General features: G+C 44.9%; 5 protein-coding genes and 2 long non-coding RNA genes across 15 annotated transcripts; 5 read left to right on the top strand and 2 right to left on the bottom strand.

Moving 5' to 3' along the window:
- Nucleotides 1-4,878: 4,878 nt before the first annotated feature.
- SELL (selectin L) lies at nt 4,879-24,889 on the top strand. 3 transcript variants are annotated; one of them, XM_082702784.1, is made up of 8 exons: nt 4,879-5,075; nt 6,142-6,223; nt 8,473-8,859; nt 9,786-9,893; nt 13,341-13,526; nt 15,016-15,144; nt 19,116-19,134; nt 23,622-24,889. In XM_082702784.1, the coding sequence occupies exons 1-8, from the start codon at nt 5,073-5,075 to the stop codon at nt 23,638-23,640; spliced, it is 933 nt and encodes a 310-aa protein (XP_082558910.1). In that variant the 5' UTR covers nt 4,879-5,072; the 3' UTR covers nt 23,641-24,889. The 3 variants fall into 3 exon arrangements, with proteins under 3 accessions (XP_082558910.1, XP_082558911.1, XP_082558909.1); XM_082702785.1 differs by lacking the exon at nt 19,116-19,134 and having other exon boundaries at nt 15,016-15,170; XM_082702783.1 differs by lacking the exon at nt 19,116-19,134 and having other exon boundaries at nt 4,969-5,075.
- Nucleotides 23,882-101,214, bottom strand: LOC309849858. Its single transcript, XR_014303959.1, has 2 exons — nt 100,467-101,214; nt 23,882-24,782 (listed from the first exon to the last, which is right to left on the bottom strand). It is a non-coding gene; the product is annotated as an uncharacterized lncRNA (long non-coding RNA).
- SELP (selectin P) lies at nt 48,895-95,358 on the top strand. Of its 6 annotated transcripts, none has more exons than XM_082702662.1 (20): nt 48,914-49,039; nt 51,278-51,528; nt 51,894-52,132; nt 52,279-52,362; nt 65,305-65,395; nt 67,211-67,597; nt 70,967-71,074; nt 71,534-71,719; nt 72,455-72,640; nt 73,128-73,313; nt 74,832-75,017; nt 77,361-77,546; nt 80,991-81,176; nt 86,247-86,432; nt 87,738-87,950; nt 88,935-89,120; nt 90,128-90,244; nt 92,542-92,572; nt 93,589-93,644; nt 94,497-95,358. In XM_082702662.1, the coding sequence occupies exons 3-19, from the start codon at nt 51,992-51,994 to the stop codon at nt 93,641-93,643; spliced, it is 2,715 nt and encodes a 904-aa protein (XP_082558788.1). In that variant the 5' UTR covers nt 48,914-49,039; nt 51,278-51,528; nt 51,894-51,991; the 3' UTR covers nt 93,644; nt 94,497-95,358. The 6 variants fall into 6 exon arrangements, with proteins under 6 accessions (XP_082558790.1, XP_082558788.1, XP_082558787.1 ...); XM_082702661.1 differs by having other exon boundaries at nt 90,125-90,244; XM_082702664.1 differs by lacking the exon at nt 51,894-52,132 and having other exon boundaries at nt 48,895-49,039; nt 90,125-90,244.
- On the bottom strand, nt 52,522-64,655 carry LOC309849860. Its single transcript, XR_014303961.1, has 5 exons — nt 64,490-64,655; nt 59,845-59,927; nt 59,049-59,215; nt 57,720-57,988; nt 52,522-52,923 (listed from the first exon to the last, which is right to left on the bottom strand). It is a non-coding gene; the product is annotated as an uncharacterized lncRNA (long non-coding RNA).
- Nucleotides 97,693-163,960, top strand: F5 (coagulation factor V). Its single transcript, XM_082702640.1, has 25 exons — nt 97,693-98,207; nt 101,240-101,322; nt 108,365-108,487; nt 121,546-121,758; nt 123,772-123,915; nt 127,581-127,802; nt 129,185-129,350; nt 133,935-134,112; nt 135,859-135,958; nt 136,267-136,478; nt 137,585-137,735; nt 139,509-139,721; nt 140,838-143,325; nt 146,367-146,529; nt 147,278-147,514; nt 148,375-148,588; nt 149,437-149,616; nt 151,299-151,415; nt 152,309-152,380; nt 153,291-153,394; nt 153,804-153,959; nt 156,536-156,680; nt 158,599-158,750; nt 161,711-161,893; nt 163,210-163,960. The coding sequence occupies exons 1-25, from the start codon at nt 98,059-98,061 to the stop codon at nt 163,354-163,356; spliced, it is 6,312 nt and encodes a 2,103-aa protein (XP_082558766.1). The 5' UTR covers nt 97,693-98,058; the 3' UTR covers nt 163,357-163,960.
- A 14,675-nt stretch (nt 163,961-178,635) lies between these two features.
- On the top strand, nt 178,636-180,442 carry LOC309849528 (uncharacterized protein; the record flags this gene model as incomplete). The annotated part of the gene is made up of 2 exons (XM_082702190.1): nt 178,636-178,976; nt 179,196-180,442. The coding sequence occupies exons 1-2, from the start codon at nt 178,847-178,849 to the stop codon at nt 180,440-180,442; spliced, it is 1,377 nt and encodes a 458-aa protein (XP_082558316.1). The 5' UTR covers nt 178,636-178,846.
- Nucleotides 180,443-191,558: 11,116 nt separating this feature from the next.
- Nucleotides 191,559-212,700, top strand: SLC19A2 (solute carrier family 19 member 2). 2 transcript variants are annotated; one of them, XM_082702748.1, is made up of 6 exons: nt 191,559-191,953; nt 198,620-199,207; nt 205,722-205,944; nt 207,602-207,794; nt 208,389-208,530; nt 210,679-212,700. In XM_082702748.1, the coding sequence occupies exons 1-6, from the start codon at nt 191,756-191,758 to the stop codon at nt 210,802-210,804; spliced, it is 1,470 nt and encodes a 489-aa protein (XP_082558874.1). In that variant the 5' UTR covers nt 191,559-191,755; the 3' UTR covers nt 210,805-212,700. The 2 variants fall into 2 exon arrangements, 1 of the variants encoding a protein (XP_082558874.1); XR_014303903.1 differs by lacking the exons at nt 208,389-208,530; nt 210,679-212,700 and adding an exon at nt 208,128-208,374 and having other exon boundaries at nt 191,613-191,953; nt 207,602-207,899.
- Nucleotides 212,701-225,901: the final 13,201 nt, after the last annotated feature.

The raw sequence follows: 225,901 nt of genomic DNA, 5'->3' as shown, positions 1-225,901 counted from the left end.
TTTTTTTTAATCACTTAAAAAAAAGAAAAAGAAAAAGAAAAAGAAAACCCTAAACCCAGTAACAGTCAGTTTCCATTCAACTTTCCCCTCAGCCCCTGGCCACCACCAGTTTGTTTCCCGTCTCTACGGACTTGCCTATTCTAGGTATTGCATAGGAACAGATCACACAATATCTGGCCTTCTGTGTCTGGCATCTTTCCCTAAGTGTGAGGCATTCGAGATGCAACCACACCATAGCGTGTATCAGTACTTTGTTCCTTTTTATGGATGAATCATGTTCCATGGTATAGATGAGTGTGCAGTAAATTTAAGCCAAATTTCTCACTGTAGCTTCAAAATGTTTTTAACCAATAAAAAATCCAGCCATATGACTCAAAAGCATCCATATGAAAAATGCCTTGATAAAAGCCAAAACCCACAACACCGATGGACTCTGTGAGAGGACCTTCAGAGGGCGAAGTTGTGGTCTGAGTCCTTTATTTTATTATTTGTTTGTTTGTTTTTGAAGATATTATTTATTTATTTGACAGAGATCACAAGTAGGCAGAGAGGTAGACAGAAAGGGGGGGAAGCAGGCTCCCTGTTGAGCAGAGAGCCCAATGTGGGGCTCGATTCGGGGTTTGATCCCAGGACCCTGGGATCATGACCCGAGCCGAAGGCAGAAGCTTAACCCACTGAGCCACCCAGGCGCCCCCTGAGTCCTTTAGAAATCTAACTTGATATAAGGCCAGAATTTAAAAATGTAGAGGTTTATAATCCTATAAACACGGAGCGAGTCTGGAGCTTGAATGTCAGATGACCTAGACCAGCTTTCTGAAGAAAGCCCTGGATCTTGGTTTTCAAAGAATAAGAATGTCCAACAAACAAGTAGAACAAAAAGATATCAACAAAATAAGGAGACCAAAAAAGTTTAAGTCTTTCCTTAAGAAAGAAAAGGATATTTGCAGTTTATGACCCCAAAGGGGTTTATTTGCCCATTTACTCAATGGCATTTATTAATGCTGGACCTTCTGCTTCTGAAAATACAGAAGATGAATATCCTGAAAACGCACCTGCTGTAATATTTTTAATTTCTAGGTGGATTCTAATACCCTATTTAAATGACTGGCTGAGGTTACAAAAAAAAAAAAAAATGGAAATCTCAGAGGACAAAAATGATTAGGAAGCGGGTGCTGGACCATGTAAGATTCTGTGAGCCAGAGTAAGGACTACAGATTTTACTGTGTGTGGGATGAGAGGCCACGCAGGGTCTCACTTGTGCTCTCTCATGCTGGTTATTTTCTTCCCCTCTGCTACCCTCCTTCACTGCCCGTCCATTCTCAGGCCTCCTTGCCCTGTGCCCCAGAGGCTGAGCCCTGCAGAGCGCCTCACTGGGCTGGTGTCTGATTGGTTTGACTATTAAGAGGCCTATACAGGAGATCAAAGAGCAAGAGGAGAGAGCAGTCACCACCCTCTCCCTGTGCAGGTGTTCTCTCTAGAAGCCGCTGTATCTCTCCTCCGCTACAGCTCTTAATGGGTTGCAATTCTCATTGGATCCTGATAACACCGTCTCCTCCCTTGAATCTTCAGTCCCGGGGATACCACTTCCTCCGGTTACTTTCAGTCTCTGGTTGCCTTGACCTCTCATTTGTTTTCTTAGCCTTGCCCAATCCGTGGCTGGGTTTTGGTCCCTCTAGTAAAATTTGAGAAGCTTTTTAAACTACTGAATGGAGATGATCAGGTAGGCATTTGTGGCTGGGAAGTCCTTGCTGGAAATAGAAACGTGGCAGTCATCAAACACTTAGATGTTCTTCAGGGTGATGGCTAGGATCACCAAGTCAGAAAAGAAGAAATCCGTGGTGAGCCCTGGCACACCCTGCAGATTTACAGAGTGGAGAGACGACTGCAGCCCAACAAATGACACAGAGAAGGAACAGTCCATGAAGTAGGACGAGAGCCAGGGGCTGACCGGACAAATAACATGAGCACAGAGAATTGGCTGCTGGCTTTTCTGAAGCGGAAGACCTTGGTGGGAACAGTCTTGGGGAATCAGTGTGACTGAAAGCCTGATTGGATAAGGGTCAAGAGAGACTTGAAGGAGGAGACTCAGAAATACAAGTGTAGACATTCCTCCAGGGTATGATAGTAGAACAGGCACTTCATGGAGCTCCCTGGCTCCAGGTTTGTTCCCACTTCAACTTGTCTGCCAGAGCCCAGGCAGAAGACGTGCCTCCTAATCATCGCGATCATGGGCTTCAGAGCTGACTGGCCTGGGTTCAAAACCCCAGCTGTGCGTCTCTCTAGCTTTGTGACCAAGCACAACTTTCTGAAGCTCCATGAGACTGCTTTAAATGGGGATGATGCTAGTGCCTGCTGGGGAGCAGCAGTGCTTAGCCTTCTGGAATGTTCGGTACGGTGACCCGTGGGCTGTGTTGGTCAAGTTCTCCAGCTACCGCTGTTGTTACTGATTTTTCTAAAATTTAAATATGCGAGGGGCGCGGCAGGAAGGCGGAGGAGTGGGAGACTTAAATTTCGTGTGGTCCCAGGAGCTCCGCGGGGCAGTCACCGGACCGTCCCGAGCTCCTCCGGACCCGACGCGAGGTGACGAGAAGAACAGCGGCGACTCCCGGAGTGGACAAGCGACACTTTCCGGAAGGTCGGACGCGCGGAGACGCGGCCCGAGGTGAGGTTCGGGCGGACAGACCGCGGGGAGCGGCCCCCGTCGCCACTTACCGGCAGGGAGAGCAGCGGCCGGAGTCCCGGCGGCCGGAGGTCGCTCCAGGGGCGCCGCGGGGTGCGGGCCTCGCGGGGACCGTGTGGCCTCGGGTCGCTCGGGGTCGCCGGAGGACGGCGGGTCGGAGTCCGGCAGAGCTCCCGGGGCCGGGCGGAGACGGGCCGAGGAGGGGCTCTCAGCGCGGGGTTGCCGTAAGCCGCAGCCTGAGGCGCCGTCGGGCCACGGGTCGTCAGCGGGGCCCCCACAGCGGCGGGGCCGGGAGACCCTCCGTCCTCCTGCAGGGGGAGCGGCGAGGCCGCGCGGCAGGATCCGCGGGGTCTGGAGGCGCCGCACGGGCCGCGCCGGAGACAGAACCGCTCGGTCACCGGCCGGGGCGCTCGGAGCGCGGCCCGAGACCAGACCGGGAGATGGGAGGGACTGACAGCCTTTGTCCGAAGTCGCGCTGAGGAGCTGCCGACCTCTGGGTTCCTGCGGCGGAGGCCGGGGCCGCCATCTTCTTTCCCGTCGTCCACCGCGGTACGGAAAGCGCTCAGGGACCGAAAGCTCCGAGCGCGAACCCGAGCACGTCGCTCAGCCCGGCCCCTGGCAAGGGCGGTGCGGTTCCGCCTGCGGCAAAGACAATTGAGAATCACGGCCACGGCCCCTCCCCCAGAAGATCAGCAAGAACGTCCAGCCAAGACCAGTGGGCAGAGGACATGAACAGACATTTCTGTAAAGAAGACATCCAGATGGGCAACAGACACATGAAAAAGTGCTCCACATCACTCGGCGTCAGGGAAATACAAGTCAAAACCACAATGAGACACCACCTCACACCAGTCAGAGTGGCTAAAATCAACAAGTCAGGAAAGGACAGATGTTGATGAGGAGGCGGAGAGAGGGGAACCTCCTACACTGTTGGTGGGAATGCAAGCTGGTGCAGCCACTCTGGAAAACAGTATGGAGGTTCCTAAAAAAAATGTTGAAAATAGAACTGCCCTATCACCCAGCAATCACACTACTGGGTATTTACCCTGAATATACAAATGTAGTGATCCGAAGGGACACGCGCACCCGAATGTTTATAGCAGCAAAGTCCACAATAGCCAAACTATGGAAAGAACTAAATGTTCATCCACAGATGAATGGAAAAAGAAGATGTAGCATATATATACAATGGAATACTATGCAGCCATCTGAAAAACAAAATCTTGCCATTTGGAAAGACATGAATGGAAGTAGAGGTTACTATGATAAGCGAAATAAGTCAGAGAGGTAAAATTATCATATGATCTCACTGATTTGAGGAATTTGACAAACAAGACAGAGGATCATAGGGGCAGGGAGTGAAAAATGAAACAAGATGAAACCAGGGAGGGAGACAAACCATAAGAGACTCTTAATCTCAGGAAACAAACAGAGGGTTGCTGGAGGGGAGGAGGGTGGGAGGGATAGGGTGGCTGCGTGGACATTGGGGAGGGTATGTGCTATGATGAGTGCTGTGAATTGTGTAACACTGATGAATCACAGACCTGCACCCCTGAAACCAATAATACATTATATGTTAAATATATATATATATAAAATCTAATTTTTTCATCGCTCTTCCTTTCCATAATATAGGTCCTAATTTCATATGCAGTCTATTTCCTTCACATTTTACACTCCAGAAATAAAAAATGCTCTAGGGCCCCAAACTTCCCAGGGCAAACACCTCCCCAAGGCTTTGGCTTCTTTAGGGCCGAACTCTAGGAGGTGCCATTGCCAGGGACCTCCAGGAGGGGGCACGCAAGGAAAGAGGGCGCAGGAATCCTCTACTGAAGCTGGGCCGGCACTGGGAATTGGTGCCAAATGCTGTTTTGATCCTGTGTTTTTTGCAGTTATCTGGGACCCGTTACCATGGATAGCCAAGAGGTAGTGCAGGGTTTATCCAAGAAGAAAGGAGGGAAAGAGAGAGAGAACGGAGTGGAGTGGAGGAAGAGAGGAAGAGAGAAGGAGAAGGAGGAGGAGGAGACAGAAAGGCATAAAGGCAGGAGGGAAGGAAAGCAGGAAGGCAGGAAGGATGGAAACAGGGAAGGAGGCGAGAATCTAACAACATGCGCTGGTCAGCAGCTCCTTCTCTCTCAGGGTGATGACAGAAGCCAGGTTAGGAAAGGGGTGGAGAAAGGGGAGCAAGAAGTGGGGGGAAGTAGGGGGAGGGAAGGAGGATGTGAGACTCAGTCTGAGAAATGAAAAAAAAAAAAAAAAAGCAACCCTTTCTGGTGGCCTCCACGCAGCCTCCCCAAACGCAGCACACCTAGCTGTGGGCGAGGACCCAGACACCCTGGTGCTGAGTGGAGAGGCTGCGTTCCAGAAGAACTCAAGAAGGACAAATAAAGCCATGGTGAGCTTCTCAGCCTCAAAGATTTTCAGGTGCTCAGGTAGAACCCCCTTGGGATTGCAGAGACAGGTGGCAAAGGACAAGAAACGAGACACTTCATTTTTGATTTTAACAAAGCCAAGAATTAAAAATGCTGAGTCTAAAGGGTGCTTCTAGAATCTTTCATCTCAGATGTGCTGATTTCTCCTCACTGACTTGTTTCTGGTGAGATCCTTGAGGAAATTCTATCTTGTTGAAATAGGCAGTTTTGCAGCTAAACACTGGGGCTACCTGAGAGGCAATAAATTCAGAAGATATGGTTTTAAGGTGGGCAGAGAACTTGTGGTCTGGATTCTGCAAAATGTATTTCTTTTTAAATTGAAAAAGAAATGAACTGCTTTTCTTTACTGGTGCCCGGCTAGCTACTACTTTTTAAGTATTTGAAGCATTGAACCATTGTAATCTAGTTTAAGATTTTAGCATTTTAATCTCAGACATCAATAGTTCATTAAACAATGAAGAACACTTTAAGGGGCGCCTGGGTTGCTCAGTGGGTTAAAGCCTCTGCCTTCAGCTAGCAGCATGATCTCAGGGTCCTGGGATCGAGCCCCGCATCAGGCTCTCTGCTTGGCAGCAAGCCTGCTTCCCCCTCTCTCTCTGCCTGCCTCTCTGCCTACTTGTGATCTCTGTCTGTCAGATAAATAAATAAATAAAACCTTAAAAAAAGAGAGAACACTTAAAAAATATACATGTTAAATATAAAATAGTTTCATCTAACAACTCAGTGGAAAGTACAAAAATTATTGAAATGTAGAAAAGAATCAGGGTAGTAATAATCAGCAACCTGAGGCTAAAAGGTAAGGGTGGAAAAAAAGCAACAAAAGAAAAGCTACAACTCTGTAACAGTTTTGAAGCAAATTTAATGCTACTTTTTTCATGCACATCTAAGAAACCTCTCACTTCAGACAGGGTTCGTGAGCAGAGGTATTTTATTTTGAATTCTAAGAAGGTTGCAACCCCCTCCTTAAGGTGCTGTAAACTTGCGATTTAAGAATATAAATCTAACTATAATTCTGTATTTTCTTTGCAGATATTTCCATGGAGATGTCACGGCTTTCAGAGGGGTTCGCGGCCTTCCGTCAAGGTGTGGGTCTGGGCGGTGCTCTGCTGTGGTATGTGACGGTATTTGTTTATTGCTAAGCCCTTCTTTAACTTGTGCTTAGTCTCCTTAAATATCCCCTGAGTGCATGCAATTGCAGGGAAGATTATGAGGTAGATAGTTGTTAGTTCTATCCTTTTTATAAACATCTTTTTCTTCCTGTTACTTTTAGTATCTCCTCCAGAAACTTCCTAAGCCTGACACACCTTTGTTGGACGGTCTAGATCTTGATAATTCCACAAAAGTCTTAATTATGAAGAAATAAAGTCAATTAAGAAATATCTGCTGCCTACTTGTGATATCTGTCAAATAAATAAATAAAATATTTAAAAAAAAAAAGAAATATCTGATGGGAACTTACAGTCCATACCAAATATTTAGCAGGGAACTTTCTTTCTTTTTTCTTTAAGATTTTTATTTCCAAGTAATTTCTACACCCAACATGGGGTTTGAACTCAAAGCCCAAGGTCAAGAGTATCACATGTCTTCCAACTCAGCCAGCTGGGTTCTCGGTGCTCTTGTTTTCCTTCAGTAGTTTAGTGTACATCAGCATCATTTCTACAATGAAAGTGTGAGCTCCTGAAGGTCAGAATATATATATATATATATATATTTTTTTTAATATATATATATATATATATTTAATATATATATATTTAAGTGATATATATATATATATCACTTAAATTAACCTTTAAATTTAATTTTGAATATATTTATAAATTTACACATATTAATGTATAATGTATTTATTATATATTAATAATATATTAATTAATATAGCGAGAATATAGAATATATTTATTATATTATATTATATATTAAATTTATATATAAATGTAATTTTAAATATATATATTTATTTTAAATATATATATGCATATATATATTTCTTCTCCCATTGGTGTGGTGAGTTTTTATGTCTGATTCTTGAAGATTCTCCAGCACTTGTTTTGAACCTTCTTTCCCCTTCCTAAGTAAGCTAGTGCTTCTTACCCCCAGCTTAGATTTTGAGCTCTGGCCAAGCAAATGTGCTTTCCTCTGCTCCTGACACATTCCTTACACCATGTGTACCTCATGTCACCTGCAAAGCTAGTGCTCTTTTCATTCAACAAATGTTTTTACAAGTCCCTCTGATGTGTCAGGCACTGTTCTAGGCCCTGGGGATACAGCACCGAACCAAACAGTTTCTTCCCTCTTAGAACTTATATCCTGGTAGAATGTTCCTTCAAAACTCTGTTCCAAATGTGTATTTTGTTACATTCTTTACTCGTTAATCATATCTGTTTCTTAGTTCTCTGTTCAATTCTGGTATGTTTAATTGGATCAAGATTAATTATGTTTTCTTTACGTCTGTTATTCCTTGTTCAAAATCTTTAGGAGACTGTGAAGATTGGATCTATGTTTTCTTTGGTATTTCTCCATGGCTTTTGCCCTACACAATGAAAACTCAATAGATATTGATGGCCACAAAAACATTTACCTTAACGGTAACACAGTGTTTCACATAGATCATACCATGCTTCGAATGGCATATAACACCATGAGGTCATTGCGTAATTATGTGTTGTTTCAGTCTTGTCAAAGCCCTCATATTTGAAGCACCCTATGATTATTAAACACCATCAGCTGAGTATCCTTGTGTACAGAACATGATCTAAATAAATTTCATAATCCTGCAGCATTTAGTTTTGTAAATTACTCTTTTTTTAAAAAAAAATAGTTTTTTTTTTAAATAGCTTGAGCTATGTATGGTGGATTTCCCAGAAGTAGCTCTTCCTGTGGTAAAAGATTACCTTTTTGATATGAAAGAGAATACTTAAAGTATGTTGCTATTCCTGTCCTTATATTACTTCTCCCATGGAAACATAAATGTTAGCTTTTAGGAAATTATCCCATGATAAAAAGGAGTGGGCAATACATTTTAAGCATATATAATTATACAGAAATAGAAAAAGAAATATGGATTTCTAAAATATGGTGATTAAATTTCACTTGGAAGAATTTTGGGGAAAAATGAGGTTATGAAATAAAATCTTAGAAGCTACCAAATTTGTCTAAAATAGAGAAGTGAGCAGAAAGTATTACATTAGGAGAAAAGTGATTAGGAGCCAAAGGTCTAGGTTCTACCTCAAATCTGCAAATGACTGATTCTGTGGTCTTGGTGTTGTCATCTTTAAGTGGCAAGCTCAGTCTGGATTACTTCTCGCTTCTTTTCGGCTGTAACCGTGAGCCTGTATAATTCACACTCATGTCTTGCAGATTTCCTTGCACGTGATGGAACCAATGGCTGGACTTACCACTATTCTGAAAAACCCATGAACTGGGCAAAGGCTAGAAGGTACTGCCAAGAAAATTACACAGATTTAGTTGCCATACAAAACAAGGGGGAAATTGAGTACCTGGAGAGGACACTTCCCTTCATCAACACTTACTACTGGATAGGAATCCGGAAGGTCGAAGGGATATGGACTTGGGTGGGAACCAACAAGTCTCTTACCAAAGAAGCAGAGAACTGGGGAAACGGAGAGCCCAACAACAGGAAGTCCAAAGAGGACTGTGTGGAGATCTACATCAAGAGGGTCAAAGACGCAGGAAAGTGGAATGATGACTCCTGCTACAAACAAAAGAGAGCCCTCTGTTACACAGGTAAGGAGGGGCCAAAGTGGGGAGAGCGATGGGGCTCCTCCCAGAGGGATGGCAGGGAGGGAAGCAGCTTCCAGCACATCCTAAAAATAAGTCCAGTGCTCTAGAAAAAGAATAATAAAATAAAATAAAAATCAGGTCCTCTCTGTGCATTTTTGGTGTGTGAGGCTGCTGCTAACACCCAGCAATGACACCTCGGAATCCACTTCTGTCAGTATGTAAGTGTGTGTAAGAAGTAAGGCAGGGAAGTGGAAGCAGAGATGGATCTGGCTGGGAGTTCCGGCTCACGTGACCTCCGTTTCCTCGCTGTAAGGTCGGGGCTTTATGCTCATGCCTCCTTCTTGGCTTAATGTTATATCCTTCCATAGCACGAAATACTGCTGTGTTTCGGTATTTGTGGAGGATGGAGATTTCTGTTTTCAGCTCCAAAACAGCCAGTGTTTTCCCAAGTCATATGTCAACAGTGAAAACACAGTTCATTTGCTCTCTTGCATATTGGGCTCTCTACTGATTTAGCAAGTGCAGACTTCTTTCTTTCTCTAGTACTTTCTATAAAGGAAGGGATTGCCAGGCATACTGCAGAAATGGTTGAGGCTAGGTCATCACTAACCTACTTAAAACATTTAAAACAAAGCGATTCCAAGGGTTTCAGAGTACAAACTAAGTTTCCCCAAAATGCTATAGAGTATTGGCATTGGCAAATTCATTCTATGCATATGTCTGTGGCTATACGGCCAGAATATCCCATAAATTAAAAGATTCTAACATATGGTTTTATTGCAAAACAGCTATGAATGTGCAAATAAACCTTTCCTGTTCATTCAAATAGTTGCAGCCAAAAACTTACCTATACCTGAAGAAATGACTATGAGGACTAAGACGTAATCATGTTAAAATAATTTATTTCTGGCCCCCGCACCCCCTTAAAGCTTCTTGTCAGCCCTGGTCGTGCAGCAACCATGGAGAGTGCGTGGAAACCATCAATAATTCCACCTGCAGCTGTGATGTGGGCTTCTACGGGTCTCAGTGTCAATTTGGTAAGCCCCTTCCTGACTTGATTCTTGCTGTGTATAGTCACAGGGGTCCCTGTAGCTTGTGGAGGTTGACTGATACTAGCCATTCCGAGAAATGAGAACTTTCGATCAGAAGAATATGCTTGCACAATGTGGTTATGTTTCCTGAATGGTTTCATAAGTCAGCATGAAACTTCAGTCCACTTCTAGCAAACCGCCCAAAGAAGGCAGTTGGTAGATTCCTGTTCTTAGGGGACTCAATCCTGCCAACTTGTCGGTTTCATTAGAAGTCGAAACCTTGAAAGAAACATTGTCATTTATAGTTAGGAGGGTAAATTACCTAGTAGGTACTCTTAATTTCTATGTAGTCCTCAAAATTATGACAAGGCGAGGCTGAAAAGAAAAGTTCACATAATGATACAAAATATAGGTGAGAGAAATATGGTAATAAATCCAACACATTTATTTGGGCTATGATTTGGGGGGATAGAAAAGCAAATCTATTACAGATTCTGCCCATAAAGGATTTGCAATTAGCTAGTGGAAGTGATAAATGCTCATAATTTCATTTGATGGAAAGCAAGGTAAGTTGGAATTAAGTACCTAATGAAAGAATCTGGCCTTTACTTGACAGCAGGAGGCCACTTAGTATCTTAGCACCTGCATTTGGGCACTATTCCTAGAAGCAATGTGTAAGATGGACTGGAGAACAGAAAGAGAAGATGGACAGAATCGGTAGGAGTCTACTGAAATCATTCACAGTCATGATGGTAGAAACAGAAAGCAAAGAGTACATAGACTCAAAGTCAGGGAGTCTTTGACCCAGTCAACTCACTACTGAAAGAAATGTCAAATCCTTTGACTGATACTGATTGAGTTTCAAAACTATGGTTGAAGCATCTGGTGCACAGTATAGAAAATTATAAGAAGAGAAAAGCAATGTCTGTAAAGGGTAAAGAATTAAAGCCAAAATAAATTTCAATGCCAACCAACCGGAATAGGTCTTACTCATTTCACTCAATTCTCACCCAATACTTTCACTCTACTGCTGAAATTTATTTTTATTATTTATTTATCCTTAATATTTTTATATTTTATTTTTTAAATTCTTATATCATTGGCATGTCCATTTCACTCTCTTTCAAACGTTTTACTTTTTTTTTTTTTTTTTGGTCTCAGCTTTCATTTTATTATTCTTTTCTGGCCTTCTTTCTACCTCTAATCATTTCTCCTTGCGTTTCTTCATGGGCACTTACTTGCCCAAGCCCTTATGCTACCATTATTTCTCATTTTATGTCATTCTGTCTTTCGTCCGGGGATTCTACATGACCCCACTTTGGTTAAACATACCAACTTCTGTGGACTCACAAATTCATGTGAGCTTTGGACTGACAAATCTTTGTCCAGCCCTGAATTCCAAATATGCTAAGCATATCTTTTGCGATGCCCCAAAGATTATAAAATCAGTTGTCCCGGCCAGCTCTCCTTTTTGTGTTTCTATCTCATTATGGGGCACCACCATTTACATGAGTCCTCTGGTATGAAGCTCGTTCACCTCCCTTTACATTTATGCAAAGTAACACAATGCTCATTTTTATAACTTACTGTTTCCCTAATATCCTCCTATTTATCAATGCTGCTACTAGTGCCCCCATTCCTCCTAGATTGTTGCTTTAATTTCTTAGTTGAGTTTTACCAGGTTAAATTAGCTCCACTTAAAAATACTGTTCATGCTATAGGTAGGCTGATTAATCAAAAACAATCAAACAAACATCACACATATATCCACCTTTTAATTTCTAACTATTGTTTGTCCTACAGGATGAAACCTGAACTTCTCCAGCTTAGAGAAATGCTTAATACATAATAGGTACTCATTTAATGCCTGAAAAAAGATAACAGCATTTTGCCTTAGCTCCTACCTTTCTTTATTTTTTTATTTTTAAATTATTTATTTATTTATTTGACAGAGAGAGATCACAAGTAGGCAGAGAGGCAGGCAGAGAGAGAGGAGGAAGCAGGCTCCCCACTGAGCAGAGAGCCCGATGCGGGGCTCGATCCCAGGACCCTGAGATCATGACCTGAGCTGACGGCAGAGGCTTTACCTCACTGAGCTACCCAGGCGCCCCTTCCACCTTTCTTTCTAATCTCATTGACATCATCCCCTGCATCCTCTTTCCTTCTAGTAACATCACAAAGCTTGTCGTTCTCCACACTTTTCATGTGTGCTTCGTACCCCACTGACTTGCTCATGGTCTTCTCTCTCATTTTGACATGGCTCACACACCTGTTCATCTTTAAGACATAGTTCAGGAACCATTTTTTTTCCCCAGAACACTTTCTTTGGACCCTAAGGCAAACTAAGTCTCCCTATTCCCTGTTTCAATTGCTGCACATGTTTCTTTGTTGTTTGCCCCACATGCGTTGGAGTCATCCATGCGCTTGTCTGTAGTCCCTGGGAGACTGACGCTTGAGATCAGTAAGTACTATTTACTGCTTCCTATGGCAGATTGAGACTAGGCCTGGAGTATATTAGGCATGTGCTTACAGGTATGGAAAATATAAAAATTTTCTAATGCTTCTAGTCCATTCTTCATTGAAATCTCAAAACTAAGGTCACAATGATGGTTCAAATGTGATCATCAGTAGGACACAAGACTTGAAGTACTTCCTCAAATGGCATGGCAGGCCCTACAAATGTGAAATCACTATTTCTAAGGCTCAGTTTGGTCTACTGTGAACCACAAGTCAGTTTGATCTACTGTGAACCACAAATCAGGGACATAGTCTCTGAAGGGGCTGAAGGTAGGACCTAGAAAGGGTGAAGACAGACTCAAGGCTGATGCTTCCTAAAGCCTCCCCACTCTTTTCCACATCTCCTGCTCCCAGCATTCTAATATACCTAGGAACTCTAATGTGACAGCTATTTCCAAACTGAGCTAATCATTCCCATGTAAACCTATGTAGTTTTAAACATTCAGATAATGCCAACAATAATAAAAAGACTTAGCTTAGTGTTTAATTAGGACTTCCTATGATCCAGGTTCTCTTCTAAGGCCTTGACTTACATTAGATCTTTTAATTTCCACCCCAGCTCTAGGAAGTTAATAGTCATTATGATTACTCTTTCTTCCTTCTTTTTTTTTTTTTTAAGATTTTATTTGTTTATTTGAGAGAGTGAGAGAGCATGAGCAGGGGGCGGGGGAGAGGCAGAGGGAGAGGGAGAAGCAGGCTCCCCAATGAGCAAGGAGTCTGATGTGGACTTGATCCCAGGACCCTGGGGTCGCGACCTGAGCCAAAGGCAGAGGCTTAACCCACTGAGCCACCCAGGCGCCCATGATTCCTCTTTCACAGATGAAGAGACCGAACCTGGAAGGGTTAATTCACCATGTGCCAAGGCAGAGCTAGGAGTAAAACCCAGACATCAAGTCCTCTTCACACCAGCCAGTACTGTTTCTTTTCTTACTGCAGTGATTCAGTGTGAGCCTTTGGAAGCCCCTGATTTGGGGACCATGGACTGTCATCACCCCCTGGGGAACTTCAGCTATTCCTCCAGGTGCACCTTCAACTGCTCTGAGGGAACAGAGCTCATTGGGATTGAGGAAACCACTTGTGGACCTTCTGGAAACTGGTCATCTCAAGAACCAAACTGTGAAGGTGAGTAACTCTTCAAACCAGAGGTTTTGTCATGGCCTCCTTGGGTTTACGGACTAAGAAAATGCAGTAGAGATTTGCTAAGAAGTCTCTGTCCTCTTTGGAACACAGTTTAATCTAACTTAGATCACACTGTGATGCTTTTTAAAGGGATTATTGTTGCTTAAATTGAAAAGAAAAACCACAAACAAAAAAACAACCAAATACCTCTGAAACCATCTCACAGTATATATACAATTTTCAATAATACATGGTGTGGCTGTGAAGTGTGTAGGCCTGATGATTCACTGACCTGTACCCCTGGGATAAATAATACAGTATATGTTGATAAAAATAATTAGCAAAAATAATAATACGTGGTGTGATTATACTGTTTTATTTTAGTTTTCTCATTGTCATGGCATAAATTGTCAGTCTTGTTGAACCTCAGTTAAATGTTGGTTGTTCTGTCCTCTCAGTAACCCTTTTATTGTGTCATCTTCTTGAACACCAACCAAATTCCATCCCAGGGGGTTGACAGCTAGGCCCTAGATGCTTAGTGTTAGATGTTTCTATCTTAACAGCTAGGCACTGTCTCTGACTTATTTCTTACTCATTCTTCCATTTCACTACTATCTCATTTGCATTAGTCCATTTAAATATCTCTACAAAGGTCACTAGTGACCTCCTAATTCCCAAAATAGCAGATATTTCTCTGTTATCACTAAGCTGATGCCTTCCTAATCTGTGTATGAGAAGGACCATGTCTTCCTCGTTTCCATGGACCACCCCCCCACTCAACACAGTGCCCATGCTAAATAAGGTGAATTAAAAAGTTGTCCTCTGTTTGGGTCATCTGGGAACTTGAGCCTATTTTCTATTATACATTTGGGTGTGAAGGTGGATGCACCTTGGAAAAGTTCCCAAATAAACTCAGCTCACTCTTTCAAGAGGATAGAGGTGTATCCATCTACTTATGTGTAAAGAAACTAGAAATACATGGTAAGTCCACATCACTTGAAAGACAGTTTAGTGTAGGTCCTTGCCATGCAAACAAATACATTTGTTTCCACAGCTGTCTCAAAATAAAAGCATTAATAGTTTCCATTGACAGATAGGTTACCTGGTTCAGATCACTGGCTTTTATTTTTCTTGAAGTCATATTAGACATGTTAGGTCTTCTCAGCATCATTGAGTCCCAACTATTGAACAAGGTCACGGAAATAACTACAACGATGACCACTTTTTGCCAAGATTTTTAGGTACTTCTTCTGGGAGTTCCATGAACTGCAAATCTGGAGATTAAGAATTTATAGGCATTGGGGTAGAAAAGCTTGTCTTGTCTCTCCCTCTGCCGGAGACTCGTCTTGGTCCCTCCCATGCCAGTGTCCTCACCTGTCAAATGACGTCACGTGGGCTCTTACTAGGAGATGTGGGGAGGAACAAAGCCTGACGCCGTGAGGTGCTCTGAGCGGGTACTGCCATGGTCTCATGCTCTGTATCTCTCTTTCAGAAGTGGACAGAAGCTTCTCAATGATCAAGGAAGGCGACTATAATCCTATCTTCATTCCGGTGGCAGTCATGGTTACTGCTTTTGCTGGGCTGGCATTTATCATTTGGCTGGCAAGAAGATTAAAGAAAGGTATGTGAGTTCACCTTCATAGGAAAGTAACACAATTCAAAGTGGAAAAAAATACAGAAACCCATAGGAAATTAAGTATGATCAGTTCAGCTGAAGTGGGATACCAAGTTCTGTGTCCTGTCACCAGCATCCCTGGGGGTGTGTGAAACAGCCCATGCACACTTCCAGGAAAACAAGTTGGCTGATTTGTGCTTATCCTCTGACAAACCTTTTAAAAATACCTATTGTCTTCAAGGTGCCGTGCCAGGGTGATAACAGACAAATGAGATATTTTAATGGCTCTTTGCTCTTCTTTAATTCTGAAAAAAGGATGCATCATCTCTGTCCTCTAAGACCCTAAATGCCTTTGATCTCAGTGCTACAATTCCACTAGAGAAGGAATCTAATGACCAATAAGGTTTTTAAGGCACTGTTCCCCAAAACCTGAGTCACACACCTGCCTGGCTTCTGATGTGTGGGAATTGCATTGTCCCTGGAAAGAAACCCTCACGTTTTCTCCGCAACGTCTATTCACTGAGGATACAGCTTTAACCCAATGCACAGCATTCTCCCCCCTCCCCCACCCGACTCTGGCCCGGGGAGGAAAAGCGAATGAGGAAGGCTGTTCTGTTTGAGAAGCTGCTGCTTGGACCAATGCAGGGGACAGCACTGGGGAAAACAACAGCCCCACTCCCCTCACCTCCCCGCAAGTGTGTCCAAACCCTAAACCGGGACCGACTTGCTGGTCACAGGCCCACAGTCTGCGGCAGGCCCGGAGTGTGCTCCGCCACATCTGGCCAAACTTACCCGGAAGAAACATTTAAGACTAGGAAGTTCAGGGACAAGACCAGCTTTTGAGCTCTCGTTGCTTTAAGTTCAGAGGCCATCGGTGACCTTGAAATAACTGCTAACCAGCTGTTTGGTGTTGCCTTTCTATGGAGTCAGTTCATCGCCATTTTAATTTTACTCCCATTGATTATTTACTCCGTATTTGCTCGGTGAGTGCGGTTTATAAGGGCTGCCCCTCACCCATCCTCACCACCAGTGGCAGGAATATTTACTACCCAACCCTAATGGTCTTCTCCCGTGATCTGATCTTTCATCCCCAATTTAAGAATGACACTAGATTAGTTTTATAACCGACCCAGAAAGATGATGGAAGGGGACACTGTTGACATGCAAGCACTTCCTTAGGGCCAAGGGAGGGCACCAAGCAGTTCGAATATCTCTGCTCCTGCTCTTGGGAATTCTGCTAAGACTGGATCCCATCATCGTACAGTACAATATGACGCACTCAAGTACTACTCTAAGGCATGGGAAGAAAGAGGGTTTTTTTTTTCTCCCACCACTGATGATCTTTTCCACTGAGATTCCAAAGCCTGACCCCAGTAGTCCTCTTAAAGGGTAGAGAATGCAGTGGCCCATTACACACAGCCCTCTGGGAGACGGGGGCTGTTCTCTAAACAACCTTTAAGGTTTTGGGGGCTGTGAGTCACCTTATTAAGGAGCATAGTCCCAAATTCCAAAGTCCTTTAATAACTGTTAGTAGAATCAAAAGACCAGAGTAAAGTTACTTGCATTCAGTAGCAGGGTGTGGGGTGCAGGGCGGGGGTTGGCTGGCAAAGGTGGTTCTCTCAGCAGGGGTGAGAAGAGCAGTGGGGTTGTTTTTACACTTTTTTACGTTGGTATCATTTCTGTACAAGATCTCAAACTGATAACGTGAAAACTACATGCCCCTGCTGTGGGATTAAGTGTGGGGCAAACAGGAAACAGATAACGGGCAGTGAGGCTAGATACACGTATGCCAGCAAAGAGAACAGAAGCCCCACAAATCACTCACTCTGTAGGGGAGTCGGGTGCCTTTAATGTAGCATTTTAATAGACTTCATCTGCGGAACGTCTTCTGCTAGCTCCAATTTTCAAGTGACTTCATCTTCCAAAGATTGCAATTGTCACTTAGTTCTTTGCAACAAGAAGAATGTTTTTACTATAGAAACGGTGTTAGAGTGATGGTTAGGTTCCCAGGCTAACCTCCCAGAGCTTTTCTGACAGTGTAGCTGACACATTTACAAGAAAAAAAGTTAAATGCAGTAAGTCTCATGTGTATAGTAGTTATCAACTCCAAGGATGTCGCAGGTGTTTGGGGTGTAGCAAGCTGGAAAAAGAAGACAGGCGAATATTTAAAACCTAGTTACCCAGTGAAACGACTGTGTTCTTGACTCCTGTCCTGTCCTCAGAGAAATCTACTAAAACTACAGTTTGGCACCTGCCCTGATTGCCTTGGTATCCATGTTTTGCTTCATTGTTCTGGAAGAGAAATAAATCCAGGCTCCAGAAATGCACGTCCCTCTGAATGGGCTTGCCTAGAAACACGTTTGTCCCCTAGATAATCATTCTCTCATAAGTCATTATCATTGCCCCCTTTGGTAAATAAGGAAACTGAGGCCGGGATTTTAAGGCCAGATGTCTCACATCCCATGTTGGCAGGGGCCAGAATCAGAGATCAGATCCCCACCCTCTCAGGACCTCAACAGTGGCAGTCTTCAGATTAATGAGGCTCTCTGTTTTCTCTTGGTTGGAAGAATTCCCCACCCAAACCAACCCACAGGGTTAGAATAGGACCCGAAACTGAACACGTGCCCCTTAGTTCCTTTTTCTTCAAGCAGGCCTCTCTCAGTAGTAACAGATTCTTGCCCGCGTATTGTTATGTGTGTCGTTGGTCCTAAAAGGAAAATGTATTTATATGAAGATAAACAAACAGAGCCTGAAGTTAGCTCAGATTTCATTCTCCTTGGTCAAATGTATTCAGCCCATGTTATCAGAAGGCTGAATTTTGGAGGAAATGTGTAAAAGAGTAAAGCCTAACATTTTAAATGCTTAAAACAACATCTGAGCATTGTATGTGTGGTAGGCCCTGGCCTAAATACTTGGAATACATTTTATTTTACCAACTCGGTGTGGAAGATGTGGTTATCACGCTCCTTCCACAGATGGAGGAACTGTGGCCGGAGAGACTAAGCCGCTATCCGGACACACAGCACAGCTGATAAAGCAGGTTTGCATCCAGACTGGATGATTCTAGAGCTTCACGTAATCACCACAGAAGCACAGTGCTTCCCAGCGATTTGTTTGTTTCTCAAAAAGATATTTTTTTCTTTTTTTGATTTTATTTCCTCTGGAGTCTAACTCTGCAGTTTGTTCATTAATCTACTTAGTTACACTCTTTTGTCTTTGGAAACAATGTAAGATGGTTTATGAAATGCATTCCACATAGTAAGTTAAAAATCAGTTTAAAAATAGGTAAGAAAAAGAAGGCTAAAATTAGGGGAATAAAAAGAAGTTAGAGCAAGAAGTGGAGTTGGGACACAAGAAGGTAGGTCATGAAATCCTGTACACTTGCTAGGAAAGGGTCTTAGCTCAGGGTCTGGTTCCCGGCAGCCAATCAAAGAAGGGAGCGCAACTGGTCATGATGTCGCTGTGTTTGTAAGGTTAAAAACACATCAGTTACTCAGATGAGTGAGTAATTCCTACCACTGGGACCCGAGTGAAATTTCTTTGTGGATTCTCCCAGACGAGGTGGTGTGAGACGTAATGACACATACTTCCAGCCCCAAGTCTCTTAGGGAGGAATCTGAAGGTGAGCTGAGATGGCAGGCGGGAGGGGTCAGCGCGTGCCTGGGTGGAGCGGGTCTGCCTGTCCGGCAGTTGGAGCTAGACTTCTGTCTTTATGACCAGCAGAGAGGATGGGATGGAATGCAGAAGCGTCTGTGTCAATGTGTCTGTTGCGCACGAGTACACACCAGTTTGAATTAGCACACAGAGCCAGCATCTCAAATCTCCTTACACACAGATGGGGTTCACCAACAAATACGCAATACACCCCAAAAGCCAATTTTGGGAATGGGACTCTGCTTTTGCTCTTACTTAAAAAAAAAAAAAAAAGGAACTATCTGCTCTCACTGATGCCATTTTTCTGTTTCTTCTATTTTTAGGTAAAGAGTCCCGGGAAAGGTAAGTTTCATCAGCGAGAAGTTTCTACATCTGTTGATCTTTTCTCCACCTTCCTTGAGATACTTCCTGTTACAGTCAGACATGTCAACTCCTTGGTAGCTACATGAGGTCTCACTCAAATGCAGTTTCCGTATAAAGTGATAATCTACTAGCCTCTTTTAAAAACTGTGCTTCTGGCTTCTATGTGTGTGAGTGGTTTTGCTTTAGGGTCAAGGGGTTAGAATGAATGAATGAATGAATGAATGAACAAATGATGCCCTGTTAAGAAAGGACAGCTACGTGAAGGGAGCTCTTTCTGATAATCCCTGAATTTTCTGTAAGGATTGGAAGCACGACGATGTGTCTCTTCTTGTCCTAGGAAAATATAAGGGCAATACCAAATACAGTGTTTGTGAAACATTCATCAAGCATTTATTGAGAAACCAATAAATCCCAGGCCCTAAAAAGGTATAATTCTGGACCCCAGGCCTTCGCACCTGCTGCAGGAAAGTCAATGACTATTTCTCTGATAAGCGTTGACCTTCAGAAATGTGGAAGAGGTAGGGAACATGAATTCTGCCTGTGGCTTCCCCAGTGAGGCCGTTCCTTTTAGCCTGGCCTTGGCCCTCAGACTCTTAACTACAGGGAACAAACTGAGGGTTGCTGGAGGGGACGGGGGTAGGAGGAGATGGGGTAACTGGGTGACGGGCATTAAGGAAGCACATGTGATATAATGAGCACGGGATGTTGTAGGCAACTGATGCGTCACTAAATTCTACTCTATATGTCAACTAAATTGAATTTTAAAAATTTTCTTTAATTTATTTGACATACAGAGATCACAAGTAGGCAGAGAGGCAGGCAGAGAGAGAGGGAGAAGCAGGCTCCCCACGGAGCAGAGAGCCCCATGCGGGGCTCGACCCTAGGACTCTGGGATCATGACCTGAGCCGAAGGCAGAGGCTTTAACCCACTGAGCCACCCAGGTGCCCCTAAATTGAATTTAAATAAAATATTAAAAAATGAGAAATGGGGGAGATATAAGGCAACATAAGCCAGATCATAACTTATAAGCCCTATTAAGGAGGTTTTTGGGCGTAAAGCAGGTGAATGCCGTGCTGAAATTTTCACCTTACAAGGATCATTCTGCAAATAGGGGAGCTGGGTGAGCCCGGAGGCGAAGAGCAGTTCTGGAGGCACTTGGAGTTATTAGGTTAAAGCTGATGGTTCCCATCTAGAGAAAGAACAGTGAGTTTGAGTTCTGAGGTAAGAGGTAAAATCAAGTGAATGTGGTAATTAATTGGCGAAGTGAGAGAGACAACAATCAAAGAGGTCATCACGGGTTTGGTCAGGAACAAGTGGGTGGTCACTGTCTACTCTGTACTATTTGCTGAGAAGGGAACCCGGAAGAATGAGAGTGAGGGTGCAGGTGAAGGTCACAGGTTCGGTTCTGTCTGTGTTGAGCTTTAGGCATCTGGGGCTCACCCACAGTTCATTGGTTCAGTTTGTTGCACAGCGGCCACCTTGGGGCAGGAGAGTGGATTTGGGGGTTCTCACATTCCAGGAGGTTAACTGCTTTTTTGGGAGCAGGTACAGTCATCTGGGCAGCACGTGGAGTGGGAGAACAGAAGAGGTTGGGGGAGGGGGCGGGAACCCGGGGGACATCAGTATTGAAAGAACTGATGAAAGAAAGGGGATGGGGAGAGTTGCCAGAGAGGCAGAAGGAAGATGAGGAGAGTTTGGGTCACGAATGCCAAGGAAAGAAGGAAGTAGAAATGGTTTCCAGGGCTGCTGGGAGAACCAGTGAGTTCCCACTGGATGTAACAAGGGTATCAGTGCAGAGACTGTTCTGTGTTTGAGGTCATGACCGAAGTCTGATAGCCAGGCTGGAGGGTTCAGTGGGGGTGAGGAAGTGGAGACAGAGCAGGTAGGCCATGTCTTTATAAAGGCTTGGTTAGATGAGACAGGAAGTGGATGACTGGATAAGGACATCAGGTTCATGGAGGTTCTTACGTTCTAGTTTATTTTATTGTCCTGTCTTCTGTTCAGTGCTGTAAATGGGGAACTAGGCCCTTCTCTGGGCTGGGCTCCCTATCTCTGTGGGCAGGAAATCCACAAGATGTAGAGATTTCTTTCATGCTCACACCCATTGAGTGAAAGTCTTTCCTGGCACAATCCACCCAGAGCTGTTTTCTCATCACAGGAACCACTTGTTTTTTAATTGTCACTAGATGGAAGCAGACCAGTTCAACTTTTTAGAAGATTTTGGGGGACAGGAAGAGAGGCTGGCAGGAAGAGTATTAGCATTAAGTTAATTACCACACTCAGCTAATTGCCGTATAAAGTGTAATGGCTCACTGATTCTGACAATGAATCAGTCAATAGTTGTTTATGGCGTACTTTTGTGTTGGAACAATGCTAAGCTTGACTGAGACACCAGCAGGAGTAAGTCCTTGGCCCAGATCTCAAGGAGATTTTTATCTAGTTGAGTAGTGAAGACAGAAAAATAAATTAAAAAATTATTTTCAGAAAAATATAAGGCAGAGGATGGTGATGGACAATGAACACTGACTTAAAGTACTTTTTCTTTGTGTTAAAGTACTGTGTTAAAGTATTTTTCAATACAGAAAATCTTACCAAGAAGGTGGATCCTGGGTTGGTTTTGAAGAATGGATGGCATTTAGGAGTATGATGAGAAGCAGGGCAGAAGGACTACAGGGAAATGATTCAAACATGCTACGGCATGGGGCTGGCACAGTGTGTTCAGGGGGCGTTCAGGGTGCAGAGGAGCTGTGAATAGAAGTTGGAATAGAAGGTTGGCCCCATTGAGGTAGGTCCTGAATGCATCGCCAGATGTTCTAGAAGGATCTAGCCAAGGAGCATTATTTGCCCAGGTGCCTCGAGACAACTCTCATTTATTGACCAAGGTGACTTCAATTCATAGAATTATAAAATTTTAGGTATTGAAGTGATCTTGATGGACATCATGATCCAACTTTCTTTATAACTGAGCTAGTTAAGTCACGTTCCCATTGGCCCTGAGCTAGTGACATGGTTAAGATAATTGTAAACATTTATGAAGCATCAATTCCACACTGCACACTTCTCTGGGTGTTATAGGTGTCTGAAATCCTTCCGTGTTGCCTATAAGCCTGGGGGTGGGGGGAGAAGTACTATTAATACTCTCATTTTTTGGGTAAAGGAACAGAGGCAAAGAGAAACAAAATGTCTAGTCTGAGGTCGTGAATGAATGACAAAGCTGAGATTTGTACCCACCTGGATCCAAAGGTCACACTCTTCATCCTTATGCTTCTAGAACTCTGGACTCACTGATAAGAGTCCCGAGTCCCAGACACCCTCCTCCCCCAGCGATGTGATGGTTTTTCTCCCCGAAACCATTTGTGATGGCACCGAGGATGGGTGGGACGGAAGAAGCAGAGCATGTTTCTAGAACAAGCCAAACATAAAATGAGAACCATAACGCTAAACACTGGAGCGTTGTTTCTAGAGCTCCGGTGCCAACCCACACAGCCCTGGGTGCTTCTCCTTCAAAGCTCTTCACCGGTGAATGACCGACTCCTAGGGCATCTGTGGTTTCAGTTCATGCCAGGTTATTTTTACTGTTCTGCAAATTGGTTCTGTTTACCACCTCATTTGGTTTCTAGTGTCTAAATTCTGCCGGGGTAAAAGTTACACCCAAGACACACAGGGAGATACAATGCCAACCTCAGTGGAGGGCATATGTGAAATTTTGTTTTCAGAAACATTTTTATCTCTGTGTCGGCAAGCGCGTTTGCAGCTGCTGAACCGTGGTCTGCCCTGGAAGGTCATCATGAGAGCAGAGTCTCAGAATCCAGTTCTCCCTTGGAAAGGTGCTAATAAGACCCGCTCTGTTTGGCTTTTCTTCCCCCACCCCTTCCCCCTCCCCTGCAAGAAGGAGACAACGGTGTCACACACACAAAGGTGTGGTTTATTTCATGAAACTAGATTCGTCTCCATTTCCTTAACTCATGACCCACCAGAATCAGGCATTTAGAATCACCACCGTACCTTGCGTGAGTTTTGATTTTTCTCTAATTTCCCTTTTTATTTGAGCATTGTCATCTTCTACCGCTTTTCCTTGACTGCACGCTGCTCAGAATCTATCTAAAATGCCCCTCATACTCATCCGATCTGAAAACAAAGGCTGTGCCCCAGAAACGCCTCCAGGTGTGGTGCATGGACCAGCAGCGTGGACATCACCAGGGCTCTGTGAGAACGGCAGCATCTCGGGCCCCACCCAGACCCACCTACTCAGTCTGCATTTTCACGCCGCCTCTGGGTGGAAGCGCCCGCAAGGGTGAGAAGCGTTGCTCTACGGTTTGCTTCTCATTCCTTTGCTTTAGTGAATGTCTTGTCCAAACCTACCTGAAACGCATTTCCTCCACTCCTCTTCTGACATTTGACCACCGTTCAGTTTTGCAGTTTTTAAGCTCCTTATTTTAATTTCTGTTCCCCGTTTTTCTTTCAGTGTCAATGATCCGTATTAAAGCACCCTTCGTGGAAGAAAATTCTTCGGCTGCTCAGGTGTTACTGGACCCTTCGGATCCGTCCCCAGAACGTATCACGTGGTGTTGAAGATGAAGTGCGTCTGTTTCGCGGCATCTGGAAAGATTTCGGCGAGACCAGCAAGCTCGTTCTGCTCCCACTGTGCCCCTCACCCACCCCTGCAGCCCCGGCTCCGGCTGTGCCTTACATAGCTCAGTGTTTTATTCTCTTTTTCATGGACCATGGGGGAGAGGATTGCTATGGAATGTAAAGATGTCCGGTTTTGCTCTCTATCCTGACTCCATTTCCAGTTCTAATTCCACGCTGTACCTGCTGACCTTAAATACAGTGGAAACCTGACCCATGTGTTCCTACTGCCTCTGATTCCTTGCAAGTTTTATCTCCCTCGCCCTCCGGTGCCTCTAGGGGTGCATTCTTAGACATAAGTTCATAAAAGTGCTGTTGTTCTTGCTTTCCAACTCCAACAGAGTAATGGGGTTCAGCTCCAAACAGAGAACGTTCTGCTTCTCACCTTCTGGAAATGAAGGTTGTCCTATTTAACTGCCTCCACACCCCCCACCTTCTGCCCCCCATTCTGTCTCTTGTTCCCAGCTGGCTGGCTTCTGCATGGAGCATCTCATGAGGACCAAATCAAAAGAGAGAAGAGTGAGATGGTCTGCACTGATATTTTAAATTTATTTTTTATTCTTTGGTTTTCAGTGTTGCTCTTTGTACTGGACCCTCCCAAGATATCTTGTATTTGATGCTTTTTTTTTTTTTTTTTTAGTGACCACTCTATTGTTAATTTAAAAAAATCACCAGACTACTAGCTGCAGACTACTAGCTGCTGACATCTTTGATATCAGGTTGAACGAGTGGAGCGAGATTCCTCCCACCCTAACCTTCTTAGTGATCTGCTGAGATTCTCTGGATCTTTAAGATCCATTTCAGTCACCCCTGCTCCCAACTTCTTTCATAACTAGTCCTCTCACAGCTGGTCCAGACCTGTGGCCTCCTACTGCAAGATTGGTCTACAAGGGGTGCCTGGGTGGCTCAGTGGGTTACGCCGCTGCCTTCGGCTCAGGTCATGATCTCAAGGTCCTGGGATCGAGTCCCGCGTCAGGCTCTCTGCTCAGCAAGGAGCCTGCTTCCTCCTCTCTCTCTCTGCCTGCCTCTCTGCCTACTTGTGATCTCTCTCTGTCAAATAAATAAATAAAATCTTTAAAAAAAAAAAAAGATTGGTCTACAACATGCAGTTTTGTGCTTAGTTGTTTTTTTTCTAACACTACCTAAAAGTCATCACGTGTATGTTTTCTCCCAGTGACATGCTACCTTCCTTAAAGGCACAGATTGTATAGGAGCAAACAGTGTGCGGCTGGTAGGAGCGGCCGCAGGACCTCTCTCCATGCATGCGATGACCCAAGCAGACACTCATCCAATGTGGCTAACTTCTTCCAACAGGATAGGGACCTGGTAAAAGCCAGTTGAAATCCCGTCTTGCCCCATGGCCAGGTGTTACTGGATATATATATATATGAAATTATATATAATTTGTATGAAATTATATAATTAATAATTAATAAATAATTAATATTAGTTAATAATTAATAAATTATATATAATTATATATAATTTCATACAAAATTATATGTGTTATGGTCATGATTTTTTGGTAATGATTATATTTTCTTTTCTCAAATGCATCTCAGATCCTGCTTTACAATATGAGCTGTTGCCAAAAAATTCTCCATGTTCTACACTATGAATCTAGGCTATATTATTTACATTCATGTAGCTTAAGATACATCCTTTAGAGTTGTACAGTGCACAACCTGTACAAACTCACACAGCAGCCTTAGTGTTATTTCTTGGAAATAAGGTATATTTAGACTAAAAAACACAGTCCTTAGTTGAGCCTAAGGCTACTATGAGATCCTAGGAAATATGTCATGCTATATGTTAGATAAAGATTCATAACATTCATAAAAAGTAAATAAGGGTTCATAAGATAAATTTTTCCAAAGACCATGGGTTTAGCTTCCCTGAGACTTAGTTTCCTGTTTCCTTACCTATAACATAATGAAACATGCCTTCTTTACCTCCTGGGGTTATTGCGATGATTGAGTCAGGTATGAACTTGTTTTGTGAATGGAATCTTAAATTTAGATTGCTTTCCACCAAAATCTTGCCTTCTGTGCTTTCTTGGTGTAGGATTTTGGATCTTGTGCATGGGCTTGAGCAGAAGCAGGTCTGAGAACTTGTCCTAAGCTTAAAAACCAGAGGGTCCCTCCTTTATGGTCAAATAGGAACCCAGCGCTCAAATTCCCACCACAGGTCAGCTCTGCACCTGCACCCTTGCTGGAGTGACATGGAAAGTCACAGGCTGGGGAGCCCCACTCGGTGGGAATCCTGCCTCTACCTCTATGGGGTGACCCTACAAGTCATTAACCTCTCTGGATTTCAGATTTGTTTGTGAAATGGGGCTACCATTATATTCCTCACATAGTTGTGCTTCAGATTAAACAAAATAACCCCTTTCTTCATAACCCAGAATACCAACCTTCATGAAATTGACAGGAGTCCAAGAAACACAGAATTACCCATTCCTCTGGATTTGTTCACCAGAGCTCAGTGAGCCTGGGTCATATTAATTCAGTTTCCTAGGGAAATCTCTCTTTAGATTGATATTTAATTTTATGACCTTAGCTCTGATATAAAAAAACCTGTCACCCGAATGTCACACACTTCCCACATATGCCCTAGTTTTCACCCTTGACCTTCCCAAGACTGTGCTGTGTTCTTTGACACAGTCTGAAACAGACCAGCTCCATAATGATTTAATGAGAAACAGGTGAGTCACCGTAAGGGCCTTCCTATCCAAATCAGACTGTGGAAAATTAGTAAAGTTATCCTCTAGACGTCTATGCTCTTCCCCTCACAGACCCTATTCTCTGCCATCTGTCTCTTCATTTTGTCTTTTCCGCAAAGTCCCTTGAACATTTCCCCGTCTCGACTCTAGCAACTTGATTCTTCCCCCTGTTTACATGCCCCATTCAGGAAATAAAAGTCACTAGAACCAAAACAACCGTAACCCATGGCAAAAGACAGGGAAATTATTAGCAGAAATAATGAGATTTTCACTTCCCTTTAGCCTCACCAGTCTTGTCTTATCTAACAGGCTGTCAGCATTCCATGAAGTAGAGCCTTGTCTGTGTGACCCTGAAAGGTTAATTGGAACTAAGCTCTACTCAGGACCTTGGCTGAAGCTTGGTCCAAGCCACAATTCTAGTGTCAGTGTTTCTAGTACTAATAGTTGTAACAGCCGGAGTTGCCATAATGACGACACTGTAGGGTAGAGATTTGTAAAGTTAATTATCTTCAGTTTATTTTAGTTGACATCCCATTATCTTATTTGACATCCAAGTCCATACCATATCAGGAGAAAACTGTCTTTTTTGGATAAGGCTCTAAGGTAGAAGAACTTTACGAGACAGGTTACCAGAGGCTGTGGACACAGGGGGCATCGGGTGGAAGGAAAAAGCACCTCTAGCTGCAGGTCAAGGCAGCATGTGCTCTGGGGTATTGGAGTACAAGTAGGAGATGCTGCAGTTCGGAGAGGCAGGGGCCACGTGGCAAAGGGCAGCAGAATTTGTAGGTAGAATCAGATCCTGATAGAGGTCTAATTAGCAACCAGAAGGTGAGGTAAGTATCCAAAGCAAAAGCGTTGAAGGCAGAGATGTCAGACGGGCTTTATGGGCTTTGCAGAGGACCAGCAATGAAAACGGCACAAAACAGCTTTAAATCCCAGGTGAAAACTTGCAAAATTTATTCTGGAGTTTCTGGGAACCCTTGAGCAAGAAAGGGACAGGACCACAGTGATATTCTGGGAAGATGAACACGTCCAAGGGTTTAAGAGTGGGGAGAAACGGAAGCAGGGAGACTAGTCAGTAAATCTAATTACTCCAGCCTGATGATTAGGGTGGGGCCAGGAAGATTCCAGTGGGAAACACGGTCACGGCTTTTGGTCTCTGACTCGCTGGGGTGGAGGGACAGGGAGGGGAAACGCAAGGAGTGCAACAAAGCATTCAGAAAGGAAAAACGTAAAACAAAGGTTCTGGTTAAATATGGTTTATGCAAATGTTCTTTTTTGTTTTCAAAGAACTTGTAGGAAAGTCCCTCCTTTGTTATATTTCCCCTTGGTGAACCTTATCTCTTTTATTGTTCATATAGGATTGAGTCAAGGATACAGTCAAAATGGCTTTGGATTCACAAAGACAGTGGTGAAGACGAAAATAGGAAAAGTCCCCAAACTCAGGCTCTTAAAAATGTGGGTTTGAATCAATTCTGACTCCTTAAAGGAAAGCAATCTGAGTTCAGATTCACAAATGCAATTTGGATAGAGACCCTGATGCCGGCTGGCCAACCTTGTCTCAAAGTGCTGAGAAGTTTCTGAAAATACCTGACGGGGGGGGGGGGGGCTCACTTTGATTATGTGGTCTAAATCCTGTTTCACGCGGATTTAGACCTAATAGGCAGAAGGCATGTTTGATGGGGCACATAACTTGCATGGTGTGCTAATTACTTCTGGAACATTATATGAACTTCTAGAGAAATCAGCATCTCTCTAGAAAGCATAAAACCACAGGACTAGTTTCCAAATTTTTCTATGATGAGGAACACTCATTGAAGGTACAAAATTGCAAGATAGTAGTTATTTTTACTACCCAATAATTCAGAAAACACAGATGTATGGATGGATGATGTAAAAAAGAAAAGAAAAGAAAAAAGACTTCTTGCCTGAAGGGTAGTTAAGGCCCAGAGATTAAAAATCACTGCTTGTCCCTACCCTGTAATTTCTTTCTGTTTATCCTTTTTTTTTTTGAGACTTCGTTTATTTGAGAGACAGACAACACATGTGGAGCAGGAACATGCATGGGGGGAGCTCGGAGGGGGAGGAGAGGGAGAGGGAGAAGCAGCCTCCTTGCTGAGCACGGAGACAGACCTGGGGCTCCATCCCAGGATCCTAGGATCATGACCTGAGTTGAAGTCAGATGCTTACCCCACTGAGCCACCAGGTGCTGTGAAATTTATCATAGTAATGCTTATATGAGACAAGCAGAGAAGGCTAAAACTTAAAACATCCAACTTAGGGATTTAGAGAAGAAATAATAGAATAAGCCATAAGAAAATAAAGAGATGGAAATAACATTTAAGAGCAGAAATTAATATAGAGAAACAAAGGACAATAGGATCAAAAGGATCAATAAGTAGACAATCTAATAAAAATGGCACAAATATGAAAAATCAGGAGTATAAAAATATGTATCTAAAGATATCATGGATGATTTTTTAAAATTAAAAAACAGTAAGAACAGCTTTAAAAAATATATTTGATAATAATCAATTTAAACACATTTGCTAAAAAATAATTTACTTGAGAACTTTATCACCCCCAAAATAGAAAGACTCTCTTATAATCATTTAAAAATTTGAATTTGCAGTTAAAACTCTTATCACAAAGAAAACATCAGGCTCGGGGTCCCTGGGTGGCTCAGTCGGTTAAGATTCTGACTTTGGCTCAGGTCGTGATCCCAGGGTCCTGGTCAGGCTCTCTGCTCAACAGGGAGTCTGCTTCTCGTTCTCCCTCTGTCCCTCCTCCTCTCTCTAAAACAAATAAATAAAATCTTTTAAAAATAAAAAGAAAAGAAAACATCAGGCTAAGATAGTTCTACAAGTGAGTTCTACCAATTTTCAAACAAGGAAACAAAGAAACCCCAGATTTTACCACATATGTTCAACAATTTCTAGAGATACAAAATAGTGAACTAGTCCCCAACTACCCTGTGAGGCCAAAATATTATTATTATTATTATTATTTTTAAAGATTTTATTTATTTATTTGTCAGAGAGAGAGGGAGAGTGAGCAAGCACAGGCAGACAGAGGCAGAGGGAGAAGCAGGCTCCCTGCTGAGCAAGGAGCCCGATGTGGGACTCGATCCCAGGACGCTGGGATCATGACCCCAGCCGAAGGCAGCCGCTCAACCAACTGAGCCACCCAGGCGTCCCAAAATATTATTTTTTTAAAGATTTATTTATCTATTTATCTGACAGACAGAGATCACAAGTAGGCAGAGAGGCAGGCACAGAGAGAGGGGGAAGCAGGTTCCCTGCAGAACAGAGAGCCCAATGTGGGACTCGATCCCAGGACCCTGAGATCATGAGCTGAGCCGAAGGCAGAGGCTTTAACCCACTGAGCCACCCAGTGCCCCCAAAATATTCTTAGTTCAAAAACCAGATAAAGACTTTGCAATTAAAAACAGAGTCCAGCATCAACAAATTTTAAACCTGGTTTTCACAAGCCATATATAGCAGAAAACAAACAATATAATCTGTGCTCAGGTAAGGTTTAGATTCTATTCTACCCTTAGATTCTAATTCTACCCTTAGATTCTGGAATCTAAGGGTAGAATTTACATTAGAAAATCTTTAATTGTAAATCACCAGACTAATAGATTCCATGAGAAACACCGTGTTATCACTTCAAAATTGCAAAAAAGAAATGTATGATCCTTAAAAAGAAAAACTTTGGGTAAGCCAGAAAAGAGAATTGCCTTAAACACACGCACACACACACACACACACACACACACGAACACACACGCACACGCACACGGGCTACGCAGCAAGCATTGCAGCAAACCTCATCCCCAGTGCGGATGGTTAGAAGCTGTGTCTCTGCACTCAGGAGTCTCTCAGGGTTGCCAACGGGTCTCGGAAGCCGTGGATACCACTGGGATCTTGCGTCCAAGGGTGTGGGGGACTGACCAGCCTGCTGTGGCCGCTTCGGGAGCTGAGACGACACACCCCTTGGGCTTCTCGCTCGCCAGCGACCGTCCACAATTACCACACAGCACAGGCTCACCCTGCAGGGGTGGGGTCCTGCCCGGCCAGCCCCTGCCTTGATTCCAGCAGGCCAGGCCCAGGCGGTCAGGGCTGTGCTCCCTCCTCAACTCCTCCCTCCCTCCTTCCCTAGAGGCGTCCTGCTTTCACCCCATTCTAGAGACTCTCCCCGCCACTACGATTTGTTCCTTTTAGCCTTCGTAAGTGTCTGTCCTAATGCAGCTCTTGAACCAGAAGGTGAGCGAAGTATCTGTGTCCTCGTCCAAGTGTCTGGGCTTTGGAGAACCTGACGCGACCCACTAGCACCGCTTCTGCTCCCCACGACTGTGTGCTGGGCGCCCCGCATGAAACATCCTAACACGAAACCCGCTCACTCACGCCAGCACCTCTATCCCAGGGATAGCAGAGTATATGTCAGTGTGGACCCAAACCTGAAGATCGGGTTCGTCTTCTCCCTCCAGGAGGGACCCTGAACAGTTCCTCCCTGGGGGAGAAAAATAGTTGCAACTGTTAGGGCCAATTTAATGTTAAAACCTGTTTAACTGTTAGGGCCTGCTTAGCCAGAGCGACTCCATATTGCCTAGATAGCCCACGGACTTCATTCCGGGAATAAACGCCCCAGTAGTTCCTGCTATGGTTTCGGGTATTGATTCCGGGAGTAAACGCCTTTACATTAGAAGTCATGTACCTTGGGTCTGCAGTTCTGCCCTATAAAACCAGCCTGTGAGACTGGGAGGGGGTCGCTCTCTTCGGAGGCGGCCCTGGCCGGTCAGTCTGACTTCTAACGCTTGGCATAGAATCAAGCTCTACATAACTTTCACTTTGTCTCAGTCTCGTTCCTTTGATCACGGACCCAACACAACGTGTCATTAAACCGGGGTTCTGGAAGTTCTTGACATTGGGCTTATTAAATTCCTCTTGCCGCAATCTCAGTGTCGTTTCTCTTTTGGGGCTGGGGAACTGGTAGAGACAGAGGCGACTGGCCAAGGCTTCCACAATATTCTAGTGACAGTTAACCCAAGATCGTTGATTTTTGCCAACGCTGGACCGCGTTTGGAACTCTCAGCAGAATCCGGCGGTGGTCCGGAGTGGTACCCCCGGGGAAGGGTCTGCTTCTCCGGGTGAGGGCTTCCCTTCTCCCAGATGGGCCACTTCCTCAGAGCAGGAGAGACTGGGCGAGCCTTCTGGAAAAGCGCCTGAGGTTAGAGGTCACCACTTCCCCTTCCTGCTCTGCTGAAAAGTAATGTCCGGGCTTGGCCGAGGCCTCCCTGGCCAAGCCCTCGCCGACCCCCGGCTGGCCCTTCAGCGACTACTCACCGAACACTTCAGGACGGTGCCCGGAAGACAGTCCTAGGGAAGCCTCGGGGTTGGGGCCCGAGTCACACCCTGGTTGCCACGGTGGCAGGGCCGGCAAGCGACACGTTCGGGGAACGGAGCCTGGCGGGCTAAGTGCAGATGAATCCAGCTTCAGCTCTGTCATGCTGACAAGGAACATGCCAAGAAACTCACTTTTCCTCAGAAGGAACGTGTTCTTGCCAAACACTGCGCTCATACCCCGCTCATCTGCTAGCAGAGGGGCCCGGGGTGCGACCGGGCCTCTGTCCTGACCGGGGCCAGCAGCGAGGTGGGTGTGGGACGGGGTCGGTGTCGGCCAGACGGACGCCGGCGACTGACGGAGGAGCTCGTGGCACCGGCGACCGACACGAGCTTCATTCAGTTTCCTTCATCCCTGTCCATGCGCCACATGCTTCCCGGGCCTTGGAGATCGGTGAGCCTGACGTGTCCAAGGCTGGAGCTTGACGCCGGGTCCCAAGTCCACCGCTGGGTCTGTGTCCGTGGCTTGAAAACGAGACCGCCACGTGCGGAAGATCTCTGCAGCCAGTGCTCACCCTAAATCGTTCTAACGGGCCCCAAGTACGTCCGGCCACGAGAGACTCTGGTAACTGCTCGTTGGTAATGACCGCGATCTGCAGGGTCTGCTGTGCCCAGCCTCGGGCCGCACGGCTACTCTGGGGGCTCCACGAGTTTTGTGTCTCGGGGACGGTGCCCCTGGGGCCAAGCAAAGCTCTTGCTCTGGATACTACCGCTCGATACTTGTAGAGGAGGAGCTACCACGGTATGGATCAACTCTCACAATTGTCTCAAATCTGCATAAAAAATGTTGTGAGAAGGAATATCTCTGGTTTATTTTTAAGATTTTATTTACTTAACACAGAGAGAGAGAGCGCAAGCAGGCAGAGCAGCGGGCAGAGGGAGAAGCAGACTCCCCGCCGAGCAGAGACCACCCTCCCCACTCCCATGCAGGGCTCGATCCCAGGACCCTGGGACCATGACTTGAGCTAAAGGCAGATGCTTAACCGACTGAGCCACCCAGGCGCCCTGGAATTATCTCTGTTTTGTAAATGGGAAATCAGAGGCTCAGAGAAAATCAGTCAGTGGACCTCCCCTACCCCCAAAATGTCAACAGTTGAGGATGAAGGAATAAGGTGTGAAATCTGTTTGTCTGGGGGCACCTGGGTGGCTCAGTCGGTTGAGCGACTGACTCTTGATTTGGGCTCAGGTCCTGGTCTCAGGGTGGTGAGATGGAGACCCTCCTCGGTCTCTGCATTCAGCGGGGAGTCTCCGGGGAGCCTCTCTCTGTCTCCTTCTCCCTCTGCTCCTCCCCCCACTTGTGGGCACGCTGTCTCTCTCTTTCTCTCTCAAATAAATAAATAAAATCTGAAATCTGTTTGCCAGACTCAAAAGTTTGGGTGCTTCCCACTATTCTGTCAGTCTCAAATGAATGGGTATCCCCTCACGCAACAGACGGTTATTGAGTCCCGCTAATACGAGCAGACCCTACTGGACACGCAGCAGTACGTCCTAGGCTGAGGACACCATGGGGACAAGACTAACAGCGAATACGTTTGGGCTCGATATGTGACGTACATTGTCCATGTGTTTTTCCTACATTCATTGAATCCTCACACCAACTGTGTGAGGTAAATATTACTTTTGTCTCTGTTTGCAGACGAAGAAGCTGAAGAAGAAGAGTGACTTGCTCAAGATGACACAGCGGGTCAGGGACTGATCTGGGGTTGAGCCCCAGAGTTCGTGCACTCCACTCCGGGCCATGCTAACAGGGACCAGTAAGTCACCATTTCATGGCTGCCGTGATACATATGAACTGTGGGGACAGGCATCGTGTTAAAGCAAAGAACATTGTATTAATTCATTTTTATTCAAAGGTCACTGATCTCTCAGTTTTTACTAAAAATCTATGTATGCATTTACACGGAGAAGGAAATCTAGGGATATTATATACATGTGTGACTGTGTATGTGGATGTACAACTTTTTAAAAATTATTATTATTTATTATTTTTGTAATATCTAGTTTTTGCCGAGAAGAATAATATATTAATTCTGTTATAAACATGATAACACATTTTGGAAAAATATCCTACATACTAGAAAAACTAGATTTGGATTTAAAAAGTATCTTTCGGTGAGGTTGTTGGGGAGAAAAAAAGCTAATGTCCAAAGAGAAAAAATTTCACACTGAATCTTTCCAGGACTTACCTCTGAAAACATTCGGAAGATATGAAATTATACTGAAATTTTTGATCACTGAACAGTAAATCTCAAACGTTTAAGTCAGTATTTGCCGGACTTAAACACCAGGAGGGAGCTCCGCGCCTGGGAGGCGTGCCAGACTGTGGAAGAGCAAAGGCTTCCCAGTCATCAGAGCTGGGTGGGAATCTCGACTCTCCCACTTGCCACTTACACGACTGAGGCTCTAAGTCCACACCTGTATGTATCGTGGAGGCCACGTCCGGGCTGCAGGGCTGTTAAAAGATTCAGCTACCCCGTGGGATTAAAGGGCACGTCTGTAAGGGGCCTGCCTCTTTGCCCCACAAATGCTAATTTCTCCAGAGAACAAAACATTTTATTTTAACACCAAAGATCAGATTTACACCACAAAGCGTTTTCACTGTCCCCCTCTTCTTTTGAGTCCAATGTGTTAGCAATACCCAGCAGGTATTAAGAGAGAAGGAAGGCTGGATGGCGTATGTTCTACGCGTACATGTACCCAGGCATGTACGCACTATTCACATAACGCAGTCTTCACAATCATCTCTGGGTGATAGAATCCCAAGTGATTTTTAGAAACATATTCCAATTAAGATGACTTTCTTCTGCACTTGGCTCTCAGTGCCAGCGTGAGCTTCTTTGGGGAATCGCGCCCGACCCCAGTCTGCTCTTCAGAGCCCGCTCTGTGCTGGAGAAATGAAGACGTCGCGGCAGGCGGGACGGTCTCCGCGGACTCAGAGAACAGAACTTAAGAACAAAGAGGGAGAAGTCTGAAACTTCCATCCTATGGTATACATATATTTTCAGATTCTTTTCCCTGGCAAGTTTTAAATTAATTTCTACTCCATCTAATAGGAAGTAGAACCAAATTTTCCTTTTTACCAAGAGTGCTTAAATGCATGTATCTGTTGTTGGAGGTGGAGGCTGTCTTCTTAGAAGAAAAGGACAGCCTGCTCGGACTCTTCGAGATGAATCCAGGAAGAAACCATCTGTTGTAATTTGTGGGGAATAAACCTATAAACGTGAGAAACCTATGACCTGATGAATGTCCCAATTATACCCAAGTTCTGAATCTTTTGTTCCCATTCCCCTCCCCAAATTTGCCCATTCTTAAAATGCTTGACGGCTTCTTTTCTGGACAGGTGAAACCGTGAGCAAGGGAGAGTGCTGAGGCTGACTTACCAGTCATTATTGCCAGTGACTGTTTGAAATTTTTGAAATACAAAACACATGAAAAGGGGTCCACGTCAAGAATGCACTGCTTACTGAGTCTTCCCAAACTGAGCACACGCGCGTAATCAGCCCCCAGATCAAGACGCAGACCATTACCACACCCCAGAAACTTCCCTCCTGACCTCGCCCAGTAGTCAACGGCCGCCCCACCCACCAAGGATAACCCCTTTCCTGGTTTCTTTTTCTTTTTTTTTTTTTTTTTAAAGATTTTATTTATTTATTCGACAGAGAGAAATCACAAGTAGGCAGAGAGGCAGGCAGAGAGAGAGAGAGGAGGAAGCAGGCTCCCTGCTGAGCAGAGAGCCCGATGCGGGACTCGATCCCAGGACCCCGAGATCATGACCTGAGCCGAAGGCAGCGGCTTAACCACTGAGCCACCCAGGCGCCCCCCTTTCCTGGTTTCTAACAGCACAGTCCCCTGTTTTGAACTTCACAGACTCTTTTAGTTTCATTCTGTCTCCTTTTCTTGGTTTCCAGTCTGGCTTCTTCCACTCAGCATGAGACTCGCATGTTGTTGTCTGGGGACCGTGGACTATCCTTGCCTCATAGTGACCTGTTCCACCTGTACAGTTCTCCTTTCTCAGACACTCATTTTCGACACATAAACATGTTTACGTACTGATGTTAGCCTTTCTTTTTTTTTTTTATTTTTGGCATAACAGTATTCATGATTTTTGCACCACACCCAGTGCTCCATGCAATCCGTGCCCTGTATACTACCCACCAGCTGGTACCCCAACCTCCCACCCCCCCGCCACTTCAAACCCCTCAGATTGTTTTTCAGAGTCCATAGTCTTTCTTTTCCCAATTTCCTAAACCCCCTCCCCGCACAGAGTTTCCTAAAGGAGATCAGCGAGGAAACTTTTCACTGTAGAAAGGAAGATGTTGGGTTCCCGAAAACTCCTGTTTGTTTAGAGTTTCCCACAATGGAAGGTATCGCAAGGGAAGTACCATGCTGCCCGGGAAAGGCACCACTATTTATGGTCCGCGTCTGCCAGGGCCGTGCGCCCAGCTTCCTGGGTAGATCTCCAGGAACTGAAGACAGGAAGAGACGCTGTCGCCTTGCCGCCCGAGTGACGGTGTCCAAACCAAAGCTGGGACCTGGCCCACTGCGACCCAGGTTAGGTCAGTCTCTGCCGCCGCCCCAAACCGCTTATCACCATCTGCCCACCTTATATCGCTCCCTAAGGAGCCTGTGCTTACAGCCCTCTTTTTCGTCCGGAGGTGCACACCGCCCGGAGCGACTGAAGCTGGGCGCTTGCAGTTGCTTCCCCATGGCTCCTTCCCCCAGTCGGGGTCTTAGAGATGGCGGGAGGAAAGCCAATTTCCTAGACCATGCCAGGACCCCTAGTAGATCGCTGAGTCTTTATAGCAGAGATCCTGGGACAGGATCTCTTTTTTTAATAATTTTTAAAATTTTAATAGAAACATAGCTGATGTACAATATTAAGTTAGTTTCAGGTATACAGCAGTGATTCAGGAATTACATACCTTACAAAATGCTCACTAAATAAGTGTATTACAGGACTATATTCCCTATGCTGCACTTTTCGTCCCTGAGACTGACTGACTTATTTACTGATTTATTTTAAGGATTTATTTACTTATTTATTTTTTTAATTTAAATTCAATTAATTAACATATAATACATTATTAATTTCAGAGGTCGAATTCACGGGTTCATCAGTCTTACATAACACCCAATGCTCATTACATCACGTGCCCTCGTCAACGTCCATGGCCCAGTTACCCCGACCCCACCCCACACCCCTCCAGCAACCCTCAGTTTGTTTTCTAGGATTAAGAATCTCTTATGGTTGGGGCGCCTGGGTGGCTCAGTTGATTAAGCGGCTGCCTTCTGCTCCGGTCATGATTCCAGGGTCCTGGGATCGAGCCCCGCATCAGGCTCTCACCAGAGAGCCTGCTTCTCTCTCTCCCCCTCTCCCTGCCACTCTGCTTACTTGTGCTCTCTCTCTAGCTGTCAAATAAACAAATAAAATATTAAAAAATAAAAAGAATCTCTTATGGTTTATCTCCCTCTCTGACTTTATCCTGTTTTACTTTCCCCTCCCTTCCCCTGTGATCCTTTGTTTCTTAAATTCCCATAGAGTGAAATCATACAGTAATTGTCCTTTTCTGGTTAACCTGTTTCTTTTAGCATAACACCCTCTGGTGCCATCCATGGTAAATGTCTCTTAAGCAGAAGACTATGAGTTGACCAACCCAGTAACACAGGGAGTCAGAGAAGGAGACAAACCCAGTAACACAGGGAAACTCAGTAAGGATATGAACCTTCGGCAGGCACTGGAGAGCAATTGCGATTCATACTAAAGACTAGGGTCTGCTCGTGGCATTCTTCTGGAACAGTCGGGTCAGTCATCTGCCTGGGAGTGGGAGGACCCAAATATCTGCCGCTTCCCTCTACCATTTTGTCACGGTCACACCGGGGAAATCCAGCTTTCTCCACTCTTCAAAATATTGGTCATCTCTTTCTTTTTCTTAGGTAGTTGTTTAATCAACTTGCCTTGTACAAACCATTTGCTCATCCAGATGGCCAACAGACACATGAAAAAGTGCTCCACACCGCTCGGCATCAGGGAAACACAAATCAAGACCACAGTGAGATACCACCTCGCACCGGTCAGAATGGCTAAAATTAACAAGTCAGGGAATGACAGGTGTTGGCGAGGATGCAGAGAAAGGGGAACCTCCTACACTGCTGGTGGGAATGCAAGCTGGTGCTGCCACCCTGGGAACCAGTATGAAGGTTCCCCAAAAAGTTGAAGATAGAGCTACCCTACGACCCAGCAATCGTACTACTGCATATTTACCCTAAAGGTACAAATGTAGGGATCTAAAGGGGCACGCGCACACAAATGTTTATAGCAGCAATGTCCACAATAGCCAAACTATGGAGAGAACTTAGATGTCCATCAACAGATGAATGGATAAAGAAGATGCAGTATGTATATGTGATAGAGTATTACTCAGCCACCAGAAAGAATGAAATCTTGCCATTTGCAAGGACGTGGATGGAACTAGAGGGTATTATGCTGAGCGAAATAAGTCAATCAGAGAAAGGCAATTATCATGATTTCCCTTATATGTGGTATTTAAGAAACAAAGCAGAGGAGCATAGAGGAAGAGAGGGAAAAATAAAATAAGACAAAATCAGAGAGGAAGACAAACCATAAGAGACTCTTAATTGTAGGAAACAGAATGATGGTTGCTGGAGGGGAGGGGAGTAGGGAGATGGGGTAACTGGGTGATGGGCGTTAAGCAGGGCACGGGATGTAATGATTACTGGGTGTTCTAAGCCAAGGATGAATCACTGAACTTCTCTGAAAGTAATACATTATATGTTGATTAATTGAATTTAAATAAAATAAAATTAAAAAAATAAAAACAAACCAAACCATTTTCTCAACAATAGTGATTGTATTGTGCCTGTCTATCTCTCCTAGGGATGCTGGGATATTGATAGAAGATCCTGAGTGCCTAAATCCACAGAAGAAATGCCAAGTTTATTGATTAACATAATAATGGGAATTATTGTATTATTTTATAGAGCATAATAATAATAGCATTATTTTACAGAGCATCTGCTGGATGCCAGACTGATAAATGTATTATCTTGTTTAATCCTACTGACCTCACTTTAGGAATGAAGCATAAAGCTCTAGTAATCTGTTCAAGGCCATGTAGCCGAGAAGTGACAGAACTGTGATTCATCTATAGTCAAATCTGACTCAGGAGCCCACTTCTCAGTCGTACAGACCCCTTTGTGCTGTGCATTGACTTTTCCACAACAACAACTGCCAATTTTAGCCTTGTTTTCTTTGCTCTATCACATAATGTGAACTTGGTATTTCGTTCTCCTATCTGTCCCTGGTGCCACTTCCTCTTTCATTTCACTGAGCAGAGCAAAGAACAAGTTGTGTAAAATCGTCTTCTGATTCTTCAGATTCATGAAGTAAAACCTGCCGGAGGAAGGCTTTGTGTAGCTCACAACTTGGTTTCTCCTTTTTAACCAATATTTTGTAACTTTTCAACCCTATTATGTAATTTCTTACTGCAGTGTACTTGACATACAATAGGGTTTTAGTTTTAGGTGTACAACATAGTGATACAACATTTATGTACATTATAAAGTAATCAGCACCATAAATGTAGCCACCATCTGTCACCATACAGAGCCGTTACTTTATTACCTATATTTCCTGTGCCGTACATGGTATCCCCACATCTTATTTTAGAACGAGACATTTACACCTTTTTATTCCTCGTTTCCTGTTTTGCTCATCCCTCTACCTCTCTCCCTTCCGACAGCCACTGTCAGATCATTCTCTGTATTTATGAGTCTTTTTCTTACTTTTTCTTTTTTTTGTTCATTTGTTTTATTTTTCAGATTCCACATATGCTACCAGTCTGATTTTCTTCACTCAGCACAGTCACCCCTGGGTCCGTCTACGTTGTTGCCGTTGGCAAGATCTCGTTCTGTCTGACGCTGCGTTATGCATGTATACGGGACACGTAGGTCACCTCCCTACCTTGGCTGTGTAAACAGCGCTGTAGTGGACATGGAGCGGACGTATCTTTTTGAATTAGTGTTTTCATTTCCTTTGGGTAAACACCTAGAAGTGGAGTTGCTGCATCGTAGGGTAGTTTTGTTTTCAATTTTTGAGGAACCCCCGTACTGTTTCCACAGTGGCTACACCCGGGTTACACTCCCACCAACGGTGCGCTGGGTTCCCTTTTCTCCACCTCCTCACTGACACTTGTTATTTCTTTCTTTTTGGTAATGGTCGTTCTGAGAGTGTGAGGCGATCGCTCTTGTGGTTTTGATTTGCACTTTCCTGATAATTAGTAAAGTTGAGCATCTGTTTTGTGTGTCTATTGGCCATCAGCATGTCTTCTCTGAAGAAATGTCCGTTTAGATTCTCTGCCCATTTTTAAATTGAATTGTTTGGTTTTTTGGTATTAAGTTGTTAGAGTTCTTTATTTGTTCTGGATCTGAACCCCTTATCAATTATGTCATTTGCAAATATCTTTTCCTGTTCAGTGGGCTGCCTGTTGATGGTTTCCTTTGCTGTCTTCTCATTTTTGTGCAATCTCAGAGTGTCTATTTTTACCTTTGTTGTCCTTGCCTTAGGAGACATTTGGAGTTTATTTTTATTTTCTTTTAAAGATTTTATTTATTTATTTATTTGACAGAGAGACACACAGAGAGAAAGGGAACACAAACAGGGGAAGTGGGAGAGGGAGAAGCAGGCTTCCCACAGAGCAGGAGCCCGATGTGAGACTCCATCCCAGAACTCTGGGACCCTGACCTGAGCCGAAGGCAGTTACTTAATGGCTGGGCCATCCAGGTGCTTATTTTTTAATCTGATATAAGGAAATGGTCCAGTGCCATGCTTTTGTGTATAATTGTCCAATCTCCCCAATACCGCTTAACCAGGAGACTATCTTTTCTCCACTGTGTGTGTTGGCTCCTCTCTATCATGAAGCGTTTCTCTTCCATGCTATTTAGTTTCCAAGTTTGACTTGTTGATCTTCATTGCCGTCTGTCATTCACAAATACAAAAGGGAGTTATAAGTAATCATCTTACTTACTGACGCTTCTCAGGACAAGGTCTCAGTCGGAGGCCATATGGAGTGGTAACCCTAAATTCACACTAAGAGGCCACCAGGATTTCCTTAGCTAGGATGGGGTATACACATCCCAAACCCCGTTTCTGAGCTGTAGTTGCGCACAGATGTTCCCTCCACGATGCAGCTGCATGTCAAGGTTAGGCAGTTTAGAGGAGAAAGCCAGACGATGGCAAAGTCTTACTCGGTTACGGGACAGGAGGGAGACTGTGTCATTGCGGCAGTTACTGAAAAAGCATCGACTCGTAAGGCTCAGAAGACAAGGAGGTCGCTGACATGGCCACTTACTCCGTGGTCCTCCCAGAATTCCTGCAGCCTAAATCTCCAATTATGGGGCTTTCTGAAACTGAAATAGCCCAGGGAGGACACCTTCTAGAAGAGAAGCATCCCCTCCCATCACAGCGGCTGCCGCTTGCCCGAAGCAGAGCCCCATGGCACCTTGTCGGGGGCAAACCCTCAGGCCACACTTGGCTGCTGCTCCTGCTGCTTCTGACCTGTGCAGCCTTGTACCCAGGTCAGAGACACTCTGTGGGTGTCACAGAAGCATTTGTGGCTCCACAGAAATACACAGAGGAAGGTACGGTGGCTCGTCTTTTAGCCAAATGAGGTCTCAGAAACCTGCAGGGTGACATGGAAAGAACACAGGCTTTAAAGTGAGGCTTTGTGGCCTGGAGTGTAGACGCGGCTCTAACATTTACTAGCTCCATGGTCCAGGGCGAGGCAACTAGCTTGCTGACACCTTAACTGTTCGTCTGTAAAGTATCACTAATGGCCTATAATAAAGATATTACACGGTAACTACAGGGCAGTGCCTGGGAAGGCCTAGGTGCTCGGTAAATTTTATTCAGTCAGGAAGAAACCCTATAATAATAACGAAGCCTTATGGGGTTCTTGTTAGATTTATATTAAATCTATAGGCCAGTTTTAGGAGTATTATATATTTATGATTCATAAACATATCATTTTACTTAGGTTTTCCCTAACATTTTCAATAAAGTTTTATAATTTTTAGTAAAATGACATTGTACATATTTGGTTAAATTCATCCCTAAGTATGTGAAATTTTGATAATACTGTAAAAGCCTTTTAATAAAAACATCACGTTTTCTAATTCTTTGTGTGGGTGCTTGGAATGGCAACTTAACTTTGTCTATTGTGTCTTTACCAAGCCACATTTTGAAGGCTTTTTTTCCCCCATTAACTCTAACAGTGTATCTGCAGATGCACTGAGGTTTTCTGCTCAGATAATAGTATCATTTGTAAATAAAGAACATTTGGTTTCTTGCTCTCCAACACCTGTATCTTTTATTTTTTTTTCTTTTATTCCTCACTGTCTGTCTAAGACATCTGGTGCCATATTGAATAAAAGTGGAAAGAGCAGGATGTGATCTTACCCATGACCTTAAAGGGAATGCTTACAGTGTTTCACTGCAAGTGTAACCCATGCTATAGGTTTACTCTGCAAACACCACTCAACACATGGAAGTTCCCGTCATTCTAATTTTTTAAATGAACGAATGCTGTATTTCATTCAATTTTTTGTGTATGAGGATGATATTTTAATCTGTTAATATGGAGAACTATATAACTGATTTTCTGATGCATTCCTGGAATTTTCTTTGCATTCCTGGAATAAATCCCAGTTGGTCATGGAGGATTCTGGAACCTCTTTATCATTTCCGTAGCTCACATAGGGAAAACTGAACTCAGAGAAGTTGAGCCATTTGCCCAAGGCGACGTGGCCCATGTTTTTTGTTTTTTGTTTTTTTAAAGCAGATTACAAAAACCTTGAAGATCTAAACAACTTAAACTGGAAGAAATAGGTTGAGACTAGAAGGTGTTTAGAGATTACCAACAGACCGCTCCATTCAGAAAGAGCCACTGTCCCTTGGATAAGGCACATAGAACTAAACTTCCTGGCAGCACAGCTCTCTTGGACCCCAAAGTTCCGATCACGGCCATACAGGATCCCTATCACCTCCTTTTTAAAGAGATTTATTTATTTATTTATTTAAGAGAGGAAAAAGAGGGGGAGGGAGAGAGAGTGCATGGGCAGGGGGAGGGGCAGAGGGAGACAGACTCCCCGCTGAGCAGGGAGCCCAACACAGGGCTCAATTCCAGGACCCTAAGATCATGACCTGAGCTGAAATCAAGAATCAGGTGCTTAACTGACTGAGCCACCCTGGCCCACCGCCATCGCCTCTTAAGCAAATCCTTAGGGAGGTGATTAAAACTCTGGGTAAGGGAATTCCCTCCTATTAGAAGCCAGGATCACAGAATTATTTGAAGACTAAAAAAAAAAATCAACCTTGAGGGCACCTGGGCAGCTTAGTCAGTTAAACATCTGCCTTTGGTTCAGTCAACCCAAAAAACAAGTAAACCAGTCAAGAAATGTGCAGAAGACATGAACAGGTGTCCCACCTTATAGTTTTTTTTTTTTTTAAAATAAAAGGTCATTTATGGTAAGCAAACAAAAACAAATAACAGGGCTTTCATTGGTATGGGATATTTTAAGTCAGTTAAGCTACATTATCAAATAGAATATTATGCAGCCCTTATAAAGGTTGATGTAGAACTATATTAACATGAAAAGATGTCTTTAGTATATGGTTTAGTTTTGAAAACTAATGTAGAAAAATAGAGCTTAAATCTATTTCCACCGAAGATTTATTTGTGAATATATGAATTTTAAAATGTTGAAAGTCGACTAACATGTTAACAGTGGTTGTCTTTGTGGAGAAGATGGATGGCTTTTATTTCTTTTTGCCTTGGATCTCTTCTAAAAGAACATAGTACTTTTATGTTTTCACTTTAGCAAAAGACTATTTTCTTGTGGAAATTTGTTTTTATTAAATACGTTGACAGAAGAGCTACAAAATTTTAGTTTTATTGTCTTAAAAAGAGTGAAACAACAAACTAGCCATCAAAAGAGAACACTTATTAGGTGCAGATTGAGTACAAAAACCAGTCACCCAAATCACAGTCTCAAGTTACGTCTTTTCCTGTCTCTTAATTGTTAAAAGGAAAGCAAATCCCTGAGCAGCTATTACACTTTTTGGTAAGACAATTCCTTTTATCAGCAGCCAGAATCATGGCATTAAATGAGGATTAAAACTTTGGACTTGATTTGATTACTTCCAGCCAAGTCACCTTACACAGCTGTTATTTTTCCGATTCTTTATTTTATTCTAATCTATTGTTTCATGTCGTAGCTGGAATTCACATGTGTTTCAATAAAGTACCCATTTTGATAATGAAAATATTTACAAGAAAAGGAAGTAATTTGTAGATACAGACATCAGTTCTGAAACAGTTCAAAATTACCCACGCGCTTGCGGGACTCGGGCTCTCAGAGGAGCACTGGCAGCTGCCCTTGCTGTGCTCAGGCCTGGAGAAATCTCCACCTTGGGGAGGCAGCCACCGGGTCAGATCGCACAAGCAACCTTCGCGGGCCCACCTGTAGGACAGAGACACTGCTCGGGAAACCATTCTGAAAACCATTTGTACAAAAGTACACCTGCTAATCTAGCTGAAAAAAAAAAAATTTCGTATTTCTTCAGTTCTATCGTGCTTTTGTTTAAACAGAAAGCTGTGTAGCGGGTAAGCCAGTGTGCGGTGGGAGGGGACGGACTCTGATGTGACTTGCTTTGATTTTCAGCCAGTCCCCAAAGAGTCAGAGGACATGGAGACCACTGAGGCATGGTTCCTGCACTGGAGAACTTTACCGCCACTGAGGGAGACCGAGGCCCAGACACAACCAGCAGAGGCAGTGGCTTAGGGCGCCCAGGGAACCCAGGAGACAAAGGGACAGAGCATGGGGCTGCCTATCCACGCCTTCTCTCACGGGACAGTCTCCTGCCTGCAGAGGATAGCTTCTCTTCCACACAGCAGCCCTTCGAAGACTCGAAGAGTCCCCACCCCGAACCCTTTGCTAGGTTCTCCTTTCAGAATGAAGTAGATGAGGTCAGCCTGGGCGGCTCAGTGGGGGAAGCCTCTGCCTTCGGCTCAGGTCGTGATCTCAGGGTCCTGGGATCCAGCCCGGCCCGGCATCGGGGTCTCTGCTCAGCAGGGAGCCTGTTTCTCCCTCTCTCTCTACCCCTCCCTTCTGCTTGCGCGCACTCTCTCTCTCTCTCTCTCTCTCAAATAAATAAATAAAATCAGAAAGAAAGAAGTAGATGGTGTTTGCCTTTTCTGATATTCATTCTGACCCTTCTAGGGCTTAAAACCAGGCCGACCGAGAAAAAGTACGGGAGAAAACTCCTCTCCGGGTCCCAGCCTGTCCTCCCGCTGTCCCTTGGCCTCCTCTCCCTTTCAAAGACCCTCCTCTCTTACTCTTTGCCTTGATACTGTCTGTGGCCTCAGGATTTTGACTCTCAGACCTCCTTAAGGTCCAGACCTGCCTGACTCCTCCTAAAACCTCCCTCATTTGGTTCCTTGAGAGTCTGCCCTAATCTTTAACTGGCCCAGACCCTGCCAGCATAGTTCCATAGAACTCTGACTCTTCCTGCCAGTATGGTGAGCGTCTCAACGGAGGTCGTAATTTTGACCCTGAATTTAGGAATTTAGGGGAAAACATCAAAAAAAAAAAAAAAGGACAAAACAGTTTTACATGCACCAGACTCATAAGAAATTTATGATAATTGAAAACAATAATTTAAAAAATTATATGTGCAATGTGTGTGTGTGTGTGTGTGTGTGTTTTGGGAGGAATGGTAGAATGCATTTCTCCCCGCAATACCTCTCTCTGCTTAATCTGAAACTGCTCAATTTCTTTCTTTTTTGGGGGGGGAGGGGAGAGAGAGTGAGTGGGCACGAGCAGGACAGAGGAGCAGAGGGAGAAGGGGAGAGAGAATCCCTGCAGACCCCACCCTCAGTGCTCAGCACTTAGTGTGGAGCCTGACTCAGGACTCAATCCCATGACCCCGAGATCATGACCTGAGCTGTAATCGAGAACTGGATGCTTAACTGACTGAGCTACCCAGGCACCATGGAATCACTCAATTTCTAAAACCTAATAAATATTAGCATTTTCAGAAATAATAGGATTGGCTATCTAGGAAGGTTCACAGCTCTATGGGATGTTGTGGGAAGCTGGCATCCTCTAGACTTGTGTTGCTGGGGCAGAAATCGCAAGCGGCACCGCCTGTGTAGCCCAGCTTCTCAGCTACCTTGCTGTCTTGCTGCACGCTGGCCACCTCCTGGTCTGCGTGGGTGTGCATGGGCTCATGTCATCCTCTCTCCTTTCTTTGCAGGTGGCTTCCATCTCCAGCTAGACCAACAGCTCTTACAGGCAGCATTCCGTGCAGACTCAGCAAACCGACTTGCATATCTGTGTCAAGTCCAGGTTCTAGAACAATGCCCCACTCATAACAGCCAGTCAAGAGATTCTGCTGTTACATAGATGGACGCTTGACTGAGAGGTCTTACTGTATAATTCTCTTCGTTCTCAATGGAAAAAGAGTTGATTAACTGGAGGAACACTTTTCTGAACTACAGCAGGGACCTCTGAATGCCAAATTAGTATTGTAAATTCCATATTTGGTTGTCCTGCCTCGAGAATGCTGGAGGTGTCAGGAACTGTGAGGTTGCTACTAGTTTCAATAGAAGTTTGGGTCATCAAACCAGATTTGCTGGATAAAATTTTGTAATGAAAATGTGTTATGTATATTTCTCCCAGTTTTATATCTATTTGCTATTTCAGAGATGTATGCCCCTTCAAAAATGAATGACTTCAGAGAGCAGACATCATTGCCATTAGAGGTAACACTCCCCTGTGTGCATCAAAAGAAAGCAAATTATATGATGCGAAGACCAACAGTTCTTTCATTTTTTATTGTATTTGATCTTGGGAAAGAGCAAAGCAGGAAGACTACGAATGTTGTGAGAAATTGTAAGAACTCTGAACTGCATAATCTTAGTCTAGATGATTAGACAAAGGACCAGAAATCAGTCTGTTCTCCAATGTTTATAGCAGAATGTTTACAATAGCCAAACTATGAAAAGAGCCCAGATGTCCACTGACAGGGGAATGGATAAAGAAGCTGTGGTATAGAGAGATATATGTGCCCTGGACTATTACTCAGTCATTAAAAAGAATGAAGTATTGACATTTGCAATGATGTGTATAGAACTAGAGGGTTTAGGCTAAGTGAAACAAGTCGGTCCAAGAAACACAAATACCATATGATTTCATTCATATGAGGAATTTAAGAAACAAAACAAATGAACACAGGGGAAGAGAAGGAAAAATAAAATACGATAAAAACAGAGAGAATGGTAAACCATAAGAGACTCTGAATCACAGGAACCTGGGCTGCTAGAGGGAGGGGTGGGGGGACGGGGTAACTGGGTGGGGGGCATTAAGGAGGGCACGTGATGTGATGAGCACTGGGTGTTCTATGCCACTGACGAATCACTGAAGTCCGCTGAAACTAATAATATACTATATGCTAATTACTTGAATTTAAACAAAAAATTTTAAAAATTAGCCTGTTCTATCTCCCACTCTCTCTCGCCTTATTTCCTCTGGATTGAACTGGAGCATTTTTATGTTTGCCTCATATTTCAGACTAAAAACACATTCCCCAGCAAACTGGCAACAACTTCCAACTGTGATCAAGGCAATTTTAACCCACGCAGGCTCAGTCGCAGCAGACCCTGACCTGAGTCATGACCTTGTGTCCTGACTCGGATGTGAGAAGTAGTTCGGTTCAGTCTCACTGTCAATCCATCTTTCCGTGCCAGAGCTCCTGAGCATAGAATACCCACAAGCCTGCCAAGAGAAGGGGGTCAGAGGAACCTCTCCTTCCCTTGCCAGGAAGTGCTTTGTACTGAGTATAATAGAACAAAAAACAACAAAAAAACAGAGTTTAGGGAAGTATTGTTTCACTCCTGGACTTGAATTTGAATCCTGTCCTCCTTTGTCAGCTCCGTCATCCTGAGCAAGGCATTTAACCACTCCCAAGTCTCAATTTCCCTTTCAATAAAATGCCAATCACAATAATCTCTGAGTAGACGGACCCACTGCGTGGCTGGGATCTGCCTCAAAAAAGCCACTGTGAGGATTAAGTGAGATACTGGTATTTAAATGGTTCTCGTAAAGTCGGCCCAAGAATGAGTGCTCAACAACTGCAGCTCACAAACCGAACGATGTCTCTGCCTCACTTCCTCGGCGACTTCGAAATAATCTGTTCATGGTATTCGTTTACAGACGAGTCACCGTTGGATTATGTTTCTAGTGTTCTAGTGTAGGTGACAACCTTTCTGTGGTTATCATAGCCTTCTGGTAGTCAAAGGGCCCCAGACACAATACGCTTTTGGAAGAGTAAAAAAATTTTAATGTGAAAAACCACTTTCTAACTCATCTGCTGAGCTTCGAGTATCTTCTGTGTGTACATCTCCAACCATCGAGCTTGCACAGAAGAATCCCGCTTCTTCCTCTCAGCGGAAGGGCCGTTGGCTCCCAGCACCTCTTCTAGCCACGCTCTGAGACCCCCAGCAGGTGTTAGTGGTGCTCTGTGTGGTCGTGCGAGAGCGGGTCCCCTGGCTGGCCCCCCGTGCTGTTGGAATGACCTATCTATGGGTCTGTCTGTCCACCGGTCTTCGAGCTCCTGCAAAGCGGGGACCGTCTTGTTCCCTTAGTTGAGAGCCCAGCGCTCATCCTCATGGAAACACAGAAGATGGGTAAACGAGCGCCGGGGTGGGGCTTCGAGGGCATGAACACGGTCACGTGGACTCCGTCCCGAGAACCCAATTTCTATTTCAGGTTACGTGTGTGGACATGTTTGTTGTCTGAGACCTTGGCCCAGATGATGGATTCCACTGCCTTTCCTTCCCTTTCAAAAACTGGAGAGCAAAGATAGAGAAAAGAAGTGCCGAATCACAACACCACAGACCCGTTAAATTGAGCTTCAACAGGAAGATTGAGAAGCTCGAGAACCTTGTGTGTGGTATCTTCGGGAAGCCGTCTGGGGAAGGTTCACATCTTGGTTCGTGACTGTGGGTCAGACACTTCAGGCGAATAAGCCACAAGGGCTTCGTTGGTCTGGTGAGTTTTTTTTTCCTTCTCCCATTTTCCCCTTTCTGGGAAGTTTTGATATAAAGTCCATTCAAACCACGGGAAGACTTAACTTTATCCTCCACTGTTCATCTTTAAGTCGTATGTGTAGCTCTACTTGCAGCTTCTTAAATATTGTTTTGTTTTTAATAATTTTTTAAATTTTTCTTACAAACATATAATGTATTATTTGCCCCAGGGGTACAGGTCTGTGAATCGCCAGGTTTACACACTTCACAGCACTCACCAAAGCACATACCCTCCCCAGTGTCCATAACCCAACCACCCTCTCCCAACCCCCCTACCCCCGGCAACCCTCAGTTTTGTGACATTAAGAGTCTCTTAGGATTTGTCTCCCTCCTGATCCCATCTTGTTTCATTTATTGTTTTCCTACATATTGGCGGGGTTTTTTGTTGTAACTACAGCAGAAATATATTTTAAAGCATCACAAAGGTTTATATCTCACCAAACAAAACAAGACAAAAAAAGCATTGTATCAAGTGTACAATGAGATTCTAATTCCATTTCAGTTCCACAGTATGAGGGGAGATCTTTTTCCCTCTTCTTTGTGCTTTTCCGAATTTTCGTGGGTTTTTTTTTTTTTTTAACAATGAACATATTATATGAACAATAAGGGGGAAGAGCTACGCGTTCTTTTTTCTGAGTTCTAGCCTGTCCTCCTACAGCCGGTTATGTAGAAACTTCCCTAGTGTTCTCCTAGGAGACGGACCAGCTATACTGGAGGAATTACCTGCCTTCTAATTCACATGACGACAGGTGGTACACAGGCCAACAGCCAAAACGTGGCCTGAGACTGGGCACGGTGCAGGTGCTTCCTACCTGTCCAGCCTCCTTTACCACCTGCAGGCACTGTCCCGGGGCTCCCAGGCAGCTCTAGTCTGTGACTGGCCTAGAATGTTCTCCCCACCTGATGGGGTAATGCTTATTCAAAGTACGTCCTCAGCTTTGAAATCCGTGTCTCTGGGGAGACATCAAGCTCCCATCATATCCTTTCACTGCAACACATTTTTTTCTTTCTGCATTTATTCAGGTGATTTTTATTAATATCTAATGCCTCCTCCCTAAAAAAAAAAAAATAAGTGTGAGGTCTATTAGGGTTTTACTGAATCCCCAGAGCTAGCCTGCTTCCTGGAGCCTTGAAGGAACGCCAGTATTTGTTGCACGGATGAATGCATGTAAGAGGACATGTGGAAATCCAAGTGGAGATGGGAGAACATTCTCACTGTGTCTGCCCAGAGTCATCAGTCTGATTAATGAGGCATGAGTATTTGCTGAGTGTCTGTGTGCCCTCTGCTAGACGCAGTAGGAGAGGAAGACTAGCAGGAGAGGAGCCCGTAGACTATGAAGAGATGAGAAAACATATGAAACACATAAATCAAACTACTAATTAAACTACTACACTGGCATCGTATTGTATTTTTAATGGCCACATAAATAGAAAAGACCTAAATTTTCTGTATAGACAATATCCATTGGAGCAAATGGTATTCATGTTTTCTGCCTGAACAGCCTTTCAACAAACTCAAGTGTTTTCCCACCATTCTTCTCCCCAGAAATCCTTCTCGACTTCCCTCAGACTCCCTAAAACTTAACATTATCCAATTGAAAACATATTAGCAATAGGGACCTATAGTCTAGAGAGCACCTTCCCTCATACTCATTGGAGAAATTGTTTTAAAAGGAGGCAATGCCAAGAACACAGTCTGGAGAGTGAGAAGAAGCCCAGAGGAAATGGAGGCGAATCTCAGGGGGAAACTGGCCCCATGCGCACGCTGTGTGTGTGCAGGTGCGCTCCGAGCCTTTCCTGTATAAACCATTAGTGGTGCCATCACTTCCATGCAGCCACTGTGATCCCTGCTTATTATGAAGCTAGCTGAAGGAACTGAGTCACAAGGAGGGTAGTAAGTTGCTCAAGGCACACACCGGTGGCTGGCAGAGCCCGGCAGTCTGGCTCCTGGGGCTGGGCTCCCAGCCACTGCATGGGGACAGCTGTCCCCCCCGCCCCGAGTCCCAGGTTCCCCTGCCATCATTCTTTCCTTGCCACCTCCTTCCCCAGGCTTCCTACCCTACATAATTAATGCCTTCCTCTTGGGCCCAAATTCCTCCAAGCAAATGCAGCCCCAAGCTCCTTAAGTCATCGTTATCTTTGGACTTCTTTCCAGATCTTTCCATGTTTAATCTTACTCCATTTTTATTCTACCCACAAGATGCCTATTTACAAGCTGGGCCACTCATGGAGCAATGAAGAATGGCCTGCAGGACCGCATAGGTACGACCCCAGGAAGGCAAACGGGAGGTCGGGTTTCCGACTCAACACGGAGTGCGTGATCTGACTCTGCTGATAACAGCTCTGAGAGCAGCCACCGCGGCCCCCTTCGCTTGAGTTCTGACTGTGGGCCAGTTACTGTTTCCAGTGCTCTCCCGTATTAACTCACTCAGCCGCACAACCACCTGTGAGGTGAGTCCTGGCGCTGTCCTTCTGCTTCACCGTTGGAGAAAAGAGGCCAGAGAGTTTAGGTCATTTGCCAAAAGGTGGGACAGACGTGCAGCCACCATGGGCCTCTGGGAGCTCGCCACAGAGCCCCGGCCTTCAGCGCTGAGCCCACAGCCTCTTACTCCCACCCACGAAACTTCCAGTTTTACATCTTTTTCTTTCTGATACAAGAAGCAGAAGCTCTTTTCTAATAATGACCCATGTCTGTTGTATTTCATTTCAAGACCGTTCCCAGCAATCACCCTGCCCCTCTTGCCAGGATTTTCTCAGTGGCTTTTTCCTTTCCTACTTTGTTATTTTGTGTTATTATTTTTGCTTCCTTGTCTCAGAAGGCTGCTGGAATTGTTAACATTCACTGCGATTTCACAATAACTGGAAAATTTACACGGGGACGTTATGATTAAGACAGAGCATATTTTCCAAACGTATGACCTTAAATTGGGGATCGTATCATAATAAGAGGAAATTCGACTCCCGGGCGTGTGGGCACTATTCCTGCACTGCTCAGCCCGGGATGTCCACGAGTGATTCACACATGCTCCTGTCTCCAGACCAGCCTCGCATGGAAGTAGGTAACCTCCTGCCCCCACCCCACCCCTGGTGACCACTGCTGCTAAGTATTATCAGCAGCTCCTGTATTATCAACATCTAATTTCATGGGAAGGGCTGTGGTGAGTTTCTGGAACTTGAATAGGAAGTTGCTTTTCTAAACAGCTTGACACTGAGGGGAGGCAGCGAGACTATAAGAAGTCCGGGCTCGGCGGGCGGCCGAGAGGAAGCCCAGGCGCAGAGGAGATGGTAAGTTCATTTCTCTGTATCTGGGACCGGGTGAGACGTGGCGTGCAGGCTGAAGCAGGCGGGTGGGGAAGGGCAGTTGTCATGGTGCTTTGGGGAGAACAGTCCATTAGAGTGCGAGCATCTCCAAACCTGCTGTCCACTTTGGAGCCTCTAGCATTCTTGGGGGCTGAGGCTGCTCTTTCCATGCTACGAGTGAAGCCGCCGAGCCTCATGGAGAACAGGAGTTTCGCGCGCGGCCGCACTGCTAGGCTCGACAGTGCCGGGATCTGCACTTCTGTCCTCTGGTTCCACGCTGCTGTTTCTCCTTAGAGCTTCCAAAACTCTCATGGTGCAGATTTTGGTAAAGCCTCGATCACCTTCTCCAGGACTGCTCTTCTCTCTGGCTTGAAGGCAAGGCAGAGCAGGTGCCCTGGGATGACCTGAGATTGAATGTGTTCTCATCCCAGCCCTCCCGGTTCCCTCTCTGAGCTCTAGGAGTCTGCCGGGACTTAACGTGGAGACTTCGAATGGTTTCCATTTCTGCCTTAAGTCTCCATGCTGTTAGTGACTCAGTTTCTCCATCTGTAAAATAGATAAAATTCCAGCACTCTATAGTGTCATGGGGAAGATTAAATAAGATTGCACTGAAACGCATTTAAATCTGAGGCTGGCACATGGTAACTGATTAGTAAACGCCAGTTAGTATTGTTGTGAAAAACAAAAAAATTTGTGGAGTTTGGGATCCAGGAAAGATACAAGGGAAAGTAGGTATTTTGGAACTCATTAAAAGATAAGCCATACAGTTTTACTCCTGACTTACCAGGAATATCTCCCACAGTCCCAGGGTCCAAGACCCTACCATCTGTAGCTAGCAAGGAGCCATCTGTCCGTGTTTTTGAGCCCCTTCCCATGGGATGTCAGAAGAAATCAGCATTCATACATGATTCACCCCACCTCTTTGCTTTACTACGGTACACTTTTCAAATACCTGCAGTGGGGATTTTCTGTGCTGGGGATAATAGAGAAGGAGACTGTGAGGAAAGCAGGAATGAGTTTGAGTCTGTCCTGAGTTTGAACTCCAATGACATGAGAATGTGGATTGCCTTTGTCTCATCTCCTGCATATCACACATTCTCTGTGCTGGTCGACTTACATGGACAAGGAGTTAGTCATCTCCTCCTTCTACTCAGTCTGGGATCCTCCTCTATTTCAGAAGTATGTGGACACATTGGATCGTGGGGTTCCTTGGGGTTCTAGCAAAAATACAACTCTTCATCCCAGATGAAAATGCAAATGTCCTCATAAACACAAGCTTTCTGGACAAGGACAGTGGGTTCCCCGACCCACACATGGGTCTTAGGTTAAGAGCCCTACTCTATTGCCTCTTGTGCTTCAGGCTTAGAAGAACCTCCCTTAGTGTCTTGAAACTGGGCTGGAACTCTGCAATCTAGAGCTGTTTTCCATATTCCAAAAGTAAGCCCTCTTCCTTTGGCCCTGGGCACATTTGGCTCTTGGGATTCAGGAACCTCAACCCTCTGTATGTGAATCTGGCTTCAAGTTCAGAGTGACCTCAGTGAACCTCTAGGACCTGAGGAAGGAGGCTCAGGTTTATCTGGTGGAGAGTTCTCAATCGGATGAGTCTTGAAGAGGGGAGATTGGGAACGCGCAGTTAAATTGTGCTGATGTTAGAGTTTTTGTGGGCTAAGGAACAGTTCTAGAGTCTCTTTCATTTCTATACCTCAACCATCTTAGGTCTGTGGCTTTTAGTTCTTTCTCTTCTTTTACCTCTTTTTCAGAATGTAGCTACGGGGGTTCACCTTCTCCTGGGCTGACCACCCGCTCCTAGAATAGGTAGCTTCAGAATTAAGTAAGTGGAAACTTAATCAAATCTCCAAAAGTCAAAAATGACCTACTGCTTAATGGGCAAGACTGAGAAAAGACCCTGGAAATTAGGTTCATGGTGGTTTCATGAACGACATTTATTACATTATCTTCTAGGTGTCTCATTTCTTTGATTGAAAAGCAGACAGAAACTTTATAGAGTCAAATACAAAATGATTCCTTTGTACTTGTAGCTCTGTCAAGCTCTAATGGACTTTTAAAAATTAGGTATGCTACTTTATTTTTAATGCTAGTAATTCAACCTAAATAATGGTGATTGGTAGTCAAATTTAAAATACATGCTCAGATTCTTGGTGTTAATGTCCTGGGCTCCTTCCTGTTTTTATTTCTAATTTGCTGTTGGCCTGGAGACCTCTTTTTATTTTTTTTCATTGTGCTTCATTTTCTACCTTTAAGCTGCTGGGGCTACTAACACCTGGGCTATGCCAGCACCACTGTGTAGTGTCGGAAACTTCAGGGAAGTATTTTGGCAGTTGTGATGCCTTGTGAAACCTGGACTTTGCCACCAGCAATGTGTATAGCTCTGCCCACTCCACAACTCTCACATCTACCTCCCTGCTTTGCATTCCCATTGGCCCTGGCCCCAGCCAGACCCCCTTTCCCTCCCCCTGGGACTAGTATTGTAGCTTCCCCTTTGCGAGGCCCAGCCTCTCTGCGGCTAATTCATCAAATTCATCAAAACCACTATACTCTGGGGCACCTAGGTTGCTCAGCGGGTTAAGGCCTCTGTTTTTGGCTCAGGTCATGATCCCAGGGTCCTGGGATCGAGCCCTGCATCAGGATCTCTACTCAGCGGGGAGCCTGCTTCCCTTCCTCTCTCTGCCTGCTTGTGATCTCTGTCTGTCAAATAAATAGAAAAAAAAAAAGAAAATTAAATAAATATACACTATACTCAAGTCCCTCTGATGAGGACGCTTCTCTGTTCAGAGCCCTGGCCATTAGGTCCCTTCTGGGCTATTACATCAGACTCATGAGACCTGGCCCCAACCTCATGTGGTTTGGAGGGGGTCGGTGGGGGGGGGGAGGGTTTGGAGCCAGCAACCATGAAAGAATTCTTGAGATGTTTCCAGTGCAAAAAGAGGTTTTTTATTATAGCATGGGGATAGGACCCGTGGGCAGAAAGACCTACACTGGGACTGCGAGGAGTGACTGCAGATAAAAGATTTTCTGTCCTATGGAAGGAAGGGTGATGTTAGGGTTGCAGGGAATTGAGTCTATAGCTTTCTGAAGAATTTTTTTTTAATTGCAAATCATTAAAACAGTTGCAAATGGATGGAGACTCCGATCCTGCTGACTGTGATCTTTATCAGTTAACCCTTTGTTTCCCCTTTCCTTTGACCTTGGGTGCCAGGAGTGCCTGAGGAATGTCACACACAGCCCCCCTGGCAGAGAGGTGGGTTCCAGTGTGTGAGCTTGTGCTGTACCCTCAGCTCCCTTTTCTCACCCTCATCAAAAATCCCTTTTCAATTAATCTCCAGGCTCTCCCAGTTTTCGACAGCAATCAGACGACATCATAGCCTCTATTAAAATCCACACCTCCCTCCCCAGGCTACTGCTCTTTGCATGTAGAACAAAAGCTCATCCCCTTGTTTTAGTTCCCAAAGGCCCGGAATGATCTGTCACCAGCTTCCTGTCGTCCTCTCTTCCCACTGCTCATTCTGTTCCAGCTCATTCCGTTATCCAGCGGATAACGCAGTGTACGCTCTGCACTTCGCTGCCACCCAAAGCCTTCACACCAGCTTTTCGTTCCATCTTTAATTCCCTTCTTCTTGCTTCTCCCTGCCTGGCTTCTTCTGGCCCTTCTGCTTTCAGTTAAAAATGACCTCCTTAGGGGCTTCTGGGTGGCTCAATCATTAAGCGTCTGCCTTCAGCTCTGCTCATGATCCCAGGATCTTGGGATCGAGCCCCACATCGGGCTCCCTGCTCAGCGAGAAGCCTGCTTCCCCCTCTCCCATTCCCCCTGCTTGTGTTCCCCTCTCTTGCTGTGTCTCTGTCAAATAAATAAAATCTTAAAAAAAAAAATGACCTCCATAGAGAGATCTGCCCAAGGTAACCACCAGTCCCTCTATCCCACTTTAATTCTCAACCTAGCGTGTACCACTAGCTCCCAGGTTTCACCTTTATCTGTTATGAACTGTTCTGTATTTATTGGCATGTCATTGTCCGTCTTCCTCAGTACATTGTATATTCCATGAGGACAGGAATGATGTCCGTTTCTACCGTCTTAGTGCCAGTGCCTCAAAGAGTACCTGACACATTTAGGCCTTTGATAAATTAATAGCTACTGAAATAAGCAATGGGAAAGAACAGGGAATAACAGGGAGCACCTGTCTTGGTGGGGGCGGTGACTCTGGTGATAGAAAAGGCTCCTTTCAGGAGGAGATTTTTGGATTTATAGCACTAGGCACACAGAGAAGGAGACGGTGCTCTGGGCAATTAGGAGAACAGAGGGCACATATAATACATTCTGGAAATGACAAGATGTTTTTTATAAATGCATAGTTGAATTGTGTGGATGGTGAGTAAACTGAAAGTTAACGGCAGGAGAGGAGACTAGACAAAAGGAAGAGACCATGTTTTGAAGGGTCTTACCTGCGTCATCTTGAAGGGTCTGTATTTGTTGCTCAAGGAATGGGAACAGCTGATGGACTTTAGGCAGTAAAGTGATACGATCAGGTTTGTGTGTTAGGAATATGATTCTGACTTCATTATAGAGAAAGAATTGAAGATGGATAACTTGAAGGTAGTAACTTGAGGCGAGGCCAGATAGAAGATGTGCAAGAAGTGAAAGAATTATGTCTGCTCTAGTACCTTAGCGGAAATGGGAAATCTGGAGAAAGCCTAGATATCTGGTCCGAAGGTAAGATCAGTATGATTTGATGACAGGTTGGTGTGAAGGGTTTGGATAAAGGAGAGAGAGCCTTTGTCTTCCCTTCATGGCCCAAAGGACTTCAGGGTCACGGGGTTCAGGCCAGGGAGACTGACTGCTAGTAAGAACCTATTTCTCTTCTAAGAGCCCCTTTGAGTGCTAAAGTCTTCCTGAGAGCCACACTCTCTCCAGAGGGTTAGGTGGAAATCTGCTTTCTTGTCCCCAACTTCTAAGAGCTGCTGCTATTTGACGCCCTTCTGGGCTTTCCTGAAACACACCACCCACTGTCACAATCGCAGGTTTTCCCACTTCTCCACACATCCTTCTGTCTTACCCATACAGTGTTAAGAGAGTGAGTCCTACTCATTGTTCCCTCACACAGGATGTGAGCCATCATGCCCCTTGCTTCTCTCACACCCAAATAGAGTGACACAAAGTACCAAGATCATTTTTTTTTTTTTTTTGCACAGCTTTCTTGGGCTCTTCTGCCTCATCATAATATACTTTTAAATTTGATACAACCACTGCTGTAGCCTTTCGATACGGAGTTATAACCATCACATATTTTTTTCAGTGTTTTCTTACTCAGCACCCACTTCTGTCTTACCTTCAGTCATTCCTCTGCCTTTGTTCTTCAATTTATTTGCTCACTCATTCATAAAATATTTATTAAGCATTAAGCGTCTGCATTCTACTATTGCTGAGATTCAGACCTAAGTTATCTTGGCCTTGAGAAGTGTCTGCCAGCAGCACCTTCTGACTCTGCACACACAGGCTTGCTTTGTGCTTGGACTGCCGATGTCACGCTCAGGAGGGAAGTCAGGGGTGGAGATGCTGCCTGCGGGCCATCTGGCACACGGATGACCAGAAGAAGACCTCAAGAAAGCAGAGGAGTGATAAGAGAATAGGGTCATGGAGGCAGGAACCTAGGGAAGTCTCTATCTCTACAAGGGCAAGCAGTGGGCTGACATACATTCAGAGGAAGATGCATCAAAATTGCTCAAGATGTCAGATAAGAGTCAAGAGAAACAACGGAAGCATTTTCAATAAAAGGAAGTATTCAGTAGTATTTATTGGTGGAGAAAGGTCAAGGAAGATATGAAGGGAAAGTGTTCACTGGGTTTGGTAATTAGGGTTTCAGTGGTAAAGTTAGCAAGAGCAGCTTCATGGGCTGGTGGTTGGAGGAGGCTGGAGAATAAAGGGAAAGTAGAAAGTTCAAGAACCTGAACCATAGAGGAAGGAGAGAGATCAGGATTGGGGCAGAAGGCAAACAGTCCCAGCGGGGGAGGGGAGGTCATATTGTCGATTCTGCCTTTAGAAGTGCAAAGCTGTGGTCTACAATGTAGACAGGGGAACAGAATTCCTTCCCATGGCACCATTTCTGCCCACTTTGCAAGCCACCCTCCACGTTGGCAGCCATGGGACTCCTGCTGGCATCCAATACTTCTTCCTAAGCAAAGTGAGGACAAGGGAAAAAACACTTGGTGTTTTGTCCCTGCCCCTCTCCTCATTCCATTTTTTTCAGTTCTTAGGAAAAGTAAAATTAAAGAGAACTATAGTGTAAAGCAGCTTTAATAAAGGTTTACAAGGGTACAGGATATGATTATAATGGCCTAGTCACAGACTGTTTCCCAGTGACTTCCAGTTTGAAGCCGACAGCCAGAGAACATTACAGATTAGCAGACCCATGTCCATTTCTCTTAGAGACATTTGCTCTTGTTTCAACACTTAACTAGCTCAATAACACATGGAAACAGCCCTTAAATCTCCAGGATCTTAGAGCTGAAGATGACAGTGTAGACCAGGAACAGAGGTGAGAAAGCCTGCCCACCCCAGAGAAATTTCAGAGGAAAATGACCAGTCAAAGGAAGATTCTCAGGCATCATCCATTCTCTATGCTCACACACAAAACATTTGTCTGTTGCCAGTGACTTACTCCGTTGCCTTAAAGTTCACAGAGATTTGGACTCGCAGTCCACTAAACATGGACATGTGGACTGTCCATGAACTGTCTGAAATTGTCTAAAAACAAATTACAGCTGTGCATTTTTTGAAGAATCCTGACCAGTGCTTTTATCAATCTTTCAAAGGAATTCAAATGTTCTGCAAGAATAAGAATCATTATGTTAACCCAACATCCACCTTGAAAACCTTAAAATGTTTAAAAACTCTCTTTCTCTCTCAGTTCTGTTTGAACCATATTTCAACATTTAAACAAGCTAGTTAAAATGTGAAACAGCTGGGGCGCCTGGGTGGCTCAGTGGGTTAGGCCACTGCCTTCGGCTTGGGTCATGATCTCAGGGTCCTGGGATCGAGTCCTACGTCGGGCTCTCTGCTCAGCGGGGAGCCTGCTTCCTCCTCTCTCTCTCTGCCTGCCTCTCTGCCTACTTGTGATCTCTCTCGTCAAATGGATGGGTAAAGTCTTAAAAAAATAAATAAATAAAATGTGAAACAGCTCTTTTGGGATAGTGGCTGGAGTCGGGCATGGACAGTGAAGCAGCAGCCTCCCCTGATCAGCCTCCCACACACTCCCTTGAACATTCCCTTAAGTCAGAGGACCCTCTAGAAATGCTCGACAGAGAAATGTACAGGGAAACAAACACTTCCAAAGGGCCCATGGGGAGGACCACTAGATCAGTCTACTGGAGAAGGAACCCAGCGCATGTTCAAAGGTGAATATAGGGGGAACCCAGCACGCATTCAAAGGTGAATATTAGGGGAACCCAGCTCACGTTCAAAGGTGAATACTGGGGTCCCCTTCATGAAATCTGCATGATGGTGTTCTTCAGCGGTAATGCTTTTGCTGCTTGTGCCTCTGAAAGAATTTTGGAAAGTTGTGTAAACTCTCACACCTTTTTAAGTAGAAAGCGAACTTCTTTGGTCATTAAGTTTTAAACTTATAACGGAGGGGATGTCTAATACATTGTAAATATTAGCCTTTTATAATAAATAGATGTCACATCATTTCTTAATATTCATTTCAGTGGAAGTAAATACTGTAGTGATCTAATAACCCTCACCACTTAAAAAAAACATAAGTAAGTTCCAGATAGTAAGAAATTTTATATTATTTCTTTTCTCTCCTCTCATAACTATTTGTATTCCACTTTCTTTGCAGAATTTTAACCTAATAAAGTACAATTTTAAGCTTAAAGTCTTTACTTGATCACTATGTCTTACCTTTTTCTTTTCCATTATCTCATTTAATTTTTTCCAATTAACATATAATGTATTTTTTATTTCAGGGGTACAGGTCTGTGATTCATCAGTCTTACACAATTCACAGCACTGATCATAGCACATACCCTCCCCAGTGTCCATCACCCAGTTACTCTATCCCTCTCACGGCCCTCCCCTCCAGCAACTCACAGTTTGTTTCCTGAAATTGAGAGTCTCATATGGATTATCTCCATCTCTAGTTTCATCTTATTTCATTTTTCCCTCCTCTGTCTTGTTTCTCAAATTACCCTTTTTTGTAAAAATTTAAAAAAATTTTTAAACATACAGGGGTACAGGTCTGTGAATCGCCAGGTTTATACACTTCACAGCACAGACCATAGAACATACCCTCCCCAATGTCCATCACCCAGCTTCCCGATCCCTACCCCACTTCCCCCGGCCCCCCTCAGTTTGTTTTGTGACATTAAGAGTCTCTTATGGTTTCTCAAATTACCTTATCAGTGAGATCATATAATTGTTTTTCTCTGATTGACTTATTTCACTCAGCAAAATACCCTCTAGTTCCATCCACATAGTTGCAAAAGGCAAGTTTTCATTTCTTTTGAAGGCTGCATAGTATTCCATTGTGTATATATACCACATCTTCTTGATCCATTCATCTGTTGATGGACATCTAGACTCTTTCCATTGTTTGGCTATTGTGGACATTGCTGCTATAAACATTCAGGTGCATGTGCCCCTTCAGATCACTACATTTGAATCTTTAGGGTAAATACTCAGTAGTGCAATTGCTAGGTCATAGGGTAACTCTATTTTCAACTTTTTGAGAAACCTCCATGCTGCTTTCCAGACTGGCTGCACCAGCTTGCATTCCCACCAACAGTGTAGGAGGGTCCCCTCTCTCCACCTCCTCATCAACATCTGTCCTTTCCTGACTTGTTGATTTTAGCCATTCTGACTGGTGTGAGGTGGTGTCTCATTGTGGTTTTGATTTGTATTTCCCTGACGCCGAGTGATGTGGAGCACTTTTTCATGTGTCTGTTGGCCATTTGGATTTCTTCTTTGCAGAAATGTCTGTTCATGTCTTCTGCCCATTTCTTGACTGGATTATTTGTCCTTTGGGTGTTGAGTTTGATAGGTTCTTTATAGATTTTGGATACTAGCCCTTTATCTGATATGTCATTTACACATATCTTCTCTTATTCTGTCGGTTGTCTTTTGGTTTTGTTGACTCTTTCCTTTGCTGTGCAAAAGTTTTTTATCTTGAAGTCCCAATAATTCATTTTGGTACCAGTTGAGACCTGATTTGTGACCCAGGATGTGATCTATTCTGTAGAATGTTCCATGTGCACTAGGGAAGGATGTGTATTCTGTTGCTTTAGGATGGAATATTCTGAATGGATCTGTGATGTCCATCTGGTCCAGTGTGTCATTTAAGGCCTTTATTTTCTTGTTGATCTTTTGCTTGGATGATCTGTCCATTTCAGTGAGGGGAGTGTTAAAGTTCCCTACTATTACTGCATTATTGTCGATGTGTTTCTTCAATTTTGTTATTAATTGGTTTATATAATTGGCTGCTCCCATGTTAGGGACATAGATATTTAAAATTGTTAGATTTTCTTGTTGGGCAGACCCAAGTACGACCTAGTGTCCTTCCTCATCTCTTGTTATAGTCTTGGCTTAAAATTGAATTTATCTGATTTAAAGATTGCCACCCCAGGCGCCTGGGTGGTTCAGTGGGTTAAAGCCTCTGCCTTAGGCTCGGGTCATGATCCCAGGGTCCTGGGATCAAGCCCCGCATTGGGCTCTCTGCTCAGCGGGGATCCTGCTTCCTCCTCTTTCTGCCTGCTTCTCTGCCTACTTGTAATCACTGTCTGTCAAATAAATAAATAAAATCTTTTAAAAAAATAAAGATTGCCACCCCAGCTTTCTTTTGATGTCCATTAGCATGGTAAATTGTTTCCACGCTCTCACTTTAAATCTGGAGGTATCTTTGGGTCTAAAATGAGTTTCTTGCCGATAGCCTATCAATGGGTCTTGTTTTTTTTTGTTGTTGTTGTTTTTTTAATCTATTCTGATACCCTGTGTCTTTTGATTGGGGCATTTAGCCCATTTACATTCAGGGTAACTATTGAAAGATATGAATCTAGTGCCATTGTTATTGCCTGTAGGGTGACTGTTACTGTATATTGTCTCTATTCCTTTCTGATCTACTACTTTTAGGCTTTCTTTTTGCTAAGAGGACCCCTTTCAGTATTTCCTATAGGGCTGGTTTGGTGTTTGCAAATTCTTTTAGTTTTAATTTGTCCTGGAAGCTTTTTTTTTTTTTTAAAGATTTTATTTATTTATTTGACAGCGAGAGATCACAAGTAGGCAGAGAGGCAGGCAGAGAGAGAGGAAGGGAAGCAGGCTCCCTGCTGAGCAGAGAGCCCGATGTGGGGCTCGATCCCAGGACCCTGAGATCATGACCTGAGCCGAAGGCAGCGGCTTAACCCACTGAGCCGCCCAGGCGCCCCTGTCCTGGAAGCTTTTAATCTCTCCTTCTATTTTCAATGATAGCCTAGATGGATGTAGTATTCTTGGCTGCATGTTTTTCTCATTTAGTGCTCTCAATATATCATGCCAGTCCTTTCTGGCCTTCCATGTCTCTGTGGACAGGTCTGCTGTCAGTCTAATATTTTTACCATTGTATACTATAGGCCTATTGTTCTCAGCTGCTTTTAGGTTAGGATTTTCATTCTGTCTCTGAGACTTGTAAGTTTTACTATTAGATGATGGGGTGTTGACCTATTTTTATTGACTTTGAGGGGGATTCTCTTTGTCCATATTGATTAGGTCTCAAGCCTCTTACTCTTTTTTTTTTTTTTTTGAGGTGAATTTTTCCACTTTGTCATTTTGTCCAGAGAATAGATGAATGAGAGAACAAAATGTTAAAAGGGTAAGATCAACCCCAGAAAAATGTATACTAAACAAATCAGAAAAGACTCAAAACTGGGGTAAAAAGAAAGGGAAAAAAAAAAAATATATATATATATGTTGTATGTGTGTGTCTATCTCAGGCTGGTGAATAGAAGAGAGCCACACAGCTGATTGTGGGTATATTTTTGTCTGTTAGAAGAAGCTGCCTCCCCAAATTTTAAAGAACTAAGAACTTACATATATACAAAAATAAAGGTAAACATGATGAAGGGATAGAATGGATAGAATATGACTGTAAAGATAAAAATTTAAGTAGATTTTTTAAAAAGAATTAATGAGATAAGAAGTTGGTTGAAAAAAGAAAGAAAAAAATATTTTTTTAAAAAAAGGAGAGAATGTGATCAGGTTCTAATACTAGAACAAAGCCATACACTAGATTTTGGTCTCTAAGAAGCTGTATCCCAAAATTTTAAGGGAAGAAACACACATTTCATGTTGCTGTGATTCTCAAATGTCTTTGCTGGAGGCGGAACCACACCGCCCTTGCCAGGGGCCGAGCTAAGCGATCTGTTCCAGGTCGCGCTCAGAGCTTTTTGTTCCCTGAGCGCTTTCCCTATGGCTTTGGAGGACGGGAATGAAGATGGCAGCCACCCAGTCTCTGGCAGGAGGTGCCCAGAGCTCAGGGCCCAGCTCCTCAGTGCAACCTGAGAGAAAAGCCGTCAGTTCCTCCCGTCTCCCTGGTCTCCGGCTGTGCTCTGAGCTCCTCCGGCTTGTGACCAAGCATCTCTATCTCTGGTGCATGGCCCTGTTTGGAGTCTCCAAACCTAGCATATTCCTGCCGCGCTCCCCCGCCACTTCTTCCAGAGAAGAAAGGGTGGAGGGTCTCCCCGATCTACCATTTGTGAGGTCTCTGCTCGAAGACCAGTGTCCGAATGTGCCTCAGGTCAGGGTTTATGGCAACCCTGAGCTGAAAGCCCCCTCCTTGGCTCTGTCTCTGCCTCCAACTTCCCCGCTCCGATACCCGGGAGCTCTGCCACACTTGGACACACCGGGTCTTCCTGTAACCCTGAGGGAGCTGAGACCACACTGTCCCCGCGAGGGTTCTAACCCCCCGCTTAGCCTCTGGAGCGATGTCCCTCCGTGGAGCAGACTTCTAAACGTTCCAATATCAGGCCCCGCTGCTCTCTCACCTGCCGGTAAGTGGCTGATGGAGAACCCCCACGCCCCCGGTCTGTCTTCCCCTATATCTCTTCGGGTTCATTTCTCTGCACGTCCGACCTTCCAGAAAGTGGTCGCTTTTCTGTTCATGGAATTGCTGCTCCTCTTCTCATCAATCTTCCATTGAGTTTGTAGGTGTTAAGGATGGTTTGGTAATTGTCTATCTGAACTCCTGGGACCAGATGAAATGTAGGTTTCCAACTCCTCCGCCATCTTGCTCCTCCCCTTGCCTAAAAACATTTTGAAAATGTTAACAGATCTGATGAAATCCCAACAGAAGGGAACTAATTAGAAATAGCACTTGCTATTGATCCAAAGGGAGTAAGTTTATTATATATGTGTTATGCATATATATTACTTATTGAATAATACTGTGGACATAGGCTGAAATTGACAAGCAAGAAGATAAAACATAGATCAATAACACAGAGTAGATGGTGTAGCACAGGATAATTCACCGCTGCCCCAGGCATCAAAGCACAGGTCAGTCAGGGAGTCTGTGTGCAACTTCCTAGTACTTTAGGGTGTGGCATACTAGTTCTTAAAGGGAGATTATTGCATAATAACAATGACAATCTTTTTCTTATGTGCATATTACAGAATGTTCCATAAACAAAAAATATTAGTTGCACAGAGTAGTTACTTGACAAATATCTTGAATGGAAGAAGAAACAAGTTCTGTCCTCGACTATGGTGCAGGGTACAACTCAGAAGCAGAGCAGTGAGAAACAAGAAGGAGGCAGAGGGCTTGAACCTCCACCCTCACTGGAAACAGGGAGGATTATAACTCAATATACTAATTATGGACAAGAATTTTTTTTGGCTTCATTGATTTCACATGGATCCTAAAAAGAAGTTTTCTTTTCTTGTTTCAGGCCAGCTGCCTAAAAGCCATCTGGAACTGGAGATTTCACAGAGTGGTCCTCAGAACAGCCCAGCTCCTTTGGTTCAGTGCCCTGATCTTTGGTAAACTTTATGTTAACCCTTCATCTGGCCCTGAGTAAGGAGGGAACCTTCTCCAAGTAGGAGAAGTTAAGGATGGTAGCCAGTTGTTGTGAGGCATGGAAATACTCTTCTCACCCTAATGCCTGGGGAAAAAATGCACCCAACACCATCACACTTCTGGAAAAACTGAAATGAACATCTCCAGGACCAATTATCCATTAGGCCCAGCAGACACTGGTCCACAGCACCATTAGGGACTCACAAAAATGTCTTAGTATACAGTATTCATAGATGTATTTACTTAAACCACTACAACTGTAAAACATAGTTTTGAATATGTTATTATGGAAGAAGGGGCTGATTGAGGTAAAACTGCCTAATCTCCATGGAGGTCAATATTGCAGCCGTGGTGACACCAGAATAAAGTTTTAGGGCAAAGCACTGCAATAGAGGAGTCAGTGAGGGAGAGACCAGCATGACCATCATGCCAGCAGCAGAGGACAGGGTTGAGTAGGAATGAGCCTCTATAAACAGGAAAGACGGCCACTTCCCAGGCTGATTGCCTGCCCTGTACACTTCTTCACATGGTGTCTGGCCTCTTCTGGCCCCGGTGAGTTCCCGCTGGCTACAAAAATATTATCTTCCCTCAGAGTGCCCCTTACACTTTTGAAGGGCACACCCCTTATTTCATTTAATATCACAAACATATCTTAAAAGGCTTGTTTTAACACGTGAGTGAACGGAAGTGGAGGACACAGCATAATTTATCAGAGAGAAACAGTCAAGAGCGGTGGAATGACTGTGAGACTACAGGTCAGGAGACTTGATTTGTGACCTGCCTGGGTCACAAACACGTTGTGTTTCACTCAACAAGTATTTCTGGGACACCTGTGAGGTGCCACGCTCTGTGCTTGGTGTAAGGGACCCAGAGATGAAAACAGAGCACTACCAGGATTCCTAATCTTGCCGTCACAGGAAGACACATTCCCACACCCAGTGATAAGGGTGGTAGAGGCAGAGATAAGGTGCAGCAAGAGCCTGGAGGAAGGGGCAGCGAGCCTACCTGGGCAAGTCCTGGAAAGTATGGGGAGGCCCATTCTGCAGGCGCACCTGGGGAGGGCAGCCGGAATAGCAGGAAGAGTACTGCAAAGGCACAGAGCGGGAGTCTATCTGCTAAGAAGGTAAATATGGTGGGTGATGAGGCTGGGCCAGCAGGCAGGCTCCAGGTCATACAACATCTTATTTTACAGGTGAGGAGGTAGAATCTGTAGAGCAAAAGGAGCCACCGAGCCATTTTGTGTGTCACTTAAATTGGGCAAATTACTTAATATGTCTGCCCCACTTATAAAAGGAGGAGACGATGAGACAGCCCAAGTCTGTTATCACTGTGACTACAAATTTCTAATCCTAAGGGTCCTCAGAATACAATTTCCCATTCTGACTTCATGGGTATCTTTTTAAAGATTTTTTTTTTTTTTTTTTTTGACAGAGAGAGATCACAAGTAGATGGAGAGGCAGGCAGAGAGAGAGAGAGAAGCAGGCTCCCCGCTGAGCAGAGAGCCCGATGCGGGACTCGATCCCAGGACCCTGAGATCATGACCCGAGCCGAAGGCAGCGGCTCAACCCACTGAGCCACCCAGGCGCCCCATGGGTATCTTTTTAGATGAAAGATGGAAACTCGTGTTCTTCCTCAGAACACCTAGGTCAGACAGGGAAGAGTCCTGTTTTAGGCCCTGCCTGCGGTCGGAAGCTCTTCGGAGCCACGCGGGATTGTCTTCGCGCTCAGGAACTGTGCGGGGTCAGGGCGCTAACCTGGCCATCCCTCTCTCTCCTCAGACTTAATAAAGCGGGAAGAAGTGGCGGCGTGGACCTACCACTACAGCACAAAAGCGTATTCCTGGAACTACTCGCGGGTGTTCTGCCAGAAGCACTACACGGACTTAGTGGCCATCCAGAATAAAAAGGAAATCGCTCACCTCAATGAGGTCATACCGTACTCCAGCTCGTACTACTGGATCGGGATCCGGAAGGTCGGCGAGACATGGACGTGGGTGGGAACCAAACAGCCCCTCACCGAGGAGGCGGAGAACTGGGCCGACCACGAGCCCAACAACAAGAAGAACAACCAGGACTGCGTGGAGATCTACATCAAGAGCGCGTCGGCCCCGGGCCAGTGGAACGACGAGCCGTGCGGGAAGCGGAAGCGCGCGCTGTGCTACGCAGGTGAGAGCCCGCGCCCGGCTCGCTCGCGGCGGCGCGTCCCCCGGGTCGGTCACGCGGCCGCCGGGTCGGTGACGTGCGGTCGCAGAGTCGGGGCTGCGACAGCAGAGAACGAGCCACGGCAGGCCCGGCACTGAGCGGCCCGAGGCACGGACGACGGGGAGGACAGGCACCGGGTTTTTGAGACTCGAATTTCACCGTCGTTTCAGGGTCGCTGGACCCACTGCCTCATTGTGCCCAGGCGGTCTCGTGTCCCCGAACCGACGTCCAGAGCTTTCTTGCCCCTCGCTGCCCGAGGAGACGCGGAGAGGCGCTGCGCCACGGCCCGGAGCCGCGGCTGCACGGCCGCCGGCCCATCCGTGCGGCGCGGGCCCTGCGGTCGGTTCGGGGCTCGGCCGTCCGCCGGGTCCAGTCCTGGGGCGAACCTCGTCAGCCGGACCCTCTGGTTCCCTCAGGTCGCTGACGAGACAAAGGCTCGGGCTAGTGAGGAGCGCGCGCGGGGTTCCGAGCCACACGGCGGAGCCGGTTCCAAACTCTTGATCCAAAGCGGGTGTTGTGTAGCCTCGAGCGCCGCCGTGCCCTCCGCTCCCGGTTCTCAGGAGACAGCACGAGGCCGGGACGGAGAACGCCGCGCGCTACGGCTTCCCTTCAGCAGCGCGCGCGGGTGCCGGACGGTGGGGGGGGGCGGGGGGCGGCGCGGGAAGGGCGGACTCGGGCTGTGTCTGCTTCCGGGAGAGCGCACGCGCCGCGGCCCGGCCTTCTCAGTCGCGCGCTCGCGCGTCGTCCTCACAGACGAGCCGGGCCGCCTCACGCGCCTCCCCCACGCTGCGGCTGCGCGGAGACACGGCCCGGGGCTGCCCGGTCCCCAGCGCTCTGGGCCGGGCCCAGAGGGGTTAGGCTGAGTGAAGGAAGTCACGCGGAGAAGCAGTGACCACGGGGTTTCCCTCCTGCGCGGAATGTAAGGAATGGCGCGGGGGCCACGGGTGGGGGGTGCCGGATGGGAGGAAACCATAGACGGAGACGAACCGAGAGAGACTCGGGGCTCCCGGAACCGAACTGAGGGCTGCAGAGGGGCGAGGGGTGGGGGATGGGTGGTAAGGAGGGCACGTGTGGCGAGGAGCGCGGGCTGCTACGGCGGCTCGGGAGTCGTTGACCACTACATCAGGAGCTAATGATGTATTACATGTTGACTGATGGAACTTAAACAGCAAAACAAAGTAATAAATATGTAAATTCTGGGAATCATAAACACTCCCCTCAGAACTCCTCCTCCTCCTCCTCCTCTACTGTTTCTCTCTTCTCCGGTCCATCTCCCATCCGAGGGAAAACGTATCCGTAAGTGCGTTGCCCTGTACTTGGGTCTCATTTTATAAATAATTTATCGACGAATTAACAAATTTATGAATGTAAACAATCACGACCTGTTCTTTGTAGGCCAGGACGAACACGACCAGAATCTCAGTGCATCCTGCTGCCTCCCGGCCAGCTCCCTACACTCCGTGGGTCGTGCCTCCCTGGGACGGTCCCTGTAAGGTTCTCTTGTTGCCCGTAGGTGTTTCCAGCTCGCCACTGCTTCCCCTCCCTGCCCAACCTTCAACATCCCTCACTCCAAGATCACCTTCCCCAGTAAACTGCAAAAAAATCACAAGGAAGGAAAGCGATTAAGAGCTACGGTCGTGCGTCATACCTCTCCTCTAACCTTCAGGAACGGGGGACACGGCTAATGGCTGCAATTTTGCTGCACAGTCGAGTTTCTGTCTCCACCAAACACAACACTCTAGGCAGCCACTATCCTGAGTGGCATGTTTTTGCCACCCAAGCTGGAAAGGGTGTAGGGAACCATCAGCTCTCTGTAGGAAACAGATGAGAAACCGACATGTCGTCTGCAACAAGAAATTAAGTTGGACCACTTCTCTAAATGTCAGGATTGTTACATCTCACAACAGCTTATCAGGAGGAGGAAAAAAAAAAAAGAAAGATTCATTCAGTGAATCATCATTATGTCCTTTCCTGAGGATTCAAAGTTATAGACAATTTCTGACCTGCCTGATTCCTTGAAGTGGAGTAAAGGACAGACCTGGGACTTTTTTCTCACGTATAGCATTCTGAGGTCCTGAGGAAGCTACAATCGGAACAGAATGTGCGTGCTCTACGAGCACAGGACAGACAGGGAAGACGGGTGAGGTCGCGGCCATAGGAGGGAAGATGTGGACCAAACATCTGTCCAGTATCTAGTGGCTGCCGCTTCCCCTGCATCTTCCCGTTCCTTGGAACCCTTTCTAGTGCCCCTGTGCAGCTTCACCACACTTGCCGGCTGCCTTAGGGACGTCCTCCTGTGGAATCTGCATGACTTCTAGAATTTTCGCATCTCAGAGTTGTGAGGGAATGTAGAGGTCATCTAGTATAACCCTCTATGTGACATATGAGTTTTCTCTTGTAATGGACCCCAAAGTGGACCACATGTGGCCACAGCTCGGTGCTGAGGAAACACCACCAGAAAAGAGTCTAGCCTCAGACCTTGCCCCCACCTGTGACCTCATCAGTAAAGACATTCTCCGTGCTTTGAGAGTACTGATTCTAATGCCAACCCTCCATCAGGTGCCTAGTGCAGAGTGCATCCGTCCATCCCCAAGAGCCCCCTGCAGGAAAGAAACTCCAGCCCATCTACGTTCAGACTTACTGAGATGGGCCTGGCTGGCCAGTCATGCTCTCCACACCTAAGCCTGGTATCCTGAGACCTGGGAAACACCTCTTGACGAGACTGTTATGTGCCACAAGGAGGTCTTAGCGTTTCGTTTGTTCCTCTGCTCCTCCACCATGTGATGCTGGCTGCAGATTTGAAAGGAACAAAAGGCTGGAAGGGCTTTGGCCCTGATCTTGTGCAGGTTGGCTTCAGAGAAGTAACTTGTCTGAGTCCCTTAATAGTAGGCGGCAGAGCCAGGATTCTGATCACGTGTGTGTGGCTGCCCACATCTGCTTCCTAAACTTTGCGCTGCACTGTCACAGGGGTTTCTGTAATACAACTCTAAGAATATTCTTGGTTAAAAGCCACAACCTATTTCATACCACATAGAGGAGTGTCTCTGTCTACACATCTGTTGGTGGCTCTTTGTCTCTCTGCCTCACATAGCCATTCCTCCTTAGGAAACACTTAGCTCAGCCTAAAATGGAAGCCAGGCAATGCTCTGGTGGGTTCCTACAACGTCCTTCACAGGGGCCAGGCTGGCCCAACAAAGGACACGGTCATTTTCTGTTGTTTGGCCAGCTCAGTCTAACCCAAGAGGGGCTGAGTCTGTGGCCTGGGGAATAACCCCGCTTTTCTTCATGCCTTCTGGGAATGCCCATGATTCTGGTCCTTCTGAATCCATGCAGCCTCCTGCCAGGACATGTCGTGCAGCAAGCAAGGAGAGTGCATTGAGACCATCGGGAACTACACCTGCTCCTGCTTCCCTGGATTCTATGGGCCAGAATGTGAATATGGTGAGGCCACTCTTTTATTGATATTATTGCGGTCGTTGGTCTTGTGCTGGAGGTGGTTCCAGGGAAAGAATCATGTTGGAGACTCACCAGTGAGTAAAGGCTAGCCCTGGCCCCCTCCATGATCTGTGAGTCTGCCCCACTCCAACTGTCCCAAGACATACACTCTGGGGAAAACATTTCCTTCTTGGAACATTGGCTCATAAAATCCTAAAGGGTAAAAGAAACATAAAGAAAGCAAAGCAAAGGCTGATATTGCTCATTTGATAAAAACAGGTGAAAGACTGATTATTTGCGAAGATGCAGCCAATACCAAAGCACCAAGTAAAGAGGACCAGGTTGGGTTAGAAGCCCAGAGAGATGGGATTCGGAGGGTTATACAAACAGCTTCCAACGTCTAGCAAACCTGACATTGTCTTTAAACCTGCAGTGAGAAAGAAAATCAATATTTTGTCCCCACAGTCAGAGAGTGTGGGGATCTCGATCTCCCTCCGCAAGCATTCATGAACTGCAGCCACCCTCTGGGAAACTTCTCCTTCACTTCAGAGTGCAGGTTCCACTGCACGGAAGGGTACGAACTAAATGGGCCCAGCAAGCTGGAATGTTTGGCTTCCGGAGTCTGGACGAGTGAGCCACCGCAGTGTGTCGGTATGTGGACCCTATTCTTTCCATCCTCACTGACCACTAGAATTTCAGAGGAGGAAAACAAACTTTCTCCATTAAAAAAAAAATATGAGAAATCATGAGGATCCACATTAGATGGGGAATTCTGATTTTTATATTGCCCATCAATAAGAGTAATACTAATTTTGATTTTCATGATGCTTTGTATCTGTAGAGTGAGGTAATCGGTGTAATTCTTGATTCTCAGGCAAAAGCATCACAGAGAGACAGGCTCTGTCTTTGTCAGTTGCAAAGCAAATAGAGTATAATAATGAGGCCTTAGGGCTGAGTATTATTAATTTGGTAATTTTACGTTGCTTCTTCAAAAGGTAAATGAACCATGAGGATGTTTGGGTCTTTCAAAACAATTGCTGAAAGTTTTTTTTTTTTTTTTAAGATTTTATTTGTTTATTTGACAGACTGAGATCACAAGTAGGCAGAGAGGCAGGCAGAGAGAAAGGGGGAAGCAGACTCCCTACTGAGCAGAGAGCCCAATGTGGGGCTTGATCCCAGGACCTTGAGATCATGACCTGAGCCGAAGGCAGACGCTTTAACCCACTGAGCCACCCAGGTGCCCCTGAAAGTACCTTTGAACCAACCAGTTCTGTCACCTCTCCCATCACTGAGGGAAGGTTTCGATAGCCACTGTAGCATCCCGAGCTTTCCCTGGCACTGGGCATAACCCAAGGGCTCACACCATTACTCTGGGGTTGTTTGTAGCTGCCCAGTGCCCACCCCTGAAGACTCCTGAGCGAGGAAGCATGACCTGTCCACACTCGGCCGAGGCCTTCCTGTACGGGACCAGCTGCCACTTCAGCTGTGAAGAGGGATTTGCATTAGTTGGATCGGAGGTGGTGCAGTGCATGGCCTCAGGGGTGTGGACAGCCGCAGCCCCAGTGTGTGAAGGTGAGTTTCTGGGGTTTGGGTTTGGATAAGGTCCACCATGCCCTGTTCTTGCTGCGAGTACAGATGGCAGTGGCCAGCTATGGAGACGTTGGCCTGAACGGCCACAACCTGACCCTCCTTCCACCCGCCACTCACAAGTCCTCCCTTCTCCCAAACCCACGGCCCTCGAACAGTTTTAGAACAGGCCCCGTTCATAAATTTCACACAAGATCTGGTAGAAGATCTACCAGGACAGGCTCTTAGAGGTAAAGGGAATGGAGGACGTTAGGAAGAGCTTGGAGGACTCCTTTTATATTTTAAGACTGAGGTCACCCTGTGGACTGGTCCCCAAGTCTGGACAAACATCGTGAAGGTCTCTGACCCTCACAGATTCCTAGCTGCACCTGGATTTCCTGAGGTAGTTTCATCATCGTCTTCCAGCTGTGGGCCTGGTTTTTCCTTTCTTAGTATCTCTCTCTCTCTTTCTCTCCTTGGTGCTTCTCTCCAGTTGTGCAGTGTCCCCTCCTGGAAGCCCCTGGCAAAGGAACCATGGACTGTGTCCACCCCCTCTCTGCGTTTGCATATGGCTCCAGCTGCAAATTTGGATGCGAACCTGGCTACCAGGTGAGGGGCTGGGCCTCTCTGCGCTGCACGGGCTCTGGCCAGTGGACCGCACCCTCGCCAGCTTGTGAAGGTAGGAGTTTCCTTCCATTGCCCCCTTCCACCCAGGAAGGGTCATGGCACATTGGCCAGATCAGGGGCTCTTCACCTCAGGAAAGCCTCCTCCAGGCTCTGACAGTGGAACAGGTGTTTCAGCCTCCAGGAGGCATGGTTTCTTCACCCATGAAATGAGCTAAGAGTTCCCAGGTGCTTTGTGAGCATGAAGGATGTAAAAAGTACACAGTGAAATAGCATCGGTGAAGTAGTTAGCGTTAGACCGGTCACTCAATTTCTATCTCTTTTTTTCCCCTTCCTGCCTCACTGGCAATACAAGCTGTGGGACAAGTCCTCTGCTTCAGAGGAAGTCGGAACGTGGCTATTAGGACAAAGAGGGGAATTCCCTGTTGAAGTTTTTGGAGGTGACTTTGATCCTGGAGGGAGGCAGGCTGTCCTGGCTGAGGATGTGACACAACCTTCCACCCTTGCATAAGAGCACGAGGCTGAATTCCGTGCAGTTGCCTCATACCCTCAGCTCATTAAGCAGAAAGAGGGATAGGGCAGCAGGAAATTGAATATTGGATGAGCGAGTGCCCAGGAGACTTGATTACAAGCCTACCTCAGCTACTGTCCAGATAGCAGAACTTGGAAGTAACTTAACATTTCCAGACCTCACTTTTTTCATCCGTAAATGAAGAGAGAAGAAGCACTAGAGGATCTGTGGTTCTTAGAGGCCCTGATTCTGTAAAAACCAGAGGTCTAAGCCCAGGGTTGATGGGAGCTTTTGTATGAAAACCAAAAACAAAACAAAAAGCCAAGCAGGAATAGCTTGGAGTCAAAATGTTCTATCAAGGAAGTGCATGAAGAAATCTGACTTCATCAGAACTGGGGTCACTCAGGGATTAATTTCATGCAGGAACTCTCCTTGGACTGTACTCACTTGGCATTCGAAGTCTGATGAAGTTGACATCCTGTGTTTCAGAGATATGACCCACTCAATATCATTTTATAAGCCCGGGTGATAGTGTATCAACAATGGGCTCTGTTATCCCAGCTTTTTCCTTAAAAGTCCAGCCTATTCCATGTCAGCTCTTTCCAGATCCAATTCCACAAATACCACCGGTAAATATTTAAAGAGTATTTAATTTAAGTAAAGAGTAAATATTTAAAGAGCCAGGCCCTGGGATCCAGCTCAGAATGACTGAGCTCAGCCTCCAGGAGCCTGTGGCCCAAGGGGTAGTGCTCGGACAGTGTCTGCAGGTGCAAGGGGCATGGAGAGCGCACTAAAGGAGTCATTACTCCTGATCTGGGGTGGGCAGGGAAGGTTTCCTAAGGAGAGTGCAGTCTAAGCTGAAATCAAAGGGCAAGAGAGTGACCCAGGCAAAGAGGGCATAGGAAGGTGTTCTACACAGTTTCCATTTTGGAAAAGGGAGGATTCGGGGCTCTGGACATGTGGGTAATTTTGGTAGGAAAGATGCATCTCTTGAGAGGTCTTCCTGAGAAGGAACTGAGCCCTTCCACGATCCAGTTTCAACGACAACTTTCTCCCATTTAGCCATTGCCTGCGGGCCACTGCAGAGTCCCGTTCACGGCAGCATGGACTGCTCCCCATCCTCAGGAGCATTCCAGGACAACACCAGCTGTAGCTTCCGCTGTGCCGAGGGTTTCAAGCTGGAAGGAGCTGACTTAGTCCAGTGTACTGAGTTGGGACAGTGGACAGCGCCAGCACCGGTGTGTCAAGGTACTGTGACCTTGGAACATTCCTTCTGTGTCTCTCAGTTGGTTAGGCATCACATCTGCATTTGAAGTAAGGCATTTATGCATCAAACATTCACCAAGAACCACTAGTGCCAGACCCTTTGTGTCGGCTCTAGGGAGGAAAGGGTGAGCAAAGTGCATGTCCATTACAGCGTATTGGAGCTCAAGGCGAGAGTTGCACTGACTGATGGAATGTGTTGGCATGACGAAAAGGAGACAGGTTGGGAGGAAGGAATGATGCACAAGGAACAACGTAGGACGGTAGAAGACTAATGCACAAGGCATTTAGTCTAGTTCCATCATTTCCTGGCAACAAGATTTTGGTCTCTCTGAAGTTCAGTGTTTCCTGTAAAATGGAAGTATTATTATCTGCCTTACCTACGTGCCTCATTCATGGTTGTAAATTAATGTGTGCAAAGAGAGCTTAAAACTGCTATGAGTTTACAAATGTATGTAAAATAACAACATTACCTTATAAATCCTATGTCTGCAATCTGATTTTACGAAGTAATCTTCCTTCGATAGTTCATGTTTTCTATATTTTGCTCTTACAGGAGAGCAGAGGCATAAGGAAGTCACTAGGATTATTATTTTTACAAGGAGTACTCCACACAGAAGTCACGTCCTAGAAATGCAACATTGGCATTTTGTGTTGCTATTTACTGGGATCCTTGGGCAATTTATGTGAATGCCCCGGATCTAAGTATATCCTGATTTTAAAATGAGGCAGGAATTGGAAATCAGGGTTGCAAACAGGGAAAAAGGTTTGTACACTCATGTCCATAGCAGCATTATTCATAATAACTAAAACATGGAAGCAACCCAAGTTTTCATGAATGGATGAATGGAGAAGACAACTGTGGTTGAGATATACAATGAAATATTATTAGCCTTAAAAAGGAAGGACATTCTGACATACGCTATACCATGGCTGAAACGCAGGGACATTGTGCTTAGTGACATAAGAAGACAGATGAGGATAAGGGAAGAGTGCCCTCATACGAGGTCCCTGGAGTAGTTCAAATCATGGACAGAAAGCAGAATGGTGGTTGCCAGGGGCTGAGAGGAGGGGGACTGCGGGGTTCCTGTTTAATGAGTATGGAGGTTGAGTGCACGGTGAGGACAGGTGCTCTGTCGCTGGTTGGTGGTGATGGCTGCCCAGCGAGATGAGTGTACTTTGTATCAGTGAACTGTGCACTTGAAAGTAGTTAAGTGGTAAATTTTATACCATGTGTATCCTACCACGATTAAAAAAAAAAAATGGAAAAATGAACCCAAAAATGAGACAGTGAGGGACTAGATGACCATACACCGTGAGGGCGAGGGCAGTGGGATGTGTCGTGAATGTGTCTGAGAGACAGACACAAAAGGGAGCTTTGCTGTGCTTAAAAGGGAGGGAGAGATCTTAAGAGAATCCCTCTGGGGCCATTCTTGTCTCCAGGCACGTAAATGTCTTATCACACCCCAAGATGGTTGGCTACTCTCTTTAGCTTCCTGAGATGTGGTCTCAATAACTCTGCGGCCAGGCTTCCCAGGTGTTTTCTGGGAAGAGAAAGAGAAAGAGACGGTCAGGGTCTGCTTCCAGTGGTGTTACTGCCACCTGTCAGCACGAGCTGCTGCTGCTTGCTGCTGTCCCCGGTAATATCTGTCGACCACGGATAATATTTACTGAGCACTTTAGAGTCTCCATAGGGTAGTTACATATCTCCATAAGGTAGTTAGAATTATTGTTCACATTTTTACAATGAGAAAAGACTTATCATATTACAGTGCACCTGTTCTCTCTGACCGTCTGTTTTACATGATTGAGATCATAGCATATATGTAATTTTTATTCACTTTTCACTGAACATTGTACATTGAGATACCTCCCATACCTTTCCAAGATGAAATAGATCATTTTTAGCGACCTTTAGTACTCCTTCCATTGATTCAGCATAATTTGTTATCAGCCTCTGATCAGTGGCATTTCCGTTTATTTTCAGTATTTTGCTCTGAAAAGTAATGTCTTCATTCAAAAAAAAAATCTCTGAATTGATTTTTTGCTATGCATCTTGATTACATTCTTAGCATACATTCTTGAATCTAAAAATATGATCTTTTGAAAATTGTTCATGCATATTGCCAAAATGCCAAAATGCTTAACAATGAGTTTTCCGTATAAATTCCTCCATGTGCCATTGTGATGGAGGCTTTTCTCATCCTCCAGTTTAAACAGTCCCCACTCAGAAACCCCCGTTCTTGGCCCTAGAAAGGATTAAGCGGTCAAAATTAATGTGTACCTGTGTGTTACTCTGTCCTCACTCCCTCCCTTTCTTACTTGCAGCTCTGCAGTGCCAGGATCTTCTGGCTCCAAACAAGGGGCAGGTGAACTGCTCCCACCCACTTGGTGCCTTTAGGTACGAATCAACCTGCCACTTTGCGTGCAGCGAAGGCTCCTACCTGGTGGGAGCAAGCGTGCTGCGGTGCTTGCGCTCTGGGGACTGGAGCTCTCCTCCTCCGGAATGCCACGGTAAGGTGAATTCTCCTCACCTTCTCAGAAATCCACTGTAGGCTGTATTTTAGCAGTGGTGACTGTCTAGGGGCCAGAAGTTTGAAATGGACTGGAAAATTAATAAACACTTTCCTCCTGTAACCCATTGATTCCAAATTCAGTAGCCTTCAAGGGCCAGGCAGATAACATGAGTAGCAGGATGTCTGGCAATAGGAGATAGGGAAGGGCCCTATCAGCCTCTGACCAGGATCTGGAAGCTTCTGTCACAAACCAGGTACACTGTTCTCCTGGCTAAAAACAATGCCTCAAAAGAAGGCCACAAAGGAAAAAAATAGCTTCGGGATGGTTGCCCCAAGGCTGACTGGCATTTTGCTCCTAGGAACCAGGCGGAAGGCGGGCGCCCTATGGGTGTCCTGATGCGATGGGAGGGGCACTTGGAGTACTTGGCCGAAAAGAGAGCCGGGGTCGTCTGCCAATATTTTATGAAATAGAATGGGTTCTAATCCTTTGTGTTTGGGAACTGAAGCACAGATGTATGCTTTTTATACCCTCCCCCCATTCCTTTTGTCCCCTCGATGTATCCAGTTCTTTGGTTATATTTATGAAAATATCACTTTTACAAGCAAGATTCTTATTTGTAAAACTACAGGAAAATAAGAACATAAAGAAACAAAAAAATCCTCTTAAATACTCCCAGCCTGAAATAGGCGTTGTTTTAGCTTTCTTATATGAAATCTTCCAGTATTTTCCCCATTCACTTTCCCTCTGTGCAATTAGTATTTTTATGATGCATATATAATTTTAATAATTAAATTAAATAGTAAAATACTAGATAATCCTGAATTGTTTGCCTTTGCCTTTCACTTTGTACAGACTTTTAACATCTGAGTGAAAGCAGGCAGGCACAGGTTTTTAATGAAGAGGAAACCACTTGCTATTCAGGTCACACACACACACACACACACACACAGTTACGTCAGGTCAACAGCGAATAAGTGAATGGTTGAACGAATGAATGAATGAACTCAATAGAATTGGACGTCCTTCATTTCCAGGCACCAGAGCATGGCAAGACCCTGGTGCTGGGGTTGAGAGTAGCTTCCAAGCAGGGTCTAGAAGGACCAGAATGAGGCTTCTGACCTTGCCTTCTCAGCTTTAATCCTGGCCACACTGGAGCCTGGGTATATTACAAATTCCATGAAGTTCTGGGGAAGAACTCAGAGTCCCTGCGGAGGGCTGTCCCAGGGACTGGGATCCTTCCCCAGAATTCTGTCATAGTCATCGGAGTCATGGTTCATTGCCCCATACTGTGCTGCCTGTGGGTGTTTCACAGCAGGGAGGCTGACACTCACCATGGCTTCCTGTGACCTTCTAGTTCCCTCCTGCTTTTAGCTCTTTGTTGATTCTGACTGAACTTTCTCCTGTTGTTGTTGGGTGAGCTTCAAGTGAAATACCCAAATGTGGGCTGGGCAGGAAGGGACCAGAAGGCTTGCAACCCGCTCACTGTTGTAAGACTCCTGACCGTGTCATCAGACAGTTTCCCTTTTCTAAGTCCCCTTTGCCCTGCTGCCTTCTGACACGCAGCTCTCAGAGCCCCGCTATCAGAAGGCAAGGCCATAAAAGAGCTTGATATGGATGCCATGGCACCAAGACCCTCCCAGTTGTTCCTTCCAGGCTACAGCCTTCTTGATGTGTCTCCTCTCCTCTCTCCCACCACCCACACGTGCACACTGAAGACAGGAAGATGTTTCAAGTGGCAGAAAATGACGAGGTCTTTGGAGAATTTGATCAGGTTGAGGGAGATATAGCTGGAGAGGGGAGGGGGGGGGAAAGGGAAGAGAAAGGTATAAAAAATACTTTTGGAACTTCAAGCAGTTCAAGTCAGTGGCTGAAGAGTGGCCATGGGTTCAGGCCTCCTGTCACTGACTCTGGTCCGAAGCCGTACGCTACTCAGTCAAACCAAATAGTGAAGAAGAAAGCCCTAAACCGTGCATTCTCTTAGTCTTCATTTTTTAATGTTGACATGTTGAATCTGGACATTATAGTTTCATTAATTGTCGGAGGGATATCTCAACAGTCACTGACATTTACTTAAGAGTCTTTTTTTTGCTTTTGACCCTTGTAAAAATTTTGGGAGCCAGGCCGTGCCATTTTCCTCATTTTAGAAGTGAAGATACTGAGGCTCTGAGAGGTTTAAGTGATTTGCCCCATCCCTCAGAGCATGATCTCCAACCCAAGCCAGCCCCCCACCATCTCCAGCTTTGTGTGTATGAACTGTGGTCAAGAACCACGAGCTGTAATTTACCTTTTCTGTAAGTGGACAAGTAAGTCACTGGGGCTGGTCACCGTATAGGATGGCATTGGTGGGAAGAGCATCTGCAGATGGCCAGTTCCATTACGTGCTTACCGGATGTGAGGGCGATCTGGCTGTGACATCTGTCACCCCATTGATCGCCAGGGTTGATTCGGCTGATCTGGCTGGCGAGGCGGGTGTCCCCTTCCTCCCTCACCGCTCCATGTGCGTCCCTCCCGAAGCTGCGCGCTCGGTCGAAGAGGACGACCTTCCCCGATAGAGGAGAGGACCGTTCTTCGGTCAAGGGTATACGAGTAGCTGCGCTCCCCTGCTAGAACCTCCAAACAAGCTCTCAAGGTCCATTACGTGCTTACCATGTGTCCGTGATCCTTAAGATATTTTTAAATTTAAGTTTTTACATCTGATTTAATTTATTATTCTGTATAACTGAGGGCCCCTGCAAGGTGGGGAATATCATTTTCCCATTTCACAGATGAAGCAACTAAAGATCGGAAAGGTCTAGAGACACTGTGCTGGTAAGGACACAACAAGGATTTAGACCCAGATTCTTTCTACCCGTTGGCTGGGGAAAGGAGTTTTTGTGGGAGGAGAAAGTATTTTACTTTGTTTTCCTGTTTCCTGTCATTAGTCACTGTGCTCTGGCGAGGTCAATGGTTCTTTATTTTTTTTTTTAAGATTTTATTTAATTATCTGACAGACAAAGATTACAAGCAGGCAGAGAGGCAGGCAGAGAGAGAGGAGGAAGCAGGCTCCCCGCTGAGCAGAGAGCCCAATGCGGGGCTCCATCCCAGGACCCTGAGATCATGACCCAAGCCAAAGGCAGCAGCTTTAACCCACTGAGCCACCCAGTCACCCCGAGGCCAATAGTTCTGTTTCTAAAGGTGTCAAAGCCACTTCCATGCCTGTCCAGGGACACTTGAAGCTATCTTTCCAAACCACCAGCTCCCTATTTAAATGACGTCTAAAGCTCTTGATGGAGGGGTTTCAGGATAACGGCTGCTGCTGTTCTACACTCGCCTGACCTCTAAGTGGTGAGGAAGCGCATGAAGCTCAAACGATCGTTCCAGCCAAATGCTGGGGTGGATGAAGGGTGCGTACACAGGCTGATTTCAGGTTGCTGTGTTCTCTGCTCTCTCTGCCCGTGGTAGCCAGTACGTGCACAGCTTTGGGAAGCCCTCACAACGGCACAATGACCTGCGTCCAGCCTCTGGGGGATTCCAGTTACAGGGCCACGTGCCGATTCGCCTGTGATGAAGGATTCTCTTTATCCGGACCACAAGTACTGGATTGCACTCCATCTGGACATTGGACAGGCTCCGCACCAACTTGTGAAGGTAGGATTGCGGCTCTGTCCTTTCGTATGGCTTCTCAGATAAGAGGCCAGAAGGAAGAATTACCAGGGATTCGTGTAAAACTGTTACCAATCTAAAGCGAACCCCCTCTCCGCAGAGCGGGGTCACTCTGTCTTGCTCTCTGCATTTCCCTGTACGTTTAAACGCTTCACAGCCTGGTAAAGTGCTTTAGTAGCACTGCGAGTTTTAACGTCTTCCCTGTTCTGAAATAGTGGAGAAGGACAGTGTCATCTCTGTTTCCCAACCGAGGAAGCAGAGGCTCAGGGGGGCTAAGTGACCTGTTGCGATTCGCATCCTGAGTAAGAGACGAAGTGCGGCTGCACCAACGGACTTTCACTTCCTTATGGAGTGTGTTTCCACCAGTGGCTCATCACTGCCTACACCGCCTTCACCGAGCCCTGCTGAGCCCCGCACTGATGCAGCGATGGATGTGATGCCATCCCCGCCCCTCCGGGACCTCGCAGGCCACTCGGCCCCTCTCTGCGGGCTCTGCCTCCACGTGGACTGGGAGGTCCTCCGCAGCAGGACCCAGGCCTCCTTCAGCTCTGTCTCCCTGCAGCAGAGAGGAAGGAGCCGTGTGGCAAACACTCACCAGCTGCCGCTTTTCATTCACTGTTGAATTGACTCACGCACGAGCCCTGTGGACAGTGAACTGTCCCTTCAAAACGGGAGCTGGAGCCCGTCTGTCTTGGTCTGCCCCGAGCCTCTGGCTAACGGAGCCCAGGCCCTCATGGCCCTTTTCAGGGTGCTCAGTCATGACGAGACCAGCACCAGCCGCTGATGTTTACTGCCTACGGGACAAGGACCAGCTCTGTCACAGACAGAATCCCATCCGACCCGCACCACAGCCATGAGCGTGGATATTCTGATCCCTTGTAAAGATGAGGAAATGGAGGCTTCGAGAGGATGCCTAGACGGCAAAGGCCAAGGAGCTGGGCAGCGTGGAGCTGGACTCCAGCCGGGTCCGGCCGTGCTGTCATCGTGACACTGCACTGCCCCCCAGCGGCGGTGTCCCTAAACCTCGGTCTCTGGCGCGCGCTCTCTGTTGGCCAGCGGCCAGGCTGCCGCTCTACCGGAGGCCGTGAACTTCAGAGATGGAAGTGCCTGGTGATCAGACCAGAGGCTGTGTTGGTAGAAATCTGTTAGTGTTGCATGAAAGAGAAAAAAGCTGAGACATTGTTTATTCCTTCTTGCGGCGTGAGCGCTAAATGAATACCAGAAGACCTGCACTGCTCTTCCCAAGCCCTGCGCCCTCTAAGGCACAGGAGAGCCTGTGGCGGGGTGGGGTGGGGGGCAGTTTCCTAGATTCCAAAAGGAGAGTAGACACGCCGATGTCTTCTGTTCAAGATGTCTGAGGTTGGGGACACAGAAGGCTGCCATCTGCTGTGAGAGCTATACTGCAGGCACCGGCGGAATCTAGAACACTCCGGGGATAACACTAAGGGCCCAGGCTTCCTCATTTATTTTTCATTCACTCAGTCATTTATTCCATCGGCATTTATCATAAGCTGTTTTTCCACATTCTGCATTAAGGCTAAAGAATAAAAAATGCCTAAGAATGATCTCACTAAAATTTTAGATCATATATGCCACCACTGTGGTTGTCACAGCTGGAATCTAATCTCCAAAGTTCCTGTTTCCCCTTTTGTCTGTCAGCCCCTCTTCTCCGGGAGAGGAGGCGTTTGCCTCCCCTGGTGCAGGAACCGGTCCTGCCGCGCCTGGAACCCGCCGTGGCCGGCAGCTTCGGCCAGCTGTGGGCCTCGGAACCAGCAATGCTGTCGGAGCCTCAGCTCTGGTTGTTGGGTCTGTGTTTTCACCTCACCCTCCAAATTTATCCTCTGGATTTAGGCAAATCATTCCTCTTCTTTTCCGACATGCTTGAATCTATAACATTTTAACCTTCAGCATTGACCCAGAACCCTGATTTTTGCATAGAGTTTTGTGGCTCTGTGTCAGGCTCTGTATCAACAGGGCTTGAGGACCACTGAGTTAGCTGGACGCGGTGGCCGGTGGTGCACTCGGTCTCCCACTTCAGAGTGCAATGCGAGATCTCATTTTCCAGTGGCTCTGCAGATATTTTCATTCTTTTTTAGTCAGAACACCAGTCCCTTGGCCCTTGGCGATTTGGGTGCTGCCGTATTTCCCAGTCTCACTGCCTTCCTCCCCTGGGACCTGAAGTCCTTTCCCGAATTGCTTATCTCTGGTTGCTGTGACCTTTATGTCCCCAACTGCTAGGCCACTATCTTCACTGATTTTACCGCTCTCCTAATCACTTTGTCACTGACCCTCTGGAGACCACGTTTGGCCACTGGACCCAACTCCTAGTGACCACTCCCAGTCCCATCTCTGCTCTGCCAAGTCCCTGCTCATCCAAATCCTATAACATAGCACCCCGCTGCCCTCTGAACCCTGGCCCGGCTCATATCTCTGCGGTTTTCTCCCCGCTCCAACGTTTCTCTGACTCCCCAGAGGGACGCAGTCTTTATCTCTAAAGTTTGAGTTTAGGAATTTATTATTTATACTGTATCTTCCTTTCAAGATTTTCTTGACAAAAATTAACTCAAGTAAAAAGAGATAATAAAAAGATATAGGGGAGAATTTACTAAGTCTATTTAAGATAATATAAGCCAATCTGCTGTCAATTAATGACAGAGGGCCAGTGAACTCGACAGTTCATGGATTTACATACAACCCTTCGTGGGTTACAGAAAACATCAGTGAAGGTCATTGTGATAGTACTGCTTGGAAGCTCACGGAGATAGAGCACTAAGCACTAAGCACGTGACAAAAGCAATTCTTATCAGTTCTCTATTCTTGTAATTAATTACTCCTCCTCTCTTTTGGCCCTAGGCCCCTCCCCCGGCAGCATCCTTGGCCACTTCACACCTGTAATTCAGCCACATTTGCTGGGTGCCCACTATTTACCAGACAGGGGTTAGGCCTCTGTGTATCTCATCAAAGCTGCCTCTCAGGCAGGAGAATGTCTTCCCTACTTGATTTGAAGTCAAAACCTTAAAGTCACATAGAGGCCTTTGTTTGGACAAGGTTAATTCTTACCTAAGAGGATTCAGAGACTTTCATATACAAAACAACAACAACACCCCAAAAAGCAAAAACCTGTAGCTACAATCTTGGCAGAACAAGACTGACAAACTGAGATAAAAGCCATGGCCCCCAGTGTATTTAATGCTGTAGTAACTCTCGTTGTGTACTGACGGTCACATGAATCAATTTTTCAGAGAGTAACTCCTCCAGTTTCTTTTCAGACATAAACATACTCGCTAGCATGCATCCAAGTTACATATATCCAAGTTACGTTCATTTGACAAACATTTTAGAAGCCCTACTAGGTGCCAGGCCCTATACCCTGGGATATAGGGTTGAAAAGAACTGACAAGGTCCCCTCTGTCCTGCAGCTGACATTATACACTTTCTTGGGCTTAAATATAAAATCCTGAAAGAGTCTAAAAAAGTCATTTTAGTGAAACTGTTCACAGGTGATTTAATGTCTATGATTTACACTAACAGACATATTTAATAAATGTTTGGTAAATGAAATTGATCTGCCAGCCCTGGATTTACCAATTACTCAAAAATCTGAGCATTCTAAACTGAAATTCAGGGTGTTACTTTGTTTGAATGGATTCATGACATGAGGATCCACAATCTTTTGGCAAATCGCCTGTCACTGAAAAACACTTGGGGTGCTGTGTAAAGGCTAGAAATAATCACTTTTCTGTGAGGTACCACATAAGACTTCAAGAGGTTTTGTTTTGTTTTGTTTTGTTTTTGAGGCAAAAGTGCTAAGCAAAATGAGCCTGGCTTGACCAAGGCATTGCGTTCAAATAGCTTGGATTTAAAGAAAGAATAGTCACCGAGTTTGTCGAATATTTGATGATAAGTGATAGTCTTATGTCAGAGAATTTAATGGACATAAAGACATGATCCTTACAGAAATAAATAACTACAGTAATTTCTAAAAGTTTTTTGAGGTAAATGGCTGATTAAACTAAAAATTTGTTTATTCACCCACTTAGCAAATGATTCACGAGTACCAACTCTTGAGACCCGGCAGTGTGAACTGTGAAACACACAAAGTTTTGTGATTCTTGGGATTTTTTAAAAATTTTTTCTTTTTTTAAGTAATCTCTATACCCAGTGTGGGGCTCAAAATCATGACACCAATATCACGAGCCACACGGTCTTCCAGCTGAGCCAGCCCAGCACCCCTGGCTCTTGGATTTTACGTTTTCCATCCAGAAGGTGAGGGAAGCTACAGCAGGGGTATGACGACATGTAAGCCCAAACAGAAAACTGATGGGTTCAGAAGAGAAGTCCAGGCTATAGAGATCAGCAGTCTCTACAGAGGCTGTGGTCAGCTGTTTCCTACAGGAGGGGTAGGATTTTTTTCAGTGAAAAGAGAAAGAAATTCAGAGCAGCATGACCAAGAACCAGAGGCAAGTACACCTAAGTCAGTTCAGGGAATTTCCAGGGACTAATCTAGCTTGACCAGAAGGTTTTCAGCTTTCCTGTGCTAGGGGACTGTGGTATTAAAAAAAAGCCTGGGGGTCCAAACGGAGGAAATAGTTTAGAACAGAAGATCAATCTTGCCTTTTTAGAAATGTTGGGTTTGAGGAGTTGGCAGGATATCTATGAGGAAGTAGCCTCGGGCAGGAGGAAAGGCAGACGTGGAATCGGGGACCGCACCCGTCCAGACAGGACAGCGAGAGCCTTGGGAGGCAGGGTCTCTGAAGCACAGGGGCGTAGAGAAGAGGGTGAAATTGTGGGTTCTTATGTGTGACTGCTTAAACCTTTGACTTCTTCATTTCTGTAACTTCTCCCTCCACCTTCAACTGTGAGCCTGCCATCCCTTCCCCGCCACTGCATTAAACGATCTGTCCTATTAATTGTGGAATACTGGCTGCCTAGCAAAACACCTAACCTAGTAGATGCTCAGTAAATATTTGTTAGAGACATGAATGAATGAATTCGGTGCATACCTGGCTTCTGAATAAACTTGAAGATTGTGACATAATTTGTTTGACTCTCCAGCCATCAGGTGCCCAGAATTATTTGCTCCAGAGCGGGGAAGTCTGGCTTGTTCTGACACGCATAAGGAACTCGGGGTTGGCTCCACCTGCCGTTTCTCCTGTAACAAGGGTTTGAAGCTGGAAGGATCCAGTCATGTTGAGTGCACAGCTTCTGGAAAATGGACGGCACCTCCACCGACCTGCGAAGGTAAAATACTATACACTCACTGAGACGACTCTTCTTCCGGAAATTTTCTTCAAAAAAATAACAAACACTTATAAAAGCTCTTACTATGTGACAGACATGCGTTAGAATACTATTACTGTGAAAGCTCTTCTTCTTAGTCTAAAATGGGTCATCTTCTGGAATCGAAGAAACACAGCCCATGGATTTAAAAGTTTGTAAGGAGTGACAGGACTTCTTATTTCTGTGATTAAAAAAATATATGGATTCTTCGAAGATTTGCACTTCTTTATGAAAGAGAGGGGGAGAGAGAGAGACAGGGCACAAGTGGGGGGAGGGGCAGAGAGACAGGGAGAAGCAGGCTCCCCACTGAGCAGGGAGTCCGATGCGGGGTTCGATCCCAGGACCCCGGGACCATGACCTGACCTGAAGGCAGACGCTGACTGAGCCACCCAGGTGCCCCAGGATCTGTGGATTCTTAAGCAGAAATTTTCTTTCATGACGTTGGCCTCTTTTCCTCAGAGACCTTCACTGAGTCGATTGAATGGTCTCCTTTGCTTCATCCCCAGGAGGGTCCGAGGGACGGAGTCACTGGTCCCATTTCTCAAATCAAGGAACTGAGGTTTTAGGTCAACAAGCATCCTCCTGCCACATAGAAAATCAGTGACAAAGCCGGTGACATCACGCACACCTCGCATTTCATGTGGCCCTTCAGCCACCCGACGATGCCACCTCCCAACGAAGCAGCAAGGGCAGACAATTAGCTTATGCACATCTGGTTTACGGCTGACTTTTTTACATTTCTGCACCAACTCTTCAATTTTTGTTTTATTTTTAAATGTTGGTAACATTGACATCATGTCTCACCTTCCATTCTTCCTCTGGTCTAGAGAATTACTTATCCAAGGATAGATAGATAGATGATAGATATTAATTTTGTTTCTTTTTTAAATATTTTATTTATTTGTTAGAGATCACAAGGAGGCAGAGAGGCAGGCAGGGAGAGAGGAGGAAGCAGGCTCCCTGCTGGGCAGAGAGGAGCCCGATGTGGGGCTCGATCCCAGGACCCTGAGATCATGACCTGAGCCGAAGGCAGAGGCTTTAACCCACTGAGCCACCCAGACGCCCCCTCCAAGGATATTTTTAGGCACTTTTTTTCTCATCTGGTTTTCCATACCTGAGATGAACAATTCACTTTAACTTCCTTGAGGAGCTATTGCTAGAGCCTCCCTTGCTACCAGGGCGGAAGCCAGTTACTCCATGTCAGTCTTAACTCCATTACGCTCCTTTGAATGGGAGCTCTTTAAAGAGAAACATGTTTTCGCGCAGGCACAGTAACGGCTCGTACTTCAGAAGCGGTCCGATGCCCAGCCCTCATCACACCAGAGCAAGGAACCATGTCCTGTAGGCACCATCTGGGAAACTTTGGCTTGAACACCACTTGTTCCTTTGGATGCAAAGCTGGATTCACACTCATGGGAGACAGTGCTCGCAGATGCAGACCTTCAGGACAGTGGACAGGAGGAACTCCGGCATGCAGAGGTAACAGGAAAGGGGCATGCAGCTCTGCTGCTGCCTTCCGGCTGGTGGCCACACTCGCCATCACACTGCCTGTTGAAATCCCATCCCGCCCAACGACCACTACACATGTCAGCTCCCCCATGAAAGCTACACTAATCCCACTTGGTGGTAATGTGCCACAGGCATGTCACCTCTCCCCTTGCTATGTCACAAGTAAATGCCCTGGTCTCAAAGACATAAAGGAGGAAACGTTTGCAAATGTCCCAGTGTGTGAAAGCAACAAGTTTGCCCAACACGAAACCAACTACAAAAATTGTGAAATAACAAGTTGCAGTTCCATGAATGATGTGATAGTGTAAACATCACATGTTTCCTAACTGGAACCTAGCGAAAAGGACGAGCCACACGCGATGTCCCTGGAAAGGCTGTCACCCCGTACAGAAGTACTGTGTCTCTTCCGTCTTTGGGTTCCCCATGAGGACCCGGATGATGCTTTGGGAATGTTGCTGTTGCTCAGTAATGCTGGAGTCGATTTCCCGAGCTTTAGTTTCCATCCACGCGTGAAGGACAAGAACCCGAAGTTCCCTGAAGAAAAGGTTAGAGAAGGCCACAGTCTCTACTTCCTTTGAGCTTCTGGAGGCAGCTGTGTTAAACAAGTATTAAATATTTTAATTAACACATGCTGACATGCCGGCTAATTACCAGTGGTGCTGATGATCCAGTTAGAAGAGTAGTATTTTTGAGACGTGAAATTCTGAAAGCGGTATTTTTGTAGGTAAGGTTGATGGAGCCATTGGTGGGTATTCGGTGAACGCTCCTCCGCGCCCATCCTAGCTCATAGGCTGCCGTTCTCTGAGCGGACGTCGCAGCACGCGTGATGTTGGAGGAGCTGGTGTGACTGTTGATGTGGCCCATCCCCTTTCGGATCTGCTGGCAATGCTGGCAGGTTACAGAGGAGACCGTAAGCTCTGCTACCTTCATTCAACGTGTTTGTTTTCCCTGCAGCTGTCAGATGCTCCGAGCTGCGCGTGATTGAACCTGGCGGCATGAACTGCTCCAACCCCTGGGGCGGTTTCAGCTACGGATCAACCTGTACCTTCTACTGTCCGGAGGGCCAGGTACTTAACGGCTCAGCAAGAACAGCGTGCCAAGAGAACGGCCAGTGGTCAGCTCCCATGCCAGCCTGCCAAGGTATAGTTCCCACAGGGGTTAAGAAGTCACTTTGATAAGGAACGTAACAAAACCAGGGTTTCTTTTCTGTGTATTTCTGACAGTGTCTCCCTTTCCGTCACGGGGTTTCCCTGTCTTAATGAATGTTTCAGGACAAACAGAGCAGAATCTCCTCGCCTTAGGCAGAGCAGTGGGGATTAAATTCTGTGACTCTGTGCAGACAATCACCACTCCTTTCTCAGAGCTCAGATGTGTCAAACGCATCCTCTCATTTCTTTATAATCTGTGTGGGTGTAAGACATCCTGAAGTTCCAGAATGTTTTTAACTGGAGCTTACTTTATGCAGATTGCTAATTTACTATCTCAGAGAATTTTGTTTACCACACACCTCTAAAAACACATAGATCTTTTTAAATTGAGCTTCATGTCTTTGTAAGGTTTATTTCATACACCTCCTACGTTTTCATTTATTTCTCTACAGCTTGTCGCGACTACATTTTGTCATATACTGAATCTTGGGCCCCCAGAATTAACCATGGTTTATTTTATGTGCTTAAACTTCTACTTTCATCATTTTGTTCACTTTATTTTTTTTTAATTTATTTGACAGAGTGAGAGAGACATCACAAGTAGGCAGAGAGGCAGGCAGAGGGGAAGGGGGAAGCAGGCTCCCTGCAGAGCGGAGAGCCCGATGTGGGGCTCAATCCCAGGACCTTGAGATCAGGACCTGAGCTGAAGGCAGAGGCTTAACCCACTTCATCACCCAGGCACCCCCATTTTGTTCACTTTATTAAGTCCTTCCCCTGACGCCTTTGGACATTGTGTTTGATATTTAAGCATTAGGAATAAAATAAAATGCTCCCCACACTGTTGGTGTAGATTTATGGCTTCTAGATCTCTCCTGCCGGGACCGTTGATAATCCTGTGTGGTCTCACAACTCACAGTCCTTGGGACCCTCCTGGAAGAATGATGGCCCTTGGTGCAACACACTTCTTAACGCCCTGCTTGTGTGTCTGTTCTGCAGCAGGGCCGTTGACAATCCAGCAAGCCCTGACTTACTTCGGTGGAGCAGTGGCTTCTACAATAGGCTTGGTGACGTGTGGGACACTCCTGGCTCTGCTACGAAAGCGCCTCAGACAAAAAGGTAAATAGGAAAGCGTCTTCTCCTTCTTTTCTTCTTTCTTGTGAAGAAGATGCGTGATGTTGGAGGAGCTGGTGTGACTGTTGATGTCATCACTACTGGCATTGGGCCCGTCAAACCACAATGTCAGTAGTCCATGTTTGAAAAACATTTTCCCTTAAAGAAAACAAGCCCAGGAGAAGTCATCTCCAGAGCTGACTGCCCATCACAATCACCTTTGCAAATACAGAGGTCCTCATGTAGGGAGAGCTAGAGGCTGGCCGGGAAATCTGAATTTCTCGAAAGCCCTCCCCTCTGAACTCTGATGAGGCCAGTTGACTCATTGGCATTTGAGGATCTCTGGTCCAGGTAGCCTTAGTTATCACCAGGACTAACCGGCAAGCGTCACGCTCTCCTCCTTCGTCATTCTCTTACGTGATGGTCATTTGGGTCATTTGTTGACCCAGGGCGTGAGGTAGTTAGTGCTTCTGAATCAAAATCAAGTGCTTCTGGAGGAAGGGAGAAATGAAGCCAGAGGCGTAAGGAACGGCTGCTCAGTCATGACCTGGTGTGACACACTGGGACATCTGTACGTTCCCGTGAAAATGCGTGGCGCTAACACAGGACCGAAGCAGGGATGTGGCCCGCTGGAGGGAGACCGTCTGTAAGGAAGATGTGTTTTCCAGGTTGTTCATCAGGGAAGGAGGTCTGGCCTAGGACTACAAGAAGGGAACCATCTCTTAAGGGTTAAAGCAATCTTTGTCTGCCCCAAATGTTCAGCCATGAGTTCAGAAACCTCTTTTCATAGCTAATGTGTCTCTTCATCATTTCTCATGGAAGGGAACTAGGGGCATCTGAGGCATCAGGAAGGCTCAGCTCAGATGCCCCAGTACAGGTAATGGCCACCTCCGACAGCGGCACCAGCTCCTCCAACATCACACATACTGCGATGTCAGAGAACAAAGGATGGGCGCTAGGATGTGCCCAAAGAACTAGGACGGGCACAGAGGAGCATTCAGTAAATACCTACTAATGGCTCCATCAATCTTACCTATAGAAATACCATTTTCAAATGGTAAGGCCGTTGTAGCTGACGGGGTTCTCGCGGAACTGACGACTTGAGAACCGTTCTTAACTGCTCCACGGCAGAACCACTTGCTCCGTTGTCTGAAGCTCTCTCCATGCACAGAGCCACATTGCACTGAGGCTCGTTTTCTAAAGTTCCTCTCCCGGGAAGGGGTGCGGAGCACAAAGGACAAAGCGTGGCTCTGACGCTCTGCTTGACCACCAGAGAGCCGCAGCCAGTCCTTCGGTGGACCATTTGTGCTTAACCAAACCTGGAGGGTTGCAGAAGGGGCTCCTAGTCTCCTAGATCCTACTCTCCATACCCATGTCGGAATCACACGATTCCTGCATTTCCCCCAAGTTCTTTCTTCAGTTTGGGGACATTGCTAGAGAACCCTCCAGTCCATGAAGAGGGAGCAGCAGCCACCCATCCTCCAACATCTTTAATAATGAATAAACTCATTTGTGAGGATGGGGGATTTTTCCTTGACATGTCCCAAGCTGATTTTAGCCTTTTTAAGATCCTGTGGCCAAATAATAATAAAATGCTGCATATACATTCCCTCTAAATTCAAAATACATAGTCATTATCACCTTGAAGGCTCCATAATAATGTAATGAATACACTTGTTCATCTTCATTTGATCTAATATTTTTGAAATTTACTTAGCCATGAGATGACTTTCCCCCTTTATCTATCCATGGGATGATTGACAGGCCTGCTGCCATGTTTAAAGTTTCCACTGTCGGCGTCATTGTTTGGGTTAAGATGGGAGGCCCTGTTCACCTGTGTTACCAGAGAAGGCAGACAGCCCTTGTTATGTTGGTGTGGATTTGTCTGTGTGATTAGCCCCAACAGGTGGCTGGGGGTGTGACATAGGTTGCAGTGATCGGGGGCCTCAAGGATCAGAGTAGTGGGTTTCAAGAACCGATGATCTCAACATCAACAACAACAAAAAATAGCCAAGACGCTGAAGGCAGGAACCGGAGGAAAAAGAAGACATTGTCACTGAATGGGAAGAGAACAAAGAGGAAAAGACTCTGGATTACATACTGTCAAGTGTTTAATTTAGCCTAGCAGAGGTCCTACCGCTCAGAGAGAGCTTGTTCTCAGTATACGCCTGACGATGGGCCCATCTGAAAATCAGTACACCGACTTTCCCCAGCCCCTCCTACCACCAATGACCTTTCTCCTCCGCCTCCTGGTTTTTTTGTTTCTTTTCAACTGATCATTTGTGTCTTCTTGCTTATTCTAGATGATGGAGAGAGCCCCTTGAATCCTCAAAGGTAAGATAGACCTGTTTCAAGATTGAGTAAATGTGTCTAGTTTGGCTTTTTAATTCACTGTAATATGTCAGAATGATTACACATAATGACCCCTTTCTGCTACAGAGTTTTTGCCCTGTCCCCTTTACTAATTCTAAAGTAAAATACGCAGATAACATATTTTAACCACACATTGTGTTTTTTAAGATCAGTAAGTGCCCTAATTATAAAGTGAAGGAGAAATGAAAGGGAAAGTGACAAACAATGGAAATAAAACGCTAGAGCCGAGGCATTATTTGGCCCATTGCTGGGAGCACCTTTGGGTCAACAACCGTAAAGTCCAACAGTCAGGAACCTTGTCTCCGTGGCTCAGACAGCGTCAGAGCTGTTGCTGACGCCAGCCTGACTTTTTCAAGTGATGAATGGCTCTGGTAGAGGGTTGGAAAACCTGTCATAATCTTCCTCAATTCACGGGGCAATTGTATTCTAAAAGATGCCAAAAAATATTATTTATATGTAAAGCAATTAAATTCTAGGCTCAGGGGTTATTCACCTACAGGAATATCGAATAGATATTCTAAAATTATGTGGAGTGCTGGATAATTCTTTTGTGCCCTGTGCTTTCTGCAGTATCCAGTGCCCCTGGCCCTTTCCCACTATGTGTGGGCAAAATTCTTGATCCCTATGAAAATTTAAAAAACACCTGTAGGGGGCAGCACTACCATTCTTTGAAAACTGTTGCAGATGATCAAGCCTGGGTATTTTCTAAGGATTCCTTCTCACCAAGAGGAGGCGTAGCAGGTTACTTGGGTACCTAGAGCATCAGTGATAACGTTGCGTGGGTGTAAGTGCTGTGCCAATTACCCAGAGCTCCCAAGTGGGATCTCAGAAAGCTCCTGTGCATTTATTTTTGTTTTCCTTTTAAAGCAGAATTCCAGGGTGGGGTGGTACTCCAATGTCTCCGCAGGAAGCATGTGCTGGACTGTGGGCAGGGACCAGAACTGCATAGTAGGTCATTTTTTATTTCTCTTCCTTAGCCACCTGGGAACATACGGAGTTTTTACAAATGCTGCATTTGACCCAAGTCCTTAAGGTAAGTTACCTCTGAAGATATTTTTGAAGGAAATGGAACAGCAGCAGAAAGAGAAAGAATGTTAAACCTTGATGTTTCATGATATAATTAAACTATAGGTTTATAATATAATATATATATAATATAATATATAATAAAAATAGTTCAATTTTAAGTATGTATTAAGCTTTTAAGACTTGAAGGAAATTGTGTTGGCATCTGGGGGATAAGATATGTCACTAGAGTGACAATAGAAAGTTAAGTTTATATGAGGGTTTCCATTTCCTCCAGGCTAGAAATGTTCTAACAAGATATAACTATTTTTAGGATGTGTGACATTCCCATTAATGGCTGCTTGGAGGTATTAACAACCCCATGGCCTTGCCTGATGGCCAGAAGTCATATTATTAGAAAAATTTTACCATCTTTTTAAAAAGATTTTATTTATTTGACAGAGATCACAAGTAGGCAGAGAGGCAGAGAGAGAGAGGAGAATGCAGGCTCCCCGCTGAGCAGAGAGCCCGATGCGGGGCTCAATCCCAGGACCCTGACATCATGACCTGAACTGAAAGCAGAGGCTTAACCCACTGAGCCACCTAGGATCCCCTTACCAGCTTTTATGGAGCCAATTCCCTCTGTGACTTACTGGGACAACAAAAATTATCTGACACTTTCTTTCTTCCCAAAAGCTCTGTGAGTAGTGGAGTTTCCTAAGGAACGTCGCCTGGATGGCAAAATGTCTGGAATCCAGAAAGAGACTACGTGGATCTTTAGGGGACAAATATGCTGAGCGCTCACTGTCTGGCTTACAAGCTTGCTTGCTTTCTTTTAAGGAAAATCGATTTAGTTTAATTACTTCTGTCTCGTTTTCAGAGACTGTCCTGCTGGTCTCCTTACTCAACCTCTACAGGATCCTATTTTTGAACATCAGGCTTCCTGCCAGACTTGACTTCAGCTGTAGCATGTTTGCTGCAGTTTTCTGGAAATACTTGTTAAAGAAGGATATGGGGTTTCCTGTAGATTAGTTCTGGATGAGAGCGGAAGGATTGTGCCACAAGCCCAGCCTCTCCAGTCACCACTCCTTCCTGCTCTGCCTCTTCCTTAAGCCCCGGAAGCCGGGGCTGGAGCTCTGCCGTGGTCTGTGGGTTTTGCTGTCCCTTTCTTGACAGACTCATTAACCAGAGACCGAAGCATCTGGCTTACCAGAAGACCGGACCGTGGAAAAATAAAAATGCCTCTTTATTTTCAGACTGGAGGAAGGCGTACGCTACTGGTTGGAAGGCAGCTGGTGTCTGTGACTTGAGGGAATTTCTGTAAGACCTTCTGGGGTCTCCAGTGATTGTTGTTTATGCAGCCCTATTACACTAGTGTTGCAAGACTTCCAGAGAAGCCTCTGGAAGGCAGCAGAGAGACCAGAATCAGCGTAGAGACCAGAATCAACATTGTGCCAGAAGACCATGAATCAACACAGGAAGCCACGTGTCCCCTTCCCTTCACTGGTCACTCTCCCCAAAAGAAACTCAAGATCAAAATTCAAATGTGCAATTAAAAAGATTCTTCCCGAATGCCATGCTCTATTATTTGATGTTTTGTTCAGTGGGATCTGTGTACCTCATTTTGTTTACATCGATGTAAAGCACAATTACCGTTGTCCCAAGTACAGATTAACCTTTCAATCAGTCAGCAAATATATACCATATCCCTGCCCACCCCACCCCAGAATCAAAGAAGAAAATATCAGAAAATTAGAGAAGCAGAGAAAATCCTCAACACTTGAACATCCTATAAGGAAAAAGAGATGTTATTTATTAAATCACATGTTTTTAGATTGTTGAAAGTTACATAGTAATCTGGAACTGATGTGAAAAGTAGAGAGCCAAACAATACAGTTATCTTGTCTCTGTGAAATATGAGGCAATAAAGGTATCATGCACAATGAATGACTCATGGGCCAATATCCAAATAAAATTGTGAAAGAGTCTAACTAAAGGTTACAATAATTTTGCAAGAACTTTGGCAGTAAACTTGGGATTGAGGGACACACTGCTTTTTAAAGTTTCTCTCATGTACTGTTGATAACACCTCTGCTTGTCTTAACGCCAATCACTACGCTGGGTATCATGGGACAGTGGTTACCAGCCCTGTGTCAGAGTCAGAATCTACAATTTGTGGGGCGCCTAGGTGGCTCAGTGGGTTAAAGCATCTGCCTTCGGCTCAGGTCATGATTCCAGAGTCCTGGGATCGAGTCCCGCCTCGGGCTCTCAGCTCAGCGGGGAACCTGGTTTCCTTCCTCTCTCTCTGCCTGCCTCTCTGCCTACTTGTGATCGCTGTCAAATAAATAAATAAAATCTTTAAAAAAAAAAAAAAAGAATCTACAATTTGTGAAAGCTACCCAGGGAATTCTGACGGTTGTCCGCTTCTATGGCTCTCACAGATACAGAAGAGTAAGACACTGTTGAGCTCTTGAACAGTTTATAATCTAGTCGGGAAACAATAGTTACCCACACAAATAGAGGGCATTTGATATGAGTATCATATGTGAATATCGTGGTAGTTCATTAAATGGAAAAGGTCAGTTTGAGTCCAGAATTAAGGAGAGAGAGAGGACTCTGAACAGACACTGTTCAGCAACAAGGGAGGACTGGGTATTCTATGCGGACAGGGTATATCAGCAAAGGAGCAGACAGGACTGTGCGGAGGAGGAGTGAAGTGTGGAGGAGCCCGACATCATGGAGACCTCATGTGAGGTGCCAGGTTACAATGTAGCAGATCTATTGAGACAAACTGTGTTAGGACAGAAGCTGGGAGCATGCCTGGGTGGCTCAGCCCATAAAGCATCTGTTTACTGCTCAGGTCATGATCCCAGGGTCCTGGGGTTGAGTCCCTTATCAGGCTCCTTGCTCAGCGGGGAGCCTGCTTCTCCCTCTGCTAGTCTCTCACTCTCTCTGGCAAATAAATAAATTTAAAAAAAAATTTTTTTAAGACAAACTTGGAGGAATGCAGATTCAAGGAGTCTCAGACAGTTATAATAATGCTCAGGTTTCTCAGGTTTTCTATCAATAGCAAAATAAGATCTGATTTTTTAATTATTATCTTATGGTAGTCACCATACAGTGCACCATTAGTTTTTGATGTAGCATTCCATGATTCACTGTTTTTGTGAAACACCCAGTGCTCCGTGCAATACGTGCCCTCCTTAATACCCATCACTGGGCCAGGCCATCCCCCTCCCCCCTCCCCTCTAAAACCTTCAGTTTGTTTCTTGGAGTCCGCAGTCTCTCACGGTTCATCTCCCCCTCCGATCCCCCCCACTTCATTTCCCCCTGCCTTTTAATGTCCGCAAATAGGTGAAACCATATGACAATTGCCTTTCTCCACTTGACTTATTTCACTCAGCATAATTTCCTACAGTTCCGTCCAGGTTGATGGAAAAGTCGGGTGTTCATCCTTTCTGACGGCTGCGTGATGTTCCATTGTGTATACAGGGACCACATCTTCTTTATCCATTCGTCCGTTGAAGGGCATCTGGGCTCCTTCCACGTTTGGCGACCGTGGCCGTTGCTGCTATGAACACTGGGGCACAGGTGGCCCTTCTGTTCACGACATCTGTATCTTCGGGGTAAAAACCCAGTAGCGCCATTGCTTAAGGCAGTGTGAATCAGCCAGATCCTCAAGAAACCCAAGGGGCCCCTGCGGCAGGAAAACCCCAGTCCCAGGAACACAGGTGTGCTCCACGCCAGGCTGCCCGAGCCGGAGCCCTCGCGTCCCAGCAGGTGTCTCTGCAGATCACCCGCCTCGCGCCGGCCGCGGGACTGAGCTCGAAAGACGCCGCGGCCCTGCCCTGCCCACGCTGCGCAGCCAGTAAGTGGGACCGAGTCGGCTCTGCCCTCCGCGGCCGCGGCCGAACCGCGCAGGGGTGGGAACCGGCCAGCGCTCCGGGCCCACAGACCCGCTCGGGGCCGCTCGGGCCCGTGTCCTCACGCCCCCGCGTCCTCACCGACGTGCCGGCGGTTCGGTGCCCCTAACGCGGCGCTACCCTTCCCCCAGGCCCCAGGGAAACTGAGGCAGAGGGCGTGGGCTGAGCGTCGGGCAAACGTCAGCTCGCCCCTGGGGGCTCACGGCGGTGGTGAGGGAGGGGCCGCGGCCCTGGGGCGCCCGCAGGTGCCGGCGCGGGCTCGGTTCTGCCTGCGCCTCGCGGGTCCGCGGGGCCGGCGGGCTCTGCGCTGTCGCCACCTGCTGCCGCCGTCGGCTCCGCCCCGAGCCTCGCGTCCCGGGGGCGCCGCGCCTGGCCAAGCCCGCGCCTGGGAGGGCGCTCGCCCGGAGGACCGCCCCGCGGCCGCAGCCCCGGCCCGCGCCGGCCGACGGCGGGGGGACACCGCCTCCCGCAGCCGCCCGGAGTGCACGCGCGCCCGGCCGGTCCCGGAGCAGGACGGCCATGGCCCCGCGCGGCCCGCGCCTCGGCGTCCTGGGCGTCCTGGCGGTCCTGGGCGCCTGCTGCGGGGCGGCGGCCGCGCGGCTGCGGCAGTTCTACGTGGCGGCCCAGGGCGTGGACTGGAGCTACCGGCCCGAGAGCCCCGGGCCCAGGTGAGGCGCGGGCGGGCTGCGGGGAGGGACGGCGGCCGCGCGCGGGGACGTGCCTCCCGCAGCTCCACCGCTAACAAACAAACAAACAAACAGAAACAGAAAACCCCAACTTATTGCTCATTTTAACCAAAATCGCTATTTTGCTTCTGACCGTAGAGTGCCCCGGCGGCTCCGCGCGGTCGTCTGCGCGCGCGGCTGAAGGGTTGGGTGACGGGGCTTTGTGCTGGGCTCGTGGGCTTCATCGGCGCGTTGGTTCGGAAGCTCCAGCCACGACCCCCTCGCGAGCCCACGCCCTGCAGAGCCCCTTCCCGGGTCCGAGGCGCCCGGGACGTTACGGACGCCGGGGCCGGAGCAGTCACCGGGTCCCCGCAGCCTCCGCCGGTGGAGACGCGCGCACCGTCCGGTCGAGCGGGCTGTTCCTGGCACGGGCCGAGCAGCCGTGGTTTCCAGCGCCCACCGGGCCACAGACATGCCGAGTTTCTGGTTTTTCACCTTTTCTTCCACTTCGTGGGACTCTTCGCTTTTGTCACTTCTTAGCCCCTGGGATCCGGTCTGCCCTGGCCAGTGTGGAAGGTCGCGGTGTAAGGAAACGGTGGCTTAAGTAACAAAACTCTATTTCTGAACTACAAATTGTTTTTCCTAATTGAAAGGCTCAAAACAAGACTTCCCAGAAATTAAACAAATTGTAGGACCGACTCACTATTTCCATTTGGTTATATTTTTATATTTTTTATTAGTAAACCTCTCAGTGTGACTCAGTTTTTTTTTTTTTTTTTTAACTAAAACATCACCATTTAAATGATTGTGAAAGACAAGTTCCTCTTTTAGGATTACAAAACCAGAGCAATCTCCTAAGAAATAATGTAATATTTTAAGAGTCTGGGAGAGCATAACATGAAACCCCTTAAAGAATTACTTTGTTACTGTGTTCTTTTGGACAGTATTACATATTACCTGGCTCTTGTAACAATAAGAAATCTTTTTAAAAAATTTTTAAAGATTTATTTATTTATTGGAGATAGAGAGAGAGGCATCGAGAACACAGCAGGGGGAGCAGCAGAAGGAGACAGAGAAGCAGGTCTCCCCTGAGTAGGGAGCTGATGTGAGACTCGATCCCAGGACCCTGGGGTCATACATGACCTGAGCTGAAGGCAGACACTTAACCCACTGAACCACTGAGTTGCCCCCAAGAAATCCTTTAAAAAAAAATCATTTTAGGGCGCCTGGGTGGCTCAGTGGGTTAAAGCCTCTGCCTTCGGCTTGGGTAATGATCCCAGAGTCCTGGGATCAAGCCCAGCTCTCTGCTTTGCAGGGAACCTGTTTCCTCCTCTCTCTGCCTGCCTTTCTGCCTACTTGGTGATCTCTGTCAAATAAATAAATAAAATATTTTTAAAAATCATTTTAAATATTGTCTTTTGAGTTGATGATCTAGATCATACCCATACCCTTACAGAACTGCCAAAACCCCAAAGAAAATCATAGGCTTTCCAACATTAATTTCTCTTGCTCATGGCCAGACATTATCATGCTGGCTATCTTTGCTGGGATATTCCGTGCTTATGCTTGGGAGTTTGTCCTTTCTTCTGTAGTTAGCTCTGAAAAATAACAAGCAGAATATTGGAAGCTGAACCACATAGAGAAAAAGCCTGACTTACACAGGAGCACTCCAAAGGGAACCATGACTGTTGATCTGATCCCCTCGATCTATGGTTGAGTTTCCAGAATTCTGGTAAGAGTCATACTTCTGGTGTCAGTTTTTGAGCCAAAACCATACAGTGACAACCTAGACCAACTGTCAAGTTTTTGAACTTCGAATCATGTTATTTTCCCCTGTACAAAATCTAACCTGTACATCCAGCTGCTTAAACTAAGAACTTGTACTAAGTGTCCCACACCTACAGCGGAATGATCCTTTCTGTAAGGAGATCAACATAACCACCTGTTTTTTTGCCAAAGTGAATTTCAGCACAAAGCAAAGATCTTTCCTCTTACTTCATCTAATATTAGCAGGAGAATACTTTTAGAGGTGGGATATATCTATTATTCTTGTCTGAAGTCTTAAGTAAATGTTTTTGGAAACTTCCCTAAGGAAACTTGTTCAGTCACTTACAGGTATGTGGTAACAGATATTGAAGTAAAAACATATATATTGGGCTGCCTGGGTGGCTCAGTGGGTTAAAGCCTCTGCCTTCAGCTCAGGTCGTGATCTCAGGGTCCTGGGATCCAGCCCCACATGGGGCTCTCTGTTCAGCGGGGAACCTGCTTCCCGCTCTCTCTCTGCCTGCCTCTCTGCCTACTTGTGACCTCTGACAAATAAATAAAATCATAAATTTATATATATATATTTTTTCTTTTTCCTCTAGAGTTCAAGAGTCCCACTCTTACTGCCTCCCTTTCTGTGAATTCTTTACCATGAATACAATGGTTTTACCTCTTTGAGTCTTGGCTTTGCCATTTATCCATTGTTTCTCCTCTGGACAAGAGACTTACATTTCCCAAGACTTGCCTTTTTCATTTGGTTTGTTTGTTTTTAGTAGGAGTGCCCAGGGCTTTAACTCCATTAGTCATCTCCAACTTCTCAACTAGAAACAGGGTTCACCAAAACAATGATTCTTTATAATGTTCCCCAGTAATTTAAATCTGTATATGACTCATCATTAAAAATATAGCCCATGTATTTATTCATAAAAGATTTGTTTATATCTTTAGTCATTTAAAATCTAAGCATAAAGTTTGGGTTCACACAATGATCTTAGGTTCTTTTCTTAGAAAATGGATTCTGAGTAAGGATTAGTTAAGGCAGACTAAGTTGGGATAGAATGGTTGCCACAACAAAATATTCCTAAATAGATCAATAATTATTTTATTAACCCCATGTATTATTCATATTTTCAAAACCTTGAGTTTCTGAAATGCAATTAAAATACTATTTTTCCTACTGCGTATCTGAGGACATGAGAAATCCATTTGTTTTGTGATGTGAGATGTAGATGTATATGGCTCTCAAATTAATTTCTGTATTTGATTTCTAGTTCGAATCCTTTCTTTAAGAAAATTGTCTACAGAGAGTATGAACCACATTTTCTGAAAGAAAAACCACGATCCAAAACTTCAGGTAAGCCGGAAGTACATTCTTCAGTTTTAAAGATGAATCTCTGAAAATTTGCTATCCCTGGTTATCTAAAGTATCTGTTTGGTGACATTTTTTAGAAATGAGTGCTTTTGTTGTTTTTAAGCAGTCCGGGCTGTCTAAGTTGTGGGGGTGAGTGAAAAATGAAGATGTGGAGCCCGGAATTCACATTTTTGAGAATTTCAAAACAGTGGCAGCAAAGCATGAAGCCAGAGGTCCCTTCTTGCCTGAGGGGCTGTGCTCACGAAGCCGGCTGTTTTTAACACTGATCAGAAAGCTAAACAAAGCGTTTAAGAGTTTGAATTTTATTCACTTATTGAACAAAGTACTCTTGAGCACTGGCTACAGGCTGGGCATTGAAGAGGCACTACGGACGCCCCAGTTGGCAAGGCAGAACCACATCCTGCCTTCCTGGAGCTGACGGTCTAGTTCATGGAGCGCAGCTGAACCCTGGCAAGTGACGTTGCTTCCGGCCGGCTCCCTACACTCATTCAGAGGAACCATACATGGCTGGTTCTCTTGCTTCGGTTTTTCCCATCTCTTCTCCTGTTTTTTTTTTTTCTTTTTTTAAAGATTTTATTTATTCACTTGACAGAGAGAGAGGGGGCGGGAGCACAAGCAGGGGGAGTGGGAGAGGGAGAAGCAGGCTCCCTGCTGAGCAGGGAGCCCCACGCTGGACTCAATCCCAGGACCCTGGGATCATGACCTGAGCCGCAGGTGGACGCTCAATGACTGAGCCACCCAGGCGCCCCTCTTCCCCTTTTTTATTTAGTGTGAGGTATACAACAGCTATTGTTTTCAAAGAAAAATCTCTTTTTTCCTCATCTTTTCTTTTCTTTTTTTTTTTTTTTCCTGAAGTTTGTGTTTGTTTATTTGAGGAACAGAGAGAGAGCATGAGCGGGGGAGGGCGAGGGAAGAGAGCAGAGGGAGCAGGAGACGCAGACTCCCTGCGGAACCCAGAGCCTCCTTGAGCCTGAGATAGATCATGACTGAATCAGGTCAGACCCTTACCAGATGGATCCGCCCCAATACCCCTTTCCTGATCTCCCCTTTAATCAAAGAAAGTGGGTTGAATGGGTTTTGGGGTTCTTGAGTATGATACCATATTTCCCAGGAATGGTAGAGGCCACAAAGAGAGAGCTTCCTCCCTTGGGTCGCCTGGTCAGTAATTCACTCGTCCTTCCTTACTAACCAAGTGAAGACTGGTCGGCTTCCCCGGACTCATCCTTCTACCTCTCTGTGCAAACTGTTTAGTTCTGCTTCCCCTGATCTCCCTTTGTCCTCAGTCTTCCTTGGCTAGAACCTTCCTTTCAGCCAAAACTCAACAACAGTAAAACAAAACGCAACTATGTTCAGGCCCACCCCTTCCTAGAACAAAGCTCCCCTCAACTGCCTGCCTTTCCTTCAGGGCCATTTCCCCACATGAGCCCTCCGCTCCTTTCTCTGTAATACTGTTTCCTCCCTGACCCTCTGTAATATAAGTCCGCTAAAATGACTCTCAGAAAATAGCACCCATGACTCTGAGATGCCAGAACCAATGGTTTCTTTCCAGTTCTTTTCCCACTCGACGTTAGGAGGATGCTTAGTGACCCCCCTTGAAGCTGTTCCCTGCTTTCCAAAACCAGCGCCACTTCCCTTGGTGAATGGAGGTGAAGGAGGAACTTAGAGAAAACGGTTCCCCGAAACTTGGCTCCTCATGTGAGGAGAGACAGGGAGGTTCTGGAAGGGAAGGAGGGGCGTCAGTATATTTTGGACTTTTACAAACAAGAATACAGTGACTTGACGTATCCCGTAGAAAAGGGGAGGGTAATCACATCGGAGGGAGAGTCCTGGCCGGAGCCAGACTCAGAAGAAGTAGGACATGATACGATGCAAGAGTTGGAGGGACTCAGCTTGAGGAAGAAGAGCGGTCACCTTCAGGGAGGACAGCAAGGCAACAGAAAACCCAGTTGGTCACTGTGGGCGGGAAGTTGAAGGATCTCTTGTCTTCTGTCAGAGTCTCTTCGTGCTCAGAGCTCTGGTTCCAAGCTTAGTACGGACAGCAGATGCTGAAGAAATATTTAACTAAATTAAACTATAGTTGTGCAAAGGGAAAACAAGCTGGGAAACACACTCACGAGGCCTGGAAAAAAGAGGAATCGGACAGGTGTTTGGAGCCTTTCCTCTGTGGCTTTTGCCAAGTTAACGGAATGTGAATGTCTGGGCCATGTAAGCCACTGTGCCGAGAACTGTGTTAGAAAGGCCAGGGCCAGGCTGGGGACTATCTTCTGGGCAGGAGGGAGTCATTGATAGTTTTTGGAGAGGAGAGTACGTGATCAGAACCCTTTGCCTGGGTGGTTCAGTAGGTGAAGCGGCCGCCTCCCGCTCAGGTCATGGTCCCGGGGTCCTGGGATCCCCCTGCTGAGCAGGGAGCCTGCTTCGCCCTCTCCCTCTGCCTGCTGCTCCCCAGGCTTATGCTCTCTACCAAATAAATTAGTAAAATCTTTTTTTAAAAATCCTTTGAGATTATTAGCTTTTGTAGAAATTTCCTGATTCAACCTCATTAATTACAAGTAGACCTTGATCATTAATTTACGTTTAAACCCTGTGCACTTAAAACTTCACCTCTCTACCGACCCCTGTGTATCTCATATCACATTTGTTTTCCGAGAACGCTGAGGCATTTTAACACCATTTTAAAGCAGCTTCTTCCTGAACTCGTAAAGTTACTTAACTATGAATCCTTGAAAGGCAAGGGTAGTATTTTGTTCATCTTGATGTCTGTCTGTAGCTGATGCAGTGCGGCAAGTCCGGGGTGAACCCTGTGAAGCTCCGGGTTCAGACATGGCCACCAACTCTGTGACCTGCCCCATTCCCAGCCTGGTTCTGGGTCACTGGCACCTTTCCCCGTTTCCGGCTGTTGGCGGGTGTGATTCCAGCTGAGCCTTGCGCGAATGAGTCAAGTGACACTTCTACAGCCTGAGCCCAGAAGTCACTGTGATTGTGGGTGGGGGCGAGGCCATAGGACTGGGTGTCCGGAGGGGTCCCTGCATCAAGGTTTGCAGCCATGTGGACAAGTGCAGGGACTGGGCTCATTTTTGGGAATCCAGGCTGGGGCTTTGAAATGGCGAGTGTCAACTCTGAGTGTTTTCAAGGAAGGGTATGAAACGTTTGCCCCTGAAGGGGTTCTGAACTAGTACAACACTGGGCTTCCCTGTTTTCTGTAACTCATATGCACCCGAGCGCAGGGGATAGGATTAGCTGACTTTATGTTGTCCTTTTCAACTCCAAAGCCGCATGAAATTGGGTACACTCTGTGCTACCTTCCTGGGACCACAAGGTAGGTGGCCCCTTCCCCCACATCACTGCTGGGACCCAGGCCATCGGGCTGACGGAGGAGCTAACCAGCAGCTCGGCAACACTCATGTGTTTGTCCACATGAGGGAAGGTATTTGGTTTGCATTTATGAAAACATCCCTTTGTTTTGCCTTAATTCCAAGGAAGCAGAAAGGGAGGCAAATAAATACTCCAGACCATTCATTGCAGCAAGAGGTCTTATTAGGTTAAATAACTGAGGAGACTTATCCCAGGCACGGGCATTTGTAGCCACGCAATGCCAGCAAACAAATCACCCAAGCAAGGTGCCATGGCAACAAATGCAGTGCATGCTGTGACCACGTGGCCAGCATCTTTTGGGCTCCTGGGCACCCCCGGCAGGTCGGAAGAGCCAGTGGGGGCTTCCATCAGGAGCTAGGATTGAGGGTAGCAGCCAGAAGAGAGAGCGAGCTCAGCTAGTCCTGCCGGTTGTGGTCAGGAGTCACAAATGGTGTAGACATTGGAACTATTTCAGAAGAGGGGGCGGTTCTGAACCTGCTCTGTGCAAGGTGGTAGAGAAAACTTTGGTTCAAGAGTCCAGAGCCCTGAGTTCTAACCCCAGGGGGCACCACCCAATGATTGACTGACCTTGAGCAAGCCATCCACCCACCCCCACATCCCAGGCTTTGTAAGTATCTCTAAATTGAAGATTGAACAGTGTGACCTCCACAGTCCTGTGCAGAGCGAACACAGAAGCAAACAACACGCTCCAGGCACAAGGTCAGCATAAACTCCAGCAGCGAAGAGTTTGCTGAAAGCAGTAAGAAAACTGCAGGTAGAAAGATAGAAGTAGGGAAAGGGGGTTCAGTCTCAGAGATACTGTTTCCGCCACTGCCAATCGGTAACATATTGCTGCAAACTTCAGCTCAGAACTTCTAGCTCAGAACAATACAAATTTATTATCTTGCAGTTCTTGAGGTCAGAAGTCCAAAATAAGTTTCACTGGGTTAAAATCAAGGCGTTGGCAGAGCTCTCCCCCTCTGGGGGACAGTCCTCTCCTTGCCTTTTCCCGTTACTGGAGGCAGGCTGCACGTGCGAGTGTGTGGCCCCTTCCTCCGGTTCAGATCCGGCAGGGCTGTGAGCTCAGCTTTGCCTGCATCCTGTTTATAAGGGTGCTGGATGACATTTCCCTTGGGATAATAATCTCAGAAACTCTACCATTTCAAACTTCTTTTAGTCACACCTGCAGAGCCCCATTGGCCACCCCGCGTAGTGTATTCACAGGTCCCAGGAGTAAAGATGCGGACATCTCTGCTGGGCCGTTATTGTGCCTACCATATCTAGCAAACAAAACCTCCCACAGTGTCCTCATGTCAGAGAAGGTTACCTTCCTGCCCCCGCTCCCCAGCAAGAACATCACCAGCCATCCACAGCAACTTGGTCTCCCTCACCCTCCACCCATATGCCATCCATCAAGCCCTGACGTTTCATCTTCTAATAGCCCTCTAGCATGTTCTCATCATCACCTTACACTCTGTCACCACATCACCCACCTGGAGCCCTCTGTTCTCTCAGCATCCACTCTGAGTTCTCCCCAGCTCATACTCCACCAGTGCCCCCAGAGATTTAAAACCCCAAATCCGGTCCATGTCTCACCCCTGCTTAAAACTCTTGATTGGCTTCCAGATACACTTAGAGGCAAAACTCAAAGATGTGGAAGGCTCTACATGATGGGGCTTCTGATCGTGCCTTCAGCCTCACGTTCTGCCTCTCTCTCTTACCTGTTGAACTTTACCTTCACTGTGGCCATCTGTCAGTTTTTGAATAGGCCAAGTTTTCTGGTGCCACGGGCCCTTTGCACATGCTCATCCCACTCCTTGAAATGTCCCTGCCCATGCCTTTGCCTCTTGGCCTTTGGACTTCAGTTGAAGCATTGCTTCCTCAAGGAAGCATGTCCAACCCCGAGCTCCTCCTTTTCTCCAAGATTGGACACGATTCCTCTGGCAAATGCTCTTCAGTGTAAGCTGTGCTTTTGTATGATGGTTTGTTAAAATCTGTCCTTCCTACTTTTTTGCAAGCTCTGCAAAGGCCTCTATTTTAGTCACCATTACAATTCTGTAAGTGGGGGCCCGATTAACGTGACCATCAGCCCTGCAAACAAATGCTGGCTGAACTCCATGACTGCTGCCCCTTTCTCCTCAAGTTCCCACGGTCTCTGCTGGGGAGAAGCAAACCGCACAGGGTTTACAGGTGGCTGGGAAGTGAGAGCAGTCAACTTTTCAAACATTTAATTTTGGGAAATTCTCATTTATGATTCTGCCGAAGCCCGACTCAAATATCACCTCCTCCCTTAACCCCTCAGACAGAACTGGCCCTTCATCCTCTCTACGTCTATAGCACTTTGCCCACATCTCAGTGGTGGCTCCTACCGTACGTTTGCCCCCAGACGAGCTTGCGAGCTCTTCGAGGACAGGGACAGGGTCTTATTTATCCTCGTGGCTGCAGGACTCAGCACACTTGTCATGTAAGACTTGAGACGTCACTCTTGATATCTGCCCGTCTCACCTGTCACCCCCGGTGTCCCACACTGAAGTAACTGGTCACGTAGTTTACCCCATTGCTCAGATAAAACACCGCAGGGTCACCCTTGGCTTCCTTCTCTCAGAGGCCACGTCAGCCAACCAGCAAATCCAGCCGGCTCTGCCTTCAGAATCTGGAACCAGCGTCTTCCCCCACCTACCGCCGCACGTGTGGCTTCTCTGTGTCACCTGCTGCCATTTCCGGGCCCATCACTGCACACTGTTCTCCACACTACAGCTGGGAAGTCCTTTTTTTCCCTCTAGAATGAACTTTTATTTATTTATTTTTTTTTAATTTTTTTTTTTTTTAAGATTTTATTTATTTATTTGACAGAGAGAAATCACAAGTAGATGGAGAGGCAGGCAGAGAGAGAGAGAGAGGGAAGCAGGCTCCCTGCCGAGCAGAGAGCCCGATGCGGGACTTGATCCCAGGACCCTGAGATCATGACCTGAGCCGAAGGCAGTGGCTTAACCCACTGAGCCACCCAGGCGCCCTAGAATGAACTTTTAAAACCATGTCTGTCTGCGGCACAAAACCCCAGCAATTTTCCATTTCGTTCAGAAGATAATCCAAATTCCTTACCAAAGCCCATGAAGCCCCACGTGACCCGCCCCTCCCTCATCTGCTTGCGCGCCACCTGCACTCTTCCTTTCTGTTCTTTGGACGCATCACTCCTGCCTCAGGGACTCTGAACTCACCTCAGGACCAGCGTACCCTGTGACTTTACCCCTATTCTCACTTTATTGAGGTCTCTGAGGTTCCCCCGCTCAGGGAGATCTAATGGAGCCAGTCATCTTCCCTCAAATCACCCTGCACAACCGAAAGTGAACACCATTCTTCTCTTGGCCAAAGACAGTAATCTGCAAGGAATGACAGGGGTCAGGATGGGGTAGACATGATCAGAACTATTCCTTCTCTCTCTTGACTTGCTTTGAGCCCACGCCAAACATTTCTACCTTCTTGTCCTGTCCTGACTGCGTGCAATGTCGAGACAAGGGTCCGGCAAACCCTTCTAGATAGAAGACAAGCAGGCCAGCCTCAGGGCCAGGGGAGTGACAGCCATCTCTCATGCGGGTCTGTGTCTCTCCGTGCTTAGCAGCTCTGTCTTTGGTATTCCTGAACGCAGATAGATTATAAATCCTTGTTTCTATAGGACTTCTTGGGCCTACCTTGTATGCTGAAGTTGGAGACATCATGAAAGTTCACTTTAAGAATAAGGCAGACAAGCCCGTAAGCATCCATCCTCAAGGAATTAAATACAGTAAATTATCAGAAGGTAAGAGTAATTTAATATTCCTCTGGCAGTGGAAAACATACAACTCTAACACCGGTGTCAGACATTTAAAACCAGATTGTTAACCACATGTTAGAGAAATCTCCTTTCCTTCAAGGGGTGACTATGAAAGCTGTTGCCTTTGTAAGTCTTAGGGAGGAAAAGGAATAAAATCCGGAGCCGTCTGGACCTCAGGTGTTTACTAGGTTCTTGCTCTTTAAGAGCTGGATGGGAAAATTGCCTAATCTTTCTGAATTCCAACATATGCACGTGTAAATGAGAACAGTAATACATGCACATTTCAAAGTGGGTTAAAGCAGGGGGCGTCCACAGACTTCTCTGTGGGAAGCCAGGTCCTAAGTATGTTGGTTTTGGGTTATCTCTTGTAACTGCTCAACTCTACCTTTCAACACAAACACCATCACAAATAATGTGCAAGTGAATGAGTGTGACTGTGTCCCAATAAAACTTTATTTACAAAAACAGACAGCTGGCTGGATGTAGCCCAAGAACCGTAGTTTGAAACAGTGGCATTGGACTAATGTGGCACGGGTGGCCTGACACAGAAAGCGCGCTTCATAAGTGGTATTTGGTGGTTGCGGTGGCGGTGGCGGTAGAAGTCTTAACACAATTTTAGATGAAGTGAAATGGTTAAGAACTTGCGCTTTGAAGGCAGACATACATTCCCATTCCAGATGCATCACCTCTGGTTCTATGAGCGTTACCTCTCTGAGGATTAAAATGAGACTGTTCAGGTAGTGTCTGAAATAGGATTCCTGGAACATGGGAAGCCCTCAGTAAATCACGGTGATGACTATGGCAGCGACAGCAAAGGTCACAAAGACAAAGGTGGTAGAAGTGACCACATCAACCACGGGACAGTAAGTACTGTTGACGACCTTGCTCTGATTATTTCTATCACGATCATTCAGACCACAACAAGCACAGCAGACTTCTCTTAGGAGCTGATATCAGAAAATTGTAACCATATTGTACTAGGTATTAGTATAATAACACTTTTAAATAACTTCAGTCCTTTCATGACTCACAAATTTTCTTTCTCCCATATGTTCCAGCCGTCATACCTTGAAGGGGGGCAATTAAGCAGGAAAGTGATTTACAGCGCAAGTTCTGGAAGTAGACTGCTTGGTGCAAATCTTGGCTTACACTTATTAGCTGTGTGGCTTTTGAGAAGTTGCCCAACCTCTCTGTGCCTCATCTCTCTCTCGTCTGTAAAATGAGACTAAGAATCATACTACCTCATATAGGTTTGTTGTCATGAAATCTCTGGATAAGGCCTAGCATATAATGAACACTTGACAGATATTAGATGTGATAGTGAGGTTGATTTTTCAGTTAAAATGTATTCAAATTATGTTACATCTCAATTAAAATTTTTAAGTGTGTTCAGATAATTTCCTACTTATCTGGTAATTTGTGGATTACACAGTGTGTTTTACATTTATTATTTCTTGTGTAAATTAGTAGTTGAACTCATTCCAACTAACACATAAAGGACTGATAATAGGTTAATGAACTACCCTTCCCTGGAGTATTTGCATCAGCCCTTAATCTTTGGCTTGAGGAAGAGCAATGAGCATTAACTGAAACATCAGACATCATTAAGGGCCAATTTGGCAAGACTCTGAATGAGGCAGAATGTGCAAGAGTCTGTCCTATATTCCTAAAATCATACAGTGGCGTAACAAACAACCATTTAACCTACTTATGAGGCTTCCAGGCAACTACATCGAGAATTCAGCAATGTCAGGCCAGAGGGAGGAACCCCCAAATGTCCCATCCAGGCTCCATTTCAAATGTGGGAGGAGGTAAGGTTCATGGACTTTGTATTCTAGCTGGGCTGTTTGCATAGGGAACAGACCTTGCAACATTATGCCCCTTTCTTTACTGTTTATTTGTTCCTGCACCCCCCCCGCCAGCCAGTTGTCTATGAGCAGCTGTTTAAGATGCTCCCGCCACTTCCACTGGTCACCTCATTATTGCCCCTAGTTGCCTAAATCCGAGAAAGGTAAATACAGATTGGTGGGGAAAGTGAAATTTTTATTTTGGAAACGAGAGGCAAACTCAATCTATTTAAGATTGAGTGCCTTGTGTGGAAAAAGACAAGGCTTCTGTTCATTTTATTTTGCCTTCTGCTTTAAAATAAAACATCTTCTTCTTGCCCGACACTCATCCTGGCCCACAGCCGTCCTCCAGGGCTTGAACTATCTGGGGCAGTGTGGGAAATCAATTAAGCACACACTGGGCCAGTGAGAGCCCAGACTCCTTTTTTGCAGACGTAGAAGTGGATGGTGGGAGATTGAGACGGTATAATAGGCCTAAGGCAGGACTCAGTCCTTGCCCCTGGGACTACTTGATCTGACGAGTCAATGATCCAACCTTGACCACAATCCTACTTTTCTGGGAATTAGTCCTTGAGCTCCAGCAAGCATTTGGAGACCTATTTTCATCAGTTAGAAGGAAAGGACAGCCTTGGAAAGAATGCTGGCTTCAGAGCCAGAATGACCTGGCTTTAAATTTGGGCAATTTGGGGCAACCTTCTTTACCACTAACCTTTACTTTTACATCTGTGACACGGGCATAGCGATTCCTCCCCTCGAAGGTTATGGCCGGGACCAGACGTAATATGTGTCAAGTTCTGGGCCCATGGTTGATGCATGACGATGTTACCTGTTGTTGGTTATTTCGTGGCTCGTCGTTGTGACAGCATTAAGATTTGTTTTCAGTCGCTTAGATTAAAGGAAGTCCCTGGCCTTGGATAGTCCTCATCATTTTACTTGTACTTGAATGAAATAAAACTCTCTCTTAGAATTGAGATGTCAAAATGAACTAAAATTAAACAGAAAACCTCAGTTATCCAGAGCACAGAGGAATGAATCATTTTGAATTATTATATTTTCCAGATAGTTTGGAATTTACTTCTTAAATGTCTAAGATTTTTTTTAAACACTTTGGATATATGTTACATTTCCCAGACTCTTTAAAACACAAGAGGAGAAGTAAAACTCCAATCTCTTTCTAAGCCATTATTTCTAATCTACCATGAGATTATACAGACACCCACGGATATTAGAATTATGTACAAAGTAGGCAGACTTGAAACAGACTTGAAAATTGTTGTCTATGGTATTGTCTATCGGTAAAGACCCTGAGCTTTCATTCGTGGGTGTTGTTTCTTAATACCTATTTTGGTTGGCCAGAAGTCGTGTTGCCTTTTGAATTCTTGGCTATGCTTTAGTCTCCCATCCAAGTACTAACCAGGCCCAACCCTGCTTAGCTTCTGAGATCAGACGAGATTGGGCGCGTTCAGGGTGGTATGGCCGTAGACTTGGCTATGCTTTAGTTCGTTGATGGTTGGAAATCTGAGTTCTGGCCAGGGAAGACAGTACTCTGAGTGAAAGTCTCATGCTGGCTGTGGATCCATAAATTGGCAGCGCCTGATACAAAAGCAAGGTTGTAGCTCAGTGTCGCACTCGCACCACTCCCCAGGCATGACTGGGAGACACCTCACTAGTACTTAGGGCAAGGACGAGTAACCCATTTGATGGGTTGGACAAATCACGATTTGCAAAAAATGCTCACAAGAACATTTCCTTTAGGCATGTGTTTAATAGGAATATATTCTGAAACCAGGAAATAAAATATATGCAGCTATACCTGATCACTTAAAAACTTTCTATCACTAAGAGCCTAAATTTGAGGCTAAAATTTCAGAAACTAACTTGAACACACGGAACTGTTTCTAATATGCACCGTTGAGCAACTTTTGTTCTTCAGTAAGATTTCTGTAGCTGTTTTGGTCAATTAACTTTAAAAGTTTGCTTCAGAGTGAATCTTAATAGTATTTGTTTATTGCTTTATGTAGTCACTTAAATGTGTGAGTTGCATTATGAGTATTTCATCACAAAATTAGTTTTATAATATTCAGCTGTCTGCTAGTGAGCCAACTCTGAATAGAATTGATAGATAGACAGACAGATAGATGAGATGCATTTTCCATCAGATATTTTTTTTACATTTGGTGTTGCCAAATTCTCCATATGAAAACTTAGTCTTTTGGATTTGTCCAAAACATTCCAATGCTTATGTGGGCAGTGGTGTTTCAGTTTTCATCTGAATATTTTGGCATTTCTTTGAGTATATGATAAATACCAAAACAAACTGTAGTGGCTGATATTATAATTCTCGTAAGTGTCAGAAATGTGAATGCCCCTTCAAGAGAGACTTGCCCTCCCCGTGCCGTTCAATCCATTTCCTTAGAAAACATCGGCATTCTACTTTGCCTGTTAACTAAATTACAGCTTCTTTTTTTTTTTTTAAGATTTTATTTATTTATTTGACAGAGAGAGATCACAAGTAGATGAAGAGGCAGGCAGAGAGAGAGGAGGAAGCAGGCTCCCTGCCAGAGCAGAGAGCCCAATGCGGGACTCGATCCCAGGACCCTGAGATCATGACCTGAGCCGAAGGCAGCGGCTTAACCCACTGAGCCACCCAGGCGCCCCTAAATTATAGCTTCTGAAAGAAGGCTCCTAGTCTTTGAATGTACACTGAAGCACGCCCTACGTTAATTAAATGGAGAGGAAAAGGGTTGTTTAAAAAAAAGAAAAAATGAGTAACAAGGGAGGAGGATCTCAAGAACGAGCAGCCTAGTGGGTAACCGAAGTGGGTCTTTACCTAACTTTACTTTCCCAGAGCTTATAGGTAGCATTTCACATTAAAAAAAAAAATACTGAGAACCTTTTGGCTAATAATTGGTTTATCATGATCAGTAAACAAATTGCAACACTGACTATGGGCAGAGCAGGCAGTGAACAAACTTGAGTAAATATAAAATGAACGGTTACCCTTGGTGTGAAGAATTCATTCTCACACAAAGCTGAACAGGGACTTCTTGTTCTAGCACAGTACTCTGTCCAGTCTGTTTCTCCTCTCTTCAGTTAAGAGCTTCAACTTTTATTTCGATTACAAAGTCAAAGTCAGATTCACCAAAAATGCGTTTCATAAATGCTTCCTTTAAGTAACTGCTTGTATTTCATGCTTCATATTACCTAGGTTGTGAAATCAAAGCTACCACATGCCTCTTTTATTCTAGACTAAATGTAGGATAAAATACTTTGAAGTTAAAAGAATAAAAACACTGATTAAATTATCCCAAGATTACCTCGTAAGTAATAATCCTCACTTAGCGTAATTAGAGAATCTTTCCCCATGTACACATTTGTTCACTATTTCTTTCAAGACGCTCATTATCCACCTTTTAAGTTGTATCGTGAACATAATCAAAACCATTCATTCAACTATTTTATTTTTTAATATTTTATGTATTTATTTGACAGAGAGAGATCACAAGCAGGCAGAGAGGCAGGCAGAGAGAGAGAGGGAAGCAGGCTCACTGCTGAGCAGAGAGCCCGATGCAGGGCTTGATCCCAGGACCCTGAGATCATGACCTGAGCCGAAGGCAGAGGCTCAACCCACTGAGCCACCCAGGTGCCCTGATTCAATTATTTTAAGTTTATCTTGTATGTAACTTCATATTCTTATTCATGTCAAATGAATATGAAATTCTCAATAATTTACTTTGATCAACTAGACAGACACTTAAAAACCATTGTTTGTTCAAATAAAACTGAATATGAAACCCTGATCATTTAAAAATAAATTTGATAGCATTCAACAATCAGTCACATTGCTATATCTAGTATGTGTTAAATCTTTTAGGGTGATTCTTAGATATTGATATTGTTTGGTTCATATTATGATGCACAATGTGTTCTAATTGTGGCTTCTCCACTGAAGTAGCCCTAAAAGAAATCTAGAGGGGAAACCCGTCACAACCAGGACACCAGCATGTACCCTACTGTTAGCTGAGCTGTGAGTCCTTCAGGTCTTACAGACTTCTTTGTATTTGTGTCCGGGAACCTCCCTCAGCCCGGAACATGATCATGGCGATGATGATGATGATTTCTGGACTGAGGAACTGAGAGAGTAGAGCCTACACATTGTTTCCCCTTTGATCTGAAACCTATTAATTTTGCTGGTGATTATGAGCAATCTTATTACCAGTTTTTGCCACTTTTAGAGTAGATAAGTCACCACCTCTAATCTTTCTCACGTGTGTTGACAGAACTCAAGGGCACTTAGATACACCTTATCAGATGTACAGCACAAAGGAGAGAGGTTGTATCAGTTGCAAATTGGCTGAGAAAGAAAATAGTCAGCATACTAAACTGTATTGCGACGGGCCGTCATAGCATTGGTCAGGAGCCAGACATTTTAGATGTGTTTTTAGTCCTTATTACCCATCAAAAATGATCGTATTGTTGCTAGAGAAAACATTATATTGTTACAAACCAGAAAAGGGAGGCTAAAAGAGAGGTTAAAGAAACCCAAATTCACAGAGGCAGCAAGTGTTTCAACCAAGAAATTTCAATTCTGGACTCTCTCACAATCCAGTGAGAGAAAGTATCATTAATTATATAATTTAATAAATATTTAATTAAAAATGTGTATATGATATTTACATCTAACTATATTCATAAATACATGTAATATTCACCAGGGAATGGGTGAACTGCATTTAGGCTGATGTCTGAAGGATGCGCACACATTTATCCAGAGAAAGAGAGGAAGGACTTCAGAAGTTACCTCTTGGCCTACAAAGAATATCACTTTTTGTCCTTCTGAGAGCTTCTGAAGGCAATGGAAAGAAAGCCACTTTCTACTCTAGGAATTTCCTGTGAGGCTTTAACAGCTGGAACAGTAGACACATCATGTCCAGAAACACCATTTTCTAACTTCATGAGGCCAAGAATCAGGAACATTGAATCAGGGCCATTGTGCTTGGTTGGAGTTAGCTCTAGTCAACAACTCGCCATGCCAGGTCCAGTCAGTAGACAAGAGGGCAACTCTCCTTATCAGACCTGTTTGTCCTTTGCTTCTAGAATTATTTTGTAACTTCCCAGAGATAATCCTTCCTATTTGTTAGCAGAGACTCTTCCTTATACACTCTTTTTTTCTTTCCCATTTAGACTGAAATAATATTATTACTCTCAGGAAATTGTTCAAACTTTTAAAATTTCTCAATCCTGGGGGCACCTGGATGGCCCAGTCGTTATGCGGCTGCCTTTGGCTCAGGTCATGGTCCCAGGGTCCTGGGATCGAGCCCCGCATCAGGCTCCCTGCTCAGCAGGAAGCCTGCTTCTCCCTCTTCCACTTCCCCTGCTTGTGTTCCCTCTCTCACTGTGTCTCTCTCTGTCAAATAAATAAATAAAATATTTTTTTTTTAAATTTCTCTACACCTTAATCGTCAGACCCTTTTTTACTTCTTTAAAGATTTTATTAATTTATTTGACAGAGCACAAGCAGGCAGAGTGGCAGGCAGAAGGAGAGCAGGAAGCAGACACCCCACTGAGCAGGGAGCCTGATGCGGGGCTCCATCCTTGGACCCTGGAATCACGACCTGAGTCGACGGTAGCCACTTAAGCCACTGAACCACCCAGGTGCCTCCAGATCCTTTTTTAAATATTCAGATCCTTTTCATCATCTGAGTGAAATTTCAGCCCATAGTCAATTTGGCCATCAATGTCAAGCTATCTTTGAGGGCAAAAATAAGATACAGTGTGATCCCATGTTAAGCTTTTCACTAGCACAAGTGTCACAACACGGATGCCTACAGCATTCAGGAGGGAAGTCAATGAAAAAAATGTGCCCTTTAAGGACTGGGGACCACAGAGTCATTGTCTTATCTAAAGGAGGTAGCCAGGATTCAGGGCAGCAAATTCTATGCAGAAATTTGGTCACAAGAACAGCATTTTAGTGTTGTTCTTGAAGAACAACAGAAGAAAAGACAGCAACTCAGATTCTTATATATTATCTCCATAATGTTAATGTTGGCATGTAATTTGTTGTAATACCGTGCATTCCTGATCACCTATGAGCTAAGACATGATAACCTTGATTCTAGCCCACAGGATCTTAAATCTTAGAAATTCAGCATACATTCGGTGAGCACCTTCTCCATGCCAGGCACTGTGAAAGGTACCAGAGACATTAGCCAGATACAAACCAGCACCTGCCTTTGAGTGGCTCACTTTCTGGTGACAGAAATGTGCATGATGTAAATTGTTATTATTTAGTAGGAGAAAATGAACTAAATCATCCAGTGCCATACATACTTAATTATAAATTATCACAGCTTCTGTAAAAGAAGAAATAGGTAGTACAATTAGAGACCAGGAAAGGGGTAGGCTTGTATTTAAGGTGACATCTAAAGGATGAGCACATATTTACCCAAAAGAAAGACAAAGAGGGAGAACACTCCAAGCCGAGGCAGTGCTATCTGCCAGGACCTGAGGTTGGACGGAACTTGGCTGGTTTGGGGAACTAAAAGGTGGCCCCAGAGAGTGTTACATAGTATCAAGGGGAAAAGTCATACACAATAAGTATGGAGAGAGAAGTGGGGTAGATTACATATGGACTTGTGGTCCATGTTAAAAATTTTGTGAAAGAAGAAGCTGTGGTTAGGATTTTAAACAGGAGTATGGCAAAGTAAGATCCAAAGTCTAAAGGCATCATTCTGTATACAAGTCGGGAAATTGATTGGGAGGGTAGTCTTGCACCAGCATCCCAGTGACCAGTTAATAGGCTAATTCTGGAGTCCAGTTTTATCCTAGGGTTATGGCATTAGAGACACAGGGAAGAGTGTAAACTTGGGATATATATTTTGGAGGTAGTAGGTGGCCTTGAAAGTTTTGCCAAATGAATTAATACAGCTGGATTTGTGTTGAGAAAATAGTAACCAGACTCGGTCTCCTGTCAAGATTTTATGGTCCAGCCATATCTAGTCTTCTTTTCCATATGCCATCAGTGTAATCACCATCAATAAATCGTAGCTTCTAAGAGCATTAAAGTCCGTCTTTGTTTCCTATCTGTAAGGCTGATATTATGACTATCATGTCATTTCAAGTTTGGTTGTATTCATTCCCATTCATATAAAGATGCTCTGTCCTGTGAAGATATGTCATCAGTGAATCTAGATATATCTACTCAACTCTTCTGTCTTATGGCTTCTGTGCTCAGAACCCCATGCAGTACATGGTGCATGTTGCTGCTGTGCCCAAATGCCTCATTGATGATGGAAGCTTGTGCCTTATTCCACACTCCCATCTGGAGAGCCCAAACATGCTGGTGCTATGCAAGCTCACGTGAGTGTGAGTAGACCAGACTCGTCCTGATAATGTGCAGTTAGCTACGACAGTAGCTAATAATCTACAAAATGAAATCATCTGTATAGGAATTCAGCAGCTCAGCTTTGGCTTCTGAAAATGAGGGATTGTATCCATCCTTTTGCTTAACAGTGAGACAGACAGACAGACAAAACATATGAAATAGCAGTTTTCAGACACTGAACAACAGACGATGCAAGGGAATGCTCCAAGGGAGGAGAATAGCAAATGAGGTGGGTCTGTGTGTACCCAGGCTCACTGCATGGAGAGAATTTCCAGGACAGCACGATGAGGGTGAACTCAGGCAGAATTCAATAGTCCTTTAGTTAAAGAAACAGAGTTTAGACTTTTGGTAGGCTGAAGTGGCTGGATTTGCAGGATGGAATCCTCAAGAGGATGGTACAGACAAAGAGAAGGAGTTCTTAAGAATCTACATGGAGGGCTGTCAGGTCTTCAACTCAGTGTTGATCTGCACATGCATGTGAGGAGAGTATTAAAAGTATGGAAAATACCACCAGAAAGAAACAGGCAGAACAGTCCCTGGACCACACACAGAGAAATAGTTTATGTTCCCATCATTAAACAAGAAAAGACCTAACAAGCGGGCACTCAGTAGAGGTAAGTCAACAGAAGGCACAGAAATTGGATAAAATTAGTCCAGACTGCAGACTACTCAGAAGGTGATGAAACTTTAAAAACAAGACTTGAAAGTATCCAATCAATTTCACACCTCTTCACTGTGTGCCAGTGTAACATATTAGTTACAAGAATGCAACAAAATTCAGCAACCAATATGTAAAACTCACAACGCTAATAAAGATTAACAAGCATTAGAAGGAGCAGGAAATGTACTACCCATAGCCAAGAAAAAACTTAATCAATAGAAACAGACCCAGAGATAAATGATAGAACTGGCCGGCAGAGACATTCAAACAGCTATTATGAAGATTCTCCTTATGTTCAGAGCATGATGGGGAGAGAGATGGAAGACATGAGGACACACAAATGGAAAGTCTGCAGATGAATATAATGGCTGCAATGGAGAGTATACCAGATGAGATTATCAGGGGATATTATACATAACAATGGAAACTACCCAGGTGAATCATGAAGATAAGAGAGACTGAACAAAATGAACAAGACATTGGTATTCTATGGGACAATATCCAGCGACGTCACATATGTGTAACTGGAATCCTAGAATGAGGAGAAACAGAAGAAATATTTGAAGACATCAAAGCTGAAATTTTCCAAATGTGATGACAGCTATAAACCTACAAAGGTTTGACAAAACCAAGAAGAAGGAACATGAAGAAAACCCTTACCAAAGCACATCATGATCAAGTTACTAAAGACCTGTGATGAAGAGAAAATGTTAAAAGTTGTCAGAACAAAAAAAAAAAAAAAAAAAAGAAAAGAAAAGAAAAAAGAAAGAAAGAAAAGAAAAGATCCAAAAATGAAAAGAAGAGTGAGGGCAGACAGTGGAAACAATGCAAGCCAGGAGATAATTAGGGATATCTTTAAAGTACTGGTGTGCAGTGGGGGAAGGGCATTTTGTCCCCTTAATATTCTGTAATATTCTGTACCATAAATATCCATTTAAAATGAAGAAAAAAGAAAGACTGTCTCAAGCATAGAAATAAGAAGTAATTTCCCACTTGAAGTCCAGAAAAACACATGAAAGGAAGTCTTAAAAAAAAGAAAAAAAATGATATTAAAAGACTATTTGTATCCACAAGAAGGAATAAAAGGCTTCAGAAATGGGTAAACATAGAGAAAGTTTTTCCTCATTTTTAATCTGTTGAAAAGACAATCATCTAAACTTCAAAGCAAAAATAACAAAATTTATTAGGGGGGTAGTATATATGCAGAAGTAAACTGTATGCATGATGAACAGTAGCACAAAGACCAGGAGAAACGGAAAAATACTATTGCAAGTGTCTTACAAGTGAAATGACATCATATTATTTGAAGGTAGACTCTGATAAGTTAAAGTCATATATTGTAAACCGAAGGCACTAATAAAACAAAGAAAAGCTAATAAAATAATAGTGGAGATAAAAAGAGATACTCGATTAATCTAAAAGAAAGCAAGAAAGAAGAGAAAAAGGAATAAAGACCAGATGGATCAATAGAAAACAAGAGGAAGACGGTCGACTTAAACTCAGCCGTATCAGCGATTATATTATAAGCAAACGGAAAGAACACTGCAACTAAGAGATTGTAAGCCCAGATAAAAAGAATTACCTTACTCTATGCTGAATTTGAGAAATCCACTTTAAAGACAAGGATGGGAAAAGGCAGAAGATGGAAGAAGATACACCACACGAACATGAGTAACACAAGAGGGTATGTGATATATTGTTCGCTTCCATGACCTCAGAGGACAGAGGAAAGGAGTGACAACAGCAGATCGGAAGCTGCTGGCCCAGAGAGCAGGGGAAGGTTCTAGCTGCAGATGGCACAAGGCAACTTCCCAGAGCAAGAAAACTGTCCTGTACCTTCATTGTGAGGGTAGCCATTCCACTCTACACATCCGTCAAAATGCAGCTAGCAGTATACTTAAAACTGGTGGGTTTTATTGTACGTAACTTCAGTAAAGATGACGAAAGGAAGAGGGGGAGGCAGAAAAAGAGAGGAAAGGGGAGAAGAATAGAGAAGAAAAGGGACAGGAAGAGAGAATAGGAGTGAGAAATTAATCATTTGTTTTAAAAAAGCACAATCGCTTCAGTAAGAACGGTTTCCACAAAGCCTTCATCCCATCGTGTTAAACATCTGAGCCCTTTTTTCCAATCCTTTTTGTCTGCTCATGTCTCCACTCTGATGGTCTCCCCTTTGACGTCTAATTTATCAAGCTGTTGTACCAAACAGAAGGTAAATGCATCCCCAAGAGAAGTTCCTGCACCGGCTGATGACCGTGAAGCTCGCCTGAGTAAACGAGGCATGGCTCACACATTTGCTGTCCACGACACTGACCTCTCCCTTCCTGACCTCACTTGCTCCATCTCTAGCCGCACCTTCTTCTTGCTGTTGAAGATCCACCCAAGTCTCTTCTCTCCATCTTCCGCATCTCCGTTCCCTCTCTTCAGTAAGGAAGACCAGCTTCGACATCCTCCTCCTCTCCCACCAGTCAGGACACCAGAGTATATGTGGGACTGTTAACAGCGGGTCTTCAGACACGCAGGGGACGGGAGGAGAACATCTAAACGTCGGATGGTAGACACATTTCATAATCACAGCGGTGACCAGACGGCGTAAGGGAGCTGGGCTCCAAGGCTCTGGGGATCGTCAGGGTGATCACAGGATGGGGGAGGGGTAAAGTGAGGAACTAGGGCTGGGGTTGTCAGAGGTGGGAGAGAAGATATGAAATACAGAAGGAAAACAACATAGAAAAAGCTCTGAGTGTACTCACATCCAATGCTAACAGGCAATTAAATGAAAGAGATCTTGTCAAGCACTATAGAGAAAATAGAAATAAAACCCATTCTCTTAGCTTGAGGTGATTTTCTGGTAACAGTGATTCAACTCTCTGATGATACCTAGATACTAATCATTTAGATACCCTAGAAAATGAACTTTCTAAACCTTACCGAATATACTAGTCGCTTTCTGATTCACTTCAAATCACCATAGACCAAAGCCCTTATAATTGCATAGACATAGAAGTGGGCGTATGCGAATTTTTCCAAATAATGAAGGTTCACTATTGAAAGGCATAGATATCTCTGTAGAGACGTTATGCTCCCCCAGATTTGAGGATGATAAAACGTTGTCCTCAGTGACTGTCCAGGTGTTTCCATGGCTCTTTTTCTCCAGGTGCTTCTTACTCTGACCACACGTTCCCTGTGGAGAAGATGGATGACGCCATAGCTCCGGGCCAGGAATACACGTACGAGTGGAAGATCAGTGAGGACAGCGGACCCACACATGATGACCCTCCGTGCCTTACACACATCTATTACTCCTATGAGAATCTGATACAGGACTTCAACTCTGGGCTGATTGGACCTCTGCTCATTTGTAAGAAAGGTAAGGAAAAAAAGAGAGAGAGAGAGAGGGCAACAACTAAGATTGAAATGGCAAGGTATACTATAGTGAAATGAGAATTGGGAGAATCTTGGAACCTTTCTATAAATCAAAGGGAGAAGCACAGAAACCAGATCCTTGCTCACATTGGTATTTGAGGGTCGGAATATTCCTGTTTCTTCTAATCCTTCCTTTTTCTCAGTCCTGGGAGACTCTCCCAAGTAAATCCCTGTCTGAGAGTATGTTCTGATACCAGGTCCATAAGATCTCTAACATTTACCTCAAGGCCAAGTCTTTTTGAAAGTATACATCCTATATATTGCTGAGAGTACTTGGAAAGAAATTTAACATACGACCCAGCAATCACACTACTGGTATTTACCCTAAAGATACAAATATAGGTATCCAAAGGGGCACGTGCACCCGAATGTTTATAGCAGCAATGTCCACAATAGCCAAACTATGGAAAGAGCCTGGATGTCCATCCACAGATGAATGGATAAAGAAGATGTGGTATATATACACAATGGAATACTATGCAGCCATCAAAAGAAACGAAATCTTGCCATTTGCGACAATGTGGATGGAGCTAGAGGGTATTATGCTGAGCAAAATAAGTGAATCAGAGAAAGAGAATTATATGATCTCACCAATATGAGGAATTTGAGAAACAAGACAGAGGATCATAGAGGAAGGGAGGGAAAAGTGAGACAAGACAAAACCAGCGAGGAAGACAAACCACAAAGACTCTTGATCTCAGGGAACAAACCGAGGGTTGCTGGGGGGTGGCGGGATAGGGATGGGGTGGCTGGGGATGGACAACTGGGGAGGGTCTGTGCTAGGTGAGTGCTGTGACGTGTAAGCCTGACCATTCACAGACCTGTACCCCTGTAGCAAATAGTACACTGTATGTTAATTAAAAACATAAACAACCACAATAAACTACACTGTGGGAAATGATGTGATAGACTCGCCCCCTGTCCATACATACACATACACACATTCCTGATTCATTTACTCACTGCACAAATACACATTGGCATTGCCTGGTATATAAAAATACTGTGGTGGCGCTGAAAAAAATTCAAATTTATAAGAAGCTCTTACTTCATTTTACTTTCATTTACTGCCAGCTGCCTTTCTCAGCTGAGAGAATGGACTAACCTTGACCTCCACAAATTCTTTAACGCCTCATCACACGTACAAGCAAGGTGGCTGTGTGGGACTCGGAGGGTGCCTTGCCTGCTGAGCTGAAGTCTCTGTTCATTGGCCTCTTGACACTCAAGAAAATGGGTACTTTCACTAAAGTCCTGACCATCACCACATGTGTTTTCTTCATGCCTGGTCAAGTTTACCTCTAAATCCCATTCCTCAAGGCTGTGAGATGTCAGAGAAAATCCTTACCATGGCACAGGATTTTAGCAAGCCCCCGATCACTATTACTTGATAGAGATGCTACTTTTTTAAAGATTTATTTGTTGGGGCACCTGGGTGACTCAGTCAGTTAAACATCTTCCTCCAGCTCAGGGTGTAATCCCAGGGTCTTGACTTTGAGCTTCTCATCAGGCTCCCTGCTCAGTGGGAAGCCTGCTTCTCCCTCTCCCACTCCTCCCCCTGCCTGTGCTCTCTCTGCCTGTCAAATAAATAAATAAAAACTAATAAATAAATAAATAAATATTTATTTATTTCAGAGAGAGAGAGTGTGTGTGTGCGTGTGAGTTGGGAGAGAGGCAGACAGAGCGGGGAGAATCTCAGGCAGACTCTCTGTCGAGTGTGGAGCCCAATGCGGGGCTTGATCTCTGGACCCTGAGATCCTGACCTGAGCTGACATCAGGAGTCAGCTGCTTAATCAACTGAGTTACCCAGGGGCCCCAAGATACTATTTTTTAAAATAAGAACTTCTTAAAGTTACCATCATGATTGACTGCTTGCCTTAAGTTTTTTTGCTGTCTTTGAGTACCTAGTGAGAGTCTTCTGTCTGGGATGCTATTAAAAAGTATGTTCTTCCTTTCATAGGCGCCCTCACTGACAACGGGGTTCAGAAGATGTTTGACAAACAACATGTGCTGATGTTTGCTGTGTTTGATGAAAGCAAGAGCTGGAGCCCGTCATCATCTTTAATGTACACAGTCAATGGCTATGTGAACGGAACAATGCCAGGTAACATGTGGCCGGATGCCATCCAGCCACAGCAGAGTCATCAGTGCCTTTGGTCCGTTGTGTTCCTTGAAGTCCTACAGAAGTTGACCAAACTCATACACACTATTTTTCTTTTCTTTTTTAAGATTTTTATTTGTTTATTTAACAGACAGAGATCACAAGTAGGCAGAGAGGCAGGCAGAGAGAGAGAGGGAGAACAGGCTTCCTGCTGAGCAGAGAGCCCGATGTGAGACTCGACCCCAGGATGCTGGGATCATGACCTGAGTCGAAGGCAGAGGCTTTAACCCACTGAGCCACCCAGGCGCCCCCATACACACTATTTTTCAACTCCTGGTCAGAAAGATAATGTAATCCACTTAAGTGGGTCTCAAGATCCCATCATCTGTTCTTTGTTTTGTGTTGGGTTTGGGCTTTTTTTTTTTTTTTAAAGATTTTATTTATTTTTTTGGCAGACAGAGACCACAAGTAGGCAGAGAGGCAGGCAGAGAGAGAGAGGAGGAAGCAGGCTCCCCACCAAGCAGAGAGCCCGATGCGGGGCTCAATTCCAGGACCCTGAGATCATGACCTGAGCCGAAGGCAGAGGCTCTAACCCACTGAGCCAACCAAGCGCCCTTGGGAATTTTTTTTATGTTGACACTATTTTATTTGACCCAATATATCCAAAATGTTATCATTTTAACTTAGGATCAGTATAAAGTTATTTGTGAGATAGTTTACATTCTTTCTATTTATACTAAATCTCTGAAATTCAGCACACTTTATGCTGATAGTACACCTCATTCCATGTTCAGTAAGCGACAACCATCTCGGACATGTAGCTCTAGACTTTGAACTAATGGTGTCTGAAAGGGTAACAGAAGCCCCCCAGGAGGGCGACTTAAGTATTTAAGAGGTCAAATATAGAGATGGAGCACATGTACAAATGCTGCCCTACTTGGACTCTTGATTCATGAGAGGCCTTGAGATCCAAGAAAGCATTTCTAGAACATTCTTCAGAAGAGTATATTGTTATCATTTGCCAAATTCATGGCTGTTCACTTGTCAAAGTATTATTTTGAGAAAAGATGCATATATGGAGATTTTTTTTTTCTTTTCAAAAATTTTTATTTAAATTCAATTAACACGTAATGTATTATTGGTTTCAGAGGTCAGCGATTCATCAGTCTTCTATAGAGAAAGAGTGTGCAGCTAACGCACGGGATGTAGGGATGTGAGCAGGTTCCACCTTGCCCTGTGCCTCTAGGAAGACCTGCAAGATACAAGCTCAGTCTTTCCCTCAGTGAGTTCTGTGGTTCTTCTGCATGATGACCATGCCTTCCTCCACAGAGAAAGCCCTACAAAATACAAATTCAAGGTCGATCCCTAGCAGGAAGCATCAGCAAAAAGAATGCAAGGAGTGGGGAGGAGTAGATCAAGAGAAATACGCCACATACAAAAATACTAGGAGGTTTCAAAAGGCGATGGATGAGTGATGTCCAGTGGCGTGTAGGACATTCACTCTCTGTTTTCATGGAGACTCTTGTGGAAAAGGAAAATCATAGCAACTCTTAAGAGAAAAACAGGGGCTCCTGGGTGGCTCAGTTGGTTAAGCATCTGCCTTCGGCTCAGGTCATGATCCCAGGGTCCTGGGATCAAGCCCCGCATCAGGGAGCCTGCTTCTCTCTCCACCTCTGCCTGCCACTCTGCCTGCTCATGTGTGCGCTCGCTCTCTGACCAATAAATAAATAAAACCTTTAAAAAGAGAGAGAGAGAAAGAAAAACAACAGAACTGACTCCCATCCAGACTTCTTCCATCTCTCTGATAGAAATGACTTAGAACCAAAGACCCTGAGGAAAAAGAACGGAAAAATGAAAACATTATTTTATTAAATAATTTCATACTTCATAACACTAAGCTTCTCAGAGGCCATTCTCTGTATTTGACAATCGCAACTGGCTTACTTCCTAAAGACAAAACTTGTCCAAGGTTGAGATCTGGACTTCATTTTTAAATTGTATTCTATTTCATTTGACTCTCCCTTCCCACCTGGTTTAATACAGATGTACTCAGATGACTCTGGTTGTTACTCAGAGTCCCCAAAACTTCGTCAATTGACGTCTGTCTTAGGATGGGAGTCAAGCCTTGCTCACCTCTCTAGCTTGGTGTGGTCCTTGATAGTCAATTGTCTCAATGTGCCTATTTACAAAAACGGATTAGCCATCCATCCTTGGGCAGAGATTGTTAGGAAGTTTCTTACATATAAAAGACATTGCCAGTGCTATAATGCTTAGAGGGGAGTGGTCAAAGACACATTGTATCTGTGTCCTGGCAGAGTAAATCATTTCTGTAATTTCTGTATTTACATTTTATATTTCTCTAAATGTATAGAAGTCATACAAAAGCAAGTCCTATACAAAAAATTAATAACTTGATCAGGTCATAGAGTTTATGAATTTATAGTCAAAAAGAGTAGTTGGGACTTAAGAGAGGCAGGATAGGGGGCTGTCATTAGTAGAAACAGAAAAGTTAATGCTTCACAATTGCCTCATGGAGCAAGGTAAATTAAGTAAATATGACAAATGCTAATACAGATATGTTAAATGCTTAATCCAGTGTAAGAATTTCTTTAGAGTACATAAACACTTTCGTCAAAGCCTCCTACCTTCTAGCTTCTTGCTCGCAGGTTCTAGCTTCTTGTTCTCACCCATGATTTAGGAATCCCCGCCAGGTTACCGTGGTCTCCTAAAAAATACAAGTTCATCAGCCTCTCTGTAGGTAAGGGACTGATTCTCAGCTCCATAATGTAGTATCTAAGGGCTATGAATCTGAAATTCAAAACCCAAGCCAAGGATGGGGGCTACGGTTGGAATCTCCCACCGAGCACATTAGCATTTCCCCTGTTACCGTGAGCGCAAAGAAGGAACGAAACTCAGCTTTTATTCTGTTTCCATTACTTCATCCATTCAGTGCTCCTCGTGGCCTGGCATAGTGGAAATTTGTCCATTGCATTTAAGGAGAGTCTATACCCCACAGAGTAATTGACTGCATTGTCAGTTAAACAATCAACAGGTGGTTAAAGAAGCAATCAGGAATTCCTAAAGCCTCTTCACATCTTTCCCGTAGGCAGAGCTTTGACCTCTGTCCAGCTGAGCTTTGACCTCTGTCCAGCTGAGAGGATTAGACCCCTGAACTCAGCCTTACCTGATGAGACCTGATTAGACCCCTGAACTCAGCAGGTTCCGGTGACGCCTTCCGGCTGAGCACAAATTGATTCTAAAGAATGACCAATTGCCCAGGCTTTCAGACAGCTTTCCCAGTTTCAACAGTGAAAATCCTGCACCCTGGGAAACTCCTCAGTACCACGTAGACCAGGATGGTTGGTGACCTACGTGGTTCCCTCCTTGGCTTAATCCCTTAGCAATCAATCCTTGTGCTTCTGAGCTAACTTTGCTCATCTCCGGGCTCTGTTGTTGGCTCTCGAGCACCAGTCATTGCCGTGAGCTGTGATTGCTTGTTTGCCCAGCACTCTGATGTCCGTGCTGCCGGGGCAGGAGGCACGGCAGGAGGGTGGTCTGTACCCCCAGAAACAATGGCTGAGGCACAGCAGGTGCTCAGTACGTACCTGGTGAGTGAGTTGTTCATTACAGAGCGCTGACTGCCTGTTGTTCCCCGCTTCCCCCCTCAGATATCACAGTTTGCGCCCATGACCAGGTTAGTTGGCATCTCATCGGAATGAGTTCTGGCCCAGAGCTGTTCTCCATTCATTTCAACGGCCAGGTCTTGGAGCAGAATCATCATAAGATCTCGGCTATCACCCTTGTCAGTGCTACATCCACTACTGCAAACATGACTATGAGCCCAGAGGGAAAGTGGATCATATCTTCTCTCGTCCCAAGACATTTTCAAGGTAAGAAATTCTTCCAACAGTTTTACTTGTGAGTATAGGATCTTTCCATCCCCAGCACAAATTCCCTCATTCTCCTTTGCCTTTTCAAGCCACCCATGCTCCAGACATAGTGCCTTCGTCCTGAGAACAGAATTTCATTATTCTGCGCTTAGACTTTAACACATGAGTTGGAATAGAGGAAGTGGAGGAATTGACAAAGATTTCCTAAAATGAGGCAAAAGCTGAAAAAGGGTCTACTTCCTCAAAAGGAGAAAAAGGGAAGGAAGTAAATGCATACATAGAGTTATTCTTCTTTGGGCTATTTAGTATTCAGCTAAAGAAAAAAACCTAAGTGCTAGAACAAATCAAACATCTGTAAATTTATGGAAGCACTAAGTTACAGAAAGTGCAAAAGATTGAACATGGAAAAATTATCTTTTATAAGAAGGTGGACACAAAGCCTGGCACAAAGAGTAACCCACTGGATGTATGTTGAATAGATAAAGCATAGTATTTAACTAGCTAAGGAGTGGACTTTAAGGAACATGGGTAAGTTTTGGTGGGAAAAAGAGTCAGCCCAGGTTGTTACATGGTATCTTGTAAACAAAATAACTAATTGTTCTATTACACATTGTTGCTTGAAAACTGTTGGGAATACCCCTGAAACAAATAATACATTATATGTTAATAATAAATAAATAATGTGTAAATAAATAATAAAAATAATAAATAAAACTTTTGGGAAGAGGGTCTGTGTCAACAGAGACCAAAATGTAAGTAAGTGATATCACTACAGGAAATAATTTTCTTACCAAAACAATGTATGTAAAAGCCAGACACATAAGAAAGAGACACTTCAGTGGGATCATGTTGTTTTCTGTTTGCACTGAGCAGTCAAAATTATATTCAAAGTCATGAAATTGTCACAATACCCTCGGTAGAGTCCCCCATAATAATAAAACAACAACAGCAAAACTATCATCATTGACATTAAGCAATATGTATATTAACTTGTTTAATTCTTAACAATAATTTTATATAGTACGTGCTTGCATTACCTCCATTCTACAAATAAAGGGACAGATGATGGGAAAAATGAGAACTCAACGAGACTTAAGTCATAAGATTTTAAGGATCTGGAAATTACATTTTTTTTCCTCTGAAAGAAATGAAATCTTTTCATGTTTTTTCTTTAACCCATCTTCTCTTTCCTTTGCTTTTAATTCTTACCCCTTTCTCTATGGTACTGAAAGAGCTGCAGACCAAAATGTCCAGAAGTTGTCTGAGCAGCACTTTTGCTGTAATTACTTAAATCTCCCACAAATTTATTTAAAAGATAGACATTTGGATTGGCCGTAATTTCTTCTCTCAAATCCTTTCATTGCCTTTGTATTCTAATTCAGCTGGGATGCAGGCTCACATTGACATTAAAAACTGTGCCAAGAAAACCAGGAATCCTAAGAAACTAACTCGTGACCAGAGGCGGCACATGAAGAGGTGGGAATACTTCATTGCTGCGGAGGAAGTCATCTGGGACTACGCACCTGTAATACCAGTGAATATGGACAAGTGAGTTCTGGGGTTCTTACCACTGTGTGAAGGTTCAGGGGTCTTAGAAGCATGGGGTGAAATGCCATGAGTTGACTGCTCTCAGGGGTATGCATGCATTGGTTTCAGCTCTTTTTGTCCAAATCAATCTGGAATTACTCTAAACTCCCCATGGGAACTCAGCAGCATGAGAGTAGGAACAGGAGTAGTAGTAGTAACAATAATAATAGTAGTAGTAGTAGCAGCAGCAGCAACAGTAGTAGTAGTAACAGTAGTAACAGGAGGAGGAGGAGGAGGAGTAACAATAATAGTAGTAGTAGTAACAATAATAGTAGTAGTAGTAGCAGTAGCAGCAGCAACAGCAGCAGTAGTAGTAGTAACAGTAGGAGTAGTAGTAGGAGGAGTAGTAGCAGCAGCAGCAACAGTCTTACTAGTAATAGCGCTACCCACTTGTTGGATGCTTGCTATTGCCAAGCACCATGTGAAACATTTACTATGAGTTTTACTTTAACTCTCCAAGTTAGAAACAGCTTTTATTTTATTCTGTAGATTAGAAAAGATGTCAGAGAGAGTAAGAAATTTGGAAATTCAAATAACCTTAACACTTGAAAAATACTCAAGTTCACTCACAATAAGAGAAGTGCAAATTAAACTCCACTGAGACATTATTTTCCAGCTCGCAGACTCACAAAATCTGCTGACATAATCTCTTGGCTAGGCTGTAAGAGAAAGTGCTATCATACATTGTTGGTGGGACAATAATCTGATGCAGCCAGTCAAGAGGACAATTCGACAATAGGTATCGCCATTACAAACACACGTGCTCACAGTGATAAATGCGTGTGTCCTCAGACCCAGCAGTTGTACTCTGGGAATTTGCTATGTAGGTGTATCGTTCACATATGAAGTGATGTATGTACTGGATATTTACTGCTACACTGTGAGTAGTGGCAATGGTTTGAAAACAACCTAAAATGTCCTTCAGTAGGAAATGAGTTTAACAAATTATGACACATCCATATGATGGACTACTATGCATCTGTTTTCAAAAAAGGATGTAAACACTCCCTATATACTAGTATAAAAAGCTCTCCAAGTTATGTTATTAGATTAAGAGGTCAAGAGAAGTAAAAATGGCAGAAGAGGAGGTCCCCTGCCCATATCCCTCTACAGCAAGAGTGATTTGACAGCTATCCACAAACAAAAGTACTTCTGTGACAGCTTTGGGATCCAGGTAGATTTGAGAAATTGCAAGACCTTCCTAACAGAAGCCAAGACCAAGGAAGGATATTTTGAGAAGGCACGTCATGCTTAGATGGTAGATTCACTGATGGTGCTCCCAGCTACAAACTTGGAAGCAGCCTTGTCCCATTATGGACTCAGCTACTGCCCCACTTGACCTTGGTCTTGACACCAGCATCATTTGCCAAAGGACCCAGAAGTCACACCTGACCATGACCCTGAAGGGTGGCCTACAGAACTTGGATGGTGTATGGATCTTAAGGTGGCCCTGTAACCAGCTCCAGCCCTGGAATAGTCCTGCCAGCTCAGGGACTTGCAGGAAATCCCATCCATCCATGCCCCAGGAGGCTGGTCTGCAGACCTCGGTCCCACTGCAAATCTTGAAGCATCACTGTAACCCCGCTCCAGCTCTCCCAACTGCGGTCTTGCCCACCAAGGGATATACCCAATGACCTGATGGGAACCTTCTCAAGGACCAGATGGGAGCCACACCCATCAAAAAACCTAATAACAGCACTGCCATTTCCAGACTCCACTATAAACCTTGAAATAAGCCACTATCCCAGCACTAGCTCTACTGACCAAGGTCCTAGAGACAGTCGTATCTGCCCAGAGACTAGACAGGATCCATGCCCGCCTGACCCCCTGGTAAAAGGCCCACTAACCACAGATGCCACTCTAGGTTCAGAAGCAGCCACATGACCTGGTTCCAGCTTCACTCAGCTGTGATCACAGAGGCAATCCCAGCAGCCCAGAGACTTGACAGGAGAAGGTCTTTACCTGACAAAATCAGTCAGTAAAGACCAGAAGAAGGTGTTTACTCCTTCAAATGTACATGAATACAAGGCTACATGAATCACAAAAAAACAGGCAAAAATGACACCATGAAAGGAAACTAATAAAGCTCAAATAACCAATGTGAAAGAAATCAAGATCTACAAATTGTCTGACAAAAATTCAAAAATAATTATCTTAAGTGAGGGACAAGAGGACAGGTAGGCAAAGAAATGAAATCAGGGGGATGCCTGGGTGGCTCAGTGGATTAAAGCCTCTGCCTTCAGCTCAGGTCATGATCCCAGGGTCCTGGGATCGAGTCCTGCATCGGGCTCTCTGCTCAGCTGGGAGCCTGCTTCCTCCTCTCTCTGCCTGCCTCTCTGCCTGCTTGTGGTCTCTGTCTGTCAAATAAATAAATAAAATCTTAAAAAAGAAAGAAAGAAAGAAATGAAATCAGGAAAACAATGCATGAATAAAATAAGTGTAACAAATAAATAAAAACCATAAAAAATAACCAGAGAACCTGGAACTGAAGGATATAATGACAGAATTTTAAAAATTCAGTAGAGAACTTCAGTAGCAGACTTGATCATGCAGAAGAAAGATTCAGCAAACTCAAAAATAGGTAATTTAAAATTATTCAGTTATAGCGACAAAAAATGAGGTGGAGAATGGAAAAGAATAAAGCAAGCTCACATGACTTATATTTACTGTCCAATATATGCATTATGAGAGTCCCAAAAGGAGAATTAATGAAGGGGTAGAAAGCTTATACAAAGATAATGACTACAAATGGGATTCTTGATCTTGGAGTTGTGAGTTCAAGCCTCACGTTGGGTGCAGAGATTAGTTAAAAATAAAATCTTAAAAAAATAATAAATTTTTTTAAATCAGCAAAGAATCTAAATTGACATTTTTCCAAAGAAGACATACAATTGGAAAATAGATACGTGAAAAGGTGTTCAACATCACTAGTTGTTAGGGAAATACAAATCATATCCACAATGAGATTATCACCTCACACCTGTGAGGAAGGCTACTACAAAAAAGTGGTAACCAGGGTTGGTGAGGGTGTGAAGAAAATGGAACTTTGTACAGTGTTGGTAAGAATATAAATTGGTACGATCATTATGGAAAATAGTGAGAAGGCTCCTCCAAAAATTAAAAATAGAAGTACTGTATGATCCAGCAATTCCGCTTCTGAATTATATCCAAGGGAAATGAAGTCAAAATCTTAAAGAGGTATCTGCATTCCCTGTCCATGGCAGCATTATTCACAATGCCTAAGATATGGAAACAACCTGAGCATCTGTTGATGGATGGATGGATAAAGAAAATATTACACACATGCAGGAATATTACTCAGTCTTAAAAAAGAAGAAAGCCTGCCATTCAAGACAATGTGGATGAACCTGTAGAAGATCGTGCTAAGACACGTTCCAGACACAAAATGACAAATGCTGCATGAGGTGATGAAAGTGTTAATTAGCGTAACTGTGTTAATCACATATACACATACATAAATCATCATGTTATACTTCTCAAATATATACAGCTGTCAAAATCACCTCAATGAGGCTGGGGAAATGCAAAAAAAAAAAAAAGTCAAGTTTCCTTTTCTTAAAGGGATGAGGGTATAAGAATATTTATATTTGCAAGTCACATTTCCATATTTATGCATAAAAATGCTCTGGAATGATACATATGAAATTAATGCAAGTGAATATCTAGAAAATACAGGGAAGGTCAGGGAGGTGGGGTTGATGGGAAAAATATGTGAGTGAGAGCTTTCTTCTGTAATCAAAATCATGTGAATGTATTTGCCATTCAAAAAATTTGACTGAGAAAAAGAGCAAAAAAGGAACTTGCTCAAGATTATATAATACTATTTGATGGAACTGAGTAAGATTCCAGGGCTCTGGCAATAGTGTGTGCCTTTTATTGTGCAAAATATATGCAGAAAATGAGTAAATTCTATCACAGAACTTCTGTTTTTGCAAACTAAGGCAATAAAGAGGACCAAAAGGAAAAGTGGTTCTTGTTGCAGACCCAAGTCTTGTATCGAGTTGCTACAGAAGATGAGTGGAGATGGTTGCTCTTTAGTTGGCACTTGGATTGGATGGCTGATAGGAGGGTGAGCCCAACAGCACAGAACTCTGACTAATGAAGATAGTCAAAGCTTCCAGGTGTGGGGCATAACTCTTAGAGATCAAGAAATATCTGGGAAGTCAATAAAGTTACCATAAATTAAGTCATAACAAAGACTTGAGAAAAATTCACAGTACATCCTCTCCTTTCCCAGAGACGTCTAAGGTCTTTATAGTGACCAGAGTGACAGGAAGTTCTAAGTAGCTGTTTCTAACCAGGCCTGCAACTTTGTCAGTGTTGCAGGAGACAAAGGTTTCTGGTTTTCCAGCTAAAGAGCAGATATTGGGACTTTGCAAACCACATTATGAATTTAGTTTTAGAAAACTAGCATTTTTAGCTAATCCAAGAGCAGAACTTCTAAACACAAGGAGTTTCAAAATTGTAAGGGGTCTTTACTTGAGCAGATGGTTTAATTTTTCTAAAAATTCATTTCACTTTAAGAAAATACAGATCTCTGCATTTGGATAATTTCTCAAACCAAATTGGAAAACATTATAAGAAGGTTGTCTACAAACAGTATCAAGATGAATCTTTCACTAAACGTATGGAGAATGATAATATCAAAGAAGACGGGATCTTGGGCCCGATTATCAGAGCCCAGGTCAGAGACACACTCAAAGTAAGTAACAGAAAAATAGAACCGTGGGAGAAATTAAATAGAAAAGACAGTTTATAAGCACTGGTTCTTTGTAGTAAAAAGAAAAATATGTCCATGTAGTTTTTAATTCAAATGCAACTTTAGTTTCTATGTAGTATTTGCTCTGATTTATAGCCTACCTCATAATACAAAGAATCTGCGACAATTTACCAAATTATAAAGGAATAAAACAAAGAGCCAATGTAATTGAGGTGAAGTGTGATATGGGGACAAAGAAAATATAGCCATGGGTAAGTATACACATGCCATGTGCTGTTTTTTTTTTTTTTTAATATTTCTCACTTAATCTTTTTTAAAATTCTTTTATTAACATAAAATGTATTATTTGTTTCAGGGGTACAGGTCTGTGATTTGTCAGTCTTATACAATTCACAGCAAACTGTATGCTTCTATAAGGGTTCCTACAAGTTTCGTCCAAAGTTTTCTAGCATCCAAGTAAAATATGTCAGGGCAAGATTCACAGAAGTCATCAACAAACATAATTCCCCTTGATACTGAGACCAGTTTCCCCCATGGATCCTTAAAAAGAGGATGCTGTAGAATACAGCGGGTAGAGTCTGTGATAGCATCCCTACAACTGGTTTAATAAATAAGTTGCTGGGGCCCCTGGGTGGCTCAGCCGGTTGAGCATCCGACTCTAGACTTTGTCTCAGGTCCTGATCTCAGGGTCCTGAGATGGAGCCTTGCCTCTAGCTACATGCTCCGCCGCGGGGTCTGCTCGAGATCCTCTCTCCCCCTCTGCCCCTCCTGCACCACATGTCCCACTCTCTCTCTCTCTCTCTGCGATGCATAAATAAATCTTAAGTAAATGAATGAGTGAATCAGTCACATAGCTTTGTAAAATAAATGTTTGTCATTATAGCTGAGAACAGAACAGTAAATCCAAATGAGGATAAACAAGTCACCATTGTGCTCTTGGTATGTGGTTCTCCCTTGGCTGGTCTCTGATGGGGATAAATTTAGACATGACTCAAGAGCACCGAGTGTTCTTCAGACAGCTCTCTTTAAAAATGTGCCCCATCATCGTGCTTTTGGTAGGAGCTGGGCGGCAAAGACGTGCAGACTGCAAACGTTGGCAAGATTCTAGAACGCAGGTCGTCTACAGAGTAAGGGGGATCCAAATGCTTAGGCAGGCAACCAATGGAAGGTCCTCGCTTGAAGATTAAGGAGCATGGCTGGGGCCCCTGAGTAGACACTGCTCCTCCCTTCACCCCATTGTCGGCACACAGGGCCTTTTTGCTCAGCTACATTCCCTACAGACCAGAGCGCAGCCCTTCTCTGTGCTTCTCCCCTTCCCACATTTCTGAGCTCGCCCATCCTTTTTGCGTGCTTTCTAGCGGCGTGACTGCCTCGCCGGCCATCTGTGTGCCCCTCAGAAAGGGACACCGAGGACAGTGTCCCCGGGGATCCGCCAGGTGGAGGGCATCGCGGTCTGAAGAGAAGGAACAGAGCTGAAGGCGCACGTGGTCGAACCCCGCGGAGGGGCGGGGGCCTGGGGTCGGACTGGGAAGGGCTGGGAAGGGCGCTGTGCTGTGGGAAGGCCCCTCGGAAGGGCAGACCTCTCTCTCCGGTTGCCCCTCCCCGGGGTGGAGCGGCCTGGAAGGTCCGCGCGCCCACAGCAGAGGTCGCGGCCCGGCAAGCGCACAGGCTCCCGCGCGGCCGGGGCGCCGGCGAGGCCCGGAGTCATGGGTCTCGGTTCCCTTCCAGATCGTGTTCAAGAACATGGCCAGCCGCGTCTACAGCATCTATCCGCACGGAGTGACCTTCTCTCCGCACGAAGACGACGCCAACGCGTCGCTGGCTTCAGGTGCGGACGGGGTCGGCCGAGGGCAGCCGCGCCTCTGCCCGCTCTGCCCTGCCCTGCCCTGCCCTGCCCTGCCCTGCCCTGCCCGGCTCGGCGACACGGCCCCAGCGGTCCGGTGGCGGTCGCTCCCGCGCGGTGCCCCCCGCCCTGTCACCTGCTGGTCCCCGGGGCCGCCAGCCGCGGCGCGATCGCGGCCTCTCCGGGGCGTCGGGCCTCTCCGGGCTCGCGAGGGCGGGTGGGTTCTGGCCCGAGCTCCGGCTCCGGCCCCGCGCGGTCCTCCGGAACCGAGCGGTCCGCCTGTGTCCCTGCAGACAACACGACCATGGTCAGGGCCGTCCGACCCGGGGAGACGCACACGTACAAGTGGAACATCCTGGAGTCCGACGAGCCCACAGAGCACGACGCGCAGTGCCTGACGAGGCCCTATTACAGCCACGTGGACGTCACCAGGGACATCGCGTCCGGCCTCATCGGCCTCCTGCTCATTTGCAAGAGCCGCTCCCTGGACAAACGAGGCATCCAGGTACCCCGTCCGCGGACGGGCCCTGCAGAAACCCCAGAGCTTGGTGGGCTGGAGCAGATCCGCTCTCCGGGCTCAGTGACGGGGCTTCGCCTTCTAGAGAACAGGATACTATGTGGCCCTCTCTAACGCCAGTGGGACAACATGTGTTCCTTTGTTGTTTGTTTGTTTGTTTGTTTGTTCGCTTCTGGTTTTGCTTGTCTATTTTCCTGTAGATTCTCACTCTAGAGGGCAGTTCTGCAGCGTGACACCATATTTTTGTTGTAGTTTGAAATTCCAGGTCTTCTGTATGTCATCAGCAAGCCACTTAGCTCTCTTAATTTCTTCCTTTTATTAAATGGGTAATACCCTCCTAAAAATTTTTTTGCAGGGTTGTTTTGGGGCTCAGCGAGATGCCACCTGGTAAAAGTGTAAAGCGCTCTGCCAATCTTTGTTCTCTTTAGAGACCTGGACCGGGGAGAAATAAGAGGGAGAATACTTTGGAGACATAAAATCTGGTGAAGTTGGACCCAGACAATGGTCCGTCTCTAGTGATACTAAATTATAGACACAAAAGTGAACAAAGACACGGATCTTCATTGGAAAATAATAGTCCCATGCTATTAACTTAAAATTCTGATCAGGCTAAGCTATAATCAAAGAAGTTCATCCTAAGGCATACACAATAAATAAATGTCTGGAAAAATCAGAAATGGACCTTTGGAAGACCTTAATTTATTGAGCGAGGAAAGGAAACAGGTAGGGAGAGGTAGAAAGCGTTCCTATTGCAACCTTCTGTTTTCTCCTTGCAACTATGTGGAGCATGTCTAGTCAGTCATCCGGGTGGACAGGTGTCCACTCACAGAGATAAAACAGAATTATAACTGCCATGGGGAGATAGCATTTTTCTATTAGGATGTTTTAGTCTCTGAATTTTCTGATCTGCTCTGTTTGTCTTTGCATATTACCTTTGGCTCTAACAAAGGCTTTGTACAAAATGGGCTGTCATAAATGCCAGACTTTGGGGCTGCGGTGGCCCCAAGACTGTGCCTCTTTGGTTTCGGAGAACTCAGTGCTGTGGGTCCTCTGCTGGGACGTTGATCACCGAGCAGGGCACGTTTCCCCTCCAGAGGGCAGCAGACATCGAGCAGCAGGCCGTGTTTGCCGTGTTTGATGAGAACAAGAGCTGGTACATTGAGGACAACATCAACAAGTTCTGTGAAAATCCCGACAAGGTGAAACGGGACGACCCCAAGTTTTACGAATCAAACATCATGAGCAGTAAGTCCCGTCACTACTTTTGTCCATCAGGTTTTCCCTCCCATGCTTGAAGGATGACTGTGCATGAAGGCAGAGGCACGGGTTAGAATTCCATCGCCACCCAGACATTTGGGGACGAAGTTACTGGGGAATACTAGAGCAGCCGTCCTATGACCAGAGGCTAAAGGCTGTTTCTTCTTAGGAAGTCTTCTTGGCCTCAAGCTCCAAATGTGCGTGTGCGTTTACACACATGCTCTGGGCTCCTCCACTCTGGAGGAACAGGGTGAGAGCGGGGTGTTGAGGAAGGGGCTCCAGGCCTTTGTCAGTGGTATGTGGGGTTTTAGACTGCGTACAAGCTGAACGGGCTCCGTGGCCGGAGCAAAAACAAGGTAAGTAGTCCGAAACTAGGTGGTCGCATTAAATGGAGGCAAAATGCAGATGAGGAGCCAGAGTCTTAAAAAGCCAATTCATGAAGAGGTTTGAAGTGAGAGGTAGGAAGTTCAGAACAGAAGGAATTCCCTGAGCCAAAGTTCTGGCATTTGCTGTGGTTTTCAGTGCCGGCGCCTAAAGCCACTGCTGTGAGAAGTCTGAGAGAAATGGCACTGAGCCTGCTAAAAGCAAACTTTGCCACGGGGGTCAAGGTTCCCACCACTGTTCCTCAGAGTCAAGAGCCATTACGATCACTTTCTCTGATATGAATGATGGAATTCTCAGAGCAGGCAGGTGTCCTGAAAATAATTCCAAACAGGGAGTTACTCAGCTTTCTTTGCATAATTTCATTTTGGGCAGTGAATCTGTCATAGTTTTAGGCTAATGTTATCCATTAGAAATTCTGCATGAGCCACAAAGATAATTTTAAAATTTCTGGTAACCATATGAAAACTTAAAGTGAACTATATCCCAAATATTATCATTTCAACATATAATCGATATAAAAATGGATGAGATTGACTTTCTTTATTTCGCACTAGGTCTCTGAAATCTGGTGTGTATTTTATACTTACAGCACATTTCAATCCAGATTATCCACATTTCAACTGCTCAATAGCCACTTGTAGTCAGCGCCCACTGTATCAGACAGGACAGCTATAGACCATTTAGAAGAGCCTCCCAAATGAAATACAAACTAAAAACATATTATGTCATTAAGTGCTCCCTGGTGCCAGGCATCACTTTAGTATCTGGGCCAGAGTGGTGGCACAGGCAGAGGTGGGCCCTGTGATTTAGCACCATGCTTAGAACCTAAGTAAATAAAGATACTGCCTTTGAAAAATAATAAAAATGTGTGAACTTAATACTTGATTGAAAACTATAGATTATCTCAATGTTAAGAGGATGTAGTTAAAGCTACAAAATGTGCTAAATCTGCCTGCCTGTGAGGGACACTATCTCTTACTCACTAATCAATGTGTCAAGGTGAATTGCTTACATTATGCTTCCCTTCCAGGTAGACTCATTCTAGATAATATTGTAAGTTGAGGTTTAGACCATCTTTAAAAGTTGAGTGTGGAAAACAGAATTTGATACACACTTGACCAATGAATGAGTAAGTCAATAGGCATGAAAGGCTTTATCTTTCTCCTGATACTTCTCCCTTGGCTAACGTAGGGAAAATAAGTTCTCATTTGGGAAGTCTGAGTTTGATGTAGTCACATGTTAGACAGGCTGGTGATGCTTATCGTAATCACTGCTTTGCTACAACCAAGTTAATATTGGGACATTAATCAAGGATATCATTCAACACATGTCCTTTTGTTGGCGGAGGCTTCATGTTAATGGGTTTTCCTCCTTCAGCGATCAATGGCTATGTCCCTGAGAGTATACCCACACTCGGATTCTGCTACGATGACACCGTCCAGTGGCACTTCTGCAGTGTAGGAACCCAGGATGACATTTTGACCATTCACTTCACCGGGCACTCATTCATCTATGGAAAGAGACATGAGGACACCTTGACCCTCTTCCCCATGCGTGGGGAATCTGTGACGGTCACCATGGATAATGTCGGTAAGAGCCTGGACACTCAGAGAGGAACCTCTGATCTATTAAGGTCTGCTACAGCTTCCCAAGCTACCATAGTTCCTCAGTTTATCTTTCTGATCCCATACAGACTTTCCTTTCAGTACTTCTCATGATTTCTCTTTGGGGAATTAATTACTTAAATGGACCCAGTCCTTTGATGTGGGCTCCATTCGTCCTTCTCTGTGCTAAGTGAGAAGGAAAGACGCAACAGCAAAAAGATAAGGCGTGACTTTGAGGAGGAGGCATGAACATTCAGCCACAAAAGAGTGTTCTTTGATCAAAATGGCCTTTTCCATTTCTAGGGCTAGCCACACCACTGTGGGTTAGTTAGTAATCAGATACAATACCTCGGAGGGTGGGGTTTGGAGCTCCTCAGATGTGCTCGGGGACTCAGTGTCTGTGTAACCTTGGACAAGCTCCTTGACCTCACTGAGCTTCCCGTATTCATCTCCAAAACACAATCACACTTTACAGGGTTGCTTTGACCGTGAATTGTCATATGTACCAAATGCCTAGCGCTCAGCAGACACTCAACAAGTGTAACTGTTGGAGACGCCCCGGCACATCTGTATGTCAGGAAATAATGCCATTTCAAAGAGATTCAAAATTGCCTTCGAACCACCTGAGTCATTCATTGCTTAGAAATACATCTTACATCATCCACCCCGTCAGTCCAATTTTCAAACGAGATGTGCAACCAACAAGATGTTTATGATAGCTAAAGCCTACTTTATTTTTAACTTTTTCCTTTTTAAATATATTCTAAAACAGTGACTCTTAAACTATCTGTGCTAAGAGTTTTCTCCCTCACTGACCAGTACTTTCAGTCTGTATTGTTATATGAGATAAGGGCACTGATCACATATCACATTGGGTGCATAGCAATGTCAGTTTGCTGAACAGTTTCCTAAACACCTTACACCTAACTTCTCTCCTTATGTGACTACAGATAATCAACAGTTCTCAGATCAGTGGTGACCCACAGACCACACTTGTTAACCCCCACCTGAAGTTTGTTGAAAATTGTCTGCCACAATGGGTCCTAGGGTTTTTGTATCTTTTTCTGGGCTTAGAGCTGTTTTCTCTGTCTCTCTTCTATAGGAACTTGGATGTTAACGACAATAAATTCCAATCCAAGAAACAAAAACCTAAGGTTGAGATTCAGGGATGTTAAATGTATCCGGGATGATTACGAAGACTCGTATGAGATTATCTACGGACCTCCCGCATCTACAGCCATGACTACACGGAAAATGCGTGATTCTTCAGAAAACATGGGTGAAGAGGTTGATGATGATGATGATTACCAGAACAGCCTGGCTTCATGGCTGGGAATTAGGTCATTCAGAAATTCATCACTTAATCAGGAGGAAGAGGAGTTTAATCTTACTGCCCTAGCTCTGGAGAACAATTCTGAATTCATTCCTCCTGATACAGCTCTTAGTTCAAATTCTTCTTCCCTAAGTAACATTAGCAGGTTTACTGTCTATAACTTTGCAAAACCTCAGAAAACTCTTCCTCACCCAGCAGCCACCGTGGCTGGCCGCTCTCTGGGACACATTGGCTTAGACAAGAACTCAGCTCTCAACCGTTCGACAGCAGAACATTCCAGCCCTTATTCTGAAGACTCTGTAGAGGATCCTCTACAGCCAGACATCACAGAGATAAGCCTACTTCCATTTGATGCAGAAGGATTCAGGGGTCAAGAACATGCTAAGCATAAGGGATCCAAGAAAGGAAGCGAGCACACAGCAAAGCATAGGTTCTCCCAAGTGGAATTTTCAGCACAAAAAACTGGGAGATACTTAAGCCAAGGCAATTCGTCTCCTTCCAGAATGGGATCCTGGGAAGACCTTCCCAGTGATCCGTTACTCTTAAAACAAAAGAATCCATCCAAGGTTGTGAATGGGAAGTGGCATGTGGTGTCTGAGAAAGGTAGTTATGAAATCGTTCCAGATGCTGATGAAGACATGGCTGTTGATAAGCTGCTGGCCAGCCCCCGGAATGCCTCAAGGACTTGGGGAGAAAACATCCCTCTCATAAAAAAGCACAGAAAGCAGAGTGGCCACCCCAGATTTTCTGGAATTAGAAATAAATCTCTCCAAGTAAAACAGGACAGAGGAAACAGTGGATCGAAGAAAATCCCTTTTTTCATTAAAACACGAAAAAAGAAAAAAGAAGTGAAGTTTGCACACCATATTCCTCTCTCTCCAAGGGGCTTCCACCCTCTAAGAGGAAAGGCCAATACCACATTTTCAGACAGGAGACTTGATCATTCGTTGTTACCCCATAAATCTGATGAAACATCTTTTCCCACAGACCTCAATCAGACATTCCCCTCTGTGAATCTGAGCCTGTTAGCCTCACTTCCTGACCATAATCACAATGCCCCAAATGACACCAGTCAGATGAGCTCCCCTTTAGATCTTTATCAGGCAATACCCCCAGAAGAATACTATCAGGCATTTCCTACTGGAGAGTCCGATCAAATACACTCCACTACAGACTCTAGCCATACATCTCCTCCAGAGTCTGGCCAGATGCTCGACTATGACCTAAGAAAAAAGCCTTTCCCTACTGACATTGATCAAGTGTTCCCTTCTTTGGAACCTGAAGCCTGGCAGGCAACTCTCTCTGCAGATCTCAGTCAACTAACCATTTCCCCGGATCTTGACCATACAACCTTTTCTCCAGACCTCAGCCAGACAACCCTGTCCCCAGACCTCAGCAAGACAACCCTTTCCTCAGACTTTGACCATACAGCCTTTTCTCCAGACCTCAGCCAGACAAACCTGTCCCCAGACCTCAGCAAGACAACCCTTTCCCCAGACTTCGATCATACAACATTTTCTCCAGACCTTGACCAGGCAACATTTTCTCCAGACCTTGACCAGGCAACATTTTCTCCAGACCTCAGCCAGACAACACTTTACCCAGACCTTGACCAGACCAGCTTTTCTTCAGACCTCAGCCACACAACACTTTCCCCAGACCTCAGTCAGACACCCTTTTCTCCAGACCTTGACCAGGAGACTCTCTCATCAGACATCAGCCAGACAACCCTTTTTCCAGACCTCGATCAGATGCTCCTTTACCCAGACCTCAACCAGGCAACTCTCTCTCCAAACATTAGTCAAACAGCCCTTCCTCCTGATCTAGATACATCACTTCCTCCAGACCTTGATCAGACATCCTACACCTCTGAATCTACTCAGTCATTGCTTCTTCCAGAATTTGGTCAGATTTCCTCTCATCCAGACATTGGTCAGGCACCATCTCCTACCCTAAATAACACTCTTGTGCCAAGAGAACTTAACCCACCAGTCGTAATAGGCCTCAGTGCAAATGATGGAGATTATATTGAGATTATTCCAAGGCAGAAGGAAGAGAGCAGTGAAGAATACACTGCTGAAATTGATTTTGTGGCCTATGATGACCCTTACCAAACTGATACTAGGACAGACATCAACTCCTCCAGAAATCCTGACAGCATTGCAGCGTGGTACCTCCGCAGCAACAGTGGAAACAGAAAATATTATTACATTGCTGCTGAAGAAATATCCTGGGATTATTCAAAATTTGCTCAAAGGTTTGGCCAAATTTTCTCCTTTTATATTCTCATGTTTCCACTACTGCTAAAAAGATTGCTACAGTCCAAGGAAAAAATTCTGGGCAAATTATACTAAGTATAATTTTGGTTCCCTATTACAACTTGTCCTATGCAATTTCCTTTGTCAATTCCAAGGTTAGCTCTCTACATTTGGTGACATTTGGACAATGCAAGAACAATCACTATAAGAATCTATGATAATCGATAGTTCTCTCTCTTCCGCTCTCCCCACACGTGTTCCTACCATGTTTCCTTGCCTGAGTGCAGAATCCAACCTATCCATAGCTATCTGCTAATCAACATGATTTCATTGAAGTTGGCTTCACATCCAAATTTGTGATGTAGAAATCTCCTTTTGCATTTGGTTACCAAAAAATACGTTAAAATTGTTTACTGATCAATATAAAGTATACAGCATCTTGGTGACATTTGATTCAAATTACATGAGATTCCAGTAGCAGAGGCCAAGGATACAAGCCAGTTTAGAAACAAAAAGTAAGTTTATATCTTCACCTGAGGCAGTCATTCAGTGATGATGTACCTTAATTTAAACTGGGGCTTTAATTTGGCTCATAGAATCACTCCTCCAATAACTCTTTAATGAGTGCTTATTCTCTCCTAAGCATTGTGCTAAGTGCTGAGACTCTAAAAGAGAATAATATAAGCATACACGACTCCTGCCCTCATAGAACTTGTGTCTAGTTGGGCAGGTGGATATGAATTAAATACTCCCATAAATAAGTGTAAAATATAACCAGCTAAAGACCAAGAAGGAAAGGAAGATACATGCTGATATGAGACTTGAGGAATCTGACCCCAAGGAAGTGGTATTTGAGCTGAGATTGGAAGATGAGTAGAAGTAAACTAGGTAGGAAGTAGAAAGAGGAGAACATTCTAGACAGAAAGAAGGGCATGATGAGGAACCTGTGGAAGCAGGAAGCCCTGAAACCTGTAGTTGGAGCTCAGGAAGAAGGTGAGTGGTAAGAAAGTGTTTGGCTAGCTCTGCAAAGGCCAGATGCCGCTAGGTTTTGTAGGCCATGGGAAGAATTTTGGTGTTTATCCAAAGAGCAAAACTAAAACTTGAAATTGAAAATTTGAACTTGAAATGAAAGTTAAAACTTCAGAAGTTTGAAGCCATTCCTGGTTTCCTAGAATATATGAGCTCCTTTCCTGGACTCTACTACTTTCATTTTTTAAATGAAGATGTTACACTGAATGGCCCCCAACATACTCTTCATATTTAAACTTTCAGGATTCTAGTCACTCTTCAACCACGGAGTTGGAGGAGTTCATGCAGTTTTGCAAGTGGCCTAACTACAACAGAGAGTTTCTAAGGGATCCATAGACATTTCTAAGAGTTTTCAGTTCAGTTCCACTTAAGGATAAACACCATAATGAGGTGGACTCTGTATTCTGGGATGACAATATAGAGAAAGAAGAGAGGGAGGGACAAGGGGCAAGGCTTAGCTGCAGATTCTCAGGGACACAGCATGGTGACCATGCTTGAACAGTCTAAATATAGTACAATATAGCTTTTCCAAAAGCTAATGGGTACAGTAAAAGCCAAAAGCCATAGGATAATCAGAGTAAGCAAGCACAGTGCATGGTATGGCTTACAGAAATTATTTCATTAATCTGGTGCTGGCATTTCCATATTAGAACTCAGTTAGTTTAAAACACATTTTTGGCGCACCTGGGTGGCTCAGTTGATTAAGCTTCCAAGTCTTGATTTCAGCTCAGGTCATGATCTCAGGGTTGTGAGATTGAGCCCCACATTGGGCTCCATGTTGGACATGGAGCCTGCTTAAGATTCTTTCTCTCCTTCTCCCTCTGCTCTTCCTACCCCCCCCAATAAGAATAAAACATATTTTCCCATGACTTTCTATTTAAATGTAGCACCCATTGCTATGTGAGAATAAATAGTTTATCTAGGGATTTCGAAGAGAGGCTCTGAAGGAGTAAGATTTAGGTCCTTTCCAAAGTGGAAAGGGATGGAACCAGTTCCTTCAAAATCCTATATACCATTCCAGACATGCAAGCCGAGTGTATGGTAATCAGAGCTGCTTTGCTTGCCCCCAAGTGCTCTGTAAAACTCTGTTACGCTTGAGGTCTGGAAGGATGGGGTCGGTAGGGTACGAAGCGGGAAGGAAGACAGAATGGGATCCTCTATTGGCGGCTCACAGTGCGTGACGGACGTGGTGCATGACGGAGGAGTTTTGGCCTGTTTCCACAGGCCTGGGGCATGGAGGAGTCAGAGAATACGATGTGTTCTGGCCACAGACTGAACTAGTGAACTGCACAAGGAATAACAGGATTTTTAAAAAGGAAATGAGAGAAAAATGGCTACTTTCAGAGTATAAAACTCCCAGCCACCTAGTGACCTTCACAGGGGTGACCGTTGACACCTGACAGCCCCAAGCTCTGGCTGCTTCTGATACTGAAATCTGCTAGGTGACTATGTGATTATATTTGTTCATTCACTGATGTGTTACATAAAAATCTATCAAGTCCCTACTGTGTGCTGGATAACTTGTTAGATACTAGAAATGAAAGAGTGAGCAGATTAGGCATGATTCCTGACTTCATGGTGTTTTCACTCTAGTATTAGAGTCAGATCCTAATAGATAATCTCACAAGTAAATGACATATTTAAAAAAAAACAAAGAAACAAATAAATAAGATAATTTACTATATGTACACTAGAGAAATTTAAGAGTACTCCAGGAATATACTGTATATGCTATAGCAATACTATAGAAACTTATGGAATCATATAGACAGATTTGACCTATAAAGTTTTATAGGAAGATTTACCTAAGAAATGATATGTGAGCGGGGATCTGAAGGATATTTATTGGCTTAAGTTTTTACTCATTTATATTCTCATTCATTTGTTCCTCAAGTACTAATTAAATAGCCATGCTAGATACTATACTCAGAAACAGGGATAATTCCCCCAATTCTTTGAATGGCCTTTCATTTGTTCCTTTAAACAAATACTGTTCTTATTATTATTTCAGTGAAGACGTTGATGATGATCCAGAGAACACCATATACAAGAAAGTCGTCTTTCGGAAGTACCTTGATAGCACTTTTACCAAACGTGATCCTTTGGGGGAGTATGAAGAGCATCTCGGCATTCTTGGTCCTATTATTAGAGCTGAAGTGGATGATGTCATCCAAGTAAGTCATCTCATGAGCATTGCTAAGATCATCACGGAAATTTCCACAAGCACCAAAGGCTTTGTAACAGTGGAAGGGGCAGGAGGGCTATAGGTAATTTATTTTCCAAAGTTAACAAATAATTACACTTCTTTTCAGAGACTGTTTGCCAAGTGATTTGATAATCTAAAAAGAAATGATCTAAAAAAAAAAAAAAGGAAAGAAAAAAATGATCTCGTGATTTTATTTCTTCCTCTGCGGATCTCCTGTTTCTTCCATAAGGGCCAATTCTGTTTTCCCCAAGAAACTCCTGCACGTTCAGCCGAATTGCTCTTTTCAGACATTCTGTCTAACCCCATTCATACTTTGGTTATGGCCTTTTGGTCCCAGGTCTTTAATGTCAGTCTCCACGTGCCGCTGCCTCTTCACCAAGGTTGGAGACTTACTGTGAGCGAGACCCAAAGCTCATTCATCTTCAGATCTGCAGTACCTGCTGTGGTCACGTCACACGTGCCAAACACTTCTGCTTTACAGCCTAAGAACAAACATATTTTGGTGTTCTTAGGGTAAACTGCGTGGGCCCTATCTCACAGGATGTTGTAAAGATTAGATGAAGTAATATATGGTTACTTTGTACTTGTAGGCAGTTAACATATCTCACTGTATATACACGTAGGTCTAATTTAATCTGCTTGGATGTATAATACTGACTTTTTTTATTTGGATTTTTGTTGGACTTAGTACATTTGTGGGTTATTCTTTCTTCTAGGTTCGTTTCAAAAATTTAGCATCCAGACCATATTCTCTTCATGCCCATGGGCTTTCCTACGAAAAGTCATCAGAGGGAAAGACTTACGAAGATGACTCTCCTGAGTGGTTCAAGGAAGATAATGCTGTTCAGCCAAATAGCAGTTACACGTACGTATGGCACGCCACCACCCGATCCGGACCGGAGAGTCCCGGCTCTGCCTGCCGGGCCTGGGCTTACTACTCAGCAGTGAACCCGGTAGGTACATCCGTTGAAAGTTTTTGTCACTCGCCTCACCTTATAACCTGAGTCCACCAGATAGAAGGGTCAAGATGATTTCTCCTTAAATGTCTTGCTTTCCATGACGAATTTGTAAGGGTTCTGGTCAACAGTCTGTCACAACTTGTCTTCAGAGGACCATGAGAGAGAAGCATGTGCTCCGTGGAGAGGAGAGAGGGGTATGGAAATGATTGAGCCCAGGCAGAGTGACTACTTTGCAGAGGAAGACATGTTTTTGCAATTTCCTTGTGCAAGTAATAGCTTTGTTTTGCTCTTTCTTTAAGAAAGAGCAGCAAAGCCAAGATGCCTTCATCTTGGGTGGACTTGCTAGAGAGAAAGTGCAGACTTCGATTTCAGTTCCTATCCTGTCACTTACTGGGGGGGCCTGGGAAAGATACTTGACCTCTCTCAACCTCAGTTTCTAAAGTTAAAAAATGAGGAAACAGTGGATAGCACACAATAGGCACTTGGCAATGTATATTTAATAAGTGAGCTTATTTTTAATTTATAGGAGTGCTATCTGAATTAAATAAGATACTACCAGCAAAATATTTGCTATAATAGTAGATGCTCAATAAATCCTAATTATAATGGCACTGATACTGTCATTGATATCATCATTACTGCCACGCTGCGATCAAGGGCGAACAGAGGAAGGGACTATGAGTGCCACGGGATCCCGTGATCAGAGATACCCAGGCTTACTGAGCTCTTCCTTTATAAACTTCAAACTCAGAGCTCCTGAGGTTTCCTTTTCTACATAATCAGTGATTGTCAGAAGAGCAAAGGGAATCCTGAGAAAGAGAAAATCTGTGCATTTTCCTCCTACTGTCTTCCAGGAAAAAGACATCCATTCTGGCTTGATAGGTCCCCTTCTGATCTGTGAAAAAGGAGTCCTTGATAAGAGCAACACGCCCATGGATATGAGAGAATTCGTCTTACTTTTTATGATCTTTGACGAAAAGAAGAGCTGGTACTATGAAAAAAAGACTCAGTCCCCCAGGCCTTGGAGACTTGCATCTTCAGAAGTCAAAAACTCCCATGAGTTTCATGGTATTTTCCTCTGACTTTGATCCAGTCTCCGAGCTGAATCACACTGGGTGACTCTAGGTCTTCATAAGATTAGACAGGACGTGCTTCTGAGGAATCAGGAGCCTTGACCCGCACCAGGTCCTTAAACAGCTGTGGGCTGCTGTCCCCCGGCAGGTGGCGGGCACATGGAGGAGCTAGAGAAGGTCTGAAAGCTGACATGGGAGCTACTTGGAGAACATACCCAACCCACCGACCCACCAACCAAAAGCCAGTGTGCGCACACGTGCACACATGCACACACACTCACATACGTTTCACAGAGCAGAGAGCAGATGAAGCCCGAGAGCCCAAGACATTTTCGCTGGGAAAGGGAACCGAGGAGCTCTCATAGGAATGAGAGAACAAACAGGGACCTCGGTCATCCGCATTCCCAGATTTGCCCGAGCTCTCTCCGAATTTAGGAGGCCCCGGGGTGACGTGCTCTGTACCCCCTCACTCTCTTTCCTCCGACCCCTGGACTTCACTTCTCTGGCTCATGTTCGTCTTCCTGTTCCTGTAGCACAGGCAAACCCACCCTGTAAAGGTCAAGGAGACAGAGAGCAGGGCAAGTGTGAGGTGCGGGGTGGAGAGTGGTCAGCTCTGTAGGAGGCTGCTGGAGGCCGACAAGGGGAGGAGCTGGGGTCCCGTTTTAGCCTCTCCCTGATACCAGGGTACACAGGGGTCCTTACTGTACTACACTGTCCTTACTGTACTGGGCAGGCAGAGCGGTAGGAAGACGGGTCGTGAGGCGGGAGGCCTCAGACCTCTTCGGCAGCCTCTCTCCTGGCGCACTCAGATCACTAACCCATTGCGACTCTCTCTCCTTTCAGCCATTAATGGGATGATCTACAACTTGCCTGGCCTGAGAATGTACGAGCAAGAGTGGGTGAGGTTACACCTGCTGAACATGGGCAGCTCCCAAGACATCCACGTGGTTCACTTTCACGGCCAGACCTTGCTGGAAAACGGCACTCGACAGCACCAGCGGGGGGTCTGGCCCCTGCTGCCTGGTAAAGACCCTCACGGGAAAGAAGGAAAGCGGTCCCTGGTGAAAAACGGCTAGGGGAGCTATCGCTGGCCCTCATTCCCTCCTGGGCATTACTTCCTGAGGGTCGGGGATGGTTTCTGGCATAGATCCTGGGCAGACACACACCCCCAGACTGCATACCGAGTGTGAAAAAGGCCGCTAACGTGTGTGCCCTTTGCAGCACCACACGGGCTAATCCCCCCTTAATAATGAAAAGGCTTCAACAAACCAGTCATCGCCAAAGATTCTTAGGTACGAGTGGGTTGTAGGTCTCCCTGTGTGTCATAGGAGTGGGTAGGGGTATGAGCGCCGCAGCCACTGATTCTGCAACGGTACTGAGCACAGTGGAAGTCTAGGAAGCTGGTTAAAATGGAAATGCCAAGGCAGAGATTTGCTTTTGGAGCTCTTGATCTTCAGCAGATGCCAGACACTCTCCTTTTTTAAAGATTTTATTTATTTATTTGACAGAGAGAGACAGCGAGAGAGGGAACACAAGCAGGGGGAGTGGGAGAGGGAGAAGCAGGCTTCCCAGGGAGAGCGGGGAGCCCAATGCAGGGCTCGATCCCAGGACCCTGGACCACGACCTGAGCCGAAGGCAGACGCCCCGCAATGGAGCCACCCAGGCGCCCTGAGCCTCCGCATTTTTAACAAACAGCCCATCTTCCGCAAATGCTCTGAGAAGCTGAGGGCAGTAGGTCCCTTGCCAGTACTTTGGGTGGAGAAGTTGCTGTGTGACTCAGCCTTAGAAGGGCACAGCAGTCCGAACAGGACTGGGTTGGTTTGGGAGAGGGGAAAGGGCCTTCTTGTTTGTTTCATTCAGGCCCGTGGTGCATTCATTAAGCTGTAAAGACCCACCCTATTAAAATCAGAGACAAGAGGGGATTCGGTGAAACTCATCCCTGACTTTTCACCAGATGTAGATTGCCAGATCAGTCCTCCTTTCCGAAACACCGAGAAGCTGGAATTGGCTGCCCTGTCCAAATCTTCATATCTAAATGGTCTGTACTGGACAGTGGAGGATGGCCATCGGCTATTAATTCTCACTCACAATCTGGAAAATAGACATGAATTACAGTCAGCAGAATTCAAGTACGAACTAGCAAAGGGTAGCATTGAATATCAGAGTGGATAATCCGAGGTTTCAGACATTTCTTTCTTTCAGCGAATTTTCTGAAATAGTTCATGCGCCTCTGTATTCAACTATGTAAACTTAATAGAAAACTTGAAAACGTGGGAGAAGGATGCTTGATTTTAACTTTCTTATAAAAAAGGGGAAAACTAATGAAGTGAAGGGAGAGAAAGGAGACAGGGACGGTTTTCTTGAGGCCTCGTCATGAGTCGTTCAAGGTCATTTTCATCCTTAGGGCTCAGAAGCTGTGCTGTGTATGAGTTAGCTTCTAACTTTGTATGAGAGCTTCTTTCCTGTAAGGGGTGCTGGAGATCTTTTAAAGTCCTGGGGCAGTTGCTTTTACTAATGTGTGTGTCATTGTTTTGTTTTGTTTTTATCTGTTTGTTACACCTCCAGTCCTGCCTAAGAGAAAGGGGTCATTCCTTAAATTCTTTTCTAAAGCCTCTTGTGATGCAGGGATTTTTAGGATTCTTTGATAGCTGTCAACTAATATTGTTCATTAGGGGTGTGTAATATTGTCCTTCACTCTGTTTTAGGTTCGTTTAAAACTCTTGAAATGAAGGCCTCGAAAGCCGGCTGGTGGCTGCTGGACACAGAGGTTGGAGAAAACCAGAGAGCAGGGATGCAAACGCCGTTTCTCCTCGTAGACAGAGGTACCGCCCAGGAGCCACGCGATGCTTTTAGCGGGACGGTCCCTGCTGGGACATTCCTAACTTTTAGATGGGAAATAAGGAACTCTGAGACTCCTCACGACAGGGGCAATAATGCTTTTATTCTAACTGCTAACTGATGCATTCTGACCCATCCTCCGATGGTGCCGCAAGCATCAGTCTTCAAGGAAACTTGAACCCCGTGTTTCAGCCCAAAGGCATTCTTCTCAGTTGGGGAACGAATATAAAGTGGCTTCCTTCATGATGTGTGATTCATGGGAAATGAATGTAAGAAATTTTCCAGAGGAGGGAAAAGATACCAGGAATTCAGCAACGACTGGGATCGTCTCTGAACTTGGCGTTCCAGTATTTGAGAAATCATTCCCATCTGCCCATCTACCCAGCCAACCAGCCAGCCGGCATTTATTTAATATTTGCTGAGTACGTAATCCTCAAGCACTGTGTCAACATCCAGACATCGCAGTGGCTGGCATTTTCTTTTGTGACCAGGATATAAATAACTCTGTAACTTTCAGGTCAACTTTTGAGAACATAGACTTACAGGGGGTAATACTTAAGGTTGTAAAATGACTTACTTTAAGATACGAGCAGATGGAAATCTGTATAAAACTAGTTGAATTTTGGGGTCTCCATGGTTTTCCTCTAGGGTGTCACTCTGTTAAAGACTAGCACCAATCACTAGTCTTGCTAGTACTAGCACTAAATGTAACCAGACATGTTTAAGGCAGTGCCACAAAACGAAGTGAAACTATCAAATGACTGACCCACCAGAGGTATGATCTCCTGCCATGGAGATTTCACACAGTTATATGTATTTTCTAAGCAAAAATTATTCATTGCTCTGTGTGTGTGTGTGTGTTTTGTCTGTTTTTTAGAATGTAAGATGCCGATGGGACTAAGCACTGGTATCATAGCTGATTCACAGATCAAGGCTTCTGAGCATCTGGGTAAGTGGTCGCATCATCAGCTTTGGAAGCCATCTCCTACAATTGTGCAGTGTACAGCCTGAAAAACACCCCATGACAACCCCTACCTGTCGAATCTACGTGTCATTGCTCCTCCCTGGGCTTTGCTCATGAGGTGCTCATCTGGTAGAGGAAGGAGTGTATAATGGGCGCTAACATCCTCTCTAATGTATAAGGTCCCAGAGAGTCTGTCTCAGGGAAGACCAAGAGCTAGGGCTCCTCAGAATCTCTACCCAGGCAGCCCAACCTCTCGGCAGGGATTGAGCAAGGAGGGGATCCCTTACTCCTACGACCATGTTCCCATTTTCAAAACCCTCCCCATTCATCCCCTTTCCAGGTTTGATCACAAACATAATATTCCAGCCAGATTCACAAGGTCTTATTGGCCCCATACTACTCTCCCCACTAGTAGGGTTCTTTGTTGTGCCAACCATTCAAGGACTTTGCTGACCACCCACTGGGTGTCAGGGTCTCCTTCTAAACTTCCTCACTCTGCCTCAAAACCCTTCCTAAGACCAAGAGGTCAGTTGGAAGGGATCAGGAGGCTCCCATAATCCCTCCCACGTCCTCCCCTTAGGCAAGCACTCTGGGCAGCAACCACATCAACAGAACTGAGAAAAGACAAACAGAACCTGTATGCAGGAGAGGGGGTGGGCGGTGCTTGACAGCTGACCAAGCACGGACTGAAGCCAAGAAGATTTCACCATCTTGAACGAGCCTCGTAGCTGAGGCCTTGTGTCAACAGCCCAGTCTCCTAACTTCAGCAGAAGACCCTGCAGAGGTCTGGTCATCCAGTGGGACTAAATTTACTTGGGAAATGGCCAATTATATGCTTTTGGTTTGTCTGTTTGTTTTAATTCAGAATAATTTTTTTTTTCTTTTTTGGATTTAGGTTATTGGGAACCCAGATTAGCAAGATTAAACAATGGTGGGTCATATAATGCTTGGATCACAGAGAAACCTTCACCAGAACTTGACGCTAAACCTTGGATCCAGGTATATCTTATTAACCTTATTAATATTTACAGCACCATACTAATAAAATGACAGTGGTTTAATAATTTCTCCTTGTTGTTCTTGCAACATTCTAGATACTACCCTAAGTACTTTACATACTCAAAACGAACCCTATGAGGTTAGTGCTAGTCACAGCCTAGAGATCCTTTTTACAGATGAAAAAACTAAGGCAGAGCAGGCCTAATTAAGTGCCAAATGTCTAGTAAGTGGTTGAACTTGGATTCAAGCCCAGGTCCTCCATGCTCACATGTGGGTTGTTTCTGGCCATTTTATTAGCACTAAGACCTTGGGTGGTTAGTCCCAAAGAAAGCCGGCTGCACAGTGAATCACGGAAGCAGCGTGTGACTTGTTGACAAGGACAGTCCGTAATGGCTTTGCTGTGTGGCAGGTGGACATGCAGAGGGAAGTCGTACTCACGGGGATCCAGACCCAAGGGGCCAAGCAGTATCTGAAGTCCTACTACACCACGCAGTTCTCCGTGGCGTACAGCTCCGACCGCACGAACTGGCAGATCTTCAAGGGGAACAGCACCAGGAACGTGATGGTCTGTGCGCCCGTTTCGTTCCCACTCCCTAGACTCACCCTAGGCTCCCTAGGCTGCTTGTGACTATGCCTGTCTTCGTGTCTTTTTAAAAAAATACCTTTCTGGGAGATAGAAATGCAAATGGTTTTCTTAGGCTTTAGGAAGGAAAGTGGTGTAGCCTGGGTCTGTCACCACAGAGTAAAGGATGAGCCTGACTTACGACACTTCAAAACACCAAAAACTCACTTCTGGATCAAACTAGATGCCCAGACCTCTCAGACAGGCAGACGGCGGACGGCAGAGTGGAACATCGGGTCTTGGCCCTTCGGGAGCTTAGGCTAAAAACGGGCTTTGAAGTTTTGTTTCTACTGACTTTTCCATCGTATTTTGTTCTTTGTCTCAGTGTACCTGAAAGGAAGCAGGTACCGGTGTCCACGCCAGTTCTGGTCTGGGCAGCGCGCTTGCCCTTCTGCTCCCCGCCCGAGGAGCGACAGGCCTGCCCCTCTTTCGGGAGCTCAGCCAGGATTATTCCCCCAAACCCCTGTGTACCAGCCCCAACTCCCCTTCCTCCCTAGTCCCCTTCCAAAGAGAGCTCTCTGAATGGAAGGACTCGGTCTGTCGTTACGACGCTGAGAACGCTGAAACTGTTTCATTTTTCCTGCAAATCAGTTACTATTTGACTAGTGTCTGTATTATCAGTAGGTATCTCTAGTAACTTACTTACTTACAGTATCCCTTTGAGCAGATCATGAAAATCTCTAATTACAGCCCTTACTAATCTGTCTTGGAGAGAGGGACAGATTACAGTTACAGAATTCATTACTTTAAGACTTTTGCCCTTATATTCATGAGGAATATTGGTGTGCAGTTCTACTTTTTATAATGTATTTCTCTGGTTTTGATATCCGAGTAATACTGGCTTCATAAAATAATTTGGGAAGCATGTCTTGTTTTCAGGGAGAAATTTCTAGAATTGGTGTTAATTCTTGAAATATTTGTAGAATTTACCAGAGAAACAACGTGGGCCTAGAGATTTCTTTTCCAGGAATCTTTTTTTTTAATTTATTTTTTATTTTCAGGATAACAGTATTCATTGTTTTTGTGCCACACCCAGTGCTCCATGCAATCCGTGCCCTCTCCAATACCCACCACCTGGTTCCCCGAACCTCCCACCCCCCGCCCCTTCAAACCCCTCAGATTGTTTTTCAGAGTCCATAGTCTCTCATGGTTCACCTCCCCTTCCAATTTCCCTCAACTCCCTTCTCCTCTCTAACTTCCCTTGTCCTCATGCTATTTGTTATGCTCCACAAATAGTGAAACCATAGGATAATTGACTCTCTCTGCTTGACTTATTTCACTCAGCATAATCTCTTCCAGTCCCGTCCATGTTGCTACAAAAGTTGGGTATTCACCCTTTCTGATGGAGGCATAATACTCCATAGTATATCTTTTAAATTATGAATACAATTTCTTGATTAGTTACCGGCCCTCCACATTATCTATTTCCTATTGAATAAGTTGAGATTGTATTTTTCTAATCGATCAATTTTCTCTAAGCTGTTGAATTTATGTGCATAGAGTCGGTGTTGTATTCACCTACGCTTTTGATGTCTGCAGGGTCTACAGCGATACTGATATTGGTGAATATGCCTCTCTTTTTGCTTTGTCATTCTTGCTAGATAATTGCCTCTTTTTTCATCTTTTCAGAGGACTGGCTCTGTTTCGTTGGTCTGTCTGTTATTGTTCTGGGTTTGAGTCTTGCTGTTCTTACCCTCTGTTTTAGCTGCTCCTTCTGACTGCTCTGGCCAGGAAAGGGGCTGGGGCCCACCTCACGCCTGCCAGGTGGGCTTCGAAGTCCAGGGTCGCCCCACAGGAGGACCACTCTTCGTTGCTGTTGGGTGGGAATGGGAGAGACTCCATGATACACAGCGGTGGGAGCCTTATTAGGAACTGGTGGGGATGAAAGTCCTGAGCTCCTATTTGCCCTTCTCTAATACAGTCCTGGTGAGGGTGCTGGGGTAACCCATTACGGTCTTACGAGCATAGAAGTCTAGGCTCCCCACTGGGTCTTTGCTGCTCTGGGTGGAGCAGGGGCCATGGTGTTTTCTGATGTTTATCTAGAAGTTGAGCAATTATTGTCTGAACGTTCTCCAGCTTGCTGGACTGCCCTTGCCTGGTCCTGTGGCTAGAGAAAAGAATCCTTCACCAGAGCTTTTTTTGTCTGTTATCTGTTGGTGTTTCCTGGTTGCTGGTTTCTTCACTTTGCAGTCTGGGATATATGAGACAAAAGTGAAACCCAGGGAGCCCACTAACTACCATGTTGTTCTTTGGGTCCCGAGAACCCTAGCTGGTCTGCCTTCTTCTCTTCATCTTTCAGTGGCTTCTTGTGTTTTAGCTGTACTTAGCAGAAGGAACAAGACGAGGCACATTTACACCACCTTCTGGAAGTGAAAGTATCTCCAGTTTCTTAAGACCAAGTGATTTAATTCAGGCCACCTGAAAACTTAATATGACAATATTAAGTTAAACTGAAACTTTATTATAAAACCACTTCATAGAGAATTGTTCCATAACTAAGCTTTCCTCTTTTCCTCTAGTATTTTGATGGCAATTCAGATGCCTCTACGATAAAAGAGAATCGGTTTGACCCACCTATCGTGGCTAGATATATTAGGATCTCTCCAACAAGATTCTATAACAGACCGGCCCTTCGGTTGGAGCTGCTAGGCTGTGAGGTTAACGGTAAGATACTAAGGTGCATTACTGTCTTGCTGCCTCTCAGAGAATCAAGCTTTAGTAGATACAGAGGAATGGATAGAATTAATAGTTCTATTCAGTCACTGAGGTGCCTCAAAAAACCTTGGTGAAACAGGTTCTGCTCAGGCAGACTCTCATTTACATCGTGACCTAGAGCAAGACTGGTTCTACCAGCCAGTGGGCGGGCACCATCTCCAAACAGTGCCAGCGTGGCACGGACACTGCCATGACCCTCCAAGGAGAGGCCGTCGCTTAGAATAACTGCCATTGGCCAATTTCAATAAGAACTAAGATTCAGACTAGCTCTGACTCTTCCAAAGCCCTACAGGTCACACTCAGACTTTAATGAAAGTCCTGAGCAACATTACTGGCCTGTGTTAGATGTTCAGTGAATGTTTTTGAGATCTAAACTACTTACCAATTCCTGAAACTTTTTTTTTAAAGATTTATTTATTCATGAGAGAGAGAGAGCGAGCAAGCTGACGGGGAGGGGCAGAAGGAGAGGCGGCGAGAAAATCGCAAGCAGCCTCCCCGTGCGGCAGGGAGCCCAAGGCAGGGCTTGGTCTCACAATCCTGAGCTAAAATCAAGAGTTGGGTGCTTAAGTGACTGAACCACCCTGGCACCCCCAACTTCCTGAAACCTCGACTGAACTCTATACTCCGTTTGGTGCTCCCTGTAGGTACTCAAGTTTTTTCTGTGTAAGCTGCTGTTTTTCAGGGAATATAATGTGACCGGTAATATAAGTAAGTTGAAGTAATCATAAATGGCCATAATAAAATTCAACTAAATAGAACAAAGGTGCAATAGAGTCACTGTTTGTTTCTTCCTATATAGTTTATGTTGTAAATGGTAGTTTTTTCAGATCAGAGAGTCAAACTAAAATATGACATTCAACTCAGTTGACCTATTCAAACATTTTTTTTAAGATTTTATTTATTTATTTGAGAGAGAGAGACAGTGAGAGAGAGCATGAGCGAGGAGAAGGTCAGAGAGAGAAGCAGACTCCCCATGGAGCCGGGAGCCCGATGCGGGACTCGATCCCGGGACCCCGGGATCATGACCTGAGCCGAAGGCCGTCGTCCAACCAACTGAGCCACCCAGGCGTCCCCGTTGACCTATTCAAAACATCTATTTTCTATTCAAGAAGCATGACTTAAAAAAAAAAAAAAAAAACCTCTTCATTTTCTTGATATAATCAGAGTTAGCTGTAGGTTTTCTTTTTTTTAAGTCATTTTTCATTGAGAGAGATATCACTTCAAGAAAATGTCAGCATGATTTACCAACAAGAACAAAGCATCGCGGAGCTGACGGTGGTGTCCGGTTGTCGGCTGGGCTCACTCACGAGCTGTGTTCTCACATTCCCCGACCAGCTTTGAGGACTAACATGCCACCGCGCACCTCGGCAGATGTCTCGGTGCTGCGTCACATGAATCACCCTCCGTGATTGAAAACAATCTACTGAGCATGACTTCAAAGGGTTCACTCTTCTTCTTTGTAGCTTTTTCTTTAGAAAGAGAAATAGGATATATTCTTATGTACATAGGTAGTGAAGGAGTATTTTCTACCTCAGAGAAAAGGCAGAAGTTTCCATGACTCTCCAAAGGAGGAAAATGGGTTTAAATATTCAGAACATGCATCAGACTTCCTGGGCTCCAATTTAGTTTCTGAATCTTCTGGTAGTGTTGGTTACTTTTTCTTGCTATTCTTTGGTTTTCTCACTTAGTAATATACATAGAGCTTAAAAGCAGTATTTGGCCTTTGGGCAATAACATCATTGGTGACAATGGTTGTTTCTGTTGTGACTTGGTAGTGATATTTTTTCTTGTCCCCTCTGCAAGTGAGAAACACCATGCAGGGCAGAGTGGTGGTGCACAATTAATCTCATTACTTCTCTCTTGACAGGATGCTCCGCACCACTGGGTATGGAAAATGGAAAGATAGAAAACAAGCAAATCACAGCTTCCTCATTCAAAAAATCTTGGTGGGGAGATTACTGGGAACCCTTCCGTGCCCGTCTCAATGCCCAGGGTCGTGTGAACGCCTGGCAAGCCAAGGTAGAGGATGCCTGTGAACGGAGCTCCCTCAACCTTCCAGGAGGAAACACAGACCCTCACTACGGGAAACATGGGGTCCTGGGAAGTCAGAATATAATCTCGCGTTTCTGCCGGTTGTGATCCTAGGTCCGAGAATCTAGGATGTCCGCTGGTTTGATAGCTTAGCTCTGACTTTGGCTCAGAGACGTTATTTATCATGTCTGTGGTTCTTGATCTAGTTTTGATTTTTATCAAGTGTGGGCAAATTTCTTCCGCAAAGGACCAGACCGTAAATATTTTAGACATTGTGAGCCATACATTCTCAGTCATAACTACTCAACTCTGCCCTTGTAGCAGGAAAACAGCTATAAACAGTACATAAATAAGCATGGCTGTGTTCCAATAAAACCTGATTTACAAAAACAGGCCGGGGACCAAATATGGCCCTTGGGCTAGAGTTGGCCAGCTCCTAACTGAGACAACTCATATTAGTGATAAATGATTTAGATTTGCAATACTTTTTTTTCCCCACAATTTAGCAATACGTTTCATTTTCTTTTTTTCCTAATTTTTAAAAAAGATTTTATTTATTTATTTGACAGATAGAGAGTACAAGTAGGCAGAGCAGCAGGCAGAGGGAGAAGGAGAAGCAGACTCCCCACTGAGCAGGGAGCCTGATGCGGGGCTCCATCCCAGTATCCTGAGATTATGACCCAAGCTGAAGGCAGCCGCTTAACTGACTGAGCCACCTAGGCACCCCAATACTTTTCATTTTCATAATAGTGTTATTTAAATTTTTTTTTGTTCCCATTTTTTGAGAACTTTGTGACATTCGTTTAGACAGTTGGAGGCATGGCAAAATGTTGCAAAACCAGGGTTATAGATCTGTGGCCTAAGTTTAATAAGCATCCTCCAGAGAGTTCTGTTGTCCAGATAATAACCCATTGGATAATTCCAGTGACTTAGTTTTAGGGTAACAGTTCATAGTTGACACATTTTTATTTCACTCTTCAACTGACTTAAAAAAATCACAATGGCATCAGAGCTCAGAATGATTCTACCAGTCAGCTTAACCCTTCCCTCTTTTCTACACTCCTCTGTCTCTTCCTTAAGACACCTACGTTCCAGTTCCCTGGACTCTATAGAATTCCAGGTCCTATCCGTAGGTTAGGCTGCCAGCAACAGAAGGGGAGTTGTGGTAGGAATGGAGAAAATGGAAGAACTTGGACCCCCTACAGATAGTCTTGGGAACAGATATCTGTGTCTCGAAACTCATTTCTGGTCTGTCACAGTCTCATAGAATGTAAGAACAGCAAGGGGTTTGCTAAGCATCTGGTCCAGACTTTTCCTTTTAAGTTTAAACATGAAGGAGATTAAAGCATTTTAGCTTAGTTTGGTGGCAGAATCAGGAAGCCCATTCTCCCGATAAACAGATCAGTGGTCCTCCCACCATTGGAAACCACCCAAATACCTCATTTTGCAATTTTATAGAGGGAGAAACAGAGACCTAAAGAAGTTAAAATAATAAAAGTAATAATGTGATACTATATTACATTTCTATAGTTATATAAATAAAATGTTAAATAATAAAAAAAGTTAAGGAGAAAGGATATCATCCAATTTTTTTCCAGGTAACTTTGTCACCCTACCCTGTATTATAGATTTTTGAAAAATTTTGCTCTGTATATAATTTGCTTTCGGTCTTCATGATATAATAATGGATTCAAAGATGAAATACTAATTCTAATTTTTAAGGTCACCATTTTAAATCTGGAATTCTAAATCAGAACTGTTTCACTTAATCTCCTATTAGAATCCAGTGTCTTTATGAGGTCTCTTTAGAGAGGTTAAAAATCTCAGCTGGACCTAGGCAGGCACACATGCAAACGGAGGCACGCCCGCCTGTTTTATGTCTATGAAAGATCATTATGCCTCCCGATCTCTCTAGATCCCTACCTCTGTGTCACCAGGACAACCTGGACTGGATACAGACAGCCTGAAGATACACTAAGAAATCACCAAATGTCACTAGAGAGTGCTACAAAATTAACAAAAATTAATTAATGTAATAATTTTAATTCAACTAATCTGCTTTAAAAATACATGCAGTATATGAATTACACATATATCTGTGTATCAATATATACACGTACATACATGTACACATAAGTGATGTTAAAGAAATAGATCAATATTCGTTATTTCATGTAGGACTGACTGAGACTATGGGGCATGATTAATCATCTCCCAAGGGTGAAAATCGGTCTCAGATTACTCCAAAACTCAGTTAGTCCTTCTGACCCTCTTTCTCCAATATGTGTCAGCAAACATATGATTAAGCATTTCATTAGGCCAGAGACAGAACAGCTCCTGTACCATATCAGATCCTAGTCATGGCTTTATTAGGTCTCTCAGGTATTACATTTGTTTGAAATATCAGAGAAGAAGAAACTGGATGACTCCTCCTAGCTGACAGAAGCAAGGGAAAGAAAAGTGGGACTTTTTTTAAATGAAGTTAAATAGAGAGAGGAGAGAGTCCTTTCCCAGATAACCCATCCGCAATATCATCACGGCATTTAAATAAATTTGATTAAGAGAATAATATTACAGATAATTTAGCAATCTAATTTTTTTTCTCAAGTAAGATTCATTTATTTATTCATTCAGCAAATATTCCTTGAACACCAACTCTGTGCCATGCATTGTGTTAAGTATCTGGAAACAAAACACAATAAATCCCAGCCTTCGAAGAGATATAAACAAGTAAACCATTATTGTACGATATATGAAATACACCACTAAAAGTTTATATACGTCTGTGACAGCAAACAAGAAGGAACAGGGAAGTCCTCTAAGGGACAGAGAATCCTAAGGGATGAGATAGGAAAAGCTTTTGAATTCTGCACATTTCTGAGTATCTTGGTCTAAAAAGAGGGGGATTTAACATCGGCCTTGCTCATGTGTCCTCACCATCTTCACAGGCAAACAACCACCAACAGTGGTTACAAATTGATCTGCTCAAAATCAAGAAGATAACTGCAATTGTAACACAGGGCTGCAAGTCTCTGTCCTCCGAGATGTACGTGAAGAGCTACAGCATCCAGTACAGTGACCAGGGCATGGAATGGAAGCCTTACAGGCAGGGGTCCTCCATGGTGGCCAAGGTAACAAAGCGACAGCAAAGCAACTCACATCCCGCTCTGGCGAGAGACAGCCTTACCTTTGCAAAGAGCTCCTTGCTTTTGACAAATATGCACAGACATGCACCTCCCCTCTAAGAAGTCTGAACCCCAGTTCCGCAGGGAGCTGCTCTGAAGACAGATACTGCGCAGGCTAACTTTCTGCGGAGATGGAGCCCCTGCAAAATAGTGAGAATTTGAGGGGGATACAAACATGTCGTCCATAACGGGGGTCTGGGGGAACGTCCACTGTGAAATAGCATCATATTAGCTTATCTTGGGTCAGCTTGTTGTTCTTGACTGAGCAAATACCCATGGCCATAAAGCTTTCTGTGTCATATTATTAAAGCAGGAGACAATGAGGTTCCTAACCGATGAGGAACCCAGTTTCCTGCAAGACGAACTACTCCATTACGCTCCTTAATCCCCAGCCATGTGTTTTCAAAATGCTACTAGGGGAAAATCAGGGAGATGAGCCGAATATTCCAGGAAGGGAAACCAGGCTGGAGCCAATAGGACAACACAGGAGAAGGGGTGACCTTTACCGAATGCTTATCATGGGCTCAGCACCTACCTCGGTGAATGCATTTGAACCTTCTCTCTTTAAACTCCTGGGCTGTTTGTCTGGTGGGTCGTTTGGTTTGGCTGGTTTTATGTGTCTTACCTGGATGTCTTTACAGCCCAGTAAGCATCAGTGTCATGAACAAAGAGTGGCCCAGCTGCTGCTCTGGGTAGATCTCAGGGAACTTGCCAGGACGCAAAAAGAAAAAAAGAAGTCATAAAACGCTGTTCAATTGAGGGTAGAAGACATTTGCCAAAAAGAATAAGTCAAAGCCCATGGTTGCATTTTATTTTCAATGTCAGTGACAACTAACCGTTATCTGTCACTCGATGTGCAAGTGTCACATATTTATATACTTAAAAAACTCTTTGTAACGACTCCTGTGGGGTAAACTTTTATTATTTACCAGTGAGGACATGGAGAGTTGGAGAATATAAGAGACTGGCCCAAAGTCACACACAGCTACTGAGGCGCTAAGGGCAGAGATGGTTTCCCAGACACCTCACAGCAAGGTCAGATCTCTCTGTTTTTCTGACCCAGATCACTGGGAGGTGGAATCCCTAAAGAGGTCTGTTAGGCATGGGATTTCATAATCGGCCAAAGACCATCTCCAGTGATGTTGTATGTGTTCCTTGATGCCCTCAGCTTGAATGAAAATTGCAGAAGAAAAGAAAATGATGTGTAAGATTTTTATAACCACGATATCATTTTTAAAGACCTTCTCATATTTTGCTTTCAGATTTTTGAAGGAAACAATAATATCAAAGGACACGTGAAGAACTCTTTCAACCCACCCATTATGTCCAGGTTCATCCGCATCATTCCTAAAACATGGAATCAAAGTATTGCCCTTCGCTTGGAGCTCTTTGGCTGTGATATTTACTAGAATTGAATATTCGAAGACGTAGGAAGGACTTGTAAAGCTATCAAACCATTTAGAGCAGGCAATGTATTCTATAGCTTTTTAAACATTAATAATTTTCGGTATTTTCCCTTTTTTCTATTAGAGAATAAAATTTTATATATGAAACTTTCATAAGGTAAACTCCTTGCTACAATTCAGTGAGATGATAGCTGTTAATTCTTAATTGATCTGAATATAGATGGGAAAAATATCGAGAACCAACAAGCAAATGGCTTCTTTCACAATGATTAAAAATGCTATGTAAAGTAATATTTATGTAGTTAGCAATGCTTCATTATAGTTCTTTTAAAACCTACACACACTAATAAAAAAGATACTACTTTAAAAAAAAACCATTTTTAGACCTGGATAGTTTTCACTCCTACCTTTAAAAAACCAAACCAAACCAAACAAAAATCCCTATGATTTAAGAGTAAAGGAAATAAAGTTTTAAATGTTTCATTTTTCTTAACATGGAAAGAAAAAAAAAATCATACCATATGTAAGAATGAGTGCTTAAAGTACCCTGTCTTACCCAAACAATGATTTTTCTGACCCTCTATGAGTAAAGACGCAGTTGTCCCAACTTGTGAGTCTGGCCTGGTCTCCCTTGGAACTGAATCACCTATTGATGGTCAGAGTGAGGGGTCTTTAGACACGGAACACAACCAAAATAACCATGGGAGAAATGAGTGTGTAACCTTGGCTTCATTCTAGCTGGCACTACAATGGTTTACCTTTTCAAAACATGGGTTCGCCTAAGGGAAAGCTAAAACCTGCAAAACGGCCTTGGAGCCATTCGCCCAAAGGCAACTGTTCCTGCTGGGACTGCCAAGTCTCTGAGGCTCCCTTCAGTCCCCTGAAGGTGACCCCAACCTCCTGCTCTCCCTTCCTTAATGACTTCCCCTTTCTGCACTCCCTTCCCTGGGAACTTGGCATCCAATGACACCATCGACGTTGAGAGACTGGGGAGCTTTCTGGCCTCCTGGAAGTCACATGGAACAGTCACTGGTGAGTTTATCTTTCTGTGGAACAAACCACCCCAGATCTTAATGCTTAAAGCAACAAGTTAATTCTCTCTCTCATGATTCTGTGGGTTGACTGGGCTCGGCTGAGTGGTTTTAAGGCTGACTTCATTTGCGTTCTCCAGTGAGGTTATAGTCAGATGCTCCTGTAGCCAGAGTCACCAGAAGGCTCCAGGAGATGTTGAAACAGCTGGTTCTCTGTCACTCTCCATGTGGTTTCAGTTCTTTTCCTCTTTACATGGCTTCCAAGTGGTCTATCCTTTGGATGTTTCCAACAGGGGAGCTGGACTTCTTGTAAAGTGAGTCAAGCTCTTCAAACAAATGTTAACAATTTAGGGAGCAGAAACTGTGCCAGTCCTTTTAAATGCTAGGCCCAGAACTGGCACAGCCTCACTCTGAGGTATCCTACTGGTTAGCACAAGTCACAGGTGCATCCCAAGGAGTATAATTCATTGGGGACACCTTTAGACACAGTCAGTTACCTGTCGCCTCTGTGGGTGGGCTGAGTCCTGTGAAGGTGTATAGGAGCTTCAAACACCCACAGAACATCGGCTTCATTATTTTCTCCCACCTTTATTGAAATACATTTGACAAAATCATAATATACTTAAGTGTACAACTTGTTGATTTGACATACCTCTACGTTGTGAAAGGATTCCCATGATCAAGTTCATTAACATGTCATCACCTCACAGTTATTCTTCTTTCCGTTAAGGGTTCAACCAGGGCTTGATCTCCAAACCAGACCTGCACTGGTCCTGAAGCTGCAGATGAAGGTACTTCACAGCCATCAGCACGGCCCGTCCCTACCTATTTTCCCCCTTGCTCATGCTTACTCTCCTATCCCATCCAGCTGACCACCCCCGAGGGGCACGTTCAGGCACCCCTCGGGCTCCATGGGCAGTGTCCGGGATTCCGGGCTTCGTCTCACCACAGCTTGGTCCCCCAGCGCCGCCAACATGGCCACCTCCTTTGGGCAGGCAGACAAAACCACCCCAGCCGCCACCACCAGCCCACCCTACATCCCAGCCGAGACCCATTTTGAGTTGATTTTTGCATATGGGGTAAGCTACCAGTCCAAGTTCATTCATTTGCGTAGAGATACTGAGTTTGGCCAACACCATTTACTAAAGAGACTATCCTCTTCCTACAGTGTTTTTCTGCACCTTTGTCAAAAATTAATTGACCATGTATGGATGGGTTTATTTCTGGACTCTATTCTGTGCATTGATCTATGTCTGTGTTGTTGTTGTTGTTTTATCTATGTCTGTTTTTATGCCAATATCCAAGTTTTAGATTACTGTAGTTTTGTAACGTAGCTTGAAATCAGTAAGTGTGGCGCCTCTGCTTTGTTCCTCTTTCCCTAGATTGCTTGGATATATGGGGCCTTTTGTGGATCCATATGAATTTTAGGATTTTTTTTCCTAGTTCCTTGAAAAATATTGGAACTTTGATAGTAATTGCACTGAATCTGTAGATCACTTTGGATTCTATGGACGTTTTAACAATACAAATTCTTATAATCCACAAGTAGGGAATGTTTACACATTTATCTGTGTCTTCAATTTCTTTTATCAATGTTTTATAGTTTTTAGTGTACAGATACTTAATCTCCTTGGTTAAATTTATTCCTAGGTATTTTGATACTATTGTGAATGGGATTATTTTCTTAATTTTTCTTTCCAATAGTTCATTGTTAGTATATAAAAATGCAACTGATTTTTGTATATTGATTTTATAGCCTGCAACTTGACTGAATTTATTAGTTCTAACTGTAATATATATAACACTGTAAGAATAGTGTAATCTTTAGGGTTCTCTGTATAACATCATGTCATCTGCAAATAGAAACAATTTTACTTCCTCTTTTCTGATTTGGGTTCTTTATTTCTTTTTCTTGCCTAATTGCCCTGACCTGGACTACCAGTGCTATTTTAAATGAAAGAGGGAAGAGTGGGCAGGCCAGGTCTTGCTCCTCAACTTGTTCCTCTGGATATGTTTAGCTGTGAGTTTGCCATATACGGTCTTTTTATGTTGAGGTATAGTTCTTCTATATCAACTTATTGAGAAATTTTACTGTGAAAAGATGATGAATTTTATTAAATGTTTTGATTATGTTGATTGAAATGATACTACAATATAGATTCTTCACTTTGTTAATGTGGTATATCACATTTATTGAATGCATGCATTGAAATACCTTTGCATCTCAAGGATAAATCCCACTTAATCGTGGTGTTTGATCCTTAATACTGTATCAAGTTCAGCTTGCTTATATTTTGTTAAGGATTTTTGTATCTATATTCATCAGCAATATTAGGTTGTAATTTTCTTTTTGGGCCTATCTTTTTCTGGCTTTCAGACGAAGGCTCATACTCTGGCTTTGGTAGGGGCTCATAAAACGAGTATGGGAGTATCATCTTGTTTAATTTTTTGTGGGAGTCTGCAAAGGATTGGTATTAATTCTTCCTTAAATGTTTGGCAGAGTTCACCCATGAAGCTATCTGGTCCCAGGTTTCCTTTCATTGCGAAGCTTTTGATTACTGCTTCAATTTCATCACTCATTATTGTTCTGCTCAGATTTTCTGTTTCTTCGTGATTCATTCTTGGTTGGTTATATGTTCCCAGGAATGTGTTAATTTCTCCTTGGTTATCCTAGAAGAAATCTGTTGGTGTACAATTGTTCATAACAGTTTCTTGCAATTCTTAGTATATCTGTGATATCAGTTGTAATGTGTCTTCTTTCACTTCTGATCTTATATTTCAGTCTTCTCTCTCTCTTAAGTTAGTTAATGTTTTGTCAATTTTGTTAACCTTTTCAAAAAATCAGCTCTTAGTTTCATTGATCTTTTCTATTGTCCTTCTAGCCTATATTTTTTTTTATTTCCATTTTGTTTTGTTATTTCCTTCGTTATACTAACTTTGGGCTTAGTTCTTCTTTTTCTAGTTCTTTGGATATAATGTTAGCTTTATGTGAGAGCTTTCTTTTTCTTAATGTAGGTGTTTATCACTATAAACTTCCTTCTTAGAACTACTTCTCCTGCATCCCATAACTTTTTGGTATGTTTCCTCGTAAGCTTGGTATGTTTTCCATTGGTAGCGTTTCCATTTTTCATTTGCCTCAAGATTTTTTTTTTATTTCCCATTTGATTTCTTTGTTGATTCACTGGTTGTTTAAAAGCATGTTGCTTAAACATGTTGTGTGAATTTTTGCTTTCTTGTAATTGATTTTCAGTTTCATGCCATTATGGTTAGAAAAAGCGTAGAGGTGATTCTGGCTTTCTTAAATCGATGAAGACTTGTTTTGTGGCTTAACTATGATCTCTCCTAGAACATATTGCATGTGTGCTTGAGAAAGGTGTAGTCTGCTGCTGTTGGATAGAATGTTCTGTAAATATCTGTGAGGTCCATCTGATCTACTGACTGGTTTTATGCCACCTGTCCATTGTTGAAAGGGCGGCACTGAAGTCTCCTACTATTATTGTATTGCTGTCTATTTTCCCCCTCAGATCTGTTAATAATTGACTTCTATTTCTAGGAGGCTGACATTAGGTACCTAGTTATTTATAGTGATTATATCCCTTTGATGAATTTACTCCCTTATCATTATATAGTGATCTTATTTTCCCTATTGTTTTAGACTGAATGTTTACTTAGTCTGATAGAAGTTAGAGCTACCATTGCTCTCTTTCTGTTTGCACGGAAAAATCTTTTTTTTAATCTCTTCTCTTTCAGTCTGTATGAGTCCTTAAAGCTGGAGCTATTCTTTTAGGTCATGCATGCTTGGTTCTTACTTTATGTCCATCAACCACTGTATGTCTTTTGTTTGGAGAATTTAGTCTTTTCACACTTATAGTAACTATTGATACATATGAACTTAATCTTTCCATTTTGTTCATTGTTTTCTGGCGATTTTGGCATTCCTTTGTTCTACTCTTGAACTGTAAGGCTTATGCATAATATTTTGTGTATATATAACAGTCTATTTTAATCTGATAACAATTTAACCTCAAGCACATACAAAAGCTCTACATTTTTACATTCCTTCCCCCACATTTCGTTACTGATGTCCCAATTTACATCTTTTTAATATTGTGTCTCCATTCACAAGTTATTGTAGCTGTAGTTATTTTAGGACTTTTGTCTTTTAGATCTTATACTAGTGTTGTAAATTATTTACATACCAGCATTACAATGTTAGTGTATTCTGAATTTACCTATATATTTATATATTTACTTTTATCAGCAAGTTTTATGCTGTCTTATGTTTTCACATTACTAGTTAGCATCCTTTCAGTTCTTCAGCTTGAAGAACTCGAACAATTTTTGTGAGGACTGTCTAATGATGATGAACTCCTTCAGCTCATGTTTGGGAAAATCTTCCTCTCTCCAGTTCTGAAGGATATCTATGTTGGGTTGAGGGTTCTTGGTGGCTATTTTGGTTTTTATTTTTTCACTTAGCACTCTGAATGTATCATCCCACTCTCCTCTGGCCTACAAGGTTCTGCTAACAGTCTGATGATAGTCTTATGGGGGTTCCCTTATATATAACAAGTCATTTTATGTTGCTGGTTTTAAGGTTGCCTCATTTTCTTTAACATTGGACAATACAATTATAGTATGTCTTGGTGTGGGTCTCTTTTGGATTCATCTTCATCTGAATATCTGTTTCTCTCCTAAGGTCTGAGAAGTCTTCAGCCATTGATTCTTTGAGTTGGCTTCCTATCCCTTTCTCTCTCTTCTCCTTCTCAGGTATCTATGATGCATGTACTGGTCTACCTGATGGTGTGCTATGAGTACCTTCAGCTATATTCTTTCTTTCTTTCTTTCTTTCTTTCTTTCTTTCTTTCTTTTTTTTGCTTCTCTCATGGGATGATTTTCAGTGTCTTGACTTTGAGTTCACTGATTCTTTCTTCCACTTCATCTAGTCTATTGTTGAAGCCCTCTATTGAATTTTATTTTTTTTTAAGATTTTTATGTATTTATTTAACAGAGATTACAAGTAGGCAGAGAGGCAACCAGAGAGAGAGCAGGGAGCAGGCTCCCCACTGAGCAGAGAGCCTGATGCGGGGCTCGATCCTAGGACCCTGGGATCATGACCTGAGCTGAAGGCAGAGGCTTTAACCCACTGAGCCACCCAGGCACTCCTCTATTGGATTTTGTATTTAAGTTATTGTATACTTTAGTTCTATGATTTCTATTTTGTAATTTTTAATATTTCCCATCTTTTTGTTGAAACTTGCACTTTGTTCCTTCATTGCTATCTTGATGGCAGTGAGAATTTTTATCATTATCTTGAACTCTCTGTCAGGTAAATCACTTACTTCTATCTCATTAAGGTTGGTCTTTAAAAATCTATCTTGTTCTTCTGTTTGGAAAACATTTCCCTGCTTTGTCATTTTCCTTGGCTCTTTGCCTTGTTTTCTGTGCAATAGATGAAACTGCCAACTCTCCCAGACTTGACTGACTGGACTTGAGCCTCATAAATCAGCCTAGCCTGAGGTCCTAGTTGCTTCTCAAATCTTTGTGATTATCCATTCTGCTGTCTTTATTTTTATGGGTCCCAGTAGTGGATTATCCCAGAGATGTGGAAAATGTGCACATGCCTGTTCAGTTTCATGAATACGAATTATCTGCTCCATCGTCTCACCAGTGCAGGATAACTGGAAGCCTAACCTTCAGGCAGTATCTGGAAAAGTCAGGATATTAGAGGTATAGTCCAGTCTCCATCAAAACTACTCAGGTGCTGGGTGGTTTAGCTTACTCTGTTCTGAACCAGGGAGAATAGTTGCTAAAGGTGTTTGTACATCCATGTAGCATCATTTCTTGGTATCATATTGTCCTGGGGGACTTGTGAATGCTGAGCTCTGCCAGCATTGGGATCCATTTCCCTCTGTGGCAGCTGTAACATTTGGGTGCGAGATGTGTAGACATGCTTCTTCCAGGGAGAAGCTGGAGACTTGGTTTTACTGCTGGACAAGCTGGGGGGAGATCAAAGGGGGCATGCCCACCAGCTCTTCCAGTCTCCTGTGAGGATCCCAGGCTGCTCCCACATGCAGTCTGACTAAAAGCCAGGACCTCAAACAGCAGCTAGGAAAGTAGTCAAGTACCCTCTAGGGAGAAATGGGGAGATGAGTGTTCTTGCCTCTTCTTTCCATGCTGAGACGGGGAAGGGAAAGCTACAAAAACAGCTTGTGTGCCTGTTTAGAAACTGGTTTGTTTGTTTAATGTTGTCCTATGGGATTGTAGATGCCAAACCCTGGTGGCTAATGGAGTTAGGTGACTTGGGAACCTGCTCCCTGAGTGACAACTGCAAAACTTGGAGCACTTTGTGTGTGGACAAGTTCCTTCCAGGAAAAGCTGGCAACTTAGGTGATTGTTGTTGTTGAAGTGAGCCAAAGAGAGACTATGGGACAAGTGTCCTCCCGCTTTTTAGGGCTCCTAGGATGTCCCAGTCAGCAGCCAGATGCAAACTGATTAGAAGCCAGACCCTCAGCCAGCAGCTGGGAAAGTCTGCACTCAAACTCCTTCCAGGGAAGAACTGGGGATGGGTGCCTTTGCCTGTTCCAGCTGTACTGAGCCTTAGGGAATAGGTGGGGGAGTGTTCGTGTGCCTGTTTAACAGCTGCTTCTTCATTTGCTATGTTCCTGTGGGGCTTGTGAATGCCAACCCCTGTTGGCTCTCTGATGTGGGAGATTTGGGGACCCATCCCTCTCATAGTAGCCTTAAAAGTTGAGCATGAGATGTGGGGTACAAACACTTCACTCACAGCGAGAAGCTGGGAGTTAGGAATTCCCCCCTGATTGTAAGGCATTGTGCCAGGGGTGGGGTTTATGGTACACGTCTCAGCATTTCCTACCCATCTTGATGTGTTTTCTCAGTAGGCTGATGTGGAGGAGTTATTCACGTGGTTTTTAGATATCATTCAGAGGGAAGTGATCCATATGCGGCTGTCTAGTTGGCAAATCTGTGGGAGGAGGGAAAGTCAGGAGTCTCCTGTTCTGTCATTTTGGTCAATCTGAAACATTGGCTTTCTAATACTGTATTCTCATAATTTCTTTCCTTTAATGATTCAGGTCACTGTTCCACTGAGATGTCTCTGATTTTCATTCAGTTAGCAGCAAAAGAGAGCCTCTGAATGTAAAGAAAAATTCCTTTGTTCTCTCCAGGGCCAGCCTCATGGATTGCATGATCTGTTCAAGTCACAGGGTCCCCACGCTCACAGGAGCCTCATGCTTGTTTAATGCTCTATTGTCACCCCCTTGAAATTCTTAGTAATTTTTTAACTAGGAGCCCCCAGTTTTACTTTGCAATGGGCTCCCCAAATTTCGTAGCTAGCCATGGGTCCCTCTGCTGAAGTGGTGGGCAGGAGCTTTCCTGATCTAGAATTTACCAAGATATAACAGGGACAAGAAAATCATGTGGAGTAATAGGTAAGAGATGAGAAGAAGAGAGATCGTGAGACCCAACTTTGTTGCCCTGTGTGGAAGGGTAAGTCCCCAAAGGTTAAACAACTTGCCTGAAACTATTGCCTGTTTGTGTCAGAGCCAAAGCTGGAAGCCAGATGATCAGACGCCCAGCTTCTTTTTGAGTCTGGTTTCGTTTCCACGGAATGGATGTAGTAACATTTATAATTCATCCCCTCCAAACAGGTAGACATGAATTGTTAATATATAGATATTAATTAAGAGTGCCTATTAATCTGAAAAATACTTATTTGGGGATCAATAGGATGTTTGGTTATATTTGATGCTATGTGGGAATATTAAAATACCTCTATTTTTTAAATAAAAAAGCATATCTATATTTTTATTCCTCTATTTGAAGTCACTTAGATGAGGTTATAACTTTTGTTGCATAATATATCCTCCACTGACATCTCATTGTCCACTGTTTGTTATATCATAATTGGTTGCTATGCAGAGGAGCTAAATGACTCACAGCAGAGCCATGACTTGAAGAAACTAACAGATAATATCCTAAACATTACTAATAGTTCTAGTTGAGAATTAGAAAACAGTCTGTGGGTGTATCACAAAGATGAAAAGGTCAGAGGAAACATAGAATTACTACTCCAGGATTTTTTTCAAGTTGTTAAAATTACAGACTTCATTGTTCTTAGAACTAACTTTGAATAATCACAATTATTTGATTTTACAACCACTTTGGCAAATGCAGGGAAAAAATATTAACCAAATAGCTCAAATCATCTAAAGAGCCAAAAACATAAATGGTATACATTTATTTCTCCAGATAGGCCAAGAAAGATGGGTCAGTGGATTTGCTGCTATAACTGGCATGTGTCCAAAGATAGTGAGCCTAACATACACTTAAAAATATCTGAGATTTCCATGCTACCATTTTTCTTGGCATTTTTTCCTAACAAAAAGTTATTTTATGGAAAATTCTGAATGCTTAATTCTCCTGAGTTCTTACGTTTTCAGAGACTAGAGGTGGGACAAGCAGTAAGACACAGGCAGATAAAATGACTTTGCATGGATTGACAGTTACATTATCAATGCCCAGGTAATAAGTTTTTCATATCTGGATACTATGCTGTAAGCTTTAAGATTTGCTATTTCTTGGTTGTATGAAATGTCCCCACCAAAGATATTTATGTATTTTGTATTTAGTATATGAAAAGAAAAAATAATATTAACATCCCTAGTCATAGCACCATGTTAAATTGTTTTTTAAAAATATTTATTTAGCTCATCCTACCTATACAATAAATCACAATGATAGGCATTGAAGGAGAGAGTATATTAAAAATGAAAGACACTGCTCTGGCTTTTTTAAACATTTATTATCTAGTTGGATAGAGAAGACAAAAATAAGAAGCAAATAAAACACCAAAAGAAAAGCTTTTGTTTAGCAGAAAAAAACCATCCACAAAACAAAAAGGCAACTTCCTGAATGGGAAAAGATATTTGAAAATGATATAGCCAATAAGGAGTTAACCTCCAAAATATATAAATAACGTACACAACTCAACAACAAAAAAATCTGATTAAAAAAATGGGCAGAGGACCTGAACTGTTTTTCCAAAGAAGACATACAGATGGTCAAAAGACACATGAAAAATGCTCAACATCACAAATCATCAGGGAAATGCAAATCAAAACCATAATGAGATCTCCCCTCACACCTGTGAGAATGGCCAGAACAAAAAGACAACAAACAACAAGTGTTGGCAAGGATATGGAGAAAAGGGAACACTTGTGCAACTGTCAGTGGGCGTGTACATTGGCACAGCCACTGTGGAAAACAGCATGGAGGTTCCTTAAAAAATGAAAAATAGAATTACCATATTATCTACTAATTCCATTACTGGATATTTATCCAAAGAAAATGTAAACACTAATTTGAAAAGATATACACACCCATGTGTTTATTGCAGTATCATTTATAATTGCCAAGATACGGAAGCAAACCAACTGTCCATCCATTCATGAATGGATAAAGATGTGGTATATGTATACAATGGAATATTAATCATCCTTAAAAAGGAATGAGATCTTGCCATTTGTGACAACATGGATGGACCTAAAGAGTATTATGCCAAGGAAAGTGGTATTAGACCCATAAATACAGAGAACACAGTGGTGGTTGCCAGAGAGGGGGAAGGGAGATAAGCAAAATGGGTGAAGGAAAGTGTGGACTACAGCCTTCCAGTTACAGGATGAGTAAGTCACAGGAATGAAAGGTACAGCTTAAGGAATAGTCAATCGTGTGACATGTGGCAGTTGTGTTTGTGGGATGTACAGTTGTTGAATCACGATGTTGTACACCTGAAACTAATGTAACATTGTGTGTCAACTGTACTTCAATTAAAAAGAGAGAGAGAGAGACAGAGACAATGGCAGATTAACTCCAAGTGATATAAAGTCCATCAAAGAGCAGTGCCCGTGTAAGATGGAGTGAAGCTTTTTTTGTTTTTTGTTTGTTTGTTTGTTTTTAAGATTTTATTTATTTGACAGACAGAGACCACAAGCAGGCAGAGAAGCAGGCAGAGAGAGAGGGAGGGAAGCAAGCTCCCTGCGGAACAGAGAGCCCAATGCAGGTCTTGATCCCGGAATTCTGAGCCAAAGGCAGAGGCTTAACCCACTGAGCCACCTAGGTGCCCCTGGAGTGAAGCTTTTGAAGGTCATTTGACTCAGTTCTTGAAGGTTTTGGATGCGAATCAAGGCAATCTATGTGGAATGCCAAAGCAGGGGATTGGGGTAAAAGGTCGGTGAAAACCAGGGTAGTCTAAGAGCTTTATGCTTAAGGACAGGGTCCTGTAAGCCTTGCCCAGCCTGTCCAACCCTTCCCCTGTGTTCTCTGTACAAGATCTGATAATAATGCCTTACCCATCTGTCTCCCTCCATGCCCCACTCCCCGCCCAGAAACCCAGTGTGTTTGCAAAGTCAAAAAACATAAAGGCAGCAGCCACCCACGGAGATCCAGTTACCCGAGGTTGGGGTAAGAAATGCACATGGATACCAAGTACATCCCTGATCGGCAAACTGTGAATGATGGGTGGTGGCAACCAGATTAAAAGTAGGTTCCCTTTGAGGTGGGACAGAGGATGCCGACCTTGGACGGGATTCTGGCTTGCTCAGAGGATGGGGCCTGCTGGTCAGAAGGAACGGTGCTGGCATAGGGCCCCAGGTGGGCACAAGGGGTTCATATGTGGGACACTGACCCGCTGAGAGATGAGGCGACCCCACAGGTCTGTTTGGGTAAGGACAGGAGTCCTTGTGGCCGAGATGACGCTCTGCTTCACTGTGCTTCCCGCTCGCCCCCGCCAGGGCCTCCGTTAGGCTCACCCGCCCTTGCACGTTTTCCATGCCGGGTAACCTCTCTATGCTTCGGAGAGTGCCATACACCCGCCTGCTTTTGGCCGCACGAAATTTAGCAATGGGTCGACCGTTCTGTTTGCCCCAACAGCCTTCTCTCAAGGTTCCTTCTTGCGGACTGAAGAGGCTTCCTGAAAGTGGGGAATGTGGCAAGCCTGTTTGCAGGTGTCGCAGATAAGAAACTGAAACTTCTCTGTTCCCTGTAGTCTTAGGGAAATAGCGACAAAGACTGTATTTTCATGTAAAGTGCCTAGAGTGGTACTTGGCACATATTATGAGCATGTATACAGGCAATGATTCTTACTAATAACACTGATCATGTAAATATGATAAACTATAACATCAATGCAGTGCTATTAGTATGAACAACTGTTACTAATTACTGTTGTGTCAAACACCTTGTTTTAGACCACTCCTCACTTTTTAAAAAAAATTATGGTAAAATACACATAACAAAAAATGGTTGACATGTACATTTGAGACATGTTAGCTCACTGGCATTAAGGGTCACAGGGCTCAGCCCCCCATCCTGACTGGGCCCTAGGGCTCTAAGCTCTGTAAGCCCGCGCCCTCCCAGTGCGTGGCGGCCGGTTGGGCTGCCCGCGCTCTCCCAGGCTCGCCCAGAGGTGGAGCCTTATGACGGGGCTACAAGACTTGAACAGCTTGCATGGGCTTCCTTCAGTGGGCTTAACCCCGCCTAATCGTGTTTTTCCTTGGGGGCGGGACTATTTAACATTTGCTTGTGTCTGGAGTCCACAGGGCTAGTACAGGATCCAGAAATCATTGTAAATCCTCCAGAGACAAATTGGATCTTTTTTAAATGAAACTAAGTAAAAATTTTGTGAGTGTGCAGTGCATTGGTTGCCTGTGAAGGAGGCATGAGATGGGGAGACGTGAACCAGCCGCACCAGAGAGGGAGGAGGCCCACCATGCTACATCCGGCCCTGTCATGAGGACTAGACTTGCCTTCAGTGCCCCTTAAAGGGCCTCACGAACTATTGGCTGGCGAGGACAGTGTGGTTTGATATTGGCCAGGTACGACACAGCATCTTTTCTGCCCTTCTAGCACTATCCTCCGAAGTCAAAAAGTCTCCTTCTTCCAAGGCAAAGGAATTGAGAGCACCACGCTCTCAGCGAAAAAATAAAACTCAAGCAATTAAAAACACATAATTTGATGTACATAGGAATGAATATATTTAGCTCTCGACTCGTTCCCCTAAGAGATCTAAGGTTGGGATTCCTGGGTGGCTCAGTGAGTTAAGCCTCTGCCTTCGGCTCAGGTCTTGCTCTTAGGGTCCTGGGATCAAGCCTTGCATTGGGCTCTCTGCACAGCAGGGAGCCTGCTTCCCGCCCACCCCCACCTCCAATTGCCTTTCTGCCTTCTTGTGATGTCTGTCAAATGAATAAATAAAATCTTAAAAAAAAAAAAAAAGAAGTAGGAGAAAAAGCAAAATCAGTGGGAACCTAAATGGGACCCAAGAAAGAGGGGAAATGCAGACCAGAAACCCCTGCAGCTTGCTTTGAGTGGGCTTGGGGTTAGTGGGAAGCTTTAAAATAGCGGATGCAGAAAGTAAAACCTTAACAGCTGTTAGGTTGGGTGTCCCACAAAAATGTTCACCCAAAGCACTTTTCTTGATACTGAAGTTAAAAATAAATTTCACCCAAAGAACCACAGAAAGAGGACATCATGTAGTGTGCCCAGAACCGACAAGAGCAGACTTTAGAGGGCTGTTTCCCATGCGCCCCTCAGGAGTGGGCGAGCCATCCTCAGCGAAGGACAGCTCAGTGAAAGGTCAGTGCTGTGTGATCCAAGGGCACGGCTCTCTGATGGTCCAGCTTAAGGCAAAGATAGATTTCATGGTCTCTGAAGGAAAATGGTTTTCCTTTAGACAATAGCTCATATCATAAACCTTGTTTTCTCTAAGACATGATTCTGGTGGTCATTTGGTAGCCATGAGTTCAAGACTGTACAGGAGAGCTCCGCAGAGCTCTTGCGCCAAAGTCTATCACAAGCGAATGGTGGTAGGATTTGGTTTCAGAACAATTTACGGGAAAAAAAATGGAATCTAAGAAAAGTATTTCCATTAATCTAATTTTTGCCTATAATCTTGGAATAGAGCCCATTCTGTTTGGGTAGTAAAACACCTTAATCCAGCTCACAGAAGGATACCAATGGTAAACATGTCAACAATCAAGCATCGTAAGTACAGACATAATCTGAATCTTATTTATAATTTATTTCATTTAGTACAGATTCATCACTTCTTATAATCCCCTTTCCTGAAAATGAATATAACATTTTTGGCATCATTCAATTCCATTAAACAAACATTTATTGCTCATTATTTACAGTAAACAAGTAGCTAACTTCTTATATTTTAGGGTGTGTTATCACATTAACACTCAGTCCCATGGACTCTAAACAAAATGTTTCCCCCAGAATTTGGCATCTATGGCCTAGATTTTGACAGAGCGATGTTAATGAGCCTCCTGGATAAGGTATTTGCTTTAAGAAGGTGCCATTTACCAAGATTAAAGCTTTGCAAATAAAACCAGGTTTATATTTAACTACCGACCCCCATTCTTCCCTTCATTCCCACAGTGCTATTTCCCTCACCAGATGCCAGTTTTTCCTGTTTTCATGTTAGGAGGACGTCTTTCAAAGAAACCCTTTCTTATTGCCTATTTTACCAAGCCATTTCTTGCCCTTCAGTGTTTCACCTCTGAAAGCACTGGCCTACCTAACCCAAGGCCACACTTCAAAAAATGCCTTCTCACCCGGGGCCAAAGTTTCTCACAATCTCAACCCGTTTGGACGTGGAGGGACGTTCAGTTCAACCGCAGGCTTCTCTGCTGACCCCTAACCCCTACCCCAAGCCTTTGTTTTGTCTCTGACCTGGGATCTGTCCCCGTCCTTGGACGAGTAAGGACCTGTTAGAGAACATTAGTCGCTTGTTAAGTTTTTCCTTCTTCTGTTTTCATTTTCTTTCCTCTTTCCAGAGAAAATGACCTTTTCCTCACATCTCTTTCTCCTTTTTGTCTGTGCTGACGCTTGTGTTCCATTAAAACTTCACCTACAGTCAGGAGCAGGTTTGCTCGTTTGGAAGTGCCCCGCACCTGAACAAGGAGACCAAGTCCATCATCTACTGGCATCACCCTCAAGCTGAAAAAGAAAGAGAGTACATAATAAGGAAACCTCTAGGACATCAGACATTAGGTCCTAAGGCAAAAATAAACCAGAGGAGGCAACGAGGAAGAAGGTCACTATTAAATAGGATGGTCAGGGGGTGTCGTTTAAGCCAAGACCAGAAGGAGGTGAGGAGGGAAGTAAGCACCACAGGTACTGGGAGGGAAAAGCAGCTAACATCCCGCAGTAAACGCGCGTCCTGGGGCCGGGGTCGGGGGGTGTAAGTGCGTCCTGGGGCCGGGGTCGGGGGGTGTGAGGGTGATCCGGGAACAGCAAGGAGACCCAGGAGGCTGAAGCTGAGGGAGCCAGAGGGGGTGCCGGAGAGAAGGTGAGATCAGTGGACAGTAAGATGGGGCCGTAAGGGTGGGGGGCACGGAGGTGGCTGCACCGTTCTAGAAAGCACAGGGGATTTTTGCTGAATGAGAAAGGGACGTACACCCAGGAGAAAATTTATGACCCGAGTTACGCTTTACAGGACTCTTTCTGGCTGCCGCGTCCTGGCGAGGAGCGAGGACGTTCACAGCATGACCCGTGTAGATGCGGTCGCAGGTAACCCTGCCCGCGGGCGGTGGCCGTCGCGTTGGCAACGGCGGGGGGACCCCGGACAGGCTTCCAGCGGGCGCTGCGGGCGCCGCGGGCAGTGCACAGTGTGCGGCCGCGCCCCGCGGGGCCCGGGGACACCCGCCCGGGGAAGCCCTCGCCGCGCTGTGGGAAAGCCCAGGGTCCGTCCAAACGATCCCGTCCCGGCGTCTTCTCTCCGCGCAACAGACGCGCGTCGACCCGCCGAGCTCACGCGCGACGCTCAGCCCACCCGGCCCGCAAGTCCCTGCGCTACCCGGGACGCGGGGCACCGGCTCCCAGACGCGCCTCCCGCGCTCTCAGCCCCGCGTCTTCCCCCGTGGGCTCCCTCCGCGCCTCGCTTCTCCAGCCCTCCCCGCAAACCGGCCCAGAACTCTCGTGTGCGTCCTTCTGTCCTCCGTCCCCATGGCCCAGAGGTCCGCGGCCTCGGACTGCGCCAGCCCCGCGTCCCGCCGGCTCCCAGCCAGTCCCGTCGCGACGCCCGGGTGCTCAGCCGGGGCAGCGCTCGCCGCCCGCTGCCGGGTCTCCCCAGGGAGGTCACCGTCCGCCGCGGGAGGCCACCGTCCGCCGCGGGTGGTCACCGTCCGCCGCGGGAGGTCACCGTCCGCCGCGGGAGGTCACCGTCCGCCGCGGGTGGCCACCGTCCGCCGCGGGTGGTCACCGTCCGCCGCGGGAGGTCACCGTCCGCCGCGGGAGGCCACCGTCCGCCGCGGGAGGCCACCGTCCGCCGCGGGTGGTCACCGTCCGCCGCGGGAGGTCACCGTCCGCCGCGGGTGGTCACCGTCCGCCGCGGGAGGTCACCGTCCGCCGCGGGTGGTCACCGTCCGCCGCGGGAGACCACCGTCCGCCGCGGGTGGTCACCGTCCGCCGCGGGAGGTCACCGTCCGCCGCGGGAGGCCACCGTCCGCCGCGGGTGGCCACCGTCCGCCGCGGGAGGTCACCGTCCGCCGCGGGTGGTCACCGTCCGCCGCGGGAGGTCACCGTCCGCCGCGGGTGGTCACCGTCCGCCGCGGGAGGCCACCGTCCGCCGCGGGAGGTCACCGTCCGCCGCGGGTGGTCACCGTCCGCCGCGGGAGGTCACCGTCCGCCGCGGGAGGTCACCGTCCGCCGCGGGTGGTCACCGTCCGCCGCGGGTGGTCACCGTCCGCCGCGGGAGGCCACCGTCCGCCGCGGCTGCCGCAGCCCGTCCGTCCCGCGGCCCGGTTCTCCGCGCACCGAGCTTCCCCGCGCCGGGAGAGAAACATCGGGAAATGCTTCCAAGGTCACTCCAGTGCCTGCTCCTGTTTCCACCCGCCTCACCTCCTGCCCCGACTGGGAGAAACGCCTCGTCTTTCCCCGCCAAGCCCAAAGCTCACCTGGTGGTTCTGGGCCGCGGAGCCCCCCGCGCCCAGAGGCCTGTTTCGGAAACCCCTGATCTCAGACCTGCGGGTCTGTGACTGCGTCTGCGGAGCTCCCAGAACTACACGTTTCACTTACTGTTTGTTGGTTTTAAGATTTTATTTATTTATTGGACACAGAGAGCGAGAGAGGAGCACAGGCAGGGGGAGCGGGAGCGGGAGAAGCAGGCCTCCCGCCGAGCAGGGAGCCCGATGCGGGGCTGGATCCTAGGACGCCCGGATCATGACCTGAGCCGAGGGCAAACCCTTCATGACTGAGCCATCCGGGTGCCCTATAGAACCACACGTCTTAAATGGATGATTTGGGGGGATAAAAATTGTATCTCAGCAAAATTAAAACGAAAAACAAACCAACCAACCTGCATCTCTTCTGCCCTTTTCGCCTCTGCTCATACATACATTCTCGTCTCTGACAAAATAAACAAAAGCCAAATTCGGGAAGGCAATCTGCATTTGCTGGCCACACAAGCATTTAAAGAGCGCCAGCTGTGTGGGACATCTCTCCCAGGTACTTGGAAGCTGAGTCACTGTGGTACTTAGCTAATGGCAGATCTTGCTTTGAGATCAGTTTTGTGCCCTCCCCTGTGAGCTCCCTGTCCTGATTGCTGGGCTCAGCTACATGCTTCCAACCCAGCCGCCCTGCTAGAACAAGGGACCGTGGTGCCCAGTGCGAGTGTTGTGTGGGGGAAGCCGTCAGACACAGGACCCTGAACCTGTAGCTCCTCCTTTGTATCTCACAGCGAGAGGAACATCGGCCCTGGAACCCTGGGGGAGGTGGCTTCTAGGGAAGGTGAGAGGAGAAATAAATCTGAGTTACAGGCAAAAGCATGGATGAGTTGCTCTCCTTCAAGGGTCTTCATTCTCTACTACAGAGAGAGGCCTTTTCTCACCCTGTGGTTTTTAACAAACTCTAAAGTTGGTTTCATCTGAAGATCCTGCATCAACATAGTCACGTTGGCCAGGATGGGAGAGGGCCGAGTTTCAAATGCTTCCAGGTGGTCAATACTAGCTCCCTGACGGACTCGAGAAGCTCAGTTCTCTTCATGTTTACTTTCAAGAGTGAGAAGGGGGGGCACCCGGGTGGCTCCGTGTGTTAAGCCTCTGCCTTCGGCTCAGGTCATGATCTCAGGGTCCTGGGATCTAGCCCTAAATTGGGCTCCTTGCTCAGCGGGGAGCCTGCCTCTCCCTCCCAGCCCCCAATCTCTCTCTCTGCCTGTTTCTCTGCCTACTTGTGCTCTCTCTGTGTCAAATAAATTAAATCTTAAAAAAAAAAAAAATGCGTGAGAAAAGTGCTGGGCTCCCACTTATGTTTCGGAGTTCTGCTCCAGAGCCACCAAAACCTAGCAGCCCACCGCTTTGGGGCACACATGCGACATCGGGGCCCTTCCCTCCCAGACACAGCACTACTTTTTTAGCGCTGAACCTTGAGGCCACACGCAACAAGTCACAGATTCATCCTCAGGAAATCACCGAGTTCGCCGTCCTGAAGCTCAGAAGGGACAAGGGCGGATGGCAGAGCTCTACCTCCAGAGTATCCGTTCCCAGCCTGCCCCGTGGGCCAGTGCCCGGCGTCCAGACTGGGCCACTCGGCCCCTGTGGAGCAGACACTTTGCGGTCTCCACCAACCTCAGTCCAGGATTAGTCCCTCCCCTTGTGGGTCTGGGCTAGGCACGCCCAGGTGCTCACCACCTCCTCCCTGGTATGCAGACTTCTGCTGGGGCCACAGATCTCCCCTGGGACCCCCTCCCATCTTTTGTGCATGGTGTGGGGATGCCCCCCCGCCCCGTGCTCCAGGACGGACCAGGCCCTGCCTCGTGTCTACTGCCATCTGTGCCGTGAACTTACCGCTCAATAAAGTCAGGGCAACCAGAAACAAATGGAAGAACTGGGCTGTGAGCATAGAACACAGCTAAGTGTGGAGTCCCAGTACTTGTGAGTAAGCAGTGGAAAAGGGTTAATGAAGGCTGGAAGTGTAACTCGTGAGATGGGGAAGTGTCCACCCGCAGACTTTTACTGAACCACAGCCACGCTCGAAATGGTGGAATAGGCAGAGGGAACAGAAAAAGGAGGACCACAGAAAGCCCGCAGTTGGTGGGAAGAGGTTATGTGTACAAAACAGAAGTCGTTTACCGGGCAGCATGGGGCAGGACTTGGCATGAGTAAATGGACCTTCAGTACTCACGTCCCCCAATACCCGAGTACCTCACCCACAACCAAGAGTATCTCCTCTGCTGGGACAAATTCCAGCCGAGAACCCTCACCCTCGAAACCGGGAGGAGAGGGAAGTTGAACATCTTACCGGAGTTTGGACTATGAAAGCCGGTACGGGAGGTTGGGTTAGTGTTCAGATAAAGAGCTGAGAAGAGCATTTCCTTAATAATCTCTTCTATCTGGGTGGACTCCACATCAAATGCTTGGAACCTTCCATTTCGGAGGGCGTTTGAAAACACCTCACGAAATCCCATGGAGAACACATGACTGAATGGGAGGAGAGGGAAAGAGTGTGTGATTAAGCATTTGTATGTGCTTATGCGTCGTTGAGAAGGAGGGGAGGAGAGTGACACACCAGAAACATTTTAATAGAGCCTGACTCTGTGGCCGTGAGAACATCTTAAAGCCCCCGATCTGTTCCTTGTGTCAGTTACGCCGCCACAGATGAGTATTAGATGAGAGGAATCAACATGCCCTATCTCTGTGCACTCAGGATTTCCTAACGAATGACTCATTCGCCTGTGACTGTGAATGCTGTTTTTGGAGGTTGCCGTAAAATGTTACACGTGTTCCTAGAACAGGACAGTTTTCTAAAAAGTTATATGCATTCTTTAAAGAATATAAAGGATGGACAGTCGCCAATTTATGATGGTTGGACTTAGGACTTTTTGACTTCATGGTGGTGCAAAAGTGACACACATTTGCAATTTGAATTTGGGTCTTCTCCCCAGGAGCCATATGTGGGGTGATCCTCTCTTGGGACGCTGTGCAGAGGAAGTGAGGCACAGCTCCCAGTCAGCCCCATGATCCTGAGGGAAAACAGTCGACACACAACCATTCTGTACACACACAACCATTCTCTTCCTCAGTTTCAGTGCAGTATTCAACAAATTACATGAGATACTTGACACATTATTATCAAACAGGCTTTGTATTAGATGATTTTGCCCAACCGTAGGCTAATGTAAGTATTCTGAGCATGCTTACCATAGGCTAGGCTAAGCCATGATGTCTGGTAGCTTAGGTGTATTAAATATTTTCAACTTACGGTGGGTTTATTGGGACATAATTCTCTCTTATGTAAAGGAAGATCTGTGTATGGAGAAAAATGATCTCATCATGTGGCTTGGCTGACTAATCTCGTCTGTTCTGGCCTCAGATGGAATTCATTCTGTGAGACTTGAGGAGGTTCAATAGCTGAGTCACAGAAAGGACTTCCCAAGTGACTGTCAGGTCCCAGGGCGCTTCTGGCAAACTCCAGAACCTCCCAGGACCTTCCCAAGGGCACACCCTGAACCCTGGGCCATGTGCATTCTCGTTCTAGTGTGGTAGCTCAGAGAACTGACAAAGGTGGTTATGGTGGGGGAGATGAGGCTTCTGAACAGCATCTTCAAGGATGGGTGAACAGCTTGTAGCTAAACATGGTCAGTGTACAGGTGAGTAGTGGATGGTGTAACTGTGGGGGGGAGGTTAGCCAAAGTCAGAAAGAACAAGTTCCAGCTTTATTCAAGAAGCACCCCAAGGGGCGCCTGGGTGGCTCAGTGGGTTAAGCCGCTGCCTTCGGCTCAGGTCATGATCTCAGGGTCCTGGGATCGAGTCCCATATCGGGCTCTCTGCTCAGCAGGGAGCCTGCTTCCCTCTCTCTCTGCCTGCCTCTCCATCTACTTGTGATTTCTCTCTGTCAAATAAATAAATAAAATCTTTAAAAAAAAAAAAAAAAAAAAGAAGCACCCCAAATTCTTGAACAACCAGAAGGAAGGACAAGGGTAATATTCGATGTTAGAAAGATTCCCCAGACTGTGGTATGGAGGAAGAGACTAGAGGCAAACGAAACAACAACCCTATAATCAAAGAAATGCAAGTTGGAGGATTAAGGTAATGGTTCGTTGATATGTGAAATAAGGTTAACAACATGTTTGTTCTGCTGCCTTTTCACACAGGATGGGATGTTTTAAGAGTGGTGAGTGATGGGGCCATCCCAGCTTAGACGGAAGGATGGCAGCAGGCTGGCAGAGGCAGGAGAGAGGACGGCTTCCACAAAGTGTATCCCGAACCACCTCCGGGACCCTTTCCCAAAGGCCCTGTTGGTGTGGCCATGGCTCATCTGTCTGGAACCGCATTCCCAGCCCACACAGGTGGACCAGGCCCTTTAGATGGGCTGCTCCATGACTCAGTTCAGCGGTGGGGTGAGGCCTTGATGACTCCATACAAAATTCTGGACCAAGTATTTAAGAAACAGGGAGGAGAGGGGCACCTGGGGGGCCCAGTGGGTTAAGCCTCTGCCTTTGCCTCAGGGTCATGGTCCCAGGGTCTTGGGATCAAGCCCCATATGGGGGGGGGGGGTCTCTGCTCAGCGGGGAGCCTGCTTTCCCCTCTCTCTGCCTGCTTCTCTGCCTATTTGTGATCTCTGTCAAATAAATAAATAAAATCTTAAAAAAACAAACAAACAGGAGAATTGCTTGTGAACTGACTTGGCCTTTAACTGGAGAGCACAGCACAGTCATTTACTTGCTTCTGTTGTGTGACAGTGGTCGCCAGTTTGGGAGCCATTCAGGGGCGCAGGGCTGTGTAGGATTTGGATGACTAATTCACCACCAGTTCATCAGATGAGCACCCCAAAGTTGGGGACTGTCTAGTCATTGTTTCTCGATGACACCAAGTACAATGTCTTGGACAACAGGCTCTCGATAAACTCTCGATAAACTCGATAAAATCCCTCTTGTTGAAGGAACAGATGTGACCTTGATGAACTGAGATTTCCTACCCCCCAGTCTCCATCCAAAAACTGAGAAAATTGTCTCTTTATACACATCTATTTGTACCTACCATATTTCTGAGAATGAAGTAAAAATATAAGTAAATATATTTGAAAGTCATTTCAATACTCTGCTTGCCAGGATAACTGCTTTGTGGTACATTATATTGAAAACTAAAAAGAAAATATAACTACAAGAAAGCATAAAAGTCTGCATGGTATGGAGGATTAGTATTGGACTGCAAGTCTACAACCAAAGACTGTTTTGAGTCTGCTTCTAGCTCTCTTGGTGATCTTGGTAAGTTGATTTACATTTCTTGGCCTCAACTTCAATATTATTTTCAAAATTAATGCTGTATGATTATAATTACGTTTTACTGAATTCCATCTTTATTTTTCCTGTAAAACAAAGCTCACACTGGGCCAACAGGCATGTTTCCAATTTCATCATATCATACCACATGTCCCTTAAAGTCTCTATAACACAGTCTTCTTCTGGAAAGTGGTGCAATAGACAAGCTGATCTTAATTCTTACCTTTGCTCTAAAATTCTGTGTCACACAAAGGGTAAGAATCAGTGCTCCTTTCCTAACTGCACTTATACCATAGGTGAAAAAAATGTTGGACTCCCTCATGCTGTGTAGGTCACTGCTTGCTGGGGCAGCTGTCCTTGAGGTTTGGCAATGGGTCATTTAAGGGATTAGAATCAGTGATCTGTAGAAGGCCATTCATTCACCAAGAGTCATTAAGTTCCTTCAACTTGCCAGGTACTGTGCCTGGAAAACAAGAGATTAAAACAAGACGTCAGCTCCCAGTCTCCTCAATAAGATAGACCAAGTAAATAAATATGATCATTTAATCCTTCACTTTATATTACTTCTATTTTATTTTATATTAGTATGTTTCCATTCTTAAAGGGTTTCCTTTAAGTCTTTTAAAGTACTAAAGTACCATTAAGTACTAAGTACTGATACTTTCCTAGAGTATACATGTCTCTGAGATTGTTTTTGGAATATTAGTATTACTTAAATTTAAGTCACTTCCAAATCTACAATTTGTTTTTATATATGCCATAAGACTTTTCCAAATTTAATTTCCTTCACATGGATCAACAGTTTTGCCAGTTACATTTATTAAATTATCCATCCTTTTTTCCACTTAATTGAATAAAATAGTTGTCATTTATTTAATGTTCATAGATAGTGAGCCCTATTTCTGAATTTTCTATTTCACTTACATAGTTGGCTATTCCAATAACATTACCAAACTTTTTAATTTCAGCACCTTTACAGTATGTTCTGATATCTGGTGACATAAGTATACATTGCTAGTCCTTCTTTGTTAAATTTTATTGGCCATTCTTGTACATTTAGTATTCCATATAAACTTTCAGATAATTTTGGAACCTTAATTGGATAGTGTTTGTATTCCAGTTGGAACCATATTAAAAGTCACTTTGGGGAACAGAATATTTTTATGATGTTTCCTATCTAAGGGCATAGTGTGACCATTTTTTCAAACTTTGCTTTATGTTCTTCAATAAGATTTAACTATTTGGCAAAAGAGAGTCAGGAAAAAGTATATTTAAAAAATAATATTTTCAATGAGGAGACAAAGGGTTTCTAAAATATAAAAGGCTCTTATCAGTTGATAAGACAGGGATAAACAACCAAAATAAAAATGAGCAAAGGACAAAGATAGGTAATATACAGAAAAGTAAATCCAAACAGCTTACAAACATATGGAAAGATGTTCAAACTCACCCCTGAAGACTTCCAAATTGAAGATAAAAGCAGGTCGTTCTTTATACTAGGGTTTCTCACCCGTGGCACTGTTGGCCTTCTGAGCTGGATAACTCTTCCTTGTGGGGCCGCCTTGAGCACAGTAGGATGTTTAGCAGAATCCCTGGCTCTGCCGACTGAAAACTAGTAGCACCTCCCCCCAGCCATAACTAACAATTATGACAATCAGAAATATCTCCAGACTTTGCCAAATGTCTCCTGGAGCAGACACAATCATTACAGTTGAGAACCACTGATTTTTTCCATTTATCAGATTAGCAAAACAAAACAAAAAAAAAACCCAACAACTTGATTACACCTATTGTTAGCAAGATGCAGGGCAAAACCAATACTCTCATGTTGCTAGTTTCTGGAAAACAACTGAACAATGCCAATTAAAATAAAATGCGTATACTCTTTGACCCAGCTAACCCACTCCTGGAAATAAATTTCATAAAAATGAAGCAAATGATACATAGACATATATTGTCCAAGGATGTTAACTGCACCATTGTGGGCAGTGAACAAAAACCTAAAAACAGAGTCAATGGCCATAAATAAATTACAGTGCACCCACACAATGGGATATTAGAAAGAATTAGAGTTTCATCTTACCACAATAGAGCGTTTTCTACAAATTATTCCTGAGGAAAGCAAGATTCAAAACTACATAATATAATTCTTTTTGTAAAACCCACATCTCCACATGCTTTTTATATTAATAGAGAAAAGTAAAACTGCCCTTCAATAGTTTATTTACATCAACAGAATAGGGAAAAATATTTGCATGTCATCTCTCTGACAAGGGTCTAATATCCAGATTATAAAATGAATTCTTATGACTCAAAAAAAAAAAAAAAGAGAGAAACAACAATCCAATCAAAAGTGGGTAAAAGACTTGAAGGGATATTTCTCTACAAAAGATATATATATATATATATATATTTAGCTAACAATTATATGAAAATGTGCTCAATACCCTCAGTCATTAAGGAAATGCAAATGAAGATTACAGTGGGATACCACGTCACACCCCTTATGATAGGTATTTTTAAAAAAAAGGAAAAAAACTGTTGGCAAGGACATGGAGAAACTGTCACCCTCGTACATTGTCAGTGGGAATATTCACGGGCACAGCCTCGGTGGAAAACAGTTCAGCAGCTTCAAATAGTTAAACAGAGTTATAAAGTGATCGCAATTCTACTCCTAGGTACCCCAAATAATTGAAAACCAGTATTCAAACAAACACTTGCACACTCACGTTCATAGCTGTACTACTCACAATAGCCAAAAAGTAGAAACAACCCCAAATGTCCATCGATTGAATAAACAAAATGTGTTATACACATAAGATGGGATATGTTTCAGTTGTAAAAAGAAATGAAGTACTGATAAATCCCACAATGTTGATAACATTAAAATTATTATGCTAAATTAAAGAAACTAGAAACAAAGGGTTATGGACTGCATGATTCCCTTTGTGTGAAACACCCAGGATAGGTTAAGTCTATAGAAACAGAGAGCACATTAGTGTTTGCCAGGGGCAGGGGTAAGGGAAGAGAGAGCAATAGGCTACAAGTTTCCTTCTGGAGAGGTGAAATGTCTTCCAACTGGGTGGTGGTGCAGGTTACACAACAATGTGAATGTACTAATGCCACTGAGTTGTCCACACAATGGTAATGGATAATCTTATACTATGTGACTATTACCCCAATTAAAAAATACATTCTATTTGCCTCTGTATTACTTTCCTATTGCTGCATAACAAATTACCACACAGTAAGCAACTTAAAACATTACAATTTTTAAAAATTTTTATTTATTATTTTTTAAATTATAACAATTTAGCTCATGGTTCAATACATCAGAAGCCCAGGTGGGCTTGGGTGTGTTCCCTGCTTGAGAGTTCACCGGCAAAGATTAAAGTGTGGGACAGGTTGGAGGCTCTGAAGAAGAATCTATTTCCAAGCCCTTTTAGGTTGTTAGGGAGTATTCAGTTACTGTGTTTGAAGGACTGAAATCACCAGCTTGCAGGCTGTCCACAACGAGTCAGACTCAACGGCTGTGGGAGCCCACGTCCTTGGTACATAGCCCCCTCCAGCAGCAGCACAGCACATCTTCCTCAGTCTTCAAATATCTGACTTTCTCTTCTGCTACCATCTGGAGAAAATTCTCTGCTTTTAAAGGGCTCTCATGATTCGATTGGTCCACCTGGATAATCTCATGTGGCCTTATAATGTCATCCGATTCACAAGTTCCACCCCACACTCAAAGGGGAGGGGATTACAGAAGGGCAGGGGTCACTGGAGGTCATTCTTAGAATTCTGCCTAGCATAACCTCTTACAGAAAAATAATAAAAACATTTTCTGCCCAATTCAGGAACAGTTATTATTCATTAATGCCCAACATTACAGAGAGGATTTGAAGTGTGAGTGATTAATACCAGGGAAATTTTCCAGACCCAGTGATTTACAGATTAACACAGTCCAGGTCTTCAAGCCTCAGGAAAGGGCCAGAGAGCTGTTCCCAACAGGCAGACTTCTCCTGAGGCCTCTCCTGTTTCTTTCTCTTTCCTTCTTCCCTTCTGCTACAGCACTGAATGTGCAAAGCGATTGCCCAGAGGACGTCCAGTCTTCCCTCCGAAGTCATGATGACCGGTACACACTGTGCCTACCGTTTAGGAACTAGATAATTATATTATGTAGATGAGACGTTCTTACTTTTTGGTCTCAAGATTCCTGTTACTTAGGATCCTAAAGAGTTTTTGTTTTTGTGGCTTATTCCTATTGATCGTTACCATATCAGAAATTAAATCTGGAAATGTTATTCAACAGGAAAACATACGAGCCCCCAGTTTCTTAGCCTTTAGAGTGATGACGTCATCGCATCCGGTAGCCTCTACAGCAGAAAAGGCAGGCCTATTCAGTAAAGGAAATCAAGTCTTACACTGCTACGAAAGTAGTTTGACCTCCTGGAACCCCAAAAGGTCCCAAGGGGCCCTCGGGTTTCTGGATCACACGCTGAGGCCCACGGGCAGGTGTAAGCCCAAGGACTGCATTTCTTCCGACGCACCAGCTCCCATGCTGGTGCCCTCACCTGAGCAGCCTCGGAAACCCACCTCACTTACTAGCCGGTGGACGCACCCCGCAGAGTCGTTCCTGCGGCGGGGGCTGTGCCCGCCAGAAATGTCACTTGCCACCCCAGCAGGAAGCCTGAGCCAGACGTGTCGTCACAAAGCAAAACAGTTCAAACACGGGCTCTGGGGGCTGCGACAGAACCTGCGACTCCGGCCGCGGGGGGCGGGGCTCCGTGGTTGAGCCTCCGCCTTCGGCTCGGGTCGTGATCGCGGGGACCTGGCGTCGGGCCCCGCGGCGGGCTCTCTGCTCAGCGGGGAGCCTGCTTGTGAGCTCTGCCGAATAAATAAATAAAACCGTTTGTAAAAAGAAAGAGCGAGCCGGCGACTTTGCCAACACCACAGGGAAACCCGCCTTCGGCGCAGCCCGGCCTGCAGCGCAGTGACCGCCGGCGTCGGTGACCGGCCGGAGCGGCGCTCGCCGGGCAGGGGAGGCTCTGGGAGCGGGAGTCGGCGCTCGCCACGCGGTGCCCCTGCCACCTGGCTCTCAGGAAAGACGCCGCCGCGCGCGGTGGCCGCGGTGACTCGGCGCTCCCACCTCGCCGCCCACCGCAGGCTCCGGCTCCGGCCGCTCCCCCGTCACCGGCCGCGGGAGGCTCCCCGCGAGCTCCAGCCCCGGGCCCGGCTGCGCGCGCCGCTCCCGCCGCGGGCTCGGCGAAGCCCCCGGGGCTCAGGCCCGGCCCCGCGGATGAACGCGACCGAAAACGCGACGGCTGCCGGCCGAAGGCTCCGGCGTCCCCGCGCCCCCGGCTCCAGCTCGGCGGGGCCCGGCCTCGCGTGCGGGCTGCGGGCAGTCCCCGGAGGGACGCTGACCCGGAGGGGGAGAGCGCGCGTGTGGAACGGCGCCATCTCTCCCGGCGGGGGAGGGCGGCGGCAGGTCGTGAGGGAGGAACGGCGAGTCGCCCGCCAGCGCGCGCCCCGGCCTCCGCCCGACGGATGCGCACGGCCCCGGCCTCCGCCTGACGGATGCGCACGGCCCCGGCCTCCGCCCGACGGATGCGCACGGCCCCGGCCTCCGCCCGACGGATGCGCACCGCCCCGGGCAGCGCGGCCGCCCAGCCCGCGTCCTCCACAGCTTCACGCCGAGCCCGGTACAGGTCGGCGCACGTCAGCCGACCCGCGCTCAGCCCGCGCCTCGCATTTCAGAGTCCGCGACCAATGGGAGAGAAGCAGATTCTAGGAGTCCGCTGCGATTGGCTACGCGCCCGGGGGGCGGAGGCGGCGGGGGGCGGGCCTCGCGTTCCCTCTCGGGCCGCAGCATGCGAGGCGGCGGCGGCGGCGGCGGGACTGGAGGGCCGCCCGCGGAGGCGGCGTCTGGCGGAGCGCGACCTGGCTCCGCCGCGAAGGGCGCCGCTCGCGACTGCAGCGTTCCGCGCCGCGGCAGCGCCACAGCCGGAGCCTCCCTGCGGCGGGCGGAGGACGAGCGGGCGCGCACGGGCGCCGGGCCGGGTCCGCGGCCTCCGCACGGCGAATGGATGTGCCCGGCCCGGGGTCCCGGCGGGCGGCGGCGGCCACCGCGCTCCTGCGCTCCGCCCGCGTGCCCCGTGGGGGCTGGTTCCTGCCCACCGCGCTGCTGTGCGCCTACGGCTTCTTCGCCAGCCTCCGGCCGTCCGAGCCCTTCCTCACGCCCTACCTGCTGGGGCCCGACAAGAACCTGACGGAGCGGGAGGTAGGCGCGGGCGGGCGGCGCGCGGCGGGGACAGGCCCGCGGGGGGAGCAGCGCCGGGCGCCTCTGCAGAGCTCGGTGCGCTTTCCCGCCGGCGGCCGGGCCTGGCGGCGTGTGCGGGGCCGGGGCGCGGCGGGGCCCGGCGCGTGGGCTTGAGGCGGCGTGTGGAGGCCGCGGCGCGGGCGCTCGGCCGGGCCTGCAGTTCCCGCGCGCGGCGGGAGGGGGCGCGGCGCGTGGTCCTGGGGCTCGGGGAGTCGGTCTCTGGCTCCGGGCGGAGGAGATGCCTGAGCGGGCAGCCAGGGGCGGAGGAACCGTTGCTTCACAAAATTTAAGGTTTTACTTATTTATGTGACGGAGAGAGACAGCGGGACAGGAGCACAGGCAGGCAGAGGCGCAGGGAGCCCGATGCGGGGCTCGATCCCGCGACCCTGGGACCAGGAGCTGCGCCGAGGGCAGACGTCCCGCCGCTGAGCCCCGCAGGCGCCGCGGAACCCGTGGTTTTTGCAAGAATCGTGTCCCCGCGCGGCTGCGTCTTCCCCCCATCCCGCGCTTTGTTTACTCCGCGGGCCGGAGGTCCTCAAGTTACGGACCGAACAGAACAACGAACACACGCACCCCTTAACTGGCTTGGGTTACTGATGGGGTGCGGCCTGGTTCGCGGACGTGCTGACCCCGGTGCCCGCCTACCGCGTGAGCGCGCACCCCCCCGCCCCGCCCCGCCCCTGAACTCAGTCTCCTTCCCGTGCTAGTCCTCGCCCTGCGGGGCTGCCGCGCACTGTCCCTGCAAGCGGGTCGGAGCACGAGGCAGTGACTCCCACGCCCGCTTGTCGTCGCTTTGCCCACGTCCGCTTTCAAGGACACTCGGGGAGTGGAAGGTCACCGTGCGCTCCTAGACTGGCGACTCCGCCTGGTCTTGCGTTGTCCGACTCCAGCAGGTGGCATTGCTTTTCACCCAGTTCAAGGTCTTCCATTTCTCCGTTCGAAGGACCCCCCCCCCCCCGGACACCGCCGCAGGTCCTCATTCCTGTCCGAGTTTTAACGCGGCTTGCATTGTACCCCCGGGAGCGAGCGATTTTACAGGAAAGTTACCGCGGAGAATTCGAGAGAGTGACTCCGAGGCAGGCAGTTGCTCCTGCGGTGCAGCCACCGAAGCAGCAGTGATCCTGGAGCTGCTGATGGGAACGGCCATGTGACCGGGCGGGGCGGGCACCTGGCCGGAGAGAGGGGCGCTTGGGGGGAAACGAGCTCCCGCTGTGGCTGCTTGAAAGCCGATCTGTTTTGTCACATGCCCTGAGCCCGGGAGTTGTCATGTGTCATCATGTGCCCTGTCCAATCAGAGAGCTTTCTAGCTTCGTTCACCTTCAGTGGCATTGGAGTAGCACAAGGGTGCGAGACCCGGTAAATACTGGCTGATTATGTAACAAACACACAGCACGATTTCTGTTACTGCAAGAGGAGGAGGATGGGGGCCGAGTTTGAAAAGAAATCCAGTGGTCTGGAGAGGAGGTCGTTTGTCCAGGAGGACCTTGGACCTTGGCTGATACTGCTGTTCAGGCGCAGTATGGCTCTGTCCACCTTCCTGGGAACTCTGGGTTTCCAAAATATCTAAAAACAGAAATAAGTAGAACAGCTTGTTCTCCTTCCTGGCCTAATGCTTGCTTTTACCAGTGGACAGTTAATAAAATGATTTTCAGGCAAAGTGAATGTCAGGTCATGGTCAGTGCTGTTTGTGTCAAGTGCGTATTTACTTGTAAGACTTTAGAAGGGCCTCGGTAGATCATCATAAATGGAGCTATTGTTAACCGAGTCTAAAGGCAGAAGAAGGAAAAGGAGGATGGAATTTCCTCTATCTTTGCACCCTCAAAGGATTTTTTTCTTAGATTTCAGGAAAAAATGATTACCTGTTCCAGGTACCATTTTTAAGGGTTTTTGTTTGTTTTTTTTAAGATTTTATTTACTTGTTTGAGAGAGGGAGGACATAAGTGGGGGTTGGTGGGCAGAGGGAGAAGCAGGCTCCCCACGGAGCAGGGAGCCCAGTGTGGGTCTGGATCCCAGGACCCTTGGAATTATGACCTGAGCAGAGGCAGACACTTAGCAGACTGAGCCACCGCCCACTGCCCCCACACACGTACTTTCTAAGATTTAAACACATTAAAAATGGAATGTGTTCTGACAGATGAAGCCAAACATTTAATAAAATAGAGCTTTATATCTCCAACAGTTTTTTATTCTTTCATCTTTTTTAGCATGTGATTTGACAGACATTCACTACCTTTCTTTGATTTAAAAAAAACAAACAACTTTCTACCTATTCTGTCTGATATTCAGAGTCCTACAGAATTTGGCTCTTAACCTCCTTAACAGCCTTATTTCCTGCTCCATCTTTCTTCTCCTTGCCTTCTTCCTCTACATGCCCATCTGCCATCCACATCAATCTTCTCGTCAGAAATCCAGCATATCCACAGTCTCTCACCTACCAGTCTGTACTCAAAGTTGTGATTTCTTGCTTGGAATAAGGTTCTCATACCTATCTGTTGATATCTTTCTGTTAACCCCTAACTTTGTTCTCCTTCAGGGGCCACCTCAAAGAAGTAGCCCTGTATTTCCTATCTTCCTGATCAATAACGTATGAATATATATTGCTCATTAGGTTCAGAACTCCTGAAGAACTAAGACTTTATTTTATTTTTTGTAATCCACACAGCTTAAAGTGTTGTGCAAATAAGAGCTTATTAACTAGTTGTTTAATTGAAACTGGATTCTAAAATAAAGTCTAAATCCTAATTAGAGCTTGAAATGAACATGTTTTCTTTTGACTTTTGTATCTCAGAAGAAAGCACAAACAAGCTCTGATCCAAAGAATGGTAAAAGGCACCTTTTCGATAAAATCAGTTCCCTTTGCTCACATGGCAGATTTTACCTGAGATAAGTGGGTATTGTCCAGAGTGTGGACAATAAGTCTGTAATTTGTCAGTAAGTCTGCACACTTTGTCCTGTGGGAGGTTTCCCTTTAGGATTAAAAGCATCTGCTGGAGAAACATATTTTGGTGTAACAGTTTGTCCGTGGTGGCATTTGAAAAAGAATGGATCTGGGACGCCTGGGTGGCTCAGTTGGTTGAGCAGCTGCCTTCGGCTCAGATCATGATCCCAGCGTCCTGGGATCGAGTCCCACTTCGGGCTCCTTGCTTGGCGGGGAGCCTGCTTCTCCCTCTGCCTCTGCCTGTCACTCTGTCTGCCTGTGCTCACTCTCGCTCCTCTCTCTCTTACAAATAAATAAATAAAATCTTTTTAAAAAAAAGAAAAAGAAAAAGAATGGATCTTCTTTTGGAGATCCAGTGGCTAAGCTCCAGAGATTGTGTGGTCTTTATCTCTTCAGGAATGCCCTATAAAGGCACTTTCAGACGGGTTGAAAACGCTGCTGCGGGCACTAGCAGTAGCCCCAGAACATAGCAGATGATCAACAACAGTTTTCTGATTGAAGAAATGAGGCATTTTCTTGTGGTAGAATCAGAGTATCAAGGTTCCGATCCTCCCTCTGCCAGTGCTAGCTGTGAGAACTTGGGAAAACTTGCTTAATCCTTTTGTAAGGCCAAGTTTCCTCCGTTGGTAAAACAGAGGTAATGAAAGCGTTTACCTCTTAAGGTTGTTGTTTGGGTTAAATGCAGTGAGGTAGGTAAGGCGATTCACATAGTGGGTGGTAAGTCAGTAGACCTTTGCTATTATAATGATAACATCCTGAGAGGGACATTCATCTTAGGGTGACCTCTCTCTCATAAAAGAAAAGTCAGGTTTTTTTTTTTTTTTTATTTCGAATGAGTCAAAGAGAACTCATCTCTTCCCCACCACCCCCACCCACCTTTAATTTTATTCCAGGCATTGCAGGTCTGGCCAGGTTCCTGTTCCTCATCTTTGTTACCTTAATTGTAGTTTTCTGTTAGGAGTAGAATGAATCTCATAAATATAAGCACGTGAAGATGATAATTTAAAGGATGAGTTTTTTATAATGAAAACCTAGCTGTTAATCATTTGGGGACAGCTGTTATCGAAAGGTATAGAACATGCGTATGTACAGACAATGTTGCGGGAGTGAAGAAGTCAAAGTCCTGAAGGGAGCGTTGGGAACAAGAGAACATGGGGTACTGAAGGAAGTGACGGAGATTCTTTCTGAAGCAAAGGCTTGATGGCTAATGGTTTGGAGTGTAGTGTTGGGAAAAACAGGTTGGGGAAAATGTGAAGGTGAAGAAATGAGTGGAGTCAGAGGAGGCAGTTGCACACTTAAGAAAACTAGAGGAGACTATCTGTAAAACCAGAGGCAAAAAGAAAGAGTAGGGAGTTGTTAATGAACACCTCTCTGAAGTCACTGTTTCTATCTCAAAGGTACCCTGTACCTTTTGGTTTTCTGTTAAGGTGTCCTAGGTCGTGGTGGTGCTTGATCTCAGTTGCTAAAATTTTCACACTTTTAAATAACAATAATTTCTACGGTTCTTCATTATTCTTTTCATACCCATATTCAGGAGCAAGAAATTTCCTGATCCAGTAGAGATTGCTAAATGATTTATACAAATACAAATTGGGCTAAAATTCATGAATGTGAGACTGTTAGACAAATTATTTTTGATATCTGGCCAGTCAAAAACAGAAAGCAAGTCTGGGCTATATTTCAGATTATGTTCTACTTTTGTAGTTATGTTCTGCACTGGCAAAGATTTTACAATAACTGTTTACTGGATTGTTCCTCTAAACCCTGACCCTGATGAGCCCGTTTTACATTTGGGTGAAATGTAAATTTCACCCAAATGTAAAGGTGAGAAAGCCTACATGAGAGTTAAAAAAAAGAAAGTTGCCCTTGGCCTTAGATTGTCAGAGTCTAGAGTTAGATTGCTCCTTGGCGAAGTAGTTAGCCTGTTACCCAGGCTTCCTTTCAGCAAGCACTTAAAGATCTGGGTCAGTGATCTAGATTTTTAAAAAACCAACTTACATACATCCCCAGGACCTTGCTAGACATGGGTAGGAGTAAAAGAAGGGAGGGTCTCCTACAGTGATGGATCCTTGAAGAATGGGGATGGCAGGTCAGCTGAATTACTCATTCATATTGTCCCAGAGGGTCTGTTTCAGCTTCAGTTCTCAATCTTGACCTCTAAGTAGAGAAAGTGAGTGATTTGCATGTATCTATCCTGTCCTTTAATCCTTGCAACAAGCAGCCTTGTGATGTAGGGTTTATGCCTCTTAAACTGGTAGTGAAGAGGAAGGCTAAAGGAAACTAAACAAAAAACTTGTGGATAATCACACAGGGAATGATGGGGGTGAAATCCCAGGAGAGTCTGTATGGTGGAAGATTTTTAGAGATTATTTTAGAGATTTTTTATTCTAGAAAAAATTAGAGATTTTTCAGAGATTTTAGAAATTATTTCTACTTTATTACAATTTTTAAAATTCCATTAAAGAGGGGCGCCTGGGTGGCTCAGTGGGTTGAGCCGCTGCCTTCGGCTCAGGTCATGATCTCAGGGTCCTGGGATCGAGTCCCGCATCGGGCTCTCTGCTCGGCGGGGAGCCTGCTTCCCTCTCTCTCTGCCTGCCTCTCCGACTACTTGTGATTTCTCTCTGTCAAATAAATAAATAAAAATCTTTAAAAAAATAAAATAAAATTCCATTAAAGAGAAAACAAAACTTCTGTCCTTTTCATATTATAGACAAGCCAGAAAGAAGGACATCCAAGTTGCCTATAATCCTATCATCCACAGAGAATTGTTCGGTCAAGACTAGGACAGAACTATCCTCTTTACCTATTCCCTCAAAGCAAGGAAACTTAAAATCCGAGAAAACTAATCAAACAGTAGCATCAAGGCTCCCTATTCTGAGGCTAGAAGGAAGAATCGATGACCATTCCCAAACACTTACCTGTTTCCAAAATAGTTACTGAGCCAAGTACAGTCCACGCAGCGTGCTGGTTGCTGGGGCTGCGGGTCAGCGTTGGCCGGCAAGTCAGACCTCAGGAGTCTGCCCGCTAAGGCTGTGGTCCTCAGCTCTGGCTCAGACAAAAATCTCCTGGGACGTTGTTGGCGAGGCATGCACATTTTTTAAAGCTCCATGGGAGATGTGCAGCCGTGGGTAGGAAGCAGTGCTGGGTGGGAACTGGGGGGATGGGCACACACGAAGCGGTATCAGGGGAGCTCCAAGGACTGCGCCGTGAACACTGTCCGCTCCAGCAAAGTTGGCTCAGACGAGGATGGTTTCGAACCAGGCCTTGATGAAGGGGGAGGACTTTAAGAAAAAGATGATGGGGTGAAAACGGGGAATTATATGCCAGACAGTTATCAGAATTGTTGTTGAGGTTTCTTTGGTTGATAAAGATGATTTATTAGATGGGGCGCCTGGGTGGCTCAGTGGGTTAAGCCTCTGCCTTCAGCTCAGGTCATGATCTCAGGGTCCTAGGATCCAGCCCCACACCGGGCTCTCTGCTCAGTGGGGAGCCTGCTTCCCTCTCTCTCTCTGCCTGTCTCTCTGCCTACTTGTGATCTCTGTCTGTCAAATAAATAAATAAAATCTTAAAAAATAAAAAGATGATTTATTAGAGGTATGGGCAGGTTGTTTTTATAAGAATACATTGTGACGAATATTCCAGGTCCATTGATACCACTAATGGGTTTTTAAATTTCCTTTTTCTCTCAGGTCTTCAATGAAATTTATCCAGTATGGACTTACTCTTACCTGGTGCTGCTGTTTCCAGTGTTCCTCGCCACAGACTACCTCCGTTATAAGCCTGTTGTTCTGCTGCAGGGACTCAGCCTTATTGTTACATGGTTCATGCTGCTCTACGCCCAGGGACTGCTGGCCATTCAGTTCTTGGAATTCTTCTATGGCATTGCCACAGCCACTGAAATTGCCTATTACTCTTATATCTACAGTGTGGTAGACCTGAACATGTACCAGAAAGTCACAAGTTACTGTCGGAGTGCCACCTTGGTGGGCTTTACTGTGGGCTCTGTCCTGGGGCAAATCCTCGTCTCCGTGGCAGGCTGGTCCCTGTTCAGTCTGAATGTCATCTCTCTTACCTGTGTTTCTGTGGCTTTTGCTGTGGCCTGGTTTCTGCCTATGCCACAGAAGAGCCTTTTCTTTCACCATGTTCCTTCCACTTGCCAGAGGATGAATGGCATCAAGGCACAAAATGGCGGCATTGTAACCAACACCTCAGCTTCTAACCACCTTCCTGGGTGGGAAGACATTGAGTCAAAAATCCCCCTAAATATGGAGGAGCCGGTAAGTTTAGCCTTAAATGTCTTGTGGTTGGTGGAGCAGTGGTGACAGAACAGACAGGAAACCTCCTCTTGCTAGACTTCATATTCATCTGGACTCGGGTTTTTATCCTGAATTGGTCCAGTGGTTCGTTCATCCACTGATTAAAGATAAGGTTGATATATATGAGGGATGACGAATGTGTTTTATCCTGGAGTGAGTGACCTCCAATGTCAGACTGCACAGAGTGACATTGCTTGTGTCAGAGGTGTCTTCAGAGGCCACAGCAGGAGCTGTCTTCTTCACCTCTATCCCCAGTACTTGGTCTATTAAGAAAGCACTCAGAAAATTTTGCTAAATGAATAGATGAAATGATTCCAATAAATGATGAATATCTACTTCCAGTTCTGAATTGAAACCCAAAGTATTTAAGGCTGGGAGCTTAATTTTCTCTTCAGTGCTGGAAGTAGTATCTGTATTTTCAAGTGACACTTTCCCAGAGGGGGTTAGTAATGAACAGCGCAGAGGAAGACAATCACAAGAGGAAAATTTAAGATGATGATGGAATACATTTAAAAACGTGACTGTGAAGTTGTCTCTTAGGTTTATTAGATTATCGGAATAATCCATCCGTACGTTCTGGCTAGCCAGCAATACTAATTGCTTCCCCCATTCATTCACCCTTCTTTATAAAAGCTTCTTATCTTTCCAACAGGTTATACCCTGTGAGGGACAAGGTTCATTCCAGTGATACTGAATTAGTCTTAGCTTTCATGGGACGTGTTTGGAAATAACCTGTTAACCTTCTTACTGTCTGGGTCCATAAACCTTGTCGTCTGAATGAGAGTAGAGCACCTACATGGGTGGTTTTCGGCTCCCCACCCGAAGTTAACTCAAATTGTTTCCATGTGGCATCTAATTACTCTCTGATGCCTACCCCTGTTCTTCACTTACCGTTACTAGTTGCAACTTAGGTTATCCTACCAAAGAGCTTGAGCCTAGGTGACTCTGGTCATGAAACTCACTTTTATTCCTTGGGCACCTGCGGGCAGCATCAGTCATACCTGGATAAAGTAAGAATGCAGTGCTGATTCTTTCATTGTTTGTTTGCCAACAAGAGTTGATGGAGGGGGAAAGAGTTAAAATCACCTGATCTTTCGGAGTAGAAAAAAAGAATAAGGACCCCTTTTTAATTCTGTTTCAAATGTGCTAAAATGGTTGTAGCTAAAATTAATATGTATACACATTTGCATAATACTTCTATATCTTCAATATTAACATTGGCCATACTTCTGAAGATTTGTATAGACCAGGAAGTTTTAAACCATTTTGAGCATGAGTAAGAAACACATCTTACATAGAAACAAGTTCTGCCGATAGGTGTATATGTTTTTTCTATATAACTGAAGCAAAGGTTTTACTGTGCAATACTTTATTGATACATTCCATTCAATTCATTTATTTGATAATAACTTGTTTTATTTTTAGTTTTTTAATTTAAATGTAATGAATATATAGTGTCTTATTTGTTTCATTCATTTTGGGTTTTTTTACAATGCAGATCACTGCCCACTACATTGATTTTATTGCATTTTAATGAGTTATAAACCACATCTAAAAAACTCTGTCGACCAACTTGACATTTGTTGTTTATACACATGTAAAATGTCAGTACTTGATATGCTGAAGAATTCTGAAACTTAGAGTTGAAAGTGATTCTGACCACAGGCCATTGCACGGTCAGAGTGTCTGAAAGTTACAAGGGACTTTAGATGTCATCAACCCTCATTTTAGAGATAGGGATTGGGAAGAGATGAGTGACGTGTGTGGAATCGCACTGATAGACCCTGTAACATCATTAAAGAGAATGTATGAGATCCACTTGATCTGTACGTTATGCTGTAAGGTCTTTCACGATGGGGTCAGAACCATCCTCTCGGGTACAGTGTGGTAAAAGTTAGATCGAGTCAGTTCCTTCGTATCCTGGCTGTGCTGCTGGCACGGAACAGGCTGTTGGGGCTGCTTGGCAGCTGTACAGGGCGAAAATAGTGCTGTTTCTCTTGACAGGCTTGAAGAAGTCAGAATACAGATGATAGGGACTGCAGTGCCATTTTAAGTTGATAGAGCCCACAGCTGAACTGTGTAAATCATAATTGTAAATATGGTAAAGAAGAGTGGGTAGGTGGGTGGGTGGTTTGATCTTGGCTTGATGGAAAGGGAAAATGAAGTGGAAGTCAAAGTGACAGCCCCGTCCACCAGTTACCCTCCAGTGTCTGTGAGTTCTTTTCAGAACGGGCCTCTTGCTGTGGACACTCCAGCACAGCCAGGGATTCTCTTTCCTAAATAGGAAACGGGATTCCTTCTGTGCTCGGCCTAGTGTCGGACCTGATTTACTTTAAATTGCTCATCCGTTAGATATGATGTAAATTAAGCCCCTTCTTTAGCACAGGGCCTGACACATGATTACCGGGAGGATACCTGTTAATACACCCATACTTTTATTTGTAGACTGATACCCTTTATGATGAGTAAGCATTCTTTTGTGTATGTGTGTGTTGAGCTCTATGAAACATTAATGTTTCCACTTTGTACTTTATATCATTTCTAGCAGCACACCGTAGTGGATTTTGGAGAAGGTCAAACGGAGGTTCTAGTACTTAACCAGCAGGGTGATCTTGGGCAAGTTACTTAATTCTTTGAGACTTTGTTTCTTTACTCCTTCTTCTATCTGCCTCACAGAGTTATTTCGTGTATTAAATTCAAAGGCAAAGTAAGGCTTTCAAATGAGTATCCGTAGTAGGTAATCAGTATATGGTTCCATTTCTTTTTTTTTTCTTTTTAAAGATTTTACTTATTTATTTGACAGAGAGGTTACAAGTAGGTAGAGAGGCAGAGGGAAAAGCAGGCTCCCTGCTGAGCAGAGAGCCCGAGTGGGGCTCGATCCCAGGGCCCTGAGATCATAACCTGAGTGGAAGGGAGAGGCTTAACCCACTGAGCCACCCAGGTGCCCTATGGTTCCATTTCTATTGTCTTTATCATTATACCTGAGTAATCAAGAATAGCCTTGTGCCTTCACTGTAGATAGTTGTTGTGGGGCTGCAGATAACCTTTCAGTTCGAATTGGTTCCCCCTGGTTTTCTGAACCTTAGGAAAGGTGTCTCCAGAACCTGGTCCTAATTCTAACACTAATTCTTTAACTGAGGCTACTCTTAACTGTAGACTGTGAAACCAGATGATCCCTGAACTTTCCTGAGCTCTGGAATACTGAGTTTGATGAGCTGATTGATCTGAAAGTACATTTTTCTTCAGATTCCCAGGTATCACACAAATGCCTTTTCCTTTCCTGTCCAATCCTCTCTGTAATTAGGAGCACATAGTGTCATAGAAGTGGTTTAATTGCAGTCATCAGCCCTTGACTTAAATCTTCACTGTTTAGGCAATAAACCCAACTTATCCTACCCCCGCCCCCATATATTTTCCTGTTGTGTGTAGAAAAAAATCCAAAACTCATAATGTGGCCTGGGAATCCCCCTGTAATCTGGCCTATCTCACGTGAAACTCGCCGAAACACATCAAGCTCATTCCCACTTTAGAACTTCAGTCCAGAGGTTTCAGTCAGGACTGCCCTTCATTCTGATTTTCATGGCTGGTTCCTTTGTGTCACTCAGGTATCCGCTCAGGCATGAGCTTTTCAGAAAGCCTTTCAACACTCTCACCAGCCTTCCTTTTCTCTACCACAGTCCCTTGCCACCCTTTCTTCATAGTATCATTCCTACTGTAAGCTCTCTCACGTGTGTTTATCGCCTGTCTCCCTTAACCAAAATGTCAGCTCAACGAGGGCAGGGACTTCTCTGCTGTATTGCCAGAATCTAGACCATCGCCAAACATGCAGTGTGGGTGCTTGTAGGTATTTGTTGATTGTCTCAGTGAGCCATGATAGAGTACAAAGGAAACCAGCATTTATTGAGCACTTGCTGCATACCAAGTAACACCCACTGAGTTCTTTCAAAAGCCTGTTGAAGTAAATACGCATTTCCATTTTATAGTAAAAAGCCCAAGATTTAGAAATTTTTTCCATCTGCATGGAGGCAGGTGTAGTCCTGTGGTTTTCTCCTTACCATCGTTGTCGGCTCCGCTCCCGTTTGCTTTGACCTGGGCACTGGGTACTGTGGTGGAAATCTTAGATTCTTAGCTCATTTAATCCTTCTGAAAACTCTGTGATGTGGGAATCAGTGCCCCCCTTGTACAGTTGAGGGAACAAAAGCTTCCATCAGATAACTTACCCAAAGGCACAAAGAAAGTAGCACGGTCAAAATTCAAACCCAGATCCAGCTAACTTCAAAAACCACCGTACTAAAGACCCCTATTCCTTGGTGGAGAGAAAGAATTTCTCAAGGTTTTGTTTTGTTTTTCTTTTAAGACCACGTCAGAACCTTTCTTTAAGTGGCATCTGAAACTCGATTTAGGGCTGGCGTGAGTAGGCCTAGAGAGCTGTGGAACATTACTTGGTTCTCATTCCACTGAGATTATCCTCACATTTTAGGGAGAAAATAGCCTTTATTTACTTAATTTCATGAGTCACTGTGGATACAATGTATAGTTAATATATCATCTTAGTAGGAAAAAGTCTGATTTTATAAAGATTCACACTTCATTTTTTAATTAAACAGTAAAAGAAAACTACATAAAAAGAAGTCTGAATCATCTGATCTGCTACCAACAATAGTAGATTACCACTAATAATAGTTGAGTGACCTTAATAAGCATCTCTTTTCATATATACATAAGTATGTATTTGTAGGTATACATTTTATAATACATGAAATTACAGTCTGCATGTAGTTTTTGAACTCTATGGGTTTTTTTGCTCCATGGTATGTAATCCTTATCTTCCTTGTCTTCTCATATCAAAATATTTTGCTTTCAGAATCTAAGGAAATGAAATTGAAATGGTGACAGTGATGGTGGGCGGTTTGTGTTGGGACAGTAGTCCCCCTTTCCATCCAGGCTGGCCCCAAGCACAAAGCCAGAATGGTAGAGAGTCTTTGTGAAGGGCATAGTCTCCTTTCAACCCTTCTTCTCCCCTTATGGTCACGTACCATTCCCTCTGGATATCTCCAGTCAGATCCCAGCCAGTGGATGTATCTGAGCTGGGATGGGAGGGAGGGAGTATGTAGCCCTACGTGGTTGTACCCTTCCCTGTTATAGCTCAAGTTCAGTGCCCTTGAACTTGAGAGAAGTGTCATCTTCCCTGAAACAGTAGCCAAAGACAGGTCAACTCTTAACAGGTTGTTAATGCCTTACTTTCTGGTTTAGGAATGAGAGCTCAGTAAGCTACCAGACTAAGGCAAGAATGACTCTTGGAGCAGAATAAGTGCACAACAGGCCAGAGCAGGAGAGAGAGTCCTAAAAGCTTTTTATGTTTGACTAGAACTTCACTGTTGCCCAATTGTAAACCTGCCTCAACAGCACCTATGCTTCCTTGATCCATATTTTGTTTTGTTTTGTTTTCCTAAAAACAAATGTACATTATTTGTTCCCATCAGTTAAGGCTCACTCTGTATGCTTTTACTGTGTTTTGGATAATGGAATATCAACAGCTATTCATCATGAAAGTGTTTGTTGTTCATAGCAAGAGTTAGGATTGGGATTGTGTCCTTCAAAAACATTTAATAAAAGAAGCAAACTTAGGCTTGGAAATTTCCATCCTAGCTGTTGTTTTGGCTACAAACTGGTCTCCCTCTGTGCACAACAGGGCTGAGAAATGAGTGGTATTGTAACTTGGCCTTCCAAACACCCAGCTATACCTACTCAGAGGTTCTGTTTACATCTAGAGGTTCTCCTTTGCTGAAAGACCTGATATTTGAAGTAGACTTTGGGAGGCAAATAAGATTTGAATAGAAAAATAATGAAGAACATTCTAGACAAAGGAAATTTAAAAAAAAATTCCAGAAGTTGCTGTTAGAGGCGGTTGTAGGGTTATTAATTGACCTAATCTCCATGTTCCTGTGCCTCAGGGAATGGGACACCTGGGGAGAGGGAAATGGAGGGAAAATGGCAGGTCAGTGGGGCAGTCAGAACACATACAACATTTGCTGATGAAGTTGGCTCTCTTCAATGGGTACAATTCATGGCAGCCCAAAACAAGGACAGTAGTAACATCAAAGGTCACTGATACAGACCACCATAAAAAAATAAATAAATAATGAAAAAGTTAGAAATACTGTGAGAATCACCAAAATGTGACACAAAGATCCAAAGTGACAAATACCATGGGAAACCTGGCTCTGATAGACTTGCTCGAGAGGGTTGCCATAAACCTTCCAGAAGTTAAAATCATATTTGCAAAGTGCGGAAAAGGGAAGCACAATAAAATGAGGTTCACCTCTATACTATTTGTATGCACAAAAATAACCAACCAGTTGGTTTTCACCAGGAAAAAGAAAAATGTCTGTCAAATAGAAAAGGAAGTGCATAACAGTTGTTTCCTGTGGTTGCCTTCCTAGTGTTTGAGCTTTTTTCCCCTTTTCCTATGTAGGAGCCCCAGCCAGACCGTCTCCTTGTGCTGAAGGTCCTGTGGAATGATTTCCTGATGTGTTACTCCTCTCGTCCGCTGCTCTGCTGGTCTGTGTGGTGGGCCCTCTCCACCTGCGGCTATTTCCAAGTGGTGAACTACACACAGGGCCTGTGGGAGCAAGTGATGCCTTCTCGAAGTGCTGCTATCTACAACGGGGGCGTGGAGGCCGTGTCCACCCTCCTGGGTAAGGAGGTCGGGTGGGTAGTTCCCCCTCAGGTGATGAGGTCAACCATAATCAGATTTCCCCTCCCCTCCTAAATTTAAAGTGACCCCAACGAATGATTTCTTTTCTTTATTCTTTCTTTTTTAAAAAAAAAAATTATTTATTTGACACAGTGCACGAGCAGCGGGAGCAGGAGGGATAGGGAGAAACAGTCTCCCCTCTGAGCAGGAAACCCGATGTGGTCTCGATCCTAGAACCCTGGGATCATGACCGGAGCTGAAGGCAGATGCTTAACCGACTGAGCCACTCAGGCGCCCCAAGGAATGATTTCTTTATTTTGAGTTTTAATTTTGTAATTTACGAAGAAATTTAGCAGTGTTCAAGTCATGGGTCAGCATGATTAACACACTTCGATTCTTTATATCCTTCAGGGAAGCCTAATGGAATGATTTTCAAAATTTTCTTCTTCAGGTTTTCATTAGATGCTTTTGCTACTTGACGTGAAACTTTGAAACAATATATAGAAGTTTATGACAATAACTAATGTTAAGTGTTAATGTTCAATAAATGCTATTCTTAGGACTTATGTCCTAAGACAGGACAGGACTTATGTCCTCACACAGTGCCTGAGATAGGTGCGGTTATTATCCCTATTTTATAGTTAGGGAAACAGGTTGCCCAAGATCAGATAGGTGGTAAGTAGTAAAGTTAGGATTTGAACTCAGAGCCTGTGTCCTTGACCATTATATTCTATCGCCACTTTCTAATTTTTTTTACTTACTTCCTTTTTTAAAAAAATTAATTAATTAATTAATTAATTAATTTGAGAAAGAGAGTGAGAGGGGAAAGGTCAGAGGGAGAAGCAGGCTCCCTGCTGAGCAGGAAGCCTGATGTGGGACTCCAACCTGGGACACCAGGATCATGACCTGAGCTGAAGGCAGTTGTTTTTTGTTTTTTGTTTCTTTTTGTTTTTGTTTTTGTTTTAATAAATGGTATTACATTCCCATTTTATTTTATTTTTTAAAAGATTTTATTTATTTATTCATGAGAGACAGGGGAGAAGCAGGCTCCCCACTGAGCAGAGAGCCCAATGTGGGACTTGATCCCAGGACCCCGGGATGATGACCTGAGCCAGAGGCAGATGCTTAACCAACTGAGCCACCCAGGCACCCATGTTGACTGACTTCTTAAGGTGTTTTAGAAGATATCGCATGATTTCCGTATTTCTGTCTTTTTTTCTGTACACACTCTCATTCAGTCTCTTCTTGTCTCTCAGTGGCTCCATGGTGTTTATTCCATCGAGTCCAAAATTCTCTGCCTCACTTTCAAGGCCCTCCCTAATCTTGAGCTCCCCTATTTATTTATTTGTTTATTAAAAAGATTTATTTAGTTATTTATCTGACAGCGATCACAAGTAGGCAGAGAGGCAGGCAGAGAGAGGGGGAAGCAGGCTCCTTGCTGAGCAGAGAGCGCGATGTGGGGATGGATCCCAGGACCCTGAGATCATGACCTGAGCCTAAGGCAGAGGCTTTAACCCATGGAGCCACCCAGGTGCCCCTTCAGCTCCCCTATTAGTTGCAAGGTTTTAAAATTTAATAATCTAAGCTGAATTTTTAATTCATTAAAAGAGCATTTGTTTAGCAAAATAAATAGTTGGGTTTTCTGTTTGGTTTTGTAGGTGCCGTTGCTGTGTTTGCAGTGGGTTACATCAAAATATCCTGGTCAACTTGGGGGGAGATGATGCTGTCTCTCTTTTCCCTGCTGATTGCTGCTTCCGTGTATGTCATGGATACGGTGCACAACATCTGGGTTTGCTACATGTCCTATGTCATCTTCAGAATCATCTACATGTTACTCATCACCATAGCAACGTATGTATTTGGAGTCAAAGAAGCATTTGGAAAACTTGTGCCAGTATAAACTCTTTTGGTTTCTTTACAAACAAATGAAAATTTCTAGTTAAAAGCAGCAAACAGGTGGCGCCTGGGTGGCTCAGTGGGTTAAAGCCTCTGCTTTAGGCTCAGGTCATGGTCCCAGAGTCCTGGGATCGAGTCCCGCATCAGGCTCTCTGCTCAGCGGGGAGCCTGCTTCCTCCTCTTTCTCTCTGCCTGCCTCTCTGCCTACTTGTGATCTCTCTCTGTCAAATAAATAAATAAAATCTTTAAAAAAATAAATAAATAAAATAAAATAAAAGCAGCAAACAGAAGGAAGCATTGTATTGCATGTTTTTCTCCTGAGGAAGCACTTAGGTGAGGCTCGTTGATTTCCTTGTTCGTATATTCCTGCTCTGTTCTGATGTTTGCATGAGGTTTACACCACTTAGCAGCAACGGGCTTTTCACCTGGTTGGGAAGGGAAAGGACAATAGAAAGAAGGGGCTCCTCTTTATAATTGAAGCCAACATTCTAACTACCTCGGAAGTGATTCTTACCTATTCATTCTTCTTTTGTGGGTTGGTTTTTTAAGCTTTCAGATTGCTGCTAACCTCAGCATGGAGCGCTATGCCCTTGTGTTTGGTGTGAACACCTTCATTGCTCTGGCCCTGCAGACACTGCTCACTCTCATCGTGGTGGATTCCAGCGGCCTTGGCTTAGACATTACCATTCAGGTAAGATTTCTGTTTCCTGGATCAGGGTGACAACGTGGAGCTGATGAAAGCAAATTCAAACGGTAGAGACAGATAGGAGAAGAGGAAGTGTTCCCTCCTGCCTTCAGTCAACCCCCATCCTTAGTTCTTTTCTCCCTGGAGGATGTTGGGACCATCATATTTTTGATGAGGACCTAGAACATTTCTGAGTGTAACTTAACAGCCTGGTAGAGCCAAGAAGTAATGCTGGTTCCTTCCAGGCCAAGCTTTTCCGCTTCCTCATCCAGTATGTCCCTCCGTTTTTAATTCTGTGCATGGAACACTGCCTCTGGTGTTTGAGATGCCCTGCTTCATCTCACAGTTCTTTATGTCTCCTTCCTCCTTTATCCGAAGTACCACTCACCCAAATACCAAGGTAGTGACTTGCCATTGATGAACAGCATGAAGATTCTTCATGAGCGACCCACCGAGGAGACAGCTGCACACACGCCCAGAGACTGTGGGTCTTTGCATTCATTCAGGAAGCATATTGTCGCATATGCCTTCGTGTGTTGTGAGTTGTAGGTGGGCCTTGCTCTGTACTCTGGCAAAAGGGGCAGTTGAATCAAAAAGTGCCTCCCCTGCCCCCATCCCAGCCATCCCAGCCTGGATAACTCCCTCCATACTGAGGTACTAGTGTTCTTACTCTACGAAGGCCCACCGTGTTAGCAGTCATTAACTGTTTTTCCCCAAGAGCTCAAACAGAAATGATCATCATAGTAGCTGATGTGCACTGAGGGCTTTCGTGGGCCACGTGGTCCTTTAGAGTTATGCAGGGTTGTTGTCAGGCTTGGGCATCCAGAGAACGAGTCCCTGAGAGGTTATGTAACGTAAAGTGTTGCTTAAGGTCTCGTGGCCGATAATAGCGTGGCAAAGCTGGGATTTAAACCAGCTTCTAACTCTAAAGCTTGACCGTCCCTCCCTGGATCATGCTGCCTCAGAAAGGTGGGCCCGGGGAGCAGAGGGGGAGCTCACCACTTCCTCTGTGTTACCCAATTACCACCGGCAGTGAAAACCTTGAGAAGACCTCTCAAGGTGCTTCGATTTGGAATGGAGGGTAGGAGAGGACCTAAGTGCTTGTCATCCTGCGATAGAAATAGTGGGTGGAATCTCGAATTGTGTAGGTTGTGCTGAACTCTTAACTGCTGTAATTAATCAACAGGTTTCCTATAGGAAAATGTATCCAAATTTTTTTTTTAAGATTTTATTTATTTATTTGACAGAGAGAGATCACAAGTAGGCAGAGAGGCAGGCAGAGAGAGAGAGGAGGAAGCAGGCTCCCTGCTGAGCAGAGAGCCCGATGTGGGGCTCGATCCCAGGACCCTGAGATCATGACCTGAGCCGAAGGCGGAGGCTTTAACCCACTGAGCCACCCAGACGCCCCGGAAAATGTATCCAAATTTTAAAGAACCTGGCTCGAAGTCTTAGAGCGGCACCCGTATTGCGCTCACGAGCCAGCAGATGGTTGTTTCATAAGTTCTTTCAAGATGATGATGATGAAGAAGAAGAAGAAGAAGAAGCTGTTGATAAACTATACAGTCACATTAAATGTTAGCCTGGAGAAGATCCATATGAAAAGTGGAAAGTGATCCCCTAATGGAATCCAGCCAACTTTCTACTGCCCTCCTCTGGGGAAGAACAGAAGTTCTTCGTCTTCAGAATTTGGCCTGCTAGTCGCTTTCTACCTACCTGCTTGAGGATAGAGACCGTGATTCCTTTGTGACAACTACAGCAACACAAATAGAAAACAGCTGTGTTAACAGCCTTAGCATGATCTCATCCCTTCCCAGCAACCCTGTAAAATAGGGAATATTGTGAATTCCATGTTGTAAGTGAAGTCAGGGCTCAGAGATGAAGTATTTCAGGGTCACACGGCTAGGAAGGCATGGAGTCAGGAGCTGCACTGAGTCCGACAGAGCTTCAGTCTTACCATGCTCTGCTGCCTCGTTTTTTTTTGTTGTTGTTGTTGTTTTTTATTTTTGTCAGAGCCTGAGCACACAGGGTTTTGTGAAGGCTTATGGAGAAACTGAATATACTTTTAATTATAGGCTATGTTCACATATATAAAATAAAACTTCTCATCTTCTAATTGATAATTCTCTCCATGACTTCTTTCCCCATCTCCTTTAGTTCATGATCTACGCCGGGTATTTTGCACTCATCGCTGTGGTTTTCCTGGCTAATGGTACCGTTAATATTCTGAAGAAATACAGAAAGCAAGATGCAGAACTGAGTTCTCAAGTAACCACCTCATAATACACTGCTGATAAGCTGCTTCGTATAGCAAAAAATCTGCACAGCAACTGTGCCTGGATGTATTTAATGTTTTAATATGTAGATGTATATTTATGAATGTGCTTTTTAAGGCTTCAAAGCAGCCAACTGACTAGACCTTGTGTTCCTAGAGTAACAATACTGTTTAGAGGAGCCAGAGGTGAAGTTTATCTTATGGATTATTTATGAAAGCTAATATAAGGATTACTTTCTTCTGATTCAGAAGTGAACTTGATTTTGAAAACCAAGTAATAAGAGCATTCAAGAAACCACATGGTGTTTGTACTTGGGATAGCAAGTGAGTTTGGTGTTCGGTAGGTCAAGTTACTTCTCTCTATCTGATCGGCCAGAGGCGTGGCCTGGTGGGCTTCCCCGGGGCCACGGGATATTACAGGTCAGAATAGAAATAGGTTCCAACAGCACCTGCCTCTGTTCAGCTTAATTCTTATTTCTGTTACTCATGTGCATTCGTGTTTCTACAGATGAAAGTTGTTCTTAACCACTGGCAACATTTGCTCTTGGCTTGGTGTTCTGTCGTATTAGGAATGTGTGTCGTTTCTAATTTTATTTAAAAAAATTCATTGTATGAATGTTCTGTTTCCATCTTGACAATTTTGTGTTTGTGTAGGTTGTCTTTAGAAATACACTTCTGCGTTACTCGTATGCTTCCCGGAGAAGCTCATTTAGTTAGAAAATAAGGCAAGTTTTGAGGCCTGCTAATCATTGAAATGAAGAGACCTAATCAGAAAACGTATGGTATATTTGCCTGTATTTTGGTCTTTGGTATGAAGGACTTTTAATTCAGTGATGAAAAGTTAGTATGGGCTAAAGATACAAGTAGCCCATTTTGTATTCATATTTCCTTTTATTTCTAAAATAAAATGAAAAGTCCTTTTTAAAATATCTTCATCCCTATTTATAGCTTTTATATTATTTGTCCTTCTTACCCAAGATAGAGATGTCATCGGGAGTTAGATGTGTTGGATTATTGTAAGGCCTTTTCACACACTGAGCCTCTTTTTAATTATTTCAGTGGGACAGAAACTAGGGTAGACTTGATTCCTGCATTTTGTACATTAAATCTGCCTTTGTTTGTAAGGGTGGATCATCTTGGAATATCTGAAAATAAAAAATTGCTAGTGATTTCATTTCCAAGGTACTCAGAAAAATGTTATTATGTATGCATTGAATTCTGTAACTAGTAAACCGAGGGGCTGCTAGTGTATGTGAGACATGAAAGCCTTTTTATAGCCGACTTTGTTGCCTTATCTTGAAAAATAACCTTGGTTAACTTATTTAGAATAACACAGGTAAGCAGTGTGAATAATAGTATCAAGATTCCAAAGTTGTTATAGTCATTTAGTATAAGTGGGAACTCTAGAAGTAGATGAAAGAAGATAAATATAGGCCATTTTCCATTAACTTTCCTTTCTGATCAAGGGCAAGAGCAGAGCACTAAGTAAGGGGAGGGGAAGTGATGTCATAAAAGGACAGCCTCTGATTTTATATTGTATCTTTTGTTTTGCTACAGAGGGAATTGTTTATTCAGAAACACGTAAAAAAGTGGTGTTCCAGGGATTTTATTCAATGTTTTTTAATAAAACCGACTGTGGTACAATCAAATTATTCATGTTACCAAAGCAATGTTTCCCTGGACTTTAATTCAAGGCTTGTGGTACCAAACTGGAGCCTTTACTTATTTAAGATGATAATAACTTCATATCCTGGTATGTGGCCATATTTACAGAATGTTGAGCCCAGTTTGCAAGTTGTACTGTATGCAATTTAGCAAAGAAGTGAAAATAATTTGTTGTACTTTTTATTCAATTCTGTATAGATTATAAAATTATTTTTATTGAATAAATATTTTACATTATATTTTTCCTTTTAATCACAATTATTTTAAATTTGTTTATTGCTTCAGTAGGAGCTTTGGGTTACATATTTAAACCTTTTAATAATTTCTCCTAGGGTCAATTTCATACTACGTCTTCCCTCACCTGACCTTTCTGTTTAGTCTTCTCATCCTGTGAATTCTTCCCATTGTTTTGTGATCTTTGCCTTTGACTCTTCCCCATTATTTTCTGTTGTTTTCCCTGTTATTTTTAGCACCACACCACAGTTTATTTTTCTTGGACTTCATCTTGGTACCTCTTATCTCTCTTTAAAGCATTCTTCTTTTTAGAAACCAAAAAGACCCACCTTCCCTTCAATGTTAACTGAATTTTACAAATAAAGGAGACTCAGTCAAATCAAGGGCTCAAGGTGCCATCTTCTTTTGAAACTTCATAGCCACTTTGTTCCAGCCCAAAATATTATGAAAGGAAGCATCTTCTGTCCTTCAGCTGAGAATCACTTGTTCATTATGTCCCAGGAACCAAATCTCTTGTTTCTTACATATACAAAGGAGTACCTTCCCTTTAATATCGCATTCTAAAACCTGTTTCATTATCATGGAAGACTCATTTTTTAAACTAAAAACATTTTTAAAATTTTCTGTCCCTGAAATTATATCCCCTGTATGTTAATGCCTTTCAAATTGTAAGCTTTCTTGTAAGCAGGGGCCATGTCTTATTTTTATCTTTTGTTGTAAAACACATGCTAGTGCCATATGAGTATTAAATTACATAAAGGATATGTAATAGATTCAGTACCTGCCAGTACAAATAGCTAAATGTCATTACTTTTTTTTTTTTTAAGATTTTTTTATTTATTTGCCAGAGAGAGAACAAACACAAGCAAGGGGGTCTGTAGGCAGAGGGAGAGGGAGAAGCAGGCTCCCCGCCTAGCAGAGATCTAATGAGGGGCTCGAACCCAGAGTCCCGGGATACTGGTGAAGGCAGACGCCCAACTGACTGAGCCATGCAGGTGCCCCTGTCATTACTTTTTTAAAGATTCATTTATTTATTTTAGAGAGAAAGTGAGAGTGGACGGTGGGGCAGAAAGGGAGACAAAGAAGCAGGAGCATGACTTTGGGCTTGATCCTAGGCCCCTGAGATCATGACCTGAGCCAAAACCAAGAGTCGGACCGTCACCTGACTGTACCACTCAGGCACTGCTGCCATTACTTTTTTTAAAAGTACATGCACCTGAGAGATTAAGATTAAAAGGCCTATTGATGACCTCCGTTCCACCGGAGGGTTTATTCAAGGCATTTTGTGCTCTAAATGATAGAGATTGGATACCTGTGTGTTCCACTTACAACATCCTCCTTGTAATTAATACTTACCCTTGAGTAGTAACACGTTCTAGTTTGGAAAAGGCATTTGTGAACATGATCTCCTTTGGTTCTGGAAAAGGATCTTGTAGTAGTTCTAATGATGTTTTCCATAAGTAGTGCTGATGCGATGGAAGGGGGTTCAGAATGCGAGGTTTGCCCCTCAAGGCTCTACCTTGTCACTGGGAAAATAGCTTCCTTATGGGTTAGTGGGGGTAGCAGCAACCTGACAGGATTGCTGTGAAGAAATGAAAGAACATGGGGCTCCTGGGTGGCTCAGTCATTAAGCGTCTGCCCTGGGCTCAGGTTATGATCCCAGTGTCCTGGGATCCAGCCCCATATTGGGCTCCCTGCTCAGTGGGGAGTCTGCTGCTTCTACTGTTGGCCATTCCCCTGCTGTGCTCTCTCCCTGACAAATAAATGAATAAAATCTTTAAAATAAAAAGGGGGAGAATGAAAGAACATGTATGAAAGCACCTGTCACATTGGAGATAGAGTAGGGGGCTGAGAAATCAATTCCTTAATCCTTCTATTTACAATTAACTTGTAGCTATGAATCTCAAAATTTCATCAAGGGAACTTTTTTTTAAATGTTTCAATCAAAATGAAAACAATGGCAGGCTTTTAAACACTTTCTCGCCTTATTTTTATTTTTATTTTTTTATTTTTTTGACAGAGATCACAAGTAGGCAGAGAGGCAGGTGGGGGGGGGAGCAGGCTCCCCGCTGAGCAGAGAGCCAGGTGCTGGGGTCTGATCCCAGGACCCTAAGATCATGACCTGAGCTGAAGGCAAAGGCTTAACCCTCTGAGCCACCCAGGCGCCCCCTCCCCTTATTTTTAATTTATATTTTGGAAAGCTTCTGGGGATACAAAGATGAAAAAGTCGTAATTTCCTGCTCTCAAGGAATTTTAAAACTGGGTGATAAGTAGAGATGATAATGTAGATGCCCAACTGTATTACAAGAGAGTGTCAGGTACCATTAACCATCTCCCATTAAGAATTAAAAAGCCTTGTGTCAAAGAGAACAAGGGCTTTGGGGAAATCTAAGCGGCTCTCTGAGGGAGATGGCATTTGAGCTGGCCCTGCAAGATCATCTAAATTTAACAAATTTAGAAAGGGAAACTGTGTAGTGGAGAAAAAAGGCCTAAAGTTATGAGGCCCAAATGTGAATCATCAGCAAGGGCTGATTGATGGTAGAGAGAGGGGTGGTGACAAAGTTTGGAATGACAGTTTGGAGTCATTATCTAATGTGTATTAATTGGAGGTGCGGTAACAATCTTATATTCAAGAGATGTAATCTGGCAGCAGAGTATACGATGAATTTTATGGGAAATAACCACCTAAAAGCTCTAGTCCAATGGCCATTTCAAGTGGTTAGGTGTGAGGAAGGCCTTTCTGACACGGCCTTGGAAGAGACAGGATTGTCCAGGTTGCTAAGTTAACATTTAAAATGTGTGTCTGTGGGCATCTGGGTGGCTCAGTTGGTTAAGCAACTGCCTTCGGCTCAGGTCATGATCCTGGAGTCCCAGGATCAAGTCCCACGTCAGGCCCTCTGCTCATCAGGGAGCCGGCTTCTCCCTCTGCCCTCGCCCCTTTCATGCTCGCGCGCTCTCTCTTAAATAAATAAAATCTAAAAAAATAAAAAGTGCGTCCGTATTTCTAAGGTGGCTTAAAAAGTGTAAATGTCCACCCAAGGTCACGCATCTGTAAAGTGAAGTTGCGTTGGGTTTCTGAATCCCACTCTGCGTTGCACAATGGTTGCTTCATTCCCTCCCCCGACCCGGATCCCGGCCAGAGGGATGCAGTGCGGGGCCGCCCTAGAACGGCTGAGGGCAGGAGCCTGAGGAGCCCCGGGGACGAGCTGTGGCTGCAGGGCGAGGCAAAGGTGGAAGACCAGAGGCCCAGCCTCCCGGGCCCTCTTAGCGCCTGAGGCTCTCGATCCCAAGCCGACCTGCAGCGGGAAGCGGCCCCGCCCGGCCCCGCCCGGCCCCGCCCGGCCCCGCCCGGCCCCGCCCGGCCCCGCCCGGCCCCGCCCGGCCCCGCCCGGCCCCGCCCGGCCCCGCCCGGCCCCGCCCGGCCCCGCCCGGCCCCGCCCGGCCCCGCCCGGCCCCGCCCGGCCCCGCCCGGCCCCGCCCGGCCCCGCCCGGCCCCGCCCGGCCCCGCCCGGCCCCGCCCGGCCCCGCCCGGCCCCGCCCGGCCCCGCCCGGCCCCGCCCGGCCCCGCCCGGCCCCGCCCGGCCCCGCCCGGCCCCGCCCGGCCCCGCCCGGCCCCGCCCGGCCCCGCCCGGCCCCGCCCGGCCCCGCCCGGCCCCGCCCGGCCCCGCCCGGCCCCGCCCGGCCCCGCCCGGCCCCGCCCGGCCCCGCCCGGCCCCTGGGGACGTCTGTGTGGGCTCGGGTTCCCGCCCCCCCCCCCCCCAGCGCATGCGGAGGAGACCGGGGCTTTGGGGGCTGAGCCGTGGGCTGCAGTTGACTGTTTTTTTGAGACGCGTCGTGAAAGCCACGCCCAGCCCCGGCGCGAGGGGACGGTCTCCCGCTGTGAAGGGCGTCCCGGACGTTGAAAGCGTCTGAAAGCGCCAACTTTTCAAGTAAGGAAAGGGGCGGGAGCGCTTCCCGGAGGAAAATCCCACACGCCCGAAGAATCGCGGTTAAGAAAACGCACATTCTGCCCCAGATGCTGAAATGTTAACAGAAACTATTTAAGACTTAAAATTTATTTTTTATTTTTAAAGATTTTTATGTATTTGACAGACACGGCGAGAGAGGGAACACAAGCAGGGGGAGCGGGAGAGGGAGGCCCCCCCAGCAGGGAGCCCGATGCGGGGCCCTACGGGGAGACCCGGGGTCCTGACCTGAGCGTAAGCAGACGCTTAGCCTCGGAGCCCCTCGGGCGCCCCTGGGATTAGAAGCTGAAAGCCTCTGGGCACACGCGTCCGTGGGGTAGAGCCCGCGTTCCCCGCGTTCCCCGTGTTCCCCGCGTTCCCCGCGTTCCCCGCGTTCCCGCGTTCTCCACTCAGGCCCCTCCCCCTTCCTCCAGCGACCCCGCCGCCCGGCTGACCCTGGTTCCCGCGCAGGATGCGGGACAGCCCGGAGCACCGAGCCGCGGCGCTGGGCCGTGCTGACGGGCTGCGGGCTCGCCCAGTGGGGATGACCCGAGCTGGCTTACAGGCGTGATCTCCTCGCCAGCGCCCGCAGTTAACTCCCCCTCACAGTCTCCGATCCTCTCTTGCCCACCCGGAGTTTTTCCTTCCTTGCTGGTCTCCGTAAGCACGAGCCGTCCCCTGCCCAGAGTCCGAACCCCGCATGCACCTCGGAAGATGGGGATGTGCGGCTGTGCGGACCGGCAGAAAGACTCCAGCCTACACAGGGACTCGAAGCGGGAGCTAAAGCAGTCTCAGATGAGTAGAAGCCTCTGGCTTATGCTGGAAGCAGTTTTAAAAAGTGATCTCTAGGAGAGCCTGGGTGGCTCAGTGGGTCAAGCGTCTACCTTCGTCTCGGGTCAGGGTCCCAGGGTGGTGGGATCAAGTCCCACCTCCGGCTCCCTGCTCAGCAGGAATTGTGCTGCTCTCTCTCCCTCTTTCTTCCCCCTACTTGTGCACTCTCTCGCTCTCTCTGCCAAATAAATAAATAAAATATTTTTAAAAACTAAAAAATTATCTCTAGAGAAAAGCATTTCCTGTTAAGCCCTTGCACCATACCCAGGGTGGAATGGGAAATCACAGACAAAAGGACACCTTAATTCTCCATGAGGAGCCTTCTAAGAAGTGACATGAAATCCCACCCCACAGTGCACAATAAAAATGTACTAATAGAGTTTTCTTGTGCTTGGCGAATGTCTTGGTTCCATGGTCATTTTAACATGATTTAATGATTTTACAAGCATTAGGTGTTTACGGTAGGAAATTTGAGAAACAGCAACACGGTGGTTTGCAGGCTCCTAGCGAGCTTCCCAGGTGTCATGTGAAACTGGCCTTCTGGAGGCCGCTCCAGATTGCCGGGTGGCAGGTTTAATAAGCGAAGGGAACTCACAGACAAGGCTTATCTTGGGCTGCTGGAGGATGAGCAGATCCCTGCCCCCACCCACGAGATCTTGTACGTTGGCACAGAGGCCTTAGCTGGGTTCAGTCCGGTTACTGTCCAGGTCATCTCTATATCACATCCCCATTTCAATGCTGTGTCCTTGGGCAGCTGCTGACAGCAGGCAAGGCAAGCAGAATGCACATTCCAAGGACAGGGGAGGGCTGTGGAGCCTCCAGTTGCCAGGGTCCAGCTCACTGTTCAACCAGTGGTCATGTCCTCTCAGTGACCTCCCTCAACAACAACAAAAAGCATAAGAATAATTACTACTCTTAATAGTTGTCAACTCTAATGCCATATGGATAATTTTTGTCCTCTGGAGGACCCAAGAAGCCACAGTAGAGCAAAAGCAGTTAATAGAACACTTGGTGACAGATCACTCTCAGATCAAATATATAAAACATTATGGTTGGAAATTAATAAATCATTACAAATTAAATACATAATTTAAAAAATCACCGGAGACATAAAGTAACCATGAGTGAGAGTCAGCGGAAACAAAAATTAAGAGTCCTAATGATTTCAGATATTGGAATTATCAGATACAGAGAGTAAAATATGCATAAGATTTTCACTACAAAAGATGAAATCACAAAAAACAAGTAACAAGAGTAACAAAAGTGAAAAGACTGACTTGAAAAAACATGAAGATACATCCTAGAAATTAAAAATGGGGAGATTTTATTTATTTATTTGATAGACAGAGAGAGATCACAAGTAGGCAGAGAGGCAGGCAGAGAGAGAGGGGGAAGCAGGCTCCCCGCTGAGCAGAGAGCCTGAGGTGGGGCCCAATCCCAAGACCCTGAGATCATGACCCGAACTGAAGGCAGAGGCTTAAACCACTGAGCCACCCAGGCACCCCTATATAAAAATCTTAAAAAAAAAAAATTAAAAATAGAAATGCTTAAGTTCAAATTCAATAGAAAATGCCTCAGAAATTGCTGGTGGGAGTATAAATTGGTAAACCCTTTTGAATGGCATGTTTTGGCACTGTCCTCTAAAGTCATCGCTACTCACGTGCTGTGACCCAGCGATTCCGCTCCCGGGTACACACCGCAAAGCTGCATTTTCCCATTTGGCAACTGCTAGACACATGGCTGTTGAGCACTAGACATGTAGCTATACAGGAGTGAAAATGAATAAACCAGAGCCACAAGCAACAATTTCAATGAATCTTATGAATGCAATTTTGAGTGAAAGAACTAAGACACACAAGCATATATCAATACAACCCTATACATTCAAAAGCAGATAGACTATATTATTAAATCTACATGCATAAGTAGTGACAGTCTAAAAGAAAAATGATGACTATAAAAGGCAAGTATTCTAAGGAATGGAAGAGAGAGATGATTCCTCCAAAACGATTATAATCAAAGAACCTTCACATTACTTCAAGAGGGTAAATGAGTGACGGTGCTTTCATTCTTTGGAGTAACGGAGACAGACAGACCCATTCCTCCTGTTTCCTGTAGTGTACTCCAAGAGTGTTAAAATGTAGATTTCATTTTTTCCTGAGGAAAAACATTATAAAGTGAAAAAAAAAACAGCTAAAAGAGGTTATGCTTTTGTCTGATTACAGCAAAAAAATGGCTGTTTTATAATGACAGCAATGAAAAAAACATGGTGAAAATGGAAAAAGTGAGCTGTGGGTTTGAAACTATTTCAAGAATGCATCTATTGGATCCTAAAGAAGAAAGAGATGCCAAGAGCAACAACTTGAGTAAGGCTACAGAGAATCAACATGTGTCCTACAGATGGAGAAGTCTGGTGTCACTTTGGAAAAGCAGCCCACCACTGCCAGGTTAAGTTCAAAATTAACTGGAGGTTAATTTCAAAATTCATTTAACTGGGATTTATCAGCTGTGCAGGTGTCAGTCGCTTGCTCCTGTTGTGGCCATCATGATTCTAGGAATGCATTTTTTCACTGATGCCCACTTGGAGAAAGGGGGGTACACTTTATGCTCTTTTAAATTATTTTATACTCTTTTAAAAAAGGGTGAGGGCTGGGAATAGCCTGCCGAGAACAAAAGGTGAGAATAGGGGCAGGGAAGGAGAGTAAAAACAGAGTGAGTTTGGGAACAGCACGTATAAGGTTCCGGTTCTGCCCCATGCTTGTAGCCACAGAGCTCTTCGCTGTAATGTTGGTGCAGGGTAAGCAGCAAAAATGTGGGCTTTCTGTGAACGCGGCCGATTCTGTGTCCCCATGTTCTTCTAGGAGAGGCCGAACGACCATTATCTGTATGTTATACTAGGAAAAGTTTGTATAAAAATCCGAGTTTATAAAAAATCACTAGAGATCTCTGGAAATAAACAGAAGTTTTATGTTTATTACTGTTTAACGTGCCTCAAGTCATAGTTAAATTGTAGCGTTCATACAATGGCATATTTTACAGAGATACTGCCTTGCCACTGACTGGTTCAAATCAGTATTAAGATTATGGGTGTCTAGCTACTTCAGAAAAGTCTTAAAAATTCTAATGGACATAATTGCTCACTCTATTTTACTGTTTCCTAAAGTGGATTGGTTGTGGGATATTGTAGCCTCCACTGAAAAGGATGCATATTTGGCCAAGTCATGTTCCTTAGTATCTCACAGCATTTCATTTTTTTAACTCCTCCATTCTTTCTCAGATTTATTCTGCTTCACATGATTACATAGTCTTCAAAAAATGAAAATTATAAACACATCTAGACTATAGCCAAGAATAACTGCACTGGTTTATAACTTAGTGACCAGAAGTTTGCCACAATTCTTGGCACTTCTGTTTTCTTCATACTTCAGACTTGGACAGGTAATGTTATTTTCTCTCCCTCAAGGTCTTCAGATTTAAGTGATAGAGAAAAAGGAAAACAATTCTCAATTCAATGTGATTGTCATTTTTATTATATTTAAAAATATTTTTGGTTGTTCAGAATTAAAATATTAACCCGAATTAAATGTATTCTTAACTCTCCTTTAGTTAAACTCCAGCAGTGTCTGCAGTCAAGCAAAGGCAGAGTACACTTGATGGGGGAAGTTGGAATGGAGGGAGACACTGGGTTCTTATCATTAAAATATTCTATTTCTGGAAATTTTACGAAACCGTATTTTCACATCAACACATTATCGGGGCCCCTCCTTGAGCCACAGAAGGAGCCTGTGCAGGTGAGAAGCCCTAAAATTTATTTAGCTTCACGGTACATCTTCCTTTGCTTGAGCCTCTCTGTCTCATGTCTTCCTTTCCTGTAGAGTAGAACTCCTTGAAGTCCTGCCTGCTTCTCTCCTTACTCCCCTCATTTTGTTTAGGATCCACCATTCCGTCAAACTGCTGTTAAAACAGTGCATCTCGGTCCTCATTGTATTTGACCTGTCAACAGCCCGTGACACAGTGGACAGGACCTTCCTCTGGTTTTCTGGGACACAACTCCCTCCCGATTCTCTCACCAGGAATGTCACTAGTCACTCCTGGGTCTTGTTTCCTGGTTCTTCCTCTTCTTCCTGAGCTAAATGTTGGACCACCCTCAGGCTTCCTTCTCTGATCTTTTCCCTCCTCGACTACATTCCCTCCCTGTATGTCTTCATCCAGGCCCACAGCTTTATTTATTTATTTATTTTAGGATTTTATGTATTTATTTATTTATTTATTTGAGAAAGAGAGAGAACATGAGCTTGGAGAGGGGCAGAGGGAAAGGGGGAAGTGGACAGAGAGCCTGACACCCAGGACCCTGGGATCATGACAGCCAAAGGCAGAGGTTCAACCCACTGAGCTACCCAGGGGCCCCAAGTATAATCTTTAAAAATAAACACATAGTTACAAATTCACTATCAGCCATACCATGTTGCGTATTTAATGCCTTTTAAACTAATGATAAATGACAAATATGGTACCTGTGAACTCATTAATATCCATATAAATTTGTGAATTTAATTACTATTAAGAGGAAGATTTAAGTCTTTTGATAAAGTAGTGTTTGTTGGATGATAACAAAAATCTGAGAACCACTCCCACAGGTGACCTAGCAATGTTGAGAACAGTGAGATGGTCAGCGGACCTCTAAAGGATGGTACCGAAGGTTCTTGCCCTTGCCCTGTCCGATTTTCCAGCCTCACTATACCATCCCACACGATTCTCGAACACACCTGCACTGTCGACATCCTCGAGCAGTCTCAGCTTCTATATATTTGCACAATCCCTGTGCCTAGAATGCTCTCACCCCCATTTTTGTCTCTGATTTTCAACTTACTCACCAAGATTAGTTCAAGGGCCACTTTTTATAAGCAGCCTTCCCTACTGTTTCTACATGACCACGTAACACTCGGGTCTGTGTGGAGGTCATTTGTATGTATATATACACTTTAATCGCTTTGAAGCAGGAACATGTTTTGTCATTGTCTCTTAGTACCTAGCACAATACCCTATAGAAGCTCACTGAATTGATTGAATAAAATGGAGGTTTCTAAGTTTTTCTGAGGTTTATATCTTTGGTGGTATGACCTCATGGAAGAAATATCTTTGGGAGATACGGTTTAGATTGCATGTATTCAAAGTTACTGACTAAAAAAACCTCTGGCTTTATTACTGATAAACCTGTGATCTACAGGAATAAAATATATACTGGTGAAGCTCTTAGAAGATGCCAGCCCCTCACGGCTGGTTAGATTTCATAGGCTGCTAAAATTGTCTGCTACGTATGAATATCAACACTTCAGGAAAGAGCCTGCGTCAGTCTGTTAAGGGGCTCCTGTAAGGAGGGCAGGGGAGACTGCCTCTAGAAGTAGAAGTTGCTAGAGTTCAAGTCTTCCTTGGAAATTTCCCTATTAAGTCAGAGGTAATGATGATTTACAAACCATCTGAAGGCTGAGCTTGTGGGTGGGTTAATGAAGAGAAACAAAGGAAAAGCCTCGAACCAGAATGGAGACTACATAAGCCCCAGACTGGGAGAAAAATATTTACAAATTATGTATTTGATAAAAGACTTGATAAAAGAATACATAAAGAATCCTTATGACTCAATAATAAAGCCAATAACCCAAATTAAAAATGGGCCAAATACTTGAATAGACATTTCACCAAAGAAGACATACTGATGGTTAGCAGGTATATGAAAAGTGGCTACATCGGGGAGCCTGGGTGGCTCAGTGGGTTAGGCTGCTGCCTTCGGCTCAGGTCATGATCCCGGGGTCATGGGATCGAGTCCCGCATCGGCTCCTTGCTTGGGCAGGGAGCCTGCTTCTCTCGCTGCCTCTGCCTGCCTCTCTGCCCGCTTGTGTGTACTCGCTTGCTCTCTCTCTCTCTCTCTGGCAAATAAAATCTTTAAAAAGAAAATGGCTACCTCATTAGTCATTAGGGAAACAAAAATTAATACTAAATGAGTTACCACTATATACCCTTGAGGAAGTTATAATTTTAAAAAGCAGAAAATACCAAACACTGGCAAGGATGTGGATGAACCGGAATTCTCATATGTTTCTGGTAGAACTGTAACAGTACAGCTCCTTTTGGGAAAACAGATTGGTAGTTTCTTAAAACAACCCACCAATTCCACTTAGTAATCTAACCAAGAAGAATGAAAAGGTGTCCACACAAATAGGTGAACAAAAATTTTCATAGCAATGTTATGATAGTCAAAGTAGAAACAACACAAATGTTCATCAACTGGGAAGTGGATAAGCAGAATCTGGTATTACCCATACAATGAACACTCTTCTGTGATGAAAAGGGACAATAGGAGCACCTGGGTGGCTCAGTCAGTTCAGTGTCAACTCTTGATTTCAGCTCAGGTCATGATCTCAGGGTCGCAGATCAAGCCTGACTTCGAGCTCTGTGCCGGGCATGGAGCCTGTGAGGGCTCCCTTTCCCTCTCTCGCCCTCCTGCTCATGCTCCCAGGCTTGCGTGCTCTCTCTCCCTCCCTCTCACTCTAAAGAAAAAAGAACACGAAAGCACCAAAATACTACTGCTACTATACAATGAATGAACTTCAAAAAACATTATGCTGAGTGAGAAGGGTCAGATACAAAAGACTACGTATTGTCAGAAAGTAGAATGGTGGTTGCCCTCAGCCGGAGAGAAGGGAAAATAGAGAGTTAATGTTTAATGAATACAAGGTTGCAGTGTGGGCAGATGGAAAAGTTCTGTAGACAGAGGGGGAAAGTACCCACTGTGAAATATGCCCACAGCCTTTTCCAAAACAAAGGCCTACTCTTCAGGGAAAAAGACAGTAACAGCCTTATCTTATCTGGGGATGTGCATTTCCTTAACTCCAGCTCCCTGTAGGCTCTCTCTCCTAAAAGTGACGAACGAACGGGAAGGCTAACGAACACGTGTGAAGGTCAGGGACAGAGTACTCCTAAAAGAATGAGATTTAATCATAAGATTATATGATGACTCTCTTCTTACCTTACCACCACACCAATCATGTAATACTGAATTACAACTGAAGGAGAGGCTAGACAGAGTCTCTGAAACAGAGTTCTTAGGGAAGCCCAAAGACGAGAGAGCGCGAAGAATACTAGAGGAATCTGAACCATTTGGCACCTGCAGCTACAGAAAACATTCAACACAGCCCGTCTCCTAGCCGGCTTAATAGGAAGTCTCACACTGAAGTCCTCTTTACCTCATGATACATCATATCCACCTTTCAACAACAAAAATGTTTACAGGTCATGCTAAAAGATAAGAGAAAACACAGCCTGAAGAGACAAAGCATCACAACCAGAGCCTGCTTCTCCCTCTCCCGTTGCCCCTCCTTCCCAGCCCCCCAGCTTGTACTCTCTCTCTCTCTCTCTCAAATAAATAAATAAAATCTTTTTAAATAGCACATATAGATTAGGGGCACCTGGGTGGCCCAGCCAACTGAGCAATCGGTCTCCTGATTTTGGCTCAGGTCATGATCTCAGGGCATAGAGCTGGAGCCCTCCATCGGGCTGCATGCTCAGCCGGGAGTCTGCTTCTCTCTCTCTCTCCCTGAAACCCCCCCCCCATGCTGTCTCTCTAAAATAAATAAACAAATCCTTTTTGTTATTGTGAAAGTTTTATTTATCTATTTGACAGAGATCACAAGCAGGCAGAGAGGCAGGCTCCCTGCTGAACAGGGAAAAACATTCCAGATAGAGACACTCGCACAGATGGGAAAGAGCTTGACAATGCCTAAGGAACAGGGAGGAGGTTGGTTAGAGCTCTTTGAGAATCCTGCATTAGCAAGAAAGTGATAGGAGGTGAGATTACAGGAATAAGCAGAGGCCCAATTATGCAGAACCTTGAAGTTAAGGTAAGGTGTTTGGATTTTATTGTAATAGTGCTGGAAAGTAGAGAGGGGTATAGTGTGACTTAAATTTTTAAGTGTGTTTTGGTTGCTGACATGAACTGGGGTGACCTGTGTTCTTGGGAGGTGTTCACTCTGCATCTGGATTCGGAAGATAAGATGAATCCATTATCAGCTAATGCTAAATGTACCCTCGCATATCCAAGTTTTGTAATGAGCTTTAACAAAATCGCCAACCTCAGAGAAGAAAGGTATTTAGCCACCACTGTTTTTGGATTGACATTATAAGGCAGGAGGCATTCACCAGGCATAGGCGAGGAGAAAAAAAGTGAAAAAGTTCAAAGTCAACTTTAAAGTATGTGGTTTTGAAGGTAGTTTTTCTACATTCGTATTCTTAAGAAAATATGAACAGACACGAGGAAACTGTCTATGTCTTAGCTGTAAAAATTCTATTGAAAACCGGGTCTCTCTCATCACTTACTTCCTACTCAAAATCCTACCTAAGAATTTATTTTAAAAACTAATGCCAGGACAACATATTT

This window comes from Mustela nivalis (assembly GCF_964662115.1).
Source record: "Mustela nivalis genome assembly, chromosome: 16".
Taxonomy (NCBI): domain Eukaryota; kingdom Metazoa; phylum Chordata; class Mammalia; order Carnivora; family Mustelidae; genus Mustela; species Mustela nivalis.
The sequence above is the reverse complement of the archived record's forward strand: the minus strand, read 5'-3'. Positions and strand labels throughout refer to the sequence as shown.

Bases quoted from the DNA above. Each gene is read 5' to 3' on its own strand.
- SELL (XM_082702783.1), top strand. The intron at 6,224-8,472 runs GTATGTGACGGT...CATGTCTTGCAG, and splicing joins CTGGGCGGTGCTCTGCTGTG to ATTTCCTTGCACGTGATGGA. The intron at 13,527-15,015 runs GTGAGTAACTCT...TCTCTCTTTCAG, and splicing joins TCAAGAACCAAACTGTGAAG to AAGTGGACAGAAGCTTCTCA.
- SELP (XM_082702661.1), top strand. From the start codon at position 51,992: ATGACCTTAAATTGGGGATCGTATCATAATAAGAGGAAATTCGACTCC. The intron at 81,177-86,246 runs GTAGGATTGCGG...TTGACTCTCCAG, and splicing joins CTCCGCACCAACTTGTGAAG to CCATCAGGTGCCCAGAATTA. The intron at 90,245-92,541 runs GTAAATAGGAAA...TGCTTATTCTAG, and splicing joins AAAGCGCCTCAGACAAAAAG to ATGATGGAGAGAGCCCCTTG.
- F5 (XM_082702640.1), top strand. From the start codon at position 98,059: ATGGCCCCGCGCGGCCCGCGCCTCGGCGTCCTGGGCGTCCTGGCGGTC. The intron at 98,208-101,239 runs GTGAGGCGCGGG...TTTGATTTCTAG, and splicing joins CCCGAGAGCCCCGGGCCCAG to TTCGAATCCTTTCTTTAAGA. The intron at 146,530-147,277 runs GTAAGTCATCTC...TCTTTCTTCTAG, and splicing joins AAGTGGATGATGTCATCCAA to GTTCGTTTCAAAAATTTAGC.
- SLC19A2 (XM_082702748.1), top strand. From the start codon at position 191,756: ATGGATGTGCCCGGCCCGGGGTCCCGGCGGGCGGCGGCGGCCACCGCG. The intron at 205,945-207,601 runs GTAAGGAGGTCG...TTGGTTTTGTAG, and splicing joins GGCCGTGTCCACCCTCCTGG to GTGCCGTTGCTGTGTTTGCA. The intron at 208,531-210,678 runs GTAAGATTTCTG...CATCTCCTTTAG, and splicing joins GCTTAGACATTACCATTCAG to TTCATGATCTACGCCGGGTA.